General features: G+C 48.9%; 84 protein-coding genes and 1 non-coding gene across 85 annotated transcripts in view; 34 read left to right on the top strand and 51 right to left on the bottom strand.

Moving 5' to 3' along the window:
* Nucleotides 1-458: 458 nt before the first annotated feature.
* GGI43DRAFT_417748 (Mus7/MMS22 family protein) lies at nt 459-6,991 on the bottom strand. The gene has a single exon (XM_083207458.1). It carries the CDS (start codon nt 6,894-6,896, stop codon nt 513-515), a length of 6,384 nt encoding a protein of 2,127 aa, XP_083055646.1. The 5' UTR covers nt 6,897-6,991; the 3' UTR covers nt 459-512.
* A 331-nt stretch (nt 6,992-7,322) lies between these two features.
* On the top strand, nt 7,323-10,658 carry GGI43DRAFT_268497 (uncharacterized protein). The gene has a single exon (XM_083201050.1). It carries the CDS (start codon nt 7,459-7,461, stop codon nt 10,462-10,464), a length of 3,006 nt encoding a protein of 1,001 aa, XP_083055647.1. The 5' UTR covers nt 7,323-7,458; the 3' UTR covers nt 10,465-10,658.
* Nucleotides 10,152-13,166, bottom strand: GGI43DRAFT_417754 (TFIIH/NER complex subunit TFB1). The gene is made up of 3 exons (XM_083207459.1): nt 12,689-13,166; nt 10,723-12,636; nt 10,152-10,321 (listed from the first exon to the last, which is right to left on the bottom strand). The coding sequence occupies exons 1-2, from the start codon at nt 12,825-12,827 to the stop codon at nt 10,853-10,855; spliced, it is 1,923 nt and encodes a 640-aa protein (XP_083055648.1). The 5' UTR covers nt 12,828-13,166; the 3' UTR covers nt 10,152-10,321; nt 10,723-10,852.
* Nucleotides 13,167-14,312: 1,146 nt separating this feature from the next.
* GGI43DRAFT_388405 (uncharacterized protein) lies at nt 14,313-16,029 on the top strand (the record flags this gene model as incomplete). Its single annotated transcript, XM_083204067.1, has 3 exons — nt 14,313-15,096; nt 15,164-15,343; nt 15,398-16,029. The coding sequence occupies 3 exons, from the start codon at nt 14,313-14,315 to the stop codon at nt 16,027-16,029; spliced, it is 1,596 nt and encodes a 531-aa protein (XP_083055649.1).
* A 473-nt stretch (nt 16,030-16,502) lies between these two features.
* GGI43DRAFT_426139 (uncharacterized protein) lies at nt 16,503-17,684 on the bottom strand (the record flags this gene model as incomplete). Its single annotated transcript, XM_083208599.1, has 5 exons — nt 16,503-16,686; nt 16,831-17,029; nt 17,060-17,144; nt 17,181-17,535; nt 17,587-17,684. The coding sequence occupies 5 exons, from the start codon at nt 17,682-17,684 to the stop codon at nt 16,503-16,505; spliced, it is 921 nt and encodes a 306-aa protein (XP_083055650.1).
* Nucleotides 17,685-18,235: 551 nt separating this feature from the next.
* GGI43DRAFT_417765 (WD40-repeat-containing domain protein) lies at nt 18,236-19,756 on the top strand. Its single transcript, XM_083207460.1, has one exon. It carries the CDS (start codon nt 18,381-18,383, stop codon nt 19,695-19,697), a length of 1,317 nt encoding a protein of 438 aa, XP_083055651.1. The 5' UTR covers nt 18,236-18,380; the 3' UTR covers nt 19,698-19,756.
* Nucleotides 19,757-19,807: 51 nt separating this feature from the next.
* GGI43DRAFT_268655 (MDR family NADPH-dependent oxidoreductase) lies at nt 19,808-21,467 on the bottom strand. The gene is made up of 2 exons (XM_083201051.1): nt 21,045-21,467; nt 19,808-20,987 (listed from the first exon to the last, which is right to left on the bottom strand). The coding sequence occupies exons 1-2, from the start codon at nt 21,221-21,223 to the stop codon at nt 19,919-19,921; spliced, it is 1,248 nt and encodes a 415-aa protein (XP_083055652.1). The 5' UTR covers nt 21,224-21,467; the 3' UTR covers nt 19,808-19,918.
* Nucleotides 21,468-21,469: 2 nt separating this feature from the next.
* Nucleotides 21,470-23,889, bottom strand: GGI43DRAFT_268667 (1,4-alpha-glucan branching enzyme). Its single transcript, XM_083201052.1, has 5 exons — nt 23,800-23,889; nt 23,629-23,741; nt 22,872-23,563; nt 22,476-22,811; nt 21,470-22,424 (listed from the first exon to the last, which is right to left on the bottom strand). The coding sequence occupies exons 2-5, from the start codon at nt 23,728-23,730 to the stop codon at nt 21,716-21,718; spliced, it is 1,839 nt and encodes a 612-aa protein (XP_083055653.1). The 5' UTR covers nt 23,731-23,741; nt 23,800-23,889; the 3' UTR covers nt 21,470-21,715.
* Nucleotides 23,890-24,534: 645 nt separating this feature from the next.
* GGI43DRAFT_417768 (uncharacterized protein) lies at nt 24,535-28,786 on the bottom strand (the record flags this gene model as incomplete). The annotated part of the gene is made up of 2 exons (XM_083207461.1): nt 28,565-28,786; nt 24,535-28,428 (listed from the first exon to the last, which is right to left on the bottom strand). Coding segments are annotated over exons 1-2 (3,863 nt in total), but the record flags the coding sequence as incomplete, so codon positions are not given.
* Nucleotides 28,787-29,525: 739 nt separating this feature from the next.
* On the top strand, nt 29,526-30,283 carry GGI43DRAFT_268753 (uncharacterized protein). The gene has a single exon (XM_083201054.1). The coding sequence runs from the start codon at nt 29,623-29,625 to the stop codon at nt 30,175-30,177; it is 555 nt and encodes a 184-aa protein (XP_083055655.1). The 5' UTR covers nt 29,526-29,622; the 3' UTR covers nt 30,178-30,283.
* Nucleotides 30,284-31,703: 1,420 nt separating this feature from the next.
* GGI43DRAFT_268742 (protein MTG1) lies at nt 31,704-32,990 on the bottom strand. Its single transcript, XM_083201053.1, has one exon. The coding sequence runs from the start codon at nt 32,910-32,912 to the stop codon at nt 31,905-31,907; it is 1,008 nt and encodes a 335-aa protein (XP_083055656.1). The 5' UTR covers nt 32,913-32,990; the 3' UTR covers nt 31,704-31,904.
* Nucleotides 32,991-33,369: 379 nt separating this feature from the next.
* On the top strand, nt 33,370-34,606 carry GGI43DRAFT_417773 (uncharacterized protein). The gene is made up of 2 exons (XM_083207462.1): nt 33,370-33,921; nt 33,974-34,606. Exons 1-2 carry the CDS (start codon nt 33,645-33,647, stop codon nt 34,267-34,269), a joined length of 573 nt encoding a protein of 190 aa, XP_083055657.1. The 5' UTR covers nt 33,370-33,644; the 3' UTR covers nt 34,270-34,606.
* A 237-nt stretch (nt 34,607-34,843) lies between these two features.
* Nucleotides 34,844-36,862, top strand: GGI43DRAFT_417775 (uncharacterized protein). Its single transcript, XM_083207463.1, has 2 exons — nt 34,844-35,501; nt 35,558-36,862. Exons 1-2 carry the CDS (start codon nt 34,999-35,001, stop codon nt 36,642-36,644), a joined length of 1,590 nt encoding a protein of 529 aa, XP_083055658.1. The 5' UTR covers nt 34,844-34,998; the 3' UTR covers nt 36,645-36,862.
* On the bottom strand, nt 36,863-39,601 carry GGI43DRAFT_417776 (uncharacterized protein). Its single transcript, XM_083207464.1, has one exon. The coding sequence runs from the start codon at nt 39,325-39,327 to the stop codon at nt 37,189-37,191; it is 2,139 nt and encodes a 712-aa protein (XP_083055659.1). The 5' UTR covers nt 39,328-39,601; the 3' UTR covers nt 36,863-37,188.
* A 906-nt stretch (nt 39,602-40,507) lies between these two features.
* GGI43DRAFT_268796 (uncharacterized protein) lies at nt 40,508-41,032 on the bottom strand. The gene has a single exon (XM_083201055.1). It carries the CDS (start codon nt 40,856-40,858, stop codon nt 40,559-40,561), a length of 300 nt encoding a protein of 99 aa, XP_083055660.1. The 5' UTR covers nt 40,859-41,032; the 3' UTR covers nt 40,508-40,558.
* GGI43DRAFT_268797 (uncharacterized protein) lies at nt 41,033-43,723 on the top strand. Its single transcript, XM_083201056.1, has 2 exons — nt 41,033-43,317; nt 43,384-43,723. The coding sequence occupies exons 1-2, from the start codon at nt 41,206-41,208 to the stop codon at nt 43,495-43,497; spliced, it is 2,226 nt and encodes a 741-aa protein (XP_083055661.1). The 5' UTR covers nt 41,033-41,205; the 3' UTR covers nt 43,498-43,723.
* Nucleotides 43,724-44,149: 426 nt separating this feature from the next.
* On the bottom strand, nt 44,150-46,182 carry GGI43DRAFT_268813 (U2 snRNP complex subunit CUS1). Its single transcript, XM_083201059.1, has 2 exons — nt 45,980-46,182; nt 44,150-45,915 (listed from the first exon to the last, which is right to left on the bottom strand). Exons 1-2 carry the CDS (start codon nt 46,055-46,057, stop codon nt 44,179-44,181), a joined length of 1,815 nt encoding a protein of 604 aa, XP_083055662.1. The 5' UTR covers nt 46,058-46,182; the 3' UTR covers nt 44,150-44,178.
* An 896-nt stretch (nt 46,183-47,078) lies between these two features.
* GGI43DRAFT_426149 (triose-phosphate transporter family-domain-containing protein) lies at nt 47,079-48,451 on the top strand (the record flags this gene model as incomplete). The annotated part of the gene is made up of 2 exons (XM_083208600.1): nt 47,079-47,276; nt 47,336-48,451. 2 exons carry the CDS (start codon nt 47,079-47,081, stop codon nt 48,449-48,451), a joined length of 1,314 nt encoding a protein of 437 aa, XP_083055663.1.
* A 1,295-nt stretch (nt 48,452-49,746) lies between these two features.
* Nucleotides 49,747-50,992, bottom strand: GGI43DRAFT_268807 (regulator of G-protein signaling domain-containing protein). Its single transcript, XM_083201058.1, has one exon. The coding sequence runs from the start codon at nt 50,806-50,808 to the stop codon at nt 49,870-49,872; it is 939 nt and encodes a 312-aa protein (XP_083055664.1). The 5' UTR covers nt 50,809-50,992; the 3' UTR covers nt 49,747-49,869.
* A 4,036-nt stretch (nt 50,993-55,028) lies between these two features.
* On the bottom strand, nt 55,029-58,183 carry GGI43DRAFT_417786 (uncharacterized protein). Its single transcript, XM_083207465.1, has 4 exons — nt 57,977-58,183; nt 57,756-57,888; nt 57,608-57,695; nt 55,029-57,546 (listed from the first exon to the last, which is right to left on the bottom strand). Exons 2-4 carry the CDS (start codon nt 57,762-57,764, stop codon nt 55,388-55,390), a joined length of 2,256 nt encoding a protein of 751 aa, XP_083055665.1. The 5' UTR covers nt 57,765-57,888; nt 57,977-58,183; the 3' UTR covers nt 55,029-55,387.
* A 2,455-nt stretch (nt 58,184-60,638) lies between these two features.
* GGI43DRAFT_417790 (FAD binding domain-containing protein) lies at nt 60,639-63,103 on the bottom strand. Its single transcript, XM_083207466.1, has 4 exons — nt 62,981-63,103; nt 62,284-62,903; nt 61,931-62,224; nt 60,639-61,865 (listed from the first exon to the last, which is right to left on the bottom strand). Exons 1-4 carry the CDS (start codon nt 63,027-63,029, stop codon nt 60,915-60,917), a joined length of 1,914 nt encoding a protein of 637 aa, XP_083055666.1. The 5' UTR covers nt 63,030-63,103; the 3' UTR covers nt 60,639-60,914.
* A 1,860-nt stretch (nt 63,104-64,963) lies between these two features.
* Nucleotides 64,964-67,672, bottom strand: GGI43DRAFT_268890 (histone deacetylase HDA1). The gene is made up of 5 exons (XM_083201060.1): nt 65,985-67,672; nt 65,864-65,927; nt 65,706-65,798; nt 65,478-65,649; nt 64,964-65,404 (listed from the first exon to the last, which is right to left on the bottom strand). The coding sequence occupies exons 1-5, from the start codon at nt 67,550-67,552 to the stop codon at nt 65,088-65,090; spliced, it is 2,214 nt and encodes a 737-aa protein (XP_083055667.1). The 5' UTR covers nt 67,553-67,672; the 3' UTR covers nt 64,964-65,087.
* A 1,315-nt stretch (nt 67,673-68,987) lies between these two features.
* On the bottom strand, nt 68,988-70,041 carry GGI43DRAFT_388422 (ribosome biogenesis protein BRX1; the record flags this gene model as incomplete). The annotated part of the gene is made up of 3 exons (XM_083204068.1): nt 68,988-69,574; nt 69,640-69,857; nt 69,920-70,041. 3 exons carry the CDS (start codon nt 70,039-70,041, stop codon nt 68,988-68,990), a joined length of 927 nt encoding a protein of 308 aa, XP_083055668.1.
* A 651-nt stretch (nt 70,042-70,692) lies between these two features.
* GGI43DRAFT_388423 (ras family-domain-containing protein) lies at nt 70,693-71,611 on the bottom strand (the record flags this gene model as incomplete). Its single annotated transcript, XM_083204069.1, has 5 exons — nt 70,693-70,826; nt 70,886-70,966; nt 71,023-71,412; nt 71,504-71,516; nt 71,591-71,611. 5 exons carry the CDS (start codon nt 71,609-71,611, stop codon nt 70,693-70,695), a joined length of 639 nt encoding a protein of 212 aa, XP_083055669.1.
* Nucleotides 71,612-72,092: 481 nt separating this feature from the next.
* GGI43DRAFT_417797 (uncharacterized protein) lies at nt 72,093-76,695 on the top strand. Its single transcript, XM_083207467.1, has one exon. The coding sequence runs from the start codon at nt 72,619-72,621 to the stop codon at nt 76,384-76,386; it is 3,768 nt and encodes a 1,255-aa protein (XP_083055670.1). The 5' UTR covers nt 72,093-72,618; the 3' UTR covers nt 76,387-76,695.
* Nucleotides 76,696-76,798: 103 nt separating this feature from the next.
* Nucleotides 76,799-77,950, bottom strand: GGI43DRAFT_426156 (peroxisomal membrane anchor protein conserved region-domain-containing protein; the record flags this gene model as incomplete). Its single annotated transcript, XM_083208601.1, has 2 exons — nt 76,799-77,602; nt 77,660-77,950. 2 exons carry the CDS (start codon nt 77,948-77,950, stop codon nt 76,799-76,801), a joined length of 1,095 nt encoding a protein of 364 aa, XP_083055671.1.
* A 1,948-nt stretch (nt 77,951-79,898) lies between these two features.
* On the top strand, nt 79,899-82,234 carry GGI43DRAFT_431593 (PAPA-1-like conserved region-domain-containing protein). Its single transcript, XM_083209427.1, has 3 exons — nt 79,899-80,953; nt 81,050-81,156; nt 81,302-82,234. Exons 1-3 carry the CDS (start codon nt 79,993-79,995, stop codon nt 81,560-81,562), a joined length of 1,329 nt encoding a protein of 442 aa, XP_083055672.1. The 5' UTR covers nt 79,899-79,992; the 3' UTR covers nt 81,563-82,234.
* Nucleotides 82,235-82,853: 619 nt separating this feature from the next.
* On the top strand, nt 82,854-84,521 carry GGI43DRAFT_426157 (uncharacterized protein; the record flags this gene model as incomplete). The annotated part of the gene is made up of 2 exons (XM_083208602.1): nt 82,854-84,021; nt 84,079-84,521. 2 exons carry the CDS (start codon nt 82,854-82,856, stop codon nt 84,519-84,521), a joined length of 1,611 nt encoding a protein of 536 aa, XP_083055673.1.
* Nucleotides 84,522-88,553: 4,032 nt separating this feature from the next.
* Nucleotides 88,554-91,429, top strand: GGI43DRAFT_426158 (DUF4050 domain-containing protein; the record flags this gene model as incomplete). The annotated part of the gene is made up of 2 exons (XM_083208603.1): nt 88,554-88,824; nt 89,976-91,429. 2 exons carry the CDS (start codon nt 88,554-88,556, stop codon nt 91,427-91,429), a joined length of 1,725 nt encoding a protein of 574 aa, XP_083055674.1.
* Nucleotides 91,430-91,720: 291 nt separating this feature from the next.
* GGI43DRAFT_269311 (uncharacterized protein) lies at nt 91,721-97,649 on the bottom strand. Its single transcript, XM_083201061.1, has one exon. It carries the CDS (start codon nt 97,439-97,441, stop codon nt 92,012-92,014), a length of 5,430 nt encoding a protein of 1,809 aa, XP_083055675.1. The 5' UTR covers nt 97,442-97,649; the 3' UTR covers nt 91,721-92,011.
* A 1,078-nt stretch (nt 97,650-98,727) lies between these two features.
* Nucleotides 98,728-101,138, top strand: GGI43DRAFT_269313 (uncharacterized protein). The gene is made up of 2 exons (XM_083201062.1): nt 98,728-99,923; nt 99,990-101,138. The coding sequence occupies exons 1-2, from the start codon at nt 99,253-99,255 to the stop codon at nt 101,041-101,043; spliced, it is 1,725 nt and encodes a 574-aa protein (XP_083055676.1). The 5' UTR covers nt 98,728-99,252; the 3' UTR covers nt 101,044-101,138.
* Nucleotides 101,092-103,409, bottom strand: GGI43DRAFT_417814 (acyl-CoA N-acyltransferase). Its single transcript, XM_083207468.1, has 3 exons — nt 103,136-103,409; nt 101,658-103,072; nt 101,092-101,595 (listed from the first exon to the last, which is right to left on the bottom strand). The coding sequence occupies exons 2-3, from the start codon at nt 102,672-102,674 to the stop codon at nt 101,233-101,235; spliced, it is 1,380 nt and encodes a 459-aa protein (XP_083055677.1). The 5' UTR covers nt 102,675-103,072; nt 103,136-103,409; the 3' UTR covers nt 101,092-101,232.
* Nucleotides 103,410-104,958: 1,549 nt separating this feature from the next.
* GGI43DRAFT_388432 (major facilitator superfamily domain-containing protein) lies at nt 104,959-106,891 on the top strand (the record flags this gene model as incomplete). Its single annotated transcript, XM_083204070.1, has 4 exons — nt 104,959-105,506; nt 105,572-106,180; nt 106,238-106,380; nt 106,446-106,891. 4 exons carry the CDS (start codon nt 104,959-104,961, stop codon nt 106,889-106,891), a joined length of 1,746 nt encoding a protein of 581 aa, XP_083055678.1.
* A 542-nt stretch (nt 106,892-107,433) lies between these two features.
* Nucleotides 107,434-109,583, bottom strand: GGI43DRAFT_269618 (uncharacterized protein). Its single transcript, XM_083201063.1, has 4 exons — nt 108,783-109,583; nt 107,986-108,685; nt 107,617-107,924; nt 107,434-107,543 (listed from the first exon to the last, which is right to left on the bottom strand). The coding sequence occupies exons 1-4, from the start codon at nt 109,309-109,311 to the stop codon at nt 107,473-107,475; spliced, it is 1,608 nt and encodes a 535-aa protein (XP_083055679.1). The 5' UTR covers nt 109,312-109,583; the 3' UTR covers nt 107,434-107,472.
* A 906-nt stretch (nt 109,584-110,489) lies between these two features.
* On the top strand, nt 110,490-118,587 carry GGI43DRAFT_426164 (P-loop containing nucleoside triphosphate hydrolase protein; the record flags this gene model as incomplete). Its single annotated transcript, XM_083208605.1, has 8 exons — nt 110,490-110,619; nt 110,696-111,613; nt 111,674-114,667; nt 115,570-115,930; nt 115,999-117,139; nt 117,198-117,548; nt 117,608-118,385; nt 118,442-118,587. The coding sequence occupies 8 exons, from the start codon at nt 110,490-110,492 to the stop codon at nt 118,585-118,587; spliced, it is 6,819 nt and encodes a 2,272-aa protein (XP_083055680.1).
* Nucleotides 118,588-119,131: 544 nt separating this feature from the next.
* On the top strand, nt 119,132-122,477 carry GGI43DRAFT_388435 (SPX domain-containing protein; the record flags this gene model as incomplete). The annotated part of the gene is made up of 4 exons (XM_083204071.1): nt 119,132-119,213; nt 119,280-121,679; nt 121,737-121,845; nt 121,925-122,477. The coding sequence occupies 4 exons, from the start codon at nt 119,132-119,134 to the stop codon at nt 122,475-122,477; spliced, it is 3,144 nt and encodes a 1,047-aa protein (XP_083055681.1).
* A 240-nt stretch (nt 122,478-122,717) lies between these two features.
* On the bottom strand, nt 122,718-124,051 carry GGI43DRAFT_388436 (uncharacterized protein; the record flags this gene model as incomplete). The annotated part of the gene is made up of 2 exons (XM_083204072.1): nt 122,718-122,952; nt 123,858-124,051. 2 exons carry the CDS (start codon nt 124,049-124,051, stop codon nt 122,718-122,720), a joined length of 429 nt encoding a protein of 142 aa, XP_083055682.1.
* Nucleotides 124,052-124,302: 251 nt separating this feature from the next.
* On the top strand, nt 124,303-127,598 carry GGI43DRAFT_417827 (HbrB-like-domain-containing protein). The gene has a single exon (XM_083207469.1). It carries the CDS (start codon nt 124,941-124,943, stop codon nt 127,464-127,466), a length of 2,526 nt encoding a protein of 841 aa, XP_083055683.1. The 5' UTR covers nt 124,303-124,940; the 3' UTR covers nt 127,467-127,598.
* Nucleotides 127,599-130,921: 3,323 nt separating this feature from the next.
* On the top strand, nt 130,922-134,517 carry GGI43DRAFT_269764 (LIM-domain binding protein-domain-containing protein). The gene is made up of 6 exons (XM_083201065.1): nt 130,922-131,677; nt 131,746-131,951; nt 132,028-132,627; nt 132,688-132,990; nt 133,093-133,407; nt 133,474-134,517. Exons 1-6 carry the CDS (start codon nt 131,368-131,370, stop codon nt 133,942-133,944), a joined length of 2,205 nt encoding a protein of 734 aa, XP_083055684.1. The 5' UTR covers nt 130,922-131,367; the 3' UTR covers nt 133,945-134,517.
* A 947-nt stretch (nt 134,518-135,464) lies between these two features.
* On the bottom strand, nt 135,465-136,232 carry GGI43DRAFT_388439 (uncharacterized protein; the record flags this gene model as incomplete). The annotated part of the gene is made up of 1 exon (XM_083204073.1): nt 135,465-136,232. The coding sequence occupies one exon, from the start codon at nt 136,230-136,232 to the stop codon at nt 135,465-135,467; it is 768 nt and encodes a 255-aa protein (XP_083055685.1).
* Nucleotides 136,233-136,866: 634 nt separating this feature from the next.
* GGI43DRAFT_426169 (fructose-2,6-bisphosphatase) lies at nt 136,867-138,660 on the bottom strand (the record flags this gene model as incomplete). The annotated part of the gene is made up of 4 exons (XM_083208606.1): nt 136,867-137,385; nt 137,478-137,591; nt 137,654-138,243; nt 138,552-138,660. 4 exons carry the CDS (start codon nt 138,658-138,660, stop codon nt 136,867-136,869), a joined length of 1,332 nt encoding a protein of 443 aa, XP_083055686.1.
* Nucleotides 138,661-139,466: 806 nt separating this feature from the next.
* GGI43DRAFT_269711 (uncharacterized protein) lies at nt 139,467-140,642 on the bottom strand. Its single transcript, XM_083201064.1, has one exon. It carries the CDS (start codon nt 140,477-140,479, stop codon nt 139,679-139,681), a length of 801 nt encoding a protein of 266 aa, XP_083055687.1. The 5' UTR covers nt 140,480-140,642; the 3' UTR covers nt 139,467-139,678.
* Nucleotides 140,643-141,529: 887 nt separating this feature from the next.
* Nucleotides 141,530-143,488, bottom strand: GGI43DRAFT_431611 (aspartic peptidase domain-containing protein; the record flags this gene model as incomplete). The annotated part of the gene is made up of 3 exons (XM_083209428.1): nt 141,530-142,311; nt 142,365-142,512; nt 142,586-143,488. The coding sequence occupies 3 exons, from the start codon at nt 143,486-143,488 to the stop codon at nt 142,004-142,006; spliced, it is 1,359 nt and encodes a 452-aa protein (XP_083055688.1). The 3' UTR covers nt 141,530-142,003.
* Nucleotides 143,489-145,896: 2,408 nt separating this feature from the next.
* Nucleotides 145,897-146,871, top strand: GGI43DRAFT_426171 (uncharacterized protein; the record flags this gene model as incomplete). The annotated part of the gene is made up of 1 exon (XM_083208607.1): nt 145,897-146,871. The coding sequence occupies one exon, from the start codon at nt 145,897-145,899 to the stop codon at nt 146,869-146,871; it is 975 nt and encodes a 324-aa protein (XP_083055689.1).
* A 550-nt stretch (nt 146,872-147,421) lies between these two features.
* On the bottom strand, nt 147,422-148,025 carry GGI43DRAFT_269947 (uncharacterized protein). Its single transcript, XM_083201067.1, has one exon. The coding sequence runs from the start codon at nt 147,827-147,829 to the stop codon at nt 147,524-147,526; it is 306 nt and encodes a 101-aa protein (XP_083055690.1). The 5' UTR covers nt 147,830-148,025; the 3' UTR covers nt 147,422-147,523.
* A 5,165-nt stretch (nt 148,026-153,190) lies between these two features.
* On the bottom strand, nt 153,191-155,672 carry GGI43DRAFT_269932 (KH domain-containing protein). The gene is made up of 4 exons (XM_083201066.1): nt 155,376-155,672; nt 153,940-155,315; nt 153,734-153,878; nt 153,191-153,661 (listed from the first exon to the last, which is right to left on the bottom strand). The coding sequence occupies exons 1-4, from the start codon at nt 155,422-155,424 to the stop codon at nt 153,531-153,533; spliced, it is 1,701 nt and encodes a 566-aa protein (XP_083055691.1). The 5' UTR covers nt 155,425-155,672; the 3' UTR covers nt 153,191-153,530.
* Nucleotides 155,673-156,140: 468 nt separating this feature from the next.
* GGI43DRAFT_417844 (uncharacterized protein) lies at nt 156,141-158,185 on the top strand. Its single transcript, XM_083207470.1, has one exon. It carries the CDS (start codon nt 156,519-156,521, stop codon nt 156,819-156,821), a length of 303 nt encoding a protein of 100 aa, XP_083055692.1. The 5' UTR covers nt 156,141-156,518; the 3' UTR covers nt 156,822-158,185.
* Nucleotides 158,186-158,720: 535 nt separating this feature from the next.
* Nucleotides 158,721-162,569, top strand: GGI43DRAFT_431613 (WD repeat WDR48 family protein; the record flags this gene model as incomplete). Its single annotated transcript, XM_083209429.1, has 6 exons — nt 158,721-158,790; nt 158,975-159,056; nt 159,158-160,490; nt 160,549-160,759; nt 160,819-161,963; nt 162,068-162,569. 6 exons carry the CDS (start codon nt 158,721-158,723, stop codon nt 162,260-162,262), a joined length of 3,036 nt encoding a protein of 1,011 aa, XP_083055693.1. The 3' UTR covers nt 162,263-162,569.
* GGI43DRAFT_270107 (mitochondrial carrier domain-containing protein) lies at nt 162,008-163,861 on the bottom strand. The gene has a single exon (XM_083201068.1). The coding sequence runs from the start codon at nt 163,587-163,589 to the stop codon at nt 162,702-162,704; it is 888 nt and encodes a 295-aa protein (XP_083055694.1). The 5' UTR covers nt 163,590-163,861; the 3' UTR covers nt 162,008-162,701.
* Nucleotides 163,862-163,931: 70 nt separating this feature from the next.
* Nucleotides 163,932-164,003, top strand: GGI43DRAFT_t206. The gene has a single exon. It is a non-coding gene; the product is annotated as a tRNA-Met (tRNA).
* Nucleotides 164,004-164,481: 478 nt separating this feature from the next.
* On the bottom strand, nt 164,482-164,907 carry GGI43DRAFT_388447 (uncharacterized protein; the record flags this gene model as incomplete). The annotated part of the gene is made up of 2 exons (XM_083204074.1): nt 164,482-164,711; nt 164,778-164,907. The coding sequence occupies 2 exons, from the start codon at nt 164,905-164,907 to the stop codon at nt 164,482-164,484; spliced, it is 360 nt and encodes a 119-aa protein (XP_083055695.1).
* A 1,925-nt stretch (nt 164,908-166,832) lies between these two features.
* On the bottom strand, nt 166,833-167,843 carry GGI43DRAFT_270264 (DUF4452 domain-containing protein). The gene is made up of 2 exons (XM_083201070.1): nt 167,423-167,843; nt 166,833-167,353 (listed from the first exon to the last, which is right to left on the bottom strand). The coding sequence occupies exons 1-2, from the start codon at nt 167,684-167,686 to the stop codon at nt 167,060-167,062; spliced, it is 558 nt and encodes a 185-aa protein (XP_083055696.1). The 5' UTR covers nt 167,687-167,843; the 3' UTR covers nt 166,833-167,059.
* Nucleotides 167,844-171,633: 3,790 nt separating this feature from the next.
* On the bottom strand, nt 171,634-172,568 carry GGI43DRAFT_270342 (uncharacterized protein). The gene has a single exon (XM_083201071.1). It carries the CDS (start codon nt 172,471-172,473, stop codon nt 171,865-171,867), a length of 609 nt encoding a protein of 202 aa, XP_083055697.1. The 5' UTR covers nt 172,474-172,568; the 3' UTR covers nt 171,634-171,864.
* Nucleotides 172,568-173,070, top strand: GGI43DRAFT_270357 (uncharacterized protein). The gene has a single exon (XM_083201072.1). It carries the CDS (start codon nt 172,663-172,665, stop codon nt 172,978-172,980), a length of 318 nt encoding a protein of 105 aa, XP_083055698.1. The 5' UTR covers nt 172,568-172,662; the 3' UTR covers nt 172,981-173,070.
* An 857-nt stretch (nt 173,071-173,927) lies between these two features.
* GGI43DRAFT_431617 (alpha/beta hydrolase) lies at nt 173,928-176,047 on the top strand (the record flags this gene model as incomplete). Its single annotated transcript, XM_083209430.1, has 3 exons — nt 173,928-174,983; nt 175,144-175,917; nt 176,022-176,047. Exons 1-3 carry the CDS (start codon nt 174,590-174,592, stop codon nt 176,045-176,047), a joined length of 1,194 nt encoding a protein of 397 aa, XP_083055699.1. The 5' UTR covers nt 173,928-174,589.
* A 136-nt stretch (nt 176,048-176,183) lies between these two features.
* GGI43DRAFT_426176 (uncharacterized protein) lies at nt 176,184-177,212 on the bottom strand (the record flags this gene model as incomplete). The annotated part of the gene is made up of 2 exons (XM_083208608.1): nt 176,184-176,992; nt 177,053-177,212. 2 exons carry the CDS (start codon nt 177,210-177,212, stop codon nt 176,184-176,186), a joined length of 969 nt encoding a protein of 322 aa, XP_083055700.1.
* A 165-nt stretch (nt 177,213-177,377) lies between these two features.
* GGI43DRAFT_417858 (mitochondrial carrier domain-containing protein) lies at nt 177,378-180,819 on the top strand. Its single transcript, XM_083207471.1, has 6 exons — nt 177,378-177,953; nt 178,048-178,128; nt 178,227-178,434; nt 178,712-179,451; nt 179,536-179,701; nt 179,785-180,819. The coding sequence occupies exons 1-6, from the start codon at nt 177,791-177,793 to the stop codon at nt 180,335-180,337; spliced, it is 1,911 nt and encodes a 636-aa protein (XP_083055701.1). The 5' UTR covers nt 177,378-177,790; the 3' UTR covers nt 180,338-180,819.
* Nucleotides 180,820-182,226: 1,407 nt separating this feature from the next.
* Nucleotides 182,227-184,821, top strand: GGI43DRAFT_270593 (uncharacterized protein). The gene is made up of 2 exons (XM_083201074.1): nt 182,227-183,234; nt 183,295-184,821. The coding sequence occupies exons 1-2, from the start codon at nt 182,320-182,322 to the stop codon at nt 184,744-184,746; spliced, it is 2,367 nt and encodes a 788-aa protein (XP_083055702.1). The 5' UTR covers nt 182,227-182,319; the 3' UTR covers nt 184,747-184,821.
* Nucleotides 184,822-185,257: 436 nt separating this feature from the next.
* Nucleotides 185,258-187,527, bottom strand: GGI43DRAFT_270735 (uncharacterized protein). Its single transcript, XM_083201076.1, has one exon. It carries the CDS (start codon nt 187,411-187,413, stop codon nt 185,896-185,898), a length of 1,518 nt encoding a protein of 505 aa, XP_083055703.1. The 5' UTR covers nt 187,414-187,527; the 3' UTR covers nt 185,258-185,895.
* A 1,123-nt stretch (nt 187,528-188,650) lies between these two features.
* On the top strand, nt 188,651-191,525 carry GGI43DRAFT_417866 (tRNA lysidine(34) synthetase). Its single transcript, XM_083207472.1, has 2 exons — nt 188,651-188,861; nt 188,932-191,525. Exons 1-2 carry the CDS (start codon nt 188,732-188,734, stop codon nt 190,908-190,910), a joined length of 2,109 nt encoding a protein of 702 aa, XP_083055704.1. The 5' UTR covers nt 188,651-188,731; the 3' UTR covers nt 190,911-191,525.
* An 889-nt stretch (nt 191,526-192,414) lies between these two features.
* Nucleotides 192,415-193,750, bottom strand: GGI43DRAFT_270808 (uncharacterized protein). The gene is made up of 2 exons (XM_083201077.1): nt 193,088-193,750; nt 192,415-193,007 (listed from the first exon to the last, which is right to left on the bottom strand). The coding sequence occupies exons 1-2, from the start codon at nt 193,327-193,329 to the stop codon at nt 192,521-192,523; spliced, it is 729 nt and encodes a 242-aa protein (XP_083055705.1). The 5' UTR covers nt 193,330-193,750; the 3' UTR covers nt 192,415-192,520.
* A 1,549-nt stretch (nt 193,751-195,299) lies between these two features.
* On the bottom strand, nt 195,300-197,688 carry GGI43DRAFT_270711 (uncharacterized protein). Its single transcript, XM_083201075.1, has 3 exons — nt 196,489-197,688; nt 196,191-196,403; nt 195,300-196,061 (listed from the first exon to the last, which is right to left on the bottom strand). Exons 1-3 carry the CDS (start codon nt 197,336-197,338, stop codon nt 195,562-195,564), a joined length of 1,563 nt encoding a protein of 520 aa, XP_083055706.1. The 5' UTR covers nt 197,339-197,688; the 3' UTR covers nt 195,300-195,561.
* Nucleotides 197,689-197,794: 106 nt separating this feature from the next.
* GGI43DRAFT_270975 (kinase A anchor protein) lies at nt 197,795-199,242 on the bottom strand. The gene has a single exon (XM_083201078.1). The coding sequence runs from the start codon at nt 199,004-199,006 to the stop codon at nt 198,251-198,253; it is 756 nt and encodes a 251-aa protein (XP_083055707.1). The 5' UTR covers nt 199,007-199,242; the 3' UTR covers nt 197,795-198,250.
* A 735-nt stretch (nt 199,243-199,977) lies between these two features.
* GGI43DRAFT_417889 (uncharacterized protein) lies at nt 199,978-200,634 on the bottom strand. The gene has a single exon (XM_083207473.1). It carries the CDS (start codon nt 200,370-200,372, stop codon nt 200,034-200,036), a length of 339 nt encoding a protein of 112 aa, XP_083055708.1. The 5' UTR covers nt 200,373-200,634; the 3' UTR covers nt 199,978-200,033.
* Nucleotides 200,358-201,385, bottom strand: GGI43DRAFT_270579 (signal transduction histidine kinase). The gene is made up of 3 exons (XM_083201073.1): nt 201,213-201,385; nt 201,001-201,155; nt 200,358-200,796 (listed from the first exon to the last, which is right to left on the bottom strand). Exons 1-3 carry the CDS (start codon nt 201,234-201,236, stop codon nt 200,535-200,537), a joined length of 441 nt encoding a protein of 146 aa, XP_083055709.1. The 5' UTR covers nt 201,237-201,385; the 3' UTR covers nt 200,358-200,534.
* Nucleotides 201,386-206,720: 5,335 nt separating this feature from the next.
* GGI43DRAFT_271112 (uncharacterized protein) lies at nt 206,721-208,199 on the bottom strand. Its single transcript, XM_083201081.1, has 2 exons — nt 207,813-208,199; nt 206,721-207,754 (listed from the first exon to the last, which is right to left on the bottom strand). Exons 1-2 carry the CDS (start codon nt 208,015-208,017, stop codon nt 206,841-206,843), a joined length of 1,119 nt encoding a protein of 372 aa, XP_083055710.1. The 5' UTR covers nt 208,018-208,199; the 3' UTR covers nt 206,721-206,840.
* GGI43DRAFT_271158 (uncharacterized protein) lies at nt 207,998-209,928 on the top strand. The gene has a single exon (XM_083201082.1). It carries the CDS (start codon nt 208,383-208,385, stop codon nt 209,673-209,675), a length of 1,293 nt encoding a protein of 430 aa, XP_083055711.1. The 5' UTR covers nt 207,998-208,382; the 3' UTR covers nt 209,676-209,928.
* On the bottom strand, nt 209,921-211,239 carry GGI43DRAFT_271110 (uncharacterized protein). Its single transcript, XM_083201080.1, has 2 exons — nt 210,844-211,239; nt 209,921-210,715 (listed from the first exon to the last, which is right to left on the bottom strand). Exons 1-2 carry the CDS (start codon nt 211,074-211,076, stop codon nt 210,166-210,168), a joined length of 783 nt encoding a protein of 260 aa, XP_083055712.1. The 5' UTR covers nt 211,077-211,239; the 3' UTR covers nt 209,921-210,165.
* A 752-nt stretch (nt 211,240-211,991) lies between these two features.
* GGI43DRAFT_271069 (uncharacterized protein) lies at nt 211,992-213,536 on the bottom strand. Its single transcript, XM_083201079.1, has one exon. It carries the CDS (start codon nt 213,308-213,310, stop codon nt 212,318-212,320), a length of 993 nt encoding a protein of 330 aa, XP_083055713.1. The 5' UTR covers nt 213,311-213,536; the 3' UTR covers nt 211,992-212,317.
* A 3,011-nt stretch (nt 213,537-216,547) lies between these two features.
* GGI43DRAFT_271196 (DUF3984 domain-containing protein) lies at nt 216,548-218,077 on the bottom strand. The gene is made up of 2 exons (XM_083201083.1): nt 218,058-218,077; nt 216,548-217,855 (listed from the first exon to the last, which is right to left on the bottom strand). Exon 2 carries the CDS (start codon nt 217,775-217,777, stop codon nt 216,674-216,676), a length of 1,104 nt encoding a protein of 367 aa, XP_083055714.1. The 5' UTR covers nt 217,778-217,855; nt 218,058-218,077; the 3' UTR covers nt 216,548-216,673.
* Nucleotides 218,078-218,226: 149 nt separating this feature from the next.
* GGI43DRAFT_417918 (Elongator subunit IKI3) lies at nt 218,227-223,022 on the top strand. Its single transcript, XM_083207474.1, has 3 exons — nt 218,227-218,856; nt 219,045-220,777; nt 220,842-223,022. Exons 1-3 carry the CDS (start codon nt 218,699-218,701, stop codon nt 222,884-222,886), a joined length of 3,936 nt encoding a protein of 1,311 aa, XP_083055715.1. The 5' UTR covers nt 218,227-218,698; the 3' UTR covers nt 222,887-223,022.
* A 2,588-nt stretch (nt 223,023-225,610) lies between these two features.
* On the top strand, nt 225,611-228,009 carry GGI43DRAFT_431625 (carbohydrate esterase family 3 protein). Its single transcript, XM_083209431.1, has 7 exons — nt 225,611-225,993; nt 226,075-226,298; nt 226,389-226,621; nt 226,733-226,939; nt 227,001-227,550; nt 227,617-227,741; nt 227,788-228,009. Exons 1-7 carry the CDS (start codon nt 225,619-225,621, stop codon nt 227,970-227,972), a joined length of 1,899 nt encoding a protein of 632 aa, XP_083055716.1. The 5' UTR covers nt 225,611-225,618; the 3' UTR covers nt 227,973-228,009.
* A 1,973-nt stretch (nt 228,010-229,982) lies between these two features.
* GGI43DRAFT_271291 (uncharacterized protein) lies at nt 229,983-230,867 on the top strand. The gene has a single exon (XM_083201084.1). The coding sequence runs from the start codon at nt 230,177-230,179 to the stop codon at nt 230,711-230,713; it is 537 nt and encodes a 178-aa protein (XP_083055717.1). The 5' UTR covers nt 229,983-230,176; the 3' UTR covers nt 230,714-230,867.
* Nucleotides 230,868-231,021: 154 nt separating this feature from the next.
* On the bottom strand, nt 231,022-231,897 carry GGI43DRAFT_388467 (ankyrin repeat domain-containing protein; the record flags this gene model as incomplete). The annotated part of the gene is made up of 1 exon (XM_083204075.1): nt 231,022-231,897. The coding sequence occupies one exon, from the start codon at nt 231,895-231,897 to the stop codon at nt 231,022-231,024; it is 876 nt and encodes a 291-aa protein (XP_083055718.1).
* A 1,184-nt stretch (nt 231,898-233,081) lies between these two features.
* Nucleotides 233,082-236,622, bottom strand: GGI43DRAFT_271308 (actin interacting protein 3-domain-containing protein). Its single transcript, XM_083201085.1, has 2 exons — nt 236,252-236,622; nt 233,082-236,165 (listed from the first exon to the last, which is right to left on the bottom strand). The coding sequence occupies exons 1-2, from the start codon at nt 236,435-236,437 to the stop codon at nt 233,295-233,297; spliced, it is 3,057 nt and encodes a 1,018-aa protein (XP_083055719.1). The 5' UTR covers nt 236,438-236,622; the 3' UTR covers nt 233,082-233,294.
* A 1,593-nt stretch (nt 236,623-238,215) lies between these two features.
* On the bottom strand, nt 238,216-240,389 carry GGI43DRAFT_271341 (general substrate transporter). The gene is made up of 3 exons (XM_083201087.1): nt 239,880-240,389; nt 239,020-239,813; nt 238,216-238,956 (listed from the first exon to the last, which is right to left on the bottom strand). Exons 1-3 carry the CDS (start codon nt 240,058-240,060, stop codon nt 238,336-238,338), a joined length of 1,596 nt encoding a protein of 531 aa, XP_083055720.1. The 5' UTR covers nt 240,061-240,389; the 3' UTR covers nt 238,216-238,335.
* Nucleotides 240,390-240,453: 64 nt separating this feature from the next.
* On the bottom strand, nt 240,454-241,209 carry GGI43DRAFT_426192 (ubiquitin carboxyl-terminal hydrolase; the record flags this gene model as incomplete). Its single annotated transcript, XM_083208609.1, has 1 exon — nt 240,454-241,209. One exon carries the CDS (start codon nt 241,207-241,209, stop codon nt 240,454-240,456), a length of 756 nt encoding a protein of 251 aa, XP_083055721.1.
* Nucleotides 241,210-241,581: 372 nt separating this feature from the next.
* GGI43DRAFT_271338 (FAD-dependent oxidoreductase) lies at nt 241,582-243,358 on the bottom strand. The gene is made up of 2 exons (XM_083201086.1): nt 242,937-243,358; nt 241,582-242,867 (listed from the first exon to the last, which is right to left on the bottom strand). Exons 1-2 carry the CDS (start codon nt 242,977-242,979, stop codon nt 241,645-241,647), a joined length of 1,266 nt encoding a protein of 421 aa, XP_083055722.1. The 5' UTR covers nt 242,980-243,358; the 3' UTR covers nt 241,582-241,644.
* A 2,699-nt stretch (nt 243,359-246,057) lies between these two features.
* GGI43DRAFT_271400 (major facilitator superfamily domain-containing protein) lies at nt 246,058-248,472 on the top strand. The gene is made up of 2 exons (XM_083201088.1): nt 246,058-247,804; nt 247,867-248,472. Exons 1-2 carry the CDS (start codon nt 246,399-246,401, stop codon nt 248,351-248,353), a joined length of 1,893 nt encoding a protein of 630 aa, XP_083055723.1. The 5' UTR covers nt 246,058-246,398; the 3' UTR covers nt 248,354-248,472.
* Nucleotides 248,473-249,166: 694 nt separating this feature from the next.
* GGI43DRAFT_417930 (serine--tRNA ligase DIA4) lies at nt 249,167-250,978 on the top strand. Its single transcript, XM_083207475.1, has one exon. The coding sequence runs from the start codon at nt 249,185-249,187 to the stop codon at nt 250,703-250,705; it is 1,521 nt and encodes a 506-aa protein (XP_083055724.1). The 5' UTR covers nt 249,167-249,184; the 3' UTR covers nt 250,706-250,978.
* A 157-nt stretch (nt 250,979-251,135) lies between these two features.
* On the bottom strand, nt 251,136-251,897 carry GGI43DRAFT_431628 (uncharacterized protein; the record flags this gene model as incomplete). Its single annotated transcript, XM_083209432.1, has 1 exon — nt 251,136-251,897. One exon carries the CDS (start codon nt 251,895-251,897, stop codon nt 251,136-251,138), a length of 762 nt encoding a protein of 253 aa, XP_083055725.1.
* A 1,337-nt stretch (nt 251,898-253,234) lies between these two features.
* On the top strand, nt 253,235-253,599 carry GGI43DRAFT_388475 (uncharacterized protein; the record flags this gene model as incomplete). The annotated part of the gene is made up of 2 exons (XM_083204076.1): nt 253,235-253,272; nt 253,350-253,599. The coding sequence occupies 2 exons, from the start codon at nt 253,235-253,237 to the stop codon at nt 253,597-253,599; spliced, it is 288 nt and encodes a 95-aa protein (XP_083055726.1).
* A 1,979-nt stretch (nt 253,600-255,578) lies between these two features.
* Nucleotides 255,579-257,561, bottom strand: GGI43DRAFT_431632 (uncharacterized protein). The gene has a single exon (XM_083209433.1). It carries the CDS (start codon nt 257,397-257,399, stop codon nt 255,633-255,635), a length of 1,767 nt encoding a protein of 588 aa, XP_083055727.1. The 5' UTR covers nt 257,400-257,561; the 3' UTR covers nt 255,579-255,632.
* GGI43DRAFT_431636 (Zn(II)2Cys6 transcription factor domain-containing protein) lies at nt 257,562-259,580 on the bottom strand. Its single transcript, XM_083209434.1, has 2 exons — nt 259,304-259,580; nt 257,562-259,246 (listed from the first exon to the last, which is right to left on the bottom strand). Exons 1-2 carry the CDS (start codon nt 259,354-259,356, stop codon nt 257,725-257,727), a joined length of 1,575 nt encoding a protein of 524 aa, XP_083055728.1. The 5' UTR covers nt 259,357-259,580; the 3' UTR covers nt 257,562-257,724.
* Nucleotides 259,581-259,982: 402 nt separating this feature from the next.
* Nucleotides 259,983-260,490, bottom strand: part of GGI43DRAFT_417933 (acyl-ACP--UDP-N-acetylglucosamine O-acyltransferase) — a 1,133-nt gene continuing 625 nt past the window's right edge. Inside the window, exon 1 of the mRNA XM_083207476.1 lies at nt 259,983-260,490. This exon is cut by the window's right edge and continues 625 nt beyond it. Within this exon, the coding sequence (XP_083055729.1) occupies nt 260,230-260,490 (261 nt within the window). The 3' untranslated portion in view covers nt 259,983-260,229.

A 260,490-nucleotide genomic window follows, 5' to 3' on the forward strand; every position in this document is an offset into this window, starting at 1 on the left:
AATATTTTTTTATTTATTAAATTAATATTTTTTTATTTATTAAATTAATATTTTTTTATTTATTAAATTAATATTTTTTTATTTATTAAATTAATATTTTTTTATTTATTAAATTAATTTAAATATTTATTTTTAATTTTTTATAATTTTTTTTTATTATTAAAATTTTATATATTTATAATTTTTTTAATTAAAATTTTTTTATTAAATTTTTTATTATTATTTAATTATAATATTTAAATTATTAATATAATATTTTATTTTAATATATAAATTATATTAATTATTTTATTATTTTTAAATAAATTAAATAATTTAATTTTAAAATTTTTTAATAATTAATTTAATTAAATTTTTTAATTAAATTTAAATATTATTTATTTATTTAATTATTAAATTAAAAATTAAATATAATTTTTTCTTATATTAGCTTTTATAATTTATTTAAATTTATATAATTATATTTATAAATAAAATATAAATTAATTTATTAATTTATTAGTTTATATATATTATAAATCTAGCTTAACCCACCAAGTATTCCATTCTCTAATTTCATTATATATATTATATATAATATCTTTATTTACCCAGCTTGGATATACTATCCCATTGCTTCTTTCTTCGCTTTGTCCTTTGGTTTTCAGTGGTACTTGGATTAAGATTCGCTGTGAACTAATTATCCAATTTCTTGTAATATCCTCTTTTATACAATCCATGAAATAATCAACATGTGCGTCAAAACTCAGTGGATGTTCGATCTTAAGGCCCTCAAATAGCAGATCAGTATCCAGTGAATCATTTCCCATCTCAGTTAAATCACAAAGGTACTGTTGAGCGACTTCCGCAAAGGAAGCAACGTTGCGAAGCGTGCAAACTATGTCAATGAGCCATGGGTTTTGAGGCCACTGGGCATTGGCAATTAATAGCGATGGCCATAGCAAGTTTAGGATATTCATCACCTGTCTTAAAATATGAATTCGTGGACCAGATGAAATCCCATTATCAAGACGCATTTGTCTCATTCCTTCCACAATAGCTCGGAATGTAACGCTAACATGAGAAAGGTCACTTTCATCAAGCTGCTGCGATAATATTCGCCCTGTTAAAAGCAAGCGCAAAGCCTTTGTGTAGACGTCCAGTAGAGGAAAGCAAGAGCTCAGTGTAAATGAGACACGGATGACAGCTGGTAGCATCTTCCCCAGCACAAAGGCCAATATGCTTTTATGCTTCATGCCTTTCCGAAGCATTCTGGCATCATCTATGGGTTTCCCATTCGCCAATGCGTGTTTAAAATTGCTAAGCAATAGAAAGAATAGCTGCTTAGCTCCCCTAGCCTCTTCCCCCTCGTCTATCAGGATGCTATACGATAGCATACTTGCAATCTGGAGCTGGGGGTCTTGAATAGGCGGTGAATACTCTTTGCTGATTTGAAGAAAAAAGTTATCCACCATACATAAACCTGATCCATGCGCCCTAATTGACGATATAATGCCCTGAACAAAGACAACGTAGTTCTGGTGCTGAGAAGCATCTGTATATATGAGACCCAAGTCATTTCGCATTAGCTTCATTGCAAGCTCAAGTGTTTTAGAGAGGGATCGTCCGATGCTAGGCTCTGAGCTGCGAGAAATTTTGCGCAATGATGAAACTGTGAGGTCGAATAGTCGTTTATTTGTTTTATAGCTAGACTGAGTTGTTGAGTTGATGATTTGATCAGGCACAATGCCTTTAGCAAAACAATAGCGTTGTAAAGCAAACATGTTTTCATACTTCAGATATTTAAGAGGCGTGATCAATGCCAATATCCATACTTCAGATACGGTAAAGCCCGCGTCAGAAAAGTCGACAAATCCATGCTCCAGTAGCGTGGATGTGAACGATATAAAAGACTGCCGTTGAGATAGGTCCAGAAGATGCTGCTGGTCATTGAAAAGGCAGAATTTCCCAGGCTGAAACATATCTGGAAGTTTTAATAGGCCATAATTAATGAAGCCTCTCCCCATTTTTGCGGATAATGTAATGATCTGCCTAACGCAAGAGGTCTTGTCGGCCAAATATGCCACTGGTTGGTCGAGCATTTCCGCTGGAAATGACAATATACAACGTGCCATGGCAAAGTAAGTCCGAGAAACATCCTGCTCTAAGATCAGAAACGCATCTTCCGCCTGCGCCGCATAGTCTAAAATTTGACTCTCGCTCTGCTGGCTCTCCTGGCTGTTTTTAAATTCTTCAATTTTAGACACGAATACGTCCAAGATAGTTAATGCTACTCGTAGAATCGACCAGTCAAGTTCGGGTAGTGGCATGGTGAAGTATTGGAATATCCGTTCTAAGTGAGGCGTGTTTAGGCAGTGCGTCGCCGCTTCTAAGTCCAGAGCTTCTCTCATTACATTTACTGAAGCTGCGAATGATAGATAGAGAATCTCTACCACAGCCGCCTTATTCTGTGAGATCATGGCGTCAACAACATCCTGTGTAACGCACTGATTCGTATCTTTGGACAGAGCTAGATACTGCTGATGGATCTCTGCTGCGATGCCATCGAATTGCGTTATCGTCTGTTGAAAGAATGTGTGTCTCCATTCTTTGAAAGGCTCAAAAGACTTTTTAGCTTCGCCGGATGAAACGATAAAGCTCGCAAGCTGGGCCCATGCCCTGATATTTATCAAGCACGCTTCCTTATGAGAACTAGAAGGAGTAATAAGTCCTTCAATAAGAGTTACTTGAGGTCGAACACTGGATGGTGCTGCCCAGAAGAGCGTGCCAATGAGGTCATGATGATTTCTTAGAGCTGCCAAATCTCGCTCAAGGATTTTATGTTCCTTGAGGTACAAGCGGCTGTGATTTGGTATTGTTCGGGTTACTAGGTTACGGATATCCTTCTCAGAGCCGAACTGTTGGAGTTTCTTGATACTTACGGCAAGAAGTTTGAGAAATATGTGAAAGCAGCAGTCATCTGCTTCAATCTCAAGCATTGGCCTACCGGATAGATTATTCATGAATTGTGGAGATCGGTAGACTTCTTCATTACGGAGATGGGCAAGCTTTTGAGACCCAAAGAAATCAAATATAACACCGATGATGGGCGCGCTATGACACCAACCCCATTGCTGAACTAGGTAATGGCATCGTGAAACAAGAGCTCGACAGTAGCTGTTGAAGCTCGCAGCTTGGTGATTATTGTCCTGATACAATTGAAAGACCCGTCGGACAAGTTTCTGAGGTATCCCCCATCCTTCAGCTCTTATGTTATAGGATTCTGTCGTAGCTATTCTCCCAGTGTTATCAAATTTAAATAGTGGAAGGAGGGTGAACATAGTCTCCCACACCATTTCGAATGCAAGGGCATCTGTACCAGAGAGAATATGAGGTTGTAGTATAGCTCTCTCCAATACGCCCCAGAAAGAGAGTTGTTGTGGGCTAATGTACTCAAACATTTGTATCAACAGAGTCCATGAATGTATTGCAACGGCACTTTCTCTTAACATGCGATCGCGGCGATTGAGCTGGCCGAAGTCGTTGTAAATCTGCTTGACTTGGCCAAGGCCGCCGCGGAGAAGTATCGAAATCATCAATTTCGATAGCGACAGTAGCAGTTCTTCCACAGCGGATTGCTGGTCTGCTAACTGTAGCACTTTTTGACAACGATTTAACAAGAGGGAAGATGTTAACAAGACCCTGTCGAAAATTTTCAAGATAAAGTTACCGTCTTTGATGTAGTTAATTAACGATCGGTCTAGCCCAGCCTCAATTCGAGCAACGAAACTGCGGAAAACTTCCTGTAGCCGCGAAATGAGGAGAGGTATTGGTGACTCGGATTTCGCTGAATCCAGAGTATCCCTCGCATACTCCAAGGTAGAATGAACAGCATTGATAGCGCTATCATCATCGTGTAGATTGGGTCGCTGGCTGTCTTCCAATCGCTCAGCTATTGAATCAAATAGAATTCCAATCTCAGATGATACTTTCTCGTTCCAGGAGCCCCAGTGAAAGACTTGATCGCCAAATCTGACTGAAATTTGTGTTTCACGATCGGGAATTTGCAAATGTGAATCTCCCATCCATAATTTCTTCAAAATGCCGCTACCAATCAAAGTTGATTCATGAAATCGGACGTCAGGCATGAGAGGAAATATCTCAAAATGATTGGTATATCGGATACCATACGGCGCCAGACCGTAGAGCTTGCTCGTCTCAGGTAGATATTCAGTGTCAACAATAGAGGAATATGCTGGAAGTGGATCATCGGCATGTGTATATTGAGGTGCTTTGATATCAATTCGACAAGGTTTGATGTTTTTCCGAAACCGGAGAGGCCTCGATCGAGTGCGCTCTGGTTCTCGGGATACCTCTAGCGTTGTGTGCTCTGCTCTGGCGGGGTTTGTAGAAGTTGAGCCTGTAGATATAGCGTTGATATTTCCAGTCAAACGCCAAGTAGGGCCCTTTCGTTTTTGAGTTCTGAAAATATGATCCAAAGTCCCTTTCCTGGAATTAAATGACACTATGGATCTCTTCGCTCTCTCATCTACCTCCAACTGAGCTGCTCGGGAAACAAGTGAAGGTAAAGGCAAAGAATCCATATTGCCCATATCAGGCGTAAGCCCCGTGCTGTTACCTTGATATGAATCACTTCGTCTGTAACCAGCCGAGCCGCTATCATCGAGATACTTGACCAACCTGCGGGAAGAATTCCTCAGTGTGCTGAATTTTAACCTGGAAGTGAGTCCATCATTTGAATATTCCCGGCGCATGTTTGCTCTCTGGCGTTGTATTCGTTTAGACTTGCTGGCTGTCGATACTGATAGCCGCTGTTGAATTGTACCCAACTTCCATTTTTCCAAAACAGACATAGCATCTACTTGGTCCTGCCTTGTAGCAAGCTTGATGACTTTTTGCTGCACATTGCTGCGCCCCTGACTCAGAGTTTGCTTAGCAGAGCGTGCAGCAATACGTATAAACCTAGGAGCGCCTGGCTCTATTGTGTCAAGAATACTCAACAAGGGAACGTATTTCATTGGAGGTTTTCGTTTGTCAAATGACATTCTATGTTCATTATTCGAGACTTGACTAATGATTGGCGATTCAGGCGACATATCGGGCTGAGAGAGAAGAAAGCCATCAATAGTATTTTGCCTTCGACGAGACTGAACGAATTTGACCCGAGATCCGTTTGACAATTTGGGTCGTTTTCTGCTCGATACTGATGGCTTAGGAAGCTGGAGCTGACGCTTACTGCCAACAATCACTGGACTACCATCAACCTGGTCGATTTCTTGACTGGGAATTGGTGAGGCAGATCTCTCGGCTTGATGTTCGGATGTGTCATCTGTCGTATAGTCTGCAAGAGATTCTTCGTCCAATTCCAGTGGAAGAAGGCCTAAAGCGGTGGAATCAAGGACTGACTTCTTTTTTAGAGCTATTCCACGTTGCTGCTCGTTATGAGGCCGATGCTGCGGCTTCTTCTTGGGGCCATGGCGATCGTTATTTTTACTCAGCTGCTGGTCTAGTCTCAGCCAAGAGGCGGGAAGAACGCCTTTAATGCGGCGCCGATATGTAGTTACCAGCTGATGTGTGTCGTTTTCAGCTTCATCTCTGGTCTCAGGGTTTTCACTGTACCCTTGTTGGTCATGCTCATCTTGATTGTTTAGCTCTTGAGAGGACACTTCTATTGGAGTTGCAGAAACTAAAGGCCTCGGTAACAGTCCCGTGAAAGAGTCATCCCAGTCAATGGTAATATTGGGATTTAAGTTTGGAATTTGTTGTGCATCTAATTTTGGAGACACTGAGGGGGGACTGGGAGATATCGATATTCTGGAGATGGCAGCCATTGGTTCTGGTGAATCGCTATAAATAATATCTCGCCTTCTGGCTCTCTGGGCGAGTGGCAAGACTTGAGACGTTTTATGCTTTGCTATATTATGTTCGCCAGTAGGCGAGTGTTCATTTAGTAGCTCATCTAGGCCTGGCAAATCCTGGTCGAAAGCATTTTCACCAAGAGTATCGGTTCCAGAGCTAGTTAAGCTGTTGGCAGCCGATTGTTTATACGACTGTGATACATCCAAAGAGGCTGTAGCTATATCTAGCTCTCCATGTTCGCTCTGGGTAACCGCAAAGCTGTCGTCGTCCGTTCTATCGGTTCCTGATGGCAAATCATCACTTGGGCTGTACTGATCAAAGTTGTCATCTGGTAGAGCTTCTGCTAGCTGATATTTCCCTCCCATGCCAGTTGGTATTTTCATAGGTTTAACTCCAAGCTGTGGGAAATATTTTCTATGATATACGTTATCATAGGAATAGGGATATTGCTGTTGCGGCTTTCTTTGTCGTAAAGAATGCGTATGATGGGACGAAGCATTCACTGTGGCTTCCCAATGAGCATTATACTGGCTGACCTCACTTATCTGAGCGATGGCTGCATTATTTTGCGACATCGACGGTGATGAGGCAGACGCGGCGTTGCTATCATTTTGGGCTGCTGTTGTACTTCTGAATCTAAGACTGGGGGCGTCCAATACACTCTGGCTGTTGCGGGAGATAATCTCGTCGACAGTAGATACTTGAAATGGGTTATTTGTTTCCGCATTCTTCGGAGGTGATGGCTGTACCTGATTCTGAACAATATCTTCCGTTCGAGATGATATGGTTAAAAGTTGGTACCCTCCTTGTAGGTCTGGCCTCAACGAGGTTGGAGAGGTCTTTGGTATAGAGACGCGACTCTGCTCGTCATCGTCAGACCCGGGAAAATCCCATATACTCTCTGCAGTTTGAATTTTAGAGACGGAGGCCTTCGTTGGAGGCTGCGTTGGCGAAATGGCCAGTAATTCATCATCGCTTAAAAATTCATCCTCATCTTCAGAATCTGCTACTTCACCACGCTCTCTCCAGTCAGACATTGTCAGGAAACATTGCTTCCATGGGGCGAGAAACGTGAATGCATCGCGTCTATGTTAACGGTAAGAGCCCCACCAAGTGTCAAAGAGCACTTGCGTCTCTAGGGTGTCTAGTACTACTGAAGCTAAAAATAACCATACCTAGCTAAAGTATATTATATAAGAGCATACAAGGTATTTACTTAATTCTTAAGTTTTTAATTAAAAGTATATGTATATGATAAATATTAATTAAATATCTTTTATATTTAATAATTATTTAATAAATATTTAATTTAAAAATATAATATTATATACTATTATATATATATAATATAAATTACTTAAAATATTTTAAATTTAATAAATTAATAAAACCTTAGTTTATATATTAATTATTACCTATATAAAATTAGTTTCTATTTAGTTTATAAAGGTATCCTATATTATAGCGTTAGAATTTTTTAGTAGCATCATATACCGTCCCAATAAATACGTTAATAGTTCACCAGTTCGATCAACTACTGGAGGGACTAATGTCTGACGGTGAGTTATGTGCTTGATCCTTTGCTAGCCATTCGATCGGATGCATACACAGACTGTCGGAATCTTGCCGATGGTCCCATTGGCTGTCCGGCTATCATCACGTATTTCACGAGCCATTCATTCGTCTGCCGTCCAGTTGAACAGTCGCAGTGGAGGAAATGGCTCCAAACCTGTTGAAGACTCCGCGGATCAGGGCGACGAGCTTGAAAACCAAACCGGTACAGAATCGTCTGGTGGGCGCTGGAGAGGACATGCGACTGGGCCTATAAGGACACGCCAGCAACGAAAGAGACAAGTTACTGCTCTGCCGCCAGTTGAACTATCGCAGACATTTTTGCAAAATAATGTTTCACCCTACGCAACCCAGGAACGGCCGCAGCTTCCCATTGCGCTGACGGAAGACGCAAGACATGAAAAATTATTTCAAGTTGTTGCTGAGCAAGGGCCATCCTTTAAAAAGAAATACGAGGCATTGGAGGCATATTTTGAGACAGCATTAAGACACCTCTTCGTTCGAAGCGGCGAACTCGCGATAGACTTGGAAAACTCCCGTTTAGACCAGGATGACCGAAGATGGGAATCTCCAGAGACTATAGCGCGAGCAGTGCGGATTGGGGATATGATCATCGAATCTTCCAATTGTTTGATTGATGTCGTATACCCCACCCGTCATTTTGAACATACCTACGGAGTTCGACCATTTTGGTGGTCTCATGTTCTTAAAGTTCTTAAAAGTAATACACCGGGTCGTCATGAGCAATTCTCTCCTCTTGCTGCCTCTATCTCTTTGGATGACCAACTTGACTTTGCGGAGCGATATGATTATGCCTTGCCACATATCATCGCTGACCTCTCTGCTGATACGTTTATTGCTCTGCGAACGATGATTAACCGCGAACTTTTCGCATCGCCAACGCCAACGTTCGATTACAAAACGAGTAAGAGGCCGATTACAGTCTTTTCAATGTTTGGATATGGGGGAAAATCTATCTCGGAAGCAATCGGCAGACATTTTGCACACTACAGCGGTGCGGACCTGGTTCACCTGGATGCGTATGACCTTTCAGAGCTTGTGGGCGACTACTTGGGCCAGAATTGGGCTTATTCGCGCACCCCACTCTCAATGCTAGGTTTTAGAGTCGCCGAATTGAGTGGGAAAATAGCTCGAAGTCGAGATGATAAGCCACTGGAGAACCAAGATGAAGAATCCGATGGGGAAGTTGGAATTGCCACGAGTAGCTCGGGCCCTTCAGCTGTGGTGGAGGAGCTGCAGAAATTACGCCAAGGAGAATATGAAAGTTTTAGTAAATGGGAAAATCTCAAGATTGACAAGATATTGGATCAAATTATTCGATCAACAGGCGTTGAATCTACACAACCTCGTACACGGCCAGTGTTAATTCATATTCACGACATTGTTGAACTGAGCATGACAATTGAGGGATCTCTACTGATCAGTCGGCTGCGAGCCCTCGCCGATATTGCTTGGCAACAAGGGTTGCCAATTGCTCTATTTGGATCATCTTCCTGCGAGCAGCCGTCGGAAGACTATCGAAATGCCATCAAAGAATTTGCCACGAACGACTTTGTTGTCACTCGTCACATTCAGCCAGATTTTATCGAACAACATACCGCACCTAAAGGAAATGTTCGAACTCAAGAGCCATTCCGCCTACAAAAAGCTGATTATCTCGCTGAGAATGTCAATAACATTGCTCGTATGTTAAGAGCACTAGATCCCGAAGTATCGCCACAGGTAGCTGGCTTGTCATTTGAGTCTATTTTATCATATCTGCGTTCCTCGAATCCCAGATATTCCATACTGCAAGATTCAATTCTCCCGGCACCGGAAATTTATCACCTGGCATGCGCCTTCAGGTCGCAGGAACACCCCAAAGCTAGTACCGGTAGCAGCACGCCCTCCGGTTTCTTGGAACGATTTGCTTTAGGTCATCTACAACAGTGGCCTGGAGATACATTTTCCAGCGAAGATGCTGTTGAGGGAGATACACTTAATGGCGTTGCAAGGGAAGACCATAACACAACGGATAGCCGGGCTACAATGAAATTGAATGAATACGAGAAACGAATAGCTTCTGGTCAAATTAACCGAGAAAATCTACGCACAACATTCGCAGATGTTCATGCTCCGCCTGAAACTATATCTGCCTTGAAACTTCTCACATCACTCTCCCTCGTGCGACCAGATGCATTTTCCTACGGTGTATTGGCGCAAGATAAAATTTCAGGGTGCCTCTTGTACGGACCTCCTGGAACTGGTAAAACTATGCTCGCGAAGGCAGTGGCTAAAGATAGCGGTGCGAATATGCTCGAAGTCAGCGGCGCCTCTATCAATGATAAATGGGTTGGAGAGAGTGAAAAACTCATTCGCGCGGTCTTTACCTTGGCTAAAAAACTTACACCATGCGTTGTTTTTATCGATGAAGCAGATTCTTTACTGGCCAGTCGAAGTATGTTCGCTAACCGGGCGTCTCATCGTGAGCATATCAATCAATTTCTCAAGGAATGGGATGGTATGGAAGAGACAAATGCTTTCATAATGGTTGCGACCAACCGCCCCTTTGACTTGGACGATGCTGTCTTGCGGCGATTACCACGAAAGATTCTTGTTGATCTTCCTCTTGAGAACGACCGCCGGGCCATCTTAGAACTACAACTGAAAGATGAGATTTTGGATGATTCTGTATCGTTGGATGAATATGCACGACGAACCCCATACTACTCAGGATCCGACCTCAAAAATATGTGTGTTGCAGCCGCAATGGCTGCAGTGGAAGAAGAAAACGAGGCTGCGGCGAAACACCAAGGGTCTACCCCATTCCAGTACCCTGAAAGACGAATCCTTCGGAAATCTCATTTTGACAAGGCCCTGAAGAGTATTCCTGCAAGCATTAGTGAGGATATGATCTCTCTCAAACTAATACGCAAATTTGATGAGGAATACGGCAACAGAAAACGAAGCACCACCAAGTCAGCCATGGGTTTTGGATTTGTTGAAGACAAGCGCCATGCTCCTGTCAGATGATAAATTACCCATCTAAAGGCGATGAGATCAGTATATTAATGCGGGGTATTAACAGTATATAAAACTCCAAATAATATTCAAGGGGCTGTTGAGGCGATATGTGAGCTCTGTCAAAGCTCGATTGACAGATGAAATTTCGTAGTTTCGGCAGTGGCGTTGCACAATGCTAAAGTGACTTGGCTGGACCCAGCTCTTAATGCTGGTGCGGCAAGCATAAAAGGAACCCGAAAATTTGTAAAGGGGAGCATAATTACCAACCTCTTCAGCTGCAAGGCCCAAGTGTTATATATGGCTCGAGTATTGGCCTATGGTATCTTCAACCGTACTTCTACTCACATGCAATGCCAGCCTTTGACGAGGTCGCTAGGGAAGTAGATGCAGAGCTCATTTACGTATTCTCCGTCGATATTTGAATATTTTCTTCTCCCAATGCCTTGGAATAAGAGTCCTGTGCTCGTCGTAGTGCATCCAACGTTGGCTGCATTATTTTGGAGACTGCCTCACGGCCACCGCCCACCATATCTGGCTTCCACCGGATTTTCTTTCCTGTACGTTCGAAGTGGCTACGGATCTCCTGCTTGCGCTTTTGAATAATATTGTCGCGTTCGGCCTCCGCCTCGTCAGCTACAGCCTGGATGCGTGCCGTGGATCTTGTTAGCGATTCAGCCAGATACTGAACCTCCATCGCCCTGTCAGGATCGCCAGAAAGAAAACCATCCCAAAACTGGTGAAGGAATTCAATGGTTGTGGCATGAGTAAGAGCGGATTTGTCAGAAATTTGAGGGGGGATTCCCATCGGAGAGGTATCATCTGAGGCGCCTCCGTATTTTTGGGAGCGTTGTTGGTGTATGCCAGCCATGACATCCTTTTCTGCCTCTTTAATTGCATCACGAGCAGTATTGAGCCCAGGCTTCGACTCTTTGTCGCTATCACTATCTATGTCGAGGTCTATGTTAATTTGAAGCCCACTGTCTCTAGCCTTATCATTGCTGGCTGCATATAAATTTTGCATTTTGGCGAGAATTTCGCTAGGCTGCTGACTCCCGAAAATATCCTTATTTTTTGGCGACGGGGAATCTTTTGATGAGAAGAAATTATTCCTCTCTTTAATACTAAGCATAATACGTTGTTCCTCCCCCTCTCCCCTTAAATCTCGTAGGATTAGTTCTCGGGATGTATCGTAAAGTCCCTTTGAATCAATGACCGTGCTATCCGAGGGAGGAACATTTGCCATGATTTTCTCGCTCAAGTTATTAAGCGTCCTAACAATGGGAATATTAGCTCGAGGTCGCATCTCGACATCCTTGGCATTGCCCCCTTTGAACCCTCCCTGATTCTCCTCATTACCCTCAATGTCGATTATGTGAGGAACAGGCTGGCTCATAACTTTCGCATCAGGCGTATTACTATCGGCATTGTATTTGTCAAAGATGGCATCTGCAGGGTCGTTATCGGTGACGCGTTCCCCCTTAAGTCTCTTGGCTAGCTTGCTGAGGAAAAATCGCGACCAGAATTCCGCCTCAGAGAGTCTCGGCACGGTTTCATTGTAAATTCTTTTGATTAACGGGTGCTGAGCAAAGATCATTTGAACCTGCTCGACGCTAATGTTCAATTTTAATTCTCCATCAACAGTCCGAGGCTTAACAGTAGAAAGGACATTGTATGCTCCCTTTTTCTGGTTGATTTCGATAGCATGGGCTCGCAGCAAATTTATTCTCATGGACCAGAATTGGGAGTTGAAGGCGGCACTTGTCATTGAATCTGGCTTAGTTGATATAGCGCTCATGTAAGTTTGATGCAGGCTCTTGTCTTTTTTCATTAGAGATTGCTGTAGCTCAATATTCATTTTAAGTTGGTTATCGTCGAACCATTTTGGAGACATTGATTGTGAATTTATGCCATTGGAGGGCCCTAGAGTGGCAGAGGCGCTTCCTGAGCCATCTCCATTCGCAGCAGGCGCTGCAGTGACAGCACCTAGCTTGGATACGTTTGTATCGGTGCTTCTGAGATCGGCCAAAAGTCGAGAAAGTAGATCTTTGACCGCTTGGGCCTCTGCTTTGGCTTCTTGGGTGTTGAAATGAAATAGGTATGTGACAGGGTCGTTTCCGCTCTCGGACTTTTCGAATATTTTAAGCATAACCTTCGGAGAGCTGTCGGGGGTTTGTTGAAGATCTGGCTAGCGTTAGTTATAGTTATTACAACCATGCATTCAAACGAGAATTACTAGTAATGTTGGTAACTGGCAATGAGACCGTTGCAGGGCCTCCCGACGCTGGAGTCCAAGTTATCGCTCCATTATCACTGGTGAAGGACAGGATGCCCTCTTTCTTTTTGAAAAGAGTGTGGCCCGTTGGACTGGCCATTGCAACTCGGCCGCGAGAGTCGATGCAGAACGAAAGTGTCCCCTAATCAAAATCTCAAGCTATATCAGTCGCATGCTTAATGTCATTTGGCTGCTCACTGCAGTTCAGTTCCCGCTGCGGAGTGCTGCAAGTACTAAGCAGAGTGATGGTGCTCCGTCCGTAGTGGTGAACTAAACAAGGGAGCATTTAGTACAGGGCAGGCTTAGCCCATTCAAAGCACTATATCACTACAAAACTTAAAAGATTCCTCACGCTATTCGATATAGACTAGGACTACTATATATATACATATAGTAAAATGTTAATATTATGTTGTATAATAGTAAACATATATTATCCGGAATTTTTAAAATTAATTAAAAAATTATATATTAATATATTTAATTATATATATATTTTAAGAATACTATCTAATTATTACTAATCCAGAAGTATTCCATACATATATATTTAAATAATTTATTTATAATATAATGTTTTTTAATAATGCATAGAATATATAATATTTAGCAGTACTATATTATCTATGTGCGGAGTATGGCAGCCAATACTGCTCCTTGCTTACCAAACTGTGGGGTGGCTGTCTATCCTATCTAGGTTCCCATACCTCTCCTAATCCACAAAAGACAATCAACGGCTCATTAATTACGACTACCGACTGTCCAGTGCTGCTGCGCCCGTTGGTACACTTGCTTCTTCACGAACTGGATCGTTCTAGAGAATATTAGTCATTTTCAGCTCTTCTGGGAGTCAAATCATCGAACGCCAGGGCCTGCCCCTGCCAACACGAAAGCTGATTCCTTATGCGCCCATGCTGGCAGACTTGTTGCAACCGATATTCTGAGAAATCTACGGCTCTCTTCTTCTGAACGCACGCATGATTTAATATCTGGGCGGGGTTTTTTTGACGCCGGACTGTATTTGCTGGTTAAATATCTTGTGCGACATATTGCGAGCGTATCGTTCAGTCTTTCTTTCTGAAGGGAACATTCGCCCGCCTGGTCGAATTCGCCGATTCCTAAATATCGACGTTCAGCGCCTTTGGTCACAAGTTCAAGGCTGTGGCAGTTATCGAAGCTGGCTGGCCATCTTCTTCTCTCGCTAGAATAGCGGCTACGGTTTATCTTGTTTTCATCTACCACAAATTAGTATTCTCGCGGCCGTTTGTCACTATATTTAAAGCCTAACGACTTTCTTTTTGTACGATATGTGGTAGGTGCGCTTTTCTCGACTATTTTGACTTCTCAGACAACTATGGACCAGTAGACTGTTCGCGAACCTAATCTTCTCTTTTATCTTGATATCTTTTTGCGCCCCGCTATATGATATCACAATGCTTTACCACGTTTTTTTCGCAGCTGCGATAGCACTCAACCTGGGCATTTACCCTTTTACCCCACTGCATATTCCCCGTTCTCACTACCCTGTTGACTGTTCTGAGGCTAACAAACTCATCCGACTGCATAACTAGAACAACGAATTATAATGTCTCCTGATGCCGTGTCGTTATTATTTCCCGATCGGCCTATTCGGCCCCTGCCGAAACGCCGACTTCGGGAAAGGTTATCGCCAGAGGTAGCCAACTCGATCAAATATCCCTCCAATATCCATGACCATATACCTCTATTCTACTATCCATCATATACTACGAGAGACGACAACGGGATACCCGCTTTGACATCAATTGGCCCCACTCTCCAACACCATCGTGATGATTCTAGAAGGAATTCTACGCTGCGACGGAATGGGGCAGTTATGGCAGCTGTATTCAAGGAAGAGCTGCGAGAAACTCTTATGATGGGGTCGTCGCCAAAAATTCAGAGTGTGGTAATACAAGCTTCTGCAGCGTTAGACCCTCTTCGCCAGACGATGGAATTACAAGTGATACCATCTGCTGCTTCGTCGGCGGACGGCTACGAGTCTTTTGAAAATACCAACAACAAGAAGAAGCGGAAAATCCCCACTACTGGAGATTCTTTAGCAAACAACAGTCTTTCTTTGGGCGTTGATACCAATGCGTCATTGATATCAAACTCTATACGAGCTCGGTCACCGATGGCCGAAGTACCCAGTAATAGAACATCACTAGCCCCAGCTGCGTCTCCGGGAAATAACTCCTATGTTTCAAGTAGCCAAGGATTATCTGGATCTGGCAGAGGGAGACTTGGGCGATCTAATAACGGACGCAGTCCCCTGCGAGCTTTGTCAGATGGAAGCAATGTCTGGTCCGGCCGTTCAAGGGCTACTTCATCCCAGTGGGCACCGGCCGGTACGTTCTTTTCAATAAATCTAGTTGTACGCAAACGTACGATGTATGCTGATAGACTTAGATGCAGGCCAAACTGGAAGTGGTATTATATCTAATGCCATTGCTACTGCTGAGAAAGAACCTTTGCAAGGACAGGAGAATGGAAGTCTCTTGCAGCCGCATGCGACTGCTTACAAGGCAATGCCTGCTTCTGCTCAGTTCACATTCACTTGTGAGCCACAAACACCCGGAGCTATACAGTGGCCAGGTAAGTTTCTAGATACCACTCTTCCCTACGACTGCAGCACTGACCGTTCTACAGGTCGCTCTACAGGCCAAAGTGTGTCGACTCAGTCATCACAAAATCTACCAGCTGCACCTCCTCCGAGCCCCAGTCTGCTACAAGCTGGTTCATCGAAGCAAGTTAGTAAACCTCCTGCTGGCTCTACTCGAAAAACTCGCAGCCATCTGGAGAGGGAACTGGCCATAGCTGCACGCCATCGACGCCAAATTGCTACAGAAAACTACTATCATAGCATATTAGACTCAGCGGAGATTTGGATTTGTGAATTTTGCGAGTACGAGCGCATCTTTGGCGAACCACCCCGCACTCTTATTCGAGATTACGAAATTAAGGATCGTCGACATCGCCAGGAAGAAGCAGACCGAAAACGATTATTAGAGAAGGCCAAAGCAAAAAGCAGGAAGGGGAAGAAAAACAAGGCATCCGCAAAAAGTGGCCACACGAATGACCATATCCCAGACCAGCCTCATGTTACACGGCCAACTGACATCTCACCCGCCATGACTAATGAGCAGAGCCGTTCCACCCACTCTGGCGACGGATATGAAGACGATTATGAAGATGGTTATTCAGATGCACCGCCCAGACGCAACTCAAGTGCCGTGGCCACCCATGCAGATCCCCTACCTCCACCGCGAGCAAAAACCTAAGGCTTTAGTCGGCTGTGTGGGTGGCGTAACTTGTCTAAGCAGTTGTTCTATGAGAAATGAATATCATTCACGTTCAGTGTGTAAATATCCTAATGACCCCTCCGTGGATTATGAGCAATTTCACTGCCTATTCATAAAGTGACTGGATTATGACGTTCGGATCTTATGACCGTCAGTATAGATACTCGAGTGAGTCGCAAATTAAACTAATGATGACACTGAGCGACTCTGGTTTGTTCTCATTTCAAGCAATATGCAGTCTATATAGTTGACTATTACAAATTCAATGAAGGCATGACGATACTGATGGTTGAAACGCGAATGACCAGCCACAAGCGACCTTCGACAGCTGGCATCATTCTTATGAAGTTATAAGATGGATGTTGCAGCTATCTAGAGTCAAACTTGCCTTTGCCCGATTTTCATTAACTAGTCCCGTTAGACGAACATATGCTCTCTGATCATCGCCTTGGTCAAATCGCTTTTACATCTTCATTGTCATTAAAACCGAGTGAGCCTTCTTCTAAGTATAAATATCCGTGCTGAAACAGATATAGTGTTGGATCTGCTTGCAGCCTCTGACAGATGCGCCGAATAGCTGACTCGTCAGATATCCGCCCATCTACTTTATCTGCCATAAATGGTACCTTGTTATCTCTATATACTAGCTTGGTAAGTGAGGGCTTCACTTTATATACTTAATTAAAAAACTCAGCCTAGGATAAATATTCACCGCTGAAGCATTTATTTAAGTGGAGAAATTTAAGGACTTAAGCATAGCTTTGCATAAATGAAACTAACTTTAAGGTAACGAAGCAGTTTTCCAGCTTAAGAGATTGCAAAAGAGGGAGGTCCTCAGGAATTAACATAAGCTCGATGTGAGGAATCTCATCTGTAACTAAGCCGAGGGGATCTAACGCCCGGATATATAAATGTTTTAGTCTCTTCATGTAGTGAAAAAATATACAATTTAAGTTGCTGAGGAAATCTCTAGAGCCTTCTGTTATATTAGTCCGCCACCTTAATATACTATCTTCCGTGCCAAATATGCGAATTATTGCAGACTCAAGCTGGTTAAGAAATTGGTAAAAGGTATTAGTAAAATACCCAGACGTCTATTTTAGCAGCTTATCGAGGATAAGCTCCCTCACAAATATACTAGCCTCAAGGGCCTCCCAAGTCTCATTCATAAGCGCTCGCCATTTTTTTCGCAATTCACTTTTGTGAACAGTGTTGGCATCTTCCTCATCGTCGAAGTAAATCCAAAGAAGCTCGCGGCTCTCATTATTGACATCGCGGTCGACATCGAGGCCAAAATCAAACTTAAGTGTAGCCGTGTGTATATTTAGCGTTAGGTGGCCATTCAAGACCTTGCAAGCTGCTGGGGGCAGAGATGGTGTTGTTGGCTGATCATCAAGGTCGCATTGACATGTAAATTCAATTACATTTGTGTATTGACCGTGAGCCTCAACAGCGACCAGTGCAGAAGCTGCTGAGGCCTCATCGCTTGTGAATCGTATTGTATTGAAGATTTCGGGCAGCAATTAGGTCTTATACAACTTGCATGTTGCACTCAGATGGATCTTGTCGCCAATATCAAGAATCTTGATTATCTGAAAAGATAATTCGCATGGAAGAGCTAAAAGGCTCGCCATTTTGAGTCTGAGATAGCCAGAGAGGTGGCTTCTCGCTATGGATAAATGGTCTTTATGAAAATATTATTGTAAATCGCCCTGTTACCTACTATATACACCTACTTTTATTACACATATCTCGGTCAGTTACGAATTTAGATAGTGCCAACTGCGAAGACTTGGTCATCGTACTAGGCAGTAGCGACTAGTATATAGGTATTAAGCTTCATTGTATTGGTTTAGATCCTGGTCGCACTGATTCGGTGGTAAATGGGAGGGTTTGCCAAAATATTACCTGCATGCCTGTAATAGGCAAAACTTCAGATTAAGTACCTAGAGAATCACAACTGCCCAAAACCCATGTTGCCAAACAATACCGTTCAAAAATGCCTATACCTGTGCTATGTTAAGTATATTTAAATCTTGGACTCGCTGTATTTTCGAATTGACTTACAAGAATGGGAGTTTGCAGCATCCAGATCTAATGCGTCGCTTTAAGCTCGCAAGTTACATATTATCTGCCCCTCATTGGATGCTACTGCGGGAGGTGGGGTTTTAGCAATCGCTGAGGGGCATTTCATCCCACCTTTTTTGAACTGCTTGCTTACTTATATATTATAATATACTACTTTTTAAATCGGATGCAGATTGCTTTGCGAGCTGTTTTCCCACCCATTTTGAGCAGCAGTGGATATTCCTGCTCCGATAGGCCCGGTCATGGCCTCTACACAAATCGTCCAGCTGCAGTCGCTCAAGCCCGATCTCCATGAACGTGCCTGGGTATCGATACCTCATCCTAGCCTCCCTCTAATCGCAACCGCACACGGCAAGAATGTCACTGTCTTCTCTCTATCAACTCTCTCTTTCCACAGCGCCTTAACCGACGGCCACGCACGATCCATCCGAAGCGTCGCTTGGAAGCCTGCGCTACCGCCACATGAATTATGTCTCATCTCAGGTAGCTTCGATTCTTCCGCCGGCGTTTGGCGCTGGAACAAGGGCAGCGATGAAGACGAAGGTGATGGCCTGGCCCAGGATATGTCAAAAGGACCTGTGAGTGATGAAACTGCCAAGAATGGTGAATGGGACTACAACCTTGTCCTGGAGGGACACGACTCCGAAGTCAAGTGCTGCGCGTTTAATCCGTCTGGCAACTACCTTGCGACCTGCTCGCGCGACAAGTCCATTTGGATATGGGAGGATATTGCCAGCTCCGAATCTGAGGACGACTGGGAAACGATTGCCGTCCTCAACGAGCACGAGGGAGACGTCAAAGCCGTAGCTTGGTGTCCCGATGTCCCTGGACGCAACAGCGTTGGACAGCGATACTATAGCGTCGATGTACTTGCCAGCGCTAGCTACGATAACACAGCTCGGATTTGGCGTGAGGACTCAGATGGAGAATGGGTTTGCGTGGCAGTTCTTCAAGGACATGAAGGCACTGTCTGGGGTGTAGAGTGGGAACTAAAACCGAGGGACAATCGATTCCCCAGGCTTATGACGTTCTCGGCTGATGGGACAATACGTGTGTGGACGCTTGAGCAAAGGGAAGATCACACTGATGGGGACAGCTCAGCAATCTCGCAGGGCCTGGGCGGTATACCAAGCACGATGCGAAGGTCTTTCAGAGAGCAGTGGAACTGCACGGCTGTGCTCCCCAAGGTGCATGACAAGGACGTATATTCAGTCACATGGAGCGCTGAATCCGGTCTCGTTGCTAGTACGGGCAGTGATGGTATTGTTGCTTTATACAAAGAGGAAGAAACTGCTCCATCAGATTCCCCGGCAATCTCCGAGGATAAAGCCTCGGATGGCAATGCAAGCTCAAATCATAATAGCTCTGCTGCTAGCGGGCCACAGTGGCAGCTACTGACCACAGTGCCCAGTGCTCATGGACCATACGAGATCAATCACATCACCTGGTGTAGGCGATATGATGCAGGTTCAACAAGGAGGGGAGAAGAAGAAATGCTGGTTACAACGGGCGACGATGGACTGGTTCAGTCATGGCAGGTTGATGTTAGATCTTCATAGCAAGAACAGGCGTTTCGTGTGTAAATATTGTAATATAACAGAAACAGTTTACCTAGAAAGCTGCCCTGTCTAACACCAAATATTATTCCTTCATTCTATTGAAGCCGGTAAATTCCATTTCAGTCCATTAAATTACATCTTACATAAAAGTCTTATGCAATCAAGCCACGCACATGTGCTGCAGCCATTTTCATTTACACTTGTCTTTTGCGAATATTAATTCATGTATCGCCAAACACAAATATACCTTTACCCTTTCTGAAGCCTTGAAGGCCTCTTTGAACTTCCTCTGTCAAGGTGGAAGCATCGGTTTCCCAGTTCCATGCTACTTCATCAAGAGGAACGTCTCGGAACTTACCCTCGCGGATGCTATCAACGATATAATCAATCATATGTCTGCGCCCAGTGGGATCCTGCTGGTTCCATCGCGAAAGCCAGAAGCCAACGAATCGGATGTCTTTGAAGATGAGCAATCCAACCGGAAGAGCAACTGGCTGTCTGGCCATGCCACCGTACGAGACCAGAGTAGCACCCTCGCCAAGCGAGCGAGCGAGAGCAGTGGCGGATTTGCCGCCGACGCAATTCAGGCCAAGCCCAATCTGCTCGCGGCCTTTGTTTGTGATTTCTGCCAGCCGGTCTTTCCACTCCCGAGACAAAAACTGCGCCTCCGTCACAACGATATCGGCGCCAAGATCGGTAAGCTCTCTTTTCAATTCTTCAGTCGCCTCGGGAGAGCTTCGTTCACGAATAACGTTGATGCTCCTTAGTCCCCAGAGCTTGCCAAACTGTATGGCGGCTCTTCCCACTCCGGAATTCGCTCCATTTTGAATGAACCATTCGCCGCTGCCCACCTCAAGCGGTCGCATGCCAAGACCCTTGCCTATTCCAGCATTGGGACCATATGTTCTCAGAATGCGATATGCTGTGCCGGGGTTGATGGAGATGGTCGCTGCCTGAGTCGCTTTCAGTCCCTCCTTGTTAATTTTTATTATCTCGTCTAATTCTGCCTCGGCATGCGTCCTCCACGTGCCAAACTGAGCAACAGCCGGTATCACCCAATCTCCTTTGCGAATGGGGGAAGACGGATCGCCCGTTGCGAGAACTTCGAAGACACCCTCGTTTCCAGGGATAGCGGACGGGGTAGGTGTTCCTATCAGGGACGTGAAGCTGGGCTGAGAGCCGTACGTGCCCTGGACGGTGTTTATATCCGCAGGGTTAATGGGAGCCGCAAGAGCTCGCAGCAGGACGGATTTAGAAGAGAGCGAGGGAGAAATGGAGTGTGTGTGTAGCCTTGGTATCGTCAGCTGGGCAGTTACTCTGGTTTGACCTCCAATGGGCGATATTCACTTTAATACGTCAGATGGCTCTCCATTCTGGGAGAAGACAAGAGCCTTGGCCTGAGTGTAGCCATATGGGCCAGACCGGCGTCGAATAGTTTGCTGCGATAAAGGATTAGAAAATAGCCGTCCAACGACGCGCCCGGCCCGTGGTAGAGCGCATGGAGCTATATGAGGACGGCCTATCATTGCTGCTGGGGCTTGAGATAAGGAATAAGATGTTTAATCATACAGCTATAGCATGTGCCAATGGTGGGAAAGACAATTGAAGCCGAAACTTCAATTCAGCCATCCGGTAAACTGCCCCTCTTACCCCACTAAAGCCGAGGAGCTACGTCGACGGCACTGTGGAGGTCTCCATATATAAGGCTTGAACGTCAGCATATCAGACCAAGGTAACCGAAGGATGTAGTAAATAGTATAACAATTAGACTAAATCTTGATCAAGGTGGATCACAGTCAATGCCTTATTATTGTTGGCGACATGATCCTTCTTTCTGATATAACTCTAGTTAATAAACTGCTAGCAATAGTGCCTCTTGCATCATGTAATAGTATATTAACACATAGCCTGCGCTGTAATAAGCAACCTAAAGCGTGGCATCTTTAAACTAAACATAATATGGTATAACATTGAAATATCACAGCTACCTAGCCCTACTATATAGGCCCTTGGATCACTCAGCCAAAGCCAATACCTAGTTTTCTCGAGTTAGCGTGAACCTCTTGGAGGCAAGGCGTTGTATAATGAAGACTTACTATAGCAGTTCGGCATGGGATGTATATATGAGTCCAGTTTTTTCGTCCATTCCACTCCATGGGTGTTGTGAAGAAGCGAGTATTTTCATCGATCCTGTTGTGGCCACCTGCTGCCTCCGCGTCGCTATTCAAGACGATCTTGTAGGTTCCAGGTACTTCAACGCCGATGCGGTAGTCGCTAAAGCTTTCATGTGTATGGAAGTTGAAAACGAAAACAAGTCCCGCTCTCTCAAATACAATGACCTTGTCGCCTTCATGCTTCAAGGAGATATAAGCCTGGGGCGAGTGAAGCCAGCCATAACGCTCTTCACAGTGGTTCATCAACTTGTCAAAGTTGTTGAGGAATTGGTATCGAAGCAGATGATCCTCCGTGAGGTTCAGTTGTCGACGAGCGTACCAAAACGAATTGTTGTTTCCTGCTCGAGGGAAATCAAGCCATTCAGGATGACCAAATTCGTTACCTTCAAAATTAAGGTACCCCTCACCACCCAATCCATGCGTAAGAAGTCGAATCATCTTGTGGAGTGCCATTCCACGGTCGATAACGGGCGTCAACGGCTTTAGAGTGGTCATGTTATCGTATAATTGCGCATCGCAGAGATGCATCATCAATGTTTTGTCTCCGACAAGCCTGGTACCTAAATGTCAGCGCGGTTTCTATCATCGAGTTGGAGTAACATACGCTTGATCATGGCTCTCACAATATGCTATGGTTTTTTCACCATGACGTCTGTTGGTCAAAGTGAAGCATATGTTGGCAAGATCCCACTGCTCATCTTTTTTCTCCTTCAGAATCTTGATCCACATATCAGGGATGGCCATGGCGAGTCGGTAGTCGAAACCCACGCCGCCGAGCGATAGAGGAAGGCATAGAGCAGGCATCCCCGATACATCCTCGGCGACAGTTACACACTCGGGATAGAGTGAATGCAGCATCTCATTGGCAACCATCAGGTATACAACAGCCTCCTCGTCGACATCAGGCCCAAAGTATTCGTGATATCCGCCAGAAAATCCACTGTTTCGATCGGTTAGCTAACACTACCAGGTTATGGGGATCGAGAGATACTTGACATACGTTCCAATTCCATGGTGCAGATAGAGCATACTGGTGACGCCATCGAAGCGGAAGCCATCAAAGTGATACTCGTCCATCCAAAATCGGAGATTGCTCAGTAAAAATCGCATCACCTCGTGATGACCATAGTTGAAGAGTCTGCTATCCCAAAGGTCGTGGTTACCTTTTCCTCCACTGTGAAAGTACTGGTGGTCGGTTCCATCAAATTCGTTGAGTCCATCAAGCACGTTCTTTGACGCATGGCTATGAACCACGTCTAGGAGTACGACGATTCCCATTTTATGAGCAGTATCGACAAGCCTTTTCAACCCTTCAGGAGTTCCATACCGGCTGCTCGCAGCAAAAAAGCTGTTGACCTGGTATCCGAAACTAGCATAGTAAGCATGTTCCATAATAGCCATCAATTGGATAGCATTATAGCCAAGGTCTTTGATTCTGGGAAGCAAATTGTCGGTGAACTCGTCATATGTAGTGACACGCTGCTCTGGAGAAGAAATTCCGACGTGAGCTTCATACACTCGGATGCTTTGTGGCTTTTTGGGTCGCGGGTGCTTGAATGAATATTTCTCTGTGGGCTCCGGGTTCCAGAATCGAGCATCATATACTGGCGAAACAGAAAGGTCTTGAGTGACATATTTAATCCACGCGGGCAACCGATCAATTCGATGGCCTCCATGGAGAACGAGGGAGATCTAGTTGTTTTTGAGAAAAGGTTAGGAAAGACAGTTGACCTAGAAAGATTTATTTGGTATGTTACCTTGATTTTAGAATTATGGGGTATGGCCTTTTGGTTGTTGTTGGCTGGAACAGTAATCTCAAAAACACCAAATTCATTCTTCTTCATTGGGTGGGACGTCATATTCCAACCATCTATAAACTCTGGTGTCAATTGCATCGCCGAGACCACCAGCTAATAGTAAAGGCTTACTGAAGTCGCCGATGAGATACGCCTGCTCGGCGTTGGGCGCCCACTCGCGGTAGATGATGTTGTTTTTCTCGTCCACATTGAATCCGTATATATCAGTGCCCTGTGAAGTCGCCAGGTGTTATTTATATGTCTAATGGGTGGGTTTCCCCCTTCGTTTGAGAAAAGCACAGAAGGAACATAAAGAGAATAACGATGGAGATGCTAATGAGCTTCCATACCTTTGAAAACTTATCGAAGCCACCTTCATTGTCGTTTATAACTTTAATCCAATTCTGCGCTTTAGAATATCGCCTCTTCAGCGCATCGCTAAATGGGGCTAGCCAGGGGTCCAGCTTGACGACGCCTTTATCTCTAGTTAGATCAAATAGCATTATAGCTTGGAACTTCGTTGTCTCGAACCTGTGCCATCCTGGGGAATGCTCTGCTCAACTGGTTGAGCTGCCATGGCGCAAAAATGCTCGGGCGAGAGAGGCGGGGTAGCTGAGGTGGGAGCTGGCGCGCACTTGCTTGAAGAACAAAGCTCGGCGATCCAGACGCTATGAGAGATATTATATATATGGTGCGCTGAGGCAAAAAGAATGGATTAGAGTCGCACCGCAATTAAATTAATATGTAGCTGCGCTAATTGTTGGCAAATGACATGTTACTTGTTATCTCAAGCTTCAAGCTTCACGTTTGGGTAGCTACTCGCGCGTTTTAGCGGCTGCCTAACTGAATGAAGAAAGGCTGTTAGAAGTGGATATCGAATTTGAGTTTATTTTATTTGGGTATTCCTTTTAATTACAAGGCCTATATAAGTATCTAGTCATTAATTTTAAACATTTTTCTCAGGCTATTAAATTTCTTCCGCTTATGCTCTGGTGATAGCAAAATATTAGCGTGGCCTGGATCTGAGCTCCCTTGAAGCTCATGCTGTTGGCGGGGATCTGACGTAACGATAGAGCCGCTAGCTGCGGATCCTCTTCCCCCGTCCTCAATTGGTGACGTCATTGGGAGTTCATTGGGCGCAGCTCTCCTGTTCTGCAGTGGCCAGCCGCTGCTTTGTGTAGGTGCCGCGTTGTCAGTATTATGTTGTATTTCAGGTGTCTCCTTGTGTTCTTTCTTACGCATAAGCGTAGAGATCAATCCCGGCCGGCGAGGCGACGCTTCTTGTGCTGCTGCACCAATTGGCTGAGGGATGGGAGGCATGTGTGTTTCTCCCTCGTTGTAATATTGATCATCTCTCCGCTTTAGCTTATTGTGTTTCTGTGGATTGGATATAAAGCCTGCATTGGCGTTGGGATTCTGGTCAGGGGTTTTATTGCGTGCATATAAATGAGAAAAAGAATGTTTGAATTTTGAATGAGTGGGCTCGTACTCGTCACCCGTCAGCGAGCGGTTTGTCAACGGGGTTGTGTTTAGATCATCATCGCTGGAATCCGACAAATGATCCTCATATGCTGAATCTTCATATCGTTTCGGAAGTGATCGGTTGGTATGTGGTGTGGCTGCGTTTTGGTGGAATAAGCGGTTCCCCTGATGCACAGTCACTGTCTCAGAATAAGACGTAGGTACGACTGAATGGCGCTGTGCATGCGATGCCGAGGGTGATAATGAGCGCAGGGTCATCCGCTTTCCGCCTCTCGTGGCGCCCATTGATGATAGCCTTGACTCAGAAGCGTTGCTTCTCATTGATGCCCTGAATCCACGGTTCGTATCGCTGGCTGATCTGCTGCGCACGAAGCTGCTCTCGCTGGAATCAGACCCTCGTCGTCTCAGAGTAGATTTCATACCCGCTGGATATTCTGCAGGATTTGTAGAATGTTTGGACCCGTGCTTCGGGCTGGAGCCGGTTGAGATAATGGGGTTATACAAGGAGCTGGGCCGGGCAACTGGGCCACGATTATCATCTGCATGTCTTGGCTCACTGCTTAGAGAGCGCCTGAGTTTTGCAAGTTTTTTGAAGCCACGCCCTGTCCCTGTATTACCGGGTTTCGTAACATCAGGCTGTTGAACTGAACGATGTCCTGTCTGGGCATCTATCGAGGCAAAGTTAGCTCGCCCTATAGGACCATTGTGGTCTTGAGCTGCTCTGGATGATGCCAAGTCGGCTGGTTGGCGTTCAACTTGGGACTGTTGAATTCGTTTCCTTTGCTTCGCCTTGAGAGAATAACCCGAGTCATCGGGCATGGCCGTAGAGCCTTTTGCAGCTGTACTTCCGTGGAGTGTATCATTATCTGCTTCCTGAAGAGCTTCTATTTCCAGCTGGCGTCTCTCTTCAGTCGTCAAGCTTTTCCAGTATGCCTTGGTTCTTTCCCAGTCATCAGCACCAATGTCATTATCTGATAATTTCTGTTCGTGATTTGTGCTCAAGTTTAAGTTGTTATTGCCTGATTGGGGGAATGGCGGGTTAGCCAATGTAGCGTCAATTGACATGAATCCGCCATCTGCAGCCTCAGGCTGGTCTTCGTAGGCGTCACTGTAGATGCTATCTTTATCTGACTCCTCCTCGATCTTGTTTTCATCAATCAATTGGGTTTGCTTGACGGTCTTGGATCCTGAAGCTTGTGTTAACATTGGCGCGACAGAACCATTTACGTCACCCATGATGAACTTAGAAACGTATTCATCAGATGGGAAACTTCCTGGGAGAGAGTTTGATCTAGCCATCGGTATAACACCACCCTGTTGCATCTGCGATAGTGAATAGGGTGTTTCGTTGGAACTGCTTGGCACGGTTGTCGAACTGGCCCTGGAAGCCTCATTGTCTGACAACTTGGACGTCGAGGGTGAATCTGATAATATATCTCTAGGGGGATTTTGAGACGTTGACTCGTCTGTGCCAGTCAATACGTCTTCAAACCGCTCATCATCTGAGCTGTCCATGTCTTCGCCTTCATGCCCAAGACTTTCGGTAGATGCAGTAATAGATGGCAATGGCTCTCGATATTTCGAACTATTTGCCACATTTCTTGGCAGCTGTTCCCGATTGAAGCTGAACCCCTTGACTGGCTCTACCGACGGGTTATTTTCATTTTTGGATTTGAAAGATGATGAAAGAGAAGTGGATGGCGGTAGTGATTGAGGCGATAACGATCGTTCTCGCGGGCGAACAAGCTGTCGTTCCTCAGGTTCCTTCCCCTTTTTGTCACGCACACTTCCAAATAGTGGAAGAGCCGGTCGGGGAGACATTAGTTCATCCTGCTGCAGTGGAGATTCATTGGCCGTTTTCACTCCATCGACGGTGCTATATGTTTTCTGTCTTGAGTGAATGCTGGATGCTGCTGTGGTATCTGCTTCCTCAAACTTGCTTGGCTCGATAGCCATAACTGTGCTGTTATCGTTCCAGCTCACTCTAGCACTCTTCTTCTGACTTGTCCCAGGGTCCTCTCCACTAGCATGAGAAATGCCAAGCCCTGGATATTCTAGATTTTCATTCAGTTGCTGGGACAGACTTCCTCTACTCGAAATAGAGGATTTCATGGCAGATTTTCTAGGCGATAGAGAGCGCGGTGGAGGCTCGTGCTTAACAACCAGACGATCAGCCGATGAAGCAAAATGTGCTGAACGTACAGAAGTCTCTGAACTAGATCCAGCATACGAAAAAGGCATTTCGGCTTTCGAGTTGTCGTATTTGGGTAAGCTGGGCGACACACTTGCCGAGGTCAAAACTTCAGGTGGTTCGTTTTGGAAATCATTTTGATATTGAAAATCTTGGGATGCCTTGTCTTCGTTTTCTCTCCTTGGAGACGGCTTTTCCACTGCCGCAGTTATCAATCGGCTAGGGCTGGAGATGTCATTTGCATTTTTCCTCTCAAAGAAGCCAGAATCATTTGACTGATCGGAGGCCAATACAGGAGACTCCGTTTGGATATTATTAGGCGTCGGTATGTTCATTCCATCTGCCAGTTCTTGTGTTGGATAACTCCGTTTAGCTAGCTTTGTTCCTTTAGCTTTCTCGGATGATTGTAAAACAGCGTCCTCAACCTGACGGCTTGCTGGTATAGCCGTGGTCTTTGGAACCATTCTTCTAGAATTCGGGTCATAAACGAGTTCGTGTTCAGCTGGCAGGTTTGAATCGTATGATGGCATTCGGCGGGGATATGAAAAGTTGATCGATGAACTAACGCTCCCTGATCGAGATTCTGGTAAATCAGGGCTCACTTTTGATATCGATTCTGGCATCTGGTCATGCTGAGCCAAGGCAGCTCCAAACCAAGCGCCTTGTTGCTGCCCTTTGGATTTCTGGCTTGCAGTACGGAAATTTTGTGTTTTTAATGGGGTCGTGATGTTTTTAGAGGCGGGCATGCTGGGGACAGGTGGTACATCTTGCTTCTTATTGGGAGCCGCACGACCCGGCGATGGCGATCGAAAAGTCCGCTCGCTCATTGAGCTCACGCTAGGCGTCCTTGACAGCTTATTGTTTTTGCCTCGATCGCGGCCGACAGGGGACGACAGCGAGGAAGCCCGTCGCTGGACCCTTTTAGACGGGGCATCCGCAACATTTGTGAGTGTCGTTGGCTGCGCCCGTAAGGCTGCGGCGGCGGCTGCTGATGATAACGATTGGGCTGGACTGTTGTTGCCACGCATGTAGGCGGATGCCGCGGCCATGGCAGCATCGGGAGCAGCTGTTTCTTTTGTAAGAGGTGGCTATAGATAATTAGCAAATTGTTCATGAATGGGCTGATGGCTGAAGGAGAAGATGTCCCCCATTGACGCCATCGAATACGCCGGCTGGTTTGCAAAGGAGCAACGCAGAACGCATTTTGCGACAGGGCTGGCCTACCTGAAGCGAATGATCGCGTCGTCGCGATAGCTTGAACATGGTGAATTATTGAGTTGCGCCCTCACGGCATAGACCTAAATGGGGCCTGCGAACCATATGATTGAAAGCGATTAAGGTCAGAAGAAGCGAGAGATTGAATCATCGCAGAAAGAAGCGGAAACAATGGAAATTAAAATGCACTGGGTAAGCTGCTGATACGAGGATTGCAAAAACGTACCGAATACATCATACTACGTGGTAGGGTGGAGTCGGCAGTACTGCATACTGCTAGGCTGTTTTAGGTCTGGAACTCTGCCAAAACGCCCGGAATCAAGGACGTGCCTATTTATGGGTACCGGCGGAGGCAGCAATCCGCTAATACTGCAGTGGTTAATTGTCGATTTACTAGGCAGTTGCCTACCCAAGGTACTTCGTCTGCAATTCGCAGCTGAAGAGCGGTACCGAGCAACTATTCTTCAGCAGTGGCTCTGGGCTGACGGTTTTGACAGCTTGTATGACATCTGACATTGCCATGTTAATGTTAATTCCTCCACCCTTTAAAGTTTCTCGCTCTGGAGCTTAGATGCTAACCCAGTAATCTTAGGCTGCTGACAAGGGTCGGAATTCCTGTTCGAAAGAATTGACCTTGAGCTACAGATGGTGCATTTCAATGATGCAAAGCTGAATCCAATAAATTCCAGAGGCCTATTGCTTATGGATCTACGTCCTGGACGGCAATCTACTGCGAAAGTTTCAATGGACTGCACATCATGCATAAGCTGGGCCACCATTTTTCACGTCCCTGGCGCTATTGCCCACTGTAAAGATTTACCCTCGGAGGCCATCCAAGCTAGCCGCATCCGTACTTCGCTATTCGGCGCTTAATTAGCATGTACCTAGCCACTCTTTCTAGTCCTGTGGCTCTCCAGAAGTACGACTCTACCTTACCTACCTTTCAAACTCTTCCTACCAGAACACAATTCAGGCTTGACTAGATGTTAGACATTTGATCGCACTCCTCCCCCCCCTTTGTTTTTATTGCGCATCTTTCTTCTTTCATTTGGTGCTTACAGTATTCAATGGCACCACCCTCGCCACGACGATCTTCCAGAGCTCGCGCGTTGGCTTCTCATTCTCAGCAGTCTCTCTCATCCACCAATTTCAGCCGCCTTGAACGACACACCAGATCCCTCAACCGGCCACAATCGAACAAATCCACACCCAGCGCATCCGTGTCGTCCGATCCACTTGACGATATAGACGATACCCTCCTTGGCCGAAGGCGGAAGCGTGGCCACGACGACGAAGTGTACAAGAACTTGCGGAACGAGGCCCAAGATATGTCTAACGAACTAGATCCTCTGCAAGACGAGGAGGACGAGGCAGTTCGGTGCATATGTGGCTGCGAAGATTACCCTGGCCGCCCTCCTGTCGACGGGTCGGACGCCAACTTCCTCGCTTCGATCGAACTCACAGAAGACGTTACTGGATTTTTTGTGCAGTGCGATATTTGCAAAGTATGGCAGCATGGAGCATGTGTCGGCATCTTCAGCGCCGAGAGTTCTCCCGAAGAATACTTTTGTGAACAATGTCGGAAAGATCTTCACAAAATCCATACCGCAAATAATGGGTAGGCTGATCTTGCACTAAAGATTATTATGCACAAGGTAGAATCTGACCAGACGACAGACAAAAATATTCCAAATACCTACCTTTAAGTCGGCCAGCCAGAACATCATCCCGAGCTACTTCTGTCGCAAAAGATGGAGCTCGATCGCCGAGGTTGGGCAGTGCCAAGTCCGCTCGATCTCAATCTACGTCACAAATATCCAAGCGACGGTCTACGATGAATAGCCGCGATGCAGCGTATGACGATGAACAGTTACGCCGAGCAATTGAAGCGAGCAAGGAAGAGGTTGGCCAAGATGGGGCAGAAATAACGAGTAGGCGCACAAAACGAGGACGCAGCAACAGTGAAGAGTATGTCCTTGGACGATAATGTCGGAAAGTTTTGTTTCCTTGGGTTACTGACCCCGCCAGCAGGAATAATGTAATTGTTAAACGGCAACGCACAAATTCGCAATCCACCACGCCGCCACCAAAACCAATGGACACTATTAGTCAAGAAAACACGGATGACGAGAACGGCGGGCGCAATGGATTGAAACGACCCCGAACCTACAAAGCTACAGAGAGATCAGAAAGAGAGGAAAAGGATCGTCTGCGGCAAGAAAATATAATTAAACGAAAAGGGCGGGCAGATAGGCGACGTACTGAAGGTAAGTTGCGCGTTATAGTTGCGAGGCGGCATGGGGACTGACAAAACCTCCAGATTCCGATGTGTCCGAGGAAGTAAATCCTCCGTCTTCTAAGGCCCCCAATACTAGCGGTGCGGAAACGTCAAATTTCGAAGACCCTGCGCCTGCTGTACCATCCCCCGTTCCAGGAACGCCTCCCGCATCGCATTCATCTGCCGCGAACTCCAATAAGCGAACGTCACGGAGCAATCACAAAAAAGGCAAAGGGAAAAACCAGTATACGAAAGACCGAACTACAGATATTGAACGGTCACCCGCGCGATCTGTTTCACGAGACACCCAACGAGCCAATAATGCGACCACTGCTACACACTCTAGGCATGTTGGAGACCACAAGAGCAGCTCAAGAACAAAGTTAGGCATGGCGGGGAAGATGAGCATGCTGGATATGAAGCGACGGGTAGCCGCAATTATGGACTTCATATCAAGAACCCAGGTTGATTTGGCGGCCGAAGCAGCGTTGGACCGCAGTAACAATTCAACCCAGTCTCCGCTTGATCCTACCAAATCGCCAATTGATAAAGATTCCAAGGAGCAGCGCGACTCTCCTGAATCCAAGGTCTTCAAGGAACTGAGCTGCATGGAGATGATGGACGTCCTTACGCGAGATATGGTTAAGTGGCAGAATCAATACGCATGATAGGGAATATAGCTCTCTATACACGATTTAGGCAGAAGTCTGCAAGTTATGTCTACGAAGAAATGTTTGGGCTTTTTTTTTTTTTAATCGAAATATCTTTCTGGAAAAGGCGTTAGGGTATATTGGCTGGTCATTTGTTTTGTTTTACTACCGCATGGCGCAGCATGAGTGGAAAGCGGTGCTTTTAGCTTTGGTCGAACTTAGGTCCTTTGTTTCTCTTCTCCCTGTGACTTTTCCTGTCGTTTAGGTCTAGACGGAAAGTCTTTATCGCTAGCTATTTGGATTTGTCGAGTGAGATCTGTCTACTAAATACTGTCATGATAGTCTATATTTTACAGTTTTTGCCAATCAAAAATGGTATATTGTTATGAAGAGCGACGTCCAATTCCCATCACAACCCCCTTTATGCGCTTTTTTCTTTCTTTTGTTCTTTCCAAGCTTTCTTTCCTTGGCTCAAACTTAATGGAGGGCTAGTAACTGTCAATTCATGGTTCCGAAGGGCCTCGTCGGAAAGGTCATCTAAGACATATTTGCCCAGTTTACCTTTCCGCCACTCGGACAACACCCTGGCCGCGGATTCCTCCATATCAGGGACACCCCCAGCTTTCAGCTTGCCGTCGCGCTTTGCTACGGCGGAGAGAAACTCTTGTATATCGTTTGTTGGCTCGCAGTATCGACTATAGATTTGGGGATCCCAGAGATTCATCTTATAGAGGAGATAGTCCGCCAGTATCTCGTCTGGTATGAGTCCTTTCTTGATACCCTGTACGAGGGAGATCTTCATCATAGCCTCCCCATCTTCGACATACGGCATAAAAACTCCTGGCGTGTCGAGTACATATACACCGGCACCGACGCCCCCCCTCTCCTCTGGCTCGACCACACGGACGCTTGTTCCAATTTTACGGGTTACGCCGGCTTGGTCACCTGTCTTTGCTACTTTTGTTTTCCTCCCCAGCGTCCCAGAGTTTCTAAGGGCGTTTAATAATGTACTCTTACCCACGTTGGGCATGCCCACTATCAGCGCACATAGCCCAGTTATTGAGTCTACCTCGTAAGCAGTCTCTTTCAGCCGCTTTAGTAGAGATGCTGTTGCTGCAGGGCGATTCTTATCCCAAAACAAGGCGCGGCGGCCGTGCAGCCTTTGCAGCAGTTGCCGGGCGCTGGGGCTATCGCTACCTAGGTCATTTTTCGTATATACGATAATCTTTGGACAGCCAATTACTGCTTTTTCAAGAACAGGGTTGTGAGTTGATAATGGCAGTCGAAAGTCGCGGCACTCAATGACCAGTGACACTCTTGGGAGTACCGTCTTTAGTTTACTGACAGCGGCGTGGTGATGGCCTAGGAAATAAGACTTGGGAATTGATGATGGGACACTAAATGAGCGGCGGGGGAGGAATTGTGCCATGCTGAGCGCAGATTGCTATGTACATGATGTGAGAGAAGCAGCTGAGGCGCGATAGAAAAAGTTCTGATAAGCTTAATCGATAATGAAGTAGTAGTACCGTAGCGTAGCAGGCGAGCAAGAGTCTGTGCTCAACTAAAAGGTACTAGTAGTACATACTTCTTATTACTGTCTAGTGCTTGATATACCAGGTGCTTAATATAAATAATTTGCTTAATTATATAAGTTTAGCGTTAAATAAAATAATGTTATTTAATTATTTTTTATTTTTATAATAGAAAGCCAAAATAAATACTATATTAATTATTTATATAGTTATTAATTTATCTTATAATTATAAATAAATATATTTTAATATTATTCTTAATACACCAGCTTTAAACAATGTATAACAATATTCTTTTAATTCTATTTTCTTTTTTTCTATTAATTATAGCTAAAACTATTGCAGTAATATGTTTTAAATTAACAGCAGCTTTCTTAAACCGTAGGCTAATTTAGAAGCTCGCATACAGGTCTAACTAACGACTAATAGTGGCTTTGGTATACAGAGTACGAGGTACTGCTTAGCATCAGTACTCTAGATTATAGGGGGGTATACTCCATGGGGACCGTGACTGCCAGGGTGCCTGTGTTCCTCTCCAGCGATGATCTGCACAGAGCATCGTCAATTGACCGGCTGGTCTCGGGCCTCATTTTAACATCATAACTGGAGAGCCGAGTAGTCGACACACCATGTCTTCTCAGCAGAACAAGAGCGTGGCCAGCTCGCGCTTTGAGCTACTGCCTGCGCTGAACCTGAATTTTGGCAGCATCACCGACGGCACCGATATTCCTCCACCGCCGGAGTCTCCGACTGAGCCGACGATTACGCCAGCGAGAACGCCCAAAACCAGTGATGAGAGCATCAGCGCCAAAGAAGCGACTTCAACAGCAGTAGCGGTCCCAAATAAAGTCGACACGACAATTCCCGAAGACGCGCCGCCAAGTCCTGCCATCTCGGGTCAACAGGGTAGAGTCCGCCATTGAATGATGTTTTGCTGCATTTAATAACAATCCAATAGCAAGCGCCTTTCAGGATAACGGGCGCAATTTTGCCAATGTGTATCGCCCACAAAGCCAGAGCGGTTCCAGCTTCGCAGACTCGGAGAAGAAGCGAGCGAGTGGCTGGTTCAAGCGTCTAAGAACGGGAGAAAACCAGTCAAGGAGGCGCTCGAGTCTCTTAGGCTTTGAGCAGCCACATATAACGACGACACCGAAGCCGACTTCTGATAAACCGCCTCCCAAGATTCCCAAGCTCGTAAATCTCGAGAGCGACAATGACGGTTTTGGATCAAATTTATTCGATGACATTAAATAATAACCAGTACAACCCTCGACATAGACTCTTGTTTTACAAATACGCTATTTCTTTCAGATATATATCTATACTTGGAATTTAAATCTCGCTGGCTTAATCTACAATTATTAATATAGCCAATACAATAATTCGGAATTGTTCAAATATATCTTGTAAAAGCCCGTTTCTGGTATCAGCTCCGCGAAACATTGGAGATTATGGAGCAGACACGAAGGCATTGTTCTAAATTACACGCCTCAACGCCCACTTTATTGCTTACCCACTAACTTGGAATGTATCTGCTCATGCCAATAATCATAAGACTTTGAATGTTTATATTGCGCTGCATATGTGGAGCTATCTGCTAGGTTGCGATACATCGAGCCTAGGCGCGACTACGTATGGGTGGGTATGCCTTAAACTTTTCTTAGAGAGAAAAGCGGACTTTTTATCCTCCGATGCGTATCTCCCTATCGGATGACAACTTCTCATAGACAAGCCCAAAGTTTGATTTATCATTGTTATATGCTGCCATCGACCCTATAATATGGACCGCGATCGCGATGGCCGGAGCCGCAGGTAAGAATCGGCACCCATTTATTCCATTGCTTTTCGTGAACCGCATCTTGGACTCTCAGATTTCGAAACGGGGTGAACTGAGCGTGGCGCTTTTGCGAAGATGAAGAAACCCGCCATGCTCATTTTCGCACCCCAGATTTCAGATCTCGGTGGAAAACCCTTATCGAGCGCATGGCTAATTTTCACAGGTATGACGACGGCGAAGTCGTTAGATATGGTGCTGGAGAGTCTTGGAGGCCAACCCCGCGGGAGCGATCGCCCAGAAGACCGAGGAGCCCAGTGAGAGATAGAGCAAGAAGCCCGCCGCGTACCAGAAGCCCTCGCCCTCGAAGCCCTATAATCCCGGGATCTGATAGCTATGTGCCTGGGAGATATCCGCCGCGGAGGCGCTCCCGGAGCATAAACGATCGATACCGGCGCGATCGATCCAGAGACCGCGAAAGTCCCAGAAGGCGCGAGAGAAGCCGATCACCCATGAGAAGATCACCACTGCCTCGCCGGAGCCCACCCAGAAGAGAGTCGCCAGCAAGAGAGAACAGATACGACCGGCCAAGATCTCCGCGACGGGATTGGGAGCGTGATAGGCCCAGAGATATAGACCGTGATCGAGATTGGGACCGTGAAAGGAATCGACCTAGGGAATGGGAGCGAGACGCCGAGAGGCGCGATGATAGGTTTGTTATATATAGCTGCGCCTAATACTGGTATCTTTGCTAACTCAGAATCACAGGAGGTCACGCTCTCCATTCCCTCGAGATCGCCGTCGCGAGAGGACCCCGCCAGGAAAAACCACACCTATTGCTGTCCGTGGTGGTGTTTACAGGCCTCGTTCTAGGTCACCCAATCGACGAGATGATCGATATCATTCATATAAGCGACATTCGCCGATGCGAGAACCCGGGCCCGCCTCTGCACTGCCGTCTCGGCCTGCTTCAGAAAGAGCGGATTCTCAATCACAGTCCGCGAAAACTCGCTCCCCCATCACATTAGAAGGCTCCCCTCTCCACCGTGCTGCGACACCAGTTGCAGCTGTCAAAGATATCCAGCGGCCCGTTGCAAACGAATCTGCCTCTGGCCCTTCAAAATCCCCGCCACGTGGCCCTGCAGCATTACGAGCACCCCCCAGCGGACCAGCTGCTGCCCGCGCAAATTCAATCTCAGCAACGATGCCTATTCCACAAACGCAGAGGATTCCTCAGACACCAAATGCGATGCCGCACAGAACAGACACTACAAGTCCAACAAACCCGCCTTCAGGGCCTCGAGGCTATATCCCATTAAACAGGGGATCTTCTTTTTCATCCCGTGGCGGAAGAGGAGGATGGAATTCAGCGCCATCACGTCATCTATCTGGCCCACCACCTGTATCAGCTACGACAAGTGGCCCGTCTAATATTCCCACAGGTCCTCGAGCAACTGCTTCAACTGGGGCCGGCGCAGGAATATCTCCTCCTCAACGACCTTTCAATCCACCCACGGGCCCTTCAGCTCAACATGGCAGCGGGCCAAGACAGAGCCTTGCTCAAAGCTTGTTAGCGACGATGCCCCCCCTGGTTCCCGGCGGGAAAACAGATCCGACTATGACACCCCTGACACTTGGTGTCACAAAGGAGATTGAAGGTCATTACAGAAAGCTGAAAGACGAAGAGGAAAAAATACGAGAGGAGCTACGGCTAAAGCAAGAGCGGCTCCGAAAGAGTCTCTACTCATGGTCCAGACTTGAGCGAGATGCCCGGGCGTGGGAGATGAGAAGTGACCTGAGCGAGAAGAGCATGAAGAACTTGGCTGGCGAAGGCGTTGGTGGTGCAGCCTTTTAGAGATAATTCTCCTCACTGGATTTTTGACAATTGTCATTTTTTTTTCATGAAATGTTCGTCAGGCTAAAGTTATGCGTCCAGACTCTGCTGGTATACGTTAATCCCAGCCAATAGCTACCACATATATGTATATAACATGGCAGTGGAGGAGAAATGATTAATGGCAGAATAATTTATTAATGAAATCTTGTTTCATATGGGTTTAATACATGAAATCACGAGAAATCTAAAGCAAGTGATGTATCAAGTTCCTCTTTGCAGAGATAAAAGGGCAGACAGAAAAAAAAACCCCAACCCGTTTCCATTCTAACAAGCCGTCCTGAGCTCCGTCGATTATTGATATTATCATTCATGTCGTTCTCATGCATAGGATGAGACCCTGATTACCTCTTTTAACTCCAAACGCAGTAATATTTTCATAATTTACCCCCTTTGAATATCTATTTGTCAAGCGTGGCGAGATGTCGCATCGGCATGTTGAGATTGCGGTCGTATTTATTTTTCAAATTGTTGATGAGTGTTAGATAGAGATGAGGGAACATCCTCAAAATGCAATAGAAAAGTCGTGATCGTCGTCATCATCCCCGTCCCACTCCACGCCCGAAGAACCCTCGTTATCAGTGAGGAAGTCTTCCATGCTGTAAGGGAACTCTCTCGTTTTCTGATTATCAATTATGATGTTGACAGTGTGGCAAAGTCCCTGGACTGCCAATTCTGGCTGTGAATCGGAAGATGAGCTTTGCTGAGTTTCGGCATCGGATAGCTCTATATCATCAAACTCGTCTTCATCAGTATCTAGTTCTCGGTAGAGTGGCCTTCCATGCCCTTGGCGTTGCGATGTGTTGTCTCTTCTAGGACGACGGGGCGAGTCGCGCACATGCGCCTCGATTCTATTACTCCTTCGAACAGGAGACCTCGGCGATCTAGATCGCTTCCTCTTGCGTGGTCTTACAGGATCGTGAGTGCTACTCGTCTGCTCAGACGTTGCCGCATCGTGTGGATCCTCATCCGCTCGGAGAAATACCCGTTCAACCATGTGTCGTAGCTTGTGTCGTAGCTCAGCGCGAGTTTGCCATGGGATATCAAGTGCGGTCTTGATTACCAGCTCACGCAAATTCGGCAAGCTCGCAGCATTATCAACAAGCGAGTGAATGAACGTATATACGCTTTCTATGGACCAGCTGCGAATATGTTCGATATCGATGACACGGATAGTAGGCGGCCATGCTGGAATCTGATCGGGGAGAAGAGCGAAATCATACATGGGGTCCGCATCATTAAGGGAATCATGATGCCTATAATAAGACATATTCATGCGTAGATCTTGCAGACTAGGACAAGCCTCAGCCAAAATTGTTAAGAAAGTAAGATTCAAGGATTGGTTGTGCATTAGGGTAAGAGTGCGGAGGCTGCTGCCATGAGTGATAAGGAACATGGCTAGATTCTCAGCATCAATTTCCCAGCAATTGATGAGCTCCAGGTGAATGAGATGTTTAGGTAGCAGAGAGAGCAGACGGCTAGTCATGATGGTAGATGATTCAAAGACTAGATGTTTAAGCAATTTAAGTTGTGCTATAGCATCTCCGACAGCATCAATAACGTCATCGTCTTCGGCAGAGGTTTGTAGGTTGGCTTGAGGGTCATTGAGCGCTGGCCCCGAAAGATTGAGCGACGGGACTTGAAAATTCGTGAAGCTCAGCCGCGTAAGGTGAGCAAATGATGGCATTTGGTGGATTCGAACAATGTCATTGAAGCCTGCAACATAACCACCAAGCAAGCTTCCACTCCACTCCCAGCTCTTCAGGCTAATAGGAAGAAGTGCTCCTCCAAGAGCTTCGGAATCCTCAGATAGTGACTCGAGAGCAAAGAATATATCCTCTGAATAGTTCCATCTGACGTGCGTGTCAAGCTCTCTGTAGGGAGGCTGTTCTGCAGGGTTAATAAATATCAATTCCTTTAGGCGAGTCAAGGGCTGGATGAGTTGAGAAGCTACTGCTTGAGACACAATCCGAACATTCAGGTGAAGAGACTCTATTTTCCTCCTGTAGTTGAAGAGAGTCTCCGTGGGAGAGCGTTCTAGCAACGATACCAGTCGTTTCGCTTTGGAGGCATGCCGTATCACTGGATGGCGGTAGATGGCTGTTAATGCCGGCTCTGATAATAGCTTGCATGAAGTGGCAGCTTGGAGTAGCCAGTGTGTATTCGCTGCATCTGCACCGCTTTCATCGCGAGTATACAAGAAGACATCGATCCAAAACTGGTAGGGAATCCGGGGATCTGTCCAGTCTGGGCCGTTGGTTGGGGATGTCTGGCTGAGGCTCTCCGATGCTGTTTGTCGCCGCTTGCTTGGAGAACTCGTGCTGGCGGCTCTGTTACTAGATTTGCCCCTAGAGGTGGTCTTTGAATCCTGGCGCCGTGTTGCTTTCGGGCTTGCTTTACTATCATGCCCAGCTGCTATTCTGGTGCTCCTTCGTTGAGATGAGTGCCGGGTAGATGATCTGGAAACATGATGAGACTCCAAAAGAGATCCGGACGCACTTGAATCTGACTCTGAGGAACCGGCGGAAGCCTCGCGCGCTCTTCTAGAGGTGCGAGATGAATTGGGCCGAGACTGACGAGCTGGATTTCGTCGACTGCTATTTTGAGCCAAGGCTCGCTGCCCGGCGCTGCGTGTCAGCGGCATTGCACCACGTACTGTAGTTCACGGCGCTAGCTTTGGGGACTTTAGTGAAGAAGCTGCAGGCATATAGAAAACACAGGGCTTCTATAGCCTGAGGCGATCTATTGTGCGACACTTTGTGAGCTTGCTGTAACACTCTGCTGTTTGAAGAAATACTGATTTGGGGCTGGTTGGAGCTGAAAGTCTGTGTAGAAGTAGGAATGAGTAAGTATGAGGTAGCACTGCTTCGATTACAGCAGCACCAAAGGGCAGCCAGCATTGAGATGCATAAAGTTTCACGCAGGCGTAGCGGGGCCCAGCTCAACGTACATGTACTCTGTCATGTGATGAGTACTGCACAGGTACTTTACGCGCAGCATGTCAGTTCAGATGCACATTGATAAACATCTTCAAAAGCATTTGATTAAGCCCTATGACGGAGCTTGAAAGTACAGAGTACTTGTGTACAGAAGGTCATATTCACGTCGAGTGGGTAAGTTGCGTCTCCCAGCATAATCCTGACGAGAGACCCTTGCCGTTATCCACCAACGTCAACTCTGACGTGCCTGCAGTTACGTAGTACATGTACTTTGTACCCAAGGGAAATAAAGCTTAGATGCGGCATCGATTAAACTAAACCAAGTCTGGTACGTGTGAAGATTTGCAAATCCCAATGCTACGGAACACATAATGTAGGTACCTATTCAGAAATTATTACTGGGTGCCCACTCTCAACACAACAGCTTAGTAGGTCTTGTGAGATATATATTCTGTCCATCACCACTTATTGTTGAGGCCACGCGAGCAGGAATAGGTATTCAGCAATAAAGCTTTGCAGCGCCGCGAGCTCATACCCAGGCACTCGATACGCAGCAAGTTGCTCTGCAATAACAGCAGTGTTTGTTTATTTTATGCTGGAGTCTTCTATTCCAGTCACGCCCACATGCTCATTGGGTACCTGTATGTTACGGAATATCGGACCTTGCGTTAGCGCCATGCGACTCGGCATGACAGACTCCGCAGCGTGTGGTTGTTTTCTCAGTCTGTTTTGGAAAGTTTGTTGGTCGGTACTGCTGACAAGGAGAGATCTTCTACTGGCATCTCCACTTCTTCCTAGTGCCATCGGCGGATAGCTAAAATTGGAAGACAAACGTCCTTTGTTCTCTATTATTTCCTTTTCTTTTGTAGTACTCGTTCCAGTAGTATTTGCCTGATGTTCGTTCTAGCCGCAGCTGTACACCGGCCATGCCGATGGCTATGTGCATATAGTGCCCTCATGCTTGTAAGCGTGGGCTGTGTAAGTGTAGGTACATGGCCCCCCATAGCGCTGGCCACCGACTGCTTGGTACCCGCTACCAACCGCTAGGGCACCTGAACGGCTGGTAGCTTCAGCGTCGCTTACAGCGAGGTCCGCTGGCGCTAGGCTTATCCGGGGCCGCGATACAGCCGGCTGGTCCCCGTTTGCCCAGGTCTCATCTACACGCGTCTGCTTGCTTTGTTCTGTCGCGCTGTCAAAGCCGCTACTGTCTGCTGGCCGCATTCCCAGCATCTTCATTCCCGTCGCAAACTCTCGCACCGCCTCAATCCTTCCTCTCCAGTCTCCAGCCGCCGACTGCTGTTGTGTGCGTGGCGTGAAACGACGGTTGATACTTAGTTACACACACACTGCCGGCGCATTCTCATCACCTGCCAGGGTCAGGCATTCAAATCCAGCGGGACGATTTCCTGGGTTGCCGCAGCGGCAACGAGGCGTGCGGGCTCATAATGCTCTAAAGCCAAGGGAGAGCTTCATTCACCGTCTTCGCCAGCACTGTTTGTTTTGTCTGCGTTGTCTCAGCATACTTTGGGCTCACCTGCCGTCTCATAGACTACCTTTTTTCTCATGATTGGTTTCATCCCGCCATGACGGTGAAAACCAGGTGCCAGCGTCGAGCCCCCTTTCTTCATCGCAACTGGATCAAAGGCACCAGAGCCTTGAAGGACTCTGCAGCTATGGGCAACATAGTATCTTCACCAATTCATAAAGGATCACATCAAATCGACCATGAAAGGGGCCCGCCACTGAAAAGGCGACGAGTTTCAACGCCCGACTCGTTTCCTGTTGACCATCTCATTGCCTCCCCGCAGACTTCAGATTCCAGGTCTGCCCTCCGCGTTGAGGTTCTCAAAATTTCTCACAAAGATTCAAAAAAGGTCAGATCGTATCACGGTCAAGCTCACCCCCACGATGTCACGCACACCAAAGCTAGCTGCAGAATCACCATCTCTGAACTAACACCTGGCTTCCGCCCCCGAGTTGTTCACTGCCAGAGCCAGATTTGCGGCTTGACAACGTTTAAAAACCCTGCGGGCCCTCACCGAGTCGCGCGCATTGACTTGCCCAAGCCCTTCTACATTCCCCAGGAAAGTATCCTGATAAACCGAGTGGATGATGACAAATACGACTTGGCAGACTCCTACGACATTGTAGTCGAATTAGAAGCTGCCCAGGGCGAGAAATGGCCACCGTTGGACTCCACTGATTTCGGCATTCTGCCAATGGCTTCTGATCTCTCTTCTGCCTCCAGCAAATCATGGGTCTTGTCGAGCCGCTTTGACACGATTTTTGGCAGGCTCAAGGGCCCTGTGTCCTTATCTGCAGGATATTCAGAGAATGAGCCTCCCTTATGCACTGATTATGTCATGGATGTTGACCTACGCTGGGCAGCCGGCTACAAAGCATTAAAGCTCTTGGAGAAGGGATCGATGCCCTGCATCAACGCCTTCGATCCTGACTCGGATTTGATGGATGATCTATTCGCCCCATCTCTGAATAGAAGGGTTAATGGAATCAATGGTCACCACGCAGACGAGTTCTCTGTTGAAATTGACGAAGAGGGCCTGGACGGCCCGGAAGGGGCACAGACCCCCTCAAGGTCTTTGAGAACCCGTGAGAAGAACAAGGTGTATAACTTAAAGGTTCTGAGTGACCAAGCTCAGGGCAGAGAGAAAAAACGTCGCGCGCGAGCTAATCACCTCATCGCGAATGAAGGCCGCGTTAGCTATCTCCTACCTTCTGACCAACCTGTATGCCTAGACTATTATCGGTGCGTGACTTGCGGAGCCTATCACCAAACTGTGCAGCAGCTACAGGGACATCTACAAACTTTCCATCCCGCATACAACTATGTGCTCGAAACGACGAGTCAGGGGCCGCAGTTCCGAGTCTCTAGTCGATGTGAGGCTATGGCTTCTCCTCTCAAGGAGTACGAGATAAACCCGCCCGTTAAACCATTCAACCTTGAGACATATCTTGTTGGTGACCAGTCATGGATCTCATCTCGGCTTGGGTCGGATACTATTGACGATATTTTCACATTTTCAAAGGACAAGAGCGCCTTTGATAGGCTCCCTTCCCAGTCTCCAGTAGCCACACAACCAAAATTTGGACAACGGCGCTTGGGGGCCCATGAAAACGAAAAGATCCTGGTGCCAAATATTAAGCAGGCCCTTTTTGATCCTATCAGCAGAGCGCGATTAATTCCCGGTCAGGAGGTACCAAAGAGGATACTAGATAACACATGGCTGATCCAGAAGCACCGAGAAAGCACAAGCGACTTTTCTGATGTTACTCCTGCAGAAAAGGAGTATATCTGGGAGTGGGACGGCTATATCCTTCGCCAAAGCCTCACATCTGCCGCCTATTTTCCCCGAGCCTGGTTGGGCTTTGTTCGAGAAAAGGCATCCTGGCTTGTTGCCGCTGAACAGCGTTTATTGGAGTTTGGTAAACATCTCAGCTTGCTTCGAGTTCGCGATATGCTTGAAGACAAAGTTATATTTGAAGCTTTTTCCCATATCAATGAAGCGAGAGCGAGGTTACAACGAGATAACAATGTTGAAGGCAGTGGTGTCCAAACCGAAGAAGTAGACCCAAAGCAGTCTCCGAGAGCTACTCAAATCCGCAAAGGTACAAATGGCTGTACCATCTGCCAGCTGCCCGTATTGGGACCTAGAATGCTGGTCTGCGCAAACAAGGTATATTTTCATCCTATGCTAGCATTTGTCTGTTCTTGAATGCATACTTACGAGAGAAAACTCTAGCTCTGCCCTCACAGATTATATCACTCAGACTGTATACGGCAAGAAGCGGCTGTACCTGTTGATAAAAAGCAAGGCTGGCTCTGCAATGCGTGCTTCGCGAGCAAATCGACTTAGGAAAAGAAAGCTGAAGATGGCACGCAAGACAAGTCGGATTCCTCGATTCCAGGTCCCTCGGATAGCTCCAGGAGTCCTGGCAGGGACTGCAGCACTGCTAGTAAAAACTAATGAGTTAAATAAAGTTATATAATGATCACTTCACGCGTGGCTGGACACTTAAGCTTTCCTCGGTGTCCTCTGCTTAGCCCACTCAGCAGACTTGCCAGGGAGGCCATTGACTCAAAGGCTCTAAGTTGAGATGGAAGAGCCTTAAGGCTTCTGGATCAATTGATCTGGGCGGACTACCGCATACTAGACCGAGCGATGCACTCAGTAGAGAGTAGGGACGTCGTTTGAAATTACTGAGCTGGGCGGTAGTATAAGTGGTACACCAAGTATTCTATCATCCAGACGTGACGATAGCCAGCTGAGCTAAAGCTGGCCACGTGTGACACGATAGAAGAGCGAAAATGTTTAATGGTATCAATGAAGCCTTAGATTTACTATACATGAAATTCCCACAAAAAATACTCCATGTTTCCATATTCCATATTCCGTTTCTTCTCCTACTATTTAATTTAATTAGAGCACAAAGTGTCATTCGCTCTGCCGCCATCATCCTTGTTCCATTTTCCAACTAAACACGGCTATATATATATGTTCCCGTAGTCGAGATGAGAGCACATTTTCTCGGTCGTATTAAAATTTATACTTGCCCTCTCGCTTCTTCTCGTTGAGCTCCTTCTCGGTACGCTGTCGCTTCCTGCTCTCTTCCGCAATCATTTGGCTCAAGTCATCGTCATAAGCCCACCTTGCACCGATACCTTCTTCCTTCTGGCTGGCATCATATTTGCTCCGTAGATCGTCTTTGCTAAGGCCACCGTGCTGATTCAGTGAGTCAACATCGATTGCCACGTCTATGTCGCCAGGCTTCTTTCGCTTCCGGGAATCGTCATCTGCACCAAGCATAGGCATGCCAGCCTGCGCAGCGCGCTGAGCAGCATTGATATCGTACGCGCGGTCGCTGCCAAAGAAGCCCTCGGCACGGACCTGCCGCTCAGGCACAACTGTGTAGGCAGAGCGAGGAGCAGAGGACTCCTCGGTGTCGTATCCACGCCTCTCTTTGCGCAAGTCCATCTCGCCAGCAATCGATGTTTCGACGCCCTGTTGTGAATAGTCGGGATGTACCGTGCTGGCGTAGCCTCCTGGTGTCTCGAGTCCGCTGGGAGTTTCGGTGCCGCCAGGGACATCCTCATCCTCGGATTCTTCTTCTTCATCCTCTTCCTCCTCTTCTTCAGACTCCTCTTCGCGAGGTTGTAATTCTCCCCATAGTGTTCGTTCCACAGAATCTCCGTTAGATAACTGAGGCTGCGCTGCTTGTGCTTGGCCAGTAGCACCGTTTTGCGCGGTGAGACCAAAAACATCACCACCGTATAAGGGGCGGTTGAATTCGTCAACCGGGGGTTTACCCCAACCACCAGGGTGGAAGCCCCATGATCCACCAGCAGGCGGCGGCGCGTTCAAGCCTGGTATCCTTAAAGTAGGGTAGGACGGAGGAGTGCCGAATCTTTGTTGGTTGATGAGCCAAGGAGGTGGTGCTCCGGGTGGCATACCAAGCGCTTCTTTCGTCGCATCGCTCAACTCGCCAGAACGGAAGTGCTGATAGTCTACCTCCGTTTCCTTGCCCTCGTAATAGACTTCGCCAAATCGCGTCAGCTCAGGTTTCGTCTGGAACCGGAAGAAAGCATCGTAGAGCTTTTGATAATCGATATCTAATTTGCCCATCTTTGGCGCGACTCGTTCTCGCTGCTTCTGTTTCAAAGTTTGCTCTGCTTGTTTTTCCAACACTGCGTCGCGCATCTCCGCAATACCAGTCTCGGCGATGAACTTGGGTAATCTAAATGCTGACTTCTCAATTCCCCTCTTTGAAGACAAGTATTCTCGTTTCATTGCCCAGTGAGCCGGTACGGGAACGACGTTTCTCTGCGCCTTGACTTGCACCAAGAGTCGGGGATCTGAAGCTGAGACATCGTGCCATTCGACCACTTCTGGGATGCTGACGAGCGCCTTGAGCTGCGCAACGGATAGTTTATTCAGCTGCTTCCGTTTCTTCTTTGATAATTTCTGCTGGCCGGATTCCTCCTCTTCATCGGGGATGTCGTCATTGTCGCCGAAGAATACGTCTCCCTGGTTTCCAGCATTGGCCTCCTTGGCGATCTGATCCTCCACAAAAGAGACACCAAACTTGCTGAAAATATCCCTGTATGCGGCAAACGCAGGGTCGTCGTCCAGCAAGTCTTCTCGGACTGGGTCGCTAGCAACCGCGGGGGGCTTCGCTGAGTCGGTCGTGCTCTTGACATCGGCGCCATCTTCAGGCTGCGGTGATCCATCCTTCTTCTCGGCAATTGGCTCATCAGCCTCTTCGTTTGGTTGAACCTGCATCAAGGTGAGAAACTGTGTGACGCGTAAAAGAAAGTGGGTGGGAATGGGTGTGACGTACCTCTTCTGCCTTGGCCTTCTTCTGCTCCTTCTTCTTCGCCCTCCTCATCTGGTTCTTGGTCATCTTTGGGGCCGCCATGGTGATCCCGAGTTTGGCGAAAGACTGCTATTGGACTTGGCTGGGTTGGTCGCCTGAGTTAGGAGCTGGAAAACAGCGTAGAGACCCGCGAGAGCGACAACGTATTGCTTCGGATCTCTTCCCATGCCGCGGCCAAGCTGGGAGACGCTCTGCACAGACAACCGAGGCGCGACAGAGGCCGGATGGGATCGCTCAGGCAAGCAATGGACGATGGCGCGGATCCAATGCGAGAGATTGGTCGAGGTGAAGCATGAGTTTGCAGTTGCGCTTTTGCTACTACGGAGCCCCTAGTGGCACCAGCTTTTGCTGCCAGAAAAAAATATCCCAGCGATCGTGTCTGCCAAGCGCTAGCGCGTGGACGCGGCTATCGGGCGAACCCCGGCTAATAGCGCCAGGTACCAGGATATCGCAGCCAAGAGATTCGCCAGCCGGGCGACTCCTTTTGTCTAACCCGAAGCACTTCTGCGTTGCACCAAATCCGCGCGCTGTCGATCTCCTTTCCACCTTGAAGACGCAACTTTTTATTCCCTGCGCCTTGTCCGACTTTGCGTCTTTCTTCTCCCCTCCTTCACTGGTTTGTAGCGGCAGTTCTTTTTTATCTTATTTTCTTCTTCTTTCCCTTGCCTAGAAGCTATCGACTTTGCATGGCTTTGTGGTAATGGACCATTTACCGATCCACCCCTGTCTCTCGTTCTCAGCTCGTATTCCAGATGTCAATTGATGCAACGGCGTAACCCACCAGCACCACCTCTGCGTTGAACGTCGGCTCTCGATCTTCCAACCGTCAGCACCCGCCCACAATTCGCTCGAGCGCGCGCTCAGAGAAAGACACCTATACTCGAACGGCCATCTCCATTTTATTTATTCGAGTGGCGGGAAATAGGATCTCTCTACCTTTACAACGCCCAAAGGCAGCACAACCCACCGCCGCTGCGTAATGGAAAAGTTTCCCAGCCTTGCGACATCACCAGGTCTGGGCAACGGCTCTCCCAACGATGCCAATTCCCTAAACCCGCCGTCCATGGCCTTCAATGGCAACAACCTAAGTCCCAATGGCTATCCCGCGCGAAGCGCATGGTCTTCGTCTGGCCGCACCCACGGCCGCCAAAAAAGCCTTGGCGATGCATTCCGAACGATTCGTGCCAGAAACGGCAGCATGAGCCAAAACGCCCATGAAATCGCCGATGCGCTGCGAGCCCCAGTGTCCCCAAAGCTTGTCGTATGTCACACCCTGCCTTGCGTATGATGGCCGAGGAAATTAATTTTCTTCATCTGTAGATTCTATGCTTGATGTGGTACACGTCGTCTGCTCTAACGAATACGTCGTCAAAGTCCATCCTCAATGCCTTTAATATGCCCGCAACCTTGACCCTGATTCAATTTGCGTTCGTATCTTCTCTCTGCATCTTCCTCTCCTGGCTGTCCGGCATCTTCCCCGTCCTTCGCACCAAGATCTCTGCGTTAAGATACCCCATCCGCCAGCCCAGTAGAGAGGTCATCATGACAACGCTACCCCTGGCCATGTTCCAGATCGGCGGCCATCTGCTCAGCTCGACTGCGACGGCCAAAATACCCGTTTCGCTCGTCCACACTATAAAGGGCCTTTCGCCGCTGTTTACTGTGCTTGCTTATAGACTGATTTATAACATCCGATACCCCACGGCAACCTATCTCTCCTTGATTCCTTTGACAATAGGAGTCATGCTGGCTTGTTCCAGTGAACGAAGCTACAGCGGCCAACTACTTGGTGTTTTGGAGGCGCTCCTGGCAACCCTTATCTTTGTAACGCAAAACATCTTCTCTAAAAAGCTGTTCAACGAAGCTGCGAAAGTTGAGTCCGAGGGCGGCGGCGTCCAATCCAAGAAACTCGATAAGCTCAATCTGCTGTGCTACTCATCTGGCATGGCCTTTGCCCTGACCGTGCCGATTTGGTTCTGGACAGAGGGCATCACTCTACTGAAAGACTTCCTCCATGACGGATCAGTAGACCTCAGCGAGCTGCCCAATTCGATGGACCATGGCCGCCTGACGCTAGAATTCGTCTTTAACGGCGTTTTCCACTTTGGACAGAACATTATTGCCTTTATCCTACTATCCATGGTTTCTCCAGTCACATACTCCGTTGCCAGTCTCATCAAGCGCGTTTTCGTCATCGTCATGGCCATCATCTGGTTCAGGAGCCCAACAACCTCCGTGCAGGCAGTGGGCATTGCCCTCACCTTCTTGGGCCTTTATCTCTACGACCGGACCAGCGAGAGCAACAAAGCGGATCGAAGCGCCCGAATGATGTCAGAGTCCCGGAATGGGCCTTTATTACCGCTCTCCGAGGTGCCTGCGCAGACGGGCCGCTATCGTGCATCTCCTCAGCTGAGGAACGGTGCATTCCAATCATGAAAGTGGCAGTAGCTTCCTCCTCGGCAGAAAAAAAAAGTTTACACAAAGAATGTTTATTTCTGAAACGCGAGATTCAATCGATTAATGCAGCTCAATGTCGGATTATATGGGATTCTCTTTCTTGGCTAGATAGTAAGCGGGGAATGTTTCCTTTTTTTTATACTTGTTTCAATGTTTGTCAAATCCACATCAATCCCTGCTTCAGGGATGGGGCAGAATCAAACAGCTATCGAACGGGAGAAGGGAAAATCGTTTAGACCAGCTCTCTTGAAATATACTTTGAGAGAAAAAAAGGGGAATATCATTAGAAGGGAAAGCGTATATAGAATGGGCACTTAGAGAAAATGCTCCAGGTGTATCAATATGAAGCAATCTTGTAACCTGATCTACAAGGTATAATTATGTATTGGTCACGCATTCACACATTATACGTTTGACTGACGCGGCATGTTGTTGAGCCATCTAGATATTCATTGGCCTATCTCTATCTACTAAGAATAACATTATGGTTATGTTAATCTGCCGCAGGGCCGAGGTTGATTGTGTATTTTGTGAAAATACATTATGAATGATCCGTACACACGCTTTGATGACCCCAATGACCTAAAAATAACAAAAGAGATGAAAACACCCAAGAAAATGTATATCTGTACCGCCAGACCCCCGATGAACTCCGTTTCACCTATGACAAGGCCGTGGATCCCATAAATTCGTAAATTGAATAACACGCTGCATGAGGTATACGTATTAAGACGAAGGCGGCCTGCTGAAGAGAGTTCCTCAGCATGGCCTCCAAATGTGTTGTACAACTCCCCCTGATTAGGAGAAATGAAATGAGAAGGATGGTGAATGCTTTAGATCGGTGGTTGAAATGCGATCCCAGCCATGTGATTTGTTTTGCCCCATTGAAGCAAGTTCCAGGAGACAGCTAACTCGGACCGAGCGGCCACGCATGTCTCCTGAGGCGGTATGCCTATTCCTCGGGTATATGATGTGGCCACTTATGTGGAATCTGATCAATAGGGAAAAGTAGACAATCCGAAGCCATTCGTTATGCATCAGCATTAATCGTATGGCGAGGAGAGCCAAGAATTTCTGAGAAGCTTTTGACGGTCGTTGCTGATAACTCAAGAGGATCGCAGCCTCTTCTAAGAGTAAAGCATGCCCAATCATAATTACTTCTCAGCATGTAAACTCTCATCGTCTTGCAATTTTGTTAAATAGTATTTTGCAAGTAGAGATTCAGTAAGCACCATTGTGGCGATTTAGTAATCCCTTGCAGCCCCCATATGTAGAATGTTGGAGGGGGTCGGACTGCTCGGAAGTGTCCAATGCAAGGGGGGAGAAGGTGGATGAGGAAAAGAAAAGAAAAAATATGGAGTAGTACATATGAAACTTTTGGCGCGTATTGAGGCTCTTTAGAATGAGTGGTTGCTGGTGTTGAAGCTCGTCTCTCCGGATTCGGCTCCTGAGGATGTAGGTGTAGTCCTCCGGCTAGAGCTTTTGCGGCTGAAGCCCAGCTTTGCGCCGACTTTCTTCCAGCCTTTGCTATGTGCCGCTACCGCACGGTGAAAGCCCCCGGGCGAAGTGTTGAAAGTCCATTCTGAGGTGGGCGGTGTAGTAGGGGGTGTCATGGGTTCTGCGACAGGTGAATTGGGATCGCTGTCGGCCGTCAGAACATCCATATCCGTGCCGCTTGAGACGGCTGTTCGGTCAGACGATGCCTTGGGCGATCCAAAATGGAAGTCATGATGATGGCTATCAGGCATGGACGTAGCGACGGATTGCAAGAAAGGCACCAGGAGAGAATCGTTCATCAATTCATATATGATGCGTCCTGCTTCGGCAAGTTCGGAGGGATGAGGGGGGTTGGGTCCGTACGGCACACGGAGGAGGCGATCTCGAACCTGAGCAGGTATGTTCACCTCGCGGGGGGCGCACGGAACGATGTAAATCTGCATCAACTTCTCCCACCAGGCGCAAACCTTTTCCCGATTTTCCTCCGAGGCGGTCGATTCGGAGAAGAACTGTTCGTAGAAGGCGGTATAACGCTGAGAATCAAGGGTAAACTCCAGCGTCTCCATGCAGTGGTTCTGCGAGAGGTAGGCCATGAAGGCAGTGAGGGTCCATGGCGGAGGGGCGGTATCGAGAAGGATCTCGTTGAGGGTCGGAGGGTGACCCGGCATGGTGTATCGGGGAGATGATGCTTCGGACGAGGAGGCGAAGCTGGTCGGTCGTGAGTATGGTGTAAATGATGATTCATTGAAGTCCTCGAACGCAGACAAGGGCCGTGGCTGCTGTCTCGTGTTCGTAAAGACGACTCCGAGGGTTTGTTGTCGTATCCTGGGTTTGACCATGCTCTACTGTTACACCAAGTTCCTATTTGCAATGTAGGATCCCAATAGACTTTTGACAAGAGCACTCGGAGTAGGCCCTTACCAAAAGAAGTCTGGAGGGGAACACGGCGATTATGATGAGGAAGCACAATGTATGATGCGACGCTGAGATGCTGAGAAGCTGAGAAGGGGAGACTCGGTGAGGGGACGCGGAGACAGCCAATCAAGCCAATGGCCGTATATCGTGGTTGAGCATCCGGGAAGGATGCAACTGATAAGTAATAAAGTAAATCCAAGCCCCGACTTATTAACAAATGCTGATGCTGAGCCCAGATGAAAGCGGAGTAGCAGCAACTCAGTGATGAACCCAGGCCAACTCTAATAAGATGGTCACGTAATCGAACTTTGGATCCACAAGGGGGGACGACCAAAGGCGCAGAAACAGGACAGAAACACTGATGGATGGCTTCTAGTGCTGTACTGTACGGTACATAAACTGGGGCAGATGCTGAATCGAACAAGACTCGCAAACGTCGGTCGTGGGAGAAGAGGATAAGTTGGATATCTGATAGTGGGAAATGGAGACTGGAGATGGCCGTGATTATGAGGCGAGGAATGGCTCGACTCGACGAGAGTGAAGGAGCGACAGCGGTGAGGACGGATCGTCTGTCTTGTGGCGTGCAGAGATTCAGAAGCACCTTGGCCAGGACGCGAAGTATCCGGAAGCAGGGCAGAACAGATGGACGAGTGGCGGAAGATACATTCTTTTGTACGGACCATGCAGCAATGGTACATCCCACCAGGGTGGATGAGGTGGCGGGGGCAGGAGGCACAGATGCACAGGCAGGTGGGGCAGGACAGGCGACTTCCCTAGTAGCCTTCCTTGGCTGCGAGCTAAATCAGCATCGAGGCCTATCGGGGATCGGGAGGCGTGGTTCTGTGGCTCTTTCTTTTTTTTCTCCGCCCCTTCTTTTTTCCAGCTGAGCTTGGGGAGGCGAAAAAGAGAGAAAAAAAAATCAAGTACTACCGAGCCATACGTAGCATCGGCATCGCCTAGTCGCATTTACTCCCGAAATAATTTCTCCGCAGATCGCACCTAGCGACGGACGAGGAAAAAAAAAAAAAAAGAAAAAAAAAAGGAAGAGGAGAATTACAAGGAGCATGGCAAGTAAAGAGTTCCTGAATCAGCGCCACTTGCAGCATTCGACCGAAAGCCGTCTTTAACCCTCTCCAGCTGCACGAAAGCGGAGGAAAGCACAACCGCAATGGAGATCTCTTTCTAAAGCTGGACAGAAGGGCAGGCACGAGGCATGTACATGTACCAGGACGGAGCTGGTGCACTGCCGTACCGGTACAGCCAGTCAATCAATTGCCTTGCAGGCTGGCGGTACCTCGCAGCAGAATTCGCCGGGTGCTAGTCCAAGTGTAGGTAGTGGTACCAGTTAGTGCCAAGGTCTGCCGTACCTCGGAACTAGTAGGTTGGCATTCTCGAAAATCTGGTGATCATCGCCCACCAGTGGTCAGTTTTTTCCCGTTCGATCTATCTTCAGTGAGGGAAAGAGTGGGCGGTGCCGAGGGAGAAAACGACCCGTTGCGAGAAAAAAGGAAAAAAAAGAGGCGACAGGCCCAAACAGGGCTTGACAAGAAGCGGCCAAGCCCTTGCGGGGTACCTCACCGGTACTTGTTGACCGCTGGCAAAGTGCGGGCGCTCCCTTACCAAGATGCGCTGCGCTCTCGTATAGGTAGGTAGTCATGTGGCTCGCAGCCCAAAAGCCTGCGAGGGGGCAATGCATTGGCCGCACTGTCCCCTCGGCGTTAGCGGCTGTCGTGCCACCAGAGACACACTAGAAGGCCGCTGGAAGCTGGGCCAGGCGGCCAAACAGAGTCGCTAGCACCCGCCGACCTGGTAGACGCAGCAGCGCCAGTACCGGTGCTAGCAGCGCTTGGCACGCCGCACTGTGCGCATCGCTTGCTGGATCCAGGCAGTGACTGGCCGCTAGAAAGCCACTAGAAGGGAGCCTCAGCAAGCCGGCGATCCCTGCTTTCGCTCCCTGAAGGGCGCGCGGGTCCCCGCCTGCAAAGCGCGTCACCCGACATGATTGGGTGGCTTGTGGCTGTGCCGACTCGTCACATTGGCAGCTTTGGCATCTGGGAGGGGGCTCTTGAATCGTGCCATGACGATTTGACAATGCCGCGCCGCCATGTCATAACGATGCAACATGCCGCTAGCAGCGCCAGCACAGACCTAAAATGCATTTTTAGCACACTCCGGTCAGGCTCAGTCATACACTACTGGCTGCCGTTACTCAACATGTCGGATTTGATGCATTATGCTTCGTCAGAGGAGCTACTGTAGGCCTGGCCGTCTGCTGCCTTTGGGCCACTTGTACGCAGCACATAGGGCGGTTGCTCGAAGCGAGAAAACAGAATACAAAAGAACAGCGTCCCTTGCGTCCCTGCGTCAAGCATTGGCATCTTCATGGTGCTAGTGCCCATGCTGCTAGCCCGTATATGATACTACTTGTATGCAATGTGCACACCAGTCTGTCTCGCTCTGTCTTGCTCTGTCTCGCTCTGTCTCGCTCTGCTTTCATGCTGCCACGTAGGCAGGCAAAACCTGCAACTGTAGCACAGGCCATCTTCCCCCCTCCGTGGGTCATGGCAGCAGAAACAGGGAAGCAGAAGCAAAGATCCTGACCTGAACACAAACGGCATAATTTGGATCCCTTTTCCTTTTCCTGCCACGGCCAGCCCGACCGAAACCCAGACCTGTCGCACCGCCAGACCTGCTGGTGCGAATGCGAACTACCTTACACCGCTCATGTTTGTATGCGGCATACGAAACACACCTGGCCTTGTTTCTGGGTGAAGCACTTGTTTAGGCTTACACCTCTGTTTCCATCTCGCCACGCCTGGTGCCAGTGCCGATGTATTTATGGCACCTACCTACTGCAGTTAATGTAATTAGTTCTGAACCTGTCATAATAAGCAGCGGGAGAAGACGGAATGTAGTGATGCTGTACAAGAGCCGTTAACTGGCCGCAAAGGACTGGAAGTGACAGCAGCAGCAGGCTTTGTAGCGCTGACTGAGCCCTAAAGTGCGGCATGCTAAGGCCAATCTTGCTTCCTAATTGTGCAAATCTGCCGCGAACATACATGACACATGCAGAGTTGCGCACCTACAGTGTATATTTATATTTCGGTGTGGGAAGATGTGAAGTTGAGTGCAAACCTAGCCGGTAGTGGCATGAGCCATGGTTGCTGGATTAGGAAAACACGACTGTCTGGGCTGCAAGACTGTTTTGAATTTGTCAACAGTATGAGGCAGTTATGTCACTTACATTACACTAGCTGGCCTTGATCCATCAACATGACTCTGGTATAACTAGATGCACTTGATTGAACATGACGGAACGTTGCACTCCTGCGCAATCCAAGGCAATACTACTACAGTGTTGACGCAAAACCAACCAGACCCTTGTAGATCTCCCAAATGCCTGCGGCTCAAGACTACCCCCACCAGAGCGAAGATCTCATAGTCCGGCACAATAATAGATGATATATGGTCAAGCCCACAAAAATACCAAGGAATCTCTACTTGAATGCCTTATTTCGTGTTTGTGTAACGTATGCAGCAGCTCTTTATACTGAGGCCTGCAACAAACCCAGACAAGTCGCTCTCCTATTGACGGCCTCAAGTTTAAAAGAGGCCAATGTATACATAGGATGGCTCTCAATGGCAATATGGGATCCATTGAGGATGGAAAGTAATTCTACTGGGAATAAAAGACAGAAGAGTGTAGTAACAAGGGTTCGAGCGACAATAAAGAGGGCAGAGACGGGCGCTTCAAGGTGAGGTGAGAAGAGCAGTAATCATTGCCCAGTCGATGGGCCGTCTTATTTAGATAAGCCCATCTGTATGATTGTAGTCGTCTAGATCAAATGCAACCGACCACTTGGATCGATCATCTTATTCAAACGAAGCCGCATTGTCTGATCGCGATCGCTTGCATTAATCGAGGCCCAAGATTGGCTATAGTCGGCCAGTTGGAACAGGGCTATTCACTTAAACAAAGTCGCCTTTTTCGACTACGGCCAACTAGACTAGTTAGACTCTATTAGCTTGACCAGGGTCATGCTTCGCATGTAACCATATTGAGAATTCACATATGCCGATATTAGAGCGAGCTACTGAGTGGTAAGTAGTGAGCAGAGAATGGAAAACACAGGAGAAAGCAAGGTATATCAACGTATGAATTGAGCTGTACGAAACAGGTATCTAAGTATGTACCCAAGTTCTTTCCTTTCTCTTGGTATCCTTTCCTTTCCAATTCCAAACAAAACTAGACTCGACTTTGCATATAAGCCATGCCTTTTCTCCGATTTCCAACGCCATATTAAACAATGCTTGCTTGACCTGGCATATAACCATGCTGTTTCTTTCCTTTCCAACGCCCAATTGAAAAAAATGCTTGCTTGTCCTTGCAGGTAACCGTACCATTTCATTCCCATAACGCCCAATTAAACAATGCTTGCTTGTCCTTTCGTAGAACCATATTTCCCTCTCTCATTTCCAACGCCCTGCACCATGCATTTCAATTCAGTGTTTCCAAAGGTCAAAATCTCCATTGAGTCCTCCATTCAGCAACATTCCGGCGATTCGTAGTCTCTGAAGAGGCATCTCTTCCACGTCGTAGCTTGCAACTGGCTCCAACTCCAAAGCCATGCAAATTCCATTGGTGATCACATGTACACCACAGTCGTAGCCGTTGGTTTGTTGGGGTGATTTCACCACCATCACCTCCCATTGCTGAGCAGAATATAAATCTCCCAGGTAGTCTGATATCCACGCCAGCGCCATATCAGGGTGAGATGAGCGCTTGTTGAATGAATCCAAGTGCATGACCTTTCTTTTCTTGGGCTGAAGCACCAAGAGCGTCCAGTGATAGTCTTTGCAGATGGGAATTAGGACTGTGTCCATAAGTAAAAAGTTTTTAGGAGTGACGCCCATCCGGCGAAGGATAGACTGCGTCTGGCGGCCATGTGCCTTTTCGACTCGAGGCCAGAAAAATGAGTTCATGACAAGGCATTTGCGGCCTTGCTGTTTATAGTCGGTGATTCCAGCAACCAGGTTGATTTCCTTTTCAAGTCCGCCCAGTGCCCCGTTGACAATTTCGTCGTTGAGCCAGGTCTTAGCCGCAACTACTGTGGCGAAGTCGTGTCTTCGAAGGGGGGTTCCTTGGCAGGTTGTGGCCAGCACTTCGGTGTCTGGTGCGAAAATCGTGTTGCTGGCCTTCTGGATCCATTCATCGCTGAGAGGGGCCACGACAGGTTGTTGGGGTCCGTTGGCAGTCCTTTCTTGAAGCTTTCGAAGCTTCGCTTGCTGAACGTCGCGTGCTCTTAGCGCTTCGGCTTCTTTTCGCAACGCTTGAAGCTCAATCTCTGATTCTTCGCTGATTTTAAGTGAAGAAAGTGAAGGTAAGGACATTAGTTCATCGATCTTATTTGAAGAATTATTCAAAGTCTTCTCAGAGGATATATTTATCCCCCGAGCACGACCTGGGAGTCCTGTAAGGGAGCAAAACGACGGGTTGAAAGAGTATGATGAATCCAATGAAGTGGGTTGAAATTCAAATGATTTTTCGACATTGCTTTCATCTGCAATGTCCATCCAGACATCCGGTTCATTTTCAGTAGTCACTTCGGGAGTGACTTCGGTAGTGACTTCAGGAAAGCTTCCAGGACAGGTGTCATCGATAACTGAACCGGTGGTGTGTGGAACTGGAAATAGGACCTTGAGTCGCTCCCGATATTCAGCTGATGCCACATAGCTTGGTACAGTTCGCCTATGGATAATGGCGCCCAAGTCTAAGACGATGCGATTCATGAAATCCGCAGGTACTTCGATGCTGTCAAATCCACAGGTGGTCAAAACGTTTGAAAGAATTTCAGGCAGACCAGGAAAAGAAAAGAAGTCTCGGATTCTGTTCATCATTTCCAGATCTTGTGGCGAGGGTTTTTCATCCATGAATGACGGCACAGTTGGCCACTGCTCGCGAAGGTCCATGATGCGGTCGATACAGTACACCTTGTCGAGGAACACAATGCAGCGAATGCAAAACTCTTCGAAAGCGACATTCAAAGGAAAAAGTAGGCCATGGTTGTACAGCTCGAGCTTCTTGGGATCAACTAATAAATGCATTCGAATGGGGTAGAGACAGTTGTCAACGAAAGCCGGTTGGGTAGAAGTCATGGAAGATTTCCAGACGAACTCGAGTAGGGCGGCAAATTCGGTGTACTGTTGAATGAGATCGGCAAAGGCTTGTTTGTCGAGCCAGTGCATTTGTTGACCATTGTCGGAAATAGACAGTCTGGAAGCTGAATTATCGACAACAGATCGAGAGTTGTCGGAAGTGGAGTGAAAAGTATTGGAAATAGAACGAGAATCATCGGAAGTAGAACGAGATGTATCGTTTATAGAGCGAGAAATTCTGGTAATAGAACGAGATGTATCGTTCACAGAGCGAGAAGTGTCGGTAACCGAACGAGAATTGCTGGAAGCAGAGCGAGAAGTGTCGGTGATGGAGCGAGAAGTGTTGGTGACAGAACGAGAACTACCGGAAGCAGAGCGAGTCGTGAGGAAACGACGCTTATCGAGTTTGGTAAGCGGCTCATGTCTGCGGCGTTTGTTCGAAACGGAAATGCTTTCATCAGAAGCTTGAGCTTCGTAGCTGAACAGGGTGCTATACTGGTTGTAGACTGAACAAAAGTAAGTAACGTCGAATATCACAGTCGCGATTCCACAAAGTAGATTACTTACCAAATCGGCCCAAGCCAGTGATAGTGGCAAAGGCGATGAGGAGCGCCATCGCAAAGACGAGAAAGAGCTCGCAAGAAAATGCCTTTACCTTAAACAAAAAAAAAATGTCAGTAAGAATAGCTATGAGGCCAAGCTGTGTATGGCGTACAAGCTTCATGTAGTCGTTAAGGTCTTGAATAGGAAAAGGCTCCCGAGGTTGTTTGGCCTTGGCGGCCAGAGGCTTCTTGATAACGAACTTGACGACCGGATTATTCTCCGGGTCAGTCGCACGGTAAAGAAATCTTCGTGGCGCCATTGTGTTAGATCAAAGAAAAGAGGCAGGCGATATGAACAGGCAAAGATGGGTTCAAAGGAAGGAGGCATTCTTACCAGAGGAGAGCTGCGTATTTATAAAGCGCGGTCGTTCTGTCGTCAAGCGACTGATAGAGTTCGGTGTAAGGTTGCGAGAAAAGGTTGCGAGAAAAGGTTGAGCTTATAAAGGGCCGAGCTTCGATAAAGGGCCGAGCTTCGAAGCCGCGTTGATGGAAGGCGCTGAGTCGTCGCCAGCTGGAAGCCCATAGTAGGCGCTAAAGGTGCTGAAGGTGTTGAAGGCGCTGAGATACAGGTGAGAGGTTGAAATAAATACCCGGCAGAGTCTCGGGTAATCACCACTAAACTCGAGGCGCGCAGGGCACGGCTTGTGATTGGCCAACCTTAAATTGATTTACATTTCCCCACTTACGCAATGATATCAACGCGGCAAAATGGAGTACAGGATCCCTCCACATTATGCGCGCGTCATCTGGATTTACGCGCCTTTTATTCTATTTTCCGGGTCCGTCTTGCGGTAGAGGAATCTACGAGCGTGTGCCATTTTGAAAAGCGTGTAATGATGTATATGAAGGAAGGAGACATTTTTACCAGAGAAGCAGTAGAAGCAATAGAGGCAGTAGAGGCAGTAGAGGCAGAAGCAGAAATATCACCATTGACACTATTAAAGAAAACAGCCATCTAGCATTACTATGAAGCTACCTGCAGTATAAAATCACCATTGCCATCAGCTCCTCGACTCCTTGTGGTACAAAAATCTGCGTGTGTGAGCTATGACGAATTTGACTATCGGATTGTTTTCCGGGCCACTCTTTCTGTAGAGGAATCTTCGTGGTGCCATTGTATTAGATCAGAAAAAAAAAAAAAAGCAGGCGATACGAATGGGCAACGATGAATTCAAAGGAAGGAGGCATTCTTGCCAGAGGGGGGCTGCGCGGTAGAGCCGGTAGAGCCGGTAGAGACATTTTTCCGAAGTGTGTTGCGAGTAACCCAGGGAGAGAATGAAAATGGTTTGAATGAAAATGAGGAACTTGGAGAAGATTGGTGAAATTCGAAGCTTTTTCTCTTCGTTCTCGGAGTTTACGAAGCTTCTCTTGATGAATATCCCGCGCTCTCAGAGCCTATTCTTCTTTTTCAGATTTCGGAGCTCGATTTCTGATCCTGTACCGATTGATCTTAAGTGAAGAGAGTGATGGCAAGGACATGAGTTCTTCGATCTTATCCAAAGTGTTTGTCTTCCCAGAAGAGATTTTTTTTCCAGATGGTCGTGAAGGAAGGCCAGATACGGAATACAGTGATGGCTCAAACGAATATGAAGAATCCAATGAGTAGGCTGAAACTCCAGTGAATTTTCCGAGCACCTTTCATCTGCAATTTTCAGCCCTTGAAGCCATGAAGCCGGCTTGTGATTAACACAATGACTTCCAGAGAGAGAGTGAAAACGCCAGACGGCCGAAGCTTTCTCTGTCCTTTCATTCAGCTTTCGAAGCTTCCTCTGGTTGAATATCCTGTGCCCTCAAGGCTTCTGCTTCTTTTCGTAATTCTCAAAGTCCAATTTCGGATTGCTCGCTTATTTTCAGAGGACTGAGTGATGGCATTGCCAGTAGATCATCGATCATTGAGGATAATTCACCCATGGTCCGTTCAAATGAATTTTGTGATTCTGGAGCGCTTGTTGATAATGTAGAGAGAGAATATATGGAGGGCTCTAAGGAAAAAGATGAGTTGAGCAATGTTGGCCGAAATTCAAGTGCAGGATTGCTTTCGTGTATAGCTTCCATCCAGGGTGAGTAGGAGCATAAGGGCAAAAGAAAAAGCATGCTGGCATATTTAAGAGACTGAGTAAACTCCCCCCAAAACAAGTAAACAAAAACAATCGCTTAAAGCTACTAATGGGCCCAACTCTATATGGATATATTGTGGCTGTTCCTTCCCATCTGAACCTGGCTCAATAATGTAGACCCAGTGGCTACTACCCAGTAGAAGATGTAAATCTAGCGAGGAAATGTAAAGCTAACTGGAAGGTGTAGAGCTACCTAGATGATGTTGATGGATTGATAATGCTGCTATGGATGTGTGGTAAACGGCAAGATATTACAGTGCTCCATGGACATTGGGTAACATATGTCATCGTGATTAGACTGGGTAACTCCATTCAAACACAACACGATAACAACCTCAAGCAAACTACTCAGACTAAGACCACCACTCATATCTCTATTATAACGCACAACGCAGCACTGTCAATCTGCTAATTAAATAGACTTCTACCAGTGTGCGTAAGGCAATCCCACAATCCCCCTCTGCGCTCTCAGTTACGTTCATGTCCAATACCCAATTTCCCCAAATCTGTAGTCACGTATTTGTTACCACCGATGTACCTATCTCTCAAAAAAGTATATACCTCGTCGCGCTATTACACGTCGCGTCGCAAGACGCATGAAGCACTGCTGTCCTCGGTGGCATACACGGAGACACCATGGAAGCTTATACGCCCCCCTACCTGTGAGAGTTTACAGATACTTTGTAATACCTCGCAACTACACCAAAGTGTAATTTTCCAAGCAGAAATAACTTTGCAAAATTGCCATCAAAGTTCCGAGGCAACATCGATACGGACCTTTTCCATCGCTAATCTTCGGGGGCGAAATAGCTTCTACTACCCTTTATCTCGTGAAGCTAAATCTTAACCTTAAATTGTTATCTGGGAACGAACTTCTACGTCTCCTTCATTTGCATCACTGTTATCCCACTACTGCGTTTGTCTAGGCTAATGGCTGAAACAAAAGTAATCATGTTCAGTCATCCGTAAAATTTGGTAATATTCAGCAACCGATAGTGAAAAGTAATTAGCAGGTAGAAAGTACAGAAATGCTTTAATAAACAAGATATGAAAAAAATCCTCTAAACCACAGAGATAAAAGTTGTAATATCATAAAAGTAGAATGCCCCAATGCCTTCCCCTCCCCTTTTCTATTGCACCCCAATGATATCAAGTCTACAGCTGAGCAGTGTTTCCAAACTTCTTGGTACAAAATGCTGAAAAGTATGCGTTCAAAGCGTCAATGGTGCCGGAGCCCTCGACTAGAGAAGCCACAAGGCCGATATAGCCATCTGGTCGGACAACAACAACACCGCCCTTTTCTTCATTGAAGCCCATCTTGGCGTGAGCTGGAGCCACTGAATCAAGTACGCGACGGTCCCATCTGTCATCAGCGTAGATGTGATCGCGGTAACGAGCCAATACGCTGGGTACATCACGGGTGATTTCAATACGGTGTCTCTTAGCCGCAAAGATGGTGCACAGCGTGAAAAACTGGCTGTGTGGGTTGTGCTTCTCGTGGTGTGAAACCTCGTCAATGTCTGGCCGGGTGTATGCTGTGTAAAATGACTTGGCGCTGGTCAGGTTGTCCGCAAAGTCTCGGAGCGCAGCACGGTTCTTCACTGGGTCACCAGCAAAGAGGAAGATGCGGAACGAGCCATTGAGGGGTACTTCTTGCTCAAGGTGTACCACGTTAGCGTCGACAACCCTCGTCACATCCGCATTCACCAATAGGCGTCCAGATTTCAGCGTTGTACCGCTGGGCTGAACGACATGTGACTGGGCCGGGTGGCCTGGAGACCAATTCAGTGTATTGGCCTGATATGCGACTCCGTAGCCGCTAGTGAATTCGCAGGACTCCTTGAATGTCTTGATAAAGTCGTTGTCACCTTCCATGTCGATGGTTTCTGAGGCTGCCTGAACTTCGGAAGCCGCAGGCGGGCGCTGGGAGAAGAGTGCCGCATAGCGGTTGTCAAAGTCCAATAGTGATTCTGCTACTGCTTTTCGCTCAGACTCATAGGTCTTGAGGATATCTCGCTTTGCGAATCCGCTCTCAACAGCGTGGATCTTCCAAGCAAGATTCAGCGCATCCAAAAAGGCTGTGTTCATGCCCTGACCGGCTTTTGGCTAAATTCACACAATGAGCGCCAGGAAACCACAGATAAAGATTGATGAGAGGGATGGTCACTTACACTATGGGTATGGCAGGCATCACCACCAATGAAAACTCGCTGATCCAAAGTATAGTTTTCTGAAATTCCTTGGCCAATAGGATAAACGGAATACCACTCTACACGCTCCCATTCGATATTGTAGGGATACAGAATCTTCTTAGCCGAGGCTTGGACTTCAGCTTCAGTTGCCGATTTCCTTGGGTTCCAGTCGGCATCGGTGGAAGATGCGATCTGGATGTAGAGGCGAACCATGTTGTCCTCACGAGGGATAACCATGATGGAGCCATGCTGGCTTCGAATGGTGCATTTCATCTGCAGAAAGATTAGTACTGGCACTGACAAGAGGAGCCCCGCGAGATATGAGAACCGACCTTGATATCCGGGAAATCAGTCTTGACCACTCCGTCCATGACACCCCAGACATGGGCGATGGGGTCCTTGTGATGGAAGCCAATGTTTAATTGCTGTCTGACGAATGACCTCGCACCCTCGCCACCGAAAAGGTATTTCGCGTGCACGGTCTGCTTTTCTGTGCCATCGACATGCTCCAGTTCAACCTGAACAGGATATTCCGCCGTCTCGGGGTTTTTTGATTGAAAGCCAGTGATTGTCCAAGGTCGCTGGATGCTGGTACCGTTCTTCTCAAGATCATTGATGAACACCCTCTCAATATGGCCCTGGTGCAACAGCGTGGTGAAGGGATAACGGGCGTCGATGAAGTTGGGGCAGCTAGCCCAGGTACCTGTCCTGCCGATACCCTTGCTCGACTCTGCGTCCCAGAAAGCGACTTCGTAAACACGGGCAGGCTTGTGAGCCATGATGTCAGACTTCAATCCCATATTCCGCAGGAGATCGAGAGATCGAGGCTGGATGCCATCGGCTCGACCCGTCGCCGTCGGCTCTGGTCTGTTATCAATATGCTTAATACGGTAGCCCCATCGCGAGAGACATGTAGACAACATCAATCCAACAGGTCCCGCTCCCACAATCACTGCCACGAACAAACGAGTTAGTATTGATTCTGATTCGGGTTCTGAGATGCTGATAGAGGCCTAGTCGGGAACGTACCGATATCATAGGTGTCAGAGACATCCTGGCGCACAACGGCGGGAGACATGGCTCTCCTCTGTACAAGGGAACAAGAGAGATGGAGGTGGAGATTTGGATAGATGGATGGATGGATGGATGGATGGATCGGTCGAGAGTCAATAGAGATAAAGTTGAGAATAATAATACAGCTGTATACGACCAACCAGTCCAGATGAGAGCCGATACAGACCAAGGCGTAAGCTGAGATGCTACAAGAGTCAGATGGAGAGATGAATGACACGCAACGGCGCCAGATGGAGTGGAGAGGCAAGCACAAGATATATAGATATCAAAGAGTATATTCAGCCCAGCGGCAAGTGCCGATGACGCGAGAAAAGAGGAACAGCGTTCCCTACATGATGGCCCATCCGGAAATTGAGACCGGAAGCCAAAGGCATTTTGCGCAGTCGAAGCCGTGAGGGGGCCCCGAGAGGCTCCTCTTGAATCAAGGGAGAAGAGGGTGGAAGCGGCACTAAAATCACGGCAAAGGATTCGGGAGTAGAGCGGAGAAGCGCTGGAGAGACGTGACGGGTACGTACCCCCGACAGCAAGAGCCGCCAATCGTAGCCGCAAACTCTTGCCCGTCTGGTATTAGTCGAGTTGAGTGAACGTATTTATTTACAGGCAGCATTTATTGCAGGGCCAACTCTAATGTTGAATGGCCAATCACGGGCTGGTGTATCATAATCATCCATCGTCATCTCCGAGCCGGCGGCGGGCTTTCCCAGATTCTGGCGATTCAACACAGATGGATCCATTTTGCCGTCGTATCTAGTTGTTTCCTCCTAATCGACGGAGTGCAGTTATTTCAAATAAATGAACAAATAAATAAAAGATCCCGTGATGCTACTGCTTAGCACACAGACTTCATGTCGAGTTGTACGTATTGGGCATTATCCCTCCACTCCCATTTGCCGCAACCGGCAGCAGAGGATTGGCCAAGCTGAGTGTGGGGTTTAGCGGCAAGAAAATCGCTTCATGGTCCGTCGCCGGGAAGACATCTCGGTAGGTGGGAGGTGGGTCTGTCCAGATACGCATACGCAGCCCTTGAATGCTGGGGACGCTGACCAGACAGGCACTACTGGCCGGAGATGGCACTATGCTATGCTGATAGTGGTACCAGCCATGCGGGGGATTTTGTTTTTTCTGGCTGCCATTACTTTTAGTCGCCTGCACGCTGATATCAAACCCCGAATTGGGGGCATGCTAAAATATCGACGCAACACCACTGGCCTTTCTCCGAAGCTGTTGCTCATATATCGACTGAGAAATGGCTGTATATAGTACAGATGCTGCCTCGCCAGTATTTGCCCAACGCGGAATATTGCTGATGTGAGATACCCTTGCATGCATTTGGCTTCACCAGCAGTTCGGACGCTATTCGCTATTCTTGGCTTATTCGCTATTCTTGGCTTCATCGCCGACAACATTTACCTCCTAGGCATGTAATAGCGGTATTAAGCATTCTGCCGCATCGGGGCTCTCAGCGGAGACAGAGCCTTTTCCAAATCAAAAGATATCAATTCGCTGAGCTTCCGAATCGATTGCCGCTTGTACTTGGAGACGGTGGGGCAAACCCCGGCTATAAGACCTACTCCGGCTGTGCTTCGTGCCTGGGGGAAGAGGGATCTATGGAACGGCTTGGAGATACGGCGAGGGAAAGAGAGATTTAAATTAAGACAAAATGGAGCATCCTGTCCTGTCATGGAATACCCTACAAGAACCACGACTCGCCACGGTGGAGAGGCCCATCCGGGGCCCCGGCTTTCCGACAAACATGACTGCGGTTGGCCTGAAAGGGAGATGCCGTATATCCCGTAGTACGCAACCGATTCCATATCTCTCGGCTCAAAGTTATAGCTCGGGGCAACTAGAAGATGCCCCTAAATAGCGATCTGTTGGTTATTAAACGCATCTGTTTGATAGGTTGGGAACAATGAGTAAATTACGTAGCCTACTATAGCACTTGACTTGGGAGGGGCCAAGATAATGAGAAAAAAAGAAAAGCTCCTAATACAGGGAATCGTAGGTTAGCCAACAGGAAGTAGCGGCACCTGGGAATAGCACAAGGCAAACTAAAACAGCCTTAGGATTTTTCCTCTTCCGTAGTGTCCCCTTCGGGACCACTGGTAACTCTTTTCATGATCCACTCATGAGCCTCTTCAGCGTGCTCTCTCATCATGTGGTTTAGTCCAAACATCTTGCTGCGCACCACGGTTCCGAATCGCCTCTTATTGACTTTTCTGGTCAAATCCGGATCGGACCAGCAGGCATGGTCTCCCGCCACATAGACCCGTGAATTTTCCTTGTACCAAGAGGAGAGTTCGTTATCCGTGTCAGATTTGACGGGCCGTAGATTTCCAGTCACAAAGTTGACAATGCCCGCAATCTTTTCTTTACAGTCTAGGGATAGTTTAGTCCCAAGCTCAATGGATACGGCTTTTCGAAATTAAGAATGTGACATTGCTTCACTTACCTCTGTTTATCAAAAGAACCTTAACTCCAAGATATGCATTGCCGACGCCGAGTAGGATGATTTCGTCAGTTTCATAGAGCTGAAGAAAGTTATCCCAGAGATAGCAAACCAGTGACAAGATTTGCTCTTGGATCTCTTTCTCGTTAAATTCCGGAATATATGAATCAATATCCTATACCAAGATTAGACAATGGAAAAAATGAGAATATCTGGGCCGAAAATGCATACCTCTTCATGTGTAACATATGCTGGGATGTTGATATCCATAACTCCGAAATTCTGAGCGACGGCCCAGTCGATGTATTCCATAACCCCGTCGACCTACGCAACCAGTTAGTCAATGTTTTTACTACCCTATATGAAACATGATGTGGTGCGTTACTGACCACCCATGAATTATGGGCATCCACTGTAGTGTCTACCACATCTAGCTGCGCTAACAATTGAGGTCTGTGTACGAGTTTAGTTGAAATATCCAATGACAAGGAAAAATGCGTTTAAACTTACGGATCATGTATGATGACAATAATCTTTTGAGCGCTGTGTAGATTTGGCGTTACTAGAACTTGGTTTTCAAACGATTTTGAGATCAACTCTCGCTGTATATAGAGTGGTATCATGCCATGCTTGGACTGCATGACCTGGCGCTGTGCATTTCTGATGACGTCGTGAAGCCTATTAGCATTAAGCGACTGAACATCAGGCACATCGACGATTCCGGACCGCATGCATTCCCAATAAGGGGCGTGGTATGCTTGAACTTTGGCTAATGTCCTGGCGGCCTCCTTGTTAATCTTGGGGAGGGCCAGTTTTGGCGGAGGTTCTCCCATCAAAGTCCTCGCAACTGCCACTGCAGAACTTGAAATTGCCTGCAGGTTATAGCCGCCTTCTAAACAGACAGCAACCTTGCCATCAGCAAGTGACATGAGCATATGTGTCATGTGGGCGTAGCAAGCAGGTGTAACAAAGCAGCCGCCCAGCTCATCTCCATCCGCAGCATCAAATCCAGCTGAGATGACTACCAGGTCTGGGTTGAACTCCTTTGCTATGGGCATCACGATCTTTTGGAACGCCGCCATGTATTCGCCATCTCCCATGCCTTGGTCATGCCAGCCGATGTTGATATTCTTGCCCAGTCCCGGACCTGTGCCGCAGTGCTCTATACTGCCGTCAGGCGTCATGGGATTTGGTGGTTTGCCAGGATAAAACATGCCATTCTGGTAAACGTGGATTGATATGTAGAGAACATTAGGATCTTGGTAGAAAATGTTTTGGGTGCCATTCCCGTGATGGACATCCCAATCCAGGATGAGGACTTTGCGACATTCGTCGGGATAATCTTGCTGACACACCCTGATCGCCACGGGAACGTTATTAAAGAAACAGAAACCCATGGGCTGATCAAACTCAGCATGGTGCCCAGGGGGTCGGATAACAGCAAAAGCATTTTTGACTTGTTCAGTAACGACACTTTTGCAGGTATCGATAGCACCGCCAACAGAGAGTAAGGCAGCAGGATAGGACATACTGCCTACATATAGAGACTCGCGGCCTTGGTCGAACCGCCTGGTCAATTCACGAAGCTCAGCCGTACTGATCGTGTCGAGGCTCTCCACCCAGGCCAAGTGCTCTGGAGAATGAGCGAGGCAGATCTCTTCTCGTGTAGCTGGTCGAGCGGGGATCCTCCACATGTACTTTGTCGGACAATCCTTCATGATTCTGGGCAGCTCTGATTCTGGTCCCGTATAAACAAGTCCCATTTTCTTGAAAGCTTTAAATATTTCATGAATACGGCGTGGATCCTCTGGATGATGCGTGTTGGGACTAAAGTCTGCATTCATATGAAGCTTCATTCGATCATCGTAACAGCAGCCTGTGGGGAGCAGACCACGCCGCACACGCAGCAGAGCAATAGTGTCCTCTATGACGCTCGGTTCACTCTCTTCATTATATGCGCTTTCCGACACTGTGTCATCGTTGTCCCCTCGGAGTCCTCCACTATGGCCGTTGGTATTAGCCATATCACTATCTCCCATGACCTGGTCCTCAGACTCCATGGTGTTGATTCCTGCCATGACGCATCCAAATAGCAGATCTTGAGTTTATCGTAATTGGTGATAGGGTGAACGAGAACGTCCCCCGGGTCCGAGGCCGCCCTTCCAACTTTTGATACTCTGGCAGCAAAATTTCACCTCAGCAGACTGAAGATAGCGTGTGAGCCTGATTCAGTATCAGCACAGCTCATGTTATGAACCAGATGAGGCCATTATGTGGCGTTCATGAATAGATAACGGAAGAAGAAGAAAAGCAGGTGTAACGCCCACGCTATAGCTGATCATACACAGACGCGCAGGGATAACGGCGAGGGAATACCGCAGGATGCGAGGTAGCAGCACCATGAGGAATCTCCAAGATGCAACGAGATGGCAGCAGTGCGAGAAGCGATTTGAGAATGAACGCAAAGTGAATACAGCTCCAGCCGTCAACTCACCTTACCCTAGGAGCCTCTGCCTCTCAACTGAGCGGCTCCCTTGTCAGAGCTGAGCAGCAGGAAATCGCACAGGTGGCGTTTGATCTGAAAGAAGGGTTACAAAAAGGACTTGTTTTGAATGCTAGTCGCTATGAGCTTCTTCGGATGCCTTTGTATAGTCCTCGAAAGCTGGTTTAGGACATCAATCGTAAATAGGCGCGGGACAGGCGCTGGAGATCCTTTGAGATGCGCTGGTTCATAGTGAGATGATGCTGGTTTGAGGATAAGCCCTGCTGCGGCCACTAAGAGATTGTTGCGCCGGCTAGCGTGGCTGGTGCGCGACAGCAGCTACCGGTCTAATATCAGTGCAAGCAGCGTAAAGCCGGCATATGAAGCTTTCCCTTTGTTTTTAATTTCCGCGTGACTAACATTACTTTGTTTTCTGACGCTCTTATCTTTTCTATACCTTTTTCCCCTTTGAATTAAAAGAGAAACAGCTGATTGTGTCGTAAGCTTGTGATTTTGGCGCTTGCATGATGAGCCAGCCAATCTCTGCGCGATACAAAGAGCAAGCAGTAAGTGCATCATATAAGCGGGCATCGAGATGGGATGGCATGACATAATGAGTGTATATATTTGAAGCTTCATAATATTGTAAATGATATCTTGAGCTGACAATGATGGCTGCTCACATACTTACTCTTATCTGGGCTGGTCCTAGCCTCTATGACACTGCCAGCCCATGTCAGGCGACCGTTCCTTTCCTTCCAGATGAGATCCATAGCTGCAATGCATTAATGTGTTAAGAATTAAATATCTAAAATTATCGACCTGGCACGGAAGCAATTTGGTACATGTTCATATCTGGGCCTGTTTGTGAAAAAACATTACGAGACAAAAGGCTACCGTGCCATATAATCAATCCATTTTGTGCGCCGCCTGTGTATATACAAGTCCAAATCCTAAGTGCAGTCCACGTACAAGACATGCCGCTATGAAATCGAATCTCCTCCGCCACCATTTCTGAGCTGTGTCTTCGATTACGCAAACAGCGCCGACTTATCCAGCTCATCCTTGGCCCGTCGGCTCCCGTTGGATCGCAGACCCAAGTCACTCTTCTTAGACAAACGTCCGACTGTCTGTTCTGTCCTTGCGTTGTGTCGTGCGGCCTTTGCTCTCCGGATATCGGCTCTGACTTGGTTAGGAGAGACGAATTCTCTGTTCTCGTAAATGATTGGTCCACCAAATGAGCCTTCCTGGATCACAAGGGGAGTGAGGACAAATCTAGGTCCAATTTCGACAAGATTGATATCCGTGTTCTTGGATTTGCCGGCCGCGGCTTGCTCAGAGATGTCCTCCTCGTCATCACCCTTAACCTTGCTCTGCTCAACTTCGGAGATTTGATAGTTTCGAATCCAAATTTTTCCATCTGCAACGGTGAAGCCCATGACATGATCAATGAAAGGCTTGGACTTTCGCGCGCCCTGAGGAACGCCAAACGTGTGAAGGAATAGCTCTTTGATGACACGAAGGTGTGGCTGTGTCTCGAAAGCGGCGTCAAACGAAAGGATCGGCCGTGAACCCTTTAAGCAGTTGCCAGTGAAGTGCAGCTCCTCCATCGTATGCACTGGATGAATATCGTCAGTACAGGAACCACATATGGCCAAACTAAACCAATTACGATGTACTTACGGTTCTGGAGGTGGAATTTGACAGTCGGACCGTTGGGAACTTTGCTCAACCACACGTACAAATCCTTGCCCTTCCTCGCCTCGAAGAAAAGAACGTTGTTGCAGTTGTAGAGCTCAGCCAGCTCATTGAGCTCACCCAGTCTGGACTTGGAGTCGAATTTGGCATCCTTTCGGCTGTGAGGGAGCAGTGAAGCAATATCGTTCAAGAGATGGCGGTGTCTGTTAAAATAGAGTCAGAAACAATGGTGGCAATGCAGTCAATCGATCGCTGCATAACTTACCTGTAGGTGACACCTCGGCTGGACAAGATCAGCACTCTCTGCTTGTTTTTCTTGACGCCATTGCTTGATGATTCGGGCTTCTCGTTGCCGCTTTTCGACAACGACTTGTAAACGGACGCCATTTTTGCAGAGTATAGGTAATTGTTCGAGTGGTATGAACTGGACGTCGAAAACAGTTGGCGACTGCTAGAAATTTTAGAGAAGCGCGAGTCCGATAAGCCATCAATTTCCTTATCAGAAAATTCATGAATGTGGGTCCTCAGATAAAGTCCAGGCACAGCTTAGCGTCGCTGGAACACAAAGTACGTACCTTCTAGTAGTGGGGGTCTTGCCCAAGCCGTGGACGACTGCCGCAGAAATGACTTGGCCTTTAATATCATCGGGCTGTTTTGCTTCTCAAATCTTGGACTTCGGTAATGCAGATCGATAGTGTATTTTCTTTAGATATTCATTAGGAAGAGTTCATGAAACCATCATTTTCCGGCATCGAAAAAAACGAATCAGTTCATTAAGAATTCATGTAGCTACGTAAGAAGAGATTCCGTAGCAGTCATCGGATAGATCAGCCCAGAAAACCCATCGCGACAAACAGAAACAACAGAAAGTCAAAAGTGTCTGCGCCCTTCTAATTTGAGAAAAAAAGGAAGCATCAGGCCTCCCCCTCATTTCCTCGACACAGCGTCGAAGTCTTTCGGTATGCGATGTACATTTTCGAAACATGCGACTACAATATTCCCATTTCTCCTCATGTAGTTGGCATCATCATAAGTAATTTAGCAGCACTTGCCACCCTTGGCAGCCTCGTCGTCGGCAGCCTTGCTGAGTGAGATATTAGTGCCAGCACCGATGGTGGCTTGGGCACCATCGCCGCTGTCGAGCGCCTTGCTAGATACGATCCGGTAGATTTCTGGAGAGAGTTTGTTAGTTCTAAAATCATAAATTTCGTGCGGGAAACATTTATCGCACCCGTGAGAATGTTCTGGAAAGCAAGCTCAACGTTGCTGGCATCGAGAGCGGATGTCTCGATGAAAGACAAATGGTTCTCGCCTAATGGAAATTGGTTAGCTAATGCCCCTCCAACGACGTCAGACCGTAAGACGAACTAGCAAAGGCCTTGGCCTCATCTGTAGGAACAGCTCTCAGGTGTCTCAAATCGCTCTTGTTTCCGACCAGCATGATGACAATGTTTGCATCGGCGTGATCTCGCAGCTCCTTTAGCCATCTCGTAACGTTCTCGTATGTCTGGTGCTTGCTGATATCGTAGACAAGGAGGGCGCCGACCGCACCTCGGTAGTATGCGGAAGTGATGGCACGGTAACGCTCCTGACCGGCTGTATCCCAAATTTGCGCCTTGATGGTTTTGGAGTCAACCTGAATTGATCTAGTAGCAAACTCGACACCGATAGTCGACTTGGAGTCGAGGTTGAATTCGTTTCGAGTGAATCGGCTGAGAAGATTGGACTTTCCGACTCCAGAGTCTCCAATCAAGACAACTAGCAGCAAGACAAATCGTTAGCATGAATGCCGTCTTCGGGTACGCTGGCGCTGTAGACCGTCGGTCCGTGGTTCAAGGGAGAGCCATACCTTTGAAGAGGAACTAGTGGGGGTTGAAACATTGCTGTTAGCGTTCCGCCAGGTGCCATTTCATTAATTCAAGAAAAGAGAACATACATCATACTCGTCGTTGGCCATGGTAGCAGCAGGGTCGTCGGGCGCGTTGCTGGAGGCTGGTGGTATATGCTGCAGAATGAAGCTGTGACGATGGGAATGTGTCCAGGTTGTGGATGTGGAGGGGAAGAAGTGGCTGCGCGGCTCTGACGATTGGCTTAGGTCGCTAAGTCACCTGGATTTGAGCTCAGGAGGCGCGAACTGCAAGGCAGCGAGGAATGCGGCCTAGTAGGTGGCATGTGGCATGACGGAGACTTCGCAGCGACAGCAAATTTCTTTGTGCGGCGCATGAATTAGCAAGTCCCCTTTAGGTACCCAATTTGGCCCCCCTTTGCCTTGTGAATGCTAGACGTTAGCACTGAGGGTACTCGGTAGCGCCTTTGTTGCTACACTACACCACAGATAATGCCCTTTAGGTACAAACTAAGGAGCCCACCGTTAGGAGTGCCATATGGAGACTCCGGACCCCATATTCAAGACACAAACACATTCTCCCCCTTTTCTCTCCTGAGCGGGAGAGGTGCTAAAGAGGTGCATAAGATTACTACGGGGGCAGATATAGCTATCTAGCAGCCTAACTAGGCAGCGCCAGAGCTGGTGCTATACCCTGCCGCAGGTCCCATGCGGCCACAAACTTCAAAATGTTTGGTAAAAGCTTGTCTGCCTACCTACCTAGGGAGCTAGCAGTATAGTAGTGGTAAAAGACACGCTGTGGGGTTGAGCCACAAGATCCGCCCCGTAGAGCTTGTTTTAGCTGTGGTCTGCGCGCTGCTTGTCTCATACGCTTTGCTTCGCTTGGCTTGTTTGATCTGTTGTGAGCGAGCAGGCCATTGAGATGAAAACTAAAACTGCTATATAGCTAGAATATTGGCATCAATTGCGATGTAGAGCATATTCTCGGCTGTGACACCTGTCTTCAGCTGTAATCACGTGAATGTAAATGGGCCTTGGTTGGAGGTAGTTCGAGGCCAGCTGAACGGCTGCAGCTGCAGCCTGCTTAAACATGGTCTTCCCACAGCATTATCCTCAGAATGGCGCCCAAATCATTGGAAGAAGACCTTGACGACAACATTTCAATCACTTCTACGGACGATGGGGACCTCCAAGAAGACTGCTTTGTCACCAAGATCCTGGCTGAGAGAGAAGTAAATGGAGAACATGTCTGTCTGATCGAATGGCAAGATCTCTCTTTGGCAGAAGCAACATGGGAGCCCAGAGAAAATTTAAGCGATGCACTCTTGGCCGAATGGGAGCAAACTAAGGCAGATCAAGCAAAAGGACTGGTGCCAAGGTTCAAAATCCAAGAATGGAAAAAGGCTAGCATCCAACACTACGAGTCTCGGCTTGCCCGACACTGTCTTCGTAACGTTGTGCGAGAAAGACGTGGTTTACCGCAGACTACATGGACAAGAACGTTGGATCATTTTCTAAAAGATCTTGCCGAGTTTGCAAATGAAGAAGACGACGGAAATGATCAGGCCGAAACAAATACCACAACGCAAAGCCTGCCTCAAAGTCTTGCTTGTGATAATGCATCTATTCCTACGAATCAATTGGAGAACAGAGTTTCGGAGCCTTTGGCGCAAATTACGATTCGCTTATCTGAAAGGGTTTCTCAGGAAAAACGCATTGAGAAATCTGACGAAGGAGGAGAAGGAGAGAAAGGAGCAGGAGGAGTCCTGAGCCCAGTGGAGAAGTTGGCTCTCAATCACCCCAGCGATGCAAGATCGATTTCAGAGGATGTCGAAATCCCAATGCAAAAATCTGGCAAAGATCTTATTCAACCTTCGAAAATTTCCTATGAGTTACCTAAAAGACCCTCTATTCCAAGCCGGGCGCCTGCAGGAGGATTGGCAAAGCCAGCAAGATACGCAAATGTTTTCGCTGGCGGCCGTACTCACAAAGGGAGAGGAACTTTGAGCGAAGCAGCGTCAAACCCAGAACTGAATCCCAAATTTTTGAATTACCACCTTATGAGGAAGATAGAGCTGCAACGTCGAGATAAAGAAGGACTAAACCCTCCAGCTCATCGACCATCTGCACTTATCTCTCTTGATCATAATAATCCTCAAGCTACGATAGGGGAGCAACAAACAGCCAAGAAAGCCACAGATAATGCTTCAATCAGCAAAAGGTTCAATAGCGAAAGCACCAGCCCCAAGAAAAATGGGGTTGTTCGGTGGGAAGACGAGGCGATGGATATAGATCCAACTGATAGTCTTTTTGTATCTGAAAATTTGCCTCTAATACCTCAAGATACTTTAAATCAAGACGCTGAAGAACCTGGAGCTGATAAAGAGCAGTCGAACGATCCGACGACAATAAGCAAAACGGTACAAGTGGGCCCTGACAGGCAAAATACAGTTACTCTCTCCTTCGAAGGGGTGCCTCCTAGGGCGAGCTCCTCTTGGGCGACGCAATTTTGTTCTGATGACCGTCTCATCTTCACACATACCTGTACTGCCGAGGATTTTTCGTATCAGATAAGTAAAGGAGCTGACTTACCAAGGGCACAACTATGCAAAGGTACCGCTTTGTCATTTACCGAGAATAGCTATCTCAGTAATTTGGCCGATAATCTAAGACTTGCGAATCTTGGGTTACTGTGCTCCAACGAAAGCTATTATGTGATTTTGTTTCCCAGTAGTCAAGCAACGCAAGATTCCGAGAAAATAACTCTGGAGTATACTATATTCGAACCGTTCAGTTCTCTAAGATCATCGATGCTAGCTCCCGCCCCACGACTGAGGATGTTAAACAAGGATGTCAGGAGCTCAGCATTGTATCCAAGGCCCTTGGATCATGTTTTCGGGGAGAAATATGAGCACCTACTGCCCTCTGACGCGAGAAATTCTGAAAAGCACAACTTTTTCCTGGCTTTTCCTCCCCGTGCTGAACAAGAGGCTGCTATGTTATCCTGGTGGCTGAGGATTTATCATAATAACAGCGATATTCGAACCAGTTTCAGCGCTGGCCATTGGTCTAGCTTTTCAAAACTGCCTCATGGGACTATCATTATTCACGAAGACGCACTCTGGTTTATACGGCTATTTCCCAAGCTTAATGTTCTGTTGCATGGGCGTAGAGCAAGCTTTAGCTTTTGGATGTTTGGTCGTTCTCTGGCTCCAGTTCCTTCATTTGACTCTGATAATTTGCCAGTCTCCCCCCTAGGTGATATTCATCTTCAGCGTGTATTCGACCCCGGAGCCGCCTATTTAATCACACCAAGCTTCCTTGTCTCTGAGCCGGAGCAAGCATATACCTTTTTGAAATGGTTCTGGAATATTCACGTCAAAAAGATCGACATGAGCCGACCTAGCAAGTTGGTTCTATGCGCAAAAGTGGACGAATGGATGCACAACCTAAACTACGAGAAGATGCTGCTGAGGCGCACGTTACCACATACAGCTTCACAGGAGGAACTAAAAGCTGCTGGTGTATCCGATAAAGCATTTGAATGCCGAAACAAGTCTTTCAAACTTCTGCAACAGCTTGTTTTTGATGCCGTCTATGAAAGAACCAACTGTATTGTGGTTGCTCCTGAATCGATTGATGGCAACGACGAACAGAGTTTGGTTAACTGGTTTGGATACTGGTCTATTCTAAACATAGACCAATTCCGCAGATATGCAGTTGTAGGTTCCGGTTGGCAGACTAAAGTACGCCTCTCAAGGATTCTAAGAACGCCAAATTACTCAAAGTCTACTATAACCGATCCAGACGGAGTAGAGTCAGATCTTGCAAACTGCCCTGATCCTGCTTTAGACACGCCTCTTTTGACGCAACGACCGAATAGAGATGACGAGAGCTCTCAACTAGCTTTTGAATTGGCCGAAATAACAAAGTCTCAAAAAGGTGAATGGTGTCCCGTGAGGCTGTTCTGGTTTCCAGTAGGGTACTCTACGTCGGATGTTTCATTTCGACTTGGGGATATCAACCCAAAATATTATAATAACTATGATCAGTGGTTCAATTATTTCTGGAATTACTTTCGGACCCTCAGCCAGGTCAAGCAACGCCGCAATTCATATGCCGGGCTGTTCTACACTCTTGATGAACGCCAAGCATTGTTGCATAGAGTACACAATGCCAAACGCTCGCCGTGGATCGTTGTATTTCGGGCTATGAGCCCGCATATACGGCCATGGGAACTTTCTGAGGTATTTATCTGGGACATGCGTTATTCAGAGATGATCAGCGAGGGTAAAAGCCTTTGCTACTCAGATCTCTTTGAACCTCAGCAGCAGTTGATAGAGTACATACGCGCAAAAACAAAAGATATACTCCCTCTGGAAAAAGTGTGGGTTGGTTCTTTTGGGGCTGGGGTTGGTAGTGCTCTGGATGTCACAATGAGATGGCTTGATGGCTTGCTATGGAACGTTAGAGACCGGATACCTGCGCCAGCTAAGGAAGTTCCTCTTAGAGGCTGGAGCTTGGTCACTCCTGAGAAGCTATCGGAGAATCAGAAGAGCGATGGAATGACTATGAATGGTGATATCATGAAGGTAAACTTGCCGCTTCAAGACGACACATTGTCAACTCCAAAAATCATTTTCCACCCACCCAGAGGAAACAATCAAAAGCCGTATACAAAATGCAGAAACCAATTATACCAACAGGCACGAGAAGCAGATCCCAAGTTAGAAGGGACGAACTTTGAGTATGTTTTTAGGCCGACTATGGATTGGTACAATGGCCAGTGTGAAGAAGGACGGGGGTTTGAACATATCAAAGTCGTGCCGTGGCAAGACATTTTTCAGATGTACAAAATTGACGAGTTTTTGCACAAAAAGGGTTGAGGAATTGTGTCGTCTGGCATGATCTCAAGCATAAAGCGATTTGTACTTTGTCCCTTTTTTTCTTCTGTGTATCTCTTTCTAATTCTTCTTCTAATTTTTTTTGTTCTTTATTTATTTCTTTCTTTCTATCGTGTTGTCTCATTTCCTTCTTTCTATTTGTTTATATGCTCCATAACTAATGTATTTGAAGTGAGCGCAATGAGGCATGGGAGAGAGCAATGAAGGCGTACGGAAATGCATTCAGCGTTGGCAGCATTGATGTTGATAAAAATGTAATTATAGCTATAGGAAATATCATTATCAAACTACCCCATATCATATCTTTACATGCTCTTATCAAGTAAATGCTCTATATAACAAATCACAGCTAATGTAGTAAAAAAATATTCCCCCGAATATGTATTATACTGCCTCACCTAGCAGAGGTGGGGAACGTCCGCGCGCTCAAGAGAACTCCCTTTATTCTCCTAATATTATCCCTAACTTTTCGAATTTCGTCTTCATCGGCCTTCTTCTTCTTCTTGTTTGTATCATAAGCGCCGAACATCTCGGCATGATGGCTGTACGTCATGGTGTCCAGCTCATCGCGGAAAGTATCTATGAAAGCCTTGACATTCTCAGAGTCGGTGCTCTGCTTTTTGTAGTCGTTGGTGAGCCCCGTGAGAGACTTGGCCAGCTTCGAAAGACGGTCTGCCTGAAGCTTTGATTGGGTCTCTTCTTTGCCCTTTGATGAAGAGGTGAGAGGGGAGGATGTCTGCGTGCCAATGTCCCGGTGGAACATTTCGGATGGGTCGTCGACGTCGTCGGCCTCTGAAGTGGCATTGGCTCCAGTCTTGTTATATGACGGGACAACTGAGACGGTGCTTTCAAGCTGCGTGAGAATAGTGTCCAGCTTCTTCGAGGTAGTCTCATGTAGGTCAATTCGCGCGTTTGTCTGGTTCTCGATCATCGGCTCAACGGCGAATTTACTCGCGCCATATAGCAGCGTGGAAAGACCACCAAAGGCATAGAGGGTATTAAGGATCCCGTTGGTGGTGACCAAGGGGGGGTCGTTCTGGGGCTTGGTGAGGAACTCGGGATATGTCACTACAGGAGGTCGGTCGCTTCCTGCAAGAATAGACGTCGGGGGCGCGGGAGCGGCCGGTGGTGTGGGAGCAAATGACTTTTCTAGAACCGATAGTGCTTTCTGGTTGGACTCCTGCGTCTTGATGTTAGGCTAGTGGTGATGGATACGGTCTCGGGGCGACTTCAGGTAGGTATGCATTCTACTTACGTCTGTTGGAGCTGATTCTTCCGTCGCTGATGGCTCTCCTTCAGGCTCGCTCAGGAGAAACTGGATATCTTCATCTCCAACACCCTTTGATTTCAAAAAGTCAATCTTGACCTCTCGCGGAGCAGTCTTGACTGCATCATCTTCCAGGAATCGCCTCGCGACCTCCAGCTTATCTGACTGGGCATCTTCGGCTTGTGACTGTGGCGCATCAGTTGCTGGTTCATCGGTAGGTAGGTTGAGCTGCCACTTGGGCACGCTGTCGGTTGACGGTTTCCCCTCTGAGTCGTCCATTGTGAATGTATCTTGTCAGAAATTCACATGGTCTTCAACTGAAGCGAAGGCGCATCAACAACAATTACACCCCGGATAACCAAGGAGCCGCCGGTTGGCCGGGTAAGATCCGGCTGGAGCAGGCCTCGGCACATGCTAGACGCGGCGCGCAGTGATAGGTGATAGAGGCGCGGCTTAGTAACCGGTTAGTGTAGAGGACTTGCAGGGACTATGTAGCATCAAATGCATTCTACCATCCAGTAGTATTGGATAGGTATGTAACTGGTATTAGTTGAGTTGGCCATGCAAGGTTATTTAGTGATGCTATGATATAACAGAAGTGATTCTTGAGCGTCTATGGTAATCACTGTATTCGCACGAAACAGCGATTCGCGACAATACCATGGCTGACAAAGCTGGCCAGTCCCGCATTGCCCAGAAGGACGGGGATGTTGGAGTATTCGCAAATTTATATGGGGTTGAATGCAGTCGACAGAAGCAACTCTAGTTAGCACCCAGATGGAGTATCGATATGCTGCTTGATAAATGATGGGCCATGATTATAAAAAATTATCACTGCTCCTTATGAGCCATTGTTATCTAGTAATACTCGGTAGTAATACCTCAATACAAGTATTGACGTGTAGAGGCTGAGAAAAGTCACAAAAGTGGGCCCAAGGGGCGAGCAAACTTCAATGTTCTGAGCCATCAGCGGCCTTCAGCACCATAAATTCACTGAGATTTGCGATGCAGCCGTTGAGTAAGTAAGGCTGATAGCTGCTGGAGCAACGCGCACATATTCGGACATCCTCAATTGGGTCATTCGTCCCTTCTTCTTGGCGAATGAGATAACATCTCGAAGCGGCTTTTCCTTCATCCTTCGCGCATTGAGAATAATAACAGACACGCCTCTGGATTCTGCTCTGGCTGGATCCTTGAGTTGAGAGCTGGGCCCTGGCAGTTTCCGTCGTCACAGCAGCATTCTCAGCTGCCATCAGAACCGACTCACCTGCATCCTCGATACACAGTAGCGTTGCATTGGGCCAACGGCTTCAACTGCTCGTAGCACCCACCACTGGCCCGACGTGGTGCTGCTGACCGTCAGAGCCGAGCAAATCACGACGACTGCACGCTGATCGCGGCATATCTGCTGCTAACTCAACGTGGTACTGATACCACAGAGTACCTGCTCTCGCATACAAGTACGCCTGCAGCACGCGTATCGTGATTGCTGGGGCCAATAAGAGCAACACCAACAACAGCCATCTTCGGCCTGTAAGGTGAGTAAGGCAAAACGGGTACCTTGTACACAGTTCTTTTTTGTTTCATCAGTCCAATTGCTATCTCGGCTGAAGTGATGCGCCATGGCTCGGTTGGCTGCTGCTTTACCCGTATTGTTCATCCACCACTCCCTTGATCAAGAATCACCGGGGACTTTATCATGACCCTTGACTGCATCATTGCACGTCTCATTTGCCACCGACAGAGGCTGTCAAGTGCAGCATCTCGAATCAAAGCGGCAATTGGCGAGAATTGATTATCACAATGTCTCATTCAAGTGATGGAGACGATGAATTGCGTACTGGCTTTCATCTGATGGCTGCAATGAATTCGCTGCGTGGAGTGCGGGATAGAGACGCCGCATGCTGCTTTGGGCCGGCGCCACTCAGCAAGGCTGAATGTCGAATCAAAGACTTGGTTGGTGGTGCGCAATGCACGCAGAGCGTCTCCAAGGCCCAATGCCGCAGGGAGGTTGCTGTTTTGGGGCCTGGATCAGCCGGCACCACAGACACCGCTCGTGCTATGGCGTGGAAATTGCCTGCGAGAGGCTCGCGTCCATACAGAGGCAGTTACGCGGGCCTGGTTAGTGGCTAGACCCCGAGCTTATCCCAACTACATGCCACAAGTCCACGTCACCAGGCACTATCATCATCCCCATCTCCATCACCGTCGCAATCCCCCCCGCGGCGACTCTTCCTTTGCAAAGGCCGCCGCGCAAGATAAAACCCCAGACCCAGCATTATTGAACCACCCCGGGCATCTGCAAGTGCAGGCCGCATATCATGTCTTCACGGCCGCGGCGCTCGGCCGCCGCAAAGGCGAAAGAAGTCATTTCCGTCCACGCCAGATGGGCTGACATGAGCGAAAAGGAAGACATAGGTACTACCATGTCATCACGACGGACAGGGCGGGGCGCTGCCTCGCGCGATACAGCCTCATCGCCAGAAGAGACGCACTCCAGCGTTACAGTTAAGCTTCCCACCAGTAAACCACGTCAGAGTACCAGAGGAGGCAATCGCCGGGGGGCTGATGCCTTTGAGGGCGGCGAAATTGTGCTCGGGAAGCGTAACCGTGGCGCTAAAAAGAGTTATGTAATTGACTCGAGTCCTGATGATGAAGACGAGGATGAGGAAGACGAGGTAGAGGTTGAAGATGATGATGAGGATGACGAAGACGAAGACGAAGACGACATGAGAGCAGACGACGACGATGAGATGGAAGAAATTGGTGACGAAGATGCTGAAGGCGAGGATGAGATGGACGTCGATGCAGAAGGCGAAGACGACATGGTCGTGGCGCCCAAAACGGCTGGACGACCCTCGGCAAAGAACTCTAGATCTACCAAGCCTAGGCCCACGGTCAAGGTCACTAATTCCAGGGCTAATCGAGACGAGGATGAAGATGAAGAAGATGACGATGAGCTTAGTGACCCTGCAGATAGTGACATTGGCGATGATACTATCGTTTACGGTAATCGGACAATGGGAGATGATGAGGATGCCGAGGGAGAAGAAATTGAGGTTGCTGGCGATGAGGATGATATTGAAGAAGAAGAGGAGGAGGAGGAGGAAGACGAAGAAGATGAGGATGATGAGATGACCATGGCGCCAGGAGCGAATGGCGATTCAGATCTCGATAGTGAGGAGGGCAGCCGGGCTGAGACACCAGATCTCGCCAAGATGACCAAACGACAGAGGGCTCGGTTCGAGGATATACCACAAGAGTTTATGAAATTGCCTGATGGTGAGTCTTTTTTTCATGCATCTGCACATCTGGATGAGATGCAGAGCACAAGCTGTTTCCTTTTATAAAAGTGCCCTTGCTTACTTTTAACTACAGAGATTCAAGTGAAGAAAGTCTTTACCGCGGAAGAACTATCTATGCGTCGTCAAGAGATGGCTAGAAGACGACGGAATCTCAGCGAAAAGCGCAATGAGGAAGTCAAAGTAAGTGACGAATATCCAGTTTCTGTGCTTCGATGTTCATTGATATACCCACATGCATATAAACATGCGTGTAGGTATATACATCAACAAACATAATTTGCACACATTTCTTGTATTGCACTATTACTAACGCACTGCTCTACAGATGGAGACCATCAACAAGCTTCTGAAGAAGCAGGCCCCAAAGATCAATCGTAAAGCAGCTGCCGCAGCCGCGGCTGCTGACTCGCAAGACCCGAATGCGCAAAAACCTGACCCCGTCTTTATACGCTGGGTTAGCAATAAGAGCGGCAGCCGAATTGCCGTTCCCGATGAGATTGTCGAGGGACCATCTGGCATCCTATTCGGCGGCAAGACCCAGCAGTCATCGGCTGTCCCACCAAAACTGGTAACTGAGGTGGCTTAAAGAATAAGGCTGGAATGAGGCTGCAAGAAACTTTCGTATCCGAGCTCCTCATCTCTGGGTAAAGGCGTAATTCGCCACAAGCAAGCAAAGCTTTTAGCGCAGTTTACACTTTAGGTCAACGACACTGGGAGGCAAAGGGAGAAGTGGGCATATGGTTCATGGGCGTGGCTAGAATTCATAATGATTAGAAAATTGGTAATTACTGGATGATAATTAAGCATTTTGGACATTTATACCTGGAGAACGATGCCTAATAGTTGATACTTGCTCATTCTATGTGCCTTTCTTTTTCGGTCCTACAATGTATCTCAGGTAGAGGTGGTGTAGTCTACTGGGATAGGGGTACTTAGGGATATGCTTCAGATGCGATGAAGAGGATGGTGAATTAGATGGAGCCAACCGGCATGAGCGGTGCATAGACCGTCTGTGAAGCCATCCGCAGGTTTCCAGCGGTGAACCCGAAGAGGAGGCAGCGATGAAGATGGCTATGAGATGTTGTATTTGCACGAACTGATGTATGCTTCGTGTATGTACTTTTGAGTAAGTGCTTAAATGCTTAAATACTTACTAAAGTATTGAACACTGGACATATTTCTTCCGTGTCGAGTTGGGCCATATACCATTGAAATCCCGATCCAGGGGCAAGGGGGGAGTGGGTTGGAAGCAACCTCGCTATGCAAAGGGGGACGCGTGCAGTTTACAACAGTAGAAGATAATGGCTGTTGATCTGAAAAATAGTGCTCAAAGCATGAAATTTAAGAGAGTTTTGGAATATTTTAGCAGGCTTCAGTAATGCTAATGGTGTTGATGGCTTCGTGTCACGATGGCAACCATTTGTATACAACGACACCGCTGAAGACTAGCCTACGGAGAAGTAATAAAGTTATACTTTTCTCGAAGTAAAAGGCCCATGCAAGAAAAGAATATCCTAGCGGAACCAAGCAAATAATAAGGAGATGAAACCAATGGGAATGCATTGCTGCAAGCCCCCTCCTCCTGATCCGCCAGCCGGCAAACGAAAAAACTACCGCAGAACGTGCATAGAATTTGGAGGAGAGTTCAGTCCAGCTTCACATATCCGCCAAGTTAGTCCTTATTTTGATATCAGACGAAAAAAAAAAAAAAAAAAAAATGAAAAGTTAAATATAAAAAAGTGGTTCGGCCTTTCAGTTTCTGCTGGTGTATAATACATAATCCCCTCTCTCCTCTCTCCTTTCTCCTTCTTCTCTTTCTTTTCCCACCTGCACTCTTCTTCATCAAAATACCTACAGACAATCAGTTTAAAAACAACATGTCGTATCGATTCAACGCCGCCACCGCGAACCCGGGCGGGCTCTACCCAGAGAACGTATTCGGTACACTTGTTGGACCCTCTCAAGACAGCTCAGTCAATCGACAGCCTGCTGGGTTCGACCAGGGCAACTCAAATGCTCCGTTTACTGCACCATACAACAATGCACCACACTCAGGTTCTTTCTCGTCTTTTAGCTGGCCTGTTGCTCCATCTCCTACTTATCATAGCGCGTATGCAAGCTCATCTTTGCATCGACCTGCTGTTCCATCTACTGGGCCTTATCATGGTCTGTCAAATGAGACCTGCCCCCCAGCCCAGATACAGAACATGTCGCCTCAAAGCTCGATGCCCAACTTGCCCTATAGGCCAAGCATACCCGGCACACCCCTCCTTGTAAACGCACGCATAATGAACATGGGGCCTATGCAACCGGCTCCGGTATATCACTTTCCCCCTCCAGGCGCTCCCAGCTTGAATCGCTACCCAGAATCTGCAGCCCATCGCCTCGGGAGCCACAATACCCAGAGTGAGCAGCGAGAACACAAATGTGTACCGGCCAAATTCATCCCAGGCCTTGGTTTCGTTGGTCCTGATGGGAATGAGCACCCGATAGTTGCCAAGTTGCGCAAACTTGAGGAGATCGTACGTCCAGACCCTAGCGACGTGCTCACTGCTGCGAGGGACATCAGAGACCTCCAACGTGAGGTTAAAGGTGGTGTCATCTGCGGAGTCCCGTTGGTGCCAGAAATAAGAGAGCAAACGTATGACCGTTTGGAAAAACTGAAGGACACTCCTGGGGACGAAATCTCCAGCTGCTACATCGAGATGGACAAGATTGTGGACGACGCCAGGGCCGCTCACACTGCTATAAAAGAGGGCAACATCACAGCTCTGCCCGAAGCGTATTCAGCCGTGCTACAGGCCAACTACCCGCATCTATTCAAGCCAACTCCGCCCGAAGCGTCTTCAACCGAGCTACAGGCCGACAACCCGCATCTATTCAAGCAACAGGCTAGAGGAGAAAAGGCTGTCGTGGAATACGAGGCTGAAAGACAAAAAAATGCCATGCCGGGGAACCAAGCCAAGCGCCTTCCACACATGAGGGCCCGGAAAAAAAACGAACGCCTATTTACTCTTACCGATAAGAAACGAACGCTGTCCGATGGCGACAGCCAGTGCGAGTCTTACTAGTGCTCTGATGGTCACTGGCGTGTGCTACAAGGGGAAGAGCTGGAAAGTGCCAAGAGAAGAACTGAGGCCCTCCAAGCGGGCTCTGGAGCTCCGGGCACCAAGGCTGACTTGAAGCGTAAAATCGACTTCCCTAGTGGCAAAAATCGCAAAAAATCGAGATTGTCGGAAGAGGAAAAGGAGCTGGAGATGACTCTTCGGAAATTTGAGCCGGGTTCATTTGCTCTAAGCGAGAAAAGTATTGGTGCCAGTCTCACGGATGCCGATGATACAGTCAGCTCTGTAACTACCGGAATGAATATAGACTCTTCTTATTTAAGCGAGGATAGTGCTACCACTAGTTCTTTGGATGTGTCTTTTATGCCAGCCGCTAGTGAAGCCATGTTTCTTGCTTCACCGGTTGTTGAAGACGAGTTTGCTGATTTGCTCTGGCTGGACGCCTATATGAAGGATATCGAGTCGCCTTTCAACTTCTAATCTTACTGGTAGGGTAGCGCGTTTGTTGCTGAGGAGGAGAATTAAGATGGTAGATAGATGAAGGGAAAAGGGAGAAAAGAAGAAGAAGAAAAATTGGGCAGTGATGAACATGGAGAGAATTGATAGGCATTGGATGGACAGATATTGAATGGATAGGTATTGAATGGCTACTTGCCAGGGTATTGAGTGATAGATGTACCTATTAGTACCTATTGAGTGATATTTTCAGTAGGGAAAATAAATGATATTCTTGAGATACAAGTATAAAGAAAGAGGATTGTTGAGAGAAAGGACAAAAAATAGTACTCGTTGAGGGGAGAAGTTGGTATACTTGACAAAGAAAAATAATGGCCGTCAAAGGAAAAGATTAGCGCTCTAGACATTGCCTGTGAGATTTCAACTTGATAAGCTCGATATAATTATCTTGAAAACTCCATTTAATTATTGTGATGTGTCACTTGTGCCTATTCGTAAACGCCAGTAACTCTTTTCTTGCCTGATTCAGTTTCTCATTTTAGCTGTGAGAGTCGATTGAAGAAGAGAACAAAAAGGACACAGTTCTATTCAATTTTGTATTGTATATTTTCATGAGCCCAGTCAGGCGAGACACCAAAACAATAGGGAATTACATTAACAATAAACACATGGCTGGATTATTGCGCACACTGCTATTATACTATATGAGTTTGCACAAGCTACTTTTTTTCTTTATTGCCTCTACCATCTTTACGAACAATACGTCTTAATGGTTTTAGTGTTTGCATTTCTATCCATGTGAGCATTCTCATTTTGCAATTCCTTGCCAGTATCGTGATGCTCTGCGTCTCAGTCGTTCTTAGTCAGCGAAGATCCTGCTGTAAGCGGCCGTATTGCATCATTGGTCCTAAGGATCTGGTCATCGTAGTAGAGCAGGATGTCTTGTCCTTTATCCGAGGCATCTTTTGACTATCCACGCAAAAATTCGGCTACTTCTTTTTACCCTTTTTGTGGCCAATGGTGAAACTGAAAGCTAAGAGAGTTTCTGCCTATCAGGCACCGGTTTAGAGTTCTGTCTCCTCCTGAGTGTCTCCTCTCTTAACCCCGCTCTCTTCTGTTTTAACGACCTAATGAATAGAGTATTCGATTGTCACTTTTCACTTTTACCGTTTATTGTATACGTGTAATATCTTAGGTACGGTAGCTGGTGAGCCGTGAATGGGTGGAGGCGCAGGCAGCGAGTAAACTTTTGCCAAGGCCCAGCACTATCTGCCAAGGCTAATGTAGCTGCTTGTATTTCGCACTCCATGCACGGATCCCAATTATCTACAGTATCCCATTCGGAGCTCAACTCCACAAGAAATTTAACATTTTACTCTTTTACTTTTGTATATACGGCCAAGCAGCTCCTTAATTGCGGATGTACCTGGACACGTGCGCCGTCAAGATCGAGCACGTGTTGCCTCAATATTTGCCCCCTCGCAGGAGCTACTGCAAGTGCGGAGAATCAGGATCAAGCTTGGGCTGTGGCCAGCGTCGACGCGGATGGGGACAAATGGCCGACTAGCAGGTTTCGTGATTCATGATTCACGGCTGCTTACGAAGAGAAGGGCATGAATTAGTCGTGCACGGAGGACAGGCTGTGCTGTTGACTTCTTTTCTGTTCCATGGGCATGGCACCCCCGCTCACGCATACCGCCTCTTAGCAGGACCCCGTAGCTACAGTGTTTCTCCATTGTCACCTGCAGTATACGGTGTGTGTAGTATTGATGGCTCCGTTTCTTGATATCTGCCAGGTAGCAGGTCAAGACACTATTTGTATACTCGCATCAGCACTTGCAAAAGTGGCTAAGAGGAGGAGGCTCTGTCGCGCAGAGGCGCCGTATAGATTGGCCGCTGCTGAAAACGGCAACTTAAACTTTGAGCACATGCTCTCAAACTAACATCTGCTAGCTCTGAGAGGCTGCTTGCTTGGCATACGAGCATTGCCCTTTTCCTCCCTGCCTCGTTTTTCAATTGCGGGGAAGACGGAAGACGAGTGGAGTGGAGCAGAGCCGAGGGCCTAAAGCTGAGCAGAGTTGACCGTTGGGTTGCAGAGCTATCGCTAGCCTTGGATTCAGTGGGATGGATGCTTATCTGGACCTGCTGGAGCAGTGCCGCAGGCGGTTGCTCGCTCGGGCCACCATGGCTTGAAGCTAAATGCTCGGGGCCCGGAAGAGGCCTAGGACTGGGGGGTTTGGGGGTGACATGGGCGATCGTCGTGCTTGTTCACAGCGTGGGTGGCGGGTGTGGCTGCTTCAAGGTTGGCATGAGCACGACTATAAGCTGAAGGCTGAGCACCACGGCCGCGGGATCCGTGAAGCCGGTAAGAATAGAATACTGCAGAATAGAATACGATGCGATACGTGTTACTGCCAAGGCGCAATCTCACTGTAAACAAACCAGTGCCGAGCAACGCTCCATGTTCGTACAAATCTAGCTGCAGCGGTAGCTGGGCGTCTGCAGGGGCTCATATTCCGGGCGGGTTGCTGAAGGGAAAAAAAAAAAAATTCATCATTTCAGGTGCATGTGCATGCATGCAATACGCGGTGAGCGCCAAGTACCGTTGACCTATAGACCCCATGGGACCTCCCGGTGGCTACGAGTATTTGTACACGTAAGACCGTGTCGTAGCCATCTGCAGGCTGGTGACTCACGCTTACTGGGCAATTATGCAAGCACCAACTCGGATCTCGGGGAGCTCCGCCTAGAGTAGCAATATTGGTTTTGTTGTAAGAAAAAGATGCTTACAGTACGGGAGGCAAATGACAAATACGCGGTCTCGTTTGAGCGTCTGTTGCCATCGGGGCTGATGCGTCCTCCGCTTACCAAGTGCTACAGTAATACTGGCAGTGCTTTGCTTTATTATGCGGTGACCACGATTGAAGAGGTCCATGGTATGTGCATGTCACTATTGATGTCGTTGACGCAGGCTAGCGCACGGTGCAGGTATGTTGACTCGGACATTTAATGCCCTTTTGGAAGCAGTTGAATTGTCATCGACCCTGTGCCTGTCACTGAGCGGAAGGTGAGTCGAATGGGAAATGATTTATTACCGGATGCAGAATCAGGCCAGGTCAGATCAGATCAGACAATGAGTACTACTCAGTGCCCGTCCCGTGATATCAAACTACTAGCTGCCGCGGCGCAAATCGCACCAGTCAATGCGCCGATCGCAAATTGGGTGGTGCCATGCCGTGCCATCGTACGAAATACGAAATAATAATACGGAGAATCCCGTCTTTTATTATAGCTTACAACCCAAACAAAAACGCCATTTGTAACAATTCGCATAATGACAAGATGGAAAAAATGAGATCAAATCATAATAATACCTGCTAGTGCCGCTGCTAGTGCTGCTAATAAAAATTTCAACAGCCGGGTCACACGACGACAAGCCCGTCCAGCCCTGCTGGCCCCACTGCCGATTGCCTGTCGATGCTGTGATGGTTCGTGATGGCGGCGTCGACGCACATTAGCACCAACTTAAGAGGGAAGCCCCAAAATGGGCAGCTTGTAGCGCCCACAGCTGGTACTGTAGCACAGCTGGTAGCAGAGTACATTCACAGTGTTTCATCTTGAGCTCTGCAGCGGCAGCAAATCACAGGTCGCGCGCTATCACCGCCTCCCCCTCTTCTGCTTCTACTACCGCTTGCGTTCTCCTCACAGCTCCAGCGGGGCAAACAAACATTTGTGCCCTTGTGCCCTGTGGCTCCCCCCAAGACCCCCCGGCCCAGCGCTTGGGGGGCGAAAAAGGCTTTTTTTTTTTTTCCTGCTTGGCACTGGTTGATGCCTGACCTTGACCTGGCCTGATTGAAACCTCTCGTGATTAATCTCTTGCATGCCCGACCCGACAGGCCTCCAGCTGCAAATCCCCGTTTGTTTGACCTGATCGCCCAGCCATTGGTGCTGTCGGGGATCCTACATCTGCTACCCGTGGCTTGGCTTGGCCTGCGCAAATCCCGGTCGCCCTGTGGCTCGTGTGCCCAATCCTGTGTAATGCAGCAGGCCATCATCATGTCGTCGCAGCCGCCGCCCATGGCAGCAGCGATGCCTGTCGCCACAGCGTCTGCCTCTGCCTCTGCCTCTGCCTCTGCCTCTGCCTCTGCTTCTGCTTCTGCTTCTGCTTCTTCAACCTCGCCTCAGCTATCTTCCTCTCCTCATTCATCTTCATCCAGCGATACCGTCACCTGTGCTCCCTCTGCTTTTTCGCCGTCGTCTAGAGGAACCGCTTCGGCACACGACACTCACTACCACGCAAAGGTCCTAGAGCGGCTAGTTTTGAACGGTAAGCTATACACATCACATACGCATACACATACACATACAGACACTCTCTACAAGTTTTGCATACCTCGCCGAGTACTTGCTTGTACACGCCCAATGCTCTGAGACAGGCGACAACATCGCCATCCTCCTGCAAGACATTATCCGTCAAGCCGTCCTTTTCTTCTCAGCGTCCCGCATTCCTAATCCCAAGACCCTGATCCTCATCCTGATCCCGCGTCATTCATCTCATCCCATCTCACCTCGCTCCCCTTACACTGTACTTTTTAGCTTTAGCGTTTTTTCAGCCACCATTTGTTGCCAACAGCTTGTATCGACGACTAGCTCGATATGTCATTGAGATACAAGCTCCTCGCCTTCCGAGACATGCATCAGCTGGTACTTGGCAGTACATGCATCCAGTCTTGGCATGGCAAGGCTCGTCTCCTCTACTGAGGTACGAAGCAGTACAAGCAGTACATGAGAAGACTACATCTCAACTTCGCCTCTGTAACCTTTTCCAATCCTATTTCTATATTCCTGTTCCTATTCCTGTTCCTATTCCTTCCTATTCCTTTCCTTCCATCTTCTTAAACCCGGCTCCCACGATATTCGTCCTCTTCAATTGCTTCTTTCTACTCCATCACCTTGATGTATGTCTCGTCTCGTTTGGCTCTTTATCTCCAACATCTTACTGCCACCCGCGTTCGCCTCAATTAATGGGTAGCTGGTAGTCCACTACTCTCTTCATTCTGCCTGTTTGGATCGTATAGCCAGCCTTAAGCTGAGGCAGCTACTCAAGCCACTCCCTCTGGCGATGCATCCTCATCTCTATTAGTGGAGGTCCGTACAATAAGAGCATCGACGTTGGTGTTTTGTTTGTCGGGTATTGCTTCCCCGCCCTCGCCTCATCTCACATCATTTCCTTAATTTGATTCATTTCATTCATACTTTCTGCTTGTTACACTTTGAATATACTTCTTATGCCTCTATCACAAGCTTCAATACTCAGCACTAGTCGCTTTGCCGCTTCCCATCCATGTCACTTACACCGCCCCCGTCTCACCCTTTTACTACTCCCCTTTCGCTTGGATAAATTAACCTTGGCGGCTTGTCGTCGATAAAATAACAAGGTGCTGACGTCTTCTTTGCCCGATCTCTTAGACGCTATAGATCTTACTGCCGGTTCTAATCTCGGCCACCGGCCACCACCTTTATCAGAAGAAGAACAGCACACCACCTCTTCACTGCTAGCTTTCTCGGTCCCAGAAGCCCTTTCGTCCACTGCAGATCCTGATACTGCCATGATCTTCTCAGACTTTTACAAAGGGCGACGATCTCCTTTATCTCGGCTTCGCGGGCAGAGTCCCCAATCCTCGGCAAACTCACCACCTTGGCTTGTTCCTGAATACATAGACCTGTTTAGCAGAGATAAGTACGTACAAAAGGATATTATTAAGAAATATCTGGCTGCCAAGGTCAAGAACAACTGGAACTTTCAGTGGTCACCGCCCCGCAAATCTAAATCCAAAGTCACAGAGAAGCCCTGTGACACAGACGAGGAAAAGAACCCATCTGTCAAGGAGTCTGAACCGGAAGCAATTAGGGTTGATTCTGCTAAAGACATACGGGATGACGCTTCCGATGACGCCAACGCCGAAGCCCGTGTTGACGGCAGTGCATTGAGCGACAATGCTTCAGATCACGAGGACGAGGACGTGGACGCTGATAACAACGACGACGACACCGATTCCATCTACAGTATCATCTCCGAAGATGCCGTAAACTACCGTCCTCGTATGGACTGGTATTCTGATCTCTCTGAAGACGAAGCTACCACTACTTCGGTCATTGAGGGCGCCGATAGCGCAGCCAGGACTTCGGCCTTGGAGAAGAAAGAACAGCGCCGGAAGGCTGCCCGAGAGGAAATGACTTGGAACGAGGGTCTAGCATGCTTCCAGGCGCGGCGGGATGCTTGGACCGGTGCAAAGGTGGCTCGAGTGCGCAGCAAACCGGTTGTTTCGCCGCCTGTATCTCCTCGCTCTCGACGCTTCTTCTTCCGCCGCTCCATATCAGGGTCACCGCCTTCATTATCTTTGATCAAGTCTAATTCTCTCGCTGATAGCCGCTCCGGCACAGCCTCTGACGCGTCTTCCCTGGTTAGAGATGATAAAGATCTCAGCAAGCAGGGCTCCAAAGATTCTGATCAAACCTCCGATCGCCTACTACCTATCGAAACGCTACTTCCTATCCCTCACCCGATCCTCCCACCTACCAACGGTTTCAGAGCGTCCATCACACCGGCAATTTATCTGAGCCTCTACGACAAGGTTATTCTCAATAGTCTTCAACCATCATGCCCTATCAACTTATCCGACATGATTCGTGCTTGTGTTACGGGGTGGAAGCGCGATGGGGAGTGGCCCCCCAAACCCTCGGCTCCCGAACCCTCAGTTGCTGCAGGGCGGCGCAAGAAGACCAAAATGGCATCGGGAGCTTCAGGGATTGGCGTTGCCGCTCGCAGAATGAGTCTCGGCCTATTAGGACGCGACAAAGATGAGAATGGTTTAGGCATTCGCAAGAGTCTCCAGAAGGCTCTTGGTTTAGGAACACAGCCAGGAAATTAACAGCATTGATTGGCATATTTGGAAGGGCGATTATTGCTTCGTCGGCAACCTAGGTTCGACGAAAAAGCGGTTTTTGCAGGCCATACGAGGGCCCAAGCGCAGGAAATGATATATAATGGGAGGCAGCGGCGTCTTGAGAAACTGGAATTTGCCATTTGGCATCATGAGTCTTGGGTGCTTTTTGTTTACGGTGTACAGACATCGCTTCGTACGATGGTCTCTCTTATATACCCCATTCAGCGTTTTCACTTTGGCGAGGAAATGGCACTGGATGGCTATCACAGATTATGTTCTTTTTTTGTGTGTGTGTTTTTTTGTTTTTTTGGGAATTTTTTTGGGTTATGATAAATGAACATTTGCCAGCGTCTTTACAATAAGCCGCGATTTAGCCAAACTTTTCTTTCTTGAATATGTGCCGGAAATTTGGAGTTTTCAGTTTTTTTTCCCCCCTGTTTCCTCATCGGATGGATATTAAAGAAATACTTGGGCATGGCACATCAAAACATTATTTCTTTTGACATTTCTCTCTTCTCTGCAAATTTCTCTCTACTCTATAGGCATATGAATAATATACAAACCAAATCACTCAGATTCATTTCCAAATAGCTTGGCATGAGGATCTTTTAACAATATGCCCACGGCGGTGACCAAATCATCTAATAGCCCTCTAGCATATCCGCCCCAGCTCTCGAAAGTAACAATCTCCAAAGTCAGTTTGTTACTGTTATCGTGAACGAAGGCTTGAACCTTCCACTCGCGCAGTGGCTCCTCGTGGGGGTAAACTGTCTCCAAACGACCGCTTCCTGCAGCAGCAAACGCCAATTCTTCAACGTGCTCGACGTCCTGGTGAACAACGGAATCGAACCACAGGTCTGAAGCCTTGCAGCCGCTAGACGATAGCCAGTCGGTGCCGCAGGTGGTTGCTATCTCGGCGAGGCTGATGCCCTCGTGAGCCGAGCTGGCGATGTGTTGATGCTGGACGCCAGAGAGGACTTCCAAGGCAGTACAGCCTGGGGGGAAGCGCACACGGACAGGAATATATTGCCAGCAGGGGCCAGTCACAGCGTTGGCTGCACCGTAGGGGAAGTCGATGTTGCGGCCGCTGACGACTTCACCGAAAGTGACGTCTCTGAGAGACAAACGGCGGGCAAGGCACAGGGCCCATGCGGCAGTAGGGAGGGAGGCAACGGTGATGTCGCGGAGGCGTGACGAGATGTCGACTGTTTGCTGGATAGCAAAGTGGTTCCGACGCTGGATGGGAATGTCGGGCTTGAGGACTGTTAGGGAAGAGCCGGAGAGGAGGTCTGTCCAGTAGGGGATGCTTGCTGGCAGGTTCTGCCGGAGGACACTGTGGACATAGGCGGAGAATGGAACAGTCTCTTGGACGGGTTTGTCTTCGTAAAGGCTTGAGAGCTGCTGGAGCATGATGGGGAGACATATCTCGTCGTATTGAGCGTGGGAGAGGCGGAAGAGGAGGCATGACTGGCTGCTCGACTCAACCAAGAAGAATTTGACGAAACTAGAGCCGAGTGGAATTCTCGTCAAAGCATCCAGCTGACAGAGTTGCTTTGAGAAAGCTTCCACGTCATTGCTGTCTATTTCGTATTCGACAAAATCTGGCACGAGCTCTTCGAGGACGACGGCGTATCCTTCACTTTGGTACTCTGCAAAGACGGTTCGCAAGATCTCGTTGCGTGCGACGAGCTGTCTACAGCTCTCTGCCATTTTGGCACGATCTATAGCCTTGTCAAAGTACATGAGTTCGTATCGTGACGAGAAACGCGGGAGCTGAGTTGTGCCCTTGACGGCAATTTGCTGTAGGGGGCGTGTAGGGAGGACGTTGCTGATGCGCCAGGTTGAGTTGGACAGCTGAGGTGCGATTATATCGTTGATGAAGCGTTGTTTTTCGTCCTCGCCCTTGAGATTGAGCAGTGAAAATGGTTCTAACTCTGTGCCCTGGACGGTGTCCGTAGCCGATGCGGGTGTCTCTATCTCTTCCATGGCGTTGGCCATTTCGTACAGCGTCCTCTTCTGGAAGATTTGAGCCACATTCAACTTGACTCCCTCAAGCCGAGCCTCCGATACAAGCTTCATAGCTGCGATAGAATCACCACCAAGGATGAAAAAGCCATCGTTTAAGCCGATATCGTCCTCACTCATACGCAGTACACGGGCCCATAGGCTACGTAGCTTGCGTTGTCTATTGGAGTTTGCAGAAATTCGGCTCTTGATCACTCCTGCTGGTGGCGCTGCAGCGTTTCTCTCGCTTGTAGTATCGACCAATCTGATACGGGCTGGCTTCTGGGTTGAATCGTATCTAGCCAGTTGCCCGGTTTTGTAGAGTTTGCCTTGTTCAGAAACTTTCGAGCCGAATACTGCTTCGAGCCAAGCCGGAGGAGAGACTTCTACCAGATTGGATGGATTCAGTGAACATTGAATGACAAGCTCTCCCATAGCAGAAACTGGAACGAGTTGATTTGCATCATTGAAATCCACAATGTAAGCCGCTTGAACGCCAGAGTATTCCTTGGTTGCATCGCTAAAGCCTGCATCAAAAATTACATTCTGGAGCTGCACAATATCATCATCAGTCAGGGGTGATCGAAGGCTGCCGAGAGAGGCCGAACTTTCTCTGCACAACGACTGCGCAATTTGTTGAAACTGGTCCAAAACTCGTTGCATCACAGGAACCGAGACTGTTTTGGAATCGAAGCTGGCCATAATGAGGAACCCTCGAGGATCAATCGAACAGACTAGCATCAACGCGTAGGTGTTGAACTTGAGGGCCTCTTGAGCAGCTTCTGCATCTCCAGCCGGGACCAGACAGCTTGCTGGGAGGTGGCTAAACTGATTAGGCTCTTCATTCTCAGCACTTGGGTGCAGCACCAGGCCTGTGCGGAGCTCGCATGCGTCAAAGGCATCAGGACTGAGCTTTCGTATGTGTTGTAGGCCGAAATGCTCGTGAGGAATCTGGTCCACCATTTGTTCTTGGATTCCTTGGAGATAATCTGAAACAGGGATATCGCGGTCTACTTGAACCCGCACAGGGACAGTTGTAATCATTGGCCCTTCAATCTCTTCTGATCCGACAACAGGTGCATTTCGACCAGTCAGCGTCTCTCCGAAGATGACGTCGGTGTTACCAATGTACTGGGATGCCACGAGAGCCCAAGCTGCCCTGATAATCGTGGCAGTAGTAGCGTTCGAAGCATTTCCTTCTTGTAAAGGCACGTATTGCTCCAGTAATGAGTCCGATTGTGGCTGATACCCTTGCCAAGGTAGAGATGGAAACTGAGAAGGATTGGCTCCATGAAGCTGTTCCCGCCAGAAATTGGCTGATTTGTCCATTTCCATGTTTGCCAAATACTTGATAAAGTGCTTAAATTCTGCAGGGCGTGATACAGCTTGGTTCTCGTATGCCCTGTTTACTCGATCGACGACGAGGGGCATGGACCAGCCATCATACAGCGCGTGATGAATCGTGAGCACAAAGCTCACTTTCCCTGATTTGCTATCATTGATAATAGCATAGCGCACAAGAGCCTTTCCTAATTCCATGGCGTCATTTCTATCATTGATCAGATATTCGTCGAGATCATTTCCAGAGAAGACATTTAATTCCCCCCTTATGACGGCCTGAATAAGACCGTGTCCGGGGACTTGCACGATTCTCGTCCGCAATATGGGACTATCTCGTTGTGCGATATCAAAGGCTGTGATTAGCTTCTCGGCCGTGGCGGTGTCCTGAAGCTCTACTACTCTCTGAGCGACATATGCCTCTTTGACCTTGGCTGACAGAGCCATGAGTGCTTCTTGGAGGGGTGTGCATGGATACGCATCTTCTAGGACGCTTTCTTCCACACCGCAGAGAGCGGATATTTCAGCTTTCGCATGTTCCACATTCCAATCTTTCTCCAATAACGAGAACGGTGAAATGTTTTCCACAGAGGACTCCGAGACCTGAGTAGCTTTTAACGCCATGTGACTCAGCGTTGGGTTTGTGAAAATATCAGCAACCGTCAATGCGATTTCATTGGTGCGAGCTGCAACTACAAGTTTCATGGCACGCAAAGAATCGCCTCCCAGTGCAAAGAAGTTACTCTGCCTGAAGATTTTTGCATCTGATCCGAGTACTTCAATCCATGCTTGCTGCAATTTCTTTTCTGTTTCAGTTTCCGGCTCTTCTTCCTCTTGAGCTTCAGTTGCTTGCATTCGGCTGAAAACTTCACGCGGTATCGAGGTCCCAATCTCTCGCAGCTTCTTCCTATCTGTTTTACCAGACACCAGCGAAGGCATATGCTGAAGAGTCACGAAAGCCGCCGGGATCATATACCGTGGCACTCTAGATCCCATGACAGTACTGACTGTTGTCAGAACAGCTTTCAGCTCCGGTGAGGGATCGACAATGGCCGGGTCTACTCCAGAGGTGCCCACGGTGGCGGATTCTGAGAGAAAGGCGACAAGAGAAGGGGCACCGCCATTTTCTGGTTTTATGACCTCTGCTGCAACCTTGATCCCGTTTGGCAAAGAGGCTCGTAAGTGGTGCTCGACCTCTGCAAGCTCGACTCGCTGGCCACGAAGCTTAACTTGTTGATCTTTTCTGCCCACAAATTCGATAGAACCTGAGTTGTTGCTCTCATATCGTACTAGGTCACCTGTTTTATATAATCTACCAGGTCGACCGAGGAAAGCCTTGTAGCCAGATTTGAGCCAGGTTGGATCTTCGATAAAGACCTCTGCTGTTTTTTCCGGCTCATCAAGGTAGCCAACACCAACAACTGGACCCTCGATAATAAGTTCTCCGACGGCTCCAACTGGCATGAGGATGTTGTGGTCGTCGGGATCGACAATCCAGGTGACACCTCCAACGCCTTTACCGATGCCCGTGGAGATAGTAACGGTATTGTTGATCGTACATCCGACGGTACACTCAGACGGCCCATATGCAATGATCAGGCTTGTGTATTTACTCCAAGCCGCTGCATCACTTGCGGATACTGCTTCACCACCTAGGCCTAAAACATCCAGAGATGGGATGATGTCCGAATCCAAGACTCTGGCTACAGAAGGAGTCATGTGGACCATATTGGCTTTACTTTGGCGAATGGCGCCACTAAGATCGTTCATCCTAGCTTCCTCAGAAGGCACACAGATCTGGCCACCAGTTGCCAGTGTACATAGCATGCAGTCGATGCTCACGTCAAAAGCATAGGACGGGAAATCGAAGCATCTAGAGGTTGATTTGTAGCCAACGGCTTCTGCTCGGGGAATCGCACCGCTGGTATAATTGGCGTGGGTAATAACAACTCCTTTTGGCTTGCCTGTACTTCCAGATGTGAAAATGACGTACATTGGCGTTTCTGGGGGTACTTGTGGCAGTACTGTATTTAGTTCTGATCCTTTGATGCTCTCAAAATAATCTCGAGATATTGCGAGAACTTGACCTCCTTCTTTGGATATCTCTTTGCCAAGCTCGCTCTGAGCTACTGACGTGATAATAAGGTCTGCTCTTGTCTGTTCGACAATTGTTTGCAGTCGTGCTACTGGCTGACTGGGATCTGTCAGAGAGAATGTGGTGCCTGCTTTCATGACAGCCAGGACCGCGACCACGGTCCACATGGATTTTTCGAAACATAGTGGGATCCGGCTGCCGGCTTTCACATTTCGTTGCAGAATTTGTCTGGCGAGTTGTGTTGAAAAGTGTTCTAGTTGTTGATATGTCAAGGACCCATCCCATGATTCGACCGCAATCTTGTGTGGCTGCTGGCGAGCTTGTAAAGATATGATATCATGCATGCAGCTTTGTATAAGAGAGGGCACATGCTGGTTCCAAGTCCACAGCTGTTTGAGGTCTGTATCGCTGACGATACCATTCTGATTTGATGCTACTTCACTTTGTTGCGTAGGAGCTACTTTCCTTGCTTCTTCGATGCTTGAAATCGCCTCTGCGACGAGACTAGGAGGGAGATTCATCGCATTAGCGTTGCCAATTCCATCTCCATCGATAGCCATAATGTCTGTTTCTACTTCGATCAAGGCAGTGGACGGACTTTGTGGTGGTATTGCGTCAGTGATATGTTATGAAGCTTCGCTACCACAGGCGATTCAGTATACAACGAAGGACTGAAGGGGGCCTGGATATCAGCTGTATAGCGCAGGTCACCGAGGCTCAAAGCCACAAGCAAGTCCCTCTCTTCAGCAACCATTGCTGCCATTTTCCACCTCCGATGATGCCCGCGCTTAGAGCCAAGTTAAGCACACCAATTGCTACCAATTACTCACGCCAATACAGAGCTGCGCTTTTTCGGACAAATTACAGTAGCAGTAACTGCCCCAAGCTTCAAAATTGACGCTTGAGATCATGTATTCGTACATGATGGATGCGAGGCGTGCAAATATCATGCACGGCCGCGCAGGGATCATGACCCTCATGACCCATACAATGTACCATGGAGGGGGTTCGCATAGCAAACGACTTGCTGGTACGTCCAAAGAACCTTTGGCAGCTCACGGCCTAAATGGCGGATCAGATAAGCCAAAAGAGCCAGTCTAGTGGAGCAGCTCGGGCGGGGCGCAATTACGTTGCTTTTAGCCTCGTGATGGGGCTCAGGACGATCTGATAACTTTTTTCTTCGTATCGGCAATTGATTGGTGTTGTGACGCAGCGGGGTGGAGAGTTGGGGAAAAGAAAGAGAAAATTGTGCAACAAGAGGTGGAGGAATGGGGTAAAGGATTATGCGAATACGCTCCATGGAGTCGCCAAGACGCGGCATTTTGAGCAAGGCGGTGCAACTTCCACGGACGCTGATCTCTGAAGCATTTACTCTGTATATTCTAGAAGAGATACAAAGACTTTTAGGCGTTTAGAGGTGTGCAAAAATGGGTTACGCCGAATTGAGAAGAAAATGAAAAAAGGCAAATACTAGTTGTTCCTGTCTCGCTTAATGCTACAACCTCCTTCTACCAAACATCTCAGTATACGCCCGCGGACAGTCGTGGTGCCAAGCACACTAGAGCAAATTGTACATCAAAATCACCTCATTTCTTGCGGATACTGCTGTAATGTACATTGACTATTAGGTAGTAGCTTGGAAGAAATAATTATCTCAACATCTTCATATGGATGGTGTCCATCACATGCCAATCCCGGCTATCGCAGCTACACCCCTTCCCCTAGTTCATCATCCACCAGGTACAGATACTTTGGCTCAGAATGACGACTACTCTGTGAATTTGAGCCAGGATTAAGATCTGATAAGAAAAATTTTCATCAAAGAACAAAGGCCGGGACCGGTTTCGGTGCTTTTTATTTGCCAATGGCGTATTGTACGGGCTTCTGCTTTCCAGAAGTGGAACCTTCTTGATGCTCTTCCAAGATGAAATCTTATCAGATCATCTGATTATCGGATCTATGACTCTAGGCACCGCAGAAACGCCGCATAGGTGGACTTGGCTCTTGGTAATAATCTCGGCAATTCTCGGATGTTCTGATGGCTGAACGGGGCTCTGTCAAAATTTGGAAGCTCGTCCTTTGGCCTGAAAATAGTCTCGAGCTTGGCCTGCACCTTGGATTAAAGTGATATACATGGAAGCTAGGCTTCATTAGACCAACTGAAGCAAATGATACAAAGAGTAGCCAGAGGTAGTGGGTCTAGGATGGATAGTTAGGATGTAGCACTGCCGTCGGTTATGTAGGTTGGCCGTCAACCAGCAGTTTAGAGATGCGTTATAGGCCTACCACCTGAGTGTGATTGACGAGAGCCTCAGAAAAGCTATCATTATAGCAATCTACACTCACAATTCTCTCTCCAACATTTGCCATAATGACTTCACAATCAACGGCTATCCAGCCATACTCTACACCATCCACTCAGAAGCTCTCTATTCTTCATGGCCCTTCTGATCCTCCTCTCGTCGATCTGACACTTGGCGAGCTTCTCGAACTTCAAACCTACCAATATGGCACCAAAGAGTGTCTCGTCATTCCATGGACTGGCGCGCGATGGACATATTACGATCTCAATCAACAAAGCTCGGCGCTGGCCCAATCCCTCTTGGATATGGGCATTGGTGTCGGTGACCGCGTTGGAGTAATGGCTGGTAACTGTGAGCAATATGCCGCAGTATTCTTTGCTGTCGCCAAGATTGGCGCCATTCTCGTCATTTTGAACAACACTTACACGGCGACCGAAGCCAAGTATGGCCTCAACTTTTCAGATTGCAAAGTGTTTTTTACCACAAAGACAATTGGCCGGACGGATAACACCCGGCTGCTGCAAGACCTACACAATGAGGCCTCTCCAATCAAGGTTGTCATACTGAGAGAAGAGAGCGGTGATTACACCACGTATGATGAGCTTGTCAAGTCAGGCTCTCGAAAAAGTCACGATAGGCTACATCGAGTCATGAGCAAAGTGCTACCTCACCAGGTTGTCAATCTGCAGTTTACAAGCGGCACGACAGGCTTGCCAAAGGCGGCAATGCTCACTCACCAGTATGGCTGAGTCCTCATCTCTTCCTAATTTCAGATATTCAGTTGCTAATTTACTCCTTTTTATAGTAATTTGGTTAACAATTCTCGTTTCATCGGTGATCGAATGCGTCTAACACATGAAGATGTCCTCTGCTGCCCGCCACCACTTTTCCACTGCTTCGGCCTTGTCCTCGGACTGTTGGCGATTATCACCCACGGTGGCAAAGTTGTCTATGCAGCCGAAGTCTTTGACATTCCTTCAACACTAAGAGCCATCTCAGACGAAGAATGCACCGCTATCCACGGCGTACCAGCCATGTTCGATTCCCTGTTCCAAGCTGAGCTTCCACCCAATTTCAAATGCGACAAGCTTCGCACGGGAATCATTGCCGGCGCACCTGTTCCACGATATCTCATGGAACTCCTAGTAAATCGCTTTGGCATGACCGAATTTACCAGCAGCTATGGCCTTACTGAAGCTTCCCCAACGTGTTTCAATGCATTCACAGACGATGCAATGACAAGGAGACTGACCACAGTAGGCACTCTTATGCCACATGCGCAGGCCAAGCTTGTCGACCGCGATGGCAATATCGTTCCAATTGGAGAACGTGGGGAGCTTTGCATTGCTGGCTACCAATTGCAAGCCGGATACTGGAATAACTCGGAAAAGACCAACGAAACTATGGTACGGGATGCTGCGGGCGTGCTGTGGCTGCACACTGGAGATGAAGCCGTCTTTGACGAAGAAGGCTACTGCTCAATCACTGGAAGATTCAAAGATATTATTATCAGGGGTGGTGAGAATATTTACCCCTTGGAAATTGAAGAGCGCCTCATGGGTCATCCCTCCATCTCGCGTGCCATCGTCGTTGGCCTCAAGAATAAGCACTACGGAGAAGTCGTTGGAACATTCCTCGAGCTGGGCGACGGCCACACCAAACCTACAGATCAAGAGATTAGAGACTGGGTTCGCAAGACGCTTGGCAATCATAAAGCTCCGACGCATATTTTCTGGCTGGGCCATGATGGCGTGCCAGCGGACGTGCCCCTAACAGGAAGTGGAAAGATCCGGAAGTTTGAGATGGCGAAGCTGGGCGATGAGCTTTTGAGCAAGATGGCTAAGACATCTAAGCTTTAAATATGTATATAGTGTAGAGGATGGTGTGTTTATAGAATAGACCGTTGATTGTTAATATTTAGAGAAATTTATTGAGTTGTCCTAAACTTTTATAAACCTGGATTTATGTCTTTTTTATTAAGTACATTAACCTCGAGCCCAATATAGCGATATACCTGAAGATGAACATCTAGCTACTCTTTCACTTATTTACAACTTTGGCACTAGTCCAATCCTCATTCCGCCAACAGCCTTTTCGTTATCACCCAAAGGGCACAGCTGGAAGAAGCGCTCTCTGTGGCAGCGCACAAATGCACTGCGCTTATGCGGTAGATCGACGAACTTATCTAGGCCAAAGCCATGGATGAGGTCGTACATGACAACTGTGGAGTTGCTGTCTTTGGGTTCGCCCACGACGTACATTGTTCGGGGATCATCGAGGTATAGGTAATGCATCAGACTACTCCACCAGGCCGACACACGGTGCGGACCTCGGAAACGAACATCACCGACGAGGGAATGACGGCCACGGTCGAAGTCGCCGGAATCGTAATAACTACCAAGTCGATCCTCCTAGGGAAATAAGTTAGTATGCTTTTTTTTTATCACAACTAAAATGGCGTTACTTGTCATACCTTGGCCCAGTAAATCTCAAAATATGCAAAATATTCGTCATCCCACTTGGCCAGAACGGCAACTTGGTGAGGATCAACGTGCATTTTCCGCAGGTACTCTCGGTGTTGCTCCAATGTGCCTGTCTCATTCCAGCCTTGAGATACTCGAGGATCGTTTTGCCACTCGTGGAAGAGTCTCAGATGCTCAGCATCTTGCCAGTCAAGCGATACCATCGAAAATGTTTCTTGTAAATGAGGGATCCATCGGCTGTAGATAACAGCGCCTGGGGCTGGTTTGGCAGGTCGAACGGGATGCCACGTCTGCTGGCTTCGGTCAGGATCTTGCGGATCGCCAGCCGAGGTAATGGTCATCGTATGCTGAAGGGGAGTGATGGGATATGAGTTCAGCGGGTTAGATGCTGGCAGAGATGAAGGAGACTCTTCAGGGCACCAAACAGGTCGAGAGCCAAAAGGAGATCCGGCACCTTGCCAGAAAGTGGCCCGTAAAGCCAACACAACATCTGTATCTGTAGTTGTAGATGGGCCTGGCTTCTCTCGGGGCCGCAGTGGATGATCAACGGCGAGCGCAACATCCTTCAGCTGCTGTCCCAACACAATGGCATTTGCTCCCTTTAGCTCCAGTCTGAGTGACTCTGTAGAAGGTCGCGTTGTGAATAATACGTAAAGAATCATCCACGCTTGCGCCAACGTGGGACGCTCTGTAAGACCATCCCATGAAATAGTTGCGCCCGGCGATCGTCTGGCGCGTGCCCAGGCGCTATTGTTCGAATGCGGTGGCAGCTCACTCGATTTGAGATCAATTGGTTCAGTGAAGACGGCCTTGGATGTGTGAAGCTCGACGGGAGGTTTCTTTCCCGAGGAGACATTGGGCTTGATATTCAATCGATAGTGTTCCGCATTTTCGTCTCCATTCTGCTGTGGTGAGACTTTTTGGATGGAGTATTCGGTGTTGTAGGGATGAGGGAGCTTGATCACAGTCTGATCAGGAGGTATTGAAGAAAGAGAAGCAGCAGCCATTGTAGCTTAGCTTTACAAATTAACGGATATAAAACCAAAAATTAAGAAGATATACAAATGGAACAATGAGGAATCTGAAAATACTCAACCAATAATGGTGTATTGGTAGATTGATAAGAAAAGAGGAGAAAATAAAAACAAATCAGATAAAATAGGACATAAAACAGCTACTACAATCAAAAAGACCTATTAGGAAAGAACCAATGCGACTTGCCAAGAGGCCTCGGCTCTTGCTAATTCAACAAAAAGAGAAGACTCCGTGCTTTTCCGCTTCGTGTGCATTTTACCAGCTCGTTTCTCAGCTGGAGCATACATGAATATGGACCATACTGCTACTGGTTAACGTCGTACCTGGCCCTCGGGCCTCTTTTTCTCTCCCATCGTAAGTGACGATGGATCTACAAGTTATCAGCACGCAATGAGCCTATACGTACTCCGTATTCTACATGAATTTCACTCACGGTCCAGCAGCACAGAACCCAGGTCCAAGTATGTATCGCATAGCTTGCTGCATGTGGAACGCCCCGGCAAGGCACAAGCATAGCCATCAAGTACAGATACAAAGCCTCTGGGGCTACTAACCATGAAACACCAGTCAAAGCTGGCGATGTCTTGGTTCTTCGCTTCACACCCTCCCCTTGCTTAGCACGCACATGGAAGACGCAGAGAAAAAGCAACCGGCCAGCCAGTTTAACCCAGCTTAGCTCGACGGCCGAAGCGTGAGCAGATTATCTCCCTGACTGATTGATTAGATCCACTGATCTAACCCGCGCTCGAACTAACAGGGTTACATCAGTATCCCACTCTGCAAAAATTTTTCTCCAGTCAACATGAGGCCTTCCATCAGGGGTCTCCGCCGGTGCCCGCACACGCCATTTTCGGCACTTTGTTTCCCCAATAGCTCGCCCAAGACGACGCAGGCTGCAGAGGTTTTGATTCCGTAACGCAATCTGCTGGTGCTGTATGCTTGGAGCTTCTGGATCCAGTCGCTAAAGTGGCGCCACCTACATACAGATCCTTGCACTTAGGCGGATCTGATAACCTTATTGGAGCCAAGGTTACACCATCTTTCCACATACGGTCCGGTTGTCGGAGCGGCTAAAACGCCAGCTTCGGGCGTACATGATCTGATAATCTCCAAGCGTATTCCTTTGGGAATCTCCACCTGCCATTACGTTTAGTACCTACACGAGAACATTATACATGGCCAAGACGCTGAATTCGCGCAAGTGATCTACTAGTACGCGTGCAAGTGCCGAATACCCGTTAAAAGAGCACAAATAGCACTTCTTGGCCGTCGCCAGTTTGCGTTTACGACAGACTATACTACTAGTCACGCTGCGTATTAGACAGCTCAGCTAGAGGCGGTTATTCGAAGATTATTATCCATTTACTGTACACGAATACAAGTGGGTAATATCCAAATGATTCACGGTCCCTCTTTGATCGACGAGCTAGCATGGACAATTTTTTTTCCCGGGATATGATCTCCATCGTCATCGCACTATTAGATTTTCGTTATAACAGCTGTTCAGAGTACCCATTTTGTGATAACTGAACGGCATTTTTGCGGCAAAAAACGCCATGGGTCTCTCTATTAGTGTGATAATACAAACCGATAGCTTAACCAACAGCTATGCCGATGAACCGAGAAGAATGGAGCCTTGGATTGATTACGCATTCGAGTTTTACTAGTATTGAAAGACAAGTTCATCACACGGCTTGTCGTACTGCTCCACGTAGTATGAAGCTGGGATACCAAGTGATTCAACCGCCACATCCCGAACAAAACGGAAGAAGCAGGGTTGCTCCCACGCAGAGCTTTTGGGCCTTGCTCTATCATGCTTGCGGAGTAGGTGGCTACTAATTAGGCGCTGGTGGTTGCAATCTCCTCTCTACTAACCTATTATTGGGGCTCACCTTCCGATTCTCAACGGCGATTGCTAGATCTTAGCAGCTAGGAAGTGGCCCAGAGTGAAGTTGGCCACGACTAGTGTCTCACACACGGTCTATTTTGTCACCCATGTCGGCGGCAAAATCTAGAACTTCTTCAGCCTTCTGCTTCCTCTTTTTCCACCACCATTTCGGAGGCAATAAGTAGCAGCCTTGTCCCTGCTGATTGGGGACATCAGTTGTCAAGCTCCTAAGTTGCAAACTACCGGTCCAGTGAGTAACCACGTTTTCTTTTTTGGGGTCACCTGCAGTTGCATGTAGCTCTCTAGAGCGTGGTAATGCAAGATTAATCATTATACTATACGCTACTAACACTCTTTTTATTAAAGTCATGGCTATTACCGAAGAAAAGCACGACCATGTCGATGGAGGAGAGTCTGGAAAAGACAATCCGGACGTCCGCATTGGCGGCCCTCAAGACTCGGATGGAGACGATAGCGTTGACCCCAATGCGCAGGCTGGTGTACAGAACATCGAGGCTATCACTTCCGTATGGACGAAGCATGCGTTGTACACTGCCTTTGCCATGATCTGGGTCATCTACTTCGTCGACACTATGCAGCAAGGTGCAACTGGAACACTTACACCTTGGGTCACATCAGCCTTCGAGGAGCACTCTCTTACTCCCACTGTCAATGTGATCAGCAGCATCATAGGAGGTGTCTGGAAGTTGACTCTTGCCAAGATTCTCGACATCTTTGGACGCCCACAGGGCTACGCAGTCTCCATCATGTTCACAACTTTGGGATTGATTATGATGGCAGCCTGCCAGAATGTCGAGACCTATGCTGCTGCGCAAGTATTTTACTGGGTTGGCTACAATGGCCTGGATTACTCACTATCAGTCTTCCTTGCTGATACAACATCTCTGCGTAATCGGTTCGTTCAATTCTGCCTTCGATAATCGTATGTATAAAACAAGACTAACAAAAATTTCATAAAAGAGGTCTTATTTTTGCATACAGCAGCTCACCTTATATCGTTACGACGTGGCTTTCTGGCCCCATCTCTCAAGCTTTCTTGGATGGGCCCGGTTTCCACTGGGGCTTTGGATCTTTTGCTATCATCACTCCGGTTATCACTTCACCACTTTTCTTCCTCTTCATGTACTATAACAAGAAGGCGAAGAAGCTTGGTGTGATCCGTCCACGGGAGAGCAAGGGTAACTTTTACGAATCTTTCATACACTACAGCCGAGAGTTTGATCTTATTGGCCTGCTCATTCTATCCGGCGGGCTGGCAATGTTCCTCTTGCCTTTTAATATTTATTCATACCAGGAAGATGGATGGAAATCATCTCTGATTATCGGTCTTTTGGTTGGAGGAGTAGTTGCTCTCATCGTGTTTGGAATTTGGGAGAAGTTCTTTGCGCCCATTACCTTTATCCCCTACTCGCTTCTCATGGACCGCACTGTCATTGGTGCCAATATCTTGGCAGCTTCTGTCTTCGTCAGCTACTACATTTGGGACAGCTACTTCCTCAGCTTCATCCAGGTGGTAAACGGCCTCGATGTCACCGAATCCAGTTATGTGGCCCAAATCTATAGTGTCGGGTAAGAGAAAAGAGGATATCCCTTGCATCGGTATTTATATGGCTAACATCCTAATAGATCTTGCTTTTGGGCTATCTTGGTTGGCCTTACCATTCGCTATACCGGAAAATTCAAAGCTGTCTGTCTCTATTTTGGAGTTCCAGTCACTATTCTTGCAGTTGGTTTGATGATTCATTTCCGCCAACCAGATGTTAATATAGGTAAAGAATTGAAGCTTTTATTGAATTGTTAAAGACACATCACGCTAATCTATTGTCTATTGCAGGCTACCTTATCATGTGTCAGATCCTCATCGCCTTTGCTGGTGGCACTATTGTCATCTGCGAGCAAACGGCCGTCATGGCGGCAACCTCTCACCAATATGTTGCCGTTGTGCTTGCTATAGAGGCCATGGCTTCATCCATTGGTGGCGCGATTGGATTGACTGTATCAGCTGCTGTTTGGCAAGCTGTTTTCCCTAAGAAGCTCGCCCTCTATCTCCCAGAGTCTGAACAGGGAAATCTCACGACCATCTATGGTAGTTTGGAGGCCCAGCTGTCTTATCCAATGGGATCTCCCGCTCGTATTGCTATCCAAAAGGCCTATGGCGATAGTCAGAAAATGATTCTGATTGCCGCTACCGCTGTCTTGTCGTTGGCAGTGGTAGGCACAGCCATGTGGCGGGATATTGATGTGAGAAAGCACAAGCAGGTCAAGGGAACTGTCTTTTAAGTTATTTTATGATAGAATAAGCCGTGGTGGGACTCTATGTCTACAGATTTTTTTTTATTTTTCTGTAGTATCATAGATTAGTCCAATTAATGTGAATAATTATGTATAACCTGACAAATTTCACCTACTATGCGTTGGTAGAGCTAGACCGGCCGACTTTCCCCTCGTTTTTGTACTCTTCCCCGATATAAATAGCAAACGGCCTCACTAGTGCATAGCCGCCTCTCTCTGTTTCGGATTTCATGATGCCCGGCAGAGTTCCCGGGCCAGTGTAAATCCTATCTTCCAGAATATACTTGAAGCCAACCACCAGAGCAGCTTGTGTAGACTAAAGCTTCATCCCGGACGTAGCTGTAACAATATCATCGCCCATATGAGTACGCAAGAAAGAGCAGGAGAAAGCTCAGAAGAAATAAATTTGAAAGAAGCAAGAGTGAGGGGCAGAATATATATATGGATACGGTATTCCTTATTCTATGCTCTATTTATATATCTTGCAGTTAAATCAGTTTGTAAACTCCTCAGACGCCGATTGACTACCTCGTCCATCCCTCTATATCTAAATCTGGTATCTCCAGTAATTAAGAAGACTTTGTCTCCAGTGTTTTGACATCAGGTCTTTGGTTACCCAGTTGCATATAATCCCAGCAAACTATGACACCACTCATTAGCATATTGAAATAACAACTGAGATTAAAAAATAGAAGTCATGTGGATTAACTTACTCGCCCAGCCCAAATCATTTCTGAAATACGCCTCCATTACTTCGGGCCCAGTAACGACACCAACGTCAGGCCCATACGCAACAGCATTCTTGCCTACCGCCAGGCCGATCATGGGCGGAATTTCCTGCAGCTCTTGGAACTTGGGTTGATGATCCACAACCTGGTTTAGAACGCTTTGGTGGATGTTGTAGGCGATATAATGTCCACCGTGCATGGCAGCACCACAGCGCTTGATGCCTGACCATTTAGTTACATCACCGGCGCAAAAGTGTGATGCGGCGTTGGGAGTGCCAGACTCGAAACTCATGCTGAGAAAGAGCAGCGGTGTTAGTTTGTGTTTCTCCAAATAGAGAGGGCAAAAAAGCTTACTTGGGGATAATCTTGACAAGGCCTTCGGAATCCGTAGCCGATGATGGCAGATATGAAGCTGTCGAGGTGCTGTTGGAAAGGGCCATGATGACTTGGCTCGCAACCATTTTATGCCCGTTCGTAAACTCGACTTCATACTTTGAAGTACCGTCTGGGGAAACGACTTCGTTGGAGCTCGCCAGCCGGTGGTTCATCAATACTTCGACGCCAGCTTCCTTGACCATCTCCAATGCCTTGTCCTTGCATTCATCTGGAAGTGGTTCAGATGACATGAGTTTGTCTCGCGAATGAACCAGAGTAACCTTGAGATGAGGCTTCACCAGTTTCAATTCGGCAGCCATCTCGATGCCGCAAGCACCGCCTCCAACAATGACAACGCCATCTTTGGCACCATCAAGGGCACTAATTTGCTCTTCAGCCTCGATGAGATACTGCTTCCGAGTCAAAGACTGGGGCACTACAGGCCACACTCTTCTCAGACCGGTGGCAGTGACGAAGTAGTCGTACTGGTGAGTGATGGCCTCTTTGGTGGTGGAGTCGATAACGGTAGCTGTCTTGGCTTCGCAGTCGACGCTATACACCGAGCCCTGAACGAATTGGACGTTGGGAATCTGCAGGCCAGGAATATCTTGAAACTTGACCCAGGCTTTCTTTGCATATTCAGCATCCGCCAGAGCTAGCGGTGATCCAATCAAGTGATCTACGGGGCTACTATTAGATTCAAAGTCCAGATTTCAAGGCCAAGATTATGCAGATACTTAGAGAAAGTAAACCGCATTTAAGTGGGAATTACTTACAGTAACCATCTCTCTCATCGGCGATGGTGATTTGAAAGTTCACCTTGGGGACGCTAGGATGGTGCTGGTACCGCTCATGGGCCATGCGAGGCGAAAAGCCATCACCCAGATCGAGCAGATTGACGGCCGCAGAGAGGCCAGCGTAGGAGCCACCTGCAATGAAGACCCTAACGACAGGGGCAGAATCCGGAATTGAGCCCATAGTGGTCTGATGCGGAATGACTGAGCTTTCAGTAGCAAATTGACGAGAAGGGGAGCTGTGAAGAGGACGGAGCTGGTGCTGGATCTGGACAGGGTCTAGGGGATGCAGGCTCAGACGGCTGTTTATCTGAGTAATGGAAGATGGGCGGGAAAACGACAATGCAAGAGGCGAATTGTTGGTGCAGAGGGTGGTGCGCCGGCGGGTGGATGGCTTAGACGAAGAGACCAGCTGAGCCGCGATGTGCCGACGAGCTGCCCGAGCAGAGAAAGACGTGCCGATACAGGGACTTGGCGATTTCAATGCGACTAAAGGCACCGAGCAATTCATTGTCGTTAATTGTCGCTCACTTGCATTACTGCGCTTCCATCTGGTCTAGCACGAGCACCTATTGCCAAGGTCCAGTCTGCAGTGGACCCCATCAGAGCAGGATCTGCAGTTCATCCAAGGGGGTGTAAACAATACGCAAAAGGGTCTCCTAGTTTATATCTGGTAGGTGGCTTGCAATTCCCCGAAAACTATGTACATGTGGAAGGGCGTCTCTCTCAAAAGTCTTATCAGATCCGAGACCGAGGCCGTGAGAATATGAAAAATGCCGGCCCCACGAAGTTTACGGAAGCCGAACGGTCCACCTCGAAGACCGAGCAAAAAAGCAAGGGCGTGGTTGATTGAATGACCGAGAAGAGTAAAACAACCCCTGAAAAAGAGGCATTTTTCTCCTTCTTCTTCCAAGACCATTTCACTTACGCAATTCTTATTTCTCTGCCAAGTCTCCATGATTGTTTTTTCGCAAGCTACCCAGCCGATCGTCGGACGCGTGCAGTGGGGATTTGTGCCGAGAGAAATTATCTGATCCGAAAAGTAGTGGGGAACAATGCAACCATGTAGAGGTACAAGGCGGCGGGGCGGAGTAGGGGCGTGTGTCTTTGAGGGTCGAGGAACATCTGAGCAACAAGGCGGTACTTGTGCTAAACTTTTGCGGCTTCTCTTCTCACGACATCCCAGCAGCAGCAGCAACAGTGGATATTGCTGGCCTTGACATAATGGCACCTACACGTATACGTCTAGTCCAGCAGGCGATATGGAGCACACTAAACGGCGGTCCAGAAGCGAGAGAGCGACAGTGAGAGTGAGAGCGAGAGCGGGAGAGTGAGAGAGACCCTGCTAGTCCATCAAGAGTCCGTATTTGAGTGACGCTGCAAAGTCTGTGTGGGTTGATGCTAGTCGCAATGCCAATGCCAAGGAGAAAAAAAAGGTAGGGGAGAAAAAAGAGGACATCATGGTCGCGCTCTCAGTAGTCGAGCCGAAGCAAGTCCTAGCTACCGTCGATCATGCAAGTCGGAGAGAGCTAGAGCAAGACGGACATTGACCCAACTGCCGGAACCTGCGCAGATTGGACGGCAATTCTACCTTTGATAGACCGTTTGATCCTTTTCATGTGCTAGATATTGGTCGTGTGAGCGTGCGGCTTGTGAGATAACCATCGACACATCCGCGATTCGCCAGCAATGGGCACTCAGGACGACGCGGCAAGCGTTCATGCTGCGACTGAAGCTGTCATGGCGCCTCAAGATGGCAGCGATGCAGTAGAATCGGTCTCCAATGACAAAAAGGAGCAATCCAAGGCTGGAAAGGTCAGTGTGGTCTCATTCAATATGAAGTTTGCAGAATTCGCGACTGACATTGAAGGCTGGATACATGTAGTTTTTCTCAGATTTCTTCACCTACTTCCAGCTTCTCGTCTATGCCAATCCAACATGGCTCGACATCGTCCTTCTTGCTGTAGGCACGGTGTCTGCTGCTGCCGCAGGAGTGCCATTCCCTCTGATGGGAATCCTCTTCGGTCAGCTCGTCGACGACCTCAACACCGCGAGCTGCGATGCCAGCAGCCCTAGCGCGGACGAAGCTTCAAAAATTCAGCACTCTATCGATAGCAAGGTGCTCGAGCTGACTTACATCGGCATTGCTAGCTTTGTCCTCATCTACATCTACATTGTCTGCTGGAGCATCTTTAGCCGTCGACTGGAGGCGCGTATCCGAGACCGCTACTTTCAAGCACTTCTGCAGCAAGATGCTACCTTTTACGACAAGCGTCAAGCTGGAGAGCTGTCATCTCGGCTCAATGCAGACGTACAGGCCGTCCAGTCTGGAACCTCAGAGAAAGTCGGTATCTGCATCGCCTGCACGTCCTTTTTCCTAACAGCCTACATTGTGGCCTTTATCAAGAACTGGAGGCTTGCTGCTATTCTTCTGTCTCTTATTCCTGCTTTCTTCCTCATGGCAGGACTAGGAAGTGCGTTCACCGCAAAGTATACCAGTGCCATGTCTGATGCAATTGGCTCGGCATCTTCCATCGCCCAGGAAACTCTGTCTAATATTGCGGTTGTCCAAGCCTTTGGCGCAGGCTCGCGTTTAGAGACCAAATTTTCTTCACATGTCATGACGGCTCAGAAAAGGGGCATAAAAAAGGCCTTTGCTGCAGCAGTTCAGGCTGGCACTCTCTACTTCATTGCGTATGCTGCAAATGCCCTGTCTTTTTGGCAAGGAAGCCACCAGATTGTCAATACCATCGCCAATCCTAATGGCGTATCGGTGGGAGAGATTTATACGGTTATTTTCCTCCTTGTAGATGGTAAGTTTTAGAATCCAATGATCGTAGCCTTTGATATCTCGCTGACAGTTGTCATCACAGCATGTGTCGTTTTTGGCTCAATTGCCCCCCTATTGCCTCTGCTGGGTGGTGCGTCCACAGCATTCCTAAAACTACGACAAGACATCGAAACTCCAGCCACCATAAACTCTAGATCGACTTCCGGCTTAAAACTCCCAGATTCTTCCCCCGCCTCCATTTCCTTCCGCGACGTTTCGTTCGCCTACGCCTCTAGACCAGATCAGCTCGTGCTCAAAAATGTTTCGTTCGACTGCCCTGCCGGCAAGTATACTGCAATAGTAGGACTGTCTGGCAGCGGCAAGTCTACAGTAGCTGGCCTGGCAACAAGGATCTACGACCCCCAAGGTGGAAAAGTGCTGCTTGACGGACATGATTTGAAGGAAATAAATGTGAAAATTTTGAGAAGCTTCATCAGCTTGGTTCAACAGGAGCCGTCGCTGCTGGATCGGTCAATCTTGGAGAACATCGCATTGGGACTGTTCAACTCGCCATGGCAGAAACATGAAAAGTTCCAATCCATTATTCTAGGAAATGGGCTTGCCGAGGTGGCAGAGAAGGTTAGAAATGGACAAGATTTGACCACAATCGCTCAGGCATACAATCCGGATATGGCCGAGCTCGTGAAAATGATTTGCCAGTCAGCTGCTCTGGCTGATGCGTCAAATTTCATTCACAAACTTGAATATGGATATGGAACTCTTGTCGGCTCAGCAGGAAAGCTCGTTAGTGGCGGACAGCGGCAAAGGCTTGCGTTTGCTCGCGCTTTAATCCGAGACCCGAAGATTCTTCTTCTGGATGAAGCGACAGCATCTCTTGATTCGGCCAGCGAGCAACGCATCCAGACAGCAGTTGAGTCCATATCCAAGGGCCGGACCATTATCGCCATCGCCCACCGCCTGTCCACTATCAAAAACGCAGACAACATCATCGTTATGAATAACGGTGAAATCATCGAACAAGGCACACATTTAGAGCTCATGGCCCTTGATGGTTCATACGCTGGCATGGTCCGTTTACAAAACTTGGCTTCCAAAGAACAGGATGATACACCATCTCTGTCCAGCACAACCAAGGGTGAAACTGAAATCGTTTTCTCGGAGAAGGAATCTTCTCTGAGTGAAACTGCAATACTGAAAGAGGATGTACCAGATGCGGTTTCGTCAACTGAGCAAGAACCCAGCCAGGCGGCCGCCGAAGGAGAGGATAAAACACTGGATGCCGATCTGTCAGCTTGGAAAATCATCAAAATGTTTGGCCTCATGCTTCGCCCACATCTCCTGATGCTCCTCCTGGCCGTTTTCTCTGCCGTCATTGTCGGCGGCACTTTCTCCTCGGCAGGTGTCATCTTTGGTAATACCGTCGAGAAAGTAAGCCCCTGCAACTCAACCGAGCAAATCCTATGGGCAGGCAAGTTCTTCGGCGGCTTGTTCTTTATGCTAGCCGTGGTTGAGCTGCTCGCCTATACGGGAAGCTGGTACGGCTTCGGCTATGTCGCAGAAAAGCTCCTTTACAATATTCGCGTGCTCACATTCCGTTCGCTCTATGAACAAGAGCTGGAGTGGCACCAGTCAGAGGGCCGTTCACCAGCATCATTGCTCTCCATCGTCACGGCAGACGCTGCCGCCGTCGGCGGGTTCAGCGGGTCAATTATGGGAACAATGTTTTCCATTGTTGTCAACTTCTTCATCGCCATCATTCTGTCACATATCATTGCATGGAAAATTGCCATTGTGTGCTTAGTTACTGTCCCTATCCTTCTGGGCTCGGGTATCATGCAAGTACGTTCCTTGTCACGCTTTGAGCGCAAGCATGCCGGAGCGTTCTCAAACGCTCTCGGTATTACGGTTGAAGCTGTTACTTCGTACAAGACCGTATCCTCGCTGGCTATCGAAGATGAAATACTACACACATTTCGTCGTGCTCTCAAAGCTCCTCAGAAGGAGATGGCTCTGTCAAGTGCCTATACCAACTTCTGGCTTGCCATCGCCAACAGCGTCGGCAACCTTATTTACGCCTTTGCGTACTGGTGGGGTTCAACAAGGATCACAAAGGGGGAGTACAGCCAAGCCCAGTTCTTTATTATTCTCATGGCCATGCTTGTGAGCGCCCAGCTATGGGGCCAGATGTTTACGTTAGCTCCCGAGGTCTCGCGGTCCAGAGCAGCAGCATCCAGAATCCTGAGTCTCATAAACCTTGGCTCTGCCAAGCGCCTTGGTGCGACGGAGACCGAGATTAGCAATGTGTCACGCGGAGAGAAAGATGTCGAGGCAGCATCAAACGCAGTTTCAAGCCAAGGGGTCCAGTCAAACCGCGGTGGCGCCACCGTTACTTTCCGAGACGTATCCTTTGCATATCCTGCTCGGCCACATATTCAGATTCTGAAGAACACATCATTTACGATCCCAGCCGGCCAATTTTGTGGTCTCGTGGGTCCGTCAGGAGCTGGTAAATCCACAATCATGTCACTTGTCCAAAGGATGTATCGCCCTACTGGTGGAGCGGTTGAGATCGACGGAGTCGACATCTGTGCTCGTGAAGGTGTGGACTTTCGTCATGACATTGCCGTAGTGCCACAAGACTGCGCCCTATTTGATGGAACCGTCAAATTCAACGTAGGACTCGGTGCTGTGCCAGGTCACGAAGCCACCGACTCGGAGATTGAAGAGGCCTGCAAACTGGCTAATATCCATGACACCATCGTGGCACTTCCGAAAGGTTATGATACGGAATGCGGTCCCAACGGATCTCGATTGTCCGGGGGCCAGCGTCAACGATTGGCTATTGCGAGAGCGCTAGTCCGAAAACCACGGCTTCTGCTGCTCGACGAGAGTACCAGTGCTCTCGACGCAGAGAGCGAAAGGGCCCTGCAAGAAGGCCTGGAACAGGCAGCCAGAGGCATTACCGTCATTGCCATAACCCATAGGCTACACACGGTCCGCAAAGCTGACGTGATCTTCGTCGTTGAGGGCGGAAAAGTGGTCGACAAAGGTCGTCACGAGGAACTGGTGGAGAGAAGTGAGTCGTATAGGATTAATGCGCTGCAGCAGATGTTGGGGTAGGATAGTGAAGCTGCGTCGTTCGGCTGTAGAGTTAGGGATGAATAGAATACAAGCACTAATAGAATCTGTAATACATCGACCAATAACCAGACACAATTCCAACACGTGGAAGATCGAGACGCTATGGGCGGGCGCCAAGGGGGAATATATAGCTAAACCATCAGCTCCTAGGAATAGGCACCATCGCTAACATTGCCGGAGAAGAGGTCTCAAGAGCAAGTCATCTGCCCGCCCCCTCACGTCGCAAAGGTGGGATATGATATATCATGGAGGTGTGGCTCTGCCGAAAACGAGGTAGCCTGACAGCCGGAAGCCTCCCTGCATTGCGGGAAGCCATGGTGGATGCTTCGAGCGTTGTAGAAAAGGCTATAGCCGTGCATGGGCCGCTGGAAAGCAGCGTCGCTAGGCCGCCATCTAGCGGGTGCGCTCCGCCATTACCGTCCTCTCTTCCCTGCACCGCAACCTGAACCTCTACCGTTTAGCGCAGGGCTGTCAGCTGCAGGTCACATGCTCCCCCCTGAACCAGTCACAGCACGCCGATTTACCGTGCGTAATGGGTGCAACTTTTTCTGGAGCCTTCCGGATAGCGCCGCAATCGCCATTACGCCGATGGTTGACAAGATCCGAAGAGCGGCTAGACAGAGGCTAGGGCATCGCAAAGTTCCATTGGTACAGCGCCCAGGGCTTGACTGAGGCTTGATTGAGGGTTTCCATGTCAACCTACCGATAGCCACGAGACCCCATCGCAGCCATCATCCATCGGCTCCGGCGAAGCACAACGCTGCACTGCACATCAATTTATCACCATTCAGCCCCAGGAGCGGCCGGGCAATCCCTCCTCCTCTGTTCCTGTTACAGACTCGACAACATACTCTAGTAACGACAATACACGCTCAATCGGTGGCCGTGAGCGAGGAGGGAGCGTACAATTGTCTGCGAAAAGTGACTCGTCGCCATCCAATTCTCCCATTCCAACGCCAGACCTGACGCCTCCTGTTCAACTACTGGACAGCGACAATACCTACGAGCTCTCCGACTATAAAGAAATCGCAGAGCGCAAGGCGACTGAAGACCGCGAGCGTCGACGACAAGAGAAACGGGCATCGAAGCGACATTGGCTAGAGACACGAGACGAGATGAAGTTCTCTCATAGCATTCAGTTCAACGCTGTTCCTGATTGGAGCAGCCACTACATTGCGTACAGCAATCTCAAGAAACTGTAAGGAGCACTGCGCTGGGTTGAATATCAGCCAACTCGTCAACTAACCAGTCCGGCCACCTCTTTAGGATATACCAGCTCGAAAAGACCGCGCACCAAGCGAGAGCCGGCGATGCTGAATCACGACCCCTTATATCAGCCGAGGAGCCAGAGGAAGTCTTCAGCAAATCACTAGGCGTTGAGCTAGAAAAGATTTGCTCCTTCTACTCTCTCAAGGAAGGAGAGTTGCTCGAGGAAGTCAGTCAGCTTCTACACGATGTGGGAGAAGGCCCTTCTCTCGAAACATCTACTACATTGCGCCCAACGCAATCCGAAACCCAAAGCACCCACGCTCGACCTACTAGCCTGCATAGCCATGGCTCCGATGACGATGATAGCGCGACCGACGATGACGAAACCACCGGCCTCACGAGACGCAAAGGTGGCAGTAGATATGGCCGGAGAAAGACTGTGTCCAGCATCCCAGACATGGCTGCATCTTCAGACTTTGGTCGATCCAGGAGATACAGCACTACCATAGATGACTATGGCGATCAATCTTTCATCTTCGGCTCGACGCTGTACTCGTCCGCCATTATGCTGAAGAAGCGCATAGTAGCCCTCTATGTGCAGCTTTGCGAGCTCAAGTCATACGCACAGCTTAACAAGACCGGTTTTAGCAAGGTTCTCAAGAAGTTCGACAAGATTCTTGATAAAGAGCTGCGATCATCCTACATCAGCACCTATGTCGATACGGCATACCCCTTCAAGCCAGATACCAAGAAACTGCTCGAAGAAAACATTGCCAAGATGGAGGCTGCTTACGCTGATGTCGTCACTGGTGGCGATGAGGAACTTGCTAGAAAGGACTTGCGTTCTCATCTTCGAGAGCACGTTGTTTGGGAGCGCAACACTGTATGGAGAGACCTGATCGGTATCGAACGAAGAGGTGAAGCCGCCAGAATTGGCCAGACATTGCTAGGACAAGACTCTGGTATCACACCCAAGAGATTGCAGGGTGACGATGAGATTAGACCAGCAGAAACACAGATCAGAACGCCCATCGGCAGAATCGTTCTGCCTTCATGGCTGTCCAACAGCTCTGTGCTCACTCTCTTCATATCTGTTACGGCATTCTTGCTGCTACTGTTTATTCCCATCTTACAGAACCCTGAGCAGCAGAATTGCCTGGCACTTCTTGTTTTTGTCAGTCTTCTGTGGGCTACTGAGGTATTATCAACCCATCTAATGTCAATTTCGGAAACGTTCTCACTAATTACTGCTACAGACTATCCCATTGTTCGTTACGTCTCTCCTTATCCCCTTCCTGGCCGTCGTGCTCAGAGTCGTTCGTGAGGAGGACCCTACCAAGCCTCAAAAACGACTCACTTCAAAGGAAGCCACCTCGGCCATTTTCTCTGCCATGTGGTCGCCTGTTATCATGCTACTACTTGGCGGTTTTACCCTCGCTGCTGCCCTGTCCAAGTGCAAAATCGATAAGCGCCTTGCGACGCTCATCTTGAGCAAAGCTGGCACTCAGCCGAGAACTGTATTGATTGCGAACATGTTTGTTGCCGCCTTTGCGTCTATGCTTATCAGCAACGTGGCTGCTCCCGTTCTCTGCTTTTCCATCATTGAGGTACGTTTATTAGCAATAATGTTAATCCCTTGACGTATATATCTAATTTGTTTTCATAGCCCATGCTGCGAACTCTGCCGTCAGACTCAAACATGTCCAAGGCCGTAATCATCGGTATCGCTCTTGCTTCAAACATCGGTGGCATGCTATCACCAATTGCGTCACCGCAAAACGTCGTAGCCATGGGAATTATGCAACCTGAGCCTACCTGGCTGCAGTGGTTCTTCATTGTCATTCCTGTCGGCATAGTCTCCATTGTCATGATCTGGATACTTCTGTTGGTCACGTTCCAGCCTGGCAAGGGAACGTCCATCGCACCCATCCGCCCTCTTAAGGAGAAATTTACGGGTGGACAGTGGTTCGTATCCATTGTTACCATCATCACCATCGTTTTGTGGTGCACTAGCCATACCCTGGAGTCTGTATTTGGAGACATGGGCGTTGTAGCCATCATTCCCATTGTGCTCTTCTTTGGCATTGGTATCTTGACCAAAGAAGATTTCAACAACTTTCCCTGGACTATCATCATCCTGGCTGCAGGCGGCTTGTCGCTCGGCAAGGCTGTCCGATCTTCGGGTCTGCTTCATACCCTTGCCGAGATTGTCTCACGCGAGGTCGAGGGCATGAGCTTATATGGTGTTTTGGTTGTGTTCTCTTCGCTGATTCTTGTCATTGCTACCTTCATCAGCCACACGGTAGCCGCCCTCATCTTCCTCCCTCTGGTGTACGATGTGGGCGTGGCTATGGACCAGCCGCACCCCAACCTCCTTGTTATGGGTGGCGTTCTGATGTGCAGCGCTGCGATGGGTCTACCCACGAGCGGTTTCCCCAATATGAGTAAGTTTTGCAATACTGTCCTACGTAAGATAATAAGTGCTAACATTGTCCCTCAGCCGCAATTATGAAAGAAGACGCTACCGGTCAACGCTACCTGAGCGTGAAACACTTCATCAGCAGAGGTGTTCCAAGCAGTTTGCTTACCTTGGTTGTTGTAGTGACCCTTGGATATGGCATTATGGAAGTGGCAGGTTTGGATTAAGTGGGGAGCTTGTTAAGAAAGCTGTGAATATGTTTGATGGGCGAACGGAGCATATAGAAACTGGATTATATATGTACGGTAGATGGAGCGTATGTGGTTCGAATTTGCAAAGCATTGCGAGAAAATAAAATTGCATACAGTTGTTTTTATTTAGCTATTTATTTTTTCGGGATAATCGAAACCAAAAATGATTATTCAAAACATCCACTATGATACTTATTTATGATTGTTATTTATGATTGACTCTCGCTCGAGACCGACGAGAACTTGAGACCAACGACAGTGTTTTGTGCGTGTTTTGCACTGTGTCGCAACTAAGCTGAAACGGAAGTACCCTGACGTCGTTGGGATAAGATAGCGCAACCTGACGTGAATAGCTCCGGCACCTGTTCAGGCAATAATGCCACCCTTGGGCCCAACAGTTTCTGTCGCAAGAATTCAGATCCAGACGCTGTAGGACATCAGCCAGATCTAATGAAATCGACGGTCCTCTGATGCTCACCTTGAAAAGATAGCGATTCGTTCCCCAGAGCTGGCCGACGCCATGCTCTCCGCCTTTACAGCTCGCCCTATTATAGAGCTCCGACAGCGGGACAAGTCAAAGATTGAGACGATCCTCGCGTATGGTAAGGACCAACAAGTTCATTGATGCGCTCTCTTGCTCTCCAGATCGCCTCTGACCAAATTTATAGGTGACCGAATTCTCGTCGGGCTCAACAACGGCGCTCTTCGAGTCTACCGCCTCAACGAACTTCCCGCTAACGGCGCTTCAACGCCTCCACACACCGCAAATGCGACTCCTCCCCAGAATGGCGACCATGCTCCCGCAGACTCGGCCGCCAAGCCGACAGATTTGTTACGCGAGGTAGAACGATTCTCTACGCGGGCGATAGAACAGCTAGCAATCATAAAGGAAGCAAACATCATCGTCTCCCTGTCCAACTACCACGTATCTCTCCACGACCTACAATCCTACGATCTCATCGAGACCCTCTCGCGAACCAAGAATGCGTCCTGCTTTGCCATCACGTCCAATATTGTTAGAGATCCCGACACTGGCGTCCCCGAAATCATCACCCGACTGGCTGTTGCTGTCAAGCGGCGACTGCTGTTGTGGAACTGGCATGAGAGCGAGCTGAACAATGACGTCTCCGAAGTGGTACTTTCCGAGTCTATTCGATCAATAACATGGGCGAGCGCGACGAAGATAGTCTGCGGCATGAATGGAGGGTATTTCATTGTAGATGCCGTGACGCAAGAGGTCGAGGACATTGTGAGTCCCGGTGCGGTGGGAGTATCAGGTCAAGGAAGCCGATTTGGAGCTGTGAGCAGCGCAGGAATGGGATACATGGGCCTTGGAAGCTATATACCCAAGCCTCTAGCCGCCAAGTTGGCTGATGGTGAAATGCTCCTTGCCAAGGACATCAATACGCTATTCGTCAACGATGAGGGCAAGGCCTTGGAGAAGAGGCAAATACCGTGGCAATCTGCGCCCGAGTCTATCGGATACTCTTATCCCTACATTGTGGCTCTTCAACCTCCCTCAAGAGGCTCACTCGAGGTTCGGAACCCCGACACCTTGTCTCTCATGCAGACTATTCAACTGCCTGGTGCTGCTCAGCTGCATTTTCCTCCGCCTACTTCGAGCCTAGCCCATGCTGGCAAAGGATTTCACATCTCCAGTGACCGCTGCGTGTGGAAAATGGGAGCTACGGACTATGATTCTCAGATCGGAGAGCTCATTGAGGCTGGCAGGTTTGACGAAGCCATTAGCGTGTTACAAATGCTTGAGGATGCTCTGTTAAAGAACAAGAAAGAGACTCTCCGAGAGGTCAAGATGCTCAAGGCAGAAGGCCTCTTTAAACAAAAGAAGTTTCGACAGTCGATGGACTTGATGAACGAAGATGATGTTCATGCCCCGCCCGAGCGAGTCTTGAGGATGTACCCGCCTCTCATAGCAGGTGAGCTGTCTAGATGGGCAAATTATCAGGAAACCCAAGAGAAAGCAGAAACCAAAGTGAAAAAGACAAATGGAACAAGGCCGAATAGTCCCGAAATTACCACTAGCGAACATGCTGAGTCCCCTACGGTTGGAGGATTTGTGAAATACTTCAAGGGGGCCCAAAAGAAACCAACTGACGTCGCTTCAATGGTCTCGACGAAAAAGGATGGAGAAACAGAAGACTCGGACAACGCCAAAGAATCACCAGTATCAGAGGACAAACCCCTTTCGGGCAAAGAGCTTACAAAGGCTGTCCTGGAGCTGAACAGTTATCTTGCTGGCACTCGAGCTCGCCTTCAGCGTGTCATTGATCCAGTCACCGGAAAACTGAAGCCGCGGGTAGATCAGCCCAGTTCAACAGCAGAGGCTGAAGACAGGCTTCTCAAGATAACACCAGATGAATCTGACAAAGAACGTGAGCAAAAGCTGCGCGAAACTTTCCGCTTAGTTGATACCACTCTATTTCGCGCGTACATGTTCTCGCAGCCGTCCCTCGCCGGTTCTCTATTTCGCATTCCGAACTTTTGCGATCCAGACGTGGTAAATGAAAAGCTACTAGAGCACGACCGCTACACAGAGTTGATTGATTTCTTCCACGGCAAGAAGCTGCACAAGTCAGCCCTGGAATTGTTACATAAATTTGGCGCAGCCCCGAAGCCAAATGAAGCAGCTCCAGCTCTACACGGTCCAGATCGCACCATACAGTATCTTCAGAGCCTTCCACCTTCAGAAATCGATCTCATTCTTGAGCATGCAGAATGGACGTTGAAGGCGAACCCGGAGTATGCAATGGAGATTTTTATTGGCGATACAGAAAATGCGGAAACTCTACCAGCCGAGAAAGTTTTACCTTACCTACGAGATCTTGACCCGAAACTTGAGCGGCAATATTTGGAGCACATAATCATGGAGCTCGATGATACCACGGCGGACTTCCACAATCGACTTGTCGAGCTCTATGTTTCAGCCCTGAGTAACAGTGAGAGGGGTCATGATTGGGATGATCTTGAGGAGAGATTTGTCAAATTCTTGCGAGAATCTCGACAAGTATACAGTCTCACCAAGGCATTTGCATTGATTCCTAAAGATGGTAAGAACCCTTTAGTCTAACAACTAGAATCAACAAAAGCATACTAATATCACACAGATCCCGCTTTCTATGAAGCTCAAGCTGTTGTCCTAAGCAACATGGGACAGCATCGACAGTCTCTAGAGATTTATGTATTCAAGATGAAGGACTATGTCAAAGCAGAAGAGTACGTTGCAATAACTCCCTGTCGATATCTAAAGTGACTGCTGCTGACTTTTATCTAGCTATTGTAATCGCGCACATAGATCGCAGGCCCCATCTACAACCCCTTCAGATGACCCAGATGAATCAGCGTCATCTGTATATCACACGTTGCTTTCCCTCTATCTTCAACCACCTCCGCCTCACAAACCAAACCTCGAGCCAGCTCTGGACCTGCTTTCCAAGCACGGCTCTCGTCTCCCTGCTACATCAACCCTCGGGCTGATCCCCAATGATCTCCCCGTTGGCTCCCTTGAAGCATATTTCCGCGGGAGAATACGAGCAGCAAACAGCCTCGTCAATGAATCCCGCATAATGGCCGGCCTGCGCAAGGCCGAAGGCATATCCGTGGCCGCGGAATTACAGCTAGGCGACGGTAAACCCGGAGGACAGGGCGGCCGGAATCGCCATGTCGTGATCACCGACGAGAGGCATTGCGTCGTGTGCCACAAGAAATTGGCTGGTGGAATGAGAATGGGCGGTAGCGTAGTGGCCGTGTTGACGGATAACACAGTTGTCCATTATGGCTGTTTGAACAAAGCAACGGGCGCTAAAGCGAATGGTTCGAGAAGGCCCAGTTGGAGTAGAGGTTTTTAGACACCCATGGTTTTTTTCGGATTGCTCTTTTTTCTCTTCCTTCTCTCATAGCTAGGTGTTCTTCCTTCTTCTTTCTCTTCTTCTTCTTTGGAGTCGCTGAGCTGGGTTGGCTTTTATCTGTTCGTATGATGTGGCTATACCCTTCTGTACACATTCTAAGGCGTGCTGTCTTTTTTTACATATAAAATCGTATCGCATGTTGTATCTGCAGAAGCATCTTTGGGTGAAAAGAGACGAGATTTAATCCTCCTCTTCTTGAACTTCCTCGCCGTAGTTTTCTTCTTCCTTCTCTTCATCTACAGCTGCGGCTCCCTCACGAGCTTTATCCTCCTCCATACGCGTCGTGAGCTCTTTGTTGATCTGATCTTGAGCTGCAGCAACACAGGCGCGCAGTGATTCAAGGTATTTGGATTTTCCGGCTGGGTCGAGGGGAGTAGGCGGCGCGGGGATGGACTTTGTGATGCTGAAGGGGACGCTGGCGGGTGAAGAGTAAGAAACCGTAAGGGCAGGGTCTGAGGTAGTTGGTTGGGACATTGCGAAGAGCTTGATGTTGCGATTGAATAAGATCGGTTTGGGTGGTTGTTATGGGAGGTATAAAGAGATTGGTGGGGTAGTAGATTGAGAGCTTTGACTTCATGGAGGGGCAGGATTTCTGACGGAGAAGCGCGGATCACGTGGCGTTTCTGAAGGTTGGTAGATTTCAATACCAAATGCTTCCCAATAGATATCAGGCGGTATTCTAGTAGTTTGAATGGACGTGCATTGCGTCGTTAGGTCATTGAGTAAACATCTCCGTAACTTGAAGCGCTTGATTTGCAGGCAGTATATGTGGGCTAGTGGCTTCAGATGAATCAGCTTGATTGCGTCCCATCAGATGAAATCATCTAACTTTTGGCAACAGCCGCAAAAAGCTACAAGATACACGCGATGATACTTTTAGGCAAGTATCATTGCACTACGAGTTAAATACAAGCTACGAGAAGTATAAAGGCCAAACTCTGGCTTTGGCTCAAATCCTAAAGATGAGTCATTCGTCTGATGTCTACCATAAGAGCGGTGGCTTCTGTATATGGCTTGAGGTTCAATCGAGGGCGAAGCAATACGAGAAAAAGGTAGCAGTAGCAGCAGTAGCCATGAAGGCCAGAGAATCGATATGAGCCGGAGTGATGCAGCTGAGTAGTCTACCGCTGCTCGGTTTTAACATCTAGGAGTCTCAACAAGAGATTTGAACGATTAGTAGTATTCTTGCGCAATAGCGGAAAAAGTATATAGATCAGTAGCTTACCTGAGGAGAAAAAGAGGTGAAGCATCGCCCTCAACAGAATGATCGGAATTGTGTGATTCATTTTGCTGAAGCAAAACAAACGCTGCATATCGCACTCAAGTTTGCGTAACAAGCTTCGCAATGACTTCCCATAGGACACCGAGAAAGATACCTGCGTCTTCCCGAAGTATACACGCAAGTCCTCCCGGGCCTGAGATTTCTGATGTCTATTGCAGACGTCGGGGTGACGCCAGGCCATCACAGGCGGACTCGATAGACACACGTCGGGAACCACGAGGGCTCCAGACATGGAAACGAGCACAAGAGAGACATATCTCTCTTGCTTTGAAGCTTTCTCCGAATTTCCCACATGCGAAAGAAGATGAGATTGAGAGGGCCCGGAGGCCGTCATTCTCTGTTTGTAGCATGGAAACGCAGCGTTGTTGAGGGCGATGCTTGAGGAGAAGCAAAAAAGCCAGAGGCACGAGATTTTGATTTTTTTATAGCTTTCCCAAGCTGTGGTTGGCCCCACATGCATGTACCTCAGTACTACTAACCTTACCTCCCAGCAGGCGCTGCCTTAGCGCGGAATTTGAGCCTCAGCTTGGCGCGTGGCCTCGGTACTTGAGAATCCACCCAATTTGGGCAGTAAAATGAGGTACATTTTGAAACTATGAGCAGAGCAGAGCAGAACGGAATACGGCATCAATCAGAGACAAGTGGAAGGCAAGAGTTGATATTTATTATTATAAGAAATGGCATGTCTGTCTACGTAGGCATGGAATAGATGCATACCCTGGCAAGCCGATGGCCCGTGCATGGAGAAAATAATGTGATAATGCCTACCGAGATAAGCTCTATGCATGCAGATCTGCTGCTTTACAGTACTACGAGGGTGCTTCGTGTAGACGCAACCCCACGGCACGGCAGCCATCTCAGCTTCAACCTCGCCAACTCCAACAGCTCAGCATCCTTCCAACAACGCCCAACCCCGGCCCTCTGCCTCTCCTAGAGTTCCACTCTCTTGGTATCAGACTTCTGGCGCCTCGAAACTTATAAGAATCCTAAGCGATAGACCCACTGGCCCTGGTTGCGACATCGAGTCGCGGCCCGTCCACCCTCACCACGACGCCAGACTCACCTCGCCTCATGTTCTCGGCAACAGCCAAGATGTAACGAGCCCTTCACACAACCGCAAGATGCAGCCCACACCATCGAATACGGGACGGCCCCAGGGCCGAGCTCCCGGCAGCTTCTCTCCCTTGCCCGGGGTGCCGCGATCGTCCATCGACCTACCGGGATCATCATCTCGACCACCTCCCCTGCGCATGGTTGACTCGCCCAGCAGCAGCGAGGACGGCACGCCTGCCATTACCATTCCCAAGTCTCGACAGCAGAGCGGCGGCAATCCGCCTTCCACGCCCATATATCAACAGTTCGCTAGCCATGCGTTTGCCAGCAGCACCAGCGTCCAACAGAGCTATCCTCGCCCCAGCGCACCCCGAACCGCGCCTCAGGGAGCGTCGTCTCCCGTTCTAAAGACGCATTCGAGGAAACACGCCGCCACACAAGGCATGTTTGAGCCGTCATTGCCGTCAACCAGCACATCCAACCTATCTCAGATCGGAATGGGCCACAGCGGCCAACCTGCAGGTCCTGCGACTGGAGGATTGTCTGCCAGCGCGATTGCTGCGCAAGCGGCCGTAATGTCGCATCAGAACATCCTCCAGTCGCGCCAACGATCGCAGACGGCTCCAGAAACCGAAGGCGCGAGGAGAGGGAGCGGGAGCAAAGGCCCTATAAGCCCACCTACATTGAGCCTAACGGAGGCGAGTGCGCCGCGAGAATCAGCCTTTAATATGTCGGGAGGAGGAGCACATCAAGACAGGCTTGGAGCTGCCTCCATGCAGTCTTCCGCCGCTGCTACAGCTGCAGCCAATGTTGTGTTCCCCCGATCTGGAGGTAATTCTCCAAGAGAGCCTTCCGTGTCTCCTCAGCCGCAACCATTTCCGTCTTTGCCTACTACGGCCTCTACTTCAACCGTTTCGGAGAAACCTCTCTCCAAATCTGAAAAAGCAAAGGCCAAACTGTTCTCACGGCCATCAAAAATCAGCGCCAAAGACACCAAGGAAAAGGCGTTACCAAGTCCAGGCAAGATTGGTTCAGCATTATCGGCTCTCCAACTTCAGCGAGGCAACTTCAGCTCCACAAATCTCACAGACTCCAGTAGCCAGTCATTTTATAATCTCAACAATTCATCATCAGCAACCATTCGGCCAAGCGACGCGACTGGGGAGGAAAAGGCTAAAGACAAAGAGAAGAAGCACCACTTCCTATCAAGACAGAAACAGAAACTCAAGGACGAATATCATTTACCGCTCTCATCAGCCGCTAGCAACTCGAGGCCTACAGATCCAAACGCGCCGAGCAGTCTTTACAATTTCAGCGTCCCCGCCAGCCCAGGCCCTACGTCTTCTACTTTTGCAAAAGCCAAGAAAGACAAGAAAAATGCCGAAAGATCAGATAGCCGCATGGACAGTGAATCAGTCCCTGGGGATTGGCCTGGAAGTAACAGCTTACCATCCATGTCGCAGCAATCAAGTATCTTATCCGATACAATGGACGGTGTCAAGTCGGTGCTGACGGGCTTGGCTATGGATGACGCATGGAATTATCTGAAGCCGAAGCTTCTTGTCATTTTCCAGGGTGAAGATATTCGCCTCCCTGTTGAAGACATTAACCGCATTGTTAGCCTGCATATTCAATGGTGTATCCATAAGAGGTCACCGAATAAGATGCTGGAGGATCTTAGAGAGCTTCTATCACTGGGCTTTGCTACAATGGATAAAAATCTACGGAGAATGCCAGAAGAGCGCTTCATGCCAACTCTTGTAGACAACTGGCTCATTACCTTCACTTCCATCTTGCCTTACATGCAAGCGGCATTGCTGCCTCTCGATTTGGAGGTCTCGGGATGCGGGACTCTCATGACGCCTGAACAGGCTCGCGACTTTTGGGGCGGTGTTGTCACTGCTCCTTCTCCTGCAGCAGGGCAATCGGCACAAGTCCTACCCGCAGCGGCCGCTCTCGACGTAAGACGCCTGGTCTTGACGGCCTACCGCGACACTGTCATCTTGTCTCGCTATGAAACTCTCAAGACCATATTCTCCCGCCTCTCCCTCGAGTTTCTTCCTTCGGCGTGGGCGAACATGGCGCTCGCGTCTCCTCCTTTAGAAGCCAGTCTCTCCACGTCGCCTCCCGAATCCTTCTTCTCCATGGCCCGCCCTGGCACGGCCATGTCTATCGACCCTTCAGTTGGCTCATATAATTCCACTAGCACTACCTTGCTAGGGGATGGCTCTGCAGGCAGTCGCAGTCGAGCCGTGAGCAACGTCAGTCTTGGTAGCCGCGGTAGCGATGGGGTGATTCGCCCCTATACCCCATCAGGCATGCAGGCCCTCAGCAGCGTCCGTGAGCAAAACGTTGAGGACTCGAAGCAAGTAGCTGATATGGTGGGTCGGATGTTCCAGTGCATGAGCGTCCTCTCGAGCATCGGCGGTGTTGGTGGCGACCTGGACGATGAGAGTAACAGGAAGATGATTGAGCTGTGCAAGATGCTTAAACTCAATTGGTTAGGGCGAGGTAGGACAGGGCGTAACAGGATGGGTATAGTTGGAGGCAGAGTTCGGAGAGATGAAATTCGTGAGGAGTTGCGAGTTGCTTGAGTTCTTTTCATCTGAAGGATATTTGGGCTGTATTTACAATGGATAGGAGAATAAGGTGTTTTTTGGTTTTTGTTTTGGGGGAGAATATATGATTACTCCGTACTGCAATATGGAATACTTTTACTCATTTCATGAGAACAAGAGAAATAAGTGACTACTTAATGGGGTGTGCTCCACGCTGTAATATGAGAAACTTCTACTCATTGTGTAGGATTTATATCAGTATTCTACACTCAAGTTGCATTTACAAGATATACCATTGATTCACCTGGTAGAGGACATTAATAGTGTTTCAAAAGACATGTATCTTCATAAAAATATCACAAGTATAACTAGCTAATATAGAAATTACGCATGCCTACTTGTTTTCTATGATAATATTTTCAATCTCTTAATTGCAATCTTCCAGGGTAGCATCGCCGTTGGTGATTACGCAGTATCAACGTAAGCAAACTTTACTTTCTGGTTATTCCTTATCGGGATAAGGGTCTTATAAAAAAAAAAAAAATAAAAAATAAAAAAAATAAAAAAAATCAGGCACCATTGCTTCGGCGGAAAAAAGCCCGAATATCAAAAACGGCAAATCACTGAAACGTCCGATAGACGTAATTCACAGGCAAGGATATTAAGAGACAAGATAGATTAAGGAAATAGTTCTTTATTATGAATAATGTAGAATGTCTATGAATAAATTTACAAGGAGCACTCTGCTCTAGAAAATCACTGTATAAACTTTTGACAGGTTAGCTTCAAGCTCAGCTAACGCATGAAAATAGAACAAGGTGTAATAAAAGCAAAAGAAAATGTGTTTGATCAGACATCCAAGGAAGTATTAACCCTCATCTGCTCCAGAAAAAGGCTCATCGGAGCTCGAGTGGAAACTGCGAATTAAATGGAAATTTTCATCATGAAAACACATGATTGAAGGTGTAAAAAAAACTGCTGAAAAGCACTTACCAAAATATGGGCAGGACACAGGCTTTGTGGCTGCTGGGTTAGCTGTCGATGAAAGGGTATAGCAAGTCAAGAAAATTCTAGAATCTTGGCCATAGAGTTAGCATGACCAGCCAAACAGAGAAATAAAATATGCATTGAGCAAATGTGTGCAAAGGTCAGACAATTATACTGGCAAGTAACAGATCCTGAGGATCCGAGTAGTCAAAAACTTCTTCATGGTCGATTCGGTTGGGAAAAGAAGACGTTTATTAAGTGTCATCATAAAAGGAGGGAAAAGGAATTGCACTTCCTTTAGGGACGAAAAAGGAAAACACGAAAAAATTCTTACCTTTTGACATCACATGTCAAGCACGCGTTTGCCCAATACACTCTAAGAAACTCTTGCCGACAGGGACATCGTCTTTCTCTTTGAGCCGGGAGAGAATAGAAGCCAAAATCAAACCTCTCAGATTCGTCTCCGGCAATGAGGAAGACGACGAGACCGTCAGCGAGCTCTTTGCGTTGGCAAAAAAAAAAGTATGTTGGAAGGAAAGTTTTGCTCGAAAGCTCCATCGGCGAGAGAAGATATTCACAGACAGTGCTAGCAAAATTTTCTCACTAATCACACTGTATTTATCTCACGTGACAGCGTTCTCCCGCTTAAAGTATTAGCGGCGGCAGCCGCAAGTGGCGCCTCGGATTTAGTCATCTCATTATTCAAATGATTACACTAAGAGAGCCAGGACAGATTGCTAAGGCTGAATGCAGCACTAGTAGGTTTGCGGCGGAATTTCGCAAACCGAAGATTATGTGCATGCCTGCAGATAGTTTGTCATTGCGCCTCAGTGTTTTGGCAAGGAGAATTGTTTGCTCTAGTATCCGCACTAGCAAATTTTCCCGAATTTTTTTCGGTCGTATTTGCTGCATGATTCTCCCATCAGCCACAACACTACGGGAAAACCGGTCAGATAAAGAGAGATACGATTTGGGCCGGTGGCGGGCGATGCTGCCAGGTACCAGGTATCCAATTCCATCTTTCATGCGGGAAAAGAGTTAACCCGATGCTAGCGGCCCGTTATAGAGTTATGACAGCTTTACCAGCCACCGACTTTGATAGGACTATGGCGAAAAATAGACTAGATCAGAAAGTGGACATCTGAATGATGCCTTAATAGGTTTAATTTAACATCTTGTTCCGAGATGAGCGAAAGCCATGGTGCGTACTGCAATTTCAGAACGTTTACACGATCGTATAGTAGAATTCATTCGAAGGCCGAGGTGCGCATAAGATTATCGAAACCATATGGCTTTTTTTTTCTTTTCTTTTTCTTTTTTGGAAAAGAGAGAGAGAGAGAGAGAGAGAGAGAAAGAGAGACAAAAGAGGGCTGAATAAAAAAATACTATTGGGAAAAAAGACAGCGTAGCCTCAAGCCTCTTTCTGTGCTAAGGCATTCATATGACATACGCTTGCGAAAGTATCCAGACTTCGAGAACGTTGAGGAATACTTTCAGTCCTATTAGTGCCCTCAGCAGGCCGCTGCTTCTCAACACTGGTATTACTGTATTACTCCGTACCCTTTACTTCCTCTTGAGAGTTATTTGGCGGAGAGGAATACCTTTGGGAGTGTCGCCATTCTACGGCGATGGAGTCTCTTTGCGTTAAGCTTTCTTTACTGATTACTGGCAGTATATAACAAAGAAAGGCCCATTTGCTTGTTCAACTATTTCTACTCACAATTTCCTCTGGTTCTTTCTTCTTTCCTGTGCCACTCTCTTCAAAACTTTGAAGCTCAGTAGTTCATACTCTCGCCCTCCTACAAAAAAAAAAACAGGCAAATAATTTTTAATTGTCAGAGGCGGGGCTTTTGCACGGGATAGTTGCATATTCTCCACGCCCTATCCCTGGCCTCTCTTCTCCCCCTGGTCATTCCCGCCCACTCACGTACCCACGCACCAAAGATCCCCCAAACGCCGTCTCGCTGCTCCCGCAGGGTTGGTCTGCTATCGACGCCTTGTCTGCTGCACTGCGACGTCCTTCGTCTCGCCGACGGCCTGGGGACCTGACACAACATCCACCTGGATACGTCCCTCGTCCTTTTCGCATCTCCTCGCCCTCTGCTCTACTAGCCTCTAGTATCCGCTCCAGCACCAGCACCAGCACCAGCGCATACTGTGGCGGCAACAGCGCTGCGATTCGCGCCAGACGCTTGGGCAAAAAGACTGGGAGACAAAGGACGCGGGATCCTGCCAAGCAGAACAGCCAAAGAGCCGGTTGGGTCGGTTGCCGCGATTATACCGTAGGCTGAAGCTGGCTGCAAAATCCCGTTGATCTAGCGGAGATATTTATTACTTCGCTCTGCATCGCGTCCCAACCTCTTTTCACCGGCCTGTTCCTCTGGCGCCCGGGATTTCCTTTTTACATTGGTTTCCTAATCCCCGATCATCGTTCTAGTTTGGGCTTATTCCCCTACTTGCTGCCCACTCAGCCGCTAGACCTGTTATTTGTCACCCGTCGCAGTGTCTTGAGTCGGGCTGGTGTGGTATCACGGATCGCACCACCAACTACCCATCGGACCGCATTATCTCTTGCCGATGCATCGTCGCCACTGCAAACCTCGTCGCTTCTTCTCGCTATAGACACTTTTTTTTTTATCATCTTTGGACGCGGACTCTGCGCCCTCGACGATTGTTTTTATTACCAATTTTCTAGAAGTCCTACTTGCGGTACTGCCGCCTCCCACCGCTGCTACCCCGTGATCCACGCTATCTGTCGCCGCGACGCGAAACTCCAAATATATAGCAACAGAGGACAAGGCAGCAAGACTTGAGCCCACGCTAAGTGGAAACACGCTTCTCTGTACCGACGACGGTCGCGATCTCTCATAACCCCCATCGTATGCGCATGCGATAGTGTCTACGGACGCTCGTCGATATCCACGCTGTGGATAGCCGACCTCATCTAGAGATGATGGCCGCAAGTATGGGCCCCAACTTCGCGGGGCACCCTGGGATGGGACATCCAGGAGTCGCAGGACACCCGATGGCTGGTCCTGGTATGCAACCCAACGCAGGCCAGCAGGGCGCGCCTGGTGGGATGCCTCACCAGTTTGCCGGCGGCCATATTGCCGTGTCTGGTCCAGGAGGCCAGGTCAATCCTGCCTTGATGGGCGGCATGCCCCCCGGAGCAAACCCGAATCCTCACCCGATGCATCAACTGAGTCCCGCGCAACAACAGCAAATGTTTCAACACCAACAGCAGCAACTGCAGCAGCAATGTAAGTATCTTCCCAGGAGAATAAGGAATCCATCATGGACTTGGTCGACTAACGCGGCGACAATCTAGTTGGCATGAACAACCCGAGCGCAATGGCTGCTATCCGCCAGCAACATATCCTCCAGCAACAACAGCGACAGGCTCTGATGGCACAGCAGTTTCCGGGCATGACTCCTGGTGGAGTCAACGGTATGCCCATGGGCATGCAACTCACACCACAGCAACTTCACCAGCTGAGGCAGGCGCGGAACGCTGCTGGACTGGGTCACGTAAATGTTAGTTGTTACTTCATATGACGATGTCTTCACCGCGACGGAAAAAGCCGAGACATTTACTAACATCACTCTCCAGGCGCACAACCCGCAAGCGATCATGGCCCAACAGCTGGCCCTTCAACAGCAGGCAGCAGCCCAAGCCCAACAACAGGCAGCGCAGCAGCAGGCTCAGCAACAGCAGGCCGCGCAGCAGCAAGCAGCACACAACCAGCAAATGGCTGCTGGTCATAACCAAGCACAGCACATGATGAATGCTCAACCTATGCCGGGTATGCCGCAACCGAATCCCATGGCAGCTCAGCCATCAATGGGCGCACAGCAGCAACCGGGTCAGCAGCCGCCAGGCCAGCCTCAGCCGCAACCCCAGCAGCAATCTGGTCCCCAGTCGCAGCCGACGCCGCAGCAAGCCTCACAAGCCGGTACACCTGCACCGACGGGACAACAGACTCCTCAGACACCCGCACCGACTCCAGCTCAGGCGAATCAGATGCAGCAGGGTCAACCTCAGCCTCAACAGGCCCATCCTCCGAACCAAAATCAGATGGCCGCCGTTGCAACCCAGCAACTCATGGCCAATACCATGATGCAACAGCAGCAGCAGCAACTCAGAGAGGGCATGAAGACAAGGTGCCTCTTAAGACTGATGCACTTTGGCGAATGCCTGAGTACCTTCCCTGTATGCGCCTCCCTAACATTTTTGGCAGCCTTGCTTGAATGCTGATATTGACTTAATTAGGGAGCAAAGAACAAAGAGGATCTCGGGTATTGGGGTAGAGTTGTATCCCAGTTCTTCTCATCACCCAACGGTGTTTTCCGCCATTCATTACACTTTAACGAGAACGAAGACGCAATAGATAAGCAATATGAAATTGCTTACCCAGTAATTGCTCGATACTTCCATACCTACTACAGCAGTGGTGTCAAAAGTATACAACTCATTCTCGACGGTGGGAGCAGCGACAAGGCACTGCCCGGGGACTGCTACTGTATCGAGAACCAACGAGCAAGTTTCGTCTATTGGTTTGAGACAGGTTCACATGTATGTTTTCTCCCTGCTACTATGATACTCAAGAACTCCTTGTTCTTGGAGATTCTCGAAGTTGTTTGGCTGTATTTGTGCTAATCTATCTTGCCTTTTTAGCTTGTGGCCACTGGAACGCTGCGTGCGCAGTTTGATGCCGAACAGAAAATCGAATTGTTCGAATTCCTCACTACAGGACACGAGGAATTTGTATCTATGAGAAGTGTCATCGAGGCAGCAAAGCCAACACACGAATGGATCAAGGAGTGGCGTAATGTCAACACGATTGATGGCAAGCAGTCTCCGGAAATGTCTAAGAAGGGCAAGGCTCGACAGCTCAAGTCGCCTCAGAAAGAACCACCCGGTGTGCTGGTTGATCTTAACTCGGCAGTTAACAAACAAGGCGTCACTCCGGCCGTCCATCAGTTCCTCGAGGTATGTCAAGGACGGAATATATACGAGATATAACGAGGAGTAGCAGCGATCTAACTAATTCTGTAGATTGTAGAAGTCATGGGCCAGATGAACCCACTAATTGGATTTTACAACTCCAACCCTGGTCTAACTCCCTATAGCGCGCTTGAACAATACGTAGCAACCCAAATCAATAGCGCAACACCGGTGATGAATGGCCAAGCTATGGTACAAGGGCCCAGGACACCTGGCTTTGGACAATTCCCAATGGGAGCGAGCCCTGCAGCGGTACATATGAATCTCCCTGGCTCACCCCACATCGGTAGTCCTGCGCCAGGCCCAGCTCCTGGCATGCAGCTCCAGCCAAGCCAACAGGGAACAAGTTCGAGCGGACCAAGCGCAAACACGTCACCGGCTTCTAATAAGCGTCGGCGTCCATCTACTGTCAAAGTTGAAGATGATTCCGTCGCCCCAGGCGCCCAAGTCAACGGGATACAGAACAGGGGCAAGCCCCAGACTCCTCGGATGGCAAAGCGCGTCAAGGGCAACCCAGCTTGAGATGCGATAATGCATGATTGGCATTATTAGACATCTTTCTTGCCTACGGCATAAAAAGCAATAATGCCGTAGCACGCATTATGCCATTTTTTTTCACGTCCTTAATCATCATGCAGCATGGTGGCGTCTTATGTTTGAACTCTTTCATGGTTTCATCGACTTGGTGTTTTTATCTTTGGCATTTCTTTTATCGATATTGGACAAGTTGGAAAAAAGCTCTGTTTTGCAAAAAGAGAACCCGGATAGTGTACTCGTTCCCGACAGTATGCGCGTCTCGGAGCTATTTGGAAAACCTCTGTTTTCCACAGGTCTATGTGTGTGTCGGTGGATTGATACCCAGCGGTTGGTTTGGTGTGTGTATATGTTGGCAATGAACGAGACCCGGGAGCCGCTCGACGCCTTAATGCGAAAACATCGTTCATCCAGGACCCGACGTTTCCACGGACCTAGTGCTCTTTTCTCTCTTTTTTTCCAATATTGTTCTGCTCTCTACATAACGACATATACGGAGTAGACGCCATGAGATGCGGAGTTTTTTGGGTCTTGCCACGTTGTGCGACAGTTTTAGCGAAGGAAATATTAGAGCTTTTGTGCTGGCGCTGCTTGGAAGAGAAAAGGAGGATAGGCTCTTATAATTTGGGTAACGGAGTTACTCGTGTACCATAAACTTTTTACCTCGGAAGACTCGACCTGTCTGGTGGGTTTTGCTTTTGCTGCGTATCCCTTGATTGAGTTGTTCTTCCTTTCTTCAAAGACCTATTTCTTTTCTTTTCTGTTCTTTTTTTTACCGGAAATATTTTTGGGATCCCGAAAATTACTGCTCGAAAAAAAAGTCTTTGTGTCTTAACGTAAGATAGACACAGTATTACTTTTTTTTTCTTTTCCTTTTTTACTCCATGGTTCAGGGGGAGAGGGCAGACTTGGTGCCTTAGGGGGCTGTTGTGTAGCAAACGTTGTTTGCTGACGAAGGTCGTTCGAGGCTTGAAAAAGCTTCGCCCTACTCTCACCTTCTCTACTTCTCTCCTTTGTTCGTTGGAGGGGGTTTTTATTCTATGCTCGAATTTTTCTCTTCTCTTCTATACTCTTGTTTTCTCTCAACAAGCTGGCGTTCTCGCTGAGCAGTCGCGTTTTTCTGATATAAGCAAATGGTCACACACAAACCCCTATTTCTCCTCCTTCTGAAGAAAACAAAAAGGCGAAAGATATACATAAAAAAATTACTTTTGGATTATTATACTACTATAGGATGCAAATGTGTGAGTATGGGATGGTTTATTTGCGTATGTGTTTGGCGAGGGCTGGTTTTTTTCTGGTATACGAATGAGGGGAGTGGGGGTGTTTTATAGTCGTACATGTTGACTTTTTGGTTTTATGGAAGCTGAATTGTTTTTATTTTCTTCTCTTATTTAATTATCTTACTAAAGATGTTGTGATACTTTCAACTGCCTTATTTTTGCTTCTCTCTCGCGCTCGTGACCAATGAGATGGGCTGCTGTTTTTGAAGTATATGACTGTAGCCATCATGCTGCATCTGCCGCCTGATCTCCGTCCGTAGCAGCAGTAGGAGTTGGGATTGTATCCGTAGCTGTAGTTGTGGTTGTATCCAAACATTCATTATCATCTCCACCAGCAGAAACGCTCATATCCACCGCGACAACAGCTTCATAACCTTCCTTCTTAATCTCCCGCAGCGCCTCTTCCCAGTCCTCTTCCTCGATCCCTCCTAATCTCACCATTTTAATGACATCTCCTGGCACAACCAACCCCACGCCCGGCACAATGTCCATCCCGGATAACACAGAGTTGCCCTTTGGCAAAACATACATCTTCACTCTGAGAGGGTCGATTCTCCCCCCTGGATGCCTTATCGAAAGGCCATGGTGTCCAGCCCATGTCGCTATCCCCGCCAGCAAGGCATCTCTATTCGGTAACGAGTCCTTGTACGCCGCGCTCGAGAGGCAGATTGGAGGCGTAGAGTCATCGGATGCGTGACCGTAAAAGATGATCCGCAATGTGATGCCCCTTGGCGGATTAATGTTGGCACCTGGCGGCAAAATTGATGACTGAGCGGGTGCCATGATGAATAAAGGAGGAGTAAAAGGAAGATGGGCTACCGTCGTTGGCATCATCATGCTCACAGGAAGATGATACGTTTGGACTTGAGGCATTAGTAGAAACTGAGGCTGCAGTACAGGCATAACCGGCTGCTGAACGATGGTGTGATATTGGAATTGGATTTGCCGAGGGTGCTGGGTCCCGAAGCTTAGAATCTGAGGTACGAATGCCATGATGTCAGCAGATCTTGATCGGATATCTTTGCTGTAGACAAGTACAACGACGCCATTCCCCCCCATAGCCTATCGGCGAGAGGATGAAGAGCCATTAAATCGTTTCTAAGAATAACAAGTCACTGCTGAAATTGGACAAATATTTGTGACAAAGCCCATGTGGGCTTGCGAGAGTGAACAGGAGCCACTTTACCATTGAGAGGTCTGCAGAAAATGACTGTGAATCACAAACAAACGTGCACACTCATCGAAAATAAGTATAAAATATCTTCATATAGCTGCAGCTCTTGGGTACTCCCAGGCTGAATAGGTATTCATAAGAATAAAGCAAATAGCGTTAACGAATTATTGATTTTTATTTAGAGTTGAGTGAGCAACCATGGACTCACTCTCTTATCCCTGGCCGATGACCATGTAATCTGTGTACAAAGCACTCCATTTCCAATCCGAAAACCACATAAGAACAAGCGTAAGGTGGTATACTAGCCTTGTTGTGTGCCGTTGGTCGGCAGTTTTATCCCTTCGTCTCTCCCAAACTCCGGATACTCTCAGTTGATCATGAACTTATATGCTTACAATTTTCTTTGTCCCGTCTTTTCCTCCTTTCCTTAGAATTCCATTCTCGCGCCCTGCCTCAAAGGCTCTCTGGAGTGGGATTCTCATGCTTGGCAGTACTTCCTTTTCCACGCCAAGTGCTTACAGCAGGAATATGCGCTTCGTACCGAACCTCCTCCGTGCCGTACGCCCTCGGTGTCAATTTGATGAGCGTGTGAAGTGGCACGTTCATCCAGGGGCTCTTAGCCTGGTCCTTCTTCATGAAGTATGCGTAGATGCAGCGCAAAACCGCCTGGTGAGTCACAATGAGAATGTCCTCGCTACGCTCCAATTCCATTATGATTGGTTCTAGGCGGATAACCACGTCACGGTACGACTCGCCACCACGGTAGCGGTAGTTGTATTTATCCTCATCACGGGCCGCAAAGTCTTCAGGGTAGCGGTCTTTGATTTCTTGGTAGGTCAAGCCATCGCACACGCCGGAATCTAATTCATCCAGCGCTTTCCATTGTAGCTGATTGTAGTGCTGCGGTAGGAAGCGGGCTGTGGCAATGGTCCGTTTCAACGTTGAGGTCCACACCGTTAGAGGGCGATCATCCTAGTTAGCTATTATTAGTACCAATTCCACATATGCATTCGAAATACATCTAAAAGAAATTTCATAACTGTAATGGGGGTTATAAAACTTACTCCCACAGACTCTCGTACTAACTCCGGCAGCTTCCTAGCGTACTGCTCGCCTCGGGGAGACAGAAGCATATCTCCGCCAATACGTCCACTCAGATTATAGAGAGACTCTCCGTGCTATTGTAACAAGCAGTTAGATAACGGAGCTAGAAAGCCATGGCTTGTACATTGTGACTCACTCTTGATAGCCAAACTGATCGCGGCCGGATATGCAAGTTCATGAGGTAGTAGACGATGCGACTTTGAAGATAATCTTGAATACGATTAATGATGACTTGCTTGCCAACATTCATCAGCTTCAAGTAGGTGTAGCTATCCTCATCATGGTCGGCGTCAATAGTCTTGTAGACCTTTTCATAGTGCTTGATTCGATTGCGAAAGTCCTGGGCCGCATCCTCTGGATCTTGGCCGCGGTAGTCAGGGCTTGTCAGCTTGACGTCACGAATGTTGGCCATGATGGTCTTCTCATCATCACATTTGCTTTCGACAAACAGAACCTCAATGCCATGGGCTGTGCACGTGTCCCAGACCCATTTACGACGCTCCTTGGTAGAATTAGTCGCATCCAGGATGCCAACCACGCCGCCGGTGCGGAACCAAGCAAGCATGTCAGCAACGGCGGCCTCGGCAGCCGCACGGCGCATCCGCTCACCCTCGGGATTGCTGAAATCAAAAAAGTCGGCCGTAGGCTGTGGAGCGTCATGACGCCGATAGTTGCCGACGTTGAAAGTCGCTGCCGGAATTGACAGCCATTGCAAATATCTTTGGGCTGTATATCCAAACAAGCAAGAAGAAAAAAAGCAAATGTCAGTCAAATTTTCAATAGTCTATACGAAGTGGCGTGAGAAGTTGGAGGAAATCAGGCAGCTTCCCGACGCTAGAAGAGAGGGGAAGAAACCGCCATAACGCAAAACGGTCTGAGGCAAGCATTCGGCTCAATGGATGCGAATATGTGGTTGCGTGCATGTGCATATGAATATGCCGGGACTGGACCAATGTCCATTCCCACAAAGCTCAGAAGAAGCCAAAAAGAGAAGGATGAAGAAAAACGAGATTAAATATCCAGAACAAGCATACCTAGTTGGGCGATGTAACTCTTCCCGCGCGCCGGGAGACCGACCATGACAACGCATATTTTTGTGTCCTCGACCTGAACCCCCACGCCATTGTTAGTTTTTGACGGCATTGTCACGATGATGAAGCTGGCAAAGCTGTTTGCTGAGATCAAGTATGCTAATACGGTGTTTGGGGTGTGATAGCAGAGGCATCCGGCGTGGCGGCTGATACATATGAGGGCCCAGCAGGAATAGGGGAGACAGAAGCAGCAGTAGAGGGTGGTTTTTGATCCTCGGATCTCTCTTGAGAGGAGGCAAAAGTGAATGAAGCCGGGTGATGGATAGAAGCGGCTGAGAGGCAAGCGACGCAGAGGATGTTGACCGTGGGTTGCGTGAGTGTGGCTGGACGGAGTGGAATAGGCGAAGGTCCAGAGTCAATCAGTGACTGAACGGTAGAGCGTGACGAATTGCCCGGGGAGGTAGAAATGCGTGAAAGGGTGTTCAATCCAGGTGCGCGCGTGAGGGTGTGCGGCAGTGAGGCAGCTCGTCCAGGACCAAAAGGGTTCGATGCTCAATCGACGTCAAGCCGCTTTAGTGGCTCATGGGCACTAAGCCTCAGTGGTCGAAACAGCCCACAGCCGAGGCAAGCCTGCAGAGACGCAGAGCCGGGAAAAAGGGCTGCACGGCGGGTAGCACCGCAGCAGAGGGCCGTGATTGGGGGGTAGAATCACACCCCGGCAGAAAAGTTGCAGATTGCTTCGCGGCCGTGATAATGACGATGGGCGTAAAAATCTTCTAATCCTTTCGGGTGATGCAGATTGCGGAGACAGCGTTGGCGAAAAGCTCAAAGGAAAAAAAAGAGGAGACTTTAGCACGCCGGAAGGCCAAGTATATCGGCGCCCAGAAGTACTGCCTAGTACCGTGTAGTGGTGGTGGTGGTTGCTCGTGACTGCCAAATACAAAAAATACCCCGGATTATCAAGGTACACGTATCGGATATAGCAAGTGCAGCGCGCCCCAAGCAAAGGTATAGGCAAGTGCTAGACTTGTAGGAAAGTTCTAGGCCTAGTTCTTAACGGCAGGTCTTGTCAAGGAGTCCCTAAGCTCCTTTGCACAGGAAGGAGCAACTAGAGAGGTGGCAGGTGCGTGTCAATCCGGCAATGACAGCAGTATTAAAGGAAACTGGAGGCCAGGGGAAGGAGCAGTGTGACATGCGGACAGGCAACCAAAAGGCCAGCAAATTCTCCGGAGGCAGGCAGGCAGGCACCGGCACCGGCTCGGTGAGGGCGAATCGACAAATGCAGCTGCCGTGCTTATGGAGATGGCCCTGAAACAGAATAGAGAACAACGGAAGGGGAAAAAGAAGAAAATTGGAAGAATAGAGCCCCTGCTTTGCCTGCCCGTGGACCTCGGATTCCTTATTCCAGCGTGGAGTGCATCAAAGCTCAGAAGTGCATTGACTCTACACCCCGCATCGCGTGGCCAAGCTCGTCTCTCTGTCTCTCCTGTCCATGCCATTTGCCCCTTCAAACTGCCGTCGGGATGCCCCGTGATGCGTCTGCTTATAGCACGGAGCACCAAGTAATTACCACAGCTCCATCCTGCGTGGTTGATTCTATTAGGCGGCTCTCGTGCCCCCTGTGCCGTCCAGCCTGCAGTGGGAGTGGCTCTGGGGAATTGGAGCAGCTCCAGGGCGGTGGCAGAGCTGCCTTCGCTGTAATCCGGCGCCCAGTCAGGGGGCTCAGCACCAGCTGCAGCGCTCCAGCACCTGGGCGAATGCACTGCGGGGCCGCCAGCCGCTAGAGCCCTTTGCCCGGCCAGCCCCTGACAGCGCCAGCTCTGGTCCCCGAATCGTCCCGGCGGCCAGACGCCAAGGCCCCATCTCGACGTTCCGATTCGAAGCGCTTTGTTTTCGTGGGCAGGTGACCGGTGTTGAGCGAAATGAGGCATTGATTGATTTCAATTGACAATCGATTGCCAATGGCTTTCCAATCGTCTCGTGTTTTTCTTCTCCAGCTTCCGGCTGTCGACCCATTTGCCGTCGAATCTCGCCATATCGCACGCGGCCCAATGGCAGCGGCCCGCGGATGGAATCGATCATTATTGATGGCCTTGATCTCTCCACCTCGGGGTCGTCTCCATGATTGCCTCTTTCGGGCATCTTGGGCCACAAGCAGTGGTCGCCTCTGCAGGAACGCTGTGATGTACCCCTGGCTGCCTTTTCTTCCGGGGTTATCCGACAGGCAAGAAGAAAAATTCAATCATGGGATCAAGGCTCATCTCGTATGTTGCGTGTGAATGGCCTGAGCGCAAAGTAGACCAGCCACCTGAATGAAGTGTCCTCTGAGCAGAAGAAATGCCAGGATCTGTCCCCGTGAATTATCCCGTACTTTGTGTTTGCGTCGTCTGCATGTAAAGCCTTCTCGCTCGGCTCTGCTGCTGGTGGAACCGCCCCAATCTGATGGAGTCATTGTCTTGGATCCTCTGCCTTCACCGCCTGCGTCTGCGTCTTCATCTGCAACCACTGTCTCGTCATCTCCAGTCACTTGACTGGCGACCATGTCCGCATCTCGGAGCCTGTGTGAAATATAGCAAGACTAGTACTGGGTACTAGTAGGAGGAGGTAGGAGTCGCAAGGAGATGTGCAGGTAAGCAGAAAAGACAAAATAGAAAGAGACGTTGCGATATCTCGCTCGTCCTTCTCACCTTGCTGAAGCTCCATGTATTCGCTCTCGCCCTGCCCAGAGGCCTTGACGGCGGCCCAGCAGCGACGCCTATCATCTTTGCGTCGTTATCGTGTTATCGCGCTGCTGTAACCTTTTTTTCGTCTCTCTTCTCCTATTCACTTCGATCCTTCCCCTGCCTTTTCGCAGAAGCTCTTTGGAGAACTGAAGAAATGCCGCGTTGTCTTCACGCCCTGGTGAACGACTTCAACGTTGTCTAAAAAGGCGTAAGTAGGGAAAATGAAGAGAAGAGGAAAATAAAAAGGAGAAATTATGTTGCAGCAAGAATTATGGCTGGAAAAAAAAGATGAGATTGACTCAACCAAAAGCACGCAAAAAGTCTGATAATGGCAGATGGGGGGCAGTGGATTTGAGCTACGCAGTGTTATTAGTACAAGGAACTACGAAGCAGTAGCTGATAAGCACTCAAAAACCACCCCCTTGCATTGCAAGACAGGAGCACCGCATTCCATCAATGTTTTTTATTTGATAGTTTCAGCACCGAGTCATGGGCGAATCTCCTGAAGAAAGATGAAACGACTTGTAAAAAAAAATTATGAAAAAAGAATCACTGGTAAATTTTGAATTAATGTTCCAAACTTCTTCAGAAAATAAGAAGATTCTCGCAGTCTCAACACCCTATCAAACCGTCGGTATGCTTCCTCCTTCAGGTCGCACAATTGCCAACAGACAAAAAAGAGAAGAGAAACTTAAGAAATTTTCTCATCGTAGCATCTTGCCCAAACCCGCATCATTTTCTCGAGTAGAACCGCATCTCGGCTGCTCCCACATCAAACACCGCCAGCACATTCTGCAGAAACACATCACCTAAAATGTATGGTCCGGGTCCACCGCTAGCTATGCCAATGGCGCAGTAGCCCGTCAGCGGGTCGATGAGATCTTGGTAGATCAGATCGGCCGGGTTGATCCAGAACTCGACGCCCGAGATGATGATAGCAAAGTGCGGCGGGATGGCGTCGCAGGGGGCAAAGTATGTGCCCCATTGGTAGAGGTATACGGCCCGCGGCTGGAAAGAGTTGGCGATGGATTCAGCCAGAGCTAGAGGCATATAGTCAGTATTATATCTGCTGTACCGAACAAAAAGTACTTACGAGGAGGCAGATAGAGCATAGTCGTGCCAGTGTCGACAATATACGGGTACTTGGTGGTATCCGTCGTCTGGTCCCATTTCATGCCATCAGGCACAATCGTGTAAAACGAGTACTTCCAAGCGGTTTCGGGCTGACCAACAAGATTTGCCTATAGTATTGCGTTAAGCGTTTAATTCCCAGTCACCTCATCTCACACACGGCATCGCTCATTGGACACTTACAATAATGAGATCCGTCTTGGCATATCCCCTGAACTGCCAGTCCATCGGCGGCAAGCCTCCCCAAGCGATAACGCCATCTGTCGAATTCTTTATGAGGGCAACGCTGAAGACCGGGTCAATGGTGCCCTGACTGATGGCATTGGTGAGAAACGGCGTGTAGCTCATGGCGTTCCATGGTGCCTCCTGTCCAATGTCGCCGTAGTAAGCGCTGGTAATTGCAGGATACGCAAGGCCAAGAATGCCAATAGTTACATTGTTTCCGTGCCAGTAGGTGTTGTTGGCGAGGCCAACCTGCTGCTTCGACACAGAAACGCCTCCGCACGAGACGTCACTGTAGCCCATGGGCCCCGAGATGTGCTCGCCGGATCCATACTTGAGGTAAAAGTGCAGCTCGTCGATCTGGCCGTGGCCGAAGCCATCGATATAGGGCTTGGAGAAGCCACACGCAGCTTCATTGTGCGAATCACCAGAGCCGTCTGAGCACTTGAAGCCTGTCTTGGTTGCCCAAGTATCGGAGCTGCCAGTGTCGAAGAGGAGCCAGACAGGAACACCATCCCAGCCGCACTGGATGGCATACTGGGTAGAGGCGGCAGTAAGGGCAGAGATGTTTTGAAACGACTGTCTGATAGAACCAGGGGTGCTGCTGCGAACGTGGCTGAGCGCAGAGACGGCAGTGTGCTGTTGGCCTGGTTTTGCCTTGATGCCCTTGAGGTGCGAGAAGTGCATCGTGGTGCGATCATTTGTAGGTTCCTTGATGGCTTTTGCTCTCTCAAAGGTGAGGCCGTTCATGGGCTTTGCGAGGTCCCAGTCTGGGGCATGTCGTCTGACTTGAGGCAAATTGGCACAAGATGCCGTCATGACGATGCTGCCCAGAAGACAGATGGCCCATTGTAGGGTCTTCATGATGACTATGATGGTCTAGTAATAGGGCAATCCTATGGAAACAGATGGATAGAATCGAGGCTGGAAACAACAACGGGAAACGTGAATGACGATACCTGCGATTGATAGAGAGGTGATAAAGATGAAAGAAGGGAAACCCCCCTAGAGACGGGCATATGATGAAAACAAGACAGTGAGATAAAGGAGTCGAGGCGAGCAGCAGCTTTTGACAGCTGGCTGCTCAGCTCAGAAGCAGTGCAACATCTGCCACTCGTTTCACTTGGTAATCATATCAGACGGCTATCTTGTGCCAGTGGCGGACGGATGTAACGTTCTAATGGTCCTCGACAACAAAAACAGTATTAAAGAGATGTTTGTTTGTATTGACCCGTTTATACTATTGGTAGACGGGAAATAATTGCCGAGTTCTTTATTTGAGGGTATGAGGAGGAGTGTGTGTGTGTCTACCAAGAAGACTATGCTTTTCTGGGTCTCTGCGTCTAAATAATTAAATCTCTTTCAACAGCTTGTCAAAACAATTATTCTTCTTGATACACATATAGATAATGTCTCTACCTACAAAGAGCAAGACAGGCCAGCTATCAACTCAATACTTCACTCTCACCTGCCAAATGCAAAGCAAGGAAAATCTTTACAATATGCATATATGAAGCCTCAGTATAGTCCTTGACACCGTACTTTCACGCCACAATTAAATTCCCCCCTATAGAATCTGCTTCTTAGCCAATGTTTGCTTTTTGCTTTGGTCCTGTTTCAGGTTCCTCCCGTCCCAGTATCACAGATCTAGCTATGACCTTCCGAGACACAGCTTAATCGACCGAGTCTTGTTACCCTCGAGCTGTGAATTGTCTTGTCGAGCCGTCCATCATAGATTCTCAAGCTTGAGAGAGCTCATTTTATGATATCAATTTATAGATGATCAAAAAGAACGATGTCTAATCAAAAGAAAAAAAAGTCCATGGCCATACACAATAGATGATTTTAATATTCGCCTCGAAGCACACAAGTACGTCCAATAGCATCCTCGACAAGCTTCCCGAGTCGCCAATCGCGTACCACCAACCTCTCCAGAGAAAGAAAATAAGGAGTCTTGTACAACTTTAACAATGCCACACAGTAAATACCGCCGTTGGGCTCAGGTATCGATATGCCGTACCTTTCCAGCAAATATGATGAAACGCTCTCCGAAAATATTGAGTCTTGTATCATAACAGCTCACATCATCCTCTACATGCTCCATGAACAGGCTTCTCATTTCCCGCCGAGTTTCCCAAGTTCTGTCATACATTCTCCCTATTTTCTCGGCCCGGCATGCCCAGTGGGTGTTGAGTACATAATCTGTATTCCGTCCTCGCTTATTTGCTAAGACAGCAAAACTTTCGCGTCGTTCTTGGTTCCAAAAATATCACCGCATGGTAACAAGACACAACTACCAGGACAACTAACATCGGCTGCAATTGATAACCATGGCTTCTCTGACGAAAAAATCTTCCACTCTCAATATCTGGCATCCGCCCTCTAAGAACAAGCATAGAAGTAAGCTATAATTATAACACGGAATCTCTCCAAAAACCCACTTCACGCAGAAACCCTGCTTCACGAGCGATCTATTCCAGCAGTGGACCCAATTCTAAACTAACAGAGGAAAAGACGCCACAGGCACTAATTCTGCCTCCCATTTCCCCAGGCTTGTCAATCTCAAAGGGCGTAGCGCGCGGTAAAGTAGAAAATTGAATTAAAATAAAACATCGCCGGGCAGCGCCGCTTCTCGACGGTCTATCGTCAACGCTGCTCTTTATCATACCGAGGTTAGATCTCCAACAGGAAAGAAAGAAGTGGGAATAGCCCAAACAAGTGGAACTAAATAAAACGCTTATAATAGCCCATGCAAGATTTCTTAAGGCTGTAAACTAAAAAATAGATCAGAAAAATAAAAAAGAGATCAAAAAAAGAAGAAAATCTCGGCACTATTAGCAAAAAAAGTGCACATCTTCAAAGCTACTGTTCAGCTTTCTTATCTCGATCATCTGGTAGCCAGTCGCATCTCCTGCCAACCTGGGCTACCTCTGCGATATTAACCCAATCCATACAGCCCGCATGTCCCTTTAGAACCATACTAACAAGCTATACCGCATCTTAATGCACGGTGCCGGGCCCCCAACGCCCATTTCTCTACCCAAATGCCGGCTTTATTTGCTGCTGCCCGGCCGCGTGCGTCTCGGGGTTTTGATATTGGCCAGACTCGCCATGTAGTGTTAGCTTCTTCTTCTTTATTTGCATGTGCAATGCAGGGGGGGCTAGGGCGAGGAGCGAGGGTAAATCAACGTCTTCTTCATCAATGTTCTTCAGCGGGAACGAAGTCTTTTGTGCTACCGCCCAGGAGGACTTACACCACGACGGGGGCTACGATGGCTGCGAAAAAGACAACAATTCTCAAGAAAGAGCCTCCTCTGTCGTTTATGGAGCATCTGAGCTCCTCTGTATCATATTATTGTCCAAAAGATGCTATTCCTCTCAACAACAAAGGCGACAGCGACAATGCCAGTATCGATCAACGCAACCCTCCAGAACTAATCCTCGTCCTCAGCTGGATGGGTGCCCGAGACGTCCATATAGAAAAGTACATTGCTCAACACCGCGTACTCTTTCCCTCTTCACGAATTCTCCTCATCCGCTCTCCCGCATCGCACGTCTTCTGGCCAAGCCTTGGCCGCAGACATATTCCGCCAGCAATCCGAATCCTCCGGCAATTCGCAGAGCCAGAGACGAAAGTTACAAGCAGCGGGAGAGGAAGCAATAACAGTAGACCCAGGGTCTTGTTACATATACTCTCCAACGGCGGCGTCAGCACGGCTGCAAGGATTCGAGAACTCCTAAGAAAGGAGCTAGGCAACGATAGTGCCGGGAACAAGCTCGTGATCCCTCGATATGCCCTCTGTCTGGATTCATGCCCCGGTAACTTTGTATGGAAAAGCACCCACAAAGCTCTCCTTCAATCTCTACCTCGCTGGACCTCTCCGTTGGTGCACTTTGTCATCGCAGTCGCCTGGTTGATATACAAACTCCGCCTCACCAGGCCAGCTCAGAATCTCAACGCCGAAGCTCTGAGGAGAGGAACCTTGGTCCCCAGAGAAACACAGAGGACGTATCTGTACGGAACAGCAGACGCCATCATCGACTGGCGCCAGGTCGAAGATCATGCGAAAAGGGCTGAAGAGTCAGGTTTCAAGGTGCGGAAGGAAAAGTTTGAAGGTGGAGAACATGTGTCACTGGTAAGGAAAGAGAGTCAAAGGTATTGGCAAGCAGTGAAGGAAACATGGGATGAGGCCGAACTCGACATCGAAAAGGCTGATGGTAGCAAAATACTGGAAGATGGAAGATGAGGCAAACAGCGCCACGATGAACCGATAGACGAAAAGATTGGAAACAAGCATAGAACAGGAAGGAGTACCAAGGCGCATGGCGTTCGTCCATAGATATAGAGACACCCGGGATAGAATCTAGACAGTGTAAGCCATGAAGCTAAAAATATTTGTGATAACTAATAGCGACAATGATAGTGCTCCGGTGATTATTCTTATGCCATGAAATCATGGATAATTCCAGGTCGGCAGCCACATCTAGTTAACATGGTCTTCATCACCCATCGTCCTAAAATACGATTTCCCCTTATAATATGAATATGGATGCAAGTGTCTTTGTTAATTCACAACAATGCCACCCATTATTAAAAATGCTGAATGTCGATTGATAAATATTCCCAGAAATTTGAGCCCGATCAAGGGCATCCGTTATCACCAACGGCCCAAGATTAACCTCTTTTAACTCCATAAACGCCCTATACCATACCACCCATCACACAAATATATCCCAAAAGCGTCGAATGTTGAGGAACCCGGAGAGGGGAGAAAAGAATAGTTGTATGCGGCGCTCGCTCGCTCGCTCGCTCGTAAGGCAGTCAAGGCAATCGTCGTAAAAAAGAAAAGGACCGGTCCATGTCGTAATTTTTTGGTTACTCTCTTTTATTTTCGGGTTTTAGCTCTTGGTTTTGGCTTTCTTCCGTGAGTCCTTGGACTGCTCTTCCTCAGCGAGCCGCTTCCCATGAGCAAGGAGGTCTTCCGCTGCCTCTTCACCTACATCGCCGATTCCTTCATCCTCCTCAGTGCATTGGTCGCACTCTTGATCGAATTCATGTCGTTCCTGGAACACGCCGTTTGAACAGTCTCCAAAAATGCCATTGTTTTTCGCCTGGAGACAGGATAATTCTTGCGTAAGCTCTTCCCATAGTTGGGCTTCACCACACTTGGTACAAGTGCCGGTGAAGATGACTAGACGACACATGTCGTTGGTAGCCGGAAATAGGCGGAGATGGTTTTCGAAATGGGGCTCAAATCATGAGGTTATTGGCCATCAATAGAAAATATATTGAGATGCTCGAAGTTATAGTAGCCAAGGGGAAACAAGAAATTAAGGTTAAAGTTCTTTGCATGGAAGCAGTATCAAGATTGGGCTGTAGAAACTAAGAGGTAGATATTAGACGTTTAACCCGCTCTGTAAATCATTACAAAGCTTATTGACGCTGCGAAGCAACGAGAAGGGGAGGTGGGCTCATACAAATCAACAGAATTGTGTTAGTAGAGGCGGACACACGGGCCTCCATTCAAATCTCTCTACCAGAGAGAATCAAACGTAATTTTTCCCCTCTCCTTCAATCAGATAGTTGTGTTGGCTGATTAAATGAGAAAAAAAAAATGAAATTGTTTGTTGTACGAAGAGCATACGTCGTAATTGAGTTGGTGCTGTGCTGTCAAAGTCACACAACTGACAAGAAATGGCTTCCTTTCATTTGTATGTGAGGTGGTAGTACCTGGGCAATCGGTTCGCTGCATGTGGTGGAATGGTGAGAAGGAATATTAATTAATCACGTCCTCACTGAAAACGAAGAGAGTACAGAAGAGCAAATGAGGAGAATCAAGAAAGAAAGGGGGCGGATGAGCAAATAATTTGACTTCTCCTGTGCGGAAACAAAGTTTCGGCGCGGAAAAGTGGTGAAGACATGGCAGCCAACAGCGCCAGGTCAAGAATGGATCTCTGTGTATACTTGTACTTGTGAAAACGCCCCATCGAATCTCGCTGCACGGCTTAGAAGAGCCTATTATTACGACTAGGCAGTACTCATATGTATGTACCTCTTGAGCAGAAAGTGACAACAGACATGATTAAATGCCTGCCTGCATAATACGTCGCACCGCACAACGGCTGTGGATGGATGCAGCAAACTCTTGTCACCTATCATATTTGGACTTGCGCGCAGCGTCTGTCTAGTTTTGCGCCCACCAATAAATATGGGCCCCGGGCTTCTAGCTTCCATGTTTGAACCGCCAAGTTGCGTCGGCTAGAGTTGTCAAAGGCATCGGAACAGACGGTAGGGAGGGACTCTCAAGAGGGAGTCATCCTGTTCGCAATACGAGACAACGCCCATTAGGCGACTGACCGACTCGCTCGCAAGGGGCCTTCCCGGTGCTGATAGTCCAAGCGCGATCTGGACGTCCAAGCACCCAAGGAGATCTATCGCCGTCTTCCCTTTTTAGAGAGGGCTTTGATGAGGGCATAGGGGGTGCGTGTCTCGCATGCATGCGAGACCTAGCCTATCTGTTAGTATGTACAAGTATGCACACACCAGAAAATGTGTGTCTGAAGCCCGTCATCGTCGGGCAAACCAGTCATATGTACAAACTTCTACCAGGCTGCAGAGCAGATTACCTTGGTTGCTGACCATTCATGTATCTCTGGCCATATTCAGAGCTGATGGTATGATGCTGCTGCAGCATAAGGGTACTACTACCCGAGTCTCGTCCTGCCCTGTCCCGTACCACGACGACAGACACGGCTCGAGAGCCACGCTTGTGCGCTCGCCACTGGGATCTGAGACGCCGAGAGACAGCTACTTTTGGCACAGCATGTCATAGCTAGGCTCCCAAACAGGCAAAAAAAAAAACGATGCATTATCGACTTGCTGCAGCTGTCACGAGTCGCGTAAGAACAAGTCCGCCAGGGCGTAACCTGTTCCGCACTCAGCAAAGGGATCAGAGAGCGGGAATCAGACGTCCAGCGAGCGGGACCATGCTGCAGCCCGCCAAGATGGCCATCGGATTCCTTCCGGGCTATAGCCGTGACGAGGATCGAAGAAACGAGAGATGAAATAGGGAATATTAGCTCCCTCTTCTCTCTTCTCTCTTGTTGTGTAGCCCTCCAAGGCGGGTGGATGAGCGGGACGAGAGGGGAAGCTCGGCGCCACCATGCCTCTGTGAAAAGTATGTTGCCGATACGATATCATATATACGCTCCATATAGTTTTACGACTACTGAAGTGGTGAGCGGTAGATCGACCAACAGATTAGCGGACGATGGATGAACTGACAGGGCAACCGCGTGATTCGGACGGGACCAGGATCATAATTCCCCTCTAGAACGGGGCCTCTGTCATACTCTTACTTTAGCTATATGCATTTGGCAGCTATTGCCAGCCGTCTGACAGAGCCTCATTGGCCAGATGCCTACCTTACTGGCTGCAAATTGGAGCTGCCATGCACGAGCACGAGTTTGGACGATGCAAGAGGGTGCAAGAGGATGCTTTTTGGCAGCAGAGCTTAGCCATTTCCAGCAGTGCCTGATACAGGAGCTGACTTTTTTTTCCCACCTGAGGCTGCAGCTTACTCTTAAGCTGCTCCAGCTATTGCTGCTAGTCGGTGCTAATTCTATCCTGCGCATACTCGTATAAGATGTCTATATGCACGGCTTCTACCACGACTAGTATTTCAACTACTGCAGTGATCTGTACAGCCATGGGATTCCTCGCCTCCTCTCAAATCCGACGCGCACACGTATTTATCCGCACCAACCGCTGCATGTCTCGCCTGTCCCCTTCTCTCCCACCCGTCCACCGGGAGTATGCCTTAATAGAGGCACCGAGCACCACTGGCTTGTGCGCTACTTCATCTCAACCGGTGTCTCGATGCCCACTTACCGCCTCAGTTGCATAAAAAGGAAAGAAAAAAACCACACTGCTGCAGCCACACAGCAGGGGTTCGCAAAAGAAACTCCTTTGAAGAGCACAAACACAGGCACAGACAAGTCACATGCAGCCCGGCCTACTGCGGCCAGATGAAGCGGCCACCCAGACTCAGGCCCGCGAGATTCTGCGGCCAGCCATTGTCGTGATTGTGCACAAAGACGAAGAGATGGAGATGAGAGAATGCCTGTGCCCTGCTCGTTGTGTAATGCTCATAACCTTGTTTGCCCGCTCTCCGTGCAGATGCACTGCATGATACAGTAGTACTCCGTATGCAAGGCTCGATGGACATGACCGAATGTACAGCAGTATTACACGTATACGCGCAGGGGGACAGGCAGACGCCTTATTCGACCGCCTCTCCGTATAAATTGCTGTTCAAATTCAACAAATTATTTATCCAAAGGGGAGGGGGGGTTGGAATCTCAGCCCAATAGCAGCAACCGATGAAGAGGGCGGAATAAAGTGGCGGGTAGGACACACACTCTCTCCACACAGCGGAATCGTGCCAAGATCCAGGTCGGCGTCCAGCTTCCAAAGCCCGAGACATTTCATTCACCCCCCAAGATCTTGGGCTTCCATATACAAAGTAAGCGCTCGGGCTCCTCGTCCATATAGAAAAGTGGCCCTTGCGGCCGTCAACCAGGCCCAGCATTGTTGTTTCGTTCTCCAGCACATCATATCTTGGCATATATCATCCCTCTGAGTGCAGTGCACGGAGCGATATGCGATATGCGATATTGCACCGGGAGCTAGGCTCTCTCTACACCACCGCTAAGGGATATCAAAGACATTTAAGAAGGAAAAAGAGAGGCCCTCACCGCAACTGCAAAGACAACAAAAAATGACGAGTAATTTATTTAAAAACAGGAGCATTTCTTCTCCCGTCCGTTGGTCATCCGAACTATGGTTGTTTTGGAATCATCAGCCATCTCGGCAGTTTTCGACAGATCCGAGCCGTCACATCGACGACACCCTGTCCCTGTCCAGCTGAAGATGCTCCCCCAGCGTCAGTCGCCACATGCCATCTCTACCTATCAGTGCCCAAAGGCGAACGAACACGCAGCTCGCAGCTCGCACAGCCACTCCCCTACTGTACGTGAGTAGCATCTACTAAACAAGATAGCCACGTTGGGTTGTGCGGTGTCACCGTCTTTGCTCCGTACTCGTACATATCATCATCGAAGCTGCATATATCAATTTTCATATGCGATTAAACCAGCCCTTCAGCAACTAGCCGAAGGAATGCCTAGCAACGGGGAGCACATCCGGTCAAACGAAATGCTGCAATAGTCCACCGGCTCCTCCTCCGAGCACCATCTGATTGGACGCCTTTCCAGAAGCCCATCGCCCATCGCAGGGCCGATTCCTTATAGTACGTAGTATTACTACGCTCATCCCCACTTGCATACATCTCATATGCATCGCGTGGTGCGTCCGATAGGATAAAGCCAATCACACCTCAAATAAATCCTCCCCCAGGGCCGCTGCCAGCCGATTTTATATATGATATGCATGCACGTTGCCTCAGCTAGCCACGTCGAAACCCTGCCGCCAAGTATATATGTAGTATTTCAGCCTGACATACTAATGACAGAACAAATTTAGGATTCTGTAAGGGACATATCACTGCTTGATTTACTAAAAGGCCTAGACGTTTCTAGTCAGCTTCCTTCACACCGCAACGTTTCGTTTACAACGGCAACTGTATTATCATATATAGCAGATTAAGCTAGTATACAAATCGTGGCACTCTTCTCTTCAACTCCATTGCCACTTCTTCCACCGCCCTTGTATCAACCACTGTCCCATTTCAAACCAGCCGGGTGGGAGAGCATGGCAAAGCTCCAATCGAGGCATCGCACCGCAACCAGGCGAGAGCAAAACAAGAATAGAAGAAGAAAATTTTGTAATAATAAAATTGAGTAAGTTAAGATTTAGGGGTTTGGTTTTGCGCTGGCATGATCTGTGCAGGACTAGCAATAGGCCAAACGACAGCGCACTTTCTCGTCACTCGACTTTGTCCGAAGGTGTCCGATGGTATATGTATATCCGTAGGCAACAAGGGTCCAGCTGAATTACGTAGATTGCGTAGAAAATAAGAAAGCGAGGTCAAGAATCCACTAGTCTTTTTCTGTTTTTTGTCTTCGTTTTTCTCTGTCTTATTTTTCCTCTTTTTTTTATATATATCTTTCAGAACTGGCTGATAGCGAAAAAAGACACTCGCGTTTGTGACACAAGTCGCCATAGTCAGGTAGTGAAACCAACAAAAGTCATGCCATGGCGTCATGTTCCGCAAAGGAGAATGCCTTTATAGTAGGAATGCATAGCAGAAGAGTACGTCATTCTCGCAGTAATGGATCAGAGTCAGCGATCCATAATAAGCAATATGTCGACATGTCAAAGCGAATCCAAAAGTCACGGCTCTGGAAGTTTCATGTTCCGTTGCAACGACAGATTCAAAGCAATGCATTCTGTCACTTAGTTCTGTCAACCTGGTGTCTTTCTTTTCCTGGAACACTGACCTCAGGACCATAAATGTACAGAGGCGATACGGGAATCAAGAACATAGTAAGCGGGCATGGGCGTCGCTAGCGCTAGTAGAATACCAGGTCTCCCCACGCCGGAAGCCACCAGGCTAGAGAAAGGGGGGTTGTACGTTATCATATCAGACGGGCCGTAGAATCGAAAGAGAATATCAGCAATCCTTGAGAAGAAGGAAAGAAAGAAATGGGGTGAGGGGTATATAAATGGTGAGTACAACGTGGACTCCATAAGAATAGTGTCATATAGTCGTGGGCTTTTTTTGTGAGTTAAGTTTAGTCGGGAAGGATTTTTTTTGATGGTAGCGCTGGTTCAAGTTAAGGCATCTTCAAGGGGGCGCTCAGTCTGCGAATTTATTAGGCCAGCGCCCAGTGTCAAGGTCACACCCAGTCACGAAAGCACGCGGCTGCTCGCAATCAACGAGTATTACTGGGCTCCGGGGGGGAGAGCACCGGCAGGAGGGCCCCCAGAGGGAGGAGTCGCTTGTCCTCCCTGTTGTTGCTGCTGGTACATCAATGATTGATACCAGAGAGCGACGTAGTTTTGATAACCACCATCTATCAGCGTTGGTTAGTAAGGGGCAGTCGGGGTAAGAGCCTTGAGCCTCAGCGTCAGATAAAGGGACTCACATTGAGCATATGGATCTGTGCCATCGCCTGAAGAAGTCAGAGGAGGTTGGTTAGTAGACGAATCAGGGCCTTGGTGGGTATAGCTTGGTCGGTCATCTTGTGGCCCACGGCTACGGCCGCCGCCGCCACCGCTGCTCTTTTGTCGCTTCTTATATGTTAGTCCAACCACTCATCAGATAGGATATACGGTTGCATTATGAACATACCACTGCTTCTACTTTTTCATCAATTGCTTGCTTGGCCTGGGCGATGCTTTCCCGCGTTCCAACGAGTGCAATCTCTCGTTGAACTTCACCAGGGCCTGATGACTGCGCTACATTGATCTTGCAGCCCGTGGTGTTTTGCATCTCTCGAATGGTTTCACCTCCTTTACCGATAATCATACCTACTGCATCAGAAGGAACGTATATCGCATCAGTGATCTTGTCAGGGGCGGCGCCGCCGCCACTGCCGCCGCCGCCAGTATAGTCTCTCGGAGGTCCATCGTTGCGAGAAGCGCCAGCAGGCTTCTTGGTACCAGAGGCTGGGCCGTCGCCTCGGCTGTCGCTATCAACAATCTCCATGATGAAATCCTTAGCTCGGGCAGCAGCCTCACGGCTGCCAATGAGGTTTACAGGTCGCAAGCCGTTGACACTCTTTGATTCACCAACAATATTAATATGACAACCAGATCGCTCCTGAAGATCCCGGATGGTCTCGCCTCCTCGCCCGATGATGAGGCCGACAGTGCGATCTGGGACCATGATTTGCATATGGTCTTCGCCATCTCTTAGAGCTGCTGCTCCACCTCTGGCAGGATCGCGAGGCTTTTCTTGGGCGCGGTTGAGGGCTCCCATTCCGCTGTCTTCGATAATGCGATTGACGGCCGTCTTAACTTCAGCGCGACGAGCGCGCGGGCCAGTGATCTTGCACTGTCTAAATGGGCCGCCATCAGTAGCTGCCAGGAACTGTACACGGCAATTCGTGTCGGCCTCAATCCTTCGGAGGTTTTCACCCTGGCGACCAATAATCAAGCCAACCAAGCTGGACTCGATCTGGATAGTCTCGGAGTTATCATCGCCTCCTCTGAGAGGAGATCTCTCACGGCCGCTGCCACCACTACGAGGCGAAAAGGTGCGGCCACGTGATGGGGGCGAATAAGAACGCTCGCGGCCATACTCTCGACCCTGTCCCCCACGGCGATCCTCTCGATATGAGCTGCCGTTGTTGTGGTATTCGTTGCCGCCTCGAGGAGGAGATCGCGACCTGGATCGACGGTAGGATCGATCCGAGTTTCTGGATTCCGAGCCGTAGACAAGTGGACGGTCATAGGGTGTGATGCCCTTCTCGGTCGCAAAGGCTCGCGCTTTCGAGATGATATCGTCGAAGTTCATAGTTCCCGAGTTGACAGGTCGAAGGGCGCTCAGGTCGACATTACCGCTAGACGCAGGAGCAGGTAGCGCAGAGCTGCCAGTGAAGCTCGCGACACCAGGTGGCGGGGGCTGATACGAGGCCGGCGGAGCACCAGCAGGCGGTGCTGGATATGCGCCGGTGGCTGCCGGTGGTGTCTGGTTGGAAGTTGACGATGGTGGCCTCTGGGAAGCTGATGCGCACTATTAGTTTATGGTCTCGTCTCTATTACAGGACTGTTTAAGTGTCTCACCAAGCGCGGCCAGAATGCTCTGGATATCGGGGCGGGCAGGTTCAGCCATGGTGGCGGATTAATGTGGTATAGTAGATGTTTGAGTTTTTGAGGTCGAAATAACGCTGATTTAATACGTCACAATGCGATCGAGTAGTGGGCAGCTAGGATCGGTCAATGGCAGATTTGAGAGCCAAAGCGAGCGATCGACAGTACGGCAATAGCAGCAGCAACTCGAAAGTGGTACTAGATAGTATTTGACCAACACAGCACAATCAACGTTCACAGGTTGGACTCGCGCGCGCAAATATTGCAATCAGAGATGTATAGCCACTCGCGATCGGGTTGTATTGATATAGATATATATCGGTGGACACAATGCGACTTGCGAAATGTAGGCGAACTTGTGCACTATTGGTGGGATTTGAGAAGAGAATGACAGAGCAGCCTTTGACGGGCGCAAAAGTATAAAGGAAGCCGCTGAGGCGGTCGCAGCGCTGTTCCGGAGGAGTCGCCTCACTCTGGGTCAAGGCAAGACAGTAGGCGCCCCGTCTTTGAGGCCGTAAATGTCGTTTGCCTTTAGGCTAGAAGATGGTGAAAGGTCTGGCATCGGCCGTGATATTCAAGCAATTTTTCGTGTAGTTCATGGCGACCGGATTAACGATGCGCCGGGGAGTTTGGGGTTGGAGCCGTTAGGATTGCCCCAATCCCGGAACGCCTGAAGCGCTGCCAGAAGCTGTGCGACTAGCCTGGACTAATGGATTAAGGTGCTGCAGGTAATATTACAGAAAGCCTTCAGCTACTGCTTTCGTACGCGGTGCTCCGTATGGAATACCACCCTGGCATTATCCGTAATTGACCTGGGCCTGTGGATCATGGAGTGGCATTGAACTCTCGCAGGAAGCGGCAAAAGCTAATCTCCATGATCCATGAAGCGCGCTGCTTGTACGAAGTACTGTACAGGTAGGATGGGCTACAAATTTGCTAGGTACATGCAGTTTAGGCACCTTGCTCCGTCGTAGAGTACTCTGTGCTGTAGCATTAGTGCGCAGGTGGTGTGTTGAGGATAGGAAGATTCACAGACACCCCGGTCAGAGCCAAGTTTACTTTTATGTTAACCTGCAGCCCTGGGAGTTTATTCTTCAACGCATCTAATACAGTTTCATGGCCCAGCGCCACGCAATATACTCTGCCTTTCGTGCTACTGTACCTCTCTGCTCGGCGCAGTGGTACCGCCAAGGCATCTACTACTATACTCCCAAGTGGATATCCAACAAGTGCCTTGTAGTAGTATTTTTTAGCCAGCACCTTGCGATGCGATGCCCCAGACTCGGGCCACAAACCGAGGCTATCGCGAATCCCGACCACTATCCCAGCCTCTGCCACTCCCAGTCAGGCAATGAAGTACAGCAAAGGCCAAGGGACGAGATGAGCGAGTCACATGCGACAGCAGGGGCTCTCGATTGAGACAAGCTGCGAAACTGCGTACTCGTATCGTGGCTCGTAGCTTGCGCAGGCACTGGAACTGGCACCGCCACTCGCAGCGTACCTTGACTTAATAATTAGCGCGCTTCTTCCTCGGTGCATACGTATGATGAGAAAACAGACGAAGAAAAAATCCTTCCATTCGGGTCTCAAAGGTTTCCCGAACCGCCATTGATTACGCGCCACGACCACTTAGGGACGCCCATCGTGCCTTTTTGCTCGGTAGCCACGGAATCTACCCTCGTATCAAATCAGCTAACCGTGCGCCGGCCGCTTTATTACGCGCAGCCCGTCATCCCATTAAGCATTAAATACCTGAGGTAGCCTTCGGTCAACAACCGTGCATCGTCTCCATTTGCTGTATCGTAGTACATGATTTATGCTTTACGCTCGACGCTCGTTTAGCCTGAGAGAATGCCTTTGAGCTGGGCTGGCTTTTGACTTCTTACTGGAACATAATTCAAGGGAAGAAGATTACCATTTTCGCAATTAGCACTGTCAGTTCAGTCTGCTGCCTATTACTCCATACCTCGCCACTGAACGTGCCATCGCGACTTTTCCGACATCCACGACAGTCCGAGCTGCTGAACGACAGCACCATCCGCTTCACAATGTGTACACACAGCGTCATCGAGTATAAGTGCAAGCACCAGGTCTCCAGAGGGAACACACGATGCTATCGCGACGACTGCCCCGGCCCGAGAGACGAGGTCGCATATGACTCTGAGGACTGCCCACAATGCGAAGGCGCGAACCGAGTTCACTCTGCTCGATGGTGCCCCATGGGCTGCGCATGTAAATGCGTCGTCATGTAGAGGCCACCAGGACGGACGAAGCCAAGATATATAACGGATTTTAAGCTCCTGGGCCCTGTTTGTGGGCAGTCGATATTCGGAACTGCTTCGACAAGGCGAGCTCAAACATGCAAATCGGCGCGTGTACTTCAACCACACCAACGGATTGTTAGATTCATTCGCCGCCAGTATTTTTTTTCAATCACGCCAAAAACATAACACCCCGAAACATGCGACATTAGCGCTGTCCGTGCGAGTTCTTCATCATTCCATCTCGTTGGATACACTACCATTTACCGAATCTTTCGTGGATTATTCGAAATGTTGGTTTGGAAAGACTGCGTTGCTATATATGCGCGAACAATCGAATGACGATATGACGATAAAAGCAAAAGTCTGGCTGCATATATAGAAGAGAGTTGAAGGGGATGATTGCAGCACTGGGAAACGGCGTTTTTATTTTATTTTGTTTTTCTCTTTATAAATTATGATACCTCCTCTAGTTATGAGAGTTGACGCACACAATATAACTCGCTACATGTATTGTTCCATGTACCTGTGGTAGTGCCTGTAGTAGTACCTGCTTAGTAAAGTCTCGATGGGCTCCATGGCCTGCCCTTTTCGATTTCGATCTCGCGCATCACCACCTCCAATCTCATGCCGCTGCAACTCAGCTCTATCGTGCGACAATCTTCAGCACCCCGAGCTGCCTCTTCCTGGGCTCGGGGCCTCGCTGATCGCTACGCGGCCCCCACCTGGGGAAAGCTATGTTCCCGGCTAACCCACCGTTACAAGTCTCCTCGCAGCACTTTTCTCGCGAATCAATAGCGGCCCTGCTCCACAGCCACTGAGAGACACGTGGAATGACACCGGCAAGCGCTAAAGGCCGCACTTCTGCAGGGCCTACAGGGGAGCTCCGCCTGGCCAATCCAGCCGCTCCCACCGCCAACTAAGTTTCCCCAGCGTAGCATTCGCAACGACTCCAGGCGGCCTTCTTCCCTCTCTTCTAAGACATCGTCATTCGCTACCAAGACAGCCTCGACGTGCCTCGCTCTTCGTCGAGCTGCTTTTATGCCTGTGTTTCGCCATGGCTAAGAAGGCCCGTCAAAGAATCAGCTACGGTGAGGCCCCCACGATTCCGTGCTCTGATCGCATTTGTCATTGCACGATTGCTTCACACATGCATATCATGAGCCCACCCCGCACGCGACAGACGGCCCATGGCATATCAGACGACGAACCGAGAACTCATATCGATTTCACTTCCCCTGTAGACAGGCCCTGGACAAATTAACTTTAAGACAGTCTTTAGCTTATGGTTGCTGATATTGTCTTATCCAGTTCTCGAAAATGCCAAATCCTCGGCAGGTGGACATCGCCTCGGTGTCAATGGCCTCGCCGTCGATCCGGACAACGCCATCCTGTAAGCAATCTTCCACTTGTATACTCTGTGCTGCTTGCACAGTTGTCGTATAGAATTAAGCATAATAAATTCGCTAATACATGGACCTTCTTTTCCTTTAGCTATTCTGGTGGCCGAGATGGCATGATTTGCGCCTGGGATCTGAACCTTGACTTGCATCGCCGAGCCGACGTCACCGACGATGCGTCCGCGAAGCCACCCAAAACGACCACGACATTCCGAGCACAGACGCAGGCGCATATGCACTGGATCAACGACATCACTCTAGCGCAGCAGAACACCGCATTGGTCTCGGCGTCCTCCGATCTCACCGTCAAAGTTTGGCGGCCACACTCTCAGGAAAGCGGCAATCGCGCCCTGAAGATTGGAGAGCATGCTGACTATATTAAATGCGTCGCAACGCCTCCACGAGATGTGAATGCCAACTGGGTTGCTTCGGCCGGCCTCGACCGCAAGATTTGTCTTTGGGATCTCAACGGCGGGGGTCAGACGCTCGAGGTTACAAAGGGTGAGGAGACAACTGAAAAGGGATCCGTCTATGCTCTCGCAGTTGGTCGTAATCTCATTGCCAGCGGCGGACCCGAGAAGACGGTCAAGCTCTACGATCCACGCTCTGGTTCCAAGGTTTCCAACCTTGTCGGTCACGTAGACAATATCCGCGCCATCCTGATTGACGATGTAGGCGATACCATCCTGAGCGCCAGTGCCGACAAGACGATCAAGATGTGGAGTGTCAAAGGTGGTCGTTGCATGTATACATTTACCATGCACGACGACAGCATCTGGTCGCTGTATTCAGACGACCCTCGCCTCGGTATCTTTTACAGCAGCGACAGATCCGGCCTCGTTGCCAAGACCGACGTACGAGGCAGCTTGGAGGACATTGATGACGGACTGAGTCTCGCTGTTGCACAGGAGCATTTTGGCGTCTCCAAGGTTGTGGCTACAGGCGGTAACATCTGGACAGCTACCAACCGATCATCGATCAACCGCTGGGAAGATGTGGATACGAGTGCAGACTTGCCGCTCCCCGAGACGTATCGGCGTCAACGCGCATTGTCAGCCGCATCAAACAAAACACGGCAATCGACGGCAGCATCAATAGCAGCAGTAACAACAGCTCAACCACAAACAAACGGATCAACCAAGAAAGAAATACCTGCCGAGTCAATTTTACGAGTATCTAATACAGCCACTTTCCCATTGCGCCCGCCCTTGGACGCAGAACCAAATCCTGGTAACGATGGTTTATCAAGAAAAGGATCAGAAGTTGCTGTGGAACAGCCAGAGCCAGAAGTTAAAGCCATCTATAACTTGCCTATAGAGACAATTGAAGGCCAATTTGGTCTTTTGAAGCACAAGCTACTCAACGATAGAAGAAGGGTCTTGACTTTAGATACCGCCGGCGATGTGTTGCTATGGGATCTAATCAAGGTACGTCCATGCTGCAGTCTTTCTCCCCTTATTTTATCAACTGCTTACACATAAGTAGTGTAAACCAGTCCAGAGTTTTGGAAAACAGCACCTGGAGGACGTTGAGAGACAGGTCAATACGAGAGAGGCGGTTGCGCCATGGTGCTCGGTTGACTTGAGCTCCGGCAACCTCACTGTTGTGTTGGAGCCATTCAACTGCTTCGATGCCGAGGTATACGCTGATGAGCTGGAGCTGGATGAGCCCATTGAGTTTAGGGATGACCAAAGAGGTAAGTTCAATGTCTCCCACTCGCTTCCACCAACTGCATAATCTAACATTCTCCCCTAGTTAGCCTTGGTAAATGGATCCTGCGGTATTTATTCGCCAATCTCATCGACGAAGAGATTCGACGTGACGAGTTACATCGGCAAAAGTTGAATGAAGGTGTGGAGAAGAGACAGCCCATCACCCGAGCCGATGCACCATCGTCAATCATTATACCCTCGCCTGGTCTGTCCATGAGAGATTCATCAGATCAACTCCTGACTCCGCGCGCCATGGCCCCTCATCTCAGCGTGACCACTCCTGGTCTTGCTATAGGATTGGCATCTCCCGGTGTTGTCATGACTCTTCAGGGTGTACCAGAAGAGGCTGTGGCAAGCCCCCTGGAGAAGGCAGCGTCCCGTCCATCTGCTGAAAACGACTACTTTACTGCGGGTATTACGCCAGCTGGCGGCGCAGCGGCAGCCCCTGCGGCCGCGGCAGAAACATCCGAGCCAAAGACATCTACGGATAACGGCAATGAAAAGGGGAAAGACAAGGAAAAAGACAAGGCCGAAAGCAGCAAATCTCCATTCAGCAGAAAATTCCGCATGTCTTTCAGCTCCAAGCGGATTGGCCGCTCGTTGTCTCAGGCGACACAGGATAAGCCCGTTGTCGTCGATGACAAGGCTGAAGAATCCGAGTCTTCATCCAATCATGAAAAGGAAGTCGATGATAGCTTCTTTGGGGTCATCCAGAAGATTCGAAACGAGTACGATAAGCAGACTGCCGAATCACCCGATAAGCTAGTCGAAACTCGAGTAACGCCGAGCCTGCCATCCGATACTCCCGTTTTGAAACTGCCACCTGGAACCAAGGTCATTATCCAAGAAGAGACATCGGGTGGCAGTGCAAACTTGTACCAGGGAACTGTGGAGCATGTCGGCAGAGATGCCGACATCATCGAGCAGAAGGCTCCCATGTGGCTAGGCGACGTGCTGCTGCTAAATCAGATTCCGATGAAGGACCCTGTCAAGATATCGTTTGTCTTAAATCCCATGGACAATTTACCTCCGATCGCCTCGGATGGAAACAGCCGACTGAATGCCAATCGCATGCTGCGGGTGAAGAAGATTCTGGCTTACATATCCGAGAGGATCGAGCCCGAGCAAGAGGAGGACCCTAACGCGCTCAAGCCAGAGGAGTATCTTGAGCTTTACTGCAATGACCAGGTAAGATGTCTCTTTACATACCAGCATTGATTTTTCCCCCTTATCTCTCTTATGTTTTATTACTATGAGTGTTTCAATGTCTAACAACAAGCCTCTTCCTGCAGCTCCTTCATCCAACAATGAACCTAGCCACGCTCCGAACCCATGTTTGGAAGGGCGGCAGCGACATCATGCTCTACTACAAAGCCAACGGCCGCAAGGAAATCTTGCCATTACGAACTAGCTCTGATGCAATGCCCGAAGAGGTAGCTCCCGTGCAAGCCACGGCAGAGCCGACTGAGGCTACCAATGGCGTATAGGCGTGGGAGGGCACGTTATTTTTTGGTTGATACCTTGTTCCTGCTTTCCAAGTTTCTAGTACAGCGTGATGTTTCTTCCTGTTTCTTTCTTCCCCGCCTCTGTCGTTCAATCCTTCATCTGCAGTTCATATCCCTGCTCTCAAGAGATATATATATGCCTGGCAATTTCTCCTGAATAATTCTTATTGTCGTATTATTTTTATGTCGTTATTGTACACAAAAATATCCCATGGGATAGGGAGGGAGGATATACAGTATTGAAGCGCTGGTCTATTCATACAAAAGAGCTCTCCTAATTTTGTCTTTCCTGTTTATACAGCCATATTGATACATATATATCCGTCGTCACAGCGCCTATATATAACCTTTTTCTCTTTTTATTGTCTTTTTATGAGTCTTTCGCAATGTCTTGAAAAAGAAAACCGTGAGGTCTGTTCTGTCATGGCTGTATGCTGTTCATCGTGTTGATGACCCATTGGTAGCTCCCCAGGAATATCGCTCCTCCAATCGATATCCATGTCACGCGCGGTGCAATGCCCGCAAAGAACGGCCGGATGCCTTCCTCTCGTGCCAGGCGCCGGAACACCTCGCCCACTGACACGCGCTCCTTGGACAGCATAACTCTCGTCTTTAGCACGTCGAGCGGTGTCGTTGATGCGGCGGCTATTCCTCCCGCCAGACTGCCGTAGATGGCGCTTTCTCCGGCCGATACATCCTTGCCGTCGTTTCGGCGCTTGCGACCCCACGCCTTCATGGCCTCCCAGAGCGGGAACTGAATCACTGTGAAGGGCACCTCGCGGAAGACGGTGATGCCCCAGCCGCGGTACAGCTCGCGCCACACGGCAAAAAGACCCCCTCCCGGGGCTGAGTACCGGCTCAAGATATGGCCCAGAGCCTTTGCAGACGAGCCTCCGTGGTGGCCGGCCTGGGCGCGCTGCTTGACGACCTCGGTAGGCACGCGCACAGAGCAAGCGGCAATTTCTCCTAGACTGGAGGCAGCCATATGCGTCAGGATATCCGCTGGCACCCAGCCTCTTCCATTATCTTTTCCGTCATAGTTATTTCGTATCCGCTTTCCGAGAAAGCTCTTGGTAGTCTCGTATGTGCAGAAGAAGAAAGCTGCGCCGGGAGCTGATCCCACGACGGCGGAGCCAATGCCGCGGTATATGCCTGAGAAGCCGCCCGAGGGGAAGAAGCCGGCGGAGGACTGGAGTCGGGTCTTGAGGGTGTCGAGTGGGAAGAGAGAGAGGTCGACGGTGGTTCCTGCGAGGGCGCCAGCGAGGAGGGCGGATTGGAATGATGGCGACGATGAGGATGAGGAAGACATTGTGGGAGAATTTGGGTGCGGACGATGGGGAAAAGGGCAACGATGAAGAAAAGGGAGGGCTAGAGAAGCCCAACCTTGGGAGAGGGAGGAGAGCTTCTTTATTTAGCCGTGAGAGGAGCAAGGAATTGTTTGTTGAGAGAGAAGTTGAAGCTGTCATAGGCATGTATGTAGTAGAGTCCGATAAAGGTGGGTTTATCGATAACCGCTGAAAAGCGATCGGAGATGCGAGCACTTTAGGTGGGGTGTGGATTTTCGGCACAAAACTTGGGATTTTTCTTACCCTGGAGGGGGAATCGTCAAAAGGCGAGTGTGCTGCGAAGAGGAGATCAAAGCGGATTCAAAAGCAATTTGGCGCAGTGGAAGCGCGCCGGGCTCATAACCCGGAGGTCGCACGATCGAAACGTGCAATTGCTATTCGTCTTTATTTTTTTCTTCTTCTCCTCTTACCTTATCTTTTTGTTTTGCATTTTATGAGAGATTTTGACCAAGTTACAATTATTAATCAAAAATAAAGCAAAATGCGACGATAGAGTCTTCCTTGATTAATATAGGAAAATGCATTGTACTATGGCATTGAATCTAAAAGATTTGGGTAGTTGCTTTCTTTTTGGTTGATAACACGGAGCTATACATTAGAGATGCTTGATATCTTATACTACAGCATGGGACATGAGCACTTAAACCAAGATCATCAATCACTACTAGTATTACAACTCGCCACCAAAGCTCTTTTAAAGTCTTTATTCGGCCATCTATAATGATAAGCTCCATGTAACAATCTCTGTTCTTTACATCAATTGTCATTCTCCATAACCACCACAGCTAATTATACCAATTCGAGCTTTTGAATGCTCGCCACCCAATAAAACACCACCCAAACTTAATCGCCCATCTACATGGCATCTCTCATGCTCGTCCCAGCTTTGCTCGTCTCCTCAGCAGCCCTCTTCGTCCTCTCCTGCAACGCAGCTATCTTCTCCGACGCATGCTCCGACTTTGAAATACGGTCCGCCCTGACGGCCTCTTCGCTGTCGGAGGCGAGTTCTGGCTTCCAGTGGCCAGAGCCCTTCTTCTGCTTGGCGAGGGAATCCCTCTTGTGCAGTTCCCAGTCAATGTTTGTCTCTTTTTATCAAAACTCGTCAGTAATCATTCTTTCTTTCTGTATTTTGGTGGTATCTTGCTACATACGGCTTGACGATTCCTTTAGTCCCAGCCTCTTGGTAGCTGAAAAGGCAAAGCCGCGATGGCTCATTGCCGTTCGTCTCGCAACAGTGACAGCACGAACAGCTCCAGAAACAGCCAGACTTCGGTGATACATGATGAAGTTTCGTAAGTTGTGAAGAAGGAATTCAATTGAGGTTGTCAGTTAGATGGATAGGAAAGTAAGTCGATGTAGAAAGGAAAGATGCAGGATTAAAGAATGAAAAGAAAAGAAAAGAGAAAAGAGAGGAACAGGATCAAAGAAATCCCAAAGCTTAAAAAAAGGAGCACCAGAGCTACAGTACAGTTCTATTTGCAAACGTCATGTCACTGTCCTCTCTCCACCTCACCGAAAAGGTACGGATTGACGCTCATCGACAAAGTAGCTCGAATCGAGGCCAAGTCTGCTTGCAGAGCACAGCGCGATTTGTGACGTCACCATTGCAACATGTCTGACGGGCTGTATTTGCACATGATAAAACGAAAGAATAAACACATTTTATGCTTAAAATCGTTGTAAAAGTAAACATTTGAGCTGATATGTCGCGATGCAGTTGCTTGTCCTGGTCAATGGACTCGATAGTCGTTCAACTTACCGATATCAAGCTGCAAGCGTCTCCGTCTCCACCACAACGCCAAAATAACTTTGCCGGAATAAGGTACCCGCATACCATGCGTATACTTACTAACAGCTACGAACAAATAGACAGTCACTTATAGGGAAATAGACGGTTTGTTTAAACATTCGTATATTCTCGTCCTGTAGGCTTTCAAGCCGCGGTATCTAAACCACACATGCGCCATATAAAATTCCCGGATAGCGTGGATCCGCTGTTCCAACACACCCAAAATTTCCCATGAAAGTTTGCAACAACACCGAAAGGGGCGCTTCCAAATATGAATGGAAAAAAAGCCCGAGAAATCCCTTTGAAAACCCCGACCCGCAAAACCAGATCATTGTTCATATATAGCTTTCCTTCCTCCCAAGCCACTCCAAAATGCTTCGCAAATAGAAACAAAAATAAAAGAGTTAATAATCAAACATTTGTCTTTTTTTCTCAGACGGAGAGAGAATATCCAGTAACACAAGGGGCTCGCGTGTTCATAAGAGCAGCGAAAAGAAGAACCAAACAGGACAGATCCACACGCTGTGTCTCCCAGAGGGGAGGATTGTAACAAGTTTCGAGGAAAATGAGACAAAAAAAGAACAAGCCGCTTTCCCCAGTTCGATTTGCACACTGCGGCGCCGCATCAACTCCCCCAAAGAAAATCGACTCAGACCAACTCCCCGATTGTTTCCCAGTAATAATAATAAAAGGTAGTAAAAAAAAACCGTTTCCAGTATGGTGATGCGCAAACAAAAACCGCTCATCTTCCCAAGAACCCCGCCAGCCCAAGGTATTTCCCGTATGTGACTAGACAAGAACAGCCGCGCCCCTTCCAACACAATTCATAAGATACTCGCTTCTATATCTTTCTTTTTTTGGATGTCTTGATGACTTCGTAACCCGTATAACCGCAAGGTAGAAGGCATTTTATAGTGTTTTTAAGCAGGAAGAACAATGTGCTTCCAGAGATGGTGAGACGCCGGATAGTCGTTATAAAAAATGAGAAAACAAATCCCACAACTCCACTGTCGGTTACCGATGCAACACAATTATAGAGAAATGCAAGGAGATTGCCGTGATACAAAGAAGAAGGAAAAAAATCAAAAACGCCATGCGTTCCCAGCAGCCTCAAACTCAGCAGGCGGCATTCTCAAGAGAAACAACAAAAACAGAAAAATGGTATCGATCTTTCTCAAGTCGCGCCGGTAATATCCTCGTAAGAAAATTCTGTCGAAACAAATCGGTGTATGGCAGATTAAGAGTGCTTATACATAGGAATGGGTAGAGGTGTGATATGTAGAGGTGATAAGGATGACTTTGCGTTTTTGTAGTAGAGAGAGCCTATGACCAGAGTTGAAGGCGACTGCCACCAACCCCAGGTCTATAGGGAGAGAGAGAGAGGAGAGAGAAAAGAAAAGAAGAGTCAACAGCCTCGAGGAACCCAGCCCGCGAAAAAGGTGATATGTCACTTTAAAATTTTGAAGTTTCGCTTGTGTCCGCCATGACAAAAGAAAAGGATGCTGCGACACAAGACGCAATCTCATTGTCTTTCTTCAATGAGCGCACAGCACGCGACAGCAAGTACGAGGGAGTCGTCTTCACGATATCCGTGACAGCCCCTCCCCAACTAGGGAAGCGCATCAGACGACTCGCCAAGACACTCTACCATCGGCGAATGGACTGCTGGAGTCGGGCTGGCGACAGTGACAGAGGCGGGCTGGGCATGGAGATGCCAGTGGCGGGGTTGACAATGGGGATGGCATTGCGGCCGCGAGTGGCAGAGGGCTGGTGCAGCTTGAAGCTCGAGGGCTGAGACTGGAAGCTGGGCGGGACGAAGGGAGGCGATGACGAGTTGAGAGAAAAGGCGGGAGCGACGGTCTGAGGCTGCTGCGTGGGCGAAGCTTCGGGAGAGTTGCTGGCAAGTGAGGAGCGCTCAGAGGCAGAGATGGAAACCAACTGTAGGCGCGGCGAGTCAGAGAGGCTGCGCGAAGGGGACGACGCCACCGATCTTGGAGGGCTACTCACGTCGCTGTCAGTCAGCAGGCCGGGGCAGAACTCGAGGTCGTCCTCGAGATCAAAAGACCGGCCGGCCTCGAAGCGGGTGCGAAAGGCGGACAGGGCCGCCGACTCGTTGAGCTCCTTCATGCTGCGCACGCCGCGGAACTGGCGCTGCGAGTTCTGCGAAACGGTGAGGCGGGGGGTTCTGCGGTTGCGGCCGCCGCTGTGGTGGTTGTGGGAGACTTGGGCGGCGTGCGCCGCATGCGCATTGTATCCGTAGTATGAAGACATGGTTCGGTCTGGGAGTCTATGTTATGATTCGAAGCAGTGATGGCGGTCCAGCGTGCGAGTTGGACGGATCGTTCTATGGAATTTGTTGTTTGTGTGTGTGAAATTGAAGCCTAGTCGCTAAGCGGTAGGGCAGCAACGAATTTTGTAGTAGAAGTAGTAGAAGTTTTGGTCTTGCTTGAGCAGCAGGAGAAGAGGATTGATTAAATTAGACAGTTACGACAAATCAGGATGATGAAGAGAAAGTCGTCGCTGAAAAGGGGAGGCACTGTCGTGGCGTGGGTTGTGTATGTATCTAATTTTGGAGAGCAAAAAAAATGTGTGAAGAGTTGGTGGTTCAAGGTGGTAGCAACAGAACAGGTACTGTAGAGCGTTGGGGGCGGGTGGTACAAATGGGTGGGAAGCAGAAAAAAGCAAAAGAGCAGGAAAGCAGGGCAGAAGCGCTCGGGGGTCTGCGGCGGGCAGCGGCCTTTTTGTTTGGTTGCGAGCCTTTGGGGGACCCTCTCGCTGAAGGCCCCGGCGGCGCAGCCTGTCGAATGAGATTCCGGCGAGCCAGGATACGCCGTCTTCGCCACCGGCTAGCGATTGGGCTGGCGTGCAGCAGCGCTACTAGTGCTGGGTCGTAGCAGTCGAGGCTCCGTACCGGGACTAGGGGCCCCTTGGGGGGGTTCAGGGCGTGTGCGTGGCTGCGTGCACAGTGGGGATTACCGCCGGTCGCCACGCGGTACTTTGCACTACAGGGTAGCCGCCGCCCGTACTGTGCTGGCGGCGCACTGTGGCACCATTGGCGAGCAGCCAGCGTCAGCGCAGCATCGAGCGAATGCCAGGGGCTGATTCGATGGGGCCGTGTCGCCAGGTGGCAAACCACACCGTGCACACGCAACAATAAGCCCACTGCCCTTTCTCCAGCGCTGCGTCTGCCACACTGTGCTGGTGCCCCGGAACCTGCAAGCGGCCTGGCGCAGAGACAATCAATCGACGATGAAGCCGGACGGACTCGGGCTCTCTCGCTCTCGACTCAGTAATCCTTCCCCCCAGATTATTCTCTTCCCACATACGCACGGACGCCCTGATGCACTGCATGCGCTGGCATATCTGGACATGCTTGATTCTTACACACAGGCGCACCAATATTGCAACAAGCGCTGAGACATCGATGCCTGCGTCACGCCTGAGAACGGTGAGCCGTGCTCGTGCTACAAACAGCAGCATCAGCGGCAGCGGCGGCGGAAACAACAACAAATCGACAAAAACCGCGCGTATACCGGTGCCAGCAGACGCCCTGCACAGTGCCCGTGCGAGCAGCCTCTGCACAACAACGATGTCTCGCTCTGTACCGTGATCCTGATCCCCAAGTCTAATACAGTATGCGCAAAGTATGCCTTGGTGGTCCTAGACTTTTGCCCCTGCATCATTACCAACCGGGCGCCAGGCCTCCATCGAAAGCCTCCACAGCGCCAAGCGCGCTGGCCGGTACCGAGAGGTCGCGTGGCGGGCTGCGTGGAAGCCAAGTCACTCTGCGTTCGTAACAATGGTACAAGGTGAGATGCCCAAATTTGCTGGCATGAGCCCCAGATGGGATAGACTTCCACTGTCCACACGGTGGCACTGGGAGGAACAACGTCTCGCCCACTCACACGGTACATGCCCAGGATCTTCCCACCCTTTCGGAGGGTTTGTCACTGTGTGCCCGCCTCTGCACTGTGCGATAGCAGTACACAGTAGTGCCATCTTGACAGCGCCGTTTGTTGTTGTCACAGGCCCCTCTCCCCAACGCCCAGTGCGTGGTTTGCGTGGCTATCCCAGCCATTCCAGCTCGCCGATTCAAAGGGATGATCACTTGACTGCATCGTTTTCGTGCCTAGTGCGTCGTCGGTCCATGCGGGCCTAACGCGATTTCTGTCACCTCTGCTGACCAACTTGGTGCGAATCCCGCAAGCGATCTGGTACGAAAAGCGCTGGCGGTACATGCTAGCAGTGCTAATTTCGATCGCCTTTTCTGGCTCCTTCTGGTCAGGAACAGTAAGATGAGGGAAGACAAGAGAACCTCGCTGCTTATTTAGGCCCAAATACTCCATACAGAAACACTACTACCTCAGCAGCTGGGTGCTGCTGCTAGTGGTGCTACAGATACTCGCTAATTCTACTCGTAATAAAATAGCTGAATTAATTGCCGTCCAGCTTTCGTCAGGCAGAGAGGACAGACATGGAGGAGTTCTCTTCATGGGAGCTTGCTTTTAAAATTCGCAATAACATGGGCGGAAATTGAACCTCGCTCTCGGGCCAAGAGTACTTTCCAGTCCGGGCCTGGGGGGTTTTGATGAACGATGGTGTTGATTTCCGCTGCTATGACATCAATCGAATTTAAAGAAATCAAAGAAGCGAGACTAGAGGCAATATCCTTCTTCAATGCAATCGGGACGAGGTTGGGTTTTGTTCATTTCGGCCCGCATCTGCATGTACGGCTGCTACCGACGTGCCGGCTCCAGTGTCAGCGACAAAGTATTATTATCCGGTGTCAGTATCAGCTCGCTCCGGCCTTTGTTTTTATTTTATGTTTATTTTTGTCTTTGTTTTATTTGATTCTTAATTTTGAAAGCGGATAATGCTGCCCTTGATGGCCGTATAGCCTTGTGCGTCGAGCGAGACATTGGGTGTTGTACAAGCAAGTGCCGAGCGGTACATGGCATTACTGCTACTCTTGTGGGCGTGAACAAGTACCTGCTATATTGCTGTTTTATAGGACAGTAGGTACTCTTTGGCCAATATGTGTGTGCGTCGCATTTCTGACTGGCTCGACGAGACTCGACGTCGAAATTGCACACCCCCCAGACATGGACACAATACGGGGACGCTGCTAAGAAACGCATTCCGTTTCTCATCCTGCCTCCATACTTGGACTTGTACCTGCGCCAGTTACCGCCAGGGCTAAGATGAAACCTGAAGCAAACCCCCTGGCAGGGAGTCGACAGGCCCCTCTTGGCCTGGCCCTTTTTTTCGGCAGAGCAGTCTACTGTAGTCTACGGTCTGCAGCCTATTGACTGACCCGCCGATGCACAATGATGCTCGCCGCTTCGGCATCGTAATTGAGCGTCTGCCTGCCAAGGCTGTTTTTGCCACAGCGCTGTGGATTGACTTTTCCCCCACAGCCACAGCTTTAAGCCATCTTTACAGGTACCATCTCCATACAGGTACCATCTCTCGGACAGTGAAGCCGTCGTCTACCTTGCTTCAGATGGAGGAGATAACACGGCCCGGCCGCGCACCGGCTCCAACTCTTTTCAGCCAGCTGCACAGTAGCACTAATTTCCAACTCATTGCTGAATACAGCAAGCCCACTCACACACTCTCTTTGCTCCATGAACCCCAAACCTCTCACCACTGCAAGTAATCCGCACAGGGGAGAGGAAAAGGTGGCGGTCTCTAGTAAGCACGTCCCGCGCACTGTGGCGTGGTGAGGTGGTTGGATGTGCGGTCCGAAGTGGAATGACGATGGTAAAAGGGATGCATTTGCTGGACAAAGTTATCATATCAAATGACAGGTTGGGCCAACGCCACCGTCGGCAGCCAGCCGGATTCCTGCTAACTGGCGGCAGAGCGTTGTCCAATCTGGTGATGGGTTTCTGTTCATGGTGTTGCAGATCCCACCCACGGCATTTCATCGTCCAAGCATCTGCCTGCGCCTCCTCCATGATTCTTTGCAGCTTGGGGAAGCTCATTTCATGCGTTGGTTAGGCAAGAATAGGGTAATACAGATATAGACACAGCATGGGCGGCGCAGACTGAGACCCTCCAGGGGGGAACCCTCCAAGAGAACGATCAGCCCAATAGCACTACATGCTGGTGGCGGACTCGATGCTGCGGAACACGACAAGACCATGGTTGGTCCAAGATTGTCTAAATTCGGGTTTCACAGAGCTGCCTTGGATCGATGCAGCTTGCTACACCGCGGCATCGATCTGCAGAGAGCTGCTTCGCCTCCCCCATGGCTCCCATGGCTGGTGGTGTCGATGCCCCTACAGCGAGGCTTGGTTCATTTGGCTTAATCTAATCTGGCCACCGGTTGCCATCCCAAACTTATGATTGCAATGCGGGCGTTCGTGGCAGTTGCAGTGCCCGAGAGCTATTCTTGCTCCTCTGCCGTCAGGATCATGCCACGCTTTTGCTGTTTGACCATGCCTTCAGGGGATGCCGTCATCACTGCTACCCAATCGCTCCTCGGTGGCCTGCTTCAGCAAGAAACTACTGGAATATGCTCGTAGTAGCTCGAGTGTATGCCAGCCAGGTAACGCCATAGCCGCCGGTTTTACAACGTGCAGTGCACGGGGTTGCCGTCTCAGGCCAGTAGCGCGCGGTGCTGCCGCAGCAGCTTGCCTTCTGCAAAAGCAAAGAGCAGAGCAAGCTACGGGGCTAAAGTGCTTCGAATAGAACACCGCCATGTCGAGGGCGCTAACAAGAGCAAGCAGCGTCATCCAGCCACAAGCGCCATCGGTTTGCGTATAGGCGGCCACTCCTGAGCCAAGTCGTACTCGCAGTAAACGCCGGGTCGGCTCCGACATGGCATTGGATGGATGGATGGGTGGCCTGGCCTGGACTCTGGTTCGACCATGGCATCGCCATGTGCGGCAATCGTGATGATACAGTACAGCAGTACCACCGTCGACTTCCATAAGCAGCACCGCCAGCTGCTGCGTACGAGTACTAGCGTGTCGTTCTAGTACTCGCCGTCGAACTCTCTTCGCTCTGGCACCATCGCTCGCTCGTCTCCCTGCAGACACACAAAACAACATACTACCGTTACTAGCAGCAACATGTCTCGGAGTGTTGCCGGATACTGCGCCAGCCAGTCAACGTGATGCTGTGCGCAGTGGTCCGTAGCAGTACACTCAGTAACAGACACTCAGATCGCCCGCTGTATCCGGCTCGGTTCGCCGCTCGATCGCGTGGCTCTTGCTTGCCTGGCTGCTTGCTTCCGGTAGATGTCAGCCTGGTTGGCTCTCCCATTTCCGTCCGCTGGGATCGTTTGGTATCTGCACCCCATATTCCGCACCGAGCCCAACGAACTTTGGTCGTACCTGTGGCATTCCGTGTCTGGACCCTGTTCAATATTGCCAGAAGCAGCACTACATGTAAGATCGATCGTCAGCTTATCATTAGCCGCAACTGGCTCTTCTCCGGATCCTTCAGGTCAGGTCAGGTCAGGTACTGGCTCTCGTGGGATGGATGACTTACCCACAATCCCTTGTTCTTTTTCTTCTTTCCGCCTTCTACAAGGGTACGAGCCCCTCCAGGTCTAAGAGGAAAAGCCACAAGGTCAGGCAAGATAAAAGCAGCAACATTTCCTAATTACCCCTTGCACACACCCTGGCTTTCGATCCTGGACGAAACCCTGTCAGACCCATGGAATAGCGGTGAGACGACAGGGGACAGATACTTGTGAATGTGATGGATGATCTTGATTGGTTAAAGTTCCGTCTATGGACACCGAGCTCGAGCTCCTGTTGGCTGCCTGGGGTCGCATTTGGTGGAGAAGCGAGACACGGCGTGGTGGAGTCGTCGCCCGTATGTGGAGAGAAGGACTTGAGACTCTGAGAAGTGACCAGAGCAGTGACTTGCCAATGGCCATAGACGCTTCCGAGAGTACTTTGCATGCTGCCAGCGGCTGGAGGTCAGGTACATGCTCTGGGTGCTCCATTCCTGGATCCTCTCCTCGAGATACCGCCATCAGGGTTGCTGGTTCTCAGACCTCTTGCGGGGCGCAAAGCCACCCAGCCGCAGCCACACGGTGCGACTTTGTGTGTCTCTTTGCTCCCCAGATGTGGCTTCGTGGCGCCGGGTCTTCCGCTCCACGGACACACGGAGAAGTGTCCTCGCTCGATTGCTAATGGCCCGAGGCACTCTCGATCCCTTATTCTTGATAGCTGCCGTCCTGGGCGATTGCACCACGGGCTTGCCGGCAGATAAGGGTCTTGTTGAGGTGCTAATGCGAGTGTGTGCCTTATCGGTATGTAGAGAGCCGAAATGCTAGAATCTGTAGCTGTCTTCGAAAGGCTCCGATCCAGGCCTATCCACTTGCAGCCCGAGATGCATCATGCCGCCATGTATTAATTGACTCACGCAACGCAAGGTTCCCTTTTTGTTGCTTTTTTTATAACGTTTTCCTCTTCTCTGGTACTGCCCTTACATGCGGCATACGCAGGGGTTTTTAGAGAAAATGACGTAGTCCTACATGTTTTGTTTTGCAGAAGGCCTCAACGATGCAGATAGTTTTGCTGTTGGCTTTCATCATTGTGCATATGCTGGCTCTATATCGATTGAGGCTGAGTTCTTTTAATTAATTTTTTTTTTTTACAACCAGCTGAACTAAAAATTCTAAACAGCCCTTGTAGTGGCTTTTTTTTTCCTAAACGGGCTTGCTTCCCAAGGCTTAATATCCAAGAGTCATTTTCAACCATGGAAAACAAAACGTGGTTTAGATGCAAGCAGCCGAGGCAAATCTGGTGTTTTGTTTGTTTAAACGCACAACCACTAAATTTTCGAAGCAAACAAATTATAGCAAATATACCTACCTCACATAGTAGTCATAATAACTCTCATGAACTTCTACGAAGCCTGGATATTGTAGTTATTAGAAGCGCATAACTCGCTTCTGCCGCTTAGACACGGCCGTCCATGTTCACAAAAGAGGAAAACACCCTCGGCATTTTGGCGGGGTGAATAACGGCCCCTCTCAACGGCCTCGGAGATGGGATTATCCTCGCAACAACATAAGAATATGTAGTAAAACTGGCGCTTTTCAATTCTAAAACAAACCCATCCAGAGTTATAGACTCGGAATTTTGTTTTTGCCTTCTTGTTTGCTCGAGTTTTCACTTCTATTCTTGCGTTGTCTCGGAGTATAATTAAATGAGTCTTTACGGGCAACATTTCCGCCCAGACAAGCTCTCGCGGAAGGGCACCGCCGCTCTCGCAGCAGCGGCCTGTCTGTCTCTCTATCTTCTCGTCCGGCCAACGTTCTCACCGGTTGCAAAGTCCCCCAAGACAAATATCGTCCGGGTAAAGGATCGTGGTGCGAACGCCGATCCGGAAGACTCCGAAAAGGCAGCCGCGCCGTACCCGCCGGAGCTGTTCCCGGGAGGCCGGGATGTCGAGACGGTGTATGGCACGATCAGGGTCTTCGAGTGGGGTCCCGAAGAAGGCGAGAAGGTGCTTCTGGTCCATGGCATCGGCACGCCGTGCATTGCGATGGGCGACATGGCATGGGAGTTGGCGAAGAAGGGTTATCGAGTAATGCTCTTTGGTATGTGTTTCTTTGATTCTCAATTTCTGATTATGCTTTGCTTTTTGCTTTTATATATATTTTGCGTGTGTAGGCTTTCACATGCCTGTTTTTGTGTTGCATTTTCAGGGAGTTTCAGATATACAAGCAACGGCCGTTACTTACACTACGCCGCACGTAGATCTTTTTGGAAGAGGTTACTCTGATGGCCCTTCCGATACGGCATACGACGAGTGTCTCTATACCACTCAGATCCTCCTCGTGCTGGCATCTTCATCGCTCTCTTGGACAGGCGCCTCTTCCTTCCACCTCATTGGATATTCACTGGGCGGTGCTCTCGTCGCGGCCTTTGCAGCATACCACTCGCACATGGTACGCTCTCTCACCGCCGTCTGTCCGGGAGGCCTCGTGCGCAAATCCCACATCTCTTGGCAGAGCCGTCTCATGTACTCTCACGGCTTGCTACCCGAGTGGCTTCTCCGGATCTGGATGCGGTCACGGCTTGAGCCGCAGCATGGGCAGAGTGCCGACGTCCCCGAAGGCGATGAAGGAGATGGCCACTTTGACGACGTGCGGATCAATGTCGGGAAGAGCTCCGTCAAGGTCGGTGAAGTTATAGGCTGGCAGCTGAAAGCTAACCCGGCGTTTGTTGATACTTATATGAGCACCATTCGCTATTCGCCAATCTACGACCAGCACGACAAGATGTGGGCAGTCTTGAGCAAAAAGCTTGCTGCTAATCGGGAGCTTGGCCAAGGACTGCAACGAGTTTGTGTTATTCTGGGAGATAAAGACGTTCTTGTTGTGAAAGACGAGTGGATCGAAGATACCAAGGCGGTGTTGGGCGAAGACGGCGTAGACATCCGTGTGATTCCTGGCAGCCATTCCATTGCCATTTACAAAGGCAAAGAAGTTGCCAACGCAGCCATTTCATCGTGGAAAAGCAGCCGACATAGTAATGGCAGGTCATCCAAGAGCACTGGAAGTGCAAGCAGCGGCGAGACTCGGTCCAAGAAGAATAGACATAGAAATTAGAATTATACCAAAATAGATGACTAGCGCTTGATTCCAGTTCGATGCTTTGAAAAAGAAGATTTCCGCTAAATCGATGCCACTGTTCGATCCATGTACTTCAAACACGGCAAACAATTCCCAAATACCCAAGACGCCTGAACCCCAGCGCTTTCAATGCCGCTATGTTCAAAATCAAAACCCAAGCGCCTACTTATCGAGATTTCGAGCCTTGACAAAGCGATTGATTTGCTCCCTAGTAAGCTTATCATTATACTGTTCGTAGCACTCATAAAATGATATAATCTCTTGCGTTGCGTCCACCATGGCGGCAATGTCGACGTCGCTCTCGGCTAGCCAGGCTGCGAAATGCTGTACGCGAGTTATCCTGGCCTCCTGAACTCGTTCTTTGACTTCTGGCGTAGATGGAATTTCAGCAAGGATGCCTCCTTGGCCTGATCGAGCTGAGTGAGCCTGGCTCAGTGCAGCTTGTGCGGCGGCCAGGCCGGCAGCGGCAGCAGAGCCTGAGGAATTCTGTCCCGGAACCGTAGAGTTTGGGCGCAGAACTAAAGCTAGGAGGATTGCTACCAGCGCAACAGTGTGAGGAGAGCAGAGAAAGGGCAAGTCCGTCATGTAGTGATCGTTGATGATGGACTTGGCGAGTTGCACATCTTCGTCGACTAGGGAGAGCTCGCCGCGCAGAGCCAGAAGGCTTCGGTAGGGTTGATGTACAATGAGTTGGGAGCTCATCTCGCTAATAAGGAAGAATTCGCACTCTCCAATCTTGGACGTGTCCAGCCCGATGAAATCCTGCCAGAGCTGCCTGGCCTCCGTCACGATCAGGCGGATATGCTGTGGTGATTCCTCCATCTTGCAGGCCAGGTATATCGCGGTCGTAATGACGAGATAGGGGTTCGTGCGGCGGATCTCGACTCGAGTATAGAAGCGCTTCAGGTAGACCTGCGCCGTGGCCATGGCCTGCTGGCGGATGGTGAGACGCTTCCCCAGCCTCAGCAGCTCTTTTGAGACGGAGAGTTAGCTGGAAACGACAACATCAAGGGATGATACGGGCGACTCACGTTGATTGAAATAAATGGCTAGGTGCCTCGGTTGTGGGAGAGGAAACATGCGCACGAGCTCGGTATTCTCCTCCTCCAACTTCTGTCGCATCGAGGCGAGCTCATCTTTGGTAAATAGCCAATATCGCTTCTGTGTCGACTCCCAGTAGTTGGCGGACATGGCTGTGGAGTAGGAGGCCGCGAAGGCGCCTCTCCCCCCGACAGCGAGATAAGACGCGTATCTCTATTAAAGCAGCGTGTAACGACTGACTCAGATTTGGATAGGTGATGATTGTTGGGTCGAAAGAAAGGGTGTCATAATACTGCATGTAATACTGCAGTATTTCCTACCCAAGTCCATCGTCGGGCCAATCTACGCTCGGACGGGTGAGGCTGCGGGGCGATAAGCAATCTTATCCTTATCAAATCAACCCCCCCTTAATTGCCCCGAACCAAACAGCTGCGATTTATTACGTAGTGGTCGCTAAACCCCCCATAACACAGCACTACCAAGGCTAATCCTCCCCTAAAACAGCCCGTTAACCCGCGGCCTCCAATCCTGCTACTCCCGAGCTACGACGTCAGTTGCTGTCCCCATTTCTCAATTGGCATCGCCCGCCAGATCGCAAACTTCCAGACCTCTACGATGCGGTTGAGATAACACCGGAACGACACAAGACGACGTGCCTGCAGAACTCTTCAACCCATAGCGGCATCCCAATTGCCGCTTCGACGTCGCCTTCGAGAAATGCCAGAGCCATGACACAGTCTAGGCCAGCTACCGAGGTGGAGAAAGGGCTTCATGAGCCGCAAATCCAGCATCATGATCGCGTTGAGGGTCTTTGGGCTCGGCTGGAGCCCAGCGCCAGCGGAGAGCTGGACCTCAAAGGCCTGAAGAAGGGCTTTAAAAAGATAGATCATCGTAAGAACCTTTCTTCCTGTCTCTTTTGCGCCTTTGCGCATCCTACCCCACAATGACTATTCAGATGTTGACTTTTTCTCTCTCCTGCAAATAGCGTTGAAGAATGCGGATGCGATGCTAAAAAAGATCATGAACGAGGTGGATACCAACGGCGACGGAAAGATTCAATATGAAGGTACATAATCAATTGTTTTTGGCGTGCGCAAGCCGCCTTATACACAGCTACAGCTAGCTACAGCTACTGACTCGGAGCTTTTTTCTTCGACTTGCTAGAGTTTCGAGATTTTGTGCGGCAAGCGGAGCGCCAACTCTTCGACCTATTCAAATCCATTGATCGCGACGGCAACGGGAAGCTGGACAAATCAGAGCTCCAAAGAGCATTCAAGGCTGCGGGGTTGACAGTGTCGAACCGAAGGCTCAATGATTTTTTCAGCGACATGGACGTGAACAATGATGGATACGTTAGCTTTGACGAATGGCGGTAAGTGAAGCATAAAGCACTTGTTCTGATTCACAGACCGTATCTTTGTTTTTGCTATGACATAGATGGGGGCCGTTTATTGGTCTTGGGTGGATCGCTGTCAGGCGCGCGATCCCAAGGGGTCATGTGCCTCGGTCTTGAGCTGGGGACACGGGCACGCTGAACACCACAAGACCGATCACCAACAAACGCCCTGTTTGTGCCTTCTGATATATATGCCTCATGAAAAGGCCCCGAATGGCGAAAAAGCGACCACCAGCTGACCGAGTTACCCCAGGAAATTCCTGCTCTTCATGCCGGGGAGCCAGGATGAGTCCCATCTCCATGCCGTCCTGTCCTTTTATTACTCGGTGGTTAATGTCACGCCTGAGGGAGATTCCCTTGTGAGCGGGGAAACATTGGAAGGCTTAGGTAGGGCCGGTTCTTCTAGCTCTTTTCTTAATATCCTCTTCGGCTCTCTCCTAAGAGTGGCCTTTCCTTCGTCCTATCCGAGGACGCCCCCAGAGCTTCCATCACCTCCTCCACCGTCTCCTCCGCAAGCCGCTGGGATAGTAGACCCGGAGCTCCAAGTGCCGCTACAACATGCAAGAGGAAATTTTGTTGACGCGACGGCGCATGCGTCTGCTATCGAGATTTCAGAAGTCGAGCAGGACCCGTCAGGGGCAGATGATGCCATTACACAGACCGACGGCGATGGCATCTCAGTCGAGCACCGTGAAGAGTCCTCTACCGGAGCTTTACCGACAAAAAGAAAGAAATTTAGACTGACAGACTTTGCTCCCCATCCAGGTTACTTCCTTGCGGGTGCCATCGCCGGTGGAGTGTCGCGGACGGCCACTGCTCCTCTTGACCGATTGAAGGTGTATTTGCTTGTCAACACCAACGTCGGTACCGAGACGGCGATAGGGGCTCTGAAGCAGGGCCGCATCATTGATGCCCTGAGAAACGCAGCGAGGCCTTTTAGCGATGCCATGAAAGACCTGTATCGATCTGGCGGAGTCCGCAGCTTTTTTGCCGGTAAGCACTTTAATCACTATGCTTATGAGCAGTGAATGTCTTTAGCATGATTAGGCTAACCAATGGCCGCCTAAAAAACAACAGGCAATGGATTGAATGTTATAAAGATTATGCCGGAGACGGCTATCAAGTTCGGATCATACGAAGCAGCTAAGCGAGTGCTGGCAAATTTTGAGGGCCATGGAGATGCCAGAAATATTAACTCGTATTCAAAATTTGTTGCCGGCGGCATGGCTGGAATGATTGCCCAGTACGTAGGAGCTGATGAACCTTCATCGACCTGTTGTTGCTATGATTTCAACGTACTCTTGCTGACCACACCTTTCAAAACAGGTTCTGCGTCTATCCCCTTGATACTCTCAAATTCCGACTTCAGTGCGAAACTGTCAAAGATGGCCTGACAGGGAGCGCCCTCGTCAGGCAGACGGCCAAGAAAATGTACGCAGATGGTGGTCTGCGAGCCTGCTATCGGGGTGTCGCCATGGGACTGATCGGCATGTTCCCCTATAGTGCCATCGACATGGGAACATTTGAATTTCTCAAGAAGACTTACCGCATCCGCTATGCCAAATATGCAGGATGCCACGAAGATGATGCTGAACCGGGCAATATCGCCACGGGAATTATCGGCGCAACATCCGGAGCCTTTGGCGCGTCAGTTGTCTATCCGCTAAACGTGGTTCGAACAAGATTACAGACGCAAGGCACAGTGATGCACCCTCAGACATACACTGGAATCTGGGATGTTACGCAAAAGACGATCCAGCATGAAGGATTCCGCGGACTCTACAAAGGTCTGACGCCGAACCTTTTGAAAGTTGCCCCGGCGTTGAGCATAACGTGGGTGGTGTACGAAAACGCAAAACGCATTCTCGCACTGCACTGATTGGTGAAAATTAGGGCAGCTGCAATGTCACGGAGCTGGTAAGAGGTATAGAGGAAAGGATATGATGATACCACACACGCATCTATTTTACTGCATTAGCATTGTCAATCTCATTTGTCGGACATAATGGTTGGTTGGTTGGCAGCGAGCTTCATTCGCATTTGGAAGGCCTTTTTCTGGTGACTGTTTAAGCTGGGATCTGTGTAGTAGAAAGGACGGACGGCTGGTTCTAGACGGATCATGGGGGCGGCATTGATCATGGCCACGTATTTATTTGAAGGCTTGGATGCGATGGACTAAAGAAAGGAAACAAAAACATTATTTCATTTATACGTTGATTTTGGTGGAGAAGATGAATTAGAGCTGGAGGGTAGAAGAAAAGAACCCTTCTATCCAAGAGGATGGATGTTGAGACACGAGAGAGTGCCTTCAATCTAGCTACCATTTTATAGACTCTGTAAATTGAGCAAATTAAAACTCAAGACTCAATACCACGAAACGAAGCATTGTAATGAAATTGGGTGGGAAGAGAGGTTGAAGAAAGAAAAGAGGCGCAGAAATGGGCACATTGCCAATATGGGAGGTCATGCTTCGGGCTCGGTACCCGGAAAAGTGGAGACGAAGAGCTCCGTGACCGGTGGCAAAGGCCGGGGGAGGATTTCATTGGAGCCGGGCTGCTTTTGCGATTTTCTTGATGCGAAATCATCGAGCAGCAAGAATGGAGGGTTGCATTTGAGCTAGAGGGAAAAAATACAGGTCGTAATGCTAGTTTAAAGCTACATGATATGACTCTACATCCAGTGGCGAATGGAAGGGCGCGTAGAATGGCCATCGTTATCGCCATGAGCGACAAGAATGACGAACGCCCTACCATCGCTGGCTGGGTTACGTGCCTGATTACGCCAGCCGGCAGGTCATTTCCGGGGGGTACTGTACCTAGCAAAGAGAGAAAGATGGAGAGAAAAAAGACAAAGCAGCACGTGTGCGGCACTCCCGGCCCGTAGCGAGCTTATGGCGCCGTAGGTTAATGAGGAGAAACTGGGTGGTTTTGACCTAGCCCGATCCTTTGGGGGGGACTTTTGCAAGGGCACTAGCAGTTGGTTTGGTTGACATGGATTATTGGCGGTTGGTAATAACACCTGAGCCTTGATCTCTCAGAGATTTTCTTCTTTTACTTGTAGATATTGGAGAGATGCTGGGTTTTGGTATGAGCTGAAAAGAAAAAGAAGAATTTGCCCCTCTCTCAATTGGATCGCGAATTGTTACCTGTCAGAATTGGCAATCCGTCTGTAATTCTCTTTATACTACGCCAACCCACTCGCTTTCATCGTATCGTCTAGCGCACGGCGGATAGAGCGAGTGGAGGTGTGGAGAGCCCCGGAGAGGAGGAGAAGAAGAGGAAGCTCCCCCAGAAGGCTGTCCAGGAAACAACCTGCCCATTACCAGGTGTCGACAGACGAGCTGACTGCCCAGCCGCGGTGGCAACAGGTAGCAGCCAGGTAGCGAGGGGGTAGAACTGAGCCGCGACTTTCTGGGCGGTTGGCCTATCAATGTAGTCAAATCGCGGTGCTTGGCATCCGTTTTCTTCCAACACCACCTTCGCTTCCACTTCCTCTCTCTCTTTCTCCTCTCTTCGCATCTCTTCTTCTCCTCTACTTACTCTTTCCCCATCTAGCCCACCCCGTTTGCGAAGAGAAGACTCGTCTGCCCAAAGAGACACGAGTCCTCTCTCGCCTGGTTGGCTGCGTCCTCTTGCATTGACTTTTGCTAAATTCCTGCATGCTTTAACCCACATACCGGCTCGTTCCTGGTGTAACCCACTTTGCCATTTTTTTGCGGGCAGTAGCCTCGTCTTAGACGACGACACGCTTCGTCAGCTCTTGAAATACTTCTGCAGCCTTTTTTACTTTTTTGTGTTTCACTTTTACTTTGCTGCCCGCTTTCCCCATATTGCCAGACGCCACTGGCTTTGATTCGAGGCCATGCCGGCTCCATACTCGGACAACCTGTACTCGGGGGATGACAACCCCTGGGAGGACGAGCAGCACGAGCAGCACGAGCAGCACGACGACAACAGTGCGCTGTCGCCCGCTGACGGCTACTTCCACGCGTCGTCTGGTCTAGAAGAGGCCGCAACGTCATCATCGCACTACACTGTGCGCCAGTCGTCCAGCGTGCCCTTTGTGCCCAATGTCATGGTGGAGGACCCGACGCTGCAGGAGGATCGCGCTGCGGCCAAGGCGAGAGAAGCCGAGGAGGAGAGTCGCATAAATAGTGCTGCTGCTGGCGGCTCGACTCCCTTTGACGACCGCCAGCCGCATCACCAACCTTCAGTGACCCAGGGCGAGGCTAGCTACTATCAGCCCTCTCACCAATCCCGTGCTCCTCTACCTCCCTCCCAAGCTGCTGCATATCCCCAGTTTCAAGCTCATCGTCACTTGGCCTCATCGTCCTCCACGTCGTCGTCATCTGCCTCTCCCTCCGGCCATTATCATCGTCGTAGCATTGACGAAGAGGTTTCGTCATTCCAGCCCTCAACTTCTATGGGCCAGCTTACAAACCAGTATACGGTTCATCGCCAGACCGACGCACCTCCTGCATATTCTCCCTCAGCCTCTTCACCACCACTGTCTTCTAGCTATCAGACATTCTCACCTCCACAAGCTGCTGCGCAGTCTGACGCCATGGGTGTGCCTGAAGAGAATCAGTCGTTGCTTCCACGACAGCCCGAGTCCATGGGCGGACCGCCAAATGGATCCCGAGAGACATTGTGGCGAAGAATACAAAGGAATACTAACACAAGAAAGAAGGTGCGCACCATCCTTGGTGTCCTTGTTATTATTTCCATTGTCCTTGCGTTATTTGGCGGCACCATTGGCGTACGCGACAGCAACAGGGTGAGTACGCAATACATCATATAAAAGAGGGCATATATATCTAACATCATTACCATCTAGAAGCCTGGCATCATTGACAAGTCACCTGTGAAAGCGCCCCCGACTAACAACCCTCCTCCCAACATGGTGTGGCCTCCTAACAACAACTGCTTGGGTGGGCCCTACAAGGACTCAAAGATCAACGAAGTCGTCACCTTCGGCAGCAGCAAAAAGCTCAGCATTATCCAAACCATTGAGAAAGACGGCAGAAACCGCCGAGGGCCCACGCCAAACGTTTATGGCGAGGTCATCCTGCAGCCTGTTGATACCAAATCTTCCGGCCAGATTCAGCTTGAAATCGTCACCAACGACGAGGATCTGCATGTCGATGTCGACTTCGATAAGCGAAATCAACAGTTCAAGGTAACTGTTCCCCGCTGGGTCGACTGGAGAGAGCCCAGCTGGCGCCCCTGCATCCAGATTAGAATCACCGTCTCTGTCCCCCGTGAAGCTCAGCTCGAATCGTTTCACGTTGAGACCGTTCAACTCAATGTCGCTATTAAAGATGGCTTTGTTCTTAGCTCTGTTACCGATGCTCAGATCAAGACTATTTCAGGAGATGTGGTCACTGGCCGCTTGTCGTCGGGCGATGTGGCACCGTACACCTTGGCCTCTCGGAGCATCATCATTGATACTGTCAGCGGCGATGTTATCGGCTGGTTCCCTCTGTACGACCTCCTCAAGATCCACAGTGTTTCTGGCGATATCAAGACGGATCTTACTGCAAAGCCGTCACAGGATAAGAAGCCTGAACAAGCCGTGCTCAATGTCGAGACTGTTTCCGGAGACATCAAGGTAATTGAGACTTTACTCAGCAACAAGCGCAATGACGAATTCCCTCCGCGAGATTATGTCGTTGGAGTGTCCTCATCTTCTGGTGAGATTAACGCTGAGCTGGCCTTTACATCAAAAGCCAAGATTGAGACCATTTCTGGAGACCAAAAGTTGAAGCTGCTGCCTCTCTTTGGATCTAGTTCGTCGCAGCCTATCCTTTCAACCGACACAAAGAGTGGACAGACCACGTTGACTCTGCTCGAGCCATTGTGGAAGGAGTCTGCAACTGGTTATCTCGACCCCACGACACCGTCAGCTCATAAGGATAAAAACTCAAAGTTGGATAACTATGACGAACCCTGGATCATTATCCACCCTGATGCACAGCTGGCAAAGCTTCCAGACGCCGAACTTGAGCCCACTATGAACGCCAACGGTGGAGGTGACGGACTGACTCGCCTCAAGTCTCACCACGCATCCATCAGCGGTGATTTTAGGCTCAACTACCCTGCTTCTTGGGAAGGAGGCTTTGTTTTGACGACTCTTTCTGGCTCGCAGGATATTCGAGGTGATGATCTGCACTTTAAGCGATCTGGGGGCATTATCAAGCGCATTGAGGGAACCAAGGGTGATGGCAAGTCAGATCTAACCATCGATTCTATGTCTGGCCGCGAGGAGCTGGCATTTGGAAAGGCTTAAACGATGAACTAGCAATTTTTGTTCTTTTTGCAATTATGATGATGAAGAGTTTATTTTGGGATGATACCATGACAAGATGTTAACAAAGATGGAGAAAAAGAAAGAAAGATATTGGTGGATATGGAGAAAAGCTCGAGAAACTAGTTAATTCATATTGGAACATGAAGGGTGGTAACATGTTCAGAGACATACGGCGATTTATTTTTTAAACAGAAGAAGAGCGAGCACAAACGAATTAATGGACTTTCTTTTTTATTTTTCTTATGAAACGGGAATATGAGGGGAGAAGTATTGCGACGCTCTTTAGTTAATTTTTGCAAGGTGGTGCTTTTACGTCTCTCTCTCTGTTTAAAGTAAAGGCCTACTTGAATCATTCTTTCCATATTAGCAAAATATAATATAAGATATTTTATTATTATAAAAGGAATAAGCTATAAATGCTATTTGAGAATGAGAACTAATATGAGCATGCGTATATATATTAAATAAAAAAGGGAAGCAATGCCTCAAACAGCATCAAAATTTGCCTGATGCCTTTGTATGTACTGATCGTGTGTGTTCGTGTATCGTGTATCAAGTTCCAGCAAGAAAACAAAGAAGAAAAAAACGTATTAAATACCCCCAAAAACAGAAAACCACAGTTTGCCTCAACAATAAAAGAATTTCTCATTTTTCTGAACTAGACAAACGACAAGTAAGGGTATCGGTTGAAAAATATAACAAGAGAAGAAGAAAAAAACAAGCAAGATTAACCATCGTTCCAAAAACAAAAAGGTATTCAAACTTAAAAAAAAGAAGAAGAAATGAGCCAACCCCCGTTTCATATAGTCCAGTTCAGATCGGTATGTATTTCGTTCCCAAAGATTTGTTTCCTTCCATCAAAATATTCGTATAGCGTGATATTATTATCATGATCATTTTCATCTCATCTCATTATGTTTTTTTCTCCCTCTTTTTCATATTTTCTTACGCCAATATGCGAATTGTAGACAGTAAACTCACACAAATGCCATATTATGCCGCCTTATGCTGTATCATATATGTCAAAATTAAGCCATTTCATCTGAGTGATTTGTCTCTCTCTGGCTTTTATCATTATATACTCCTCCCATCATTTTCTTCAAGAAAAAAAGGGAAGAGAAAAAGAAATCATTCATCTACCGACCAGGGCAGGTCTCTATTGCCGACTTCAGTGCACGTCAAGTACCCAATACTGTCAGCAACTCGGCTTGAGCCGCTCAAGTCCAGCTCGAGGCCACTGTTCATCAAGGGCCGGACCACAGATCGGGCCATGGCCTTGAGCTCGTCCATGCGCTTCTCAAACCGCCGCAGGTTCTCCCGACTGTAGAACTCGGGCGTCAGTTTGAGAAACTTTTTGCATTCATCATGGCCCAGAAATGTGTCGGGATTGTCAGACCCGAGAGTGCGGTACGCTCTTCCGACGGAGGTCAGCGGCGGGGCCGGCGGAGGAGGAGGTGGATCGGCGGGGCGATTCTCTCTCGACCCGGGACGGTGCCGATACTCGGGCGGCGGCTGAGGCGTGGTGTTGTCAGCGATCCATTGGCGAAAGAGGCTCGTGGCCAGCCAGTCGAGGTAGCCGTTGTTGGGGGTGACGCGCTCGCCCCTGGATGTGTTGAGGTTGAGGCGGAACAGGCGGCCCTCGACACGGCTGACAGTCTCCTCCAGCTCGTCCACCTTGTCCTCGATGATGTCCAGCACAATGTCGGGCATGGTGGCGCGAAGGCTGCGCTCGCCGGCGGGCCACTGGCCAACGACGTGGATGAGGGCCTCCTGGAAGATGACTTTGCTGCGTGCAAGATAGCCGAGACGAAGGTAGGAAATGGGGTATTTTGCAATCTGCTTCCATAGACGTGACTGGAACTGCAGCAAGTGGTGGTCCACACGGGGGCCAATAACGGCCAGGGCATCGTATTGGTCTGCCAGAGTCAAGAGGCTCTTGCACTGCACGTAGGCGTCGGCAACGTTGATGCTGTCCAGCACTGGCGGGTAGTTGTAAAAGGTGCGGAACAGGTTGTCGTAATCGCGCAGTAGATCTTCGTCGGCCTGCGAAAGCGTCTGAGGCTGGGCACCGAGGCTCATGACAGATCGTGAGAAGTCGCGCTTGGAAGAATGCGAGTAGCTGCTGCTCTTGTGATGAGAGGAGCGCGAGGACTTGGGCGCCCCAAAGAGCGAAGCCGTTGCCATCGGCCGGGGATCCTCTCTCGGCTCGTCTCGTTGCACCAGCATAGGAATGTCGTTCGGCCCCGAGCCGGAATCCAGCTCGTATCGCCATTTTTTCCTCGGCGCCGCATTCTCAGAGTCTGTTCCCTCCCCGCCGTCCTCACCGATCCGAGACAGCTCGTGACCGCTAGGAAGCAGCGGCTGCGCCCGCGACCACTCAACCGACGTGCTCGCCTCGAAGAAGCCACTGCATCGCGTCAGAGTGTGTCGGTGCAGCAAATATCGGTTTTCGACAGAGCCTGCGCGGATCAGGATTTCGACGTCGCCGCTGTGGGAGAAGACGGGGAATTCATTCTGCGGCAGATACGAGCTGGCGGCTCCGACTGTCGAGCGATTGTAGCGCTTGCTGCGAGCCGACGGGCGAGAGACCAGGGACGAGGTGCCGCGGATTGCGAGGGATGGCGCTGGATCGGGTTGGGAGACCATGAGGATCAGATGGCGTTGGCGACACGACGAGATGAGACGAGGCGATGCGAGATCCGGCTCTGAAAATGTTTATTTTTGTCTCTGGTTGTTCCAGCTTCTCTTGCAGCTGTGGACTGCTGCATCAGCTAGCAAAAAGCGTTAAAGCCAACCGGCCCTGGTTTCTGCAAAAGGTGGTGGTTGGAGTGGGGGAAATGCAAGTTTTTCTGGTCGCAACGGCGGCTGAGTCTCTAGCGAACCCTGCGCGAGAACATGGCAAGACGGGGAAGAGAGAGACGGAAAGAATCAGATGCGCAAAAAGCGAAGAAAGGAAGAAGGAGAGAAAAAAGCGCTGATCGCCGTCCAAGTCTGTCGTATCGTGTCGTGTCGTGTGCGTGCATGCAGCTGAAGGCAGACTTGGTGGGCCAGTCGCCAGTCACTGTTTCGCCAACTGCTGCAGTTAGCCTCGCCATGCAAGACGCCCGCTAAACCGAAAAGCCGGACGCCTGTAGCTCCAGGCTCGGGTGGCAACAGCGCGGCAAATCAGAGGCCGCAGCGGTGGCCACCCCTGAAGACGGCCCTATAGAGGGTCTGAAATGCCGCTGTTTGATCCACTAGAGCCACTTTGATGGCTGCCTCCATATCTTCAGTGTAGGTTCATAGAGGTAGGCACTTATAACATTTATCAGGTGCCTACTATAATTAGTATGGGCACCATCATCGGTGCATGCAAAAGATGGAAATAGGAGAAGAAAAAGAAAAAAAGAAAAAAAAAAGAGAGGCGAGACAGGGATACTGCTGTCGGCTGGCCCCATGTCCGGTAGTTGGGTTTGGGAGGCAGCTCGAGAGCTTGTTTCCAGTAACAAGAGCTAGAGCAGCATCTCTGGACCTGCTTTGCATGACCCCTGCAGCGGGTGTGTGTGAAATCTTTTCACATGCACGGGAATGGATGGATATGCGGAGATAATTTTCATCACCTCAAGAGACGTACCTGACAGCTCGTCCACGGCTTATCAAAGCCAGTCCTTGTGATGGCAGCGCATGACCGATTATGACCTATTATCTTCGGTTCAGCGCCACACATGCGCCGGCAAAACAGCGGGCCATTCTGCCGACGAATCTGTACGCTGTGACTGCAGCATTACGACTGAGGTTGTTAGGTACTCGGTACATGTGCCTGTAGCAATTGGCTCTAGCTGAGCTTTTCACTTTGAGCTCGTCTCCCACCAATCAGAAAATATCAATCCTTGCTTGCTTCACTACATCTTCATCCTTCACCTTTCCCCGTACACCACCTACATGGACTTTCCCTGATTGTGCTATTGCAGCAGCGCATGGTGGAATGAGCACGCAGACGCCGGCTTTTCATCATGGCTCCAGTCCCATCTCAGTGCACGAGTTCCGGGATGCTGTGCTGGCAACATGCCGGCCACGATTCCCTACGGCATACTACGCCCGGCCACAGCGTATAGGCAAGTATTTGCAGATGTCATTTCCTATATATATAGATATGTCATGGCTAACCTCTCTTGTTGACTATAGCCCTTGCCATTAGCGGAGGAGTAGATTCCATGGCAATGGCATTTCTCTTCTCTTCCCTTCTCAAAGTATACAAGGGCATCAAGATTGCTGACAACCCTGCTGAGAGTGCCTTTGGCATCGTTGTTGACCATAAGCTACGAGAAGAGAGCTCCCAGGAAGCTTCTCGTGTGATGCAGGAGCTGAAGAGAATTGGTCTCAAGTCCGTCATCAAACCATTGAATTGGAGAGAGCAGAGATGGAATGGCATCGAACCAACTACTCTACCCAATGTCGAGAGCATTGCACGCACGATGCGATACCAAGCTCTAGGCTCTACTTGTAGATACCTTCAGGTTCCAAGCCTCTTTTTTGCTCACCATCAGGACGACCAGTATGAGACTGTTCTGATGCGGCTGCTCGCGGGCCACGGGTACAGAGGCTTGCAAGGCATCCGTGAAGCCAACGCCATTCCAGAGTGCTATGAATTGCATCATGTCTACAAGAGTGGCCTGCTTGATGACCAAATGCAAAAATTCCCCTTTCTAAGTTTCAGACCACCAGCGCGCGAAATGAAGCGGCTGCGCTTTATCCTGAAAGATGACAAAAAGGCAGAGTCATGGGATCAAATCAAATCATACTTTAACGTGGACGATGCGTCTACACGTTTTCCTGGACATCTATCTCGAGACTTTGATCCCAGTATACCGTACTTGACTCCTCTGCAGAGCGAAGATGGTGGTGTCATGATATATCGACCGCTTCTGGAGTTTGACAAAGCCAGGCTCATTGCAACCTGTGAGGCCAACGGCGTCCGATGGTTCGAAGATCGCACCAACACAGATCCAACTCTCACAACCCGCAATGCTATCCGGAAACTTACGCGAGTTCATACACTACCCAAGGCTCTGCAGAAGCCATCCGTTCTGTCACTTGCTCATCGGTCGAGACAGAGGGCTCAGCTGGAAGAAGCTGAAGCCCACAGACTACTGATTCGCGAAAACGTCATCAAAGATTTTGATCCCAATGCGGGTACTTTAATGATTGATGTATCTACTCTTTGGCGTGAGAAGTTGCGTAACACCAGAAGCCAGTCCGCTCAGACTAGAGAAGAGGCACGTAAAGAGGCACGAAAACGCTCTCGTCGACTGATAGCCGCTATAGCGATCCGCAAACTCATTGATTTTGTAACCCCGGAGCTCCATTTACCACCTCTAGCCAATCTGGAAAACGCAGTAGACCGACTCTTCCCGCATTTATCAGAAACATCCGATGAAATGCTGGTGACAGAGCCAAAGGCCTTTTCAATAGCAGGTGTACTGTTTGAGCCCGTGTTCAAAACGAATTCATTGACGTGGCTCTTGTCTAGAGCACCATATTCCTCAAAGCAGCCGTTACCAGAGCGAAAACTCCCGGGTTACCTAAACTACAGAGCTGGTGTTCTGAGATTGGACGCTGATAGCGACCAGCCAAGTCGGCACCGCCACTGGCGCGGGTGGAAAACAGCCAAATTATGGGACGGACGCTTCTGGATACGAGTGAGCGCCTGCATTGCAGCAAAATTTCACGTGCTTCCTTTTCTTCCCTCTTCTGCGAAGCCGTTTCGAATGGCCTTACCTCCAAGAGAGCGTTCAAACTTTGAGAAAGTTCTTAAGCACTATGCACCGAGAAAAGTGCGATATTCGCTACCAGCTCTTTACAGCATTGAAGAGTCAAGCGACGGCGAAGATTGCAAGCAAATAATGACACTGCTGGCACTACCGACTTTGGGAATCCACGTGCCAGGCCTCGAGAGATGGGTCAAATACGAGGCAAGGTACAAGAATATTGACATGACTTTGCTCGGATCCACCAAGCAAAGTCAAAGGAATAAAGCGTCGCTATTGAGATCTACCCGTCCCTTAGCCAAGAAACAAAGTACAGTACTGCGGAGCCAAGGAATACGGAGGGGTGGCCAAGCCAGAAAACCCCATGGTGTATGGGAAGATTTAACGAACCTATGAGAGGAGCCACTACTATTCGTGTCGACCAAGAAATGCAACGCTTAGTCTCTCCCCAAGTCGAAACACCAATGCATCCTAAAACAGACTAAAGATCTCCCCAGACATAGGACTTAATGCAGTCATACCCTTGGCCACCCCCGTTTTACCCGATAGTTAGTGCCCTTTGATTCGTGAGATCCAGTTGGAACGATGGAATTTCTGTAGTCATCGTCAACTGAATTACTGGAGGACTACAGGGCTGTGCTCCCCTTGCCTTTGCATAGATATCTGATTAGCCTTGGTTGATGAATGGATGAAACTCGAGGGCCAATCTCTTTGTCACAAAACAGCCCACTGCGGGTTCAATACACTTGTAGAAGACCATCTCCAAAATATGCACCGTGACGAATATTGCGGATGAGCGCATGTGTCGTCAGCAGCCGTCAGATAAGGAGTGAGTCGATGAGTCTTGACTTCAGCTTCACGCTGTACTCCGTATAAGTGCTCTGCCACCACTTAAAAGGGGGAATTCTGCAGCACAGCCTGCTTACCTACGCATAACATGACTACAACGTATAAATTTACTCGTACCTCTTCTTCTGCACTCTTGCTTATACTCACACCCAAGTAGAGCTACGTCTTCTACTTCAATTCTCCGATATCTGGGAAATGGCATTTGATTGTGAGGGAGTATCGCTAGCTACCTAAATATTTGATGTGACGACTTTAGCATCGTTGGGCGATGGTCTGTTGGTACCTGATGCCGCGTATTAAAGATGGCTATAAATTTTTTTGGTGCCACGATTCCAAGACTTGAAGGCGAAAAAAACGAGTCATAGCATACATGTTTCGCCACAGAGGCAGCCTATGAAAATATTGGCAATATTTGAAAACTAAACAAAAAAAGGTGTTCATATAAAAGGATATTTAGTATATCCTTCCGAAAAAACATTCATCCGAGCCCCAGGCTACCGCCTATAATCTGGGCAAACGCCCCCAGAAAGTGCAGCCGTGAAATAGATAACGGTCCATCATTTTCATTCCCACAAACAAATATTCCGTTAACCGAGAATTCAGAAACCCAAACATGAAACTTGAATCTTCAATCGCCGCGATCGATGCCAGAGCTTGCTTTTGCAGCCACCCGGGCATCGAAGAAAGAGTGCCAGCTCTCTCTTTCTTGATCAAAAACAAAAGCCAACCTATCACAATCAAAATAATTCCCATAATGACAAAACATAAAGAATTCAAGCCAAAATAACGCCGAGGTATGTCTGTTGCACCCATGAACCCATGAAGATAGATCAAAGAGAAGGAGGAAGAGGAAGAGGAAGAGGAAGAGGATAGGGGAGAAGCATGAATAGGAATAGCATGAATGGAGTAGGGGTGATCTTTCAAAAAACATTTCTGATCCGACATGCAGCAGCAGTCCGACCCATCAAGAGACGTTACCAACAGACAGCCACCATAGGTTTATCGTTGGATGACCATCATGATACAAGTCTCCCGATGTACCGTCATTGTGCCATCCACGCCACTTCATCACAGCAAAGGCTCTAGACGACATCTACCGTGGGGGACACAATACTGAAGAAGCTGATGACAACTCCGCCTCTCTAACAACGACTATTTCATCGGGAATATTGGCAATGATGACGAACCAACCGCCGACACTCACGCCCGCGACGGTACATCACCTCGACAGCCATTTCCTGACCACACGCACACAAAGTAGGCTCTTCAGAGTTTATGCCGCCCTTTGGCTGGGGAGCTTCGTGCCAGTCCTTATAAATTCGAAAATTTCTTTCTGAGACCAACCCAATATCGCGGAGGTGGTCTAGAAAGTAAAAGTCTGGGCGAATCTCGGAGGTTGTCGCACCGTGGCCAAAGTGGTCGGCAATGTGATGCATTCTGGCTCTATAATTGCGTTCTCGCTCACCCGCTGTCTCATCTGCGGCGTGGAAGACAGCGTCATCACAAAACCAGCAAATGCAAACACTTGGCAGCCTCCACAGGAGATGATGGCCGCAAATATGTTGCACCCAGTCACCGATGTTATTTAGATCGAACGTCTCTTCGCAGTCGTCATACCCGCAAAACTCACACGGGAGCTGTGGCCTATGCATAGCTATGTTAATACTGATGGCCAAAGGAGAGAAATGTTATGCAGCGGAAAGATATACCCTGGTGGGACTGACGACATGGAAGACGAGGACCCATCCGAGTCAAAAACGGAGGAGCACACGGAGGAGCGCCGAGTTTCACCACTTGCGGAAGACAAAGCGTGTGGTTTTCTGCATGGATCGATGTGAATGGGTTCAGAGCTTCCTGTTGCCATGTACCTGGTTCTCCTCTGATAAAGATCGCTCAGAAAGCCATAAATGTCTTCCGGCTGGAGCGCCGTTGAAGGCCTCTGCTCTTCACGTCGTGGTGTCACCATGCTGAAAGGACGCTGCCCGATCAGTTTAGCCTGGGCTATCAGACTACCCCGGAACCGCTTATTTGGAGATCCAACAAGTGACTCGGAAGCTCCCTGTCCAACAAGCTTGTGCGCTCGAGCACTCAAACGATAGCTGCGACGAACCTTGATCGGGTGTTCTCAAAGAATAGGTCAGACAAACTGAGTGGACGCTTGAAGTTACGCGGCTTGTGTAGGGAATAGCCCAATCAGCGACGTGCGCCAAGGTACTCTGACACGGCAACAGCTGGGGCTTTTCTCTTTTGCAAGAGGAAGCAGAAATGCAGGTTGAGAAATGACAAAGGATATATTTTTTTTTCTCCCTGTGGAGTGGCAGCGCAAGTGGAAATGGAAAGCTCTGGCTGGGTCGTGGGGTGGTTAACGGTGATGACGGCAGACTCTCCGTGGACGGTCTCACTGCGTCTGTCGTTCTCCACCACGGCAGTCCTGCGATAGTACTAAAATATTGAGCAGTGCTCGAATCATCAACCAGCAGAGCTAAGAAGCTGGATTTGGAATTTTTTTTTGCACAGGCGGTGTCTGCCATCCATCACGGATATTGGAACGACACGTACTGCCACATGTCATTTGATGCAGGATGCATATCGGCAAGGGAATCCTCACATTTAACACGAATTATGTCTTGTCTACTGTATAACGGCGCAACAAAAAGTAAAGCCGGGACAACCCGCCAAGCCGGCTATTTTGTCTGGACGCTTGTTATTATATCCAATGAGAGGTCGAAATGTTTAGATATGGACGAATAATGTGGCAGCTTCTCACCGACAATGCCCATTGTTACGAGCTCTTGATTACGATAAAAGCATGCTGAGTCTTGTGTGGCACGTACGATGGGCATGTAGCACCCAGTTGCGACGCCGGACCGTTACATCAAGGCCGTGGGCTTGCTCAGCGCTCTACCTCGTCATTCCCGATAGCACAGGTTGCTATGAGCTACCCTACCAGGGAGCAAAATCGAAGGAACATAGCGAACAGCGAACAGCTCTAACCGCCATATTTTGCGGCTCTTGGACCTGCGGGGTTCCCCGCCGATATGAAAGCAGTAATGGGCAGAGATGCTTATACCAAGCGGACCTGGGCGATCGGCTCTGTTTTGGACTAGCTATCGGAACTCGATACCTTTTCTTCACTACGTTTTAGTTGGCTAACTGCACCTAACGAGTTTCCCTTGCTGCGGTGAGAGCAAGCAGTGAGCTCTCTTGCGCGGTATAACCGCTGGACTGTTTCTTCTTCCGTACAGCCGTATGCCCATTAAGATTAGTCCAGTGCCAGCGTATACCGCTCAGCTGTTGACACGAATCATCCCTCTACACATCTCGGCATAACACACACACACACACACACACCCAACACAGCCCATTTTCGACTCTTGCCTGTGAATCGTTTATGCCCAAATCCCAAGTCCCAAGGCTTAGTTCCCATAAACTCGACGCAATGCCTGTTGTATGACGCCGTTTCAAGTCGGATGACTTGATTCCTACCTGCCTCTTCTGCTTCCCGTGATCATTGCGATATTAATCAATGGTGTTTGGGTGGCAAAAGGAGAAAAGAAAGAGTGAAATTGGGAAGAGAAAAGCCAAAGGACAGGGGGTCCGGCGAGCCAAAAGCGTTGACCCGTTTTTTTATAGTGCTGGTTACATCGTGAACTCAGCTGCTCGCATTGCTCCATTGCAGGCAGACCTGGGGACCTTTGCCTACCTATCTAGTTGACGGCGAGAGCTCAAATTGGGATGTCGGCTGCACCTTTTAACTCTGGGGGTGGCGCATTTCAGCACAGAAAGGGTTGGGAGGGCCGTATCGGGCATCAACACATGCAAAAAGGCACTGTACGGGGAGACAAAAGCATTGAGCCATGAGCAGCACCGTACAGTATGGCCATGACGGCTGGTGGATTCAGTGAACGGTGGCGCCCGGGGTTGGCGGCCCGTTTCCCGTTGCCTAGTTGCTGGACCCGCTTGGGGGTTTCTCGTACGGAAACGACGTAATGCTGCAGAATTGAGTTATACTACTCTTTGATCCTTTGGCTTTGGCGCTCTCTATCATGATGTCTTTTGAGCCGAGATGGTGAAATAAAATGAGCGTGTGAGTGGGCTGTGCTTGTAGGAATCACAAAACTGCTAGTACTAGCGGTTTTCTTTATCTATTTTGCAATTTTTTTTGGTCACCGCGGTGGGAATATCATGTCATGTCTGTCTATTCTTCTGGACTACACAGGACCCTCGCTTTGACAATGACGTTGCGGTACTGCATGTGTCCCCCGTTTTCGTCCCCGTGCTTGATCACGCCGGGGAAAACGACGCAGTTAATTTCTCGGCTAGCTAGATTCTCCTCGTCCTCCTCCCCGCCAATGTCTTCCATGGTATCTGGTTCAAAAAGGACTTGCTGATGAGGTAAGATAGAGGGCATGTAGACCCGCAACCGGGCCTTTTGCACGACGAGCAGGCGTGCTAGCTCGATGGAGTTTTTAACTAGTACCCGGAGGGCGGAGTCTCGGGCAGTTGAAGGTGAGGTCGAGGTCGAAGCTGAAGTTGGGGGTATCGAAGCCGAGGCTGAAGGCGGAGAGGATTTGATGATGTGGTCGAGGAGCTGGGTGATACGAGATATGACAGCCTCGGCAAATGTATCAGTGTTGTCGTGGAGGTGGTGTGCCTCGCGGCGGAGGAGAGCTAAAGTGGATGAGCGCCATTGGTTGACTGGATCGGTTGAGGCTGTTTGGTCCCCTTTGGTGTTAGTTGAATTTTCCCCAGATTATATATTACAGAAGAGAGAAGCAGGAACCAAAAAAAAAGAAGAAAGGGGACAAGAAAGAGAGGGAGACAAACAGCAAAGAGAAGTGAGTAGTTGCTCCATCTGTTGAAAGTGCTGGGTAGCTTCTTCTGAGAGGCCCACGTAGTAGGCGTTGAAGACCATCTCAACGAGGATGCTCGAAACGATGGACTGTAATAGGTGGACTTTTGACGTATGTATCAGCTCTTCGTACATGGGCACGAGTTGGCTGAGTTCTGTAAGCGTAGCCTCAGTGGCCTGGGATAAATCTGCTTTTCGTATTCCACTCTGTCAGCCTAAATGTTCGCTCCAATACGAGCTTCTTGACTCGTTATAATTTAGCTTGTAACTCACCTAGTTTTGCTTTTCTGAAGTTGGTAATGACCCAATTCTGCAGCCCGTTCCCCAACTTGGTCATGCCGTCACCAAACACCTCATCGCTTGTCTGGTCGTCCGTTCTTGTGCTCGTGCTCACAAAGTCTTTTAGCCCTCTGACTTGACCCCTTAGTCTTCTAATCTCATCGTCCTTTTCTTGTAGCTCTCGCCGCAGGACTTCAACTCCTTGCCGCAGCTCTTCCCTCTCCCCCTCACGCACATCAACTTCGGCTCGCAGCAGTCTTAGCTCTGTATCTGTGCGTAGGTACTGCTGATTTAGCGCGCTATGTTTGCCCTGCCAAAAAGTCGCGGTTTCGCTCTCTGTCTGGCTCAGTCTATCCAGTTCTTGATGGAACTCTCTTTCCATAATCCCCATTTCATTCTCTAGATAGGCGATGCGCTCATCTTTCTCGCGGAGGAGGCTTGTTGAGGCTGAATCTGATTGTTGCTGCTGACGGCGAAGCTGCTGCTTTGAGATTGGGCTGCCGCCACTTGTACTGGAAACGCCGTGTGGACTTGACCCTCTAGCTGTGCCAGAAGAGCTGTTCGATTTATCTCGAGCCTTCTCTTTGCGTTTTCGATCTAGAATCGGGCTTCCATTATGGGAGTCGTCTCCGCCTGTTGAGCTCGTGCTCACCATGGCTGCGCGAGGTGGCATCAAGGGCATGGTGTCGGAATTGTTGCTGCCGCTGCTGTTCCCTGCGCTTGCTGCTGCTCCGCCTATCGTATGAGTGCTGTGGCGGCTTGTATGTGTCGCTTGTCCAGTTCGCCAAGCTGGGCCGTTGCTGCTGCTGCGACCGCCACCGCGGCGCTTATCAGATTGATTCATTTCTTCGTGTTGTGTCGCGCGCCGTATCGGGTCGAGGTCAGTTCGCCTGATTTGCGAAAGTCGCTGTGGTGATGCCGAAGGATGGGACTCTATGACACTGGTTCGGCATGATGGCTGATGCGCTGAGCAGGCCACTCTGGCAGCTTTGGTTTGTGCCTTTTTGTAGGCGAGAGCCTCCCCTGATTGCTACTATCTCAGGCGAAGACAATTAAAAAGCAAAAGGGGAGAAGATGCTGGTTCGGCGGCTGCCTAAAGGTCAGATGCGAGTTATGGATCTGGATATAAACACTTGGACGTCCCCTTGACAGGGAGCTGCCGCAAATCTGCCGACGGATCTTGGGAGGGGCTTGGACCAACGCTAAGAGCTGCGCGGGGCATCACCGATGAGCTTCACTCTTGTGTTGCAACGCTAGAACAGCTATAAACGCCAAGCTTTGTGAAACAGATGCATTTAATAAAGAGCGGTCGTTTCAGAATGAATTGTGCTTTTTTTTTTTTTCTTCTAGTTTCTTTTCTTCCCAATAATGATCCACGCTCAACCGCACGTTGATTTGAATCATGCAATTTTAGATGTCCACTGCTTGTCACTTGACAGCATCCTGCAGGATCGCATCTGCATTGTAAAATTCGATAACTGATAAAATGAGGAGAGATAGTGCTTCATATACCTATTATACGGAGCAGAGGTGTTATCGGACCTATGTCGAATCTGTACACTAATACCGGAGCATCTTCTCACACAAACAAGCAGTTGTATGAGCAATACTTGACCGAATCGTTGAATACACCTGCAGCTATATTGCTGCAGCTTTTTGCAGAATTGCTGCATATACGATCCTATTGGCCTATATTTAAGGATGCATGATTCTATTGACATGTGCAATTTACTGTTGAGATGAGTCTCAAGCTATATCAAGATTCAAACTCGACATCAGCTTCGACTTCGTATGCAGCATCGTCTGTCCCTTGTATTGGCTTCGCGCCCATTCTACACAGAGCGACCCGAGTGATGGGCATATTTTCGGCCCATATGTAGTCGTCGTATCGACTTAACACATCTCTTGCGTCGATTGTTAGCTTCTCTCTCCTTTTCCCTCTTGCTCCACTGCTACCACTACTATTCTTGACATATATGGTATTGATAATAGTAGCATGAAGCAGCAACGGGCGATTTTCATCAATCATTAGTCCACTGTCTTGAAAGGGCTTTTGTAGCTGCTTGCAGAAATCGTATAGAATGCCTGCAGGGTCTGAGGGAGGTGCGTATAAGACAGTCGCCTTCGCTGCTGGCTGCATTGAGTGCAACCCTTGAATTGTGAGAGAAAGGCCGCCGTTTGGCTGTGACAACTGACTGGCATCGATATCACCGCCCGACAGGGCCAAGACAGCAGCAGACGTCCTATTAGACTTGGCCACTCTTGACTCGGCAAGTATTTCTCTCAGCTTCAGGCCCTTTAGTATTCCTACTGCTTTTCCAACGCCGTCCTTGTTCAGAGACATGACGCCGAGTGTTAGATGTAGCGTTCCCAAAGGCCGAACTGCGTCCTTGGGCAGGCCGAAGCTCATTGCGCTGGTCACATCAGCTCGAAACGATGAAAGAGCATTGGCTAGCTGCATCCCAGCGAGGGGGATACAGAGGAAATGTGTAGGAGCAGCCTTTGGAGGCATATTTGCACCAATCAGCCTAATACGAGAGGGTGTGTGGCTAAAAGATATCTGCGAGAGACGATTGGTAAGAAGCTGTCAAATATGATAACTGGGGTAAATGTGATGAATCAGCTGGGAAATCTGAGAATGTAAGAAAAGATACAAATCGAGACACGGCATGTCGGGCCAGAGCAGCGGCATACTGTAGCCCCCCTTATCGGATACAGTCCATAGGTACAATATCATCAGTGAGCAGCATCACGTCAGCATCACATCCGGCGTCCAAAGCAAGGCGTCTCCAGCCAGCAGAGGCCAGCAAATAGCAATCTGCCGTGTGTAACATGAAGAAAAAGGAGCACAGATTGCCGTCCCAATTAGAGTAACCTAGGTGGACAAGCGCTCTTGTACAACATACTGTGGTGCAAGTAAGCGCATGCCGAGGCCATCAATTGATGCCACGATAACCTCCAAGTCACTGGACTTGACTCTATGGCTTAGACGCAGAGTGTATGGATTGCAGAAGACGAGAATCTCTTTTTGAGAATCTTCAAGCAAGGGGTGAAGCAATGTGCTGTAGAAAGTGCATGGTGAGAGCATAGCCGGGAGGAACATGTGCCGTGGCATTGCAGGCGTTGAGAGCCTTTCGTCGTGATTCGAGCTTGAAGAAAAAGAGAGATGCTTCCTGTCCTCGAGATACCAGTGCAAAGGTAGGTATTGAGATGGCTTACGTACCTTTGAAGACTTGTAGGCTGATGAAAAAGAAGAGATGAGATGCCCATCGGATGCCTGACGCTGGTAGATGAATTGGAGGCAGCCACGTGCATATCAGTCCTGCCGATATTAGCCACAGATCTGTGCCAGATCGCGCCAAGCTTCATTGGGATGGCGTCGCCAACTACGTAATTTGCAAGCCCTCGGCACGAGATCTGCAGATGAGCTTCGTTTCGAGAGGGGGTTTAGAAAAAAAAATAGCAGAGCAAAGAGGAAGAGTATTTGTTTGGCATGCAGATCGTCCTGGAATTAACTCTTAAATATGTTGGTATCTCTTCTACGCTGCCCCTCCCTGTACAGACGACTTCTTAATGTGCAACCAACTTTTTGAGCTCCCCAAAAAACATATTGCTGCCATGAACCTAACAATGCGCTTGTAAAGACAGCCGTGCGCGTTCCCTATATCCTGCCAAGTTTCAAGCGCCAGCCCGCGGACAGCAAAATCCAAGTTGCGTTGGTCGCGTTGCTTGCTGCTGCCATCATGCATAAAGTGATGATGTAAGTAAAAAGGAGTCGTGAGTGTAGATGATTTCAAGAGGAAAAAAAGACTTAGGTGAAAAGAGAGAGCAAGAAAGCGGTTAGGATGAGCAGCGGAAAACGCGATGATTTGCATCATTCCACTCCTCGCGCATGGATATACAGCAGCCAGGAACCTAAATGGCTCCTACTGTAGAGCTAGCGCGCCTGAGTGCTCCTGCTGAGCGTCGCAGAGGCAAGGCGCGTAGCCATCAGGGTTTACTTGTCATCACCGATCTTTAGCGATGACGAATTAAGCGCCCTACTCTTCATCATCTTCGGCGTAGAAACTCCTCAGTCCTTTCTCGACCTTTTCGTAGTCGGTCTTGACAGTTGCGAGCGCTGATTTTATTTGTTCCAGACATACTTTGACGTCTTTCTCTGGAGAGCCATCGAGGTTCTCTTGCTTGCCGTATCTCTGAATCTTTTCACATCCATCTCGAACCTTGACCAATCCTAGCGTCGCGGAGGAGCCTTTTAGGAAGTGTCCGAGTTCTGATAGTTTGTCGAGGTCTTCTGCCGTCCTATATGAATTGAAGGATGTGCGTCAGTAAATGTGAAAAGAACGAGAGAACAGTGGCAGATGGTAGTGGTTTGGATGCAAGCGAGGACAAAAGTATTGTACCCCGTCTCATGACAGCAAACGGGAGGGAGATAAAGCCAGAAGACAGTAGATGTATAGAGTATCCGAGAACGTAGCAGAACGACGAGTGGCAGGAGTAACATACAGGGCTTTGTCCATGGAGTCAAAGGTCTCTTCAGCTTGTTCAAAGAATCCAAACACAATGGACGAGCTGAACTCGTTGTCACCAGGCTCGTCCATCTCGAGAATCTGCTTGAATGTCGTCAGGTCGATGGTATCGCCGAAGATGGCTTCGAGCTCCTAGATAGCCGGTAGTGTTAGTTTGTATAACGCTCACGGGGATGCAGGGAGACTAACTTTGTCGTCGGGGAGCGCTGCCATTGTGAAAGATGTGTCAAGGTCAGGGGTGAAATCTGCGCTTTTCTCGGTCGCTGAGCAGAGAAGATGGCCACGATGGAGGGGTCGCGGTTTAGCTGAGAGTGGGGGAGGGCCAAAGAGTGTCCGCGGGACGGATTTAATAGTTTGACGAAATGCGACCCACAAGCAGTGAGAAGGAGGCCCAAATGAGGATCTACGGGTGAATAGGGTCGGCTAGAGAAGAGGAATCAGGCTGCAAGAAAAAGGACGGTCAGCTATATGTGAAGAGAAAAAAAAAAGAAAAGGGAAAAAAGCAAAAGGAGGGAAAAAACACAAGGAGGTGTTTAGAACGACAGGGGGCGTGGACAAGCTTTGCGTTCTTGGTACATTAGAAGCTGCGTGCGTGAGGGGAGCAGTGAGGAGGGTCTCGGTAGTAGGTAATAGGTGGCAGCTTGCAGGCAATAGCAGCTTGACAACATGAATGGCCGCAGTGCCGAGATCTGGGGGATCGTGAAACAGAGTGGGCGAGGATTGACTCACTAATCTGGCTTTGTCCCCGGCAGTCAACGAGGGCCGTAATTTTGTCGGGGAGGGAGAAGAGCGAGGATTGTCAAAGAACACGCGAGAGCGTTGCGGATGTTGAGGTAAGAAATGCGTCTAAAAAGCATCGCGGAGAGGGGCAGAAGACGAGAGAAGGAGCTCTGCGAAGGTGCCGGTACCCTTGTATCGGGTACAAGGCCGGCCAGGTAAGCATGCTGTAATCGTCAACTTTACAGGCTGGGCCTAGGCCGCACAGGCGGTACCGTGACTAGCGGAGAGCGCTGCAAGCTCCGCGACACTGCCTAGCATGAACTGGCGCTGCAGTATTACTACATGCTACCTTGCCGAAACAAACAATCTGGGAAGCGCTACGACAGGACTAGTAGGTCCTCGGATCGACGATGCGATTTACAAGCTTCCCATATTATATCAGCAGCTGCATCCGTTTTCCTTTCCGAGGGTTTATTTTTATTTTACCCTCAGCTACTAAGCTATATACCTAATCAGTAGCAAGTACCTATCCAAGTAAACGGTAGCAGCAGTAGAAAATGGACATGGCAACAGCTGTTGTGCATGGTACAATAAGCTCGTACCTTACCCTCGTGGGTAAACTGCACGGGTAGCCAAAATGTTCATTTTCCGGACGCCTCTTAGGCAAAAACTTGGTGTATTGCCAGCATGTAATTTACTCAGGAGGGGGTGAAAACTTTTCTTTTTCGTTGGGTTTCGTTTTCTCTTTTTGTTCCCTGATATTTTTTTTTTTTCTTAATATACCATGACAAGCAACAAGACATATGCCCCAAAGTAGAAGATAGAGACGTTTGTGATTGGACGCTCGCCATTCCTTTGTTGTCTCTTTTCTCCTGCGCAATGCTCCAAGGACCGCCGGTGATAGAGAAGCGTGTTGATCTGTGGCGTGTCTGCTAAGAGCTGTGTACATGGTAGCTGAGGGCGTGGTAACCCGGTTGAGTTTTTAAGCTGATGCATGGCTTGTGCCGCCAAAGACGTCAGTGGGGTGAGGGGCACTGACGTCTTTGTCACAGCGGGCCGCATAGTGGAGATGCAAAGCCTGAAGATTGGTTGGCGGGTGGGCGCCGTGGCTGATGCAGTGCGCACAAGGGAGTGCATGCCCCGTATTTCTGGTATTTTTGTACCTGTACCACCACCGAATGCTACCTCAGAAGGTGGTAGAGCATGCAAAACACCACGAACAAGGCATGCTGGGTGAGCAAGCAAAAGGGGCTCCGTTTCTTTCGCATGAATTTGATGGATGCAGCTGCAAGAAGCAAGGGCGTGATACGCTCTATAATTTCCTTGCTCTTCCAAATACAGGGGGAGACAAATCCCATGGGCTGTTTGTGGCGCCGTCATCGCATCACAGTCGTCCATCGAGAAAATCCCCGTCGATGGAGCCAAAAGATTATGCTATACAAGCATGTACCTGCAACTTCCAAGTTGCTAGCAGCATTTGTGAACCAATTCTTAGCAGCAGTGGGCGGACGTGAAAAAAATGGCGCGATGCCATATTCTCTGCTCCTAAGAGGCATCTAGACCTAAGAGCTCCGGCCTGATAGAGGAGCTAATACCTGCGCTGTCGCCGCCTAGCTCGATTCACGACTCAAACAGGCAACGGGGAGAAGAGTCCGTATGCTGGCGGAGAGTCAAATCCCCACTAACGCCTGGTGTCGAGCTTCTTCCTCTCTGGCGATACTCTCTGGAGAAGGTATGGAGTACAAGTGGCTTACTTGCATGGAGTTTTCATGTTAGCAGTATATACCTACTGTGAGTGCTGGCAGTAGTGGTCCTTGAGCGGTGCTCCAAAGTGCACATACATAGTACCATATGGCAACGCAAAACCTCATATCAAGTACCTACCTAGGTTGGTAGATGCTGAGGCTGGGGTCCCGCGTGCAAACCCAGGTACAAGCATGCTTGATCCTTCTCGACCCGCCCGCGGTTTGCTTTTTAGAGCAAGTCGTCTTCCCTAAAACCAATTCGACGCAGAAGTTCTCCGGTGCAGGGGAGGGAAACCGGAGAGCCGAACCAGGAGGGGAGAAATGGACGGGCTTCAACACATGGAGGGGTGGGCAGGGCCGCAGCATGGAGTGGAGGGAAGAAGGGGGTGAGGGGTCACAAGAAGCAGGGAATGTATGGATCAATTCTATACAAAAAGAAAAAATAGAGGAAGAGAAGCAGACCGGTCAGAAGCCGTGAGGTGTGGTAGGGTGGCTTTGTTGCTGCCGGAGTGAGGCATCCCACATCCCACCACTCTGTAAGATAAGAGAGAAGAAGCAGTGAGAGAAGAGGGGAGAAGAGAGAAAAGTAACATCCCTGCATCTGGATGTTCATGCTCTTGTTAGACACAAGTCCAAGTGATCCTCACAGAGCCCAATCGCCATCTGATCGCATCGAGGCTAATGCTACCTTGGCATCTCTTACCAACTCGCGCGCGATGCTTCAGGGCAAGTCGGAATCGTGGAGTCGTACACAGTAGCAGTACTTGGCCCGTAGAGATGGGAACCAGCTGCGTTGAGCCTCCTGCGCCGCGCCTGCAAATAAATGGCTTCCCGAGCTGATGGCGCCTATTACGTCTATGGCTGCAGGGGATCCGTCCGAGTGGGAGGCGGTTACATCATTTTTGCAGGGCTACTCCCACCTGACAAAGGCCTTTGCGGTTCTAGACTCTGTGAGCAGCGCATAACCTCGCTCTTTTGGGTACTTTGTAATACCGCAGGAGAGGCGGAACGGTGTTGCAAAAAAAGGGTAGCGAGATGCCAGGAGGTGCCACTTTGTTTATTTTGCTATTTATTTTGATTGACTTATTTCTGCAGAGCTGTGATTTGTTAGAACCCGTTTGCCCAACCACAATCGACGCTTCATTTCGCCTACAAGCGCACTTACAGAGCATACATCTAAGTACTGCGCCGGTACGTGTACTCCGTATGTAGATACGGCACTGAATATCCACAGGTAGCATAACATCAGCACCATATCCATAATACTTTGTAAGCTGGAGTGAAAATCATCCCACAAGGCCTGGCCCTGCTCATTTAGGAAATGCCATCATGAATAAGTGCCTGTATTGGTATTTTTACCTAGGTACATGTACCTTAGCGCCAGCCACCTCTCAGCGGAGCTTGGGCTCATTCTCATCGATCCTACAATGCGTATTAATTACTAAGGTCCCACGAGTCTCTTTCTGGAGACTTCGAGTCATCTAGCACATACCATAAACGCTGTAGCCCTTCTCCTGTGCTTTATTTAGTCCTCATTAATAAGAGAGAGAGACTAGCCTCATGTACTGCTACCTGTCCGCCAGGTCTCTGCCGTCAAGCATTAGCGGGGCTCGTGACTACCGCTACAAACCTTGGATGGCTGGCAAGGAGCCTCCTGCTAAACCTCCGACGTCCATCAAGATCCCCCAGCTCACTACTAATGGAGTACAGCCGACGCTCTCCTCGAGCAGGAGTTCCCAGGAGGTAGCACAGGCAGCTGAGCCGATGCGACGGAGCACTAATAATATGGAGTACATGCAAAGCTGCCATAGCGAAACCCCCTTATCATCCTGGCTGGCTGGCTGGGGGGAAGAAGCAAGAGTCTAGTCCAACCCAGCCCCGAGAATCCGAAGATCCACGCAGTCTCACGCAATAGCCCACAGTTTGCGCCCAAGAGAAAAAGCACTAGGCCCTACGAGGCCTTTGACGGGAGCACTACAAGTAGCTGCTGCTAGTATGGTACACTAATCATCGTCAGAACCGCATAAGGACAAAAAAGAGCTTGATCGTGAACACTCATTTCACCAAACTCTGGAGGAAACGAGGGTATGAGCTATCAGATACCTCCTAGAGACAGCCAGGCCGAGTTCACTGTGGCGTTATCAACGGATCACACAAGTCCTCCGCAACTCTTTATTGAATATCCTTGAAGGCAGAACCCGGCTTGGCATGCCGTTTGTTTCTGTCCATGGATGTTCTAGACTTTCAGTGCTGTGTCTCTTCTTCTCAACAGGGCGATGATCTGCAGCCCCCGACACCTCCCTTCTGGCCCAGCAAGCGCGGCCAAAGTACCGTCCATGGCTTAGCGACTCTGTTGATCATCCTGCATAGTATCAAGAGAGAGCAGCAAACTCGGATTTTGCGTTGAGAAGGCCCGCGGGGCAAATCAGCACAAACGTAACGGCAGTTAATAACAACGACAATGGGATTGGCTCGCAAGCAGCAGAGTGGTAGTAGGATCAACAGCAGCTGACTTAATGTCGTTGGGCCGGTGTCTCGGCGAACAAAGCGAATACTTACCATAGAATCGTCTGGAATCTATTTACCGAGGATACGCCAAACGCATGATCACTCAAAAACCGTCTAGGCATCAATCGGCTGACAGCTTTGGTACGCGGCCAGGACCAAGATGCGGCTGAAAATCCTTTGAGAAGAGGGGAAAGGAGCCGGGTGTGTCAATAGACTGCTGTTCATTGAGCTATGGATAGTTGAAAAGGCTGATGACATTGAAACTGTTACTATCGATGTGCAAGGAGTCGATTATTCGGGAACCACGTAGTCTCCTAATGTCTTCTGCCCCAAAAGGCGCAGTTTTCGGACTCGATATTAGAAAATCTCAGGTGCTGGAGCACAACGAAGACGTAGAGCATCGCTTTTTGTTACCGTATTCGGCTCATCGAATTCGCGCAAGGCTATGGCTGAGATGGTATGTATACATGCGTGGCTCAACGGAGTCAGATTCCTGCCACACGTCCTGTATATTGTCTTTAATACCAAGGCATCTACTTGGATATGCTTTCCAAATCCTGAATATTTTCATTGCTAAGCAGCGTAATGCTTGTGCGTGGACTTAGAACTGCTTAACAGCAAGACGCCTTGCAACAGCCTGACCGCTGATCATATTACCCACTATACCATCACAGCTTTAAACCGTGACTAAGATCATCAAGCCTCAGAGAGAGTAGTTCTTGCTATCCCGAGCAAATATCAATGCAAGGACTTTAGACACAAACACAATTTGGTTTCAAAATACAGATATGACTTTCCTTGTTAGATTTGGTTGCCTTGAGTGAACTGTAAGTCTCAAAGCTGATTAACTTGCAACCGTTTCACCGCTCTCGTTCAGCAACCTCAGCATGCGCTGAGAAGCTTCTCTCAAGTCGATAGACTCTTCATCTTCAGCCTCGATATTGGCTAGCTGTATCAATTCAGGCTCTATTTTTTCCCACGTTCCCAAGGGCACATTTTGCTCTACAAAAACAAGAAGATGAAACAGCCACTCCGGGTCATTTCTGTTTTCAAGAATAATTTTCTTGATCGGATCAATCGTCAACTCAGGGAAACGAGCAAGCTGCTTCTCGCAGGTTAAGTAAGGTGGCCAGTTGAGGTCGGCAAGCCAGCCGAGCAGCTCCTCCACAAACGGCTTCATTTGCTCTGCCGTGTGTACCCTTTCTGAGAGGCTTCGGTCTGCCATATAATCGTTCTTATGCTGCGGTGCCCACGCCAGATCCGGATTGTTGATGAATTTGATTGCATCTCTTGCTCGGTCTGCCAAAGAAGGCACTGAAACTCCCTCGGGACTGGGTGCGCTGTCGGCAGAAGCCAACGTTTCCAGGGCAGGTCTGTAAAGCCTCAGGGTATCGAGAGGAAGGTGACAGACTATGTCGTCGAGAGCTCCGCAGACAACGAAAAAGTCAAACTTTGTGTTGATGGGCTTAGACAAGGTGGAGGAGATGCTGTAGACAACTGAAGGGTCGGCTGCGCGCTTCATGACCTCCTGCTGAGCGCCTGGTATGGACATGCCGCCGCTATCAGGCCGAGTAGCATCTTCTGATACTGCGACGTCGCCCATTGCTGCAGCCATGTATATTGCGGTGTTAATTGTGTTGATCCAATGAAGAGCAACGCCGTCCAGGGATTCCTTCTTAATGGCTTCCCCGAGGGCGTCGTTGCTCCACCCTGCGCCTCTAGCTGTCGACTTTAAGCTTCTGCCGCAGTCCTTTCGGTCTTAACAGTGTTAATGCATGGTATGCGTGCGGGGAACGCGAATTCCACTGCTACTCACCACTGCTGCTGCTGCTGCTGCGTATACGTATGCTGCTACCTGTATTGTTTATGCCAAGTCGACTCTGCTTGGCTGCCGGGTAATCCGTGATAGCGCCGCAGGTAATCGTCGGGCGCAGCTTCGGTATACATGCGCCGAGGCCGGATTTCACCACATTAGATAAAGCACCAGGCCATGCGCCGGCTCTAGAAATACACCAGCTCATCTCACCAGTGAGGATGTGGACCTCGTTTCAACAGCATAGCATTTGCAGCCAGCCAGCCTTGCTTGTTTTGCTTCGTTTTAGTTTTCCCCCGCTGACAGCACAGCATTACACGTCAACTCTCAAGCTGCTAAAGCACCTCGTCTGATTCGGCTCTCGCAGGTGGACCTCGACATGCCGATAATGCAATTAGGCCAGTGTACGGAGTACAGCCTCAGCGCTTCCAGCGATCAGTGTGGCTGGTCGCTTCAGGGCCCCGAGGCGATCTCATCTTATGGATCACCTTCTTTCCCGCTTCGAGGCCTAACCCAACGCAGGCGCTACGGTTGATCTCCCGATCGTAGAATCCTGCAAAAAAATCATCAAAAATGTCTGTTCTGGAATCCAGCGCGCAGGTGCATCCTCAGCCCGTCATCTGGAGGAGCACCGCGGACGACGACTCGACGCTGCTGGACGACCTGGATCATGAGCCCAAGGTGCTGAAGTGGTACGGCGACTGGGATGAGTGGCGGCGCGATATTCAGCCCTATATCGACGTCTTTATATGGCGGTACATGTGGTCGGACAAGGCCTCGGACGATCTGCCTTCCTGCCCAATCCCGCCGCAGGTCCAGCAGTTTAACCCTCATGCGAGAGACGTTTCAGAGCTCACCAAGGACGAATTTGACCTCTATCATGACCAGAACAAGATTTACTACTCCAAGAAGCAAGAGTATGACCGCCGGAATGAGATGCTCGACAAGACAAAGGCCCTTATTCTGCGCACCATTGTCCCGGCAAAGGCAGAGGCGCTGGACGAAAAGCTCTCACTGCGTGAGTGGATGATGATTCTCAAAGCCACGACGGCCCCGACATATCGCCAGCGGATTGAGATGGAGAGGGTTCACTACACCAACGTGCTGGAGCGGTTCGACCTAGAGGGCGGCGAGGCGGACTGGGCTCATGAGTGGTACAGCGCAGTAACCAGATGCCACAAGCTGAATTTCCCAGAGACGCACTGCGGCACTTGGCTACGAGACGTGGCCGACTGCATCCTGCCGTACTCGCCGGGCTTGTTTGAGAAGTTTATGCTGGGGGCCGATAAGCTGGATCTTGCTGCCATTGAGTGGAGAACTGAAGCAGAGGAGGCTATTGATTTTAAAAAGACGCATAAATGCAGCAACAGCAGCAGTACCGACAGCAGCAACAGACTTCGACGGGAAGAGCCCCAACCTGATAACAACGACGCACCACCTGCTTCTGTGCAACCGCAGCCTTTTCGGGATGACAAAGAAGTGGTAGAACTGGCCGCTGCCACGCCGGCGGAAGAGGACCGGATATGGACGTTCCTAGAAGTATACCGAGAGGTTCGCGACCTCGATTTCACTGGTTCCGAAGCAGACGTGGCACTCGACGACGGGGCTTCTTGGAAGGCCGACGACTCACCCATGTGCCCGGCCTGCAACCTCAAGGGTCACGAGCTGCGGCACTGCTGGTACGCGTTTGAGGATCGTCGGCCAAAAGGCGTGATGCTGAGCCGGTCTCGCCTGCGACGGGTGGAAAAGGCCATCCGGACGGACAAGAACCTGGAGCAGAGGGTGGAAGATATCTATACGGCCTTTACGGGAGGGCGGTTTTATCAGCGACAGCTTATGCTGGGCTCGACGCAGTCTACCTGGTGATTCATTTTTTTGATGAAGTGACTTATTTTTGACCATCGTGATATGCAAACTGATGACGACGAATGAAATTTGACATGTATGATATTACGATGCACGAAAAATGCGCAAACTTAGAAGCAAAGCAAGCGACAAGATTCATTTCTTTCTCTCCTTTTTCAACGAAACTTTTTACGACGGAATTGGAGCACGATTTTTTTCTTTTTTCTTTTTAGGTTTTGGAATATATGATTTTCGATTTCCTAATATGCTGGCGATGCCTTTGAGCTTCGCTGCTAAATAACGCTGACTGCCCTTTGACAGAGGCTTGAGCAAGGTAAAAATACAGATATAAATACAAATTGTCAACTATCCGGCATGCGCCAAGAAACTCCTTATGCCTTGAGGTATTCATTTACACATCCTAGCTCTCCCTCCTTGTGGATATATTGCTCGTAACGCCGTTGCACCATTTCGCCTGAACGACTAAACACGATGTCGAGAAAGGAAACATTCACGCAAACCTCACATTATTCTCCATCGGCGGGAGCCTCTCGTCCTCAAATCGTGAACAGCAGCACCCCGGACCATCCGAGCAACAAGCCCCCTGGTTGCTCGAGAAGCAGCACCCTCCTTCGTCCGAACAGCAGCATCCATCGCGATCACTGAAGCAGCAGCCCCCGCGATCCGAAAAGCAGCATCCGTCGCGGTCGGAGAAGAAGCACCCGCCTCGGTTGGAGAAGATGCATCCATCCTCTGAGCCGGATCTGAAGCCGCAGCATCCCCCCGAGTCTGAAGAATCAACGTTGTGATGATGGCGGTCCCAGTGGTCCCATTGATCCCAGCGGGAGTGGCGGCGATGATGAGGGCCGCGGGGGTTAAAGTAGGCGCTGGTGTTGTGGCTGCTGGCGGTGCTGGTATGGCTCATGGGCGCGGTGAGGAGGTAGCCCTGGGTGTTGATGCTGCCGCGGCCGCCGGCTCGGCCTGCCATGAGGGATGGGAGGGAGGAGGCGCTGGCGTTTGATCTGACGGTGACATGGATGTGGGCGTCGCTTGGTCTGGGGCTGTTTCGAGAGACATTTTGTTAGTCACTTGGTCTTCTTCTTGTCATTCAATACTGCTATTGAGAACTACGTATAATTAAAGTCTCGCAAATAAATCAATTCAAATCAATGCTAGAAGGGAGATTTACAGCGTGGAAGTTTCGTATGAAGGCGGCAGATCGCTCTCATCGTCAGCCTCTGCAAAGGGAAACGCAGTCTCGCCAGCAGCGCCGCGGAATGGACGGCACGCAGCCGCGGCAGGGCTAGGCGGATCGAGAGGCGAACGAGGCCGGGGTGGACGCAGAGGCAGAGGAGGGGGAGACTCGGCGGTGCTCCTGGGCACGACAAACTTGTCGTTATTCACGACATTCATTTCGGGCATTTTGGAGCAAAAATCGAGAAAGCATTGGGAATCAGATTATTGAAAAGAGGAGAAAGCTCCGGAAGTAATACGTTTTCTCACACAGAGCTCTTGACTTGAGGAAAGCTTTCCAGACGATTAAGTTTCGCTGTATCCATACTGCTCATACGTATGACCCGGCTGCTCGGAACTTGGCTTGCTGGGTGCGTGGCAAAAGCCTAATGTCTTTTTCGCCTGCCTGCTTGGTATTACCACATGGAGGGGGCGGGCGGGTTTTACACACAACGACGTGCTGAATGGACCAATTCCCCATATTATACATGCCTCGGCCAAAAAGACGCAACACACTAATCAGCCAAGATGGCGTTGGGAGGCTTGCGGATGTAATCAGAGCCCGGCACTGCGTCGTCAGCTGGGCGGAGACGAGCTGAGGGAGAGCTGAGGGTGGCTGCGGAGTCTAGGGGGGTTGGAACCGGTATATAGGAATGTACTCTATGTGCATTGCATGGTAAGGGTATAAATTGCCCATGTGCATGGATTGCATCGCTGGATATGGATATCGTTTGTGAAGTGCCGAGTAGGGATGTATGGATGCTTGCAACTTGGAGCATTAATTATGTAAACTAACTATATCGTCTTTATGCTGTCACTATCAATTGCTCTTTACTACTGTATACCATCATCACCACCTATTGATGATGATCAAACGATTGTCTCTTTCTGAGCACAAGACTAAAACACCACACGAAAATCCGGCTCCTGGCGAGATCCGGGGATCCACTGCGACAGCGACAGCCTGGTGCTAAATCTTATTTTAGGTTATAGTACGGAGTAATGGAGCTAGACTAATTTACGGGTACTCCATATGGTGAATGACAGCTTCGTATATCTAAAACATCTAATCGCTGGGGTTTGCAGTCACTGTTGATCAGTTCCTCTCGTGGCCGTAGTTTTAAAATATCCTGCCAAATGTACAACTCCATGTCACTGTCGTTGGCCGCTAATAGACGGCCTTGACGTGAATGCCCTGATGATTGAACCCATCCTCCGTCCCAAACTCCTTGCCGTGTTCGAGTAAATACAACAGAAAGCAATAAAATACAAAGCGCTACCACGTATGCTGGTATCCAAAAATATGTACAAGAATTATAATCCAACTGTAATCGATGCCGCCCAATTCCCGGTAGTGGTAAGATATGATATTGCTACCGCCCAAAACGCCCAATTTTGCTTTACAGCACTTTGTAAATAACCGCCATTGTTTACACATGTAGCCCTGATATTGAGACGGACGTCTCAGGCTGAGTGTTGTTCTTGGGCGTTTTAGGTGGAGCAATTGATGTAGCGGCCGAAAAGTTTGTCTCGTCGACAGTACCTCTCCTCCTTGCAATGATGCTCCCGTCTTCCGTATTTACTACGCCTAGTGGCAGAGCCATGGCTGGATCGACCGTCTGCGTATCAATGAGAGCGAGACCCCTATTGCGTCGCATATACTGGGACAGTTCCACAAGACGGTTCAGCACGCTAAACTCCATCTTTAGTTTTATGCTGTATACCAGAGGTTTCCACGCGGTCTGGAGGTCGTAGTTGTCGGTGTATTGGAGGACTAAGATGCTGATATCCAGAGCGATGATGACCAGGTTGACGAGTATGAGATGCACCATGGTGGTTCGGTATGAGCCAGTTACAAGCCCCCTATAGCTGCGAAGGATATTGTATGTCTCGCGGATATATAGCACCGAAATGATGACTTCTTGGACGAAAAAGACTGTCAATTCGATCTTTTCAAAAACGAAATACGCCTGTTCGTATTTCCCCGCCTGCGGTGTGTTGCAGAGGAAAATCAACACCGTGATGGGCACCAGAAGCCAGATTGCATTGACAATAATCATGATGAGAACTCCACGGACCAGCCTCTCTCTGGGCAGGACAATGTGCAGCCGGGAGTACAGCACGAGTGACTGGCCCGTGACCATGGCCGCCCAACCAAAGATGCCCAGCGCAGTGTACACGTAGGTCGACAAGGACCCGCCAATGGTGCGGAGCAGATATCCCACGGCGCTCAAGGCGATTCCCAAAGTCGAGACAATGAAGCTCCAGCAGTAAAGTCCTCGATAGTGCTTGAACGTGACGGCGATGTGGCACATCAGCTCGCCCGCGTTGTAAAGTGCCAGGCTGAAGAAGACGTACATGACAATCTTAGTTCGTTCATCGTGTTGATGGCCCTGGGAGACGACATTGCTCGCCATGGCCATTTTTCGACAACGCTGGGTGGTTTAGATGGAGGATATGCGGATGATGGAGAAGAATGGGATGAGTGGCACCGCTCCGCTGGTTTCAGCAGCATGTTTCTCTTTGCGGCAGTGATGGAGCTGAAGAGCTGAGGGCCATGCACACTTGACTCTTGTTTTAACCTACTTCTCTGGTGAGGTTTGTTTGTCGACGCCAGACTCCGTCCGATAAAACAAAAAAAGAGCGAAATTCTCAAAGAGAAGATTCAAAACTTTGAAAAGGCACAAAAAAGGAAAAAAAAAAAAAAAAGGGCAGTAAAAAGAAGCAGAAGCACGTGAAGGACGTTAGTCGAATATGTAGGAGAGAGAGAAGGCGCAAAAGCCTCAGCTCGCCGCATGCAAATGCAGGTAGTATGTAGTAGTAGCTCCAGACTACATGCGCCTTAGTACATGTGTTCTGAATTGCCTGGAGATGCTTATGCCGGGCTTGACGTTTTGTGACAGATCAACAAAGAGGACGTGAGAGAAGAGAAACCAAAACCAAGGAGAGGGAGCCCGGTGACCGGGGTCGAGACCGAAAGCCCAAGAGGCGTCTCGCACTTGCGCACGTCCAACAACCGCCGCAATCCAGCCTTTGGTGGACTACTATAATCGTGCATACTCCTCACTTGTACATGCATATATGCCTGGGCGGCGCAATTTTTTGACACGCCTTTATTATGCATATGGCTACAAGTAGGGACTGACGTAGCAATCAGACACACGACACCGCAAGAAAGGGAGAGAGGGGGAGAAGGGGGGGGGGCCCGGTCCATCGCCATTGCAGCCTTAGCAGCAAAAAGCCGAAGAGGCAAAAACCAGGCCGTCACGGTTGCGGGAAGCTATACGCGGGAGAGCTGGTTGGCGCGCCCGGGCCGTGGAGAGTAGCGCTGAATGATCATCTGGCGGTGGGCCCATTTAGCGATCATTCAATCAGTGGAGGCCGTCAATGGAGGGCTATTTTGTACTATTATTAAGTGATGCTACCGTAAATGATGGCGGTCTCCGATTGGCGGTGGCTGACGGGCTTGCTTGGAGAGGGTGGATTTTGGGGTTGATATCCAACTGAGTTGAGGGGACAGAGGCATGGTGACATCAGCTTGGGCGAGATAGTTGTCCAAGTTTTTACTTGACGATCTTGTCAAATGCCTGGAGAAGGGATTTAGATACATGGCCACGTAAACACACAGAGGAGGTTTCAGCTTGTAGGGGAGACAAAAGGCGTTTTTCATTAAATAACATGGAAAGCTTTTGCTGCAACGACACACACTGCCGGGGGGTTTGCTTCACCGCATCCTGGCAATGCCGGCAATAAATAATACACCCCCTTAGTATAAGGAAAAAATCAAGGCTGGGACAAAACTAAAAGGCAAAAAGCAAAAAAAAAAGTAATACCACGCACCTGCATCACCTCCCTACAGTTATTTAGCGAGCTCTACCGGGTATCAATTATAGATGGCTTACATGTACATACCGCCAACAGCAGTGGAGTGGGGCTGATTGGCTACGAATATCCAAATAAAGCGAAGCAAAGCAAGGCCGGAAAAGCTTAGGGCAAAAAAGAAACGAAGAGCTTCAAGCCTGGCGGGAAATGAAGAAAAAGCAAGAAAACGAACCATTAAATGGGCCGATTATTTCGGCACCATCTAGTTGGAGCAGGCCCCCGGTACGGTTTTGACCTCAGCTGTAAGGGAGGAAGTAGTAGTATAAGCGAGTCTATGTAAGGATTGTATGGGCTACGATTAGTTATACTGTAATGCTTTTTATTGTTTATAAATAGGCTTCATATAAGTGCTATATATATATATAGTATAATCGTAGTATCACTCGCCCAAGGGAGGGTTTGGAATCATGGCTTCAAGACATCTGGCCGTGTCCATCGTGACCCGACAGAACGAAACGAGAGCGAGAGCGGCCCGAGGGTTCGGATTTGGAGATGGCGATGCTTGGTTTGGGATTGCAAATAAGCCCCTGTCCTGTCACCCCTCCGGACTGGGTTACCCGAACCCAGCGAGCATGTCGTCTCAAATCCAACCTTTTGTCCGGCATTGGGCTGCCGCCGCCATGGGACTCAGCTTTAAGTCTCAGTGACTAGTGGACGCGGCATGTACGATACGATATGGTATAGCTTAATAGTAGAGCCACTCGTACCCAAAGAGCTGTTGACAGCGATTCATACCTTACATGCTCATACATGGCATACGTACAAGTAGTACTTGCATGTTTGGGATAAATTGGAATTGGCTGCGAGGGTAACAGGCGTGAGTGCATACCTCGTACATGCATTACAGCACGCAGATGCAGATGTGACATGGAGAGACGAGCTGCTCCTATTAGGTACCAAGATGGACTCACGCGCGCTGCATACAGCTGTTATACCCCATAATGATGGATACTCCGCAGATGCATTGGGAGACAAGCAAAGCCTGACAGCAAATAGCAGTAGAACCAGTGGCAAGCTCCTCCCACCGGTCCAGCCATCCATCGTCACATCGTGGGCGTTCCCAGCAGCCAGGTGTGGAGACCAGAAACCCACGGCACTGGAATTTGTGTCTTGTCAAGAGAGGGGTTAGATGAGGAGGAAGCGATCGCAACGATTCAGACGAAAGCCCATGGCTTCCCCTTTGCCGGCTCTTTGGTTTATTGTGCCATATGCGAGCCTATTAGCTTCCCCGGCAGCGTCTACTACGGGCACGCCGCTTGAGTTTTGGAACCGAACTCTTCATCTCGGGGCTTGGACAAGTTCATTCTGTATTAGTGCCCGGACATGGCAGCACGCTTAATGGCAGACGATGTTATGGTATGAAGCCATATGTGCCTAAGCTGAGCTGTGGTGGAGATTACATGGCTGAGAATCCCTGGCTGTGCGTTCGCCAAACAGGCTTCGCGTCTGCATATGCATACAAACAGGACTAGTTATATATGGTGCTCGCAAGTGTATGATCCAAGAGCCGTACCAAGCCGAAACGGGACCTGCACGTAAGATTGGTGGCTTTCTGCAGGCAAGATATGAAAGATAACAGTCTTGTGTATTGGGGTACTGAGTCGTTGCACCAAAATGCATTATTTTTTTGGGATGAAAAAGACAGGAAGGCATGTTTGCTACTCCGCGTGTATCCACCTGGAGCTCGATCGATCGATCGATCGTTTATCTGGGGAAGAAAAATGGCTCCTAATAATACATTAAGTTGAAAGATTTAAGAAAGATTTAAGAAAAAAAAGAAAGAAATTCTCATCGCGACTTGACAAGTAGATTCCATTACTACCGCTAGCAATAAGATGCTGGTATACGCGCCCCTCAAAAAAAAAAACAAAAAAAAAAAAAACAAGGTATAAATTTCCCACTTCTCAAAAGATAACCTTTGATGCTACGCTAAGCAGCCAAGCCGCATCACTCCAGCCTCCCTCATCCGTTGTTGGAGGCGGCACAAAGTCCTCTGGGTCCAAAGGTCCTTCGACGTGACGCTTCAGCCAAGCACTGCGGTCCACGTGCGATTGAGAATCTGCAAGTGACTCGTCGTACTCTGATTCGTCGTCGTCATCCGTCTCCTCCTCATGCTCGTCCACCGAGAAGAGTGACCATCCCATGAAGCCAGTCATCCAAGACGCCTTGCCCCCGGTGCCGCGTCGCATCAGCCTCTTGACGTCGGCTTCGGCGTCTTCAAGAGTGTCTCGCTCCAGTTCCTCTAGCCTCTCGTCGAGATCGACGAAATCGGGTCCGGCGAGCGACTCTTGGTTGGGGAAGTAGCTATCGTCTATAGTTCGTTCTATGGGAGTCATGAGCTGACTCCGGCTACCGTGAATGCTGTGAGAGCGGCTTTGAGACCGACTGTGTATCTTGCTTCCAATAACTGAAATAGACATGTCATCGTCGGCCAGACTGCCGCGTCTGCTCGTAAGCAAGCTTGTAATTTCTCTTTCCCGGGCAAGTTCATCTTCAAACGCAACATCTTCAATGTTCCGGATGCCTGTGAGACTCGTAGAGCTCTGGCGCGAGATGAGCCATGATTGGCCCTTGTATTCTCTCGCCTCAAAAGTCATCATTGCGCCGGTTCTCAGCAGCCAATCGCCATCAGGTCCCTCATCATTGTGCCGCCGGCGGGGGGTCATGGTGCCGGACGTAGATTTTCTCGCCGCATGGCTGAGATGCGACGACGATTTGCTCTTAGTGATTGGGGCACCCGTAGCAGTGGGTGTGCGATTTCGTGATCTCGAGCGCGAGCGAGGGTTGGTTGCGGAGCTAGCGAGTAGCCGAGGTGTAGTGGGAGCGGATTTGCCTTGTAGATACGAAGTATTGGGCCGGGGCACTGGCACACCGGCGTCGATAAGAACCTCATCATCATCGAGTGGAAGCTTCGTGGTCAGAGGAGCAAGCGAGAGATGGTTGACATTGGTGGATGATCGATTCTTGCGGCGGACGCGCTCGGCATGGGGAATGTAAGAGACGTCCATGCTGGGCGGGTCGATTCAACAGAAAGTCGCCGATTGCGAAAATGGTCGATTGAAGCTCAGAGTTACGGCTCAAAGTCTCTAAAAAGACAGGGCTCAGACGTGGAATAAAAAGAAAATCACAATCGGCGGGAGGCGGCAAGAAATGACAGACAAGCAGGCAGGTCAAGAGAGGAGTCGGGCGCTGGTTGAGATGCTTTTAGCTCAAGCAGGGAAGCAAGTTCCGAGGTTGGAAGCTGCCTGTGATTCGCCGAGTGCCGTCATCAAGCGCTGGTGCACGCACTGTAGAGCCGCTAATGACGCTGCAAAATTGCCGGTCTCGTGGTGATTTACAGTTGCATTTCTGGTGGCGGTGATGGATGTAACTGCCGGGGGTTCCTATTTGTTTTCGTTTCTGGATTTATGCTGCCAAGAAGAGACGGCAGATCATGGAAAATTAGTAAAATGGGATATACCGTTGAAGTTTTACTTTACTGTGCTGAGACTGAGACTATCTATCCAGTAGCTAGCAGTTCCAGTATAACAGTAACACACCTTAAAGACTGGGCTCCAGAACATGAATCAACTTGGGGGCCGTTAGCGCCGATCTGGCGCAAAAGTTACAATGGGTTCAGGCTGCGAGCTATCAAAATCTCTGCGGCCCAGTCTATACAGCCCAGCTATGGGAGACGACGAAAAAAAAAAAAAAAAAAAAAAATAGTTCCGCCAACGTCCACAACTCTTGACTGAAAACAGCATCGAATGCAACCTTGAGACAACAAGGAAATAAAGAACGAAAACAGATCGACGCTCAGTCGTCCGATTCTTCACGCGACGCCCACCCACTCCATCAGCCCATCGACCAGGGTTTATTCTTTTTTTCTTGTTTTATTCTCTCTTTTTTTTAATCCATGTGCTGAGCCCCTCCAAAGCCGCCGCTTCACGATGCGCAACCTTCGCAACCTCCGATTCGGAAGATGGCGGCATCCGGACATCACCGCCGCCTGCTGGGATCCCGAGACTGACGAAATTGTGTGCTCCATTGGGCCAACGCCTCAGAATCAGACCATCGAGCTGGTGAGGCTGTCGGAGAAAGATTCAATGTGCGTCTTTGCGAATGTCTTTGTGTGTTTTTTTTGCGAGAACGAAGGCGGGGGCGGGGCAGTACCTTTTACTGCTTGAATTTTTATTCTTTCTTTGCTTGTGGCAGGGAAGTGTCTGGTTTATCTGCAATAATATTACGAAAAAGAAAAAGAGAGAAATATAAAGACTAACATGATGAAATCTCAAGAACCCGTCGCACACTTGCCCGTTGGGATGCGCCCAGTCCGACCCCCGATCTCCTCGTCGACAGAATCGTCAATCTTCAGTACCTGAGCGGCAGCTCTACGACATGCATCGTTCTGGAAGGCGGCGATATCATTACGGTTCGCGAAGAACCGGGTGGACCCTTTGATGTTCACATTGAGATTATGGGATCTATCGATGCCGGTATTACGGCGGCGCGATGGTCCCCAGACGGAGAGCTGTTGACCGTCGTCACAAAGGCCAACTCTGTGGTCTTCATGGGAAGCACATATGACCCCGTCGCAGAGGTTACCATGACGGAAGAGGATCTCAAGGCGTCAAAGCACGTTTCTGTAGGATGGGGCAAGAAAGAGACACAGTTCGAAGGCCGCGGTGCCAAGGCCCTCAGAGATCCCACGATACCACTCAAAGTCGACCAGGGTCTTCCGAGCTCCAACGAAGACGGATCTGCCTCTATTAGCTGGCGTGGAGATGGCGCATATGTAGCTGTCAACTCAGCTCTAAACGGCTCTCGGCGCGCCATCAGAGTCTACTCTCGCGAGGGAGAGCTAGATAGTGTCAGCGAGCCTGTGGACGGATTTGAAGGCGCTTTGAGTTGGAGGCCATCTGGTAATCTAATTGCCGGTGTTCAGCGCTTGACGGATAGAGTCGACGTCGTATTCTTCGAGCGTAACGGTCTGCGCCATGGACAGTTTACTCTGCGATCGCCAAACGGTTCCCCCTTGGATGCCAGTGACACCAAGATTCGACTCGAGTGGAACTCAGACTCAACAGTTTTGGCTGTTATTCTTAGCGATACCATTCAACTCTGGACGACGGGCAATTACCATTGGTATCTGAAGCAAGAAATTGCCATGGACCCAGGATTTGGCTGCCTGGCTTGGCACTCGGAGAAGGCTCTTCGATTTGCTGCAGTATCGTTGGAGAGCATGATCCTCGCCGAGCAAATCTTCCACACATCTCGAGGCTCATGCCGGCTACCGTATGATAATGGAGTAGTCGCCGTTATCGATGGTGAAACTGTCAAGATCACACCCTTCCGCACTGCCAATGTGCCTCCCCCTATGTCCTTATTCGAGGTCAAAGCAGAGTCTTCCGTTGTTGACGTAGCGTTTGGGCGCCAAAACTCTTCATTCGTAGTTCTGCATCAGAAAGGTGTAGACCTCTATGAGCTGCCCTTGAAAAATGGGCGATCGACTAAGCCGGTAGAGGTGCTTAAGCTACCCTTTGATACCCCTAATATGCCAGAGCATCATATACCTCTAAGAATCTGCTGGGTGGCTGACAACAGCTTGCGTTGTATGGGCTACCAAGATGACTTGGGCCATCTGCAGCTAGTTGTATCGACTGGCGAAGGAAACACTGCCGAGATCAGCATGCTGGATAGCAATCTGGTTCTCGGGGCCACTGCGACTCGCGAGGACGATTCTACTGTTGAGAGCTACGGTCAAGACCAATCCGGCAGATTGTACAGGCTCTCAAATTCTGGAGATGAAGTTCTTCCTTTCCAGTTCACAACACAGCTTCCATGGTTCGAAGTCAGCAAGCATGAAGACGTCGAAATGGCCTTTGGACTTTCAAGGGCGGGACACATCTTTGCCAACTCTAGATTATTGGCCAAGAACTGTACTTCTTTTGTTGTTACTCCAAATCACCTCATCTACACCACTAGTAATCACTTTGTCAAGTACGTGCACTTGACAGCAGATGTTGAGGGTAAGTTGATATTTTTAGAAGAAAAATGGCCCAATTTTGGTAATATCATGCTAACTGGAAGCAGATTTGGAAGTTCCTGGCGATGATCCCGAAAAAGATGAGCGCTGCCGTAGCGTAGAACGTGGTTCTCGTCTGGTCACAGCAATGCCAACTAACATGAGCATTGTGCTTCAAATGCCACGAGGCAACCTGGAAACCATCTTCCCCAGAGCCATGGTTGTTGCCGGTATTAGAAGCTTAATCGACGAGAAGAACTATGCGCGAGCATTCTCATACTGTCGATCGCAGCGAGTTGATATGAACATTCTATACGATCACAAACCCGAGCAGTTCCTCTCAAACGTTGGCATCTTCTTGGATCAGCTCAGCGAGGTCTCTTACATCGACCTATTCCTCTCATCACTTAGGGAGGAAGATGTCACGCAAACCATGTATCAAGATACCAAGCGATCCAAGGCTCACTCGCACTTTCACAGCATCAGTGCGGTCCCAGAACCGGCACCCTCTACGAAGCCTCAAGGCTCCAAGGTCAATGCAATTTGCGACGCAGTTCTGAAGGGTCTCCAGTCTCTCAAAGCAACCCACCTCCAAAACATCATCTCCGCTCATGTCTGCAAAGTGCCTCCCGCTATGGATGACGGATTGACTCTTGTTGCTGAGCTGATGCAAGAAGACGAGAAGCTTGCCGAAAAGGCAGTGGAGCATATCTGCTTCCTCGTGGATGTCAATCGAGTATATGAGAATGCCTTGGGTCTGTACAACCTTGACCTTGCTTTGCTTGTCGCACAGCAATCCCAGCGAGATCCAAGAGAATATCTTCCCTTTATTCAAAGCCTGCACGTTCTTTCTGAGCTTCGCCGCAAGTTTGAGATTGATGATCACCTCGCCCGTCGGCAGAAAGCACTGGGTCATCTCCAGGCTCTTGATGCGTTTGATGAACTGTGCAAGTACACTAGCAAGCACGACCTTTACCAAGACTCCCTCAAACTCTACAGATACGACCCGCCCCGCTTGCAAACACTGACTGAAATCTATGCCATCTACCTAGAATCAAAATCTCAATATCGGGAAGCAGGTTTGGCATACGAATCGATCAAAAACTACGCCAAAGCCACCAACTGCTATCGTTCGGCCGGCGCTACATGCTGGCAGGAATGTCTCTTCACGGCCTATCAGCAAGATCCTCCCCTCTCTGCAGATAGCAAATCCGAGCTTGCTACCGCCCTCGCAGACGCCCTCTGGGAGGCCAAAGACTTTTCATCTGCCGCCACTATCCACCTCGACTACCTTTCTTCGCTCGAGACCGCTGTTAAGTGCCTCTGCCGTGGTTACCATTTTGCCGAGGCCATTCGCCTTGTCATTCAGCACTCACGTCCCGAGCTTCTTGAGAGCGCCATCGACGTTGGACTTGCTGAAGCACTCGGCCGGACGACTGAGTTTTTGGCCGACTGCAAGGCCCAACTTCGCGCCCAAGTTCCTCGTGTTGCCGAGCTGCGCCTGAAGGCTGCTGAAGACCCACTGGCTTTCTACGAAGGTGAGCGTGCTGGTGGGCTGGATCTACCCGACGACGTTTCCGTAGCAGCCAGTTCGCGCGTCAGCACCTCTGCCAGTCTGTTCACCCGTTACACTGGCAAGGCAGGCAGTGTAGGCACCGCTGGCACAGGTGTCAGCCGCGCTACGAGCAAGAATCGTCGTAGGGAGGAGAAGAAACGCGCCAGAGGACGAAAGGGCACCGTTTACGAGGAAGAGTACTTGGTCAACAGTGTACGACGACTTATTGAGCGCGTGGAGACTGCAAAATCCGAAGTCGAGAGGCTGGTTTTCGCCCTTGTGAGGAGAGGCATGGCCGAGCGAGCGAGAGCGGCGGAGGCACTGATGGCAGATGTGACAGAGGCGTGTGAGGTTGCTGTGAGGGAAGTATTCGCTGTTTCGGCAGCACAGCAACTTCAACAGCAACAGGAACAGGAGCAACAGCAACAAGCTGATGAATCGAATGCGTGGAAGGCTTCGGGAGGAGAAGGCGTGTTTCAAGAATTTATTCAAGAGCAGGGCAAGAAGCTTGAGCCACCGGTTGTCACAGGGATGAAGAAGCTGGCATTATTGGGATGATTATGGAGTTTTATGTCTACTTTGAGAATTTATTTTTTCTATTCGCTTCATGTGTTCAAATAGGGAATGAATTTATATCTTGCCATAGTGTGTGTCTCTTTCATCTCATATTAATGATAATGGATTCGCAATATAACCATGAATGATATTTGCCATGTTATAAAAGTTTATATAGATCTGTATTCTTATTCTTTCTTAGCCGCTGTAGCCCTGTTTAGACAATTACATATAAGTCAAATTATTATAAATCCAAGCACATACGACCATAGGTAGTGGAAAATTCAGAGTCCCGTCAAGTTCTTTATTATAGATTAATATTATTTATAAATAGTTATGCAAGTATCCAGTTTTAAATAACTATTCTTCCAACTTAAGGGGCTTTTAAGCTATTATTTATCAGTACAGCAAGTTTATTAAATAAGCACTACTGTTTATATTACTATTTCCTTTTATTTATATATTTTAATTTAAATATAAAGCCTTACACTTTTTATTTATTAATTTTAATTCAAATATAAAGTACTATATCTTTTTTTACTTTACAAGGTATTATTTTAAATTTATTAATTATATATTATAGTAACTTTAATATTATAACTAAACTTGTTAATATAAATAAGAAATTTTATATTACTTTTACTAAGGTAAACTAATATTATATCATATTTTTTATAAAATTTTATATACTTAGTAATATATTATTCTATACTAAATATTTTACCCCACTTGCTATTATTAGCTTTGCTAAGGGAAGAGAGGTAAGACTTTTACTCTGCTACATTTAGAGAAAATATTAACATTAAATTATAGATCTGAATTTACTCTGTATCTGCAAAGGGCCTGTTTTAAGAGTAATGTGGTCCTAGTGAAACTTAAAAGCCAGGCTACCTCACTAACTTAAAGGTCCGCGTTGCCTGAAACACGTCTATCGCTGCTATAGACTGGGATAGATCAAATATCAGGGTTTATTGCCAAGGTAATATTGTAATGTAATGAGCTGCTGTAGCTTAAACTAACTAGAAGTACAAAAGAGAATCCCAATGCTGTTCAAGAGTATTGCGTTAGCAATCCTTGGAAGAGAGGCGCTACCCTCCCCATAGCTGACTTAGGGTCTAACCTTGCTGCTTTGCCATTTAAAATAAGAGGTAAAGTCCATTTAAGAGTTTATTACCAAGCTCCCGATCTTAGTCTAAAGGAACACTGTTGGGATGGTGGTTGGTCCGAAGGTAAGAGGCAACCCTACTATTTATTCTAAGAGCTCAGAGCCCATTAGATACTAACAGATGACCTTAGGTAGCTTTAACCCCGGAGTCGCCCTCAAGAGCTTAGCTATTGCTGCCACTTCCTGGGATTCCCCCAGCGCTGGATTACAGCTCTGTTTATTTTGGCAAGACAGCTATGGTCTTTTAAGAGGTTATAAGTGGTCTGGTAGTTGGGAAATCTACCGGGTACATTAATTCTGTGCCGGTTGGTACACACATATCTGCGACTAACTGCAGTACTAGGAACAGCATCAAATTATACTACTAAGCAGATGATGGTAGCATCTCGGAGGAAAGCATTAATAATTTGATAATTACAGTTCTTAGGTCGGAATAGAGCGTGAGTTTATTAGTGGCTCTGAAAAGCTTGATGTAAAAACTTCATATATAAATTGTAACAAGAGCTATAAGCATGTACTAGATATGAATTAGTTATAAAACAGAATCCGGCCTATTAAAGTCTACGTTTATGCAGGCCTTTTTATTATGCTCCTTTATAACAGAGCAAAAACGAATACTCACCGTTAACGTTCTTATTAGTGTCTTTCGACGGCAAACTTACCAGACCTTTGTAATTGTATACGGACGGATATTTGGCTCTCGAATCCTGCGAGCGCGAATTATGTATCACTTTCTTGTGTAAGCCCTATTGAGTCTATTTGCAGAGCTGGCGCTAGGGTAATGTAACGGTAGTATTGGTATAGATGATGGATGACTGGAAGTATTTTGATGAAATAGTTATCCCTCATTTAATCGCGAGCGGAATATTACCTGGACAGCGGATCGGATTTAGCAGCAGATCAGACTTAGCAGCGGATGGGACTTAGCACACAGCGTATCGGATTAACCGGGCTGTTAAGGAAACCACCGGCGTCTGTGCCGTGCTAAATTAAGAGTAAGCTCACAAAGGTCCGCTTTTTGGCAACTATTGGTATATAGTATCTTAGCTGATAATTGGTCAACAGCTCTATCAATTGTGTTGTTGGTTGTCTTCTGTTGTTGGTTCTTTAACTTGAAAATTTGCCTATTGGCTTCAAAAGCTTGAGCGTATCCCAAGTAGGAAGGTATTCATTAATATTGATCCTTTGTTCGCAAGGACGAAGACTTTTTGTCAAACTCTACGTTGAAAATGTTGTTGGTTGTCTTTGGCTTCTGGGCCTGTGACTCAGTCTTTTCTACTGGTTTCTGAAGGTTTGAACGTGTCCTACGAAAGAGAAGGCATTGAATGATTATGGATCCTTTGCGCCCGAAAATGAGGGATTTAGATCTACTGAGATTGTGACGAGAATCAGCTAAGCGTTTGGTGATATGTTTCTAGCTGGCAGGGGTAGAAGAGCGCGTTGAACGAGTATAAATAAAGCCTTGAATGAAAGAGCGGTTTCTTGAAGTCTGGAACGAGGCGCTTAAATCATTAAACTTTTACAATCCTCGAAAGACTCGAAGATGCTTCCGCGGCATTGCCTTTCCGCAATGCCTGCGGCCATCTTCCGCCTCATTTTGTTTGTTTCTTTATTAGAGGTTACTGCTGTAGCCACCACTTCAACTCCTCCTGCAAATAATGCAACCAAAACTATTGCATTCTCGTCAGCAGTTCAGCTGGCAACCTCTGTCCAATGGCAGCTAGATCAACTTGCGACTATCCCGGCTATTCCAATGCCAAAGAACGTCTCGTCTCTGCCTGCCTATCAAGCTGTCAGTAAGCTGGCGCCGGCTTTGCCTGTGATACAAGCAGGCGTTGAACTTCCAGAGGCCGATAGCATGATATCCGACTTGATATCCTGGAACAATGCATCCTCAACCGGAGAGTCATTAGCCGCTCGACAAGACATCCTTGGAGTGTTAATCGTGGGTGACTCCATGACACAGGGCCAGCAAGGCGACTATACCTGGAGATATAGAATCTGGGAGTGGTTTCAAGATAACTAGGTTGATGTTCAATTCGTTGGCCCATACTCAGGGACAGTACCGCCTGACCCTGCTTCTCCACCATCACCACCACCGCTCTACGGAGCTACCGCGCAAACGACTCAAGTTGGCACAAATGGGAGTTATGCCAAAGATGTAGACCCTGACTTTCTGAGAAACAGTAACCACTTTGCCGTTTGGGGTCGCGCGGCGGCTGTTGACAAAGGCCTCATCGGGGCCGTTTTGTAGCAAAACCCTGCGGATTTGATGCTGCTGATGCTCGGGTTCAACGACATGGGCTGGTTCTATAGTGACGCTGGCGGAACGATTGATAGCATTAGCACTTTGGTCTCCAATGCTCGAGCTGTGAATCCGAATCTCAAATTTGCTATTGCGAATGTGCCACAGAGGAGCTTCATCGGCGGAAGACAAGATCTGGTTGACAACACCAACACGTACAACCAATTGTTGCCCGCTGCGATCTCTCAATGGTCTACCGAGCAGTCTCCGATACAACTTGTTGAGCTCCAACAGAACTACGACTGTCAGCCCAGCGGCTGCCCAGCAGGTATGTTTCAGATCCATACCGTTCTGGCGCGAGACAATAATGTCGACTGCTATAAGCGGCAAAAATGTACCTAGCCTTGCTTTGCTAATGTTCTTCATGTACATGCTACAGGTTATGATGGCTTGCACCCAAATGCTTGGGGCGAATATCTAATCGCCCAAGCTTTTGCACAAACCTTGGTTGATGGCTTTAATATAGGAAGCGTGCCTCTCGCTGTACCTAGTGAAGATGATCCAAGTCTCGACAGAGATCTTCCAGTTCCGACAAATTTCCAAGTATTCACTAGCCCTCAAGGAGTATCTGCAACTTGGGATGAAGGCAAGTACCTCCTCATCAAACCGTGTACCACGAGAACTTTGGCTAACAACCGGCCGTACAGTGTATGGAGCTTACAGCTACGACGTTTCAGTGTCTATTAATGATGGCGCAAACACTTATTCACCAACGACGAGGTCATTTAACAGATGGGATTGCCAATGGCCGCTAGACGGATGGACATATGCTGTGTCTGTCCGAGCAAGTGCCGGTGATAACAGGAAAGGAGATTATACTGCAACATTGTCAGCATTGGCTCATCCACAGCTGGCGGCTCCTCCTGAGAATGTCGTAGTGACACCTACGGAAACCGGTTTCACAGTGACGTGGGATCCTCCGACTGGTGATTATACAGACAGTATTGTTGAATACAACGTGCTCTACTGGGACTGGAACCCCACAGATTGCCAATACATCTCTGGAGCTGCATTCAAGTCGTCAAAAGCGGTTATTGAAGGACTTAATCCAGGAACAAACTATCTTATCGCCCCAGTTACTTGGAACGAAAATGGACAGGGATTGCCCTTTATTGCCCAAAATGCTGTCCCCGGAGTTGGGACTCCTGCTGTACCTGGTGCTCCGTCGGTCAATTCCAATGATCCTACAACCGTGCAGTGAGTACAGATATGGCAAGCTTGAGATGCCAACGCGTTTTACTAATTCATCGTGTCCTCATTCAGAATCACTTGGGAGGGCTCGAGCTTGGCCGGAGGATATCAAGTCTGGTCAAAAAACATCAACCAAGCCGGCAGCGAGTGGAAAGTCATTGCGAATGTGACAGAGTCTACCTGCAACGACGAATTGAGTATGGAATTACGCGTTTGCCCTCTCCGCTTTCAACGGCAATGAAGAGTCTGAGATGGGGCCATCGAGTGTTGCGCCCTCGCCCGCTAGCAGTGTTACCGAGGGAAGCCCCGGCCCAACCTGTCCCGCAGCAGCATCATGGTGCCCGGGAGGTGCATCAGTCTCTGTGCCTCCGGTCTCTGGTGGCGGCGGAGGATCTGGCACCATCACCGTGGTTGGCGGATCAACGTAAATTGGAGTTACACTGAAAACTGCCCCTATATACTTGATACTCGGTTATGCTAATGATCGAATGCTAGGGCTACCATTAGCGGCACGAAAACAGTGATAGGAGGCACAACAGAAACTTTGGTTCTGACGACGGGCACAAACTCGGTAGGCTCCGTTTACACTGGCACCATCACCGAGGGGCCAACGTCGACAACTTCCGCAATCGCTGGCCTCAAGACCTACACGACATTCCCACCTGGAGTCTCTTGGTCTACCACCTCTGTTGCGACCAACACACACGACTCTTCGGGCCACCCTGTGCTTGGGCCTTGGCCCTTATGCTGGTTCTGTCCTCCCGGAATCCACGGAATTGTGCTCTCCGGATGGCCTGGGCCAGGAGTTTTCCCCGGCGAAGGGTGAGCAACTCTATTACAGTTGTAGAAGCTTATTTACTAATTTCTTCACAAGACCTCCTGCGGGACTTCCAACTCCCTTCCCACCGATCACGATAGATCCAGAAGGCAACCCGTCATACGAATCTTCTACAGAGCCGACAAAGTCCTCGACTGCAAAGTCTAGCTCATGTAGCGCCGAGACTGCAACCGATATCACATACTATGTTTCATACGCTACTGACAGCGCGGGATCCACGATTTTCACTAATACATACTCGTCGTACTCATCTCAAATCACAGGTTGCACAGTCTCCGGGGCTGTTGCCACGTCTACCACAGTTTCGGGATATCCTTACTGCTCGTATGGAGGTTACTCGAATTGCAATGCCCGTCGTGATGCTGCGACCGCTGCAGCTGTCCAAACTATTCGTCCTCCAGCGGCAAGGGAAAGCGAAGCGGAGAACTTACTTCAACATGCTCGGAATTTGACGATAGTTGAGCGTGACATCCCCGATTTAGATCAAGCTGACTACAATGTTCCTGGACTATTCGACATTGTAAGGGTTCAACCTCGCACGGTTACAGTAGATCACGCCGGTACTATTAGTACTGGTGGTACCTCGACTTCCCAATTCCGCTACTTTCGTGCATCTGAGCTTAACATGTTGGTCGATGGCTTATCGGGCTGTACCTCCATCGTCGTGGTGTTGCGATTAGGTAAGTTCTGCTGCTCCCCATCCTCCATAAACTCAAAGCGAAATGTATTAGGTATACGGGTATAGATTGCCAGAATGAAGACTGACTTTCTCAATGAAGGAGTATTTGCTACGCACCTTTTGGGAACTTCCAGGCTTCCTACAAGACGCAAGGTTTCAAACGGATGTCATCGACTATCTCCAGTACGTTTCAATGCGGTTTATGGCGCTCTTGGGATATCAAGCGCTGGAATACCTATGCATGTATATGCCGCATGTACATTCACTGATTTGAATTTACAGCAATGGTGACGACAGCGAGACCGGCACTCCGCCTCTCTCAGCCCTCGTTGGGACCGACACCTTTGGCGATATTGAGACTTTTAAGTCTCAGATATTTATTATGACACCGGCTATCGAGGGCCTTACCGTAACTTCTCAAACCCTCAATGCGTATAGAACTCTTACCCAAGGCGACAACCCTCCCCGATTCGGCCCTTCGCAGACGGAAAACCCAGATCGACTCACTCCACTCAATAATTTGCTAGGACAGTTAATGCCGGATGTGCCAATCTCGACTTTTGTCTATAGGGTGAATGATGCCGCAGATCTGAGCAAAGGCGCCTACGGAGCACTAATGGTGAGTGAATCTAGCGACTTTGCTCCCTCTTATGGTTCACGTTTGTGCCAGCAGCCGCGATGGGCTAGAGACTACATGTAGACTAACGTGTCTCTTGGGAACAGGTCTTGTATAGCAACGACCAAAAGTTGGACCCGGACACCGGTGACCCGCTGGAGGCACCGCAAAGAGCAACATGGCAATGTTATATGCAGGGAAGCCTTATGGGCTCTGACCTTTGGGACGCCACGCCTGAGTAAGTCGCGCGCGTAGTCTCCGAATTTATTACAACATTAAAGATGCATTCACTGCAAAGGTGTTCTCGCCTGTTAACCTGATTTATAGGCAAACGGGAACGTGTGCAGCAAACCAAAAGCGCCAAGATGGGAGTGCCTGCTCCTCTCCTGGCTCCGGCTCCGGCTCCTCCTCCTCGCCTACCAGCTCCGGTGGTGGTGGTGGTGGTGGGAACGGCAGCGGCGGCAGCAGCAGCAGCAAGCATTCGCCAACTGTAACTACGATGTACATTACGAAGACGACAACTTTCACTACCACCATAGACACGAGTGTTCTTGAAGGTGCCTTGACTGTTGCAGCCGTCAGTTGGCTAGTGAATGGAGCAAAGGGCGGTCATATCGCACTCTCTGACTACAACATGAACTACTTCCCTACGCCGACTACAACGCCCGACCCATGTGATGCAGGTTTCTTCTCTGTCGCTGGTACAGCTTCTCCCACACCAGATACGTGGAGCGATATGCCCCAAAGCGTATCTTTCGACTCGCCGCTCACGTCTGGGCCGGCGCCTCTCTCTTCTTGCATATACACCAACCCAGCCGCACCCGACAATGGCGACGGTGGCACGGTTTCTTGCCAAGGGGCGGACTTTGCCTGTGTTATTGCAACCGCTTCGGTTTCGAGTTGTGGCCGCGACCAGGCTATTGGATGGGATACGAGCATCCTGCCGATTGTCAGCTGCGACGTGTATGTCGCAACAACCACTGTGGCTACGTCAACGTCGACTGTGGTGCAGACAATCACATCGACAATAAGTTAGAGGAGAGTATGAGAGCCTTGATCTGCCGCCTACTTTACACTCATCATTTTACGTGACCATCTTAGGCATGTGGCGATTCATTAACTAGAGCCCCTGTGGCAAATTTCAAGAATATGTATGTGGGTTTGGACAGGGATGGAACTGTTTGTCATGTCTCTTTCACAATATTATACTCTATATTGGTAGAAAGCCAATTATAAAGAACAAAAAATAGTTCTAAAGCTATCTAGAGATAACTACAGCGCATATTACATTCAGCTGCTGTTTGTTAAACAAGGTAGTGGACCTCGTCAAATCTCATGAATTTCTCAGGTTGAATTATTACGCTGTCGTTCCTGCCACTCTTGAACAGCCTCTAAAAATTGTTTGCTGGATTTATCCTGAGCGATCTCAAGCGGACTGCGATATGACACATGTGTATTAACGGAAGCATGATTAATGTCTGCACCGTGATCCAGCAAGAACCAGACCAACTCTTTCATTTCCCTACCATTGTTGCTGTGATAGGCCACACAATCCAATGCCGTAGAGCCGCATCTACCTGGTTTCCACCATACCGCATTTACGTTGATCCCAACTTCATCTACAAGGTATCGTATCATGGCCATGCGCTCATTGTACCAGGTACTGTCGGGGGACTCATCGGCAGAGGGAATAATACGTGGTGCTAAATAAACAGCTTTTTCAACGGCGGCATGTAGTACGCCTTGGTGGAAAGGTGCGCCCTTCTCTCGCAGTAGCTTAAATGTCGCGACTGAACCTCTCTCGGCAGCAGCTTCGAGCAACGTTATGCGGGGGACTTGACCTACGCCGTTGGCATCTCGTGGAGGAGTGTCGCCAGGCAAATATACACTGGCTCCGTGATCGAGGCACCACTCAACAAGATCGTGCCACCTCACCACGCCCCACAGCAATGGCCCGTCTATGCGACGTGGCCGAGAATCAATATCCCAGCCGTGTGCGATGAGTATCTCAAGCGCCTCGAGCGAAGGCTTGGCGAGTAGATCCTCGTCGCTGAAGAGGAACCCGGGGTTTACTTCATTGACGTCGGCACCATTATCGAGCAGGAAAACAAGAACTTTGAATGCGGATCTCTTGAGGGAGTTTCGGAGGCCGCTCCAGATGACTTCGTGAACTGTGTTGCGTGATTCTGGGTTGGCTGCCAGCGAGAGCGCCTGCGCCATTAGGGATACATCATCGGTCCTGCAAGCTTGGTTGGCCATCCGCCTCGGGTAGAGGGCGGGTGGCAATGGCACTCGCGGTTGGATTAGGTCTGTATGTTCCATTGAATGTCATAGGGAATAAGATTGATGTGGCTTATGTGCTTTCAGAACAGGAAGTATTGCGGAGGAAGACTGCTCGGGGGAGTCAGTGAGGGGTGCCTGGAGATGATAAAGCGACTGATGTCTAGAGTTGGTGCTACTAGCGGCATCCATATGCATGTTGGCTCTATATCTTTCTAAGCTCAATTTATATAGGCGGCGCGAATCCGTGCCACAAACTTCTTCAAGTTTATGTGTGTTTTGGGCCCAGACAAGAAGGGTAGAAGTTGATAGAGATGGCGGCAGTTAAAGACACATGTTACATTGAAGGCATTGTAGATACATGCATGTGTATGCCTACGAGAATACTGCGGGTCCATCTATATATGAAATTGATGACAGTAGATACTACCTCACGCTGATATAAGGTCAGGATAATGCATTAAATCTGCAATAACCACAGTCCTCGAGAACGCTGCGGGTCTATTTATATACAGTATTAAACTATACTGTATATCCAATTACCTTGTTATTTCTCCTAACTAGTTACAAGAACTGGTTTTTGTTTAATTTATCTTATTTATTTGATCTGCGCTAATCAATCTCACAAAGTAATCAAAAACCACCCACCGCCGGCTCACAAAAAAGGAGATACATACTGCCAGACACAGCTCATATCAAGTTATTCCCAATCTCTACAACAAAAAGAGCGAGCTAACAATGATAATAACAGTAACAGTTAATAAATAAAAAGATAAAAAAAGGATGTGACTCCCACGCAAAAAGACAGTAGTAAAAAATAGAGATATGTAAAAAGCAGGATCCCTCATTCGCCTCCGCTATGAAGTTCAATTCAACACAAAGCTTAATTAAAGTCAATCCAGTCCATCTCATCAAGAGAATGGACCTCTTTACTTTCTCCTTCGCTTTCCACACGTAGACGTAATGTAATGCTTTCCATCAATCTCATATCAAACAAAAAAAGGGGGGTGATAAGAAAAGACTAGCTCGGCCAACAGTGATGATGTATCAAGCAGTCTAAATACGTATAGTATCAAAAATAGGAAAGAGGTCGTGATAATGACAGATGTCTTTGTCCAATCGTCTAACTCGATTTCCTCATATTCGGCATTGACAAAAAAGGAAAAGAAAAAAGAGTGAGGAAAAAAAGGGTTGGTAGTAGCTTGAAAAAGAGGGTTTTGTCAAAGCCACTCTGTGGTTGACAGCAAGCTGTTCCGGTGAAGAGTCAATCAATGTTCTCTTCCCCCTTCTTTCTTCTATCCATCGCAAGAGACTTGCGGTAAAATATGACCATTGCATTATTCATTGGCCGCGGTAGGGCTTTCAGCCTTCTTTGGTGAACCAGGTTGGCTTCCGGCAGCGCTTTCATTAACTTCTTCTTCAGCCCCTTCTTCACCTTCTTCCTCTTCCTCCTCCTCTTCTTCTTCTTCCTCTTCCTCTTCTTCTTCTTCATCGGCAACCATGCCATTCATACGCTCCCATACCTCACGTCGTATCTTTTCATCTTTGGCCACTCGTGCTCGCTCAACTTCTTCGAAACCTCCCGATTTCTTTAGCTTACCCTCAGCAACAAAGTTTCTAATCTCACGGTGCAGTGCGTTATCCGAGCGGTTCTTCAATTCTTTCTGTCGCAGCTTCTCGGCGCGCTCAATCGCTTCGAGACGGTCTTGGTGGTTGGGCTGCAAAGCTCGCACCTCACCTAGCATGTCTTCTTTCGCGGCACTCTGATTGACGCTGTTGCCGAGGTTGCTGAGGGTAACGCCCTTGGAAAAAGTACGCGCTGTAGTAGCGCTGGGGCCGGTGCCGGCATCCTTCATCTGCTCTTTGGTGGCTTGCTCAACGAGAGCAAAAGTCTCTGACGCCTTCTCCAAGTCGTCGCGCAGATCAATAAGCAACTCCTCCATAATGCGCAGCTCATCACGACCCTGGCAAACATCTTCGAGCTCTTTCTCCCAAATCTTGGTCCAGATAGGCTTCTCCTTGTTCATGTAGTCTTCCATTGCCTTTAGCTGTTTGGAAAGAGAAGTAACGTCCTTGGAAACGACCTCAAGCTGTCGAGGCAATGGTCGGACACCACGGTGTACGACGTCCTTGCGCAAATCTTCCACCAAGTCTTGGAGGTCGTCAACCTTGGCAACCAGTCGATCCGAGTCGGCGTTGAGCTGTTTCCGTCCGTTTGTAACGTAGGCATATCCGTTATCACCATCCATACTGGGAATTGCGGCCTTGGCAGCCACAGTCTTGACATTGGCCGCTTTGGTGCGAATAGTGGACATGGAAGCTTGAATCTCAGATTGGAAAGTGGAGTAAGTTTGTCGGAGAACAGCAAGATCGCGCCGCAGGGTTTGGACTTCTCCAATCTGGCCGCTGCCGATCTTCTTTCCGGCTCCCAATAGAGTCAGCTTTGGTTCATCTACAGCTCGTACAGGGGCCTGCTGAGCTTGCTCCACGATCTGAGCTATCTCTTTGGTAGTCTCTTGTTGGCGATCCGACACCCGTTGCAGAGTGGCAGCTTGGTCGTCCACATTCTGCTTCACCTCTCGAACAATCTTGGTAAGCGCAGACATGCCCTCGTCAATGTGTCGCTTAACTTCGTCCAGCGGCTCCACGTTGAGTACTAAAACAGTTCGATCCTTGATATCGCCCAGGTCTTCCAACTCATGACGAACACCAGATACCGGGTCTTGGATGTAAATCTCGGGTAGATCGGCGCCGTTTTGCTGCGTGTTCCAAGAGAATTTATCTATAAAAGCCAACTGCAAACGTCCAATAGAAAGTTCATCGCGACCCTCGGGCAGAACAATCTTCTTAACTTTTGATTTGTACTGGAGGAAGAGTGTCAAGTCTTTCGTCGGTGTTGGTGGGGGCGAAACCTGGAAGTAGTTCTCGCTTGGCTTTGACTCTGTGGGAAGAGGCGTTGCTGTCTGAGTATCGTTGGGCTTGATTTTCTGCTCTTTCTTGGCTTCAGATTGCGGCGATTCGACCATGAAAGGATTGACATCGTTTAGAGGTCCGGAAAGAGTTGCACCTGGCGCATATTTGTCATCTGGGGTCTTCGTGATCGGGCTCTCAGCCGGCTGGGTCGGTATAGTTTCTTCTGCTACCTGACTAGGAACTCGAACGGGGGAATTGTTATAAGTACTGCTCCTTTTGATTTGAGATGCGGTACGGCTATGTCGAACAGATTCGCGTGACTGAACAGCGCGCAGCGATTCTCTGGCCTCCTTTCTTCCCCTATTCGGTAACGTTCCAGTTTGTGACGGAAGCATAGGGACGGCACTCGCGGACCCTCCAAGATGTTTCGAGATCTGGTATTGAGAGTATCGTCGAGATGCTCTCCTTTCCAAATCACCGCCTTTTTGTAGCGCTGCCAAAGCACTGGAAGTATTGTCCGGCGGTGGTGGAGGCGGAGGGGGGAATGAATCGATATTGAGGTCTCCTGTTGGCGGCCCTGAAGGCATAGACGGGATTGAAGGGATTGAAGGCATGGTCGACTCTTCTGCTGGATACGGCGGCACTACAGGCATATTCTGCATGGTAGAGCTGGAAACAGAAGACCCATCTGAAGCGACCGATCCTCTAGATGGGTCTCGTTCAGAGTTGAAGCGCCGCGTGGGCGATGATCCGCCATTCGGCTGAGGACCAGATCCCGGTCGATGAGAGGTTGGTCGATGGTTCTCCAAGGTATCCTCGAGCATGTTGGTGATGCCACTGGTCCCACTGGCAATCGTACTGACGCTGGTGGTTCTCTCTGGTACAGACGATTCTCTATCCCGTCCTTGTTTCTGGCGCAGCCTCTGTTGTTTTCGCTTTAGACCGTGGAGCAGGTTGATGATGATATCTCGGATCCTAGGTAGATATTTCTCCAAGCTCTCGGCACTGGCTTCTTGGCTCAAACAGGCCTCGAGAATGCTCCGGAGCATATCTGGGACGTTGCCGAGGTCGGATGTGTCGACGTTGATGGCCGTGAAGGCCCGGCAAGCCATGTTAAATTCATAGCCTAGTCGCACATAGACGTCGGAGACTTGCGCATCGGTTGCCTGGCCGCGCGACCATTGTGTCAATGTTTCGAGAAGCTGTTTTGTGGCTACGAGCAGGTGAGTGACGCTCTTTTCGATTTGCGACAATGGCATGTTGGAACCGCTTCCCGATCCGGATGAAGTTGAACCCTGCATACACGGTTAGAAGGCGTCAGCTTGAGTCGCGCTCCATGGACTGGGATGAGCGCTGGATTCCCCATGGAGATGCCACATACCTCGCGGTTTGTCCTCCTGGAGCCGCTGCTTGACGGAGCAGACCTGACAGAGGCGTTTGATTGTCGCTGGGCTTGGCCCGGCGGGATGCCAGGAGAAATGGCTCGCACCGAAGGCGGAGGCCCAGGATCGGCAGCAACTGGAGAGCGCCGCTGCGAGTATGCCCTCTGAGCGGCAGAGGCTTGCATCTTGTAGTTTCTTTATTTGTCCTTTTTTTCTCTAATTTTTGTTTCCTCCTACTATTCCTTCCAAGCTCGTAGTAGCGACGAGTTTTCCTGTCGGGTGTATCCCTCGCCCCTTATATTCGTTCCACGGACCGTGATCGCGGGAGCCAAGCGGGTGGCTGGCAAGCGGGTCGAAGAAAGCGTTTGGTGGCGGATTTGCAAAAAAATGAGCGAGCGACGATGTCCGATGGGAGGCGGAGTCTATCGTTGGAGTCGAAATCGAAGTCGTGAATTCTTATAAGCTAAAGCAGCGACTGAGGGAGTGTCCCATCATCCAGCGAGCGGCAGATGACAAAAAGCAAAGAAAAAAAGAGGCCGAGCGCAGTCTTTCGGTTATGCGCTATGCGCACATTCAACTGGCGGCCAGGAAGCAAAAGGACAGACGAGGCGGCACAACTTGCGACAGCCCTCGAGGCGTTGGGGCCGAGCAGAGAGAGAGAGTGAGAGAGAGTAAAAAACGAGAAAAAGAAAAGGGAAAGGAATGGCCGGGTTTGGGACCTGCAAGAGGCTGGTGTTCGTGGTCTGGTCTTGAAGAGAGATGCGAGAGGGGGTGGTCTGTGTTTTGCGTCTTGTCAGCAAAAAAGCCCGTTCGTCCACCTGAAGAGCTGAACCAGCCTGGTAGGCGGTACCTGGATATACCTGGCAGGTACCCTCTTGTACTATCTGCAGGGTGCACGTACCCTCTCGCGCTTGTACCTCCAAGTCTCTGGCGTTACTGTGCTAGCAGCGGAGAAGCTTCGGACCCGGACGCATCAACCATGCAGCCAACAGGGCTCTATATTGTATTTGAGGAGAGTGGCTTGACGAAGAATCAACGATACGGACGCCGTATGCATGTGAACACTTTTTCAAAGTTAAGGTATAATAGGGTTCGAGACAAGGTCTCGGAAGGGAGGGCCTCGTATTCCCGCAAGCGAATAGAGAAACAGTGTGAATATGACGGGCTTATTCCTGGCTCTCAGGGTCACCGAGATGGATTATGGAGGGTCGATCTTGAAGGATGTCAAATGGCTGCAATACGAAGCACACACGCACAAACAGAGAAAGAAAAAAAAAATCAAAAATCTTTTTATCTATCTTTATCCAGCCCCCAACATTATGCATGATAAGGACTTTTTTTTTTTCGGGCGGCGCACGTTATGCGCAGTTGCGCAGGTCATAGGATCTCAAGCGCAGGAACCGGAGGCTGTCAGTGGCTGGAAGCGCCATAGCGTTGGGCAGCTTTTTGGGGGTTCAACGTCATGTGGTTATTTATAGCTGCCCAAAGCTACATCAATAAGCGATACGACGCTGGATGCTATTAATGGTTTGGGGATCTGGCGGCAATGGCTTTTACACGAATAAATCTCGATACTGTGCCTGGCAGCCTCGACAAACTGGTTCGACGATTTCTACCTATGCGAGGGCGACGGCACTTGTACATGCATGTACCTTCTGGGGTGACATTCATCTCCCCAGTCATCCCCCCAGTTGTTTCACAAAATCCCATCAGATCCGGCTGCTGCATCCGTCGCTGCCTCGAATCCTTAACGCAGGTGTTTCTTACATGCAGAAACAGAAAAAAAGGCTCTGATGGCCCCCAACTAGCCAAACTTTGTATATACGCACAGTACGATCGGGAAATTTTCTAGAATGCTCCATCACCCTGCCCTGCGGCACAAAGTAAGGGGGCCCAGCCACTGATCCGTGGTACCTTGCATCGATACCTGGTACAGCTACCATGGCAACACAGCTTTTCAGGAGTCGCGTTATTACTTGTACGCCAAAGATCAGGGTCAAGGATTACACACGTGCTCTATATCCGCTATTCTATGCATATATAAAATAATCAATATTCAGGTACAAGGTAGATCGTCCGAAAATTATCGTACGCCCCATCCGTTGTCTAGCAACGCCGTAGCCTCCTCCAGACTCAGCCCTGCCGTCTCGGGGTATATTCGCCAGACAAGGCCAAGCCCAACAGTACAGATGCCTGCATAAAGCACAAAAGTCCAGGACGGACTCAGCGCGTCCATCATTGGCAAAAAGGTCAATCCGACAGCAAAGTTGGCCGCCCAGTTTGTGGCCGTCGCAACTCCGCTACCCACTGAGCGTACTGATAGAGGAAACAGCTCGCTTTGCATCCATGGCACGTTGCCCAGGCCAAGGGCGTAAGACGCGACGTAAACCATGATGCTGACGAGGACAACAATGGCAGGACCGCTGCTTCCTTGAGTTTCGTTTGCCGATGCCGTATCATTGCTGCGATTGTCCGGCGCCTGCTCCAGAGACAAATATGAAAATCCACCTGCAGCCAGTAGTAGTCCCAACGCCATAAAGGGAATTGAATAAAGTAAGATCCGTCGGCGGCCAATCTTATCAATGAGACCGAGCGCAACAAGCGTAAAGACAAAGTTGGTAACGGCAACGATGAGTGAAGTCAAGGTGGGGCTTTCAAATCCCATGATGGAGAATATGGTGGCCGAGAAGTACATGAGCGAGTTCTAGATAGTCAATGTCAGTACTCGGGTCCACAAGGGAGCAAGCATGATTCAAGTTGCACTTACAAAACCGCTCAACTGCTGCAAGCCTTGCAGAAGACATGCAATTGCTAATGCGCGGCGATGTTTTCCTTCACCCAACAGCTCAAACCACACGTAGAGCCCATTCCACGGACCAAATGTCTGGCGATCATGTCGCAGTCGTGTTTCGTCTTCTTCTCGAATCTCAAGTTCAATCTCCCTGATGATGGCATCTGCAGTGCCATCAAACCGCCCTTGCACGCCATTAACTTTTTGAACAACGCGCTTGGCATCTTCAGATCTTCCAGCCTTTACCAACCAGCGGGGCGTCTCCGGCATAAAGGCCACAAGAGCACCCTGCAGAGCCGCTGGCAAAGCTCCCAAGCCTACCATCCACCGCCACCCAGTTTCTTTCGATGCATACGTGGACAGTGCCCAGCCGATAATGTAAGCCGCCATCTGCCCAAGCGTAATGAAGAGCACGTTGATAGTCACCAAACGGCCTCGGTATGACGACGGTGCGATCTCAGCAATGTATAATGGCACCACAAAACTTGCAGCACCTACTGCCGCGCCGATAATGCAGCGACCGGCCACCATAGCCGGCACAGTAGAACTGACAGCCTGCAGAACGGCCCCGAGGATGAACAGCACGTCGGCGTATAAAATGACTCTTTTGCGGCCTAACCGATCGGCGATGAGAGACGAGAATGGCGAGACGAGCAGCGCGAAAAGGGAAGTCGAAGAGGTAATGATTGATTTGTCCATCGAAGTGAGATCTCGGTCCGACAGCGCCTTTCCGATCGAGACGAGCGTGGCAGATATAACACCCGTGTCATCTAGAGCCCCGACTGGTAAGCATCTTCTCCGTAATCAATAACCTTGAGATTTTTAGGAAGACTTGCATCCAAATAACAGCCCGCTTATTCCAGCAGCAAATGTCAAGATCAGGACAAACACGCCAGGCCGCCCATCGGTCGCCTTTCCCGCACCAGCCCTCGACCCAGGCACGTCGTCGACAGTATCGTACGGCGCATCGTCATCGTGGCGGTTGCTCGAGATGAGCGGCGCTTGTGAGCTATCCATTGCGATGGAAAGCCCGGGCGCCTAGTGTCGGGGTTTTATCGAGCTCATTGGCAGGGATTCTTCGTGACAGTGAATGAGGATGAAGTTGATGTTTCGGAGCAGGTCAGATTCGAGGTTCCGAAAATAGCGGCGTGACCCTGGCACTAAGACCCAGTGACGTTTCCGTCCCACCCCCAGACCGAAATTGAGATCAGATAAGATATGCCGGTATATACGTATGCACTGCAACCCAATCTCGGCATTGGACTGATTATGATTATATTTCAGCTTCATATTTATGTCTTCTCTTACATTCTTGCACTTTGAAATAAAGTCACTGGCTAATGATTTACATAACCATAAATAGCCGCAGTGTTAAGCTTCATCGTATCATGGCATGTTACACGCTGTATCTCACTCCTGCTTCTTTGCCAATGCCACGATGCTAAAGTTCAGGTTCCCATTGCTGGCCTTCAAATACTTGCGCACAGCGAGATCCAGCGCCCCGTCACTCAGTACATCGTCACCTTCGCGCATTAGTCCACGATCTAGAGGGCCATCAGTGGCTCCCTCCAGCTCCCACAGATGGCCGTCTTTTCCCTTGACAAAGGATATAAAGTGATTAAAATTGTCTTCATTGGCGCCGGGGGGTTGAGAGTTTCCAGTTCTAGCTGCCTTCATGTGCTTCTTCTCCAATTCTTCATCGTTGTACAATGCAGCGGCTCTTTCAACGGGCTTCAGTGGCGTGGCTTGCTTCAACAGTCGCTCCAGGAAAGAGTCCTTTAGAACAAAATTTCTTGCCTCTCCGTTAGCAACTGAATGCAGCAACGCCATTAGGCCACATGCATGCCCAATTGTTTGCTGCCACCAAATGATGGGCTCTTCATCGCCGCTCTTATCGTAAGTCAGTGCAGGCGGGTTGACGGCAGTTCCGTCTTCATTGCGAACAGCATAATATATGGGCTCTGGGGCGATGAATATGAGCGCTAGAACGGGACGTGGCACCAGCGAAAGGAGATCAGCATCGTCGAGACTGTAGACATCGTAGAATCCGAGATCAGGTGAGACTCCAAGATCGTGCACGAGCGATGTGAAGACTTCGGGGTTGTTTTCTAGAGGGATGAAGGTTTTTTGTCCAGATGGACGGATATATACGCCTTCGGTTGGCATAATGGGCTGATTCAATTTTCCTCGCTGTGATTGTGAGCAGTGGCAATAATGCTGAATTTGGTGTTTACAAAGTTGAAGATTGAACGTCTTTGTGTAAGTCGAAACAGGTGCACGTCTGGGCGCGGGGTTGTGGTAGTGACGCAGCAGGTACCACGCGGCACTCCGTTGCCTAGTAGCTATACCCTTTTTATTCATGCAGCAGAAAACCAAAAGCTCAGCAATAGGGTAGCGAGTAGTATTTATAGAGACTATCTGGATACATATATTCAATGGGAGAGTTTCTGGGGTGCTGTTCATGCGATAAAATAAGGGGATCCAACTTCGCTATTGCTCTAAACAAAGTAAGTCAACGCAACGCAAAACAGCTATAAAACGCAGAGAGGAGAAAGAAAGGATCAATCTCAGCTGTAATGGAGCTGATACAGCTCCTGGTGATTAATTATGTTCCTTGTTCAGAGCATCTGCCTGAGCCTGTGCCTTGGCCACGGCGGCATCCACTGCCTTGATCTGCTCTTCACTTAAACCCATCGCCTTTGCTTCCTTTATCCGGTGCTTGAGTGCTCTATCCATCATACTCTTCGGCACTCCGGGGGTGAAAAATAGGCCCTGGCAGCGATCCCAGGCCAGCTGCTGAATCTTTTCGACCCGAGCAATCATTTCCGACTCGAATGTCGTGATCTGCTCATCTAGTTCTTCGCTGGTTTGAGCTTTGAGAATCACACGAGCGAGAAGCATGGCGTCTTCAAGAGCTTGGTTGACACCTTCGCCTGCATGAGGAGTCATCAAATGCGCCGCATCACCAATAATAGTGATGCCAGACTTGTGCTGCCACTTTTGTCCGATGGGCAGTCGCCACAGCGATCTGGAGCTTGTCTCCCCCTGGGTCTCATCGAGAGCTCTACGAAACTCGGGCCCCCAATGCTCCAACTCCTTAGCCATTGCTTTCTTCACCTCTGTGAGGTCTTGGGAGTCGTAACCGCACTTCTCAGGCTTCATCCAGTCCGCATCCTCGCGCACAAAACTGAAGCCCGCATTAATGCTACCATCGCCCATCTGCTGCAGGGTGAGCCGTTGGCCATCAGCACTGGCAAACACGCTTCCGCGGTTGACGATTTTGTAAGTTTCAGGGGCAGTCTTCTCCGCATCTGGGATGCTAAAATGGTGCATGGCGACTCTCGTGTACTCTGGCTTCAGCTCAGGAGCAATGGATAGGCGGACCTTGCTGAAAGCACCATCGGCGCCAACAACAAGATCGAAGCTATCAGTTGTTCCATTGGCAAATACCAAGGTGCTGCCCTCTATCTTTTGCAGGCGGTGACCCCATTTGACGGTACCTTCGGGGAGAGAGTTGAGTAAGATTTCTCTGAGCTTCACACGGTCGATTTCAGGGCGTTCGCCAAACGCAGCGCTGGATTCAGCATCAACACCGCGGACGACGTAGTAGTGAAGATCCTTGTCCGTAATGGCCATGTATTGCCCATCGTAACGGGCATACGAGAGGAACTCGTCCCATAAGCCGGCTTCTTTGACAGCTGCTAGACCTGAGGTAGTGTGCAAATCCAGAGTTCCACCCTGGGTTCGGATACTGGCAGAATCCTCTCCTTCGAATATGGTGGATTTGACGCCTCCAAGATAGAGAAGTCGGGCGAGTGCGCAGCCTGTGTTGATTGTTAGTCCTTGGTTTTGGGATGCTGTATATAGATATTTCAATTATTGGATATATTTACCAGCTGGGCCTGCTCCAATAATGGCAATTCGTAAGTTCTGCATATTCAAGTGCTTAAGTCTTTAAACAGCGTGGTGGTCTGGTGCGGAGTAAGATGACAGTTGGCTGTGTATTAGTGAGTCGTAGCGTAGTGTTGAGCTTGCTAGTGATGCGATGATTGAGGGAGGCAGGAAGGCAAATTATTGTAGAATTGTTCTGATTGATTTTTTTCTGGTTCATCTATAATAAAAAATGGCTACTTCGCATTCCTTTTGTATTCCTCTGAATAACTCCTGATCCAGTGCTAAATTTACATTTGCTCTGTTTTTACTTTCGTGTCACCTTGTAGGCGGCGTAAGCCACTTTGGCGCGGACTTTTACGAAACACCGGCCACTCAGCTCTAAGCGACGCGTAAAAAATGACTGCTGGTGTCTACGCGGCTGTATCATCATGGTGCGATTTCTATTGGCGAAATTAATAGTAGCAAAAAGGACTTGTTTTTATTGATCCTTCATACAGACTATGCGCCACGTAATGCCCTGTCTGCCGGGAGCGACTTTGCCGCTGGAGGCCGTTCTAAACTCCTAAGACACGTTTGGCTTCGTTTTCGCTACGATTTTAGACAATATGACTACTAAAAAAAAAAGCTCAGCAATCTTGTGCAAAAAAGAGATTTTGTCTCATTTCCGAATCCTAGTCACTGTCGTATTGTATATTGGTGCAGGATCGAAGGATCCTAGAGCCAATCTGGTTGATTGTATGATCATGCAACAGAAGCCATCGCTGTAAGTCTTGTAGGGCCAAAGTCAACTGATCGGTTGTTAGCTGAAAAGCTATGTGCCTCGCAAAAGCTTTCTACTTTGAGGATAGTACTACGACCAGACGTAGCGGGAGCAAAACAATAGGCAATTTTACAACCATGGGCACACATTTCTATTAGGTAAGCATACACTCTATTATTCTACTGCCTCTGCTAGCTCTACCTCAGCTACTTTTGGTGGAACCTCTACTGCCTTTACTGCCTCTACTGCCTCTATTGTGTCTATTGCTTCTACCATATGTATCATATAATACAACTCTTTATAAATCCTAGTGCTCTTATTCCTCCTTGTGTGTGTATTTTCATCTGGCGTCCCACCTGTTCATGTATGGTTAAGTAAACATCGCTGCAGCCTTATCCCATCGCAGCTCCATCTACGGCTCTCGATCGGTTGTGCAAGGGAGCTTGACACTTCTAGAACTATACTCTATTATCTCCTTATATACGGGAGCTAGTGTTCCCGCATGGCATATGCATCTCCAGGTACGGAAATTCTTGCCAAGACAAGGCCAACCTGGATGCTTAATAAGAGGAACATTCACAGCGTCTGCCTCACGGAAAACGCCGTCTTGGTGCAGTCGGACTTTGAGAGGTATTCTCCGTCCCGGCGTGGCTCAGTGGCCAATCAGAGGCGACCTCAGCCCGGCGCATAAAAGGTGGCCGGTCCGCGACACAAGGTGGAATCTGCTAGAGAGGTCTGGGAGCAACAAGCTGTCATTTTTTCTGTTCGTTTCTTCTGAACTGTCCCACTTTTGTGTTCGTGTGTTTACGGAAGACAGTTCACGCTGAATAAGCGGCCTTTGTTTCCGACAACAGCCGCCTTACCTAATTGTGCGTATCCGCTAGCCTTGCTGGTTCGCGCTGAGTCGGCCTTTCGCTTTCGCTCTCGGCACGTTGCGCGCTAGTATCCGCAGAATTTTATATACGTACCTCCCTATACGTGCTCGCTAGGCCTAGGCCCGGAGAGCCCAGCCGTGCCTGGCGCCAGCAGTTGATGAAGCCCGATTGTTTCCAGAATATGGTTAAAAAAAGTAAAAGAGAAAAAAATCTTCAGTCCCTTGTCTGTTTCGATTCATTGTCAAGCAGCTGCTCCACAGTGTATCCAGCCCATCCCCCTATATCATTTCGCTTTGGCTGTCCCCCTGCCTGAGATAGAGTGCTCATACGAACCGCATCGTAAAGTGCTCGGTGCCACGGAGCGCGGCGCTTGGTTCATGGCGAACCGAACAGATCGATCTTCGCAACGATCACATCGATATCCACAACGCACATGGTAATGGTAATCTAAAAGATGCGATTTCTAATGCCACAGCCTCACGGGCCTGTTCTCCATGGAGAATCCGGCAGATATCTGACCATCCATCCCATCTCAATGGGCTGCCTCGTCGGTTTCGCCCCTGCCGAGAATCATCTGCTGCAAAATGACGTAGCTCTCCTGATGGCTCTCGGCCGGGATCTTGAAGCGCACAACCTCCTCCTGCTGGTGGAGCCACGCCAAACGGCCGGGATTCGCACGGCATTAACATCTTGGCTGGACCCCGTTTAAGTCCTCGGCCTTTAGCTAGCCCCATTATTGTGCTTGTTCCTACGTTTGCGACAGAAGAGAGATAGGAGAGCTGAGCGCAGAGATTTCAAAGCCGCTGCCGTGTGAATTGTAATACAAAGGGCTAATGTCGGGGGCGAGCTGGGATGAATAAACTAAATGGGTCCAGCTAGCCCCAACGTCAATCAAGTCTAACTCAAATACCAGTTCTGCAGTCAGAAATGACATGCTAATTGCTGGTAGCTCAAGTCGTATTGACGACCTTTTGTGGTACATAAAGACAGCGTTGCGCCGCCTATCTTACATGCATACATAGGCCGTGTTAGCATTTCCGCTTGAGCTTCCCGTCTGAGATCCTTCTGTTCGCCCTGTTTGTTAGTAGATAACGGAACAATTGTCGTTGGATTTGCGTCCCACTAAATATTATTCAGACTCATTTGTCATCTTCGCATCAATCAAAATTCATTTACGATTTACGGTCTCTGCTGCTACTATTTCCTCTGCTCTAGCGAAGACAGGACCCTCTCCTACCGTTGAAACGAATTTTTCCTCAGTTGCTAGCATCTGACAGGCCTACTAAACCACTGGCACTGTCAACTACATCATCACATCTACAGCACCCCCACCTTACCTAATTAGCCGCCCCGCTTGGAGCGCTGCCATTACTGGCTCTATCCCATACGCGTACTAGCCATTTCTGCACTTGCCCTGTTCCAGCGTTAGCCTTTTGCTGGACGAGTAAATTGTACTTGGCATCTCGCCCTACTAGCTCCCGATCACCGCCGTACTAAGTACCGTGGCCTCGTTTCCACCTATCGCGACGACTGCCGTTCCTGCGCCGTCAAGCTTTTTCTCACCCTGGCTCTGACCAGGACTATATCAATCGGGCTCCCCTCTTTTCCCTCGGCATTTTGGGGGGTATTCGGCCAATTGGTTCTTTTCCAGCCATCGATAACATCATATATATCGGCGGTGTATCCTTATTTTTCTTTCCCATCTTCCTCAGACTTCTACGTCTTATATTCATCTTATATCCTTCTCTCCCATTGTCGATTGGGGAGCAGATCATACAGCAAGAAGCGCACGTTGAGCGCGCAGTACTACCTTGGACATCGACATTATGGATTCCGCCGAACGAGAGATCTGGGAGGCAGAGCGCGATGCCTCTGCCGGCCGCTATCAGCGAGCTAGCCACGAGATTGAACGTGCGATGACAGCTTCGTCTGCTTCGTCGTCCTCAGATCGCGACAGCATCTACCGCCGCCGAACTAACATGAGTCGCGTATCAACGCAGAACGATCTGGAGCGCCACTCTACCGCTCTTAGTCGAATTGCTACTCAGCGAAGCCAGCACGTTAATACCGTCGGAGGCTCACTTCGCTCAGAGAGTAGAGCATCTCGAAAGCCTATGCCAAACTTTGGTGGCGGCAAGCCATATCCTCCATTACTACCCGCCCAAGAAGAATATGTTGTCGAATTCGATGGGCCTGACGATCCTCTACACGCCCAGAATTGGCCAACAAGAAAGAAGCTCCTTACGTCTGCCATGTTGGCCTACACTACAGTCGTTTCCACCTTCACGTCCTCCATCTTCTCTTCTGCGACATCCACTGTGGCCGCAACCTTTCATGTTGGCCTCGAAGTTGGTGTTTTGGGCACCTCGTTTTACGTCCTGGGCTTCGCATTCGGTCCTTCACTGTGGGCACCGTTGTCTGAGCTTCGGGGCCGTCGTTTGCCCATTGTCGTCTCCATCTTTGGTTTCTCTCTCTTCACCATTGCGACCGCCACCGCCAAAGATATTCAGACGATTCTCATCTGTCGATTCTTCGCTGGCTTTTTCGGTTCCTGCCCGCTGGCTGTCGTTGCCGCCGTCTTCTCCGACATGTTTGACAATAGGACTCGAGGAACAGCCATTGCTATTTTTTCCATGACCGTTTTTACTGGCCCCATGCTGGCGCCCTTTATCGGCGGCTTCATTGTCACATCCTATCTGGGATGGCGCTGGACCGAGTATCTCCCTGCCATCATGGGATTTGCCGCTTTTATTCTTGACTTGGTCTTTCTCGAGGAGTCTTATCCACCCGTCATCCTTGTTAGTAAGGCTGCGGAACTGCGAAGACGGACCAAGAACTGGGGCATCCACGCCAAGCAGGAGGAAATTGAAATCGACTTTGCTGAACTCGCCAGCAAGAATTTTCTTCGTCCGATACGCCTTCTGTTCACCGAACCCATCATCTTCCTTCTTTCACTTTACATGAGCTTTATTTATGGGCTGCTCTATCTATTCTTCACTGCATACCCTCTTGTTTTCCAAGGCGTCCATGGCTTCACCCCGGGCCTGTCTGGCTTGACTTTCTTCGGATTGGTTATTGGTGAGCTTCTTGCCACTTTTACCATCATTCTTCAGGTGCCATGGTATAATCGCAAACTTGCTGCAAACAATGGCATCCCAGTTCCCGAGTGGCGGTTACCCAACATGATGGTTGGTGGTATTGCCTTTGCCGGCGGCATTTTTTGGTTTGGATGGTAAGTTATTGTTCTCAAATACCGGCCCCAGAATAATAGTCAGTAACTAACAATAATTGCAGGACTGGATTCTCTGCGTCTATCCATTGGGCAGTCCCAACTGTCAGTGGAATTCTTACTGGCTTCGGCCTCATGTCGATTTTCCTTCAGGCTCTCAACTATATTGTCGATGCCTACCTCATGTTTGCCGCTTCAGCCCTTGCCGGAAACACTTTAATGAGATCTCTCTTTGGAGCTGCTTTCCCGCTTTTCGGTCGTCAAATGTTTCTTGGCATGCACATTCAGTGGGCTAGCACTCTCCTCGGTTGTGTGGCCATTGCCCTGTGTCCAATTCCATTCATCTTCTACTTCTATGGTGCCAAGATTAGAGCAAAGAGCAAGATCGCCCCTGTCTTTTCAGCCCCAGCTGACGAACCCGAATCTTCTGATACCAACGTGGACGAGAACGAAGAGGTGCAGAGAGAGAAGGAAGAGGAGCACAACGCAGCAGCATTGGCCAATGCGCCAAAGAAGGAGAGCGAAATTGGCGGTCCCGCTGAGACCGTATGAAAGAGCTATGAAGAGAGGCCATAATCTTTACTTTGCCTTTTCCTTCCTTTTCTTTCCACATCAGCAACTTGACTTTTTATATGGGTTGATACCATTCCAGTTTATAAATGGACGAGCGAGAGTGTGAGCATGGCGTTTTGTTTCTTATTAAAAAAAAAGCTTGGATTGGGAAGCGGTATAATATTTTACTAGTACGAATAATGTTTTACTGTTAAAAACGAGTGATATAGTATTAGATATGCTAGAATACGGTCGTCGGCTTTGGGTGGATATCAAACAGCGGCTGCATCAGCTAGCCTGGATCAATCTTAAAGATAGATTTCTTATGACAGATTTATGTGCTCCCTTGCTTATGACGAATAGAGTGCTTATGGTTGACTTAAGCATAGATTCCTGTTTCACATGAATCGGCTTGGCAGCAAGGGCTGTGAATGCTGGGGTTCGAAGGATTGATTACCTACTAGCTTAGCTCAGGTTTTACGACACAGATATAGCCTGAAGTGAGGGATCTTGAAATTTTATATGCGAGGGCCGTAGGAACATCTTTACTTTCCAATCTCGATTGTTCAAACTCAAATTCATCAAGCTAAATAGCATATTTAACCTGTAACTCTAAATGAAAACTCAAGAATTCGTAGTATGTCATTGGTGACGGTATCCCGCCTCTTGTATGCAGCCATGATCGTGGGCATGTGGCCATGAAACAGTGCAAATTTTGCACTGTCCGATCCCGCTTAATCGCATATCAGAGCTCTGTCCACCACACCACCATCATGAGATTGAAGCTCCCAAGAGCTTGACATCATAAACCATGCCTCGTCAAAACCCGTCATGATTCCCTCACTATGTCGCTTGCGCTGCCCCCAGTGGCGGCTACAAGCCCGCATCCTCTCTGCGCGGAGCTTTTCAGACATTAAGCGCCCTTCATCTGCGCCAAAGCCCATCATTGACATCAAGCACATTCGGCAGAATCCGGAGCTCTATGAGAACACCTGCCTGGAGCGCAACTACAAGCGCCAGGCGTCCCACCCTGCCAAAATCGGCCAATTGCATGCCGAGTGGCAGCAACTTCAAAAGGATGGCCGCGCGCTGAGGGAGAGGTCGAATTTGCTGAGAAAAGAGCTTGCTAATTCAGCGACGAGCAGCGATGATGAGGATCTGAAGGATGTGAAGAATATGAGCCGGGAGAAGGTCCAGGATGAAGCGAGAGCACTCAAGAGTGAGCTGGTGGTGATTGAGAAGAAGGAGGCCGATGCGGTTGCGCAGATGGAAGCCCTGGCTCTGGAGATTCCAAACCTCACCAGCGCGGATACGCCAAGAGGAGACGAAGCTGAAGTTTTAAGCTATATCAACGAGCCTCCGAGTTTTGAACAGGGACCTGAGCAGATCTGGAGATCGCATGTACACATTGGCGCCGAATTGGGCATTCTCGACTTTGCTGGTGCTGCCACAGCGTCTGGCTGGGGATGGTACTATCTGCTCGGTGAAGCAGCACAGCTTGAGCAAGCATTGATTCAATATGCCCTCGCAGTGGTTACTAAGCATGGATGGACTCAAGTATCACCTCCTACAATGGTGTATAGTCATATTGGCGCTGCCTGTGGCTTCCAGCCTCGAGACCAGAACGGCGAGCAGCAAGTCTATGCCATCGCCCAGTCCCGAGCAGACGCTGAGCGGGGTGTCCCAGAGATGAGCCTGGCGGGTACTTCTGAGATTCCTCTCGCTGGCATGAAGGCTATGTCTACTATTGATGCTATTGATCTACCTCTGAAGAGAGTCGCTGTATCAAGGTGCTATCGTGCCGAAGCTGGAGCTCGCGGCGCCGAAACAAAGGGTCTATATCGCGTACACGAATTTTCAAAGGTCGAAATGTTTGCGTGGACGAACCCCGACGAATTTGAAGCCCGAGAAATCTTTGACGAGATGTTAGATATCCAGACAGAGATCATTTCCTCCCTAGGACTGTACTGCCGCGTCCTATCTATGCCGTCCACTGATCTCGGCGCCTCTGCAACACGCAAGATCGATATGGAAGCCTGGTTCCCTAGCAGAGAGCATCACAGCGGCGGGTGGGGCGAAGTGTCGTCCGCGAGCCTCTGCACAGACTATCAGACGAGAAGGCTAGCAACTCGCCTTAAGACAAGCAGCGGCAAGCTGGCCTTCCCCTTCACCGCAAATGGAACGGCGCTAGCTGTCCCGAGGGTGTTGGCCGCGATTCTAGAGAACGGGTGGGACGAAGAGGAGGGCACTGTAGCAATTCCAGAGTGCCTGTGGCCGTGGATGGGGACTGATAAGATTGGGCCTTCGGCGAGGAGAAAGAAGGACGGGAATGTGGGAGAGATGATGGCGTAAAAAAAGAATAGGGTAGGCGGTGAATGCTGATTTGTTACGATATTTATATTGGGAGGGTATGTTAACTTGGGCTGGTTTCTCTTTCCTATTTCTTTCTTCAAGCATGTCAAGTGCGATGTATTAAGGGATTGGTTCAGCTACGTGCCATGTGGTTGTACGATAGTGTATGTGATGGGCAGGTGTAAAAGAAAAAAAATTGATATCATCTACTCAAGCTATCATGGCTACTCTTTCCCCTCTTGTCTCAATCTTGATTCTCCATCTTTGTCGTCCCATAAGCAATCTTCTTGGTGTGCTCTCAGCTATTTTCTTTCCTTCATATCCATCTGTGCCGTTGTGTCGATACAGTAGCTAGGAGGCAGCGGTATCATGGCCGGTAGCGGTATTATAGCTGGTAGCGGTATTATAGCTGGTAGCAGTATCGTAGGTCTCAAGCTCGGATACAGTGCATGCGGCGTTCCAGCCTACGAAGAATATCTTCCCAAGCGTGTTCATCAGCGAGGTACAGTGTATTACCATCCAAGGTAATATATCTCGACATGTCGAGATTCTGCTCAATTGATGCCATTGCCTCCCAAATCAAAGCAGGAAACGTCGATTCAATGTGGAGCTCTGTTAAGTATTCCACCCATCGCTCATAGGCCAGTTGATTGATATAATCTTCAACAGAGATATTAAGCCCCGCATGAGGCAGCTTTTCCCGCAATTCGTCCTCGAGAGATGGATCAGCCCGCAAGTTTGTGTTTTGACAACGCGTAACAGATTGCTGTACGAGCAATATAGAAATACCCTTTTGTTTTGCTACCCATAACGAAGCTCCAAGAATCACTACCGGTCCGCGAGAATCGGTTGTATACTCAAAAGTTTCAGTCGTACACTTGCCACAGCAACGAACAAATTGAGGAATCGCCCAGAAATATGATGCCACGGCGTCTTGTGGCCTGCTTCCCCTCCAGTCATATTCCGTATCTTCTAATAGGTGTGCTCTCAGAAACTTGTGTGGCACCCCGAAAGACGTGAGCACTTGAATAATCGCCTCATCTAACTGTCCCGGTAGGACTATAATTCTCGGAGCTGACATCAGCTGAAACTGTAACTCTCCTACAGTGGACAAGGGAGTGGATCTATATCGGCCGGCTATCGATTCGAGGACGAAACCTCGCTTAATCGAAGCCTCATCGTCTGTCTCCATGGATAATACGCTCAATATTTCACGACGCAAAACTGAAATTTATCAACTAACGATTAGATTCAACATCAAGAGTGTAGGAAATAGAATAAAATGCTCGCTTACTATATTCTGTCTGGGTGAATCGAATGGGATGTAGCCACTATGGCGGTTCAAGGGGGTTGGAAATTCTCAAGGTGTAAGACTCATCTATATGAAAAGAGAGAGGAGAGAGGGAGATCGGGAAATAAAAGAAAGCATTTAAGCAAATGGCTGCTGTGGCCCAAGTGAATGCAACGAGGCCAGTGCGTCCACTCGACTATTCAAAATGCTACACAACAATTTACTGACTTTCACTTTCTTTAGTGACGTCTAAATTGTTAATTAATTCACTGATTAATTACATATTTCTTAGCCGTATAACGGCTCGGTACCTAGCATAAAAGAGATATCCTGAGTGACGCCATCAATTTGGTACAATCATACTGCGTTATGAGAAAAGAAAGATAGTACAACATCGGTCATTACTATTTGTATATTACAATTTCCTTTCAGTCAATGTTCCATATATATTGCTTGTAAATATATAAGTATGGCGGAAAGAATTCTTGGGGGAGTTCTCCTCAGATGTATTTCCACCTGCCTCTCTCCGCTCTCCACTCTTCTGTTCAAGGCTGACCTTAAGGTGCTGGAGAGAGTACCCTATGCCTGACGCGACCAGGACAAAAAGAAGAAGTTGAAAAGAGGTCACTCTCGAGTTTCCACAATAGCAAGCTCTAATGACGGAAAAGGAAGATTAAAAAAAGAAGGAAAGTTTGAAAAGAAATAGGAAAAATATAAGAAAGGAAACTGAGTGGGGAGAAGGGAATAAAATTAAAAATACAATGGCATATGTAGCTACGTTCTCCTGTTGGTTTATTTTTAGCACAACGCCTTATTTTGAGTTGACCATTTATGAGAATGTGGCCAAAACGTGTAATTTATTATACCTAGTTAACAATTCATTAACTTTTAAACGCAGTTGCTATGGAGATTATTGCGCAAATTGTTTTTTTTTAGTATTTTTTATTTTTAGCACCAGTAACAAGTGGTGATACTCCTACTTCTCATGAGTATAAAAAGAAGGCGCCTTGCTCATAAAGAAACATTGCTCGGTCATCTACAAACATCAGCAAACTTTCAATGCAGCCGAAAACATCGATACATTTCGCACAGATACCACCATCTAAACATCAGAAAACAACCCAGCCGAAGACATCGATACATATCGCATAGATATCATCTTCCAACATCACCACGAAGCAAAATTTGGGTGAGCGACAAAACACGTTTTACCCTCTTCTATACGTCACGAAAAGAAGATGGCTCTGTATTTTGCAAAGGTGATTTTGAAGCTCTTGTAAGTTTATACACGCATTGTTCGGCATTGTTCGGTACGGACAATTTCACCCTTACTAACATTATTTGCTACATTAGTTGCGATTTCTGCGTCCTTTATGTGCTGCTTGCCTTTCTGGCTTGCTTTCTTCAGCACCTAATAACGACCGTTGAGCAGCCCCGTGGCTTTCGGTGGCAACATTTTCGTGACGAATTCTACAGAGGATTTGCCTTGCCGCTCTTGCGTATGTTAGCACGCAATTTCCGAGATGATACCGAAGAGGAAACGCTTGGCCAAGGAGCACCTGGAGTAGCTTTAGCCCAGCAGAAGATCACCGACAACTTCTGATGACTGGGCTCCTCGGGCAAACTGTGCACTTGTGCCAGGTAGATTAAACTTTTCTACCCAGACAAGATTCATCTACTACATAAAGTTCGTCTAGCCAAGGTACCTCAATATACATAGCTACCTGGTAATCATGTGATGCATTTTATACCCAGTGAAGATTGTTGCGGCCATTGAAATAGAGGCCAGGAACAGCCTATGCCCTCAAGAAAATCCCCAATTGTTGCCGTAATCACTTCACGTATATAAGCTAAGCCATTTAGCATGTGTTTAAAGCACCGGCATGCCAAGAGAATTTTTGTAAAGTGAAAATAACGCGACTGGATCAGAATACTGCATATAACTGTCAAATCCAGCAGTGCTTAGACCTTAGGCGAAGTGGCTTATTATTGGATTCGGACTCCAAGATTGAAAGTAGGATGAATCCTATGTATAATCAAATTGCTTTCCAGGAGGATTATATCGTATTCTGTGTATGGCAGATTCAGTTGTCTCATTTCTTGAATGCTATTTTAAGACACAGCATCTCATGTCCTAGGCGGAGCTGCAATACCGATGCCAAAAATAAGACACCAAAGCATCCGAAAACGATGCACTGGTTCGCGGCTACACGTCTACGTATATAGTCCTTGGCTACTAGGCACGGTCTTTTTTTAGGCGCTCATGCGGCTCTTGTGTGTTATTGGATACTCAGCTTCAGGCATCCTCCCCATCTTGAAATGCTGTTGTCAGATTCTTGCAGGCCAACCACGAGGTATGGAGCATACTGACGCAGTTGCCTCTTTTTTTAACCGGCTTCTGCAGTAATCATGTAAATCAGTCTCTCCGCCAAGTGAAACATCGACAAACTGCCATTGCATGTTGGTGTCGGGTAGGGGCATGTGCCAAAGATGTCTTAGTTTCTGCAGCATCGGTGTGAAACCAAGACTCCCTTGTATCTATGGGTCTTGCGTTGGAGTGCCGATCAATGTCTTGTTTTTTGTGTTTCTAATTCGATAACGAAAAAAGAAAGCGAGACAAGATATGGATCTCTGTCTCATTTTATCGACGGATCCGGAGTAAAATGATCGATGCGTATTTTTTATCTCATCTTCAGTTGTGAAACTTCAAAAAGCATAACGAATATCGGATATAATTGCTCTGATACTACTCGGCCAGCGGCAAAGTATAATAGTTGTACATGTATCTAGAATATGTAAACCGTTTCTACCTCTTCCCATTTCATATCTGGATGTAAAAATCAGCCAAGCCCAATATCACTTCGCCTTTATTTTTAACATTCTCCTCTCTTTACAGATTTTCAATTTGCGTATCCAAGGCTTAGTACTAAAATGCCTTCAACTTCCCCGCATATTGTGCGCAGTGGTAGTGATAGGTAGGTACGATTACATTCATGAGATATGAAATTGGCTTCACTTCTCCTCTCACCTGGTACACTTTGTAAAATGTCTGCGTATTCCATAATATATCTATGTATGGCATCCAAACTCTATACCTACCTATTACACAGCTGCATACATTGTCCATATCAATGATTGAGATTTAGGTGTATGCCAAATATTGAAATTGAGCTAATCGAACTTCATATAGCGCTGGCAAACCGACCACTGCTACTGGCAATGGTGATTTTCAGAGTTCCCATCCCTACCATAACGATAATATCAACCGCTTCCTAGCTGACAGAGGCCAACGCCTTCCGGCTGGCTTTGGCCCTGCACTAACACAAAGCGAGGCCAAGGCCGCAGGGGAAGCTCGCATGTTCGAAAATCTGCGTGCTTTTGACCTGCAATTTGGCTGTGACAAATCGACGGGAGCTAAATTTGCTTAGGCATAAAGATTATGATGGTTAATGGCTTAATAGTACTATCCTATAAACATGCACTTGGGTACAATACGTATTCACTAGTAGGAGGCGAAGAGTCGGCGCCGATGAAGCATAGTACAATACTTAGAATTATATTCTGCAAGATCAATAAATCGCCATTTATAGCCAACTAAGTTTAATTTATATACTGTTTAATTGATAACACAAATTCTTAGTACAGAGGAGTCTTGTAGGCATCAAAGTCGTACATCCAAGTATCGATAGAAGCTTGATCATAAACACAATTAAAGGAGGTGCCATTACCGGACCACAAGGGTCGCGTGGGCCAGCGACAGAGGCTATCGATGTCACCGGTGCTGTTCAGAGTATTAGGAGCCACTGCCTTCTCGACCCACTCGATTACGGTTTGCAGGGTGGTTTGCGGCCAGCCACCGTTGGCCTGATAGTTGTTGGCAGAGCAATGAGCGCCGCCGGGGACCAGGAACAAGCGGTAAAAGTCATCCATCTCGGCGGTACTGGCATTGTACGTCGCGTTGGGATACATGACGCTCCGGACAGATTCGTAGTAGTGCACTGAAGATCCAGTGGGGATGGAATTGTCCTGCTCGCCGTGCACGTGGATGACTTTGCCACCGGCGGCCTGGAAGTCGGTAAGATCCGGATATGTTGTCTGTAGCGAGTCTCCATACTTGTTCATGCCGAGAACCATCCACTCCTTCAAGGTGTCATAGGTGACATTGGTCAGTGTGGACAGCGTATCCGAGTCGACCAGCTCCAGGTAGCGAGCCACCCACTCGCCGCCCAGGCCGGAGACGTCTAGCTCCCATGTGTTGGTGGTGTTGTCGTACTGGGTCTGAGCGTCAGCGAACTCGGCACCAATCTGATAACTGATGTAGACTCGCTGGCCGGCCGAGTCGTGGAGGCCGTTGAGGTAGGTGCTGACCACGGCAACCGCTTCTGCCGTGACGGTGCCGTTCTGGGCTGGAGTGCTCGCAGTAGCGCTGGGGAACTGGCGACGCTCGAGACCAGCGAACCCGCCGACACCACTCGCTGCTGTGGCCGCACACGAGTATGCCTCGCCGATGGTGCTGTTCAGGTCGAACTGCAGCATGCACAGGTCTGAGCGGGAGATGACGCCGTCGGTCCTGCCATCGAGCGGATCGCAGGCAGCGATGGTCAGGTTCATGATCTTCTCCAGCTCACACGGCGGTGGAAAGTAACCGATGGTCTGCTCGACTACGTTTCCGTAAAGATGGTTAACTTGCTGCTGACCATAACGGAAGGCCGGCGCACCGATGGCGGCGCCGTCGAACTGATCAGCGAAACGCTGCAACTGGCTCCAGCCCTCGCGGCCGCCCTCTGAACAGCCCTGGTAGTACGAGTAGAGCTTGTCGGACGTGGACATGCTGAAGAGGTTGCGCGTGAACTCCTTGCCCAAGGTAGCGAGCTCATGATGTGCCTGGTAGCCAAACATGTACGTTGACTGCCAGTTGACGGTGCCGTTGGCGAGCAGGAAGACGTCGTCCCAGTTCGTGTCAAAGGACCCGAACCCACCGTCAGTAATTCCAGACACGGCACCGACAATGATGCCTGTGGGAATGTACCCTGAGCCCGAGTTGATAGCGAGGCCGCCTCCACCCGTGGAAACGTAACGATTCTGAAAATCGGACGGATCTGGGACCCAATATGTGACGTGCACGATGTCGTTGGCGATGCCGTTGTGGGAGTAGGCAAACGTGACATTGCAGTAGTTGATATTGCTAGTTGGGTACCAGTTGGAGCTGACAGAGGAGTTGGTGACCAGCGATACTGAAACGGAAGATGAGTCGATGGTTATGCCTGGGTAGAAGTCGCTGGCTGGGAGTGCTGCTTCTGCGAAGCTCGTCGTACACACGTCGCTCAAGGTAGCTGCGTACGCAGTCCTGGAAGCTACAGCAGCCGCTGCCACAAGAAGCCGGAACCGGGAAGATGGCGGCATTTTGGCTGGAAATTAATCGAAAGGGGAGTGAGTGACTGGGGAAACGAGAGAAGCTGAAGAAGACTGGTGCCTCCAATGAGGTAGCTTGTAGAACCACAGGCAGACAGCTTTTAGAGACGAATTGACCGCCACTTTATAGCAACGTCGCCATACGCCACGTCCTTCTTCAATAAGCCTTTCAACCCCCCTCCTAATCCTTATGCACCGGAAGGGAGACGAGAACCCGGACCCCACAAGCCGGGTCGTTGCCCACGCCACCTCCGAAAATCTGGGGCGCTCGGATTAGCCCCACTGGCGTTCTATGGAGTTTATGGAAATGGCGAGTTTAATCACCATATTCTGAAATAAATCTGATCTCCAAAGTCTTGTTCGCTTCTCCCCCGCCAAAGCCTCTAGGCCGGGCGCAGCGCATATCTGGGACATTAAGAACAGAATTACGGGGCCACTGATCGGTGAGATATTCTTTCTTTCTTACAACTTCGCCATTGTCTTTTCTCATAAGAAACCAGACTGTTCTCCTATAAGTGGCTGTGCCATCTTCGCCAAGGATTGTCTCTATCTCGTGATCAATCGGAGCGCCCTTTACTCTCCGACTCTCAGGAGGCCAGATTGTGGTATCATGACTCTGGATGGTGCTACTCATCTTCTCGTCATCAAGCGATATGCCGTGCTCTATCTCGATGATGCGACGAGCCACCCGGTACAAGGTCCCGACGTCGAACAGGCTCTCCTTGGCAACACAAGCCAGCGGCATTAGTGACAGGGCCTTGAGACGAGTCTCGAGATGGCGGCACTTGGACGCCACAAAGAACAGCACCGACAGAAACCCTACTTCGAATGTAAAGACGGGCTGCAGTAAGTCGTTGGCGAGAAAACTCCTGAGCTGCGCGGCGCGACTCGCTAGGTCCACTATGGATCGGAAATGTTCTAGATTCTGATCGAAATCGGTTTCTGTGATAAGCTGCCGCATGTCAAGAGACATTTTGGCTCTTTCACACCTCGCCTTTATGTTCACAAGGGCGAGCTGGCTAGAGATATCCGAACACTGGCCCGAAGACTCGAAGTCGGCCATGCGCTGGCGCCATTCCCCCAATCGTAGCTCTAGTGACTCTCGTGAGTCCTCATTGTGGCCACTCTCATACCGGCCTACCTTGGTGACAATCATGTCAAGTAGGATCTGTGCCTGGGCAAGGGTCTCGAACCGGTCCGGCAGGGCGGCATCGAAGCCCGCTAGACTGGGGCCTGGCGGCAGCTTCGCACCCATCATGAATGGAGAATGCGCGAGCCGCCGGAAGATGGGAAGGAGATAATTGCGTGCCCATGGCAAGCACCCAAACTTGTCGAGAATTAGAGCACCATGCTGGGAATGCCTGACGGAGCCCTCAAAATCTCCCTGCAGGCATTCGACACACATAAACAAGATGCACATTAGTAGGATCAGCTGATCATCCTGTGTCGACTTGACGTCGCGAATGGCGGCGTTGTAGTGCTTCAACGCGAATAAGTTCCCATCGCGTAGCCGCATAATGCGTGAGCCGTTCTGGAAGTCCTCGTAGAGAGCACTGATGGCCACCACGGCATGTCGTACGGCAGGGGTGAAGTGGCTAAACTGCAGGACCAGATGGGTCCAGAAATAGCCGTCCATAGTGCCAGAGAGGGCGGGGCCAACGACACGGGAGAAGAACTGGAATGCCCGTCCCTCTTGTTCGTCGTGAGCCGTCAATTGGCGTGGTCGATACCATGTTAGCGTGCTGGATGCCGAGTCGTCGTACCCGGAACATGTGCGTCCAGTGGAAGCGCACCGCCGGCAGTTTGGCTTAGCCTCATCGCACTTGATCTTGCGGGCCCTACGTCTCGCTCGTCAGCGCCGGCCCGGTAATACCGAGAAAGAAGAATAAGCGTACTTGCATGTCCGACATCCAGTCTTCACTTTAGAACTACCCTTGCGGGGAGGCATTGTGGATGGAACTCTTTCTTAAAAATTGGGAGAGTGGGTTAAGACCGAAGATTAGACAATTTAGAGTTAATTTGCTGCTGATATGAGAGGCTGGAAGGGAGATAATAAGATGACAGAGGCCATTGAGAGGCCCATTTTGACATTTTGATGTGCATCAAGTTGTTACAAGCTTTAGCAGGCGTTACGAATCGGACGGAGCCGAGCCACTATCTCCACTCTCGGCCGTGAAACGGGTGGGGCAGATCCGAGCCTTAGGACCAATCATCTCCAGCTACAGCCCTATTTTGGTTATAGCTCAGATGGTGATACAGGGGATCTGGCATTGCGTCGTCAGGCATATACGTAGTACAAGGAGGTAGCAAAGAGAGCTTCAGGTCAATTGGCATACGAGGCAGATCGAACTTCATCTTGATTAGCTGTTATGTATGAAACAGGAGGCATATCAATGTTTGAGGTAGCTGTGTCTTATATGTTGACGACATCAACGGTTGCTAGCTGGTTTGAGCATGTAACAGATGCAAAGATAAAACTAAGGAGAGAGAAAAAGAAAGAAACAAGTCCTCGATTAGCCTAGTTCAATAAAATCATACTAACTAGCTCATATTTTTTTATACATATAGCTCATTCGTATACCCATTTCCATCCAGATAGTCACAACAAGTACGGGAAAACACTTATCCAAAGCGGGGCCGTATCCAAAGTAGGGGAAAGCCAGCAAACAAGTCAAACCCCCTTCCTTTTTAAAGCCAAGGAAAGTAACCCCCTCACCTCTAAGGTCTGGACTACTACTGGCACTTTACCCTACAATATAGCACAGCTTGCCTATTTACAAGACAATATTCAGAGACGCCCTCTGTCAGGTGTTGTCTTGATTTATAACTTGACCACTGCTTTTGTATCTGCTTTTGGTGGGCAAATACCTCTTGTTGAGCCTTTTACAAAATCGAGCAACACTCGTACGTCAGCAGAGTCTGGCGACTCTTTCAAGAAGCTTTCCAAATCTTGCTGCCCTGTCTTCAGGAAGGTCACCACTGCAGCTCTCAAGATTAAAATCCTTTCAGACGGCCATTCCCGCCGCCTTAACCCTTCGTAATTCAAGCCCACTGTTCTTGCTCTGTTGCCTATAACGGTAGA

Source organism: Trichoderma evansii, assembly GCF_050947405.1.
Source record: "Trichoderma evansii strain SZMC 28006 chromosome Unknown GGI43scaffold_32, whole genome shotgun sequence".
In the NCBI taxonomy this organism is placed as follows: Eukaryota; Fungi; Ascomycota; class Sordariomycetes; order Hypocreales; family Hypocreaceae; genus Trichoderma; species Trichoderma evansii.

Bases quoted from the DNA above. Each gene is read 5' to 3' on its own strand.
- GGI43DRAFT_417776 (XM_083207464.1), bottom strand. From the start codon at position 39,327: ATGCCGCTGACACGCAGCGCCGGGCAGCGAGCCTTGGCTCAAAATAGC.
- GGI43DRAFT_268497 (XM_083201050.1), top strand. From the start codon at position 7,459: ATGCATACACAGACTGTCGGAATCTTGCCGATGGTCCCATTGGCTGTC.
- GGI43DRAFT_417786 (XM_083207465.1), bottom strand. The intron at 57,547-57,607 runs GTAAGTAATCTA...ACTTTTGTTCAG, and splicing joins CACTGGCTTGGGCCGATTTG to TCTACAACCAGTATAGCACC.
- GGI43DRAFT_270593 (XM_083201074.1), top strand. From the start codon at position 182,320: ATGCCGGCTCCATACTCGGACAACCTGTACTCGGGGGATGACAACCCC. The intron at 183,235-183,294 runs GTGAGTACGCAA...ATTACCATCTAG, and splicing joins GCGTACGCGACAGCAACAGG to AAGCCTGGCATCATTGACAA.
- GGI43DRAFT_269313 (XM_083201062.1), top strand. From the start codon at position 99,253: ATGACTTCACAATCAACGGCTATCCAGCCATACTCTACACCATCCACT. The intron at 99,924-99,989 runs GTATGGCTGAGT...TCCTTTTTATAG, and splicing joins GCGGCAATGCTCACTCACCA to TAATTTGGTTAACAATTCTC.
- GGI43DRAFT_271112 (XM_083201081.1), bottom strand. From the start codon at position 208,017: ATGAGCTGGTGTATTTCTAGAGCCGGCGCATGGCCTGGTGCTTTATCT. The intron at 207,755-207,812 runs GTGAGTAGCAGT...AACACTGTTAAG, and splicing joins CAGCAGCAGCAGCAGCAGTG to ACCGAAAGGACTGCGGCAGA.
- GGI43DRAFT_417827 (XM_083207469.1), top strand. From the start codon at position 124,941: ATGCAGCCCACACCATCGAATACGGGACGGCCCCAGGGCCGAGCTCCC.
- GGI43DRAFT_417773 (XM_083207462.1), top strand. From the start codon at position 33,645: ATGTCTTCTCAGCAGAACAAGAGCGTGGCCAGCTCGCGCTTTGAGCTA. The intron at 33,922-33,973 runs GTAGAGTCCGCC...ACAATCCAATAG, and splicing joins TGCCATCTCGGGTCAACAGG to CAAGCGCCTTTCAGGATAAC.
- GGI43DRAFT_417790 (XM_083207466.1), bottom strand. From the start codon at position 63,029: ATGTCTCCCGCCGTTGTGCGCCAGGATGTCTCTGACACCTATGATATC. The intron at 62,904-62,980 runs GTACGTTCCCGA...TGTTCGTGGCAG, and splicing joins CTCTGACACCTATGATATCG to TGATTGTGGGAGCGGGACCT. The intron at 62,225-62,283 runs GTCGGTTCTCAT...ATCTTTCTGCAG, and splicing joins CTGATTTCCCGGATATCAAG to ATGAAATGCACCATTCGAAG.
- GGI43DRAFT_431593 (XM_083209427.1), top strand. From the start codon at position 79,993: ATGTCTTCACGGCCGCGGCGCTCGGCCGCCGCAAAGGCGAAAGAAGTC. The intron at 80,954-81,049 runs GTGAGTCTTTTT...TTTTAACTACAG, and splicing joins GTTTATGAAATTGCCTGATG to AGATTCAAGTGAAGAAAGTC. The intron at 81,157-81,301 runs GTAAGTGACGAA...ACTGCTCTACAG, and splicing joins AGCGCAATGAGGAAGTCAAA to ATGGAGACCATCAACAAGCT.
- GGI43DRAFT_417858 (XM_083207471.1), top strand. From the start codon at position 177,791: ATGACACAGTCTAGGCCAGCTACCGAGGTGGAGAAAGGGCTTCATGAG. The intron at 178,129-178,226 runs GTACATAATCAA...TCGACTTGCTAG, and splicing joins CGGAAAGATTCAATATGAAG to AGTTTCGAGATTTTGTGCGG. The intron at 178,435-178,711 runs GTAAGTGAAGCA...GAGTTACCCCAG, and splicing joins GTTAGCTTTGACGAATGGCG to GAAATTCCTGCTCTTCATGC.
- GGI43DRAFT_431625 (XM_083209431.1), top strand. From the start codon at position 225,619: ATGCCTGCGGCCATCTTCCGCCTCATTTTGTTTGTTTCTTTATTAGAG. The intron at 226,940-227,000 runs GCAAGTACCTCC...CCGGCCGTACAG, and splicing joins ATCTGCAACTTGGGATGAAG to TGTATGGAGCTTACAGCTAC. The intron at 227,742-227,787 runs GTATGGAATTAC...ACGGCAATGAAG, and splicing joins TACCTGCAACGACGAATTGA to AGTCTGAGATGGGGCCATCG.
- GGI43DRAFT_271196 (XM_083201083.1), bottom strand. From the start codon at position 217,777: ATGGACGTCTCTTACATTCCCCATGCCGAGCGCGTCCGCCGCAAGAAT.
- GGI43DRAFT_270735 (XM_083201076.1), bottom strand. From the start codon at position 187,413: ATGGTCTCCCAACCCGATCCAGCGCCATCCCTCGCAATCCGCGGCACC.
- GGI43DRAFT_271308 (XM_083201085.1), bottom strand. From the start codon at position 236,437: ATGCAAGCCTCTGCCGCTCAGAGGGCATACTCGCAGCGGCGCTCTCCA. The intron at 236,166-236,251 runs GTATGTGGCATC...CCGTGTATGCAG, and splicing joins CCAGGAGGACAAACCGCGAG to GGTTCAACTTCATCCGGATC.
- GGI43DRAFT_417930 (XM_083207475.1), top strand. From the start codon at position 249,185: ATGATTCCCTCACTATGTCGCTTGCGCTGCCCCCAGTGGCGGCTACAA.
- GGI43DRAFT_417889 (XM_083207473.1), bottom strand. From the start codon at position 200,372: ATGATGCAAATCATCGCGTTTTCCGCTGCTCATCCTAACCGCTTTCTT.
- GGI43DRAFT_268890 (XM_083201060.1), bottom strand. From the start codon at position 67,552: ATGGCAGGAATCAACACCATGGAGTCTGAGGACCAGGTCATGGGAGAT. The intron at 65,928-65,984 runs GTAAGTTTAAAC...ACTCGTACACAG, and splicing joins ATTGTCATCATACATGATCC to ACCTCAATTGTTAGCGCAGC. The intron at 65,650-65,705 runs GTATGCATTTTC...ATCTTGGTATAG, and splicing joins CATATGTTACACATGAAGAG to GATATTGATTCATATATTCC.
- GGI43DRAFT_417797 (XM_083207467.1), top strand. From the start codon at position 72,619: ATGGCGCCCAAATCATTGGAAGAAGACCTTGACGACAACATTTCAATC.
- GGI43DRAFT_269311 (XM_083201061.1), bottom strand. From the start codon at position 97,441: ATGGCTATCGATGGAGATGGAATTGGCAACGCTAATGCGATGAATCTC.
- GGI43DRAFT_417775 (XM_083207463.1), top strand. From the start codon at position 34,999: ATGGCTAATTTTCACAGGTATGACGACGGCGAAGTCGTTAGATATGGT. The intron at 35,502-35,557 runs GTTTGTTATATA...TCAGAATCACAG, and splicing joins GCCGAGAGGCGCGATGATAG to GAGGTCACGCTCTCCATTCC.
- GGI43DRAFT_270357 (XM_083201072.1), top strand. From the start codon at position 172,663: ATGTCAGCCTGGTTGGCTCTCCCATTTCCGTCCGCTGGGATCGTTTGG.
- GGI43DRAFT_271341 (XM_083201087.1), bottom strand. From the start codon at position 240,060: ATGGATAGCTCACAAGCGCCGCTCATCTCGAGCAACCGCCACGATGAC. The intron at 239,814-239,879 runs GCAAGTCTTCCT...TCGGGGCTCTAG, and splicing joins AAGCGGGCTGTTATTTGGAT to ATGACACGGGTGTTATATCT. The intron at 238,957-239,019 runs GTAAGTGCAACT...TTGACTATCTAG, and splicing joins TGCAGCAGTTGAGCGGTTTT to AACTCGCTCATGTACTTCTC.
- GGI43DRAFT_269947 (XM_083201067.1), bottom strand. From the start codon at position 147,829: ATGTGTCGTCTAGTCATCTTCACCGGCACTTGTACCAAGTGTGGTGAA.
- GGI43DRAFT_417844 (XM_083207470.1), top strand. From the start codon at position 156,519: ATGGCCCAGCGCCACGCAATATACTCTGCCTTTCGTGCTACTGTACCT.
- GGI43DRAFT_270107 (XM_083201068.1), bottom strand. From the start codon at position 163,589: ATGTCTTCCTCATCCTCATCGTCGCCATCATTCCAATCCGCCCTCCTC.
- GGI43DRAFT_271110 (XM_083201080.1), bottom strand. From the start codon at position 211,076: ATGCCCGAAATGAATGTCGTGAATAACGACAAGTTTGTCGTGCCCAGG. The intron at 210,716-210,843 runs GTAAATCTCCCT...CTCTCGAAACAG, and splicing joins TCATACGAAACTTCCACGCT to CCCCAGACCAAGCGACGCCC.
- GGI43DRAFT_268667 (XM_083201052.1), bottom strand. From the start codon at position 23,730: ATGACGTCCCACCCAATGAAGAAGAATGAATTTGGTGTTTTTGAGATT. The intron at 23,564-23,628 runs GTAACATACCAA...AAAAACAACTAG, and splicing joins CCCATAATTCTAAAATCAAG to ATCTCCCTCGTTCTCCATGG. The intron at 22,812-22,871 runs GTATGTCAAGTA...CGATCGAAACAG, and splicing joins CTGCACCATGGAATTGGAAC to TGGATTTTCTGGCGGATATC.
- GGI43DRAFT_269932 (XM_083201066.1), bottom strand. From the start codon at position 155,424: ATGGCTGAACCTGCCCGCCCCGATATCCAGAGCATTCTGGCCGCGCTT. The intron at 155,316-155,375 runs GTGAGACACTTA...AGTGCGCATCAG, and splicing joins GAGCATTCTGGCCGCGCTTG to CTTCCCAGAGGCCACCATCG. The intron at 153,662-153,733 runs GTGAGTCCCTTT...CAACGCTGATAG, and splicing joins CACAGATCCATATGCTCAAT to ATGGTGGTTATCAAAACTAC.
- GGI43DRAFT_417814 (XM_083207468.1), bottom strand. From the start codon at position 102,674: ATGGCTGCTGCTTCTCTTTCTTCAATACCTCCTGATCAGACTGTGATC. The intron at 101,596-101,657 runs GTATGACAAGTA...TTATTTCCCTAG, and splicing joins TTGAGATTTACTGGGCCAAG to GAGGATCGACTTGGTAGTTA.
- GGI43DRAFT_417866 (XM_083207472.1), top strand. From the start codon at position 188,732: ATGAGCACGCAGACGCCGGCTTTTCATCATGGCTCCAGTCCCATCTCA. The intron at 188,862-188,931 runs GCAAGTATTTGC...TGTTGACTATAG, and splicing joins CGCCCGGCCACAGCGTATAG to CCCTTGCCATTAGCGGAGGA.
- GGI43DRAFT_268797 (XM_083201056.1), top strand. From the start codon at position 41,206: ATGACGGTGAAAACCAGGTGCCAGCGTCGAGCCCCCTTTCTTCATCGC. The intron at 43,318-43,383 runs GTATATTTTCAT...AGAAAACTCTAG, and splicing joins TGCTGGTCTGCGCAAACAAG to CTCTGCCCTCACAGATTATA.
- GGI43DRAFT_269618 (XM_083201063.1), bottom strand. From the start codon at position 109,311: ATGAATTGCTCGGTGCCTTTAGTCGCATTGAAATCGCCAAGTCCCTGT. The intron at 108,686-108,782 runs GTAAGTAATTCC...GTAGCCCCGTAG, and splicing joins CGATGAGAGAGATGGTTACT to ATCACTTGATTGGATCACCG. The intron at 107,925-107,985 runs GTAAGCTTTTTT...GCTCTTTCTCAG, and splicing joins CTTGTCAAGATTATCCCCAA to CATGAGTTTCGAGTCTGGCA.
- GGI43DRAFT_270579 (XM_083201073.1), bottom strand. From the start codon at position 201,236: ATGGCAGCGCTCCCCGACGACAAA. The intron at 201,156-201,212 runs GTTAGTCTCCCT...CCGGCTATCTAG, and splicing joins CAGCGCTCCCCGACGACAAA to GAGCTCGAAGCCATCTTCGG. The intron at 200,797-201,000 runs GTATGTTACTCC...CAATTCATATAG, and splicing joins GACTCCATGGACAAAGCCCT to GACGGCAGAAGACCTCGACA.
- GGI43DRAFT_270342 (XM_083201071.1), bottom strand. From the start codon at position 172,473: ATGTTGTTTTGTGTGTCTGCAGGGAGACGAGCGAGCGATGGTGCCAGA.
- GGI43DRAFT_269711 (XM_083201064.1), bottom strand. From the start codon at position 140,479: ATGCCTCATTTCGCTCAACACCGGTCACCTGCCCACGAAAACAAAGCG.
- GGI43DRAFT_270975 (XM_083201078.1), bottom strand. From the start codon at position 199,006: ATGCCTCCAAAGGCTGCTCCTACACATTTCCTCTGTATCCCCCTCGCT.
- GGI43DRAFT_270711 (XM_083201075.1), bottom strand. From the start codon at position 197,338: ATGAATCAATCTGATAAGCGCCGCGGTGGCGGTCGCAGCAGCAGCAAC. The intron at 196,404-196,488 runs GTGAGTTACAAG...TACGAAAAGCAG, and splicing joins CTTCAGAAAAGCAAAACTAG to ATTTATCCCAGGCCACTGAG. The intron at 196,062-196,190 runs GTTTGTCTCCCT...CAACCGATCCAG, and splicing joins ACTACTCACTTCTCTTTGCT to TCAACCAATGGCGCTCATCC.
- GGI43DRAFT_268807 (XM_083201058.1), bottom strand. From the start codon at position 50,808: ATGGTCAAACCCAGGATACGACAACAAACCCTCGGAGTCGTCTTTACG.
- GGI43DRAFT_269764 (XM_083201065.1), top strand. From the start codon at position 131,368: ATGATGGCCGCAAGTATGGGCCCCAACTTCGCGGGGCACCCTGGGATG. The intron at 131,952-132,027 runs GTTAGTTGTTAC...ATCACTCTCCAG, and splicing joins CTGGACTGGGTCACGTAAAT to GCGCACAACCCGCAAGCGAT. The intron at 132,628-132,687 runs GTATGCGCCTCC...TGACTTAATTAG, and splicing joins AATGCCTGAGTACCTTCCCT to GGAGCAAAGAACAAAGAGGA.
- GGI43DRAFT_417754 (XM_083207459.1), bottom strand. From the start codon at position 12,827: ATGGCCAGTCCAACGGGCCACACTCTTTTCAAAAAGAAAGAGGGCATC. The intron at 12,637-12,688 runs GTAATTCTCGTT...AACGCTAGCCAG, and splicing joins GCCAGTTACCAACATTACTA to ATCTTCAACAAACCCCCGAC.
- GGI43DRAFT_268796 (XM_083201055.1), bottom strand. From the start codon at position 40,858: ATGAAGATGCTGGGAATGCGGCCAGCAGACAGTAGCGGCTTTGACAGC.
- GGI43DRAFT_270264 (XM_083201070.1), bottom strand. From the start codon at position 167,686: ATGTCTTCATACTACGGATACAATGCGCATGCGGCGCACGCCGCCCAA. The intron at 167,354-167,422 runs GTGAGTAGCCCT...CCGCGCCTACAG, and splicing joins GCCTGCTGACTGACAGCGAC to TTGGTTTCCATCTCTGCCTC.
- GGI43DRAFT_270808 (XM_083201077.1), bottom strand. From the start codon at position 193,329: ATGGTGACACCACGACGTGAAGAGCAGAGGCCTTCAACGGCGCTCCAG. The intron at 193,008-193,087 runs GTCAGTCCCACC...AGCTATGCATAG, and splicing joins GGGTCCTCGTCTTCCATGTC to GCCACAGCTCCCGTGTGAGT.
- GGI43DRAFT_271400 (XM_083201088.1), top strand. From the start codon at position 246,399: ATGGATTCCGCCGAACGAGAGATCTGGGAGGCAGAGCGCGATGCCTCT. The intron at 247,805-247,866 runs GTAAGTTATTGT...CAATAATTGCAG, and splicing joins GGCATTTTTTGGTTTGGATG to GACTGGATTCTCTGCGTCTA.
- GGI43DRAFT_268742 (XM_083201053.1), bottom strand. From the start codon at position 32,912: ATGGCACAATTCCTCCCCCGCCGCTCATTTAGTGTCCCATCATCAATT.
- GGI43DRAFT_271338 (XM_083201086.1), bottom strand. From the start codon at position 242,979: ATGCAGAACTTACGAATTGCCATTATTGGAGCAGGCCCAGCTG. The intron at 242,868-242,936 runs GTAAATATATCC...CAATCAACACAG, and splicing joins TATTGGAGCAGGCCCAGCTG to GCTGCGCACTCGCCCGACTT.
- GGI43DRAFT_431632 (XM_083209433.1), bottom strand. From the start codon at position 257,399: ATGCCGCCATCTTCCCGGTTCCGGCTTCTTGTGGCAGCGGCTGCTGTA.
- GGI43DRAFT_417765 (XM_083207460.1), top strand. From the start codon at position 18,381: ATGGCCTCTACACAAATCGTCCAGCTGCAGTCGCTCAAGCCCGATCTC.
- GGI43DRAFT_271158 (XM_083201082.1), top strand. From the start codon at position 208,383: ATGTCTGTTCTGGAATCCAGCGCGCAGGTGCATCCTCAGCCCGTCATC.
- GGI43DRAFT_271069 (XM_083201079.1), bottom strand. From the start codon at position 213,310: ATGGCCATGGCGAGCAATGTCGTCTCCCAGGGCCATCAACACGATGAA.
- GGI43DRAFT_268753 (XM_083201054.1), top strand. From the start codon at position 29,623: ATGGCACCACCCTCGCCACGACGATCTTCCAGAGCTCGCGCGTTGGCT.
- GGI43DRAFT_417918 (XM_083207474.1), top strand. From the start codon at position 218,699: ATGCGCAACCTTCGCAACCTCCGATTCGGAAGATGGCGGCATCCGGAC. The intron at 218,857-219,044 runs GTGCGTCTTTGC...TGAAATCTCAAG, and splicing joins CTGTCGGAGAAAGATTCAAT to AACCCGTCGCACACTTGCCC. The intron at 220,778-220,841 runs GTAAGTTGATAT...AACTGGAAGCAG, and splicing joins CTTGACAGCAGATGTTGAGG to ATTTGGAAGTTCCTGGCGAT.
- GGI43DRAFT_431636 (XM_083209434.1), bottom strand. From the start codon at position 259,356: ATGCCTCCCCGCAAGGGTAGTTCTAAAGTGAAGACTGGATGTCGGACA. The intron at 259,247-259,303 runs GTACGCTTATTC...AGCGAGACGTAG, and splicing joins ACTGGATGTCGGACATGCAA to GGCCCGCAAGATCAAGTGCG.
- GGI43DRAFT_417748 (XM_083207458.1), bottom strand. From the start codon at position 6,896: ATGTCTGACTGGAGAGAGCGTGGTGAAGTAGCAGATTCTGAAGATGAG.
- GGI43DRAFT_268813 (XM_083201059.1), bottom strand. From the start codon at position 46,057: ATGGCGGCCCCAAAGATGACCAAGAACCAGATGAGGAGGGCGAAGAAG. The intron at 45,916-45,979 runs GTACGTCACACC...ACCTTGATGCAG, and splicing joins AGAAGGCCAAGGCAGAAGAG to GTTCAACCAAACGAAGAGGC.
- GGI43DRAFT_271291 (XM_083201084.1), top strand. From the start codon at position 230,177: ATGTACATTACGAAGACGACAACTTTCACTACCACCATAGACACGAGT.
- GGI43DRAFT_268655 (XM_083201051.1), bottom strand. From the start codon at position 21,223: ATGATAGGCCGTCCTCATATAGCTCCATGCGCTCTACCACGGGCCGGG. The intron at 20,988-21,044 runs GTGAATATCGCC...GACGATACCAAG, and splicing joins GAGCCATCTGACGTATTAAA to GCTACACACACACTCCATTT.